Source organism: Bos grunniens, chromosome 16 (genome assembly GCF_055505025.1).
Source record: "Bos grunniens cultivar Pamir isolate PY7600 chromosome 16, Bosgru_T2T1.0, whole genome shotgun sequence".
NCBI classification, from domain to species: domain Eukaryota; kingdom Metazoa; phylum Chordata; class Mammalia; order Artiodactyla; family Bovidae; genus Bos; species Bos grunniens.
The window spans coordinates 56,892,723-57,181,080 of NC_141180.1; the positions used below are offsets into that span (position 1 = coordinate 56,892,723).

Sequence of the window (288,358 nt, forward strand, 5' to 3'; positions counted from 1 at the left end):
AAGAACACCCAGGACCGATCTCCTGTAGAATGGACTGGTTGGATCTCCTTGCAGTCCAAGGGACTCTCAGGAGTCTTCTCCAACACCACAGTTCAAAAGCATCAATTCTTCGGTGCTCAGCTTTCTTCACAGTCCAACTCTCACATCCATACATGACCACAGGAAAAACCATAGCCTTGACTACACGGACCTTTGTTGTTTGGCCAATTATCTTGTTTTTTTTTTTTTTCACACCTGACTGGTCCTAGGACCCTTCCTAATATGCGTGGGCAACTTTTTTTTTTTACTAAGATGAATTCCACTTCAGAAGTCTGTGGATACATGTCCAAACTTATTATGGGATGGCATCCCTTCTTTTTTGACTCCCCAAGGAGCCTTCCTGTGCAAGGGCAAAAAGGAAAGTTTTCCTTGACCTCAGGAGTAGTCATCTTCATTTTACTCTTTACTTCAGCAGAGCTCAGCTTCTGCCACTTGCTTTGACCTTGGGGTGTCTGGGTGAGAACAAAGCTTCAGTTTTACTCCACTTGACAAATACCAGCTGTCCAACCCAGAGGCCCATCTATACCTCACTTCTACTCACATCCAGAAGCCAGAACCCAGTCCCACAGCCACATGGGCAGAGAGGTAGAGAGACTAGAGAGCATGCAGGCTGTTGGAGACAGGAGGAAATGTCATCTTTCTGTTCCCAGCAAAACAGAGGGACTTTGGAATTGAGGATGGTAGTGAGCTCTACCACTGCTGGTGCCACCTCCACAGTCCCTTTCTGAGAAAAGCCCCCTTGGGGTTATTTCCATACAAATGTGTCCTGTGGGTTGAAGGAGTCACCTGTACCACCCTGATCACAAAACCAGAAGTAACAATAAGGGAATCAACCATCTATGAAGTGACTTGACCCAAAACCTTATTTAATAAGAAAAATCCATATTGTATAGCAACAAAGTGACCCAACCAGATCTTCTGAGAAGTTGGAATTGGGAGACGCACACAGGAAAGGAGGCTCACTGAACGGTTACCAGCGATGCCGTGTTTTCCCCCGGTGATTTCTCTGGCTCGTGACTTTGCTCACATCCTCCTCCCTCGGCCTCCCTGCCTCACTCTGACTAGATGGCCTGGCCTCTGAATTCACAGCAGTGGAAGGCATCAGACACGGCTCCCTCAATCCAGCCCCTAAGGGTACAAACTCTCAAGCCACCCACTTGTCCACCTTCTCCTTTCCCTCCTGTTCGGTGGGTTGCAGGTCTCCCCTGCTACCAGTGGGCTTCCCTTATGGCTCAGCTGGTAAAGAATCTTCCTGCATTGCAGGAGACCTGGGTTTGACGTCTGGGTTGGGAAGATTCCCCGGAGAAAGGAAAGGCATTCTGGCCTGGAGAATTCCATGGACTAAAGAGTGGGACACAATTGAGTGACTTTCGCTTTCTTCCTTCCCGCTGCCGAAGGCACATTCAGCCTCTGTGCATGGGATCCTGCTTCTACCCTGGGATCTACGGACTCTCCAACCAGCACATTGTCATCTTTCTCTATGGAACTTTTAGCCTGTTCTCACTGACTTAGTTCCTTCCATTATTTAAACACACTAAGAATACTGAAGTATTTTTCATCTTTTAAAGACCTTTCCTGATCTACCTTCTCTCCTTGTCTTTACAATCACACCTTTAAATGAGCTCTTTAGTCACCATCTATAAACACTTTCTCATTCCTCACTTATTACCACCCCCCCACCGCAGCACAATATGGTTTCCATCCTCATGTCCTGGATTGCTGCTCACCAAGAACTTGTGCACCCCAAGAACATTCCTGTCTTTTCCCTTAGTTGAACTTAACCCTGGTGACCACTTGCCCTTTTTTATTTCAACTTATGTGCATTCATGCTAAGTAATTCAGTCATGTCCCACTCTTTGCGACCCCATGAACCAGGCTCCTCTGTCCATGGGATTCTCCAGGCAAGAATATTGGAGTGGGTTGCCATGCCCTCCTCCAGAGGATCTTTCTGACCCAGGGATCGAACCCACATCTCTTATGTCTCCTGCATTGGCAGGTGGCTTCCTTACCACTGAGTCACCAGGGAAGCCATCTGATAATGTACAAATATTTCAAACCTATATTGGGACTTCCCTGGTGATCCAGTGGCTAACTCCAAGCTCCCATTGCAGGGGGCTAAGTTTCAGTCCCTGGTCAGGAAACTAGATTCTACATGCTACAACCAAATAAATAAAATAAATGAATAGATATTTAAAATTATTTAGTGAAATAACAGGAAGATTTAGAATTAACTACAGAGATAATATAGAAGTAAACATTCATTACATTCATTACTATATGAATGTTAAATATAGGCATGATTTTGTATATTTGATATCATAAGAATTTGTAGCACTTAAGAGAGATTACTATATTAGAGAATAGTTGGGAATTTTGAAGAGTCCAATTTAAATTAAATTATGTAATTGATTCAGATTTTTTAATGATAAATGTCATAACTAAAAAAATTCTAGGCTTGTAAACAGTGTTGGGACATTTAAGGGAACCTAGGAATTTTCTTATTTATAAGAAATATAATTTCTGAATTTATTACATTACAAGAGCTATTGAAATGCATTGGAATGCCTGTTAGTCAAACAATGAAGTACTTAAACAGAAAAACAGTAAGTTAAAGAATGCGATTCAAAAGGCCAAACATTAATCAAAGATCTCCTTAAAAAAGTGATTGTAACAAAAAAGAAAGAAGAAGCAGCAGCTATGTAAAGTGAGCTTAAAACTATAAGGAGATTTTATTTTGAAAATTGAGTAAATAAAATCCTAATTAAATACATAAGATAGCCTCTTTGGGGCCTCTGGTTCCTTGTACAAAATATATATATGTATGGTAGGTGTTTGTGACACTCCAGGGTCACTATCTTATATGTAAATTTTGGTGTCATTAAGAATCTGAGTTAAAATATCCATAATAGTAATGGTAACAATCACCTTGCATTTTACAGTACTTTACAATTTATGGAGTAAGTTGGCATTCAGTGAGGTGGGGGCTGAAGTTTGAGAGAAGGCAGTTAAGTTGCCCTGTGGAGGCAGGAGGAAGGGGTGGATAATCGGGAGACAGCTGAGTGTCCATCTATAAAGTCCCCACAGAGAGGAGGGAGCAAGGATCACCATGGCCCAGAATCTTCCTTATAGCCCTTTGAAGCAGAACCTCTGATTTTTCAGTGTCCAAGGGCTGACTGGACTCAGGGAAGAGGCTGATGATGAAAGCACTCTGCTATTTTATCTACTCCCGAAAAGAACTAGCTCTGCAGGCCCACAAGTTTGTGCCTCTGCGTGACTAACACTCTTCGTCCTCCCAATGGGGACTGAGCTGGGAGAACAGCCCTCACAGGTTTACTTGTGTGTCAGTCAGGCGCCTCCTTCAGGCTGCGCGGAGGAAACACATCCAGATTGCGTTCCAGTTGGGGGCAAGGTAGGGTGGGGCGTTGTGGTAGAGACACCCTTGGAAGTTATGCCTCAGTTGGCAAACGTGTATCCCAGAACTTTTAGAGGCTGAGAGCTCAGAAATCCCCGAGAACGAGTCCAGTGAGAGGAGAGCAGCTTTCATTCCCGCCCTGCTGTGGGCTAGACGCTGGTCGCCAGTCTTTAGTAATGAGTAGTCTCAGATCTCAAGGGGTCCAGAGCCTTCCAAGGATAAACATCGGTAAACAGGGAATTAGGTTCAAGGGGAGAATTAAATGAGGGGAGGAGAGTCTTGGAACCCACTGGACACCAGCACAGACCTGCTGAAGCCAGCCTGATCAGAAACATTTCGCTAAATGAAGACAGGGTGAAGGAAGAAGGTGACAGAGAGCAGGGCATTTTGAGGAGCTAAATTCATCAAAGTAGAAGGCCAAGGCTGGAGGTAGAGAGAGGACTGGGAAGACAGACCAGCCCAAGTAGAAAACAATTTACACTGTGTGTAAGGGAATGTGGACTTTATCCAGAAGATATAAACAATGAGTAACATCATTTACTCAAAGAGACACTTGGTGGCTGGATACATGGGAGAGAGGAAAAGTTTTCAGCTTGTACACACATTTATACCCTTTGCATTTAGAACAGTAAAAATGATGACTTATTCAAAAAATTAAAAAATAAAACCATTTTAAATGTATTTTAAATTATCCTACTTACAACAAATCTAGCTTTGTCCAGGCCTTGGGTGAGCAAAACCTAACCCTATCAGTTTCTAATCTATGAGGTGTTTTCAACATTTTACATTCCGTCAGAGACACAGCCCACCTGTGGGTAGATTCCAATGCCCAAGATGCATAGATAAATAATTATAATATAAGCAAAATGATTGTTATCTTAGAGATATGGGCTTAGAACTTTGAAAGCAGAGATTGGGGGTGGGCTTTTACTATGCCTGTAGGCTTCAGGACGTATCCTGTAAATGGGGTTTTGGTAGCAGGTAGCATGGAAACTGGAGGTTTGGTTTTTTTTAAGGATTATTATTATTACTTATTTACTTATTTGGCTGCTTCAGGTCTTTGTTGCGGCATTGGAGATCTTTAGTTGCGGAATGTGAGAACTAGTTCCCTGACCAGGGATTGAACCCATGTCTCTGCATTTGGCAAGTGCGGATTCCTATCCACTGTACCACCAGAGAAGTAAGAAATACGCTTTTCTGAAAAGGCCCGAAATGCTCTTGGAGGAAGAGAGTTTGGTATGATGATCAGGACACTATGGGAAATAGTAGGAAGTAAGGCCAGTAGGCTGGATGAGGCTAAATTGTGCAGGCTTCATATGTTGTACTGGGGAGTATGGATTTCTTTCCTAAAATATTCAAATACACCCTCATGGACATTGGTACTCCAGAAGCTGGTGAGTAGGTACCTTTAAGATAATTGTTTTTTCCAAATAACAGAAAAAAAATGAAAAGAATTTTTTCTACTTTGTGTTTTCCTCTCAGATTTTTTAATGAATCTCCTAGTTTCCCCTGGTTAATATAAGAAATTTTAAAAAATCAGTGTAAAAGAAACCTCGGAAGCAAGTGAATAAACTTGTTCTTTTTCTTCCTTGTCAAATATTTTCATAGTTGTGATTTTTAGATTTTATATAAGATTTTCTGTTACCAAGACTGTTCTTTGTTTATATGTCAGGATTAACTAATATCAGTGCTTTTCATCTTTTCCACGGAAATCAAAGCTTCCTGACGGTTTGCAGGCCCAAACTCTTGCCCACCGCTTGATTTCTTTGGCTTCTACAATTGGTTTTGGTTTTGGTTTTTTCAATAGGAAGTTTCTGGCTTGTCTTGGAAATCCAAAATAACTGGTAATGTGTGGTCTATATTCTGCATGACAATAATCAGTAGTACCTGACTGGAGCCTGTTCTTTGTAGGCGTCGCCCCCCCTCTCACCATGTAGCACCCCAGTTCCAGCCTGCCCTGAGTTCCACTCTGAGCCTTTGGGCTTGCCCTGGGTCTATAGGGCAATTGCTCTAAATTTCCACCAGAAGGCGCCACGATCAGCGTTTGGGCGAGGAGGGCGGGGAGGAAGTGCTGGGAGCTGGTTCCACAGGCGGGAAAGGAAGTCCTCCTTTCCTTCCTGGAGAGAAGTCCTAATGCACAGCTTCCCTTGACCCAGCTCAGTGAAAAGTCAGGACCAAGAGCTACTTGCAAACCACATGCTTTGAAATAAAAGGTGGAGAAACAAAGCACACTTTCTATTACTCCTGACACTTGAGTACTACTTTGCAGTCAATACAACTCTATTAAAGACACCTTGTTACTCCGTCCTCTGAGCAGTCCTCTGTCAGAAATAGGGTACATTGTCCACTCCTGTACCAGTGACACAGGATCCCGTGTCTCGCCTAAGAGCACCTAGCCAGCAAGAAAGAGGCAGGAGCCCCACCACAGCTGCTTCCTCACACTTTCCCTTTGATGGAGAGACAAAGACCCCGGAAGAAGGCAGGACACCAAGAATCTGTAGCTGAAGGAAGGAAGCAAGGACTGGGCAGACCTGAGAAAGAAGCTGAGATGTGTCTGTCATGGCCGACTTCCTCACTGTGAGATTGGCCTTCCATCGCTGGGCTTGGGTGCTACCTGTGTATCTTGGGCACAGTGGAATCTCAGTTTATATTTGGTGAATAAATAGATGATCAAAGGAACTCACTGGGTCTCTTCCTATACCGGAAGGGCACTGATATCCCTTTGATGTCGAAGGCAAAGCTGGAGGGGGTTGGGCCAATGACCCTGAGGGCCAGGGACCATCTCTCCATCTCTTCTCTGGACAATCTGGTCCTGGGTGTCCCCCAGGCTCCTGTAATGGCCATGACCATTCATCTTGGAGAGTTTGATTCTAAGGATGTTATCAGCTAGGTTGCAGATTCCTGCTTCCTCTCTCAGTTTTCAATTGCTTTTTTTGTGTTTGTTTTCTTTGGCTGCTGCAGGGAGATTTGCTTTTCATCTGAGCAGCATGTGCTCTGCTTGGAGTGAAGGATGAAGTTATAGCAGGATATGGTTGTCTGGGAAGGGAAGAGAATCTCCTTGCTTGGGGTTGTCCTTGCCCAAACACAGCTGCTCTGCTCTACAGTAAGTGCTTGTTGCCATGTCTCTCCAAAGTTCCTTTCTCCCAATAAATATGCAAGATGTCTCCTCACTCACAACTGGTCACACAATAACCTATTTGCCAGGCTCCCTTTCATTCTACTTTTTTTTTTAATTTAACCTGCCAAAGTCTTGAACACTTTAGTGTGAGTCATATGCTCAGTCATGTCCGACTCTTTGCAACCCCATGGACTCCCTGCAACCTCGCCAGGCTTCTTTGTCCATGGGATTCTCCAGGCAAGAATACTGGAGTGGGCTTGCCATTTCCTCTTCCAGAAGACTTTTCTGGCCCAGAGATTGAACCCAAGTCTTCTGTGTCTCCTGCATTGCAGACAGATTCTTTACCGCTGAGCCACAGGAGGAGCCCAAACACCTTTAGGGAGTATGACCAGAAAATAATGACATAGGTATGATCTACTATACAACACTTGAGCTGCAAGTATTGTCAGTTTCTCTTTCGAAACTAAGGTGCAACTCACATATCATGCAGTTCAGTAGGCTTTAGTAATATAATCATCACCTCTAACTCACTCCAGAACATTTACATCACCACAGCAAGAAACCCCATACCTGTCAGGAGTCAGTTCCAACTTCCTCCCCGGCTCCCTCTCCCTTGACAACCACTAATCTGCTGTCTACATGGATTTGCTTGTTCCGCATATTTCATGTAAATGAAATCATATAGCGTGTGACTTTTTGTGTTTGCTGTCTTTCACTTAGTGTAATGTTCTCACGGTTCATCCACACTGCAGCCTGTGTCAGCCCTTCATTCCTTTTTTTCTTTTTTTAAAAATAATTTTATTTATCTCTTTTTGGCTGTGCCGGGTCTTCACTGATGCTCAGTCTCTTCTGTAGTTGTGGTGAGCAGGGGTTGCTCACAAGTTGCAGCGTGCAGACTTCTCACTACGGTGGCTCCTCTCGTTGTGGAGCACAGGCGCGAGGGCACGTGGACTTCTGTAGCTACGGTTCCTGGGCTCTAGAGCACAGGCTCAACAGTTGTGGCACATGGACTCAGTTGCTCCACGGCATATGGCACATGGGATCTTCCCAGATAAGAGATTGAACTCGTGTCTCCTGCATTGGAAGGGAGATTTTTTACGGCTGAACCACCAGGGAAGCCCCCTTTTTCCTTTTTTTTGGCCATGCCACTCAGCAAGTGGGATCTTAGTTCCCTGACCTGAAATCAAACTCATGCCCCCTGGATTGGAAGTGAGGAATCTTAACCACTGGATCACCAGGAATTCTCCATTCCTTCTTGTATAAATGTATGTACTACATTTTGTTTATCTATGCGTAACTTTTCACTTTGGGCTGTTATTAATAATGCTTCTTTGAATATTCCTGCACAAATTTTGTGAGACATTTTCAATTCACTTGTGTATATATTGAGATGGAATTGGGAGAGTCATATGGTAATTATAGTTTGACTTTTTGAAGGACTACTAGACCATTTTCCACAGTGGCTGTATCATTTTACATTCCCCACCGGTGATATATAAATTTACCTTCCACTTTTCCCCAGTTTTCTTGAGATATAACTGACTGTAACATTTTATTAAAGTGTACAACATAATGTTTGATATGTGTATATTGTCAAGTACATTTAGTTACCATCCATCACCTCACATAGTTACTTTTTTTTTTTTCTTGTGGTGAGAACTTTTAAGATCTACTTTCTTAGCAACTTCCAAAATACAATACAGTATTGGTTTTTTAACCTTTTTTAAATTGGAGGATAATTGCTTTACAATGTTGTGGTGGTCTCTGCCATACCTCAGCTCGAATAGTCATAATTATATATATATATATATATATATATATATATCTCCCTTCCCTCTGGGCCTCCCTCTCCCTACTATTTCACCCCTCCAGATCATTGCAGAATGCCAGGCTGGGCTCCCTGTGCCATACAGTAGCTTCCTGCCAGCTAGCTGTTTTACACATGGTAGCATATGCATGTCAAAGCTACTTTCTCAGTTTGTCCTACCTTCTCCCTCCCCTGCTGTGTCTACCAGACCATCCTCTACATCTGCATCTCCATTTCTTCTTTGTTATGTGGTTCATCAGTATTATTTTTCTAGATTCCATATATATGCATTAAGATACAATATTTTTCTTTTTCTGACATACAGTATTGTTAACTATAGTTACCATCCAGTACATTATATCCCCAGACTTATTTATCTTATGACTGGAAGTTTGTATTTTTTTAACATTTGTTTTCATTTATTTATTTGGTTGTGCTGAGCCTTAGTTGCAGCTCATGGGATCCAGTTCTCTGTTCAGGGATTGAACCTGGGCCCCTTGCGCTGGGAACTCAGAGTCTCATCCATTGGATCACCAGGGAAGTCCCAGAAGTTGTACTTTTTAACCATTTTCATTCTTACCTCTTATTGTCCAATACCCCTTTCATTCTTAAACAAAACCATTAAGGGACTGTCTAGACAATCTTAGGTAAACTTTTGTTGTCAAAGAGATTAAACAAAGCCAGACACCAGTTAAAATGGTAAGGACAGATTTTAATCCATAATAGATGTTGCAATAAGGCAGAGTCCAACCTGAACTGAATCCAGCTTTGATCTGTACGGAGGTGACTGGGAATTGTAAGAGTAGACTGAGAAAGGAGGGAAGAGAGTGAGCTTGGTCTCGGAAGAGTCATAGAAGTGAAAAACTACAAAAAAGTGAGCTTAGTCTGTGTGACAGTCATTGGGTTGCCCACTGTCTCCCTCCCACAGAGGCTGGGACACGGAGGTTGTATCTTTAGATGTTGGCTGGAACGAACAGTGAATTCTTTCTTTCAGTAGCCTTGAGTTTCTCAGCCAGGCACGTGAATGGGGAGATAGGTTCACGCTTGCTATTTAGCCTTGAGCTGTTAGAAACTATGTTTTGGTTTTTGCTTCAGTCTTTACAGGCCAAGGTTAAGGTCTCATCAAGTTAGAGGAGCCTGGCTAGAGTCTGATCAAAAAGAGAATGAAGAAATGAGAGAGGATCTTTCTCTATTCGTGTTCCCCTTAAAGTGTGCAATGAAACTTAACACTGATATCATCACTGAAAGTGAAGTCGCTCAGTCGTGTCCGACTCTTTGTAACCCCATGGACCATAGCCCACCAGGCTCCTCCATCCATGGGATTTTCCAGGCAAGAGTACTGAAGTGGGTTGCCATTTCCTTCTCCAGGGATCTTCCCCACCCAGGGACTGAACCCAGGTCTTCAGCATTGCAGGCAGATGCTTTACCATCTGAGCCACAAGGGAAGCCGATGTCATTGCTAACTTTTGTTAAAATGGGCTCAATGCATCCTGCTATAGAAATTCCATCAACTTAATAGACAGCTCATATACAGCACAGCTTATCCATTGAGAAGTAGCCAGAGTTGTGTGTTTTCATGGACGTGGAATGAGAGGACAGAACTGAAATGTTAACACTGTGGGTAAGGTGTCCATCGGAGATCATCCTGGATGTGAGAAACACAACAGGAAGTACATCTGCCTGAACGATGTGCCAAAACACTGACAGGAGGAGTCCTCGCTGATTTTAGGTTAAAACTTCTGACAAAGGAGCTTTGGAGAATGAATGTTCTTGGGCAGAGAATGCTACTTTAAAACTAACTCCACAATTGCTACCTTTGAAAGAATCTTTCATGACAAGCAGAAAGACAAATAAACTCTCACTTTGGACAACAGCCTCTGACAGCTTGAAACTGTGTATCTCACTCTCTCTCTCAGAATGAGAGTAGAGAACCAGTAGGTTTAGTAAAGTGTCCCCTCCACCCCAGCCCATCCCTGCATGAATCTCTTTTAGTCCTGTCTGTGCATCACAATCTTTAATATTGATATGCATGAATTATGATTGAACATTTATTATATTGGACTTCCCAGGTGGCTCCGTGGGTAAAGAATCTGCCTGCAATGCAGGAGATGAAGGAGACACCGGTTCGATTCCCAGGTTGGGAAGATCCCCTGGTGGAGGGCATGGCAACCCATTCTAGTATTCTTGCCTGGAGAATCCCATGGCCAGAGGAGCCTGGCGGGCTACAGTCCATAGGGTTGCAAAGATTCAGACACGACTGAAGCTACTAAGCATGCACGCATGTGTTTATTATATGCAAGATTCAGTAGGGTTACAAAATGAATTTAGAGGTATTCTTCTCCCTGGAAATTTAGAATCAAGTGTGTAAAATAAATGCATAAATAAAGTAATAAATAAAATACAAGGTGAAAATCAGTAAAGTTATGTAGGAGTTTGGAATCTAGTGATTCAAGTGTTAGTCTCTAAGACATGTCCAACTCTTTGCAAACCCGTGGACTGTAGCCCACTGGGCTCCTCTGTTCATGGAATTCTTCAGGCAAGAATACTGGAGCAGGTAGCCATTCCCTTCTCCAGGGGATCTTCCCAACCCAGGGATCAAATCCAGGTCTCCTGCATTGCAGGCAGATTCTTTACCATCTGGGCTACCAGAGAAGCCCCTAGTAATTCAAGGGGAGGAGAAATAACTTCTGGCTAGAGTTGAAAGAGAGTCCTTCCTTGTTGAAAAAGGCAAAAAAGTACCCGTGTGTGTGTGTGTGTGTGTGTGTGTGTGTGTGTGTTTGGCTGCACCACATAACTTATAGGATCTTAGTTTCCCAACCAGGGATTGAACCTTGGCCATTAGCAGTGAAAGCAGAGTCCTCACCACTGGGCCACCAGGGAATTCCCCTCTAAAGCATCCTTTTGAATGGAGGACTCACCATAATACTAGCTATTTAGAGAAGTTTAAAAAGGAAATGCGAAATCCCATAATCAAATTTGGGGTGACTGCTGCTAGAGGAAGAGAGGATTTGTACACATGTCACACCTAGGGGTATTTCCTCTCTTTTGTGGCTTGAATAATTCTTTTTTAAGGCCTAAAACCTACCTTTTGTCCAGTTGTTCCCCTAGTTAAAAGTTTCATAATGACAAATGCTTGATCTCATATCCTACATTTTTCCTAGTCTATTTACACTGCTTCTAGATAATTTCTTTCAGTTCAAAGTATTTATGACTTGTTTTTTTCTTTTTTTAACATTTTTAATTGGAGGATAATAGCTTTACAATTTTACGTTGGTTTCTGCCATACAACAATGTGAATCAGCCGTAAGTATTCATACGGCTTGTGAACCTCCTTTGTGAACCTCCCTTGTGAACCTCCTTCCCACCTTACGGCTTGTTTTAATATTGAAGAACAATGAAGAAAGGACCAGCTTTCCCCAATTATATGCATAGGAATGTGTGTGCTTTTGGATACTTATATTCTGTGGGGAAGGTCTTGTGGATTTCAAGTGTTAAAGAGGGAACTCATAAAGCTAGAGACTAGAACTTTTCTAGCTAGTTATTAGGATACTATTTTTAAAGATTTCAGGACTCAAAGGACTCAAAATATAAGCATCAAAATCTCCCCACACTGGCTGTTTTTGTCAAGACTGATTGAACGGTTTGTGGGGTCATGCCACAGAGTGGGTTAATTAGCAGAAGATACTCCAAAATCACTGCAGATGGTGACTGCAGCCATGAAATTAAAAGATGCTTACTCCTTAGAAGAAAAGTTATGACCAACCTAGATAGCATATTGAAAAGCAGAGACATTACTTTGCCAACAAAGGTGCATCTAGTCAGGCTATGGTTTTTCCAGTGGTCATGTATGGATGTGAGAGTTGGACTGTGAAGAAGGCTGAGCACCAAAGAACTGATGCTTTTGAACTGTGGTGTTGGAGAAGACTCTTGAGAGTCCCTTGGACTGCAAGGAGATCCAACCAGTCCATTCTGAAGGAGATCAGCCCTGGGATTTCTTTGGAAGGAATGATGCTAAAGCTGAAACTCCAGTACTTTGGCCACCTCATGCAAAGAGTTGACTCATTGGAAAAGACTCTGATGCTGGGAGGGATTGGGGGCAGGAGGAGAAGGGGATGACAGAGGATGAGATGGCTGGATGGCATCACTGAGTCGATGGACGTGAGTCTAAGTGAACTCAGGGAGTTGGTGATGGACAAGGAGGCCTGGCGTGCTGTGATTCATGGGGTCGCAAAGAGTCGGACACGACTGAGTGACTGATCTCTCTCTCTCTCTCTCTCACCTCTCAGCCGCACTTCAATGCTCCAAGTCCTTCTCAGATTTTTCCTTAGGAATATTTTTCTTCTGTATTTTTGCACTAGTGGTAAATAACCCACCTGCCAATGCAGGAGACGTGAGAGACAGTGGTTCAATCCCTGGGTCAGGAAGATCCCCTAGAGGAGAGCATGGCAACCCACTCCAGTATTCTTGCCTGGAGAATCCTCATGGACAAAGGAGCCTGGCAGGCTATAGTCCATAGTGTTGCACAGAGTTGGACACGACTGAAGCGACTTACCACGTGTGCGCATTTTCTTTAATCTGCAGAACTCTTCTGTCTCTCTCTCATCCAGTTCTCTGATGATATAAGCAATGGTATATTCATTCTGGGGGATGACATGTTCAATGGCATTTACACACCTATTGATTATCTTAATAGCTTCATCCAAAGGAACAAAGGAAGTCTGCAGTGAAGCCAGTTCCAGCAGTAGTTCTTTGGCATAATTCCTCTTCAGTTTAGCCAACTGTTCCCCACCTCTGGCTAAACCAGTCAGTTTATAACTGTCAGTTCTTTCAGGGTGAAAGAACTGTATTCTTTCAAATACTGGCAAAAGAACACCCTGCTACATTATCTTTCTTTGCTTTAATCTTCACTTGGGTTTTATTTACATTTTGGATAACTGTGATGCTGAAGTCCACACGTTTTGTGTGGACATATGTTTTCACTTTTTTTAGGGTATATACTTGTGAGTGAAATTGCTGGGTCATGTGGCAACTCCACGTGTAACATTCCAAGGAGTCACCAAACTGTTCTGTATAGTGTCTGTACCATTTTGCATTCCCACCAAAAATGTATGAGGGTTTCTATTTCTCCATGTTTTCAACAATATTTGTTATTATCTACCTTTTTGGTTATAGCCATTGGTGGGTCTGACGTAATATCTCATTGTGGGGACTCTATTCAATGTTTTGTAATGACTCTTGCCTAGAAAATCCCATGGACGGAGGAGCCTGGTAGGCTGCAGTCCATGGGGTCGTGAAGAGTCGGACGCTACTGAACGACTTCACTTTCACTTTTTGTTTTCACACATTGGAGAAGGAAATGGCAACCCACTCCAGTGTTCTTGCCTGGAGAATCCCAGGGACAGGGAAGCCTGGTGGGCTGCCATCTGTGGGGTCGCACAGAGTCAGACACGACTGAAGCGACTTAGCAGCAGTAGCAGCACATTGGAAAAGAATCTAAAAGTGGAGTGGCTCAGGTGGTAAAGAATCTCCCTATAATGCAGGAGACCCAGCTTCAATCCCTGGGTCAGGAAGATCCCCTGGAGAAGGAAATGGTAACCCACTCCAATATTCCTGCCTGGAGAATTCCATGGACAAAGCCTAGTGAGCTACAGTCTAAGGGGTCACAAAGAGTAGGACACGACTGAGCACACATGTATATAAATAGCAAATTGCCCCAGCATCATTTATCAAGCAATGCATCCTTTTTACAGGGGTTGAAAAATGCCTCCATCATCACATAAACAGTAGCTCCAAGGAAATGTGTCCCTTTGCTGCTGCTGCTAAGTCGCTTCAGTCGTGACCGACTCTGTGCGACCCCATAGACGGCAGCCCACCAGGCTCTCCTGTCCCTGGGATTCTCCAGGCGAAAACAATGGAGTCGGTTATGTGTCCCCTTAGTCTTCGGTTTTTCATGCAGTGTGGCGCACCACAGTGTCACATCATTTGGAAAATACCTTGCAAAGATTTTTCTCAAAGAGATAGTTGGAAACCTCCTAAATAAGTGATAATAATAGATTATGGTGCAGGCCACACAATCACTTCCCACAATGCTGCTGAAGACTTGACCTAGAGTGATCGGGCAAAAGCCCACTCTAGTTTCTTTGGCTCGTGGAATTACCAATGTTTTTCATTTTCCTTTTTTCTTCCATTCAAATCTTCAGTGACTAAAATATTCAGAAGACAATAAATGTTAATAAAACAAAAGCCCTTTCAAGAATTTAAATCCTTGACAGTTTAAAAGAACTCATGCACAGTACGTCTGGGTCTAGCACACAGAGTTATGCTGGGTTCAACAGCTGCTGGAGTTGTTGGTGCCAAAGTCCACATGGCAGGCTCCCCAAGGGACATCCTCTCTTAGACCCTTGAGGCCCTCCCATCCTGACCCATCAAACCCTACTTCCAACAGCTGGCTCTCCCCTCCCTCCTCCTCTTGAGACAACACCAGGGGAAGCATCCCTTAATTGCATAACACAGGCAATGGGGTGGGAAGAAAGCAGGACACACCTTTCTCCAGGGAGCAGGGAGTCCACACACTCTCCTCTCCGTGAGGGCCAGCTGTTTTGGAAGCCACACAAAGGAGCTTCTACCTGAGCTTGGGGAGAACCAACATGGCGACCCAGATACCCTCCAATGAGAAGGTGCTGGTGGGGAGGGGGCTGTAGACTGTAAAGACCACTTGCATATCCAGCATAAGGTATGTGGGAGGGTGGGGAAGAAAGGGTACAGGGCAGAAAGGGTGGTTCAGTCTCCATCTGGAAAGAACATGTGACCAAGAAGGTGGGGTTTGGATTTATGGGAATTAAGCAGTCTCGTGTAGGACTTTGCACACTCTTGAGGCCTTTCCGCCTCCACTTCCTTGTTTAAATAATGGAGACAGTAATATCTATATCATTAGCACAAGTTCATGTCCCTGACATACAGTGAGGTCAAACACACCAAAATGTCCGAGTTTGGAGCAGAGAAAGGTTTATTGTGGGGCCATGTAAGGAGAAGGGTAGCTCATGCTCTAAAACGCCCCAAGCTTCTCAAAGGGTTTCTGCAAAGCATTTTTTAAAAAACTCAGGTGAGGGCAGGGATCACAGGGTATGTGATCAGATCCTGCACATTTGGCTGGTGATGAGGGAACAGGGTGGAGTCACAGGAGTTAACATTATCAGTCCTGGGGCTGTGTACTCGTGGTCCTCATGTAGTTAGCATCTTCCATTTGGTGGGGGTTTTCGCATCTGAGAAACAAGTCGGGAAATGTGCATCAAATACTGTTCTCTTCAGAGAGGAGCTAAAGCCGAGGATAAGCGGGAAGATGTGTCCTGGGGAGGCCCATAATGTTGTGCTTGGTTATAAGATCATTAAGTAACACAGTGATATTAAGCACCCAGCAGGGCCTGGACTTTACTGAGTCGCATGTGTTCCTTCCCTCCACACGGCCCTCCTCACATGCATGCACACAAACAACCCTCCCTGCCCTCCCTCCCACCCCCAGGCCTGGAATGTGCCTTAAGCAAACCCGGTGCCAGCAGAGACCAGCAGGAAGAGTGTACACTGAGTCCCTGTCTCCCTTTGGGAGGCCAAGGGCAGGGACTGGGCCAGTCATGTGACTGCCCAGGCTCCAAGGTAAAAAAAAAGACCACAGCAGTGCAGGAAATACTGTGGCTGCAGCAGAAAAACCTAGGGCTGGTTTGTGTATATTGTATTTCTGGCCCAGCACATAGGCATTGTACAAATTAAACAAACAAACGGCCCTTTCGGCCTTGAGCTCAAAAGACTTTTGCCATTCTTCTGTTTCTTTCCCCCCAGATGGTACTTCCCCTGTTGTTGGGGCCAGAAGCCAGAGAATTTTTCAATTCCTCTCCTCTCCATCCACCCTGGCAAGTCCTGCCACTTCTGTTTTCTAAAAATGCACTTATCAAATCTAGAAAAAGGGTACTGATGAATCTATTTGCAGGGCAGGAATAAAGACGAAGATGTAGAGAATGAACGTGTGACACAGAGCCGGAAGAGGAGTGTGGGATGAATTGGGAGAGTGGCATTGACGTAAAGACACTGCCTTGCGCAGCAATAGAGATGAAGCCAGGTAGAGACTTGTAGATACAATGGGGAAAGGAGAGGGAGGGACAAATGACTTGAAAGAGCAACATTGAAACATACATTACCATATGTAAAGTAGATAGCCAGTGGGAATTTGCAGTGTGAGGAAGGGAGCTCAAACCTGGTGCTCTGGGACGACCTAGAGGGGTGGGATGGGGTGGGAGGTGGGAGGGAGGTTCAAGAGGGAGAGGACAGAGGTCCACCGATGGCTGACTCAGGCTGAGGTGTGGTAGAAACTAACACGATATTGTAGAGCAATCATCCTCCAATTACAAATAAAATAAGTAAAAGAATAAGAAACAATTCATTAAAAAAAACAATAGATAGCTAGTGGGAAGCTGCTGCACAGCACAGGGAGCTTAGCTCGGTGCTCTGTGAGGATGTGGGGGGACGGGGACCCGGGAAGACCGAGAGAGAGGATGTATGGACACATACAGCTGATTCACTTTGCTGTGCAGCAGAAAGTAACACAACATTGTAAAGCAATTAATTAAACACATACACACAAAAGAAAAAAATTAAAAAAAAAAAAAATGGGACTCCGGTGAGCACTGTCCTTCCAGGACCCTGATCACAGGCTCTGTCTGCAGAACAACCCAGAAGCCCCATCAGGGCAGGGTCCACCCAGGCCCAGTCAGTCCCCATGGTAGCTAAGTGGGGGCTTGAGGGTGGGGTCTTTCCAAACCATGGATCCCACCACCGCCCCCCACCCCCTCTGAGGACCAGCCCCTCCACTCACCCTCTCTGCTGAGGCCCAGGGGGCCCTTGGCTGCCTGCCTGTCACCTCTCCCCGGAACTCCCCTCCCACGCTCTCCCTTTCTGGGTGCTCCAGTCATACTGGCTTCCCTTTCTCTGAGTCCCCTACCTCCTGCAGGCTGCCCTGCTTCTTTCAGCTTTGCAAAGCTTTCTCCCTGGTGGGGACCCCTGCCCCAAGGCTGCCCTGCCCTCCTACAGGCCTGGCTGCCCACCCTCTCAAGGTCCCTCACTTCCTTCTCTCGTAGCAGTTGTACACTCATTTGTTTTTCCCTTTGGTCTGTCCCCCCAAGGATGCAAGGGGCAGACACTCGAACTTGGTTACTTGCAGGCTCTCCTATCTCAGTGTCCGGCCCAGAGTAGGTGTGAAGGTAATGCTTAGTGGACAGCTGAGTGACTGAATACGTGAAAGACGGAAGAAACTGATCAATGAATGACAGCAGACAGCCAAGCGCCCTTCTCTGACTCTCTAAGGGGCAATGCCTTGGCGGCATGGGGAGAAGTCCCAGGCAGACGCCCACACACCTGACCTCAGGCTGGCTTAGAGCCCCAGGAATTCCCATGGGAACCTTGACTACTGAGCCTTGGTGAGAACTCAGGATCAGATGCTCCAGCACCCCCTCTCCAGGCTGTCTGCACTCCCTGTCTCCTTGTCCCCTCATCAGCAAAGCCTCATTGAACTCCTCCTGTGCACCAGGCATCTTCAAGGCACTGAGGATGCAGCCGGGAAGCAAACAGCCCCAGTTCTCATGGAGCTTGACTCAAGTGCGGGAAGGGAGACCCCCTAAAGAGGGAGCAGCTGAGAGTGAAGCAAATGCCTTTTGGGATGGCCCGGAGCAGGGCTCTGGGATGGAGGTGACACCCTCTGATGGCGGTGGGGGAGGGAGAGAGATCAGGCAAGTCTGTCACCATCTCTGCTTTGGTATTTTCATCTGTGAAATGGGCTGATGACAGTCCCTCCTCATAGGGACTTTATCACAGAAGTCAGGTCCCACCCTCATCTGTTCAAAGCCAGCAGCCGTGCCTTCTGTCACTAAGAACCCTGCAGGATGTCTCCATCGCCAGCTCCATGGCCCCCAGCCCTCACCTCCCTGAATTCATCCACTCCTATCGCACCCCCACCTCCCTCTGGGCGTCCTGCTGCTCGTGAGTCACGCCGGGCAGCGCATTGAGCAAACTCCACTCCCTTCCAGGTCATAGCTAGGGCAGGGCCGTGACCAGAGCCCTGAACTGAAACTCAGGGTCTCACCCTCCCCGCCACTCATGCAGAGTCCACACGCTCAGGGTGACGGGCAGCTGAGGGCAGCAGCAGGTTCGTCTCGATGATTCTTCTAGAGCTATCAGGAGTTACACAAGGATAACTTCATGGTCGCCTACCTCCTTGTTCCTGAGCAGGGCTATCCCACGGAGGTGTCTGGAGACCGTGCACTCAGCACAGATTCTTGTTCTGTATTGGCCAGAAACCAGTAAAGAGGGACGAGTTTTGTCCCAGATGCACTACCAGGCTTCCTACAGAGCTCTGTGCTGTTTCTGTCCCTGCCTTTCCCACCAGTAACATTCATCCAGCACGTTTGTATGTGTGTACTAAGTCACTTCAGCCGTGTCCAACTCTTTGCTACTCCGTGGACTGTAGCCCACCAAGCTCCTCTGTCCATGGGATTCTCCAGGCAAGAATACTGGAGTGGGTTGCCATTCCCTTCTCTAGGGGATCTTCCCAACCCAGGGATCGAACCTGCATCTTTTATGTCTCCTGTGTTAGCAGGCTCCACTTAGGAGCCCCTCTCTCTCTCTCTTAAGTGGCTAAGTTGTGTCCGACTCTTGCGACCCCATGGATTGTAGCCCTCCAGGCTCCTCTGTCCATGGGATTCTCCAGGCAAAAATGCTGGAGTGGGTTGCCATTTATATGCAAGCATAAGGCTGTGGGATCACCTGTGTTAACAGCTAACTCTAACAGAGAGCATAAAAAAATGGGGTGAAGATTTGCTGCTGTGTCTGGAAGAACCAATTCATTCAGCAGAGCTCAGGGAAGGCTGCATGGAGGAGGAAGCCTTGAGCTGAACCTTAGGAAAGATAAGATAACTCCCAGAAGGTGGCCTCTCTTGGCCAATCCTGACCAATCCTGGCAGTCCTGGCCATGGGGAACCTCAGCCTAGAGGGAGAGGGGGCAGAGGGTGTGGTGGGGTTGGGGAGAACAGCCGTAGTTCCAGATAAACAACTTGGACATCTCTCATTAGCAGGGGACCTGGGCTGCTGGAGAAGCAATTCCCATTGTTTCTGTTTCCTCCGTGGGGGGCTGTTTGAAAGCAGGCGGCAGGCCTCTGATTGTCAGTGGCCTTGAGAGCTTCTTAAGAGCTCAAGAGGAAGGCAGAATAGGAAACGACCCCCTTGAAGAAATAACAGCTAAATAAGGATCAAACGACAGTGCCCGTGGTTTTGTAAGAAGCAGGCTCTGAGAAAATTCCTCTGACTCAGATACCAGTGCAAGGAGGGACCATCCATTTCAAACTTATAATTTTACAGAAAAGGATGCTCAGTTTCCAGAAAGTGATGTGACTGGTTCAAGGCCAAGCAGGCGATTGCTTTCCTGACTCCCTGTGCCATGCTCAGATTGCTTCCTGAGGTTGAGAGCAGGCGAAAGGGAAAACCCAGGTCCCTTCTCCCTCCCTCCTGTGTTAGCAGAGGATGGACAATTGCCAGCCAAGCAGGACAACCCCTTCCAGGTGCCCATGAATCTTCAGGTCATAGGAAGGGGCTCAGTGCAGCTCTCAGGTGGGGGCGGCTCCCTCACCCGCTTCCTGCCCACTGGTCTCCCCAGCTCTAAGGCCTAGGGTGTCTGGGAGACCAGGTTCCAGCCCCACCCATCAGGAGAGTGAAGGGCAATGGTTGCACTCATAGCAGAAGGCACATCCTTGGCAAAGGCCTTCAATTGCCAGAGTCAGTGACTCAGATGGGGGCCTTTACCCACTCCCCACGCCCTGCCAGTGGCCCCTCTCCAGACACCCCAGGGCACTCACCTCTGGGCCTTTGCACGGGGCCTCCCATCGCCTGAAGCCCCTCCTTCCTCCTCTGCCTGGGCAGCTCTGCTCAACCTGCAGGCCCCAGCTCTCTCACCACTGCCTTTTGGAAAGCCTTCTCAAGATGGGTGGAGGGGCCCTCCTTTTGAGTCCCTGGGTCCCCACATGCACACGCTTATCACATGGGATTGTCTGAAACCCTTCGATCAACTGCAAGTTCCCTCAGGGCCAAAATTTCCTTTGTTTATTCTAGAAATAGGAACACCACAATGACATAATATTGAGCTCTTTCTATGCGTTTCACTGTGGTGAGAATTAACTCACTCTCTCCTCCTGATGGCCTTCTCTGGTGGCTCAGTGGTAAAGAATCTGCCTGCCAAGGTGAGGGTGGGATGATTTCAGAGAACAGCACTGAAACAGGTATATTGCCATATGTAAAATAGATGACCAGTGTGAATTTGATGGGTGAAACAGGGCACCCAAAGCTGCTGCTCTGGGACAACCCAGAGGGATAGGGTTGGGTGGGAGGTGGAAGGGAGGTGGGGGGTGAGGGTTGAGGATGGGAGGGACACATGTGTAACCATGGCTGATTCATGTCTATGTATGGCAAAAATCATCACACTATTGTAAAGTAATTATCCTCCAATTAAAATTAATTATTTTTTTAAAAACAGAATCTGCCTGCCAAGCAGGAGATGCACATTCCCTGGGTAGGGAAGATCCCCTGGAGAAGGAAACGGCAACCCATTCCAGGATTCTCCTCTGGAGAATCCAATGGACAGAGGAGCCTGGTAGGGTACAAAGAGTGCCTGAACAACGGCAAGGACAACTCCTTCGAATAACTCTACAACGTGGGTAGTGGGGCGGGGTCAGAGGGTGTAGACACAGCAATGTACCACCCACGTGTGTCTGCTGGGAGCACTGCATGCAGACAGCTTTTCAGTGAAGAGCCCTTTCAGGATTGCCTCAGCCCCTGAGAGCAGCTTCAGCTAAAGGTGCATGCCCCCTTCTCCTTGGGGACTGATCCCAAGGCGGCCCCAATAACCACCCTGCCCATGAATCTGCAACGGCCCATCTGCCACCGGGGTACAGAGCAGAACCCCTCGTCCCGATGCCTCCAGTGGAGCAGTCCCACCACCTAGCATGGTGCCGGCTGCTGACTAGAAACTGGCACTCACCATCTGCTTCTGCAAGGATGAAGTCACCAGCTCCTGTAGTCGCTGACCTTCAACACTCCCCCTGAAAGGAGTTCAGGGTGGAGATCAGGAATGAAGCATGCTGTGCTCTTGGAAAAATGGGCAGAACAGACCCTCAGATAATTAGGTATACTAAGGAGAAGATTTTATGAACCCAAATTCTTGCATCTTGTCCCATCTAGAAAAGCACAAAAGACATCTGCTCCAGGTGACTAGCAGCAACCTGCCAAAATGTGAGCTTGCCTGCATCTTCCTTCATCAAAATCACATATATTCTGACCTCCCCCATCTCTTTGGAGCAGTTCCCAGAGCTATCTGAGAGGCCATCTCCTGGGTTAGAGTCCTCATTCTGCTCCAAATAAAACTTAACTCACAGGTCTCATGTATTTTCTTTTTTCAGTCAACACAGAACACAGCAAGCACTTGAAATGTATTTGTAGTAAAGAAGACGTGATATCCACATACAATGGACTACTCATTCAGCCATGAGAAAGAAGGAAATCCTGCTATTTGTGACAACACGATGGACATTGAGAATATCATGCTGAGTGAACTAAGTCAGACAGAGAAAAACAGATACTGTGTGATCTCACTTATATGTGGAATCTAAAAAAAAAAAAGCTAGCCTTGTAAAAACAGAAAGCAAAATGGTGATTTCCAGGGCATGGGAGCAAAAGAATGGGAACGATGTTGTTTAAGGGCATATGTGCTTAGTGGCACAGTCATGTCCAACTCTTTGTGACCACATGGACTGTAGCCCTGTGGGAAGGAAAGAAAAAAATCCATGAGATTTTTCCAGGCAAGAATACTGGAGTGGGTTGCCATTTCCTTTTCCAGGGGATCTTCCCGACCCAGGGATTGAACCTGCATCTCCTGTGTCTCCTGCATTGGCAGGAGGATTCTTTACCACTAGCGCCGCCTGTTTAGGGGCACAGACTTGCAACTAGTAGATAACTAAGTCCTGGAGATCTAATGCACACTCTAGTGAATATAGACAACATCATTGTACTGTTAAAAAATATATATATATTGTACTGTAATGATCCAACTTAGAGACTAGATCTTAATTGTTCCCACCACACACACACACACACACAAAGATAATTATGTGACAGGTGACAGAGATGCTAACTACGGCTACAATGGCAATCATGGTCCAGTATATAAATGTATCACACCAACATAGTGTACACCATAAATTTACACAATATATCAGGTGTATTTCAATCAAAAATATGTTTTAAACAAATGCATGAACATAAAAGCAAAGAGACTTCTTGGGTGATTTAACGAAAGTGTGTATTTGCCTCCCAGGTCCTCACAGTTTATAATACCTAGCCAGTAGTTCCCCTGCAGCTATATGGAGGGAGGGAAGAGTGTCCAACCGTCCCGCACCCTCCAGAGCTTTCCCACTGACGTTCAGGCTGCCTGTTTGTCTTCTGACCACTCTGTGTCCCGGGGGATTGTCAGGACTTCTGGATCCCCATGTTACAGATGAGGCCAGTCTAGGTGTTTGGAAACAAGGCCACTGGCAAACCAAACTGAAAAAAAAAAAACATTCAGGGTGAAAGTTCAGAGTCCTTCCTCATGGCTGGAAGAGGCTAGAAGCTGTAAACTGCTCCTTTCCTGTCCTTGTCCGTCCTCTGCAGCCGGTGATCCTGTCCCTCCTACTGCTCCGGCACTCACACCCCCAGCCCAGCCCAGCTCTCCTGCAGCCTGGGTTGTTTTCCAGCAAAGGGAAAGTTGGGGCTCTCATGTGATCTGGAGGACCCTGGAAGCCACTCAGAGCAGATAAAGGATATGTTTCAGGGCAATAGAGAAAAACACTAAGGGCGAATGTGGCAGCAGGCTGTCTCTGCTTCCCCACCCCTCCACGCTGCCGGGTTTCCTCCGTTGTAGTCTCCCCCCCACACTTCCTCCATCTCTCAGGCCTTCTTTTCCTTCCCTCCCACAGGTCAGGACACAGGGAGAGCTGAGCTGAGGAGCTTGCCCAGGGCCACAGGGCTGGAGGATGCCAGCGCTGTTCCTGTCCTACAGGGTGGCTTCCTGCTACCCTTAGGGCTCTGGCACGTGGCCCGGGGACCCAGGGACAAACAAGGGAGGGCTGGCTCCATGGACGCACAGTTACCAGTCAATGAGAATAGTAGCTGTGGCTGCAGAAATCCTGCCAAGCGAGTATGGCAAAATAAATTCAACCGCACTGACTTGGGGTCACAGATCCTTTCTCCTGTCCAGGCCCTTGTCCCCACTCTGTGCCTTGGCCATGGCAAAGTGGCAACTCAGCAAGCACAGCATCTCAAGAATCCAGAGTATGATGGGAGGGTAAGCACCTCGAGGTGTTTTTTTAATATATTTTTAATTTTAATATTTTAAATTTTAATAAAATTAAATGTTATTATTAAATTTAATTAAATTTAATAAAATTAAATTTAACTAATAAATTAATTTTAAATTTAAAACATTAAAATATTTTAATGTTTTAGATTTTTAATTTAAAAATTTAATATAATTTTTAAATATATTTTTTAAAATACTTGCTTACTACTCTGGCTGTGCTGGGTCTTAGTCCTGGCACTAATCTTTAGGATTAGTAGGATCTTTAGCTGCAGCGTGGGAACTCTTCCATTACCACCACGCGGGATCTAGTTCCCTGACCAGGAATCGAACCTGGGCCTCCTGCACTGGAACCTCTTAGTCTTAGCCACTGGACCACCAGGGAAAGTCTCCCTCATGTTTTGTTTGGAGGGTTTTTTAACTACCTGGATCCATACTGTCAGAACCAGGAATGCGTGTTGGATGTAACTCCATTTATTTATTTGTGTGTGTGTGTGTGTGTGTGTGTGTGTGTGTGTGTTTTGTAATTCCATTTAAAGCATCACTCTTCCTCATGGGTGCTGGTGGTAACAGGAGCTTGAGAGGAAAGGAAACGAGAGGCCACTGAAACTGGCCAAAAAGGGAAGCTGTGGGTCCTGGTTTCAGGCTTCCTGGCCACAGCATTAGAGCAGAATTCCCTACCTTCTCTGAGCTTCAGTTTCATTATCCATAAAACTCAGATAATAACAACAGCTATCATGTTGATTTTGTTAATGAGAAGGAGATAAAATGGATAATTAAATGAATGTCATGAAACCATGGGCTTCCTGGGTGGCTCAGTGGTAAAGAATCCACCTGCCAATGCAGGAGGCGCATTTTCAATCCCTGGGTTGGGAAGATCCCCTGGAGGAGGAAATGGCAACCCACTCCAGTATTCTTGCCTGGAGAATCCCCATGGACAGAGGAGCCAGGTGGGCTATAATCCTTGGAGTCACAGAGTTGGACATAACTTGGTGGCTAAACAACAGTAACATGAAGCCACCCAGCACACTGCCTTATTGACTGAAAGAAAAATGCAAAAAGCAGAAGTTGTGAGTTAAGTTTCATTCATAGATCTTACTGAGGACTATAGCCCAGAAGACAGCTTCTCAGCTAGCTCTGAGGAACTGCTCTGAAGAGGTGTATGGCCAGGCCACTCAAGACAGCTGTGCTCATGCTCTCTGTACATCTCCTCTTCCCTGCCTTCTGCTGGACCAGTGCCTGCTTCACCTACAGCCTACTCACATGACTGAGCTTCCTACATATTTGTCTCAGGCCCCAGCTAATGATTTTTCCCAACAGCTTATGAAAGAGGCAGTGAAGGGCTACCCCCTTGCAGATTTCCCTGGTAACCATTGTGCCAACCTGACCTAACTCCCCCTATAACTGCTAACCTCCTTCTGCCCATGGGAGCAAAGCATGTCACCGCAGGACCTGGCTTCAGATATTCTTCCAGCCTTCAAACCATTGATGTCTCTGTCACTGACTCCAGGCTCAGTCTTTGATCTCAGGGCAGCCCACCAAGAAGTAAGGGAGGAGGCAGGAGAATTATACTGGGTCTCTTTGCTATCTGGAGTGATCCCATACCATAAGTGAGCTAACCACCTGGAGATAAAGTATAAACCTTAGAACTCCTCATTCTCCTGTTGCTATTTATGTACATAATTGAAATTCCAAGTTAAAAGATGAAAATGTATGCTCTTTTCTTTTTGCTGGGGAAAACATGCAATCAGGCATAAAAATATGATTGATAATCACAAAGATCAGACATTTCAAGTTAATGGTTTTAGTGCTTTTCTATGCATGAGGTCTGTCTAGTCAAGGCTATGGTTTTTCCATTGGCCATGTATGGATATGAGAGTTGGACTGTGAAGAAAGCTGAGCGCCGAAGAATTGATGCTTTTGAACTGTGGTGTTGGAGAAGACTCTTGAGAGTCCCTTGGACTGCAAGGAGATCCAACCAGTCCATTCTGTAGGAGATCAGCCCTGGGATTTCTTTGGAAGGAATGATGCTGAAGCTGAAACTCTAGTACTTTGGCCACCTCATGTGAAGAGTTGACTCATTGGAAAGGACTCAGATGCTGGGAGGGATTGGGGGCAAGAGGAGAAGGCGACAACAGAGGATGAAATGGCTGGATGGCATCACCGACTCTATGGACATGAGTTTGAGTGAACTCCAGGAGTTGGTGATGGACTGGGAGGCCTGGCGTGCTACAATTCATGGGGTCGCAAAGAATCAGACACGACTGAGCGACTGAACTGAACTGATGCATGACAAGATGGGAGAATCTTAGGTCATTGAAATTTTTTCCTTAGATATGCATGCTAACTTTTGAGCCAGTATATCCAAAGCACAGGTTGCTTCCTCTTTTCCCCATCCTGAACTCCCCTCGAGGGCAGTGCCCTATAGTTGGGCATCTGCAATGGTCAATGGCTTGATCCTTGCAGAACTGGAATGACAGGCGACATTTTTTTCTTTACAGCCTAGTATCTAGTAGGTGTTTGTTGCATCTTGGTTCCCTTCTCTGATCCTACTGACAACAAAGCCATGACTGGGGGAGCAGGTAGCATGGAGTCCAACCACAGGAGCAGCTCACTGATTTACTGAAATGAAATGAAGAAACACAAATTCAAGTCTGATTTTGTTTGGAAAAACAATAGTGATGACGAAAAGTGCATAAATCATCTATGCCCTTTTCAACTTCAAAGACCTCAAAATACACAAACCATTGCCCACAGTATAAAATGTCTCTGCTTCCTAGTTCCTTTCCTGTGGGCGTGATAATCCCTAACTTGTGTGTGCTTGCTCAGTCGCTGGGTCATGTCTGACTCTTTTGTGACTCCATGGACTGAAGCCCGCCTGGTTCCTCTGTTCATGGAATTTTTGAGGCAAGAATACTGCAGCAGGTTGCCATTTCCTACTCCAAGGGATCTTCTCAACTCGGAATCAAACCCACATCTCCTGTGTCTCCTGTATTGACAGGCAAATTCTTTACCACTGAGCCACCTGGGAAGCAAATACCTAACTCAAGACTCTTTAAATGATTAACGAAGTTGAACAAGTAAAGGGTTTTTCTGATGGACAGGTCTCCCTGGGGAAAGGAGGGAAGGAAAAGAAAGGTTATATCACCACATTCTACTTCTGCAGCAATTCTAAACATCTTCCATAGGAACCCAAACAAAAACAATACAAGTCATCTCCCTTCACTTTCAATGAGGAAAGCTAGTCTGCATGGAAGTGGTTCACTCTGGAATTACAGGGCAAGCAAGGGAAGAAAGCATGCCCTCTCAGCTCTGTGTCTGTCAGCACATTTGCCCTGATTCTTCTGTCTGCTTTGAACCAGATACATTTATTTAGAGCCTTGTCAACAGATGCTGCAAGAGGAATCACCTGAGAAACAACTTAAAAAAAAGCAGAGCCAGTGCTCGAAGGTGGTGGGTTCTGGTCCTGAAGTCTGTCTCTAGATGGAACTGCAGGGTGCAGGGCACCCGGCAGCCCTGGGGCGTTGGGCAGGCAAGCCTCTGCCTTCGCCTCCATTCCTCTTCCCTCTCCCTCCGCTCCTGTGTGGCTTGTGCACCCACTGGGTTCCAGCACTGCACATTCTAGAAAATCTAAAGAGACTTTCTTTCTCTTTGGTTATGATGGAGTGGCTTGGCTCAAAAACAACTTTGCCTCTTACAAGCAATATCCGTGTATTATTTTTTTGTAGTTTGTTTTTATTTTTTAAATTTATTTTTAATTGGAGGATAATTGATTTACAACATTGTCTTGCTTACCACAGTGTGAATCAGCCATAATATACACACGTCCCTTACCTCTTGAACCTCCCCCCCACCACCTCCCACCCCATCCCACCCCTCTAGGTTGTCACAGAGCACTGGACTGAGCTCCCTATGTTATACAGCGACTTCCCATTAGCTATCTATTTTATATGTGATAATGTATACGTTTCAATGCTATGCTCTCAATTCGACCCACCCTCTCCTTCCCCTGCTGTGTCCAAAGTCCGTTCTCTATGTTTAAGTCTCTATTCCTGCCCGGTAAATAGGTTCATCAGCACCATTTTTCCAGATTCCATATATAAGCGTTAATACACAAAATTTGTTTTTTCTCTTTCTGACTTACTTTACTCTATAACAGGCTCTAGGTTCATCCACCTCATTAGAACTAACTCAAATGTGTTCCTTTTTATGTCCGAATAATATTCCATTGTATATATGTACCACAACTTTATCTGTTCATCTGTTGATGGACATCTAGGTTGCTTTCATGTTCTAGCTATTGTAAATAGCACTGCTACAAACATTGGGGGGTACACGTGTCTTTTCCAATTATGATTTTCTCAGGCTATATGCCCAGTAGTGGGATTGTTGGGCCACGCATTATTAATTTTTCCCCATTTCCACCATGAGTGATCAGGGAGTTTGAGCTTTTCTTATTCAGGAACCATCTAGGCTTTTGGCAAAATCATGGAGCCTCTCAGATGCAGCCTATACAAGGATGCTGAGGGCATTTGTTTTAACTCTGTGTATAATTTGTATTGGGCTTTCCCGGTGTCTCAGCAATAAAGAATCCACCTGCAATGTGGGAGCTGCAGGAGACACTGGTTTGAATCCCTGGGTCGGGAAGATCCCCTGGAGGAGGGCATGGCATTATGAAATAAACTTACAGGAACATCTATAACCGTTTCACAACATTTTGGGGGATGATGGCATCACAAAGTTAAATTCAGTTCATCTCTGCTCTTGTAGAAGGATGGGGGAGGCATGGCAGGTGCAAAACCTGTCACAGCAGCTGCCTGAATCTAAAATTGCACTGATGGCTTCCCAGCCCCACAACCGCTTTCTGCTGAGGGCACTGCATGCCCAGGAATATTGGTGAATGCACAGGGAGGTGTGAGTTCAAATCCTGCTTCCGGGTGCTTCTTGGTCAGACACCAGTTGGAGCTTCTCCAACAAAGCACAGGTGGTGGGCAAGGGGCCAGTGTGGGTGATTCCAAGGCAACGGAGGACCTCTGGGATCTGGCTTCTGCTTTGTCCTAAGCCTCAGGGTGGGTTGACATGCGTGGCCCCTACCCTGCCTGGAAGTGTAATGACAGCTCGTCCGGATGCTCCGGTAGGGCTGAATGAGTATGCATGTTTCATGGGCTCATCAAGCACTGACACCTGGCTGACCCCAGGTTCCATTTTGGAGCCCACTGGCCCATGCAACCTGCAGCTGTCCCTGGCACCAGCATCTCCCAGTTCAGGCAGGTCAGTGACTACTTCAGAATCTTCTAGACTGTGGTAGAAAATGCAGATTCCTGGCCCCACTCTAGACTCTCTAAATCCAAATCGGAGGTTCTGGAAATCATTTTTAACCAACACATGAGCTGAGGCCCCTACATAGACACCTCTTCTACTGAGCTTCTGGAGAACTCACTCCCCCCAACCTTGAGTCCAGGGAGTCAGAGTCCCTATCCCTTCCCTTGGTCTTGGGGAGAAGCCTTGGGCTCCTGGTGGGGGCCCCAGGGACGTGTCCCTCACTCTCTGGGGTGGAGGAGAAAAACTTCACACGCAGAAACATTAGACAAATCAGGTCTTTTATTTACAGACTATGATGAAGAAAACATACAAAAGAAGCCTCTTGGTCAATCATGTAAAGGGAAAGCTCTAAAATTCAATTTTTAGTAGAGTGTGGATGCTGATATTAAAAAAAAAACAAAAACTGAAGAGAAAGAAAAGGCAGAAAAGTAAGCTGCAGCATGGGTACCCTGTCTTGGAGGAAATGACAACTCAGCTGAGTGCTTAGAACGGTTCATTTTCTGTGCACAGACCTTCACAGGGATGGTCCTGGAAAGTTTCAACTTTTGCAATTTCTGGGTTAATTCTTAACCAGAATTCCAAAACGTAGGGGCCAAATGTGTTTGGCCTTACAGTGTCTCTAACTTGGGGCTGGAGTGGGAAGCTCGCCCTTGGATGGGCCTTGGCCGCTCTTGTCCCTCCCAGGCCACACTTGAGGTCCCCCGAGAAACTCAACAGGGTTCTCTGGGTCAAGTCTGCAGCGCTGAGCCACCAGGAAGGTGTGCTCCCAACCCACGCAGGCTCCTTCCCCCATCTGCCTTTCCTGTGATCAGCAGTCCTGACTCTCTTCCCCACTAAACGAAGCTCTGCTTTTCTTTCCCCTGATGTCTCCTTTTCCCTGACTCCCAGTGTGGCAGGGCATGCTATAATTATCTTACATGTGTGAAAATGTGCCATTGGTGCTAACACAGGGCCATTTCTATTCTCTTTTCCTCACAAATATGAATGATGCAGGAATTAGGTCCCAGCTCACCTTCAATGATGAGCCTCCAGGATGTGAAGCAGAATCTAGCTTCACAGCTACAACAATCTCCCCTCCACTCATTCCTCTTTCTATCCATCTGTCTGTCTGTCTTCCAACTTTCTCCACTTCCTGGCTAGGTTTGATGGGTGAAGCGTGAGCAACTGAGCCTTCATTCCCCAGGAAAACTTCACAGGGCAACAAGTAGGTGTCATCACCTAACCTGCAGCCTGGTTCATAATAACTATTTCGAACTGGAAATTATTATTCTGGAAACCAGGTCAGAACAGGGGCGTGTTATGGGGGTTGGCAGTGGGCACCTCCCTATCCAATGACTCAGTGGCAGTCCACAGATCATCCTCCAGGCCGAGGACTCTCACCCACCCCATCTTTTTGAATCCAGCTGAGATGATGTCAAATTGGGCAGCACAGGAGAGGAAAGTCTACTCCAAGGGCAGCCAATGTGAGCTCACGGGCCTCAGAGGGTCTGGAAGCATCAGCGTGGCACCACTGACCACGTAGCCTCCCCTCGCCCACATCCAGAGCCTAAGACTTTTCAACACTGATAACCCAGAGCTGGTCCCCGTGCTTCCACTTCTCTCATCCAGCATCCTCCTTCTGCTTCCTTCATACCTTCTCCTACTTTCTGGTTCCTTTTCTAAATCATACACTTCCTTTCTAGGTGTTTTTCTCTCAAGACAGAGCACCCGCTGTCGGTTTGATGCCAAGGATGACGGGGCTGATGGTACCTGGCAGCTGGGTCAGGAAGCCCATGACCTCAGCTGGCTATCTGCCTGCAGGCGGGTCTGGCCAGCCCCACACGCGGCCAGGCTGGAATGGTCTGGACTGGGCCTGGCCGCCCTTAGGAGCCCTCCCTCCCTCAAACAACCTGCACTTGAACTTGCTGATCCTCCTTCCCCCATCACCACCTGCACACTCATGTCAGAGAAGGTGAAAGTGACAAGCTTTCATCTACTTGAAACAGTCATGACACAGTGTCAGCATGGTTTTCAAAGCATCGGCGCCTTCAAAGAGATTTTTCTTTCCTCCTTCTTCTCAAGCCTGTAATTAAACTTCTGGTGGCAAAGGAGTGCAGAAAGGAGATGGGGGGATGACTTTAGGAACAAACAGTTCCTTGGGTACTCTCAGAACCGAGGCAGGCACGGCCTGGGAGCTCTGTGAGCCTGAGAACTTTCAGAATCGAGCAAATTGGCTCACTCCAAATCAAAATCCCCCACCTCCCACCCCATCCCTATTCACCACTCTGCTGCCCACCCAGAGCACTGGCTCCGGCCAAGTGTTTGCCTCTCAGCCACTCCCTGCCATCTTTCATGGGGAGCTCCAGTTTTAGCAAACTCTTGCTAATCCCAAACCCGACCTCAGCCTAATTCTCTGCAGGATTGTCCAGTAGGGCCACCTGTGTCCAAGAGATGTGGAAGCTCAGCAGATGGATGGGGATGACTCATCCATGACATTCATCCAGTTCAACCAAGACAGTTTTTTCTCTTCCGAGTATTCTGTGGGTTCAAGTCTGAAATGCTCCTGGGTTTGGACTGTTCCCAGAACAGAGGCTTCCGATTATTTTTGCAGGGTCCACCCAGGCAGCTCCCACTAGCGGACGAACGACACCACGCTGGTGGCCACGCCAAATGGGGCAGAGTAGGCGGCGGCGAATCCCTGCAGGCCGACCACGATGTAGCGGCATCCTTTGGTGATAACCTTCCCAACATTCTATTTTTTAGGAACAGAGGAGAAAAGCAAAGGGTTAGATGAGGCAACTTTGTGATCTTTCATGCATAATGGTGCCATACATACAGAGTCATCTCGCCTCACTTCCCCAGGGCAAACGAGCAAGTCAGCAATTTCCCACCTCTCTGGCACCCCACATGGAACCCCATCAGAAGAACACGCGGGGGATCAGAACAGACCTCAGCACCTTGACAAGGGCTTGCCAGCCCCACAAGTTTCCAGGTAATTCAAAGATCTTCTTGGAGACAACCGTGAAGCTGCTAGTTCTAAAACCAAACCAGGGGACTTCCCTAGTGATCCAGTGGCAGAGACTCCATGCTCCCAATGCTGGAGGCCTGGGTTCAGTCCCTGGTCAGGGAACTAGATCTCACATGTCACGACTAAGACCTGGCACAGCCTAATAAATATTTGTAAAATTTTAAACCAAACCGATAGTGTTGTATTATTTGAAACAAAGCCTACTGTCCTCTGTTACTGGATCGGAGGAGGGCTGGGTCAAGTCTTCCTTCATTCACCTGAGCTGAAAGCCACCCAGTCCTCCGTCTCAGCCCAGGACACGCCCCGTCTGACCCACATGTTGTGTCTCTAAAGTCTCCCGCAGCTCTGTCATTGTGCCCATGGTTTGGGGTTCCTGATACAACTCTACACTCCTTAATGGTAAGGGCTGGGCCTTACTTTCTTGGTATCCACTCTACCTCTTCCTTGTCTTCAAGGCTTGGTGCCAGTCAGAGGGTATCCAAGGGATTCAAGTGCAGTCGCAACAAAGGAATGAAGACCACCACCACCAGCTAATACTGACAGTGCTGCTGCCCCTCCCCCTTTCTCTCCCCACCCCCAACTTCTGTCTCCATGACGACGGCATTTGTGGAGGTGACCTGGATGTCACCATACATCTTGTCTGTCCGTCCTCAATGCTTCCAGCTCCAATGACCACTTAAAATCCCTGGTCACAATTGCAAGCCTCACTCTGACACCAACACCGCCTGACCAGCCTGGTCCATTGGTCCAGTAGGCTGACTGTCCCTCTCTCCCAGGTAGGATTTCTTACGTCTTCCTTTCTCCACAAGCCCCCAGGACACACGAACGCACACTGTGTCCATACCTTCATTAGATGATCCCACTTTATCTCTCACTGAAAGTCTCAGAAGTCACTGGGGAACCCAGTCATGCTCTACCACTGTCTACACCTGCCCTAACTTCTCCTCCCACCTAGCCATGTCCCAGGGGGAAAAAGTACCCCTACAGCCATTCCTTTGCTACTTGCTTTTAGTACCCTCTTCCCCTTCCCTCCAGCTTTCCCTTCTCCAACATCATCACCCTCTTCCTCCCCATTGGATCACCCCCCTTAGCTCACACATATGCTCAGCTGTCCCCTTAATTCCACGGCCTTCTCTAGGTCCTGCCCACATCACGCCAAACCAATGGAAAGAGTCATCTGCACACACTGCCTCTACTTCCCCCCTCCTTATTCTTTCGTCCTCTACTCTGACCCATCCAGGACGGATTGGCCATGGCCATCTGCCACCACCATGTTGTCTGAGCCAACGAGCACCTTTCTGTCTTCCCCCTGACTCTTGGCCGCTTTGGATACTTCATCAAACAGTCATTTTGATTTTTCCCTTACCTCACACGAAGCCCTTCTTCAGCTTTCTTTTCTATTTTTTAACATTTTTAAAATTGAAGTATAGTTGATTTACAGTGTTTCAGATATACAGCTGCTGCTGCTGCTAAGTCACTTCAGTCGTGTCTGACTCTGTGCGACCCCATAGACAGCAGCTCACCAGGCTCCCCCATCCCTGGGATTCTCCAGGGAAGAACACTGGAATGAGTTGCCATTTCCTTCTCCAGTGCATGAAAGTGAAAAGTGAAAGTGAAGCCACTCAGTTGTGTCTGACTCTTCATGACCCCATGGACTGCAGCCTACCAGGCTCCTCCGCCCATGGGATTTTCCAGGCAAGAGGACTGGAGTGGGGTAAATATATCTGTATATGTGTGTGCTGTGCTTAGTCACTTAGTTGTGTCCAATTCTTTGTGACCCCACAGACTGTAGTCTGCCAGGCTCTTCTGTCCATGGGGATTCTCCAGGCAATATATATATATATATGACAGGATCATTTGCTGTATGTCTGAAACATTGTAAAAAGGATATATTATATATCCATCTATATGTAGAGACTTTTTCAGATTTTTTCCATTATAGGTCATTATAAGATATTGAATATGGTTCCCTGTGTTATAGGGTAGGTTCTTGTTGTTTATCTATTTTATGTACAGTGGTGTATATGCTAATTCAAAATTTCTAACTTATCCCTCCTCCCCCTCTGGTAACCATAAGCTTGTTTTCTATGCCTGTGAGTTTATTTCTGTTTTGTAAATAAGTTCATTTGTTATCCCTCTTTTTTTTTTTTTTGGTTTCCACATATGAAAGTGAAAGTTGCTCAGTCGTGTCTGACTCTTTGCAACCCCATGGACTACACAGTCCATGGAATTCTCCAGACCAGAATACTGGAGTGGGTAGCCTTTCCCTTCTACAGGGGATGTTCCCAACCCGGGGATTGAACCCAGGTCTCCTGAATTGCAGGCGGATTCTTTACCAGCTGAGCCACAAAGGAAGGCCCACACATAAGTGGCATCATATGATATTTGACTCTGACTTATTTCACTTAGTATGATGATCTCTACATCCACACATGTTGCTGCAAATGGCATTATTTTGTTCTTTTTTTAATGGCCCTCCTCAGGTTTCTTCACTGGATTATTCCTTCAATCAAACTTTAAAATGTTATTCTTCAGTACTGTTCCTTATTTTTTATTTTAAAACATGTTTTGGCCTAGAATTTCTCCACAGGTGATGTCATCCATTTCCAATGACTTTGAGTATTTCCTGTATGCTGATAAATCCCAAATTTATATCTTTGGCTCCTACTCAAATATCTACCTCTCTATTTGAGGTCTCTACTTTTTGAGGACTCATGATTCCTCTGGCAAACACTCTTCCTTGCTGCAACAAATAGACAAATCTAACTTCGACTGGCTACTCGTATGTTCCTAGAGGCCTTTGGTTATTAGGCTTCAACAAGAGGGAAGCACCAGGGAGTTAAGTTTATTTGTGATTATACAGCTGGTAAGAGGCAGAGCTGAACTTCAATCCCAAAGAAATCTCATCTCAGGATCTGTGTCCTTCACTCCCACATACACTTCCCTTCTTTCACGAAGGCAGATGTAACCTTGCAGTTGCTTGTAGCTTGGGCATAAAGTCCACCCCCCGTCACTTACTTAACTTTCCTTGGCCTCAGTGTCTTCACCTATATAATATTTGGTGACCACCTCACTGGATAAAGAGGATTAAATGGGTTTATGCAAGGAAAGTACTTAGAACAGTTTTTTTAGTTGCTAAGTTGTGTCTGACTCTTCTGAGACCCTCATGGACTACAGCCCACCAGGCTTCTCTGTTCATGCGATTTCCCAGACAAGAATACTGGAGTGGGTAGCCATTTCCTTCTCCAGGAGATTTTCCCTACCCAGAGATTGAACCCTTATCTCTTGCATTGGCAGGCGGGTTCTTTACGAGCGAAGCCCACTAGAACACTGCCTGGCACCAAATCCGGCAGTACTGGAAAATAACCTCTGCTTCTTTTTACTTTATGGTAGTTTCGGTTTGTGGTAGTAATTTTAAAATCTAAGATATTTTGTTGTCTGTTCAGGGAAGTTTCTTAAGACTGTACTTTCCTATGATTTCTGGCTTATTTTGGCTTTCATCGACCTTGGGATAACAGAATGAGGTCCTGCTCGATACTGTATGCCCAGCATCCAGAAAGGGCCTGAGTGTTTCCTTTGGTTGATCTCAGGCCAAAGGAGGAGTTCTGAGAGATGAAAGTAATTTTGATGGCATTTTTAGACACTGATTCCTGGGACACTGTGTCATCAACTTCTCAGTGGGGTATTAGGGTGTGTGTCCGGGATAGAGAGGTGATGCTACTCAAAGATACATCTCTATAAATGTGTGATAAGATTCAGAGAATTTTACTTATCTGTTTGAAATAACCACAAAAGTTGTCCTCTAACAGTCCAGAGCACCCTTTATAAGGAAAGCACCTAGAATCACGGACTGCCTTCATTAAACTTGACATTATGGGTATTTGTACATCCACTTCCTTCTGCCTGCTATTTTTAAAAAAACTGCTTGTCACTTATCTTTGCCGTGAGAAAAAGATGTTACTAAAATAGCTCATTAGCTAGAACATAGTCAAAACACAGAACTTGAGAAATGTGATGCAAAGAAATGCAAAATATTACCATCGACCAATTCAGTGTCACTGGAGGGAGCGATTTTGCAATCTTTGATCTGAGTAGAGTTTTTTCAAACCAAATGATGTCTCAGAAGGGCAAAGGGGCCTGGGGGATCACAGGACAGTGTGGAGGGTTGGATAATGCCTTCTTCCGAGAGTCCGAATCCCCAGAATCTGTGTATAGGCCAACTCATTTGGCAAAAGGGACTTTGCAGACATCAGTTAATGAAGGATCTTGAATTGGAGGGACTACCATGGATTGTGGATTATCTAGGGGAGCCCGATCATTATAAGGATTCTTATATCTTTATTAATGTAAGGATCCAAATAAGAACAGCCAGTCTTATAAAAGTGATTCTGGAGGACTCAGAGAGAAGGCAATGCAGTGACAGAAGCAAAGGGACAGAGAGAAAGAGATCTGCAGATGCTATGCCAGTGGCCTTGGACGTGGAGCAGGGTGGCGGGGAGGGGGGCACCTCTAGAACCTGAAAAGAACAAAGAAACGGTTTTCCCCTGGAGCCTCCTGAAGGAATCAGCTTGCTGACGGAAGCTCAGAAAGGCCAATTTTGGACTTCTGGTCTCCAGAACTGTAGGAAAGCAAGTTTGTGTCGTCTTAAATCACTGTATTTGTGGTAATCTGTTACAGGGAATCTAATACAGGGAATGTGGCTTTTCTAGGGGTTCCCAGGCATTCAACTAATCCCCAAGGATGTCGGGGTCCAGTTTCCAAAAGGAAACCAGTTCTCAACAAAGGGCCTTTTCCCCGGAATATAAAATCCAGTCTTCACACCCCAGGCACAAAGCTGAGGTGGCTGGTCAGCTAAGTGTTAGTCGCTCAGTCATATCCAACTCTTTGCGATCCCATGGACTGACTGTATGTAGCCCATCAGGCTCCACTGTCCATGGGATTCTCCAGGCAAGAATACTGGAGTGGGTTGCCGTTTCCTTCTCCAGGGAGCTGATTTTTTTCCCCCTGAGATACAGCTCATTAAACAAAATCAGAAAAGAACCAGTCGTATGCGGCCTCTCCTCCATCTCTTAGAAAACAGTCAGCAGCAGTCATAGAACTGTCATCACATTCCAGGTGCACTCTGAGACCTCTGCGTGGATGAACTCATTCACTCCTTACCACAGCCCATGTGACAGAGAAACCAAGGCAGAAAGGAGAGCAGAGCCCAAGGGCACACAACCAGCAGGAGGCTGAGCACAGCTTGTACCTGGCAGTCCGGCTCCAGGCCCGTGTCCTAACCCCACATAGACATGGGGCCAATACCTTCTTGAGCTCAAGGTCATTCCACACCCTGTGTTTCCCCTCTCCTAACTCCCTTCAAGCAGCCCGATTAACAAAATTTAGTAACTTTTTAAACCTACACCTCTTCCTGTGGCTCCCAGAGGTGCCTGGGAAAGATGACCTCCTATTTGAACCTACGTTTGGGGTTTGGTGCCCTTAACCCGCTCCTGCCTCCATCCTAACTGCTTCTGCATAGGCAGAGGCCAGGAGAGGGTCCTGATGCCCAGCTCGGCTTCTCTCAAGCTGTGCAGCCTTGAACAAAGAGCTTAACTTCCTGAAACTCCAGTTTCCTTCACTGCATAATGGGAGTCTGTGGGCTTTCCAAGGTCGTTAAGAGGAGTCAGAGCTATGGCACGTTGTGTGTGCAATGGAGCACCCGGCAGACTGTAAGACCAAAGAAGTACTTCCGCCTCCTTCACTCAAAAAACAGGCACTTTCCCAGCAACCCAGGCTCCATCTGAATATTCTAGTACTTCAAAATCAACTGGGGCCCCTGACCACCAAGAGTCCTGGGCACCCAGCCTTCAGAGCCCAGAGCTTCCTGCCAGACACTGGACCCAGAACAGCCCTGGGGTGACCCTACTCAGGGCCACGGGTTAGCAGAGGGTAGGGGGCCTATCCTAGGACAGTTCACAAAAGCCAAACACCTTTCTGTACATAGAAGCAGGAGGGCTTCCTTGGTGGTCCAGTGCTTAAGAATCCGCCTTGCAATGCAGGGGAAACCGGTTCGATCCCTGGTCTAGGAAGATAACACACGCTGCGGAGTAAATAAGCCAGTACACCACAACTCCTGAAGCCCAACTGCCTTAGAGCCCATGCTCTGCAACAAGAGAAGTTACTGCAGTGAGAAGGTTTCAGATCACGACGAGAGAGGAGCTCCTTCTCACCAAATCTAGAGAGAAGCCTGAGCACAGCAACAAAGACCCAACACAGCCAAAAATAAAATTTTTTTTTTCCAAAAAAGAGAAGCAGGAAAGCACCTGCATGAAGGATTTGAGTGGCTAAAAGATAGAAAGGAACTTTCTTCGCCCTTCCATGGAACTATCTGCAGATCTCTTCTTACTCCCCTGACCGAAGTGAGATAAAATTTTGCCTGGTGACGAAAGCTGGCAAAATGTCACCTCCCAACATTTCTAGCTGAGCCTTGGCTAATGTCATGGATTTTCAACAAAGAGGGGTGGCTCATTTGCACCCTGGGAACTGAAGGGCAGAAAGGGCACATCCACCTCTAACGTGACAGTGTCCTCACCTGGCTTCCTGGTCTACTGAACCAGCGTGTGACCCTGCAAAGCTGTCACTGCCTCGATTCTGCTAGCGCTCTGCCCTGTACCCCATCCTTTTTCTATCTGGTGGAATTCTTTCTTGTTTGTTTGTTTGTTTTAGGTGAGGTGAAATTCACATAATGTAAAAATTAACCATTGTCAAGCAAACAACTCAGTGGCATTGAGCCCATTCAAAACGGTATGCAACCACCACTTCTATCTACTTCTAAATATTTTCATCAACCCCAAAGGCAAAGCCATACACATTAAGCAAGCAGTCACTCTGCATTTCTCCTTCCCTCCAGTCCCTGGCAAGCAACCATCTGCCTTCTGTCTCTCTTGATTTACCCATTCTGGATATTTTATATAAATGGAATCATATGCATGATATGTGACCCTGTATGTCTGGCTGCTTTCAACTAGCACCATGTTTTATCCATGTTGTAGCATGTACTTGATTCCTTTTCATGGCTGAATAATATTCCACCGTGTGTGTGTACTACATGTTGTTTACCCGCTTATCAATTGATGGACATTCGAGTTGTTGCCACTCTTTGGCTATTGCGATGCTGCTCTGAACACGTATACGTATATATCTGTTTGAGTACCTATTTTCAGTTCTTTTTTGGGTATACAGCTAGGAGTGGAATTACTGGAACTACCATTACATATGGTGCATGCATGCTCAGTTGTGTTCAACTCTTTGTAACTCCACGGACTTGTAGCCTGCCAGCCTCCTCTGTCTATAGAATTTTCCAGGCAAGAATACTGGAGCAGGTTGCCATTTCCTCCTCCAGGGGAACTTCCCAACCCAGGGATCGAATCCAAGTCTCCTTCATCTCTCGCATTGGCAGGCAGATTCTTTAGCACTGTGCCACCAACATACATATTCCTTTTCGGATTGTTTTTCATTAAAGAGCATTACAAGATATTGACTCTAGTTCCCTGTGCTTTATACAGTAGGTCCTTGTTGTGTATTTATACACTAGCCATATGTTAGTTCTGTGTTTAATTTTTTGAGGAAATGCTAAATTGTTTTCCACAGCAGCTGCCCCATTTTACATTTCCGCCAGCAACACACAAGAATTCTAATTTTCCACCTCCTTGCCAACACTTGCAATTTTCTGTTTGTTTTTCTAATAATCACGCTAGTGAATGTGAACTAGAACCTCATCATTAACCTGTGAAGTCCTGACTCATCCTTCTGTGCCCAGTTTCCATGTCACCATTGATCTGAAAAACTTGACTTTACAACCTTGTTCCTGAAGATAAAATGCCCAGGCTCTTTCCATGTAGCTCCAGGGCAGTGACCCATATGCCAGCATCTCCCCAGGAAGACTCTGCTAGGGCACAACTACATCATACCCATTTTAGATCTCTAGTGCTCAGCACAACGTCTGGCACATTGTTAGAACTCCCAAAGCATCTTCAGCTCAGCCAGCCTCTGAGCTGGGATTCACACATTTATCAGTTCACCAACTGAGGCAAACAATGATTTTTTTGGTGCTCAACTGGGAAAAAAAGGAAAAAGGATGATTCATCCTCTCATGACTCTAAGCCTGAAAGTCCCAATTTTATACTTTTTACTAATATAGATTTATTAATATACTTTGCCACTGCCTACTTGTTTACTGGTCCCAGAGCTGCTGACACACCTTTAAAGAAGATGACAAAGCTCAGTTGCTAGGTGTGGAGACTGGTCAGTTTCATGTACGATAAGAGATTGCTGGAGGACACAGATAACTGGAGGGACAAAAATGAGGTGGAGCCCTTGCCCTTTGGCCAAGACAGAGTGAGCTCCTGTTGCCTTGTCCGGCTCCAGGGGCCTGAGGCAGCAGGAGCTTTAAGGGTTTACAGGCAGAAGAACTTGGGAACTGCTTTGGGGCTTTGATCATTGAGAAAGAAACTGCCATTGTATCCCATATTCATATTCTCTGTCTCTCCCCCTCCCCACCCCCACCCCCAGGCAAGTGACGGTGTGTTTGCAGAGAAACACACTGGGAGAAAAGTAGATTCAACGAGTGAATACTTAGGGACTGTTGCGCTCCCAGGCCCTGGAAATCACCTTGAGAATATTTAGGGGAATGCTGCTGCTAAGTCGCTTCAGTAGTGTCCGACTCCGTGCGCCCCATAGACGGCAGCCCACCAGGCTTCCCCGTCCCTGGGATTCCCCAGGCAAGAACACTGGAGTGGGTTGCCATTTCCTTCTCCAATGCATGGAAGTGAAAAGTGAAAGTGAAGCCGCTCAGTTGTGTCCAACTCCTAGCGACCCCATGGACTGCAGCCTACCAGGCTCCTCCGTCCATGGGATTTTCCAGGCAAGAGTACTACGCCAACAATTCTCAGCTAATGGGATGTCCTTGAGAGGATGTTGCTGGAAAACAGATAAACTGGGTTGTAACTCCTTGCTTTCCAACTGGGCTGTCTTCTACAAGTCACCAAAACACGCTAATTCCTCAGTGTTCCCATCTGTAAAATAGGGACACTGATTCCTGTCCTCCCGACTACACAGGGGAGTGGGAAGACACCCCTAGGACAAGAACCACCTGGTAATTGACCCTTGGGAATGTTATTCACCCGCCAGCATGGGGGAAGCCGGGGACCTGTGCGCAGGGAAACCTCTCGTTTAGTTCGATCCCTCTCCGCAGTCACTTTCGCCCCACTGCCCAGTTCACGGAGCCGTTTCGGGGCTCCAGGAAAGAATAGCGGGGGGCGGGAGGGCGGTGGCGGGCGCGGGAGCAGAAGGGGCGCAGGGCAGGGCAGAGAGGCTGAGAGCGTCAGGCTTGCAGGGATCGGACTCCAGCTCTCTGGCAGACGTCTGGGTGCCCAACCCAGGGCACTGGGGGCGGTGGAATGCCTACCTTGCCATACTTCTTCAGCTTCTTCCGGTACCTCTTCTTGGGCTTCTCGCTTGGCACCTGCTCCTCCAGCGGCTCGTAGCGCTCTGGGAGGACGGCGAGGTGCACCCTCCGTGCGCCCCGGGACCCCGGGCGCCGGGCGCTCGCCTCGCTCTCCGCCGCCTCCGCCCCGTTCTCCAGATGCTCCAGGATAGCGGCTGCCTCCTCGTCCCCCTCCGTCCGCCCTCGCCCCCGGGTCAGGGGCCCACAACGCGGGAGGCTGCTCGCCGCCTTGCTTCGGAGCCTGGCTCCCACCGTCATGATGCCGCGGGCCCTCCGGCTGAGGTCGGGGACACCAACCTTTGCTCCCAGCCCGCACCTCCAGCCGCGCCGCCCACCCCTGCCCAGCGAGACCAGGCCCAGCCCAGCCGGGCCAACCCGGACGGGGCGGGAGGACTTGGCATCGCAGCGCCCCCTGGCCGTAGGGCCTGGGATGGCGGTGGCTCCATCGAGCCTGGCCTTCGGCTGATCGGGTCCCAGCGGCCAGGATCCCAGCCACTGGGTGAGGGCTATCTCTAAAGGTTAATGGACAATTAACATGCAAAGCAAGTTCAACCGCACTTAACGAAAGAAGTGAACCCCAACTAGTGAGACTTCCTTTGCCCACGTGCAGACTGGCAGAGATGATGATAATGGTGATGATGATGGAAAAGATGATAGTAATAAAGATCGTGCGCGGGCTTCCCTGGTGGCTCAGACGGTAGAGTCCGCCTGCAATGCAGGACACCTGGGTTCGATCCCTGGGTCGGGAAGATCCCCTGGAGAAGGAAATGGCAACCCACTCCAGTATTCCTGCCTGGGAAATCCCATGGACAGAGGAGCCTGGCGAGCTACAGTCCATGGGGTCGCAAAGAGTCCGACACGACTGAGCGATATTCAGTGGTGGTGAGGATATGGTGAAAGGATGGTTATAATACAGTATTCAATGGAATGCAAACTAGAGATAGGCTATTGGAAAGGCAATCAGAAAATATTTATTGAGTTCTGAAAAACAGTTGTAACTCTCCAGGTGCCTATGCTAAGGAAACATTCAGAAGCACAAAGCAGTCGTGGATGGTGCTCATCACAGTCTGACGCCGGTGAAAAAGGGAAGCAAACCGACAGGGCTGGAAAAGTTAATTCTGGCGCAAGCATTTGACATCATATGAAGTAATCTTTAAAATCACAATTTTCAAGAATATCACTCTGGTAGACATGCATTCTCAGATTACTGTGCATCTCAATCTGTTTGGGATATCTTACTTTCTTATGTAGGTGAATACCTGTTAATTCTTGGAAATTTAGCAGTAAGTATAAAAACAATGTATTATCATTTCATTAATATTTTAATACTATCAAAATGTGTGATATGTTTAAGAACTGTTTGGATATACTGCTGCTGCTGCTGCTGCCTCACTTCAGTCGTGTCCGACTCTGTGCGACCCCACAGACAGCAGCCAACCAGGCTCCCCCTCCCTGGGATTCTCCAGGCAAGAACACTGGAGTGGGTTGCCATTTCCTTCTCCAATGCATGAAAGTGAAAAGTGAAAGTGAAGTCGCTCAGTGGATATACTGCTATAAGTATATAAAATAGTCATAATTTAACAAAGTAGAATATAAAAAATTAGTTTTGTGATTTCAACTTAAATTGTAAAATCAAATAATTTTAGACTGATAAGTTTAACTTGAAAGGAATATAAAAATAAATTAATTTACTATATTTATGAGTTACATAGTCCTGTACAAAGTTGAAGGACTTGAAAAGAAAATCACGTATATTAAGTTTATAAAAGTCACTTAAAATGTTTAAGATAATTAAATGAAGTGAATGATGAAAACCCATTACAGTGACTGTTAAATTTTACTAGGTTTGTAAATGAAATAAAACAGTACTGGAGGTTAAAAGATTATGGGAAGCTTGATCTATGGATTTGTAACTTAACTAAGATAACTATCAATTTATAAACAAAAACAGACTCTAATCGTCCCTTTTCTATGTGAAAAATGGGCTTCAGAGACCCTCCAACTCCCAACTACATAACAAATGGAGACATAGGAGAAATGTCCATGGAATGTGTTTTGTTTGTTTCCTGTGGGTTTTTTTTCTTTTCTTTTTTTTGCTGTACTGGGTCTCTGCTGCAGTACAGGAGCTTCTCTTGTTGCCTCACAGCATGTGGGATCTTCGTTCCCAGACCAGGGATCAAACCCACAACCCCTGCACTGGAAAGTGGAATCTTAGCCACTGGACCACCAGGGAAGTCCCCATATGGTGTGTTTTTGTCCAAACAAAATAATTTTCAAATATCACAACCACATTTAGCTTACCTGTTAAAACACTAGAGCAAATTTAAAAGTGATCCCCAGATTAAGTCTCTATAATCAGTGAGCAAACAGGACTCAAGGAGATGTAGTCAGAACCCATGTTATGTTGCTCACTATCATCTCTTTAGAAGTTATTCATAGTGGGGTGTGCTTCCCTTGTTTCTACATCCCTTGTTTCTACATGACAGTCTTATATATGTATACATATTTTTTTTCTAATCTCATAATCAAAATCCAAAGTTGCAAATATGTTCTCAATTTATATAATTTTAAATCTTACAATATCCAATTCCATGAAATACCCAGGGACTTGAATTTGATTTAAAATTAATCCTCTCTCCTCCCTCAGAGAAATTCAACACCTGCAGGGCTATACTTACTAGCAGAAGCAGCAAAAACAGCAGAAACAGGGCTTTCACCCTAATCTGCCTTTCAAAACTCTCAGGAGTGCCCCTGATTATAAGTTAACTTGTTAAATTCCTGCCAGTACTCAAAGGACTATGGAGGATGCCCATCTCCTAGCCTCTGCTCCCAGGAAAGGGAGTGGAAAGGGCTGAGAGCCCATCCTTAGGAATCTTTCCTTCCTGGTAATAATTCGGAACCTGCTAATAATTAGCCCAAGGGATAGCATGTTCCCAGGCAAGAATACTGGAGTGGGTAGCCATTCCCTTCTCCAGGGGACCTTCCCGACCCAGGGATTGAACCTGGGTCTCCTGAGTTGCAGGCAGATTCGTGAAAATGTATCATCGGTTATTGAGTTAAAATAAAAAATGCTTAAGCTATCTCAGAGTCTTAAAAACAATTGTTTATTTGAATTAACTTGCCTAAGATAGTTACAGATATTTAATTGAAAATCAAGTTTCCATATGTAGACCTATAAAGGTTTTATATCTTTTGTTTTGCAATAAATATATGAGTTTGGAAAGAAAGAGGGGCTTCCCTGGTGGCTCAGATAGTAAAAAATCTACCTGCAACAAGGGAGACCTGGGTTTGATCCCTGGGTGGGGAAGATCCCCTGGAGGAGGAAATGGCTACCCACTCCAGTATTCTTACCTGGGAAATCCCGCAGACAGAGGAGCCTGGTGGGCTACAGTTCATGGGGTCGCAAAGAGTCAGGCACGACTGAGCGAGTGAACAGCAACAATAACACTTCTGATTAGCCCAAACCTCAACTTCTGGGTCACCAGCGTCAAGAGGCCAAGGTGTTTGATCTTATAGGCACTGGGGCTGGAAGGGAACTGGCGCACAGCGTCAGCATTTGTTCACCCCTGGCTTCAACTCCAGCAAGGCTCTGGCATCCACCACGGTTGGAAAGTTTGAGAAAGTCCACGTGCTTCCCAGTGCAGCCCCTTTGCTGCTTTCTCAGCACAATTCTGGGGATAAGGGAACCATCACAGGGCCAAGTGACTTGTTTATTTTCTATTTGGGGCATTTCCAGATTCCAGTCTAGCTTGCCAGCCCCAGGTAACTAAAAGCTTGACTCTTTCCTCCTCACCCGCAGGCATCACTTCTCAGTGCCAAGCAGGCCCCTGTCTCTGGTCCCCCACACAGCTCAGTGACTTGCCCAGAAAATGCAGGCTGCACGCCTGCCTGCCCATCCGTGAGAGCTTGTCACTCTCTGGAGTTCCATTCACCAAGACTCCCCTGTATCCACCACCAGTGCATCATTCTACATCAGAATTCACCTGTGGACAAAGACTTAAAGTAGAACATGTAATAGTCAAAATCATCCTTCAACACTGTAATAAAATTGCATCTTATTTGGTTGGATTTATTCAAAAGCCACTGATGACTTGGAAAACTCCCAAGCTATTTGCACTGAATATTGATAACAGAAAAATGTATGTGTAGAGAAAAAAGTCAAAATTATGACCTTATGACTTAGAAGAATATTTCTGACTAAACCTGAAAAACCTGCACTGATATGCATTCTCCTTTGCCAACAGTGCATCATTCGAATATTTATATATAAATATAATATGCATAATACAAATATATGTATATACATTCTAATATAATAAATAACACCATTTTTCCTGGATGTGTATTAAAATATCTTAATAACTGGTACTGTATTTAGAAAACAGCAACACAGAAAACTATTTTGGCTTGTCTATAGTAAAACCAAATAATTAGTTTGATATAATAATACTTAGAACAAATGATGCATTTATTAGAAAGGAGGAAGAGGGAAGAAACACGAATATGGTAGGTGTAGGGAGCAGAGAAGATTATTAAAAAACTCTATTAGGATAGAATTTAGTACAATGAAAATTTAACTAGAGACATGAAACTGTAGATTCTAAACATATTAAGAGAAATTGAATAGGATGAATTTGTCATCATGGGCTTGTCTGGGTTTGTCCAGAATGTACATATATAAATCTTATACCTATAGCTGTGCCTAGAGTCATTGTAGGTGAGCCATAAAATGACTAAATGAAATTCTTGGTCAATACTCAGAAGACTGAAATAGTATGATTATTTCTATTTGTTTTAATGATATGAAGTTTTAAAACTGACTTATTTTTTGCCAGTGGCTGAATATAGCCCAAAGTAAAAAGCAGGAACTAAAATATTAAAAATTCAGAAATGTCAAATGCTGACCCTTTCAAACCGAAAAGAAATGGAAACATTTGGACAGAACTTCGCTAAACCCCAGAATGAGGAATTATTTCAGAGTTCTCTAAACCAAAGTAATTTTACTCTATAACCTCTGGTGTACTCTAAGTACAAAAGCAAGTACAAATACAAATTTTACTTTCATTTAGCAGTTTAATAATTACTATTCATACTGTATCACTATTTTGGATCTTTTTCCTTTTATTGGCAAGTAAAATAAATTAGTAATTCTGTTAGCTTTGTTATAAATCAAGAGCTTCACAGTGACAATTATATGTGTCCTTTATGATAAAAGAAAAGAAGGCATAATTATAGTTTAAATATAGAATTAAAATTTTAAATACTATGGTTGTGAAGTAATATAAGGACTAAACTAAAAATGCCTATGAATGTATTACACACGTGTGTGTCTGGAGAGATAGATTGGGAGGTGGACATTTTTTTCCATCTCTGTCTACTGAAATGGCCTATAGGTCATATCATCCTAGTAGCATAAAATCAGATAAGCACCTCTCGTGCCAATAGTTTGGTCTCAAATCAATTTCCATGGAAAGGTAATGGGGTTTAGGAAAAACTGGCTGATTGCATGCCTGGGATGAGGAAGGTGTAAGATGGGCTAGGGATATCTGCTAACTAGAAAGCAAAGACACATTTAAAAATTGTGCATTTTGGCTGGTGGCTCTGTGGATAAGAATCTGCCTGCCCGCTAGTGCAGGAGACACGGGTTCATTCCCTGATCCAGGAAGACCCCATATGCCACAGGCCTGTGCTCCACAATACGAGAAGCCACAGCGATGAGAGGCCTGCACAGCACAACTAGAGTAGGCCCCACTTGCTGCAAGTAAAGACCGTGAAACAACAAAGACCCAGTACAGCCAATATTAAGTAAATATTATTTTTAAAATTGTGCATTTTAGGTTACATGGGCTAGTAGGCTGCAAAGCCAGACTGCTTTTTAATCTCAACATGCACACACACACAAAACTAATGACCACAAATAAGTGAAAACAACTGAGTCAGTGAAAAACCATTGGCTCATCACAGTAGTCTAAGAGGAAAAATATGTGCAGTATAAAAGAATGTAGTTATAAAAGATATGGGGAGGGAGGTGGGAAGGGGATTCAGGATGGGGAACATGTGTACACCTGTGGCGGATTCATGTTGATGTATGGCAAAACCAATACAATATTGTAAAGTAATTAGCCTCCAATTAAAATAAATAAATTTAAAAAAAGATATGGGTTTTAAAAAAAATGGTATTTTAATATTCCTAGGGGTTTGACCCTGTTAGACTCACAAAATGTGAAAAGAATGCAGAATTCTATCAAGTTCCAGAAAATTTATGAAAGCATTACATTTTGATATGAAAGATCCAATGGAAGGTAACTGAGGTGTCTTTGCAGCCAGATTAAACAACCTGAGTGAATCAAAGGGCAAAATTCAACCGAAGCAGCAAAGGACTTTAGCCTCAAATCCATGAGAAGGCAGAAGAAATAAATATGCTCTTCGTTAAATCTAGAGAATGTGGGCCACGAGAACAAGCACTTTTCAGGGGCAATGGGATATCTGTTCTGCAGGCAGGTCCCTAGGATTCCAACCACTGTGGGTTGTAGGGCACAAGCACTGCATCCCAGACAGGGGGTTTCTCTGCCCTCTAGTGGTTCTCTCTGGTAATAACTGGAAAGTGAAAGTGAAAGTCGTGTCCGACTCTTTGCCACTCCATGGAGTGTATGCTGCTGCTAAATCCCTCTAGTCGTGTCCGACTCTGTGCGACCCCACAGACGGCAGCCCACCAGGCTCCCCCGTCCCTGGGATTCTCCAGGCAAGAACACTGGAGTGGGTAACTTATCCCTTCTCCAGTGGATCTTCCCAACCCAGGAATCGAACCGGGGTCTCCTGCATTGCAGGCGGATTCTTCACCAGCTGAGCTGTGAGAGAAGCCCAAATAACTGGAGCTAACAACAATTTCAATACGTCAAAATTTTTAAGGAAACGGTCTGGCATTTCTGTGCTTTGGTCTGGGAATATCCATTTAATATGGGGGCAGGGGTTATATCACCCTGACCTGAATCTTTGACTGACAAATGCATTATTACTCTGATGCAGCTCAATAGAACAAACTTATAAAGTTGGTTCCACAAATATAAAGGAATTCCTTTATATTCCTTTATAGAGAAATATAAAGAGGGACTACAGTCCGTGGGGTCGCAAAGAATTGGACACAATGGAGTGACTAACTTTATTCGGGTTTCCTTGCTGGCTCAGATGGTAAAGAATTGGTCTGCAATGCAGGAGACCTGGGTTTGATCCCTGGTTGGGGAATATCACCTGGAGAAGAGAATGGCTACCCACTGCAGTATTTTTGCCTGGAGAATTCCATGGACAGGGGAGCTTGGTGGGTTACAGTCCAAAAGAGTAGGACACAACTGAAGTGACTAACACTTTCACTTTTTTCAACTTTGTTGGTGAAGAATTTAGAAAACACTGGCAAAACAATAAGTTGGGATTCCAGAGCCCAGAGTGCTAAACCTTTCTGACCAGATTGGATGAAACCACTTACAACAACATCTTTGATCTCTGTTTCCTCATCAGAGAAATGAGGGTGTGAATGGAATGATTTCTCAGGCCACATCTGTCCATGATATTCTGGGAATACAATGTTTCAGTTCAGTTCAGTTCAGTTCAGTCGCTCAGTCATGTCCGACTCTTTGTGACACCATGAATCGCAGCACACCAGGCCTCCCTGTCCATCACCAACTCCCGGAGTTTACATAAATTCATGTCCATCGAGTCGGTTATGCCATCCAGCCATCTCATCCTCTGTCGTCCCCTTCTCCTCCTGCCCCCAATCCCTCCCAGCATCAGAGTCTTTTCCAATGAGTCAACTCTTCGCATGAGGTGGCCGAAGTACTGGAGTTTCAGCTTCAGCATCAGTCCTTCCAAAGAACACCCAGGACCTGTCTCCTTTAGGATGGACTGGTTGGATCTCCTTGCACTCCAAGGGACTCTCAAGAGTCTTTTCCAACACCACAGCTCAAAAGCATCAATTCTTTGGCGCTCAGCTTTCTGCACAGTCCAACTCTCACATCCATACACGACCACTGGAAAAACCATAGCCTTGACTAGGCGGACCTTTGTTGGCAAAGTAATGTCTCTGCTTTTGAATATGCTATCTAGGTTAGTCATAACTTTCCTTCCAAGGAGTAAGCGTCTTTTAATTTCACGGCTGCAGTGACCATCTGCAGTAATTTTGGAGCCCCCCAAAATAAAGTCTGACACTGTTTCCACTGTTTCCCCATCTATTTCCCATGAAGTGATGGGACCAGATGCCATGATCTTAGTTTTCTGAATGCTGAGCTTTAAGCCAACTTTTCCACTCTCCTCTTTCACTTTCATCAGGAGGCTTTTGAGTTCCTCTTCACTTTCTGCCATAAGGGTGGTGTCATCTGCATATCTGAGGTTATTGATATTTCTCCCAGCAATCTTGATTCCAGCTTGTGTTTCTTCTAGCCCAGTGTTTCTCATGATGTACTCTGGATAGAAGTTAAATAAGCAGGGTGACAATATACAGCCTTGACGTACTCCTTTTTCTATTTGGAACCAGTCTGTTGTTCCATGTCCAGTTCTAACTGTTGCCTCCTGACCTGCATATAGGTTTCTCAAGAGGCAGGTCAGGTGGTCTGGTATTCCCAACTCTTTCAGAATTTTCCACAGTTTATTGTGATCCACACAGTCAAAGGCTTTGGCATAGTCAATAAAGCAGAAATAGATGTTTTTCTGGAACTCTCTTGCTTTTTTGATGATCCAGTGGATGTTGGCCATTTGACCTCTGGTTCCTCTGCCTTTTCTAAAACCAGCTTGAACATCTGTAAGTTCACGGTTCACGTATTGCTGAAGCCTGACTTGGAGAATTTTGAGCATTACTTTACTAGCATGTGAGATGAGTGCAATTGTGTGGTAGTTTGAGCATTCTTTGGCATTGCTTTTCTTTGGGATTGGAATGAAAACGGACCTTTTCCAGTCCTGTGGCCACTGCTGAGTTTTCCAAATTTTCTGGCATATTGAGTGTAGCACTTTCACGGCATCATCTTTCAGGATTTGAAATAGCTCAACTGGAACTCCATCACCTCCACTAGCTTTGTTCGTAGTGATGCTTTCTAAGGCCCACTTGACTTCACATTCCAGGATGTCTGGCTCTAGGTGAATGATCACACCATTGTGATTATCTGAGTCGTGAAGATCTTTTTTGTACAGTTCTTCTGCGTATTCTTGCCTCCTCTTCTTAATATCTTCTGCTTCTGTTAGGTCCATACCATTTCTGTCCTTTATCGAGCTCATCTTTGCATGAAATGTTCCCTTGGTATCTCTAATTTTCTTGAAGAGATCTCTAGTCTTTCCCATTCTGTTGTTTTCCTCTATTTCTTTGCATTGATCGCTGAGGAAAATGGCTGTCTGAGGAGGCCTTACAAATTCAATGTTTACAAGAGTTTAAAAATCTGAACCAATTTCTGAGTCTGGATTTTTTAATAATTGCAAGAAAATAAACGTTTATTAAATCTCTGGATTGGAGATTTTTTTATGGTTGAATGATGAAAGCAATTGTAAAGGATAGGCTAGTAATTCAGAAGATAGCAGAAGGAAAGTAAAAGGCAAACAGCAAACTGAGAAATACTGGCAACAAATTAGAAAAATAATGACAGCAAACTTTCATTGTGTCTAAGATTTATTAGGGTCTTACAAAGAGCCAGGCATATTCTAAGAGCTCTATTTGGAAGGTGAATTTTCAATCACTGGATCACCAGGAAAGTACTGGGGGAATGCCTTTTTTAAAAAAAATTTTTAATTGAAGGATAATTGCTTTACAGGTTTTCTGTCATACATCAACAAGAATTGGTGCTGTCTTTTTAAAGAGAGAACAGAAACCATTTAGATGCTAGTAAATTTGAAAATGCCATTAGGGAAGAATCTCTAGCATCATGTTTTCTAGTTCTTGCCAGGTATTCTTGCCACAAATCAGTACACTTAAAGAAGAGGCAAAAGGTGATTTTAAGATGCAAAGTTACCTGAAAGTATACAATATGGAATTACCTGTCTTGAAAGGAAACACTGGAAGAGGCCTGCTAAATGAAGCCAATGGCATTAAATTATATATTCTGACTTTGGAAAACAATAATAATTAAGAACATGTAAGCCTACATGTTTTCCAAGGCAAACCATTCAATATCACAGTAATCCAAGTCTATGCCCCAACCAGTAACGCTGAAGAAGCTGAACGGTTCTATGAAGACCTACAAGACTTTTAGAAATAACACCCAAAAAAGATGTCCTTTGCATTATAAGGGACTGGAATGCAAAAGTAGGAAGTCAAGAAACACCTGGAGTAACAGGCAAATTTGGCCTTGGAATACGGAATGAAGCAGGCCAAAGGCTGATAGAGTTTTGCCAAGAGAACGCACTGGTCATGGCAAACACCCTCTTCCAACAACACAAGAGAAGACTCTACACATGGACATCACCAGATGGTCAACACTGAAATCAGATTGATTATATTCTTTGCAGCCAAAAATGGAGAAGCTCTATACAGTCAGCAAAAACAAGACTGGGAGCTGACTGTGGCTCAGATCATGAATTCCTTATTGCCAAATTCAGACTGAAATTGAAGAAAGTAGGGAAAACCACTAGATCACTCAGGTATGACCTAAATCAAATGCCTTATGATTATACAGTGGAAGTGACAAATAGATTTAAGGGACTAGATCTGATAGACAGAGTGCCTGATGAACTATGGACAGAGGTTCATGACATTGTACAGGAGACAGGGATGAAGACCATCCCCAGGAAAAAAAGTGCAAAAAAGCAAAATGGCTGTCTGGAGAGGCCTTACAAATAGCTGTGAAAAGAAGAGAAGTGAAAAGCAAAGGAGAAAAGGAAAGATATAAGCATCTGAATGCAGAGTTCCAAAGAATAGCAAGAAGAGATAAGAAAGCCTTACTCAGAGAACAATGCAAAGAAACAGAGGAAAACAACAGAATGGGAAAGACTAGAGATCTCTTCAAGAAAATTAGAGATACCAAGGGAACATTTCATGCAAAGATGAGCTCGATAAAGGACAGAAATGGTATGGAACTAAGAGAGGCAGAAGATATTAAGAAGAGGTGGCAGGAATACACAGAAGAACTGTACAAAAAGATCTTCACGACACAGATAATCACGATGGTGTGATCACTGACCTAGAGCCAGACATCCTGGAATGTGAAGTCAAGTGGGCCTTAGAAAGCATCACTACGAACAAAGCTAGTGGAGGTGATGGAGTTCCAGTTGAGCTATTTCAAATCCTGAAAGATGATGCCGTGAAAGTGCTACACTCAATATGCCAGAAAATTTGGAAAACTCAGCAGTGGCCACAGGACTGGAAAAGGTCCGTTTTCATTCCAATCCCAAAGAAAGGCAATGCCAAAGAATGCTCAAACTACCACACAATTGCACTCATCTCACATGCTAGTAAAGTAATGCTCAAAATTCTCCAAGTCAGGCTTCAGCAATACGTGAACCGTGAACTTACAGATGTTCAAGCTGGTTTTAGAAAAGGCAGAGGAACCAGAGGTCAAATGGCCAACATCCACTGGATCATCAAAAAAGCAAGAGAGTTCCAGAAAAACATCTATTTCTGCTTTATTGACTATGCCAAAGCCTTTGACTGTGTGGATCACAATAAACTGTGGAAAATTCTGAAAGAGTTGGGAATACCAGACCACCTGACCTGCCTCTTGAGAAACCTATATGCAGGTCAGGAGGCAACAGTTAGAACTGGACATGGAACAACAGACTGGTTCCAAATAGAAAAAGGAGTACGTCAAGGCTGTATATTGTCACCCTGCTTATTTAACTTCTATCCAGAGTACATCATGAGAAACACTGGGCTAGAAGAAACACAAGCTGGAATCAAGATTGCTGGGAGAAATATCAATAACCTCAGATATGCAGATGACACCACCCTTATGGCAGAAAGTGAAGAGGAACTCAAAAGCCTCCTGATGAAAGTGAAAGAGGAGAGTGGAAAAGTTGGCTTAAAGCTCAGCATTCAGAAAACTAAGATCATGGCATCTGGTCCCATCACTTCATGGGAAATAGATGGGGAAACAGTGGAAACAGTGTCAGACTTTATTTTGGGGGGCTCCAAAATTACTGCAGATGGTCACTGCAGCCGTGAAATTAAAAGACGCTTACTCCTTGGAAGGAAAGTTATGACTAACCTAGATAGCATATTCAAAAGCAGAGACATTACTTTGCCAACAAAGGTCCGCCTAGTCAAGGCTATGGTTTTTCCAGTGGTCATGTATGGATGTGAGAGTTGGACTGTGAAGAAAGCTGAGCGCCAAAGAATTGATGCTTTTGAGCTGTGGTGTTGGAGAAGACTCTTGAGAGTCCTTTGGAGTGCAAGGAGATCCAACCAGTCCATTCTAAAGGAGATGGGTCCTGGGTGTTCTTTGGAAGGAATGATGCTAAAGCTAAAACTCCAGTACTTTGGGCACCTCATGCGAAGATTTGACTCATTGGAAAAGACTCTGATGCTAGGAGGGACTGGGGGCAGGAGGAGAAGGGGACGACAGAGGATGAGATGGCTAGATGGCATCACTGACTCGATGCACATGAGTCTGAGTGAACTCCGGGAGTTGCTGATGGACAGGGAGGCCTGGCGTGCTGCAATTCATGGGGTCGCAAAGAGTCGGACACGACTGAGGGACTGAACTGAACTGAAGCCTACAATGAAGACATGACTCCTATGAGCTAGGTTTATTTCTGCCCTTTCTGTTGTTGCTGCTCTTCTTTTTGCTTAATTGTAGTAAGATATTCATATACATGGAGAAGGTAATGGCAGTCCACTCCAGGACTCTTGCCTGGGAAATCTCATGGATACAGGAGCCCAGTAGGCTACAGTCAATGGGGTCATGACACGACTGAGCGACTTCACTTTCACTTTTCACTTTCATGCACTGGAGGAGGAAATGGCAACCCACTCCAGTGTTCTTGCCTGGAGAATCCCAGGGATGGGAGCCTGGTGGGCTGCCGTCTATGGGGTCGCAGAGTTGGACAGGACTGATGTGACTCAGCAGCAGCAGCAGCATGCATATACAACTGACCCTCTCAATCATTTATAGTCTAGAGTTCAATGTTGTTGAGTATATTCACGTTGCTGTGCAACCCAATCTCCAGAATTACTTTCATCTTACAGAAGTGAAACTTTATACCCATTAAGCAAGTCTCCACTTCCCCTTCCCCCAGCCCCAATCACAATTTCATTTTCTGTCCCTATGAAGTTGACAGTGAACTGCATCACATAAGTGGAATCAAGCAGTATTTGTCTTTTTGGGACTGGCTTATTTCACTTTAGAGCATACTGCCTGTGTTTTCTTCTGGGAGTTTTATGGTTTCAGGTCTTAGCATTTAAATCTTTCATCAATTTTGAATTTATTTTTGTATATAGTATTAAGTAGTCCAGTTTGATTCTTTTGCATGTAGCTGTACAATTTTCCCAACACCATTAATGGAAGAGGCTGTTTTTTACCCATTGGTATGCCTCCTTAGTCATAAATTGACCACAAATATGTGGCTTTATTTCTGGGCTTTCTATTCTGTTCCATTGAGCCGAGTGCTTGTTCTTCTGGCAATACCATACTATTTTGATTACTGTAGATCTATAATATAGTTTGAAATCAGGGCACATGATACATCTAGTTTTGTTCTTCTTTCTCAAGATTGTTTTGGCTATTTAGGGTCTTTTGTGTCCCCATACAGATTTTGGAATTATTTGTTCCAGTTATGTGAAAAATGCCATTAGTATTTTGATAGGGATTGCACTGAATCTGTAGATTGCCTTGGATAGTATGGTCATTTTAGCAACATTAATTCTGCCAATTCATGAGCACAGTACATCTTGCCATTTGTTTGAGTCATCTTCTGTTTCTTTCTGCAAGGTCTTAAATGTCTTTACCTTCTTGCTTAATTTATTCCTATTTTATTCTTTCTGATGTAATTGTGAATGGGATAGTTTTCCTAATTTCTCTGATAGTTTGCTGTTAGTGTATAGGAATGCAAAAAATTTATGTATGTTAATTTTGTACCCTGCAACTTTATTGAATTCATTTATTAGTTAAAATCGTTTTTGGTGGCATTTTAAGGATTTTCTACGTATAGTATAATGCCATTTGCAAACAGTGCAAGGGGGCTTCCTTTCTCGTTCCTTAGAGAAAAAAAGTCAGGTTTTCACTGTAAAGTATGGTGTTAACTGTGGGCTTGTCATATATCACCTTTATTGTGTTGAGGTATGTCTCCCTCTGCGCACTTTCAGGAGAAATTTTACCATAAATGGAGGTTGAATTTTGTCAAAAGCATTTTCTTCATATACTGAGCACATGAGTTTTGTTCTTCAGTTTGTTAATATGGTATATCACATTGATTGATTTGTGGATATCAAACTATTCTTGCATCCTTGGGACAAAACTCACTTCATCATGGTGTATGAGCCCTTTAATGTATGGTTGAACTCACTTTGCTAATATTTTATTGAGGATTTTTGCATCTATGTTAATCATTGATTCATGCCTGTACTTTTTTTCTGTGGTGTTTTGTCTGGGTTTGGTATCAGGGTGATGCTGGGTTTATAGAATGAGTTCTGAAAATATTCCTTCCTCTTTGGTACATTGGAATGGTTTGAGAAGGATAGGTGTTAACTATTCTTGAAATGTTTGCTAGAATTCACTCGTGAAGCCCTCTTGTCCTGGACCTTCATTTATTGGGAGGTATTTTTTTAAATTATTGATTCAGTTTCAACACTGGTAATTGATCTGTTCATATTTCTATTTCTTCCTGATTCAGTCTTGGGAGATGGTGTTTCTAAAAATTCATCCTTTTTTATTCTAGGTTGTACATTTTTATTGGCATATATTTGTAGTAATTTTAGGATATTTTGTGTTTCTGTAGTGTTGGTTATAACTTCTTTCTCATTTCTGATTTTATTCAGGCCTTAATTTTTCTTGATGAGTCTGGTGAAAGGCTTATCAATTTTGTCTTTTCAAAGAACCAGCTCTTAGTTTCATTCTTTCCTATTTTTTTTTTTTTTTTTTTAGCCTCTGTTTGATTTCTTGTTCTTATTTTTCCCTTTTACTGTCTTTGGGGGTTGTTGTTGTTCAATGTTTTCTAGTTCTTTTAGGTGTAAGGTTCAGTTCAGTTTAGTCACTCACTCAGTCGTGTCCGACTCTTTGCGACCCTGTGGACTGCAGCACACCAGGCCTCCCTGTCCATCACCAACTCCCGGAGTTTACTTAAACTCCTGTCCATTGAGTTGGTGATGCCATCCAACCATCACATCCTCTGTCGTCCCCTTCTCCTCCTGCCCTCAATCTTTCCCAGCATCAGGGTCTTTTCCAATGAGTCAACTCTTTGCATCAGGTGGCCAAAGTATTGGAGTTTCAGCTTCACCATCAGTCCTTCCAATGATTGGTTGAAATTTTTCCTATTCCCTGAGGTAGGCCATTAACCTCCCTCTTAGAACTGTTTTGGCTGTGCTCCATAGATTTTGGATTGTTATGTTTCCATTTTTGTCTCCAGTTATTTTTAAATTTCCATTTTCATTTCTTCAGTGACCCATTGATTACTTAGTAGCATTTTTTTAGCCTCCACACATCTCTGTCTTTTGCAGTTTTTTTCTTGTAGTTGATTTCCAGTTTGACAGTGTTGTGGTTCAAAAAGACCACCTATATTTTCTTCTAGAAGTTTTATCATTTCAGGCCTGAGGTTCAATCTCTTTGCTCCTCAGGAGTAGCTAGGAGTTCAATAATGCTTGATTATGATTCACAGAGCCATGGAGTGGGACTTATTGGGGGTTGGTTACATATTTAGTTGTAGATTCAGTGTATCATTGGAAGTAGCCAAGTTCAGGATCCTCCCAGATCACCATCTTGAACAAGAACCAGCTTATCTATACTTTCTAAAATTTTGAACACATGCTGCTTTTGTAAGAATAAAAGTCTACTAACAGGATAGTGTATATGACTATTTTTATTGCTATTAAAAATTATTTTATAACTCCCAGATGGGGAAGTAACATTCAAGGGGACAGAAACAGTTCAACAGGTGAGATTTCCAAATTGCTATAAATGTCCTTTGCAAAACTGAGCCAAGAAATAACTGAGGCACCAAGACACTACCAAAACAGGTAAATGTTGGTCTCTAGAAAAATCTTTTGAGTAATGTAGGAAGTAATTACATTAAGAAGGAAAATGAAAGATAATTATTAGCAATTAGCATGGGTTCCCTAAGAAAACCTTGTACCAGATAACCTTTCCCTTCTTCCTTTTGTGCTTTTGTTATTATTATTAATGCATGTCATGGGAAGTACGTCTAAATTTAAGCTAAACATTTTGGAAAATCAAAACATGAGTAAGCCGAATAATAGATTACTCATAATTGGTTAAATGAAATACATGCATATTCATTTCTCCATGTGCTTGTGCTTCAAGCCCTTCCCAGCAAAGGATGTAGCTGGGAGAGATGAGAATGGGAAAGAAGGGTGTGCTTTGGGACATGGTCTTTTTTGTGCTTTGCATCTGGCCCTGCAAATATTTAGAGTTGGGGAGCCTCGTGGGCTGCCATCTATGGGGTTGCACAGAGTCAGACACGACTGAAGCGACTTAGCAGCAGCAGTAGGCTTGTCTTTGCAGCAGCAGTAGTAGCATGACCAGTTTTGGGGGACAGCTTAGCGTAGATTCAGCACTGTAAGAGTCTTTCAATCCATGATATTTTGATCCTTTGACCAAGTTTATTATTAGTTAATCTAGACATGGTAATAATTTCCTACACAAATTTCCATTAGAGTTGAAAATTTTGTATCAAGTGTGTATGGTGATATCAAATTTTAAAATATCTCACACAGAATAAATTAGCTACTGATGGCATAAAGAGAAAACAATAAACCCAATATAACTCAGGTTCCACCTTAATAAAATTAACATTTTGAGAATCCATAGTTAACTTTAGTTGGTTTTGTTTATATGTAAGTAGACATGGGCTGGACATTCTATATTTTAATTTTTTTGATTTCTCACAATAAACAGGTGTTAATTGATGGTTTTCTATTGTTTTACTTGCTTTACTATTTCTGTGACATCATCTAAGTTAAAACATGACTTACCTACAGATGATCTGAGATTAGTCTTCCTCAGCTTTTTTCAGTTTCATATTTTGAAGTGAATATCACTAAAATTTGACATTTTTTTCCCTTAGAAAATTAAGATCAAGATTGAAATGTCATTTCCATACATTTGGTCTATATTATCAAATGTAGTACTATCAAACCACTAAGGGTAAGCTAAGCAAGCAGCAATTATTTAGGAAATTTTACAGAACATGTCTATTTGCAATGATAATACAGTACAGCAGCAGTTATCTAAGTTTCTTTTTCTTAAAGACGATGTCGCTTACATACGATATTCCATATCTACAAATAGTTTTGGGGGATTTATTTCCAAAACATATAGTATATGCCAAGAGCACTGAAAAAAACTGAAATATGCACTGGCTGTACTATAATTTTTTCAGATAATTCCTCATCATATACCCTTTTACACATCTCTTGCTTTATACTCATGAACATGTACTGTTCTGTTGCATATACAGAAAATACAATGATGTTACAGATCAATGAGATGAATGAAAAAATTTTAATTTTTAACCATGCTGGCTTTAAAAAAATTAAAATGTGATGTAGACAGGTTTCTACATAAATGTGTCATCTAATTTTTTAAAAATAGTTCGGTTAGAACATTAATATTTGCATGCAGGAAAACTTTCGAGTGGAGGCTAGATATTATGACTATTACCATGTCAGGTGATTCTTGAGCTCTGTTCTGGAACATAGTTACTTAGAAATAGTTCTTCTGGACATTGCTTGCTAAACTTTGTTAAGCCAGGAACAACACTATTTAATCCGGGGTTAACTGGTTTCCACCGCTGAGGCAGTGACCCAGGAATGACAAGGTTTTTCACTACGGCTGGTTGGAGCAGGCACTACTTCTGTATGAGGTTTGAGGATCGTTCCAGTATTTCAGGTGGTCCTTTCATTGGTTTCGTGTAGTTTTCTCCACGTGTGTGCTGATCTCTGCTTATCTCTGGAGTTTTGGTATAGCTGTCTCCCTTCAGACTTTAGCTGCCTCAGTCTCCCTGGTCTCCCAGCTCTGACTCCTTAATGAGGGTGTACACCAGGTTCCACGTGGGCTTCCCCTCCCTGTATCACAGCCTGGAAACTCTCTCCAGGCAGACAGCTGGGTCAGTCACAAGGTTCATTTCACTTGTTTCCTCTTAGGGATCACTGTCCTTCATTGGCTGAAAATATGTCTTGAAAACACTCCATCAAAATGAAAACACCATCCGAATCGGTTGTTTCATGTTTTGTCTTTGTTTGTTTTCTTGTTTTAGGTGGAAGGATAACTCTAGTACTTATCCATGTTGGATGAATCATAAGCAAGCTGACAACTTGAATCATTATGCCAGGAAGCTCTCCCTGCACTCCACTCAGTAGAATATGGGCCACATTCTACTCATGCTATCCTGTTGATACAGCTTTAGAAATGTCTCTCAAATATACCCTCCTTTCAATGCTATGTTAACCATCTCTATCTAGACTATTTCATCCACGCTTTACAGCTAATAGCCTCTGCAAAGATCTTCCTGGCTCTATCTAGCCTTCAATCATCCCACAGATTTCTATTAGATACAGTTTTTTTTTTTTTTTAACTGCTGTTACCCCGGAACCTAGAATCTGATGTATATTGGTACTTGAAAAAATTGCCGAATTAATGAATTGCTCATTAATAGCTCAGGTATTTCCTGGGCTTCAAAAGCCCAAATTGCTTCCCTCTAATCATAGGTTCAAGCTGAGGCTGCCAATCAATGCTTTACATAATCTTCTATCCATCAACCTAGGTAAACCCTGTCACACCATAAAATAAGTGGTTCATTTCTAAAATGTGTCTTATAGTCTTACTAACTTAAAGCCTTTTCTCACATGTTCCTTCCATTCTTCTTGAATTTTATCCATCCTCAAATCCCTCAAATGCCCTTCTTTTCTCATGCTGATACAGAACCCACCCTTCTCTGAATTCTTACAGCATCTATTCTTTGTGCTTATTTGAGCACTTTCACTGTTTTCTATTTGGGCGTGTATTTTTGGTTTGGGTGTGTTTATATTTTGTCTTCCCAAATGGACCAAAATCTTGCAGAAGTAGGAAACCCCCTTTTACAACTCCTTTATACATTTTAAAGGAGTTAAATATCTATTGATCAATAGATATTTTTAAAGTGAAAGCAGAGATCCTGATGGACAGACACATAAAGTCACTTATTTACAGTAAATTGGTATCTCACTCCATCACATGTCCTTTTTGTTACCCACATTGTGAAATGGTACTGTTGGTGAAAATCACTTCACAATAAAGTATTTTGGGTTTTAAATCAAATCCCTTCTTGGATTATATTATCGAGTCAGGATTCTGAAGCATATTTCATCTTACTATTTATCAAATTATAAAATAATTTAATATTATTAAATTATTTTATAAAATATAAAAATTTTTATATTTAAAATATATAAAAATATATTTTTATCTCTATAAAATAATTTAATATTAGCAATGTTATATCAAATAATATTTAAACAGAAATGAAGGAAATCCTGATATCACATAGCCAGTGAACATAATCTGGTATTTATTTATGCAAACATACTATAAAACTCCTCTAAATCTTCAAAAAAAGTTATGTTGCCATATAAAATGGAAAAACCTAAAGTGAATATTAAGATTTCATTTTTAGCTCATTAAAAAGTACTGAAGTAAAATTCCTTGCTACAAACACAGAAGAGATAACCAGAGTGAGAAAATGTAAAAAAAAAAAAAATCAGTTTCTACTTTGGAGAAAGCATGTCTATTTTTCAAAAAATGTTTTAATTGATAGGAATTCCAATAAAAAGATTAAATTTTTTCTTGTCATGTCATAATGACATCTCAAAAACCTACATAGATTTTACCCTGTTAATTAAATTTAGCACACACAAAAGAAACTCCCCATACAGAAGACTTTTGCACTAGAAAACAGGTAATTCACATTCTGATAAAGAGCAAAAGACAAGTGCTTTATTATGAGAACTGTTCAAGTAAAATTTCAGTGTGCACCAGTGAAAGTGAATAAAGATTTGCATTTTTTTTTTTTGAATGAACATTAGGTTAAAAGGGGGCTACACAGTTGTTTTTTGTTTTTTTTGTTTCCAAACACCATCCTCTGCTAAGGCAAAAATACACTTCATTTTAGAACACAGCTGTTACAGAAGAAAGCTACATCACAGTACAGTACAGGTCACCCTAGTCTGGAAGCCATCATGGAATGGCACATCACCTACGCCTAGAGCTTTCTAATGCAGGCTAGAAGTACAGTATTTTGTCACAGCTTTATTTCTCTTTAAACTGATGAAATTGGAATACACTTTCTATTTCTCAGGAGTGTGCAGATGGGGCCCATATGCTGATATTACAGTAATTACAACATTAAATAACATTGCACAGTCAACCTCCAAGGCTAGTTCAGTAGAAAATAACAAGTATTAAAATGTACCTTTACTAGTGGTTTTACATCGCACTAATTATGAAAGAAAAGTAGGCAAATGCCCAATTACAAAGTTGCACATTATAGGCATAATGATGTGGAATAAATACAAGAAATCTGGCAAAATACTAAAACAGGTCACATGGGAACCAACTGAACAACCACATAAGCGTAAATCAATAATATACTATTATAAATAGCATGTTTTGCTCCAAAGTCTCTTATGTAATGACAGATAGTACTAAGTCAGGGGTGGATGGAGAGGCTTGGAGGGAGCATGAGGCAAACATTCCCAATGCCCATTAATTCCTGAGGTGGCATTATTTCTTAACTGATGCATTGTTCAACACTGTAAAGATGAGTTTGTGCTACGAAACAGTCCCAATATTATTATATTATACTTTCACAATTAATGTCATGGGATTTGGAAGGCAGCAAACCTAAGTGACACTTTACATGATAATAGCCAGGTAAAATATTGACTCTCTTTAATTTTGCCGCTCCAATTAGTAGTGGGCCAGGAAACACTTTCAAATTCAAAAGAAATTTTATGTAGATTTAACTCCTTCCCCAGGACTTCTTAGTTAGCTCAAGCAAAGCTATTATTATCTTCATGTACTTTATTTTAAAACCTCTAAGTGCCAACACTGTAAACATTTTGTATCTTCTCAACTAAATCTTGTCTGATAACAAGGATAAGAGCAAAGATAAGCAGAAGTAATTCTGTGTATAACAAAGCTGATCTATTTATCAGCTTCTGGTTCAAATTTAAATATGGTTTAAAAATAACTTTTAAAAGTCCATGCTACAATTGTAAAGACTAGTTTTCTGTGCACTTTTTAAACTCTGGACACAATTTTCAAAATTGCATGATGGAGATAAGAATTTTAAAAACCCACCAGAATGTAAATAACAGAAAGAACATTTTCAACTCAAAGCATCAAACGTACATTTACGTGCAGAAATCTAGACAACTATACAAGTTTTAAGCAATCATCTGTTTTATTATACAACTCTATAAACAGAAGATGAACAGAAATACACAATATACTTACCTGTACATGTGAACCTACTTTTTTAGCTACAGATATTTATTATAGTTCATACTGACTTTAATTTTATAGTTCATAACTATGTATAACCTTATTGCAATAAGGGCAAATTCTACATGGGGAGATTCACAGGCCAATCACATTAGGCATCACCAGTACATTCAAAAACTGTACCTCATATACGGGTGTATCTTCCCTGATCCTGTAAATTCGAGTGTCTTTACAGCTTAAGCTCATTTGCTATTTTAGATGCAATGTTTTTAAAGGCAATAGACGTCCCGGATATTCGCTTGAAGCGGACCCCGTTGAGGGACAGTCGTGGCAACTTGCAGACTTCCATCTCCCACTGCACGAGGCTATCCTGCCTGGCATCACCATGGACGCAGAAAAGCAAAAACCTCTCTTTCTGTTCATAATCACAGTTATTTGCATCTAACACTTTGCGGATTTCTCTCATCATGTCATTGGGGTCCATTGAACTAGTGGTCTTCATGCTCCACGTGAACCGCAGAGAACGTGGCTTGGAATCTTTACCCTCCTCCTTTTCTCTTTCTTTTGGTTCCCCTGTTGTACTTCTGGAATAAGAGGACAGAGCGGGGAGGGGGGAAAATGAAGACAAAAATTCCTGTCAGCAAAGACATCAAAACACACACAAAATATAAGCAGTCACAACCCAGTGACTAATAAAATGACCCAGTTTGTAGACTACCTTCAAGTAGATACAAAGATCTGTATCATCTTGCTATTACAAAAATCAGATTCCAGGATGCCATCTGTTTTGACTCATATTAATATCTTCCATTTAAAACAGCTTATTTTCTTAAATATATTTGTTTGTGGGAAATGTTTGCATCCGAAAGCAAACAACTTGATATTTTTCCTCCATATTTGTTTGAAAATGCAGATTCTCCATTTTCTATACATTTATACAAAATGGAGACCACAAGCAAGTTGTTTATAAACACACAGTTTTGAAATATAAAGAATAATTTTCCTTTTTTTCTTTTTCTTTTTTTTTTTTTGCATAGGAGGTCTGGGGACCAGAAGAGTAGTAATGGCTACTGTGGGATTATTTGTACCTGATGATGTGGAGAAAGAATGTGGTTCTGCAGTGGGGTAACACGCAGGAGTGCAGACATCAGATTTCAATGTTCTGCTAAACATATCCTTAAAATAGTCTACAGGGCTCCAAGTGGCCTATTACACTCCAACTCCCACCCCTAACCCTCCATCTATTATTTTCCTCCTTACTGGCTTCCATACTGTTCTCTGAACATACGGGGTATGTTTTTGCCTTAAGGCTTTTACACAGGCTGTTCCCTCTGCCATAAATGCTTTTCCCTCAGATGGCTGCTCACTTTCTCCATGTGGTCTATAACAACTATGCCTACTCTGGCGCAGCCAATTATATACTATTTAGTTCATTTATTATATGTATCGTCTGTCTTCATCACTAGACTGTAAATTCCAATAGGGCAAGTTTTGTTGGTTTTGTTCACTGATGTATCTCATACATCTAGAACTGTGCTAAGCAAATAGCAAGAGACTGACTTAAATGAGTCAGCCTTACTGGATTTTCCTTATCGGAGGTCTCCCCCAATAAATAATACAGTATCAGAAAATCTACTTCAAATAATCAAAGAAAGGTAAAATTAATAATTATTTATGATTCAGAAGATGCTGTAATTAAATTTGTTGAGCAGTTTTGTTACAATTTTAAATTGCTAATCTAACTAACTTGTGTGTGATTTAAAGAAAAAAAGGATACAATTTTAAAGGAATTTATGTCCTACTATATAAATATTTTATGTCTGTATATAATTTTACATCAATATTATCACATAATATATATTCATGTATACCTTTATATTTATACATTTTTATGTATTCATTTACATATGTTTTCCTCCTCATTCTTAGATATTTCAACAGACAAACCTCTGCCAACTATGCCAACTTGAGAAAACTGGGAAAAGATTAAGTGTAGAATATAAATTTCCAAAGACTATCAAGCAACTATGGAGAGCATATCTCAGTGTCTTCTCTATTAATCTCTTTTATTTGTTCACTAAATCTAAGCTATGACATCACAGGTCTCTGGGTGTGTGTGCAGATCCAACCAGTCATTCACCAGGACCATATGCACAACATGGGCCATGGGATCAGTGTGCCAGGGTGGGGACATACCCAGGAGATCATGTGATTGGACACTCATTTTAAAAACAGAACTGACAACTGGGAAACTTAAATCACTTCTCCATGGTGAAAAGCGAAGACTAGAAATCAGATGTTTTACTCCAAGTCTAGTTTTCTTTCCATTCCATCAAGGAAACCTGGTGACCTTAAGACAATAGGCACATACAAGGTATTTTTCTACCTTTATCTCAAATGCATCACCACCGTTGTAACATTAACTGTACAAAGTGCCTGGACATACTAACATCAACAGTAATAGCTAACACCGACTTAGGAGGAGTACTTACTGTGAAGTGAAGTGAAAGTTGCTCAGTCATGTCTGACTCTTTGCGACCCCATGGACTATACAGTCCGTGGAATTCTCCAGGCCAGAATACTGGAGTGGGTAGCCTTTCCCTTCTCCAGGGGATCGTCCCAACCCAGGGATTGAACCAAAGTCTTCTGGATTGCAAGTGGATTCTTTACCACTGCTGAGCCACAAGGGAAGCCTAGGTACCAGGAATTGTTCTAGGTGCCTAATGTGTGTTAATAACTCATTTACCCCTTACAACAACCCTAGGAGGCAGTCAGAGTGAGGAAGCATGGGTGCCAAGAGTTAAAGTAACTTTCTTAAAGGTATACAGCGAGGTAAGTGGCACAGCATAGCTCACACCCATGAGGTCTGGCTCCAAGCCAGCGCTATTCACCACCATGAATAGGACAGAACCTCACTGTAACAGGTTGGGTCCCACCAGTGCTCCTTACTGCTTCTTCAACTGTAAAATGTCTACCTTTCACTGGGTTGTCATGAGGATTAAATGACCAGCTGGTACCTTACAGATAGTAGGTATCTAATAAGTTTGTTCAAAAGCAAAAAAAAAAAAAAGAGAGAGATAGAGATAGACATGTAGCCACATTAAAAAGATAAATGCATGCAGATTTAAATGCAGCATCAGTAGCCACTTGTGACCTTACATGCCATTAAATGTCTCAAGAGGAAAATCGAGTAGAGAGACAGGATGAGTTGCAAGAAGGGGGCTCAAGACTAAGTGACTCAGCGAGGGCAGGGCTAACCACAAGTCTGTATTTATTTAATAGGCAAAAGGAGGCTGAAAATTGTTCTGCCTCCCTCTGGCTCCCTATTAAGGTGACTTGGGTACCTAATCCCAAAAAAGAAACATTTCAACTATTATGACTAAACACATACACAGCACAGTTTGTAAAAAAGACTACATAGGGATGCTCAATAAAGCTTTTCCAAAGCTGATGGTGGTTTCTGATTTTGGCTGCATGGCACGTGGGATCTTAGTTCCCCAACCAGGGATTGAGCCTGCGAGATGTGCACTGGAAGTGCAGTATTAACTACTGAACCATCAGGGTTTCCAAAGCTCATGGTGCCTTGTTTTTCTAGTAATTTTAAAAGAAGAAATTAAATTGAGACTTGTAGCTGGTCAAATATAATCCCTGAATGAAGCCAGGCCTCTGTCCTACTGAGGAACTGCTTGTCAAGGTTCTAAGGTTTATGCGTTTACCCCTTCATGCTGGTGTACATTCAAAATAATCACACGTCTTCGTTTCTTAAACTTCCCATTTATAAATACAACACAAGCACTAACATGTCACTACCGTGGTCCACACCAGTGGCGCCAGTGCCCCTCCCTGCCAATCACAAGCCCTGGGGGTAGGGCCCAGCCACCCGTTTCATCCAGCCCTCCACCCTATTCTGACTGTGTGCAAGTCTGTGATGCATCACCAAAATGAATACACAAGCAGTATCAAGTGTCAAAAAAGCCATGAAATATGGCAGGGTGAGAGTTTTGAAATGTGGTCCACCAATGAATAGTCCCCTAAAATATATTTCTAGTATCACAGCTTCCTATGTATTTGGTTACCTCAATGTTCTGGGTTATTTGATTAATTTTATTTACATCATTTTTGTGAGAAAAGGATCGGTACATTTTAATCTATTAATTCTTCTGCATGTTTAAGACATGTTTTTTAATAGGACAGAAAGGCATACAGTTCAAAATAATGTTTAGGAAACACAAACAAAGTTAATAATAAATACTAGGCAACATTAGGAAAACCCATACCAATATAAAAACTATAAATGCACATTCTATCTAGTTATTAGTTCTCTCCATGTTTATTAAGTGCTGTTAAGTATTTCAAAAGAACGTCTTCACACACAGGGACCTAGCAGCGAAGTATTAATAGTGGCTCCTCACCTTGAGGTGTCGGCTCTGCCACTGGCTTCGCCTTCACTTGGATCCCTCAAAACAAAGTGAAGGTTGAGATTTAATGATAAAAGTGAAAAAAATTACCAAGAAAACCTGTATCTAAAATGATTTTAAAATTAACTTGTTGAGCAAATTTCTAGCATGAAAGATCTCTATTACTAGTCAGTCTAATATCACTTATGTTTTTCATCATAACCACACTTGACTATCATTTATTGAGCGTCTACTGGGTATTGTCAGAGAGGACATGCTAAGTGATGGTTTAGGATTTTTACGTAATCTTCCAATTTCCAGCTGTGACTTTAAAGTCATAATTTATCTTTTCACTTTTAGTTCAATCTAAAGTTAAAACTATTTAATATTTATCAGCAGCAAGATTTAACTTCATAATGGTTATTACCCATAACTGGAGTAGTCGCTCAATTCAGAAAAATATAAATTAACCTTGTAGTGAGAAATAAAGCTCAGCATATAAGTATTTCTGAAAATAAATACTAGTTTTTAAATATGCAAGTAACTTATTTCAGAAGTTATGCTAATGATTCATGCACATGATAAAATATTACAGCACACCAAACAGCCTATCCAAGCAGATGAGTCTAAAAACATGAATTCAATCTTAAAAGAAACACTGATCTTACCTGGATATCCACCTGTGAAATAAAACCAGAAAAACTCCACTAACTGTTCTTTTGTTGAATGTAATTTGTCATATTCAAAGGTAATTATCTACACAGGAGTATCAAGTTATAAACCAGCTGAAATATACTGAGATGACTTGTGATAGCAAAACAGTAAATAGCTGGGAAAAATCAACAACTTGAACCCTTAAGTTAACATTTTCTTAATGTTTTAACCATTCCAGAAACATTATTTATGTAAAATGAATGCAACAGGAATAAAATCAGTACCACTTTCCTCATCCCTCAAATTAGTAACAATGTCGTGTATCAGTACAACAAGCTCTAAAACTTCAACTGGTTAAAATATGAATGCCTTATATACTTCTCAGGGTCTTTAACTATAGGAATTTCGTGACAGATGTATTAGGTAAAAACCATTTTCCTATCTGAATTAAAAAGGATAATAAGATGTACTCTCACATTCAAACAGGTTTTCTTAAATTTCTATTTTTAATAACTGGCATCTTCCTTGGGAAGTATAACAAAAGTTCAAAGCTATTTACACAAACCTATTTTTACTACAGCACACTGAAATACAACACATTTTTGAGGAGGCCCAAATGAAGTGTGCAGTTTGAGTTACATGTAGATATACTGATAGATACTGAGGGGCAGTCTTTCAACTGGGCAAGAAAGATAATAATGCTGCTGATTCCTGCTGCTAAGATAAAATTCCTTTAACAGGAAGGGATCTATGTTGCACTGGACTTTTCTACGGCTGGCAGACTGCTGCCCAACTGTAAGCATTAGGAATGAAACACACCTTAGGCCCTACTTCCCTTGCAGCTAACTATTTGCAACTGACTCGTCACATCATTCCCCATATCCTGTTCGTGCCTGCCTGGATGCCACAAAGACATTGACTGGAAGAACTTCTGCTAGTTGGCAATGGTTTCAAATAGTGCATAAGTCAGCTCCAAGCAGCCATGGAGGGAGGCACCTGGGGATAGAGAAGTGCAGCTGGCTGTAACAGCACATGCGGTGTGTGTGGCATGGTTCTCCAATATTTAGAAGTTTAAACAAGCCACATACCTTATATATAATCAGCTGAACTAATCAGGTTATTCCCTATATAAGAACTATGAGGTTTGATATAATCTCCAGTCTATACAATAGGTATACAGAACTCCTTCAAAACAAATCATTCTAAACACTTGGAAATAGAACGTCTACGTCCTCCCCTGATGGATTATTCTAGTGTAAATCACTTTACTTAGAAAGTTCTTTCTTAAGCCCAGAAAACAACTCTTTCATGTGGTCATTCTGGTGTCCAGCTTCTTACTGGCCAAGGAGAACTACTAGCTGGCTTCTTCTTTGTGATAATGGTTTTAAAATACATGAATGATTAACTCTGAACTATTCTGTATCCTTCTTTTCTTAAAGCTTAATAATCCAAATTCCTTTACTTTTTCCCTATAACATCCTATTTTTATCCCCCATCTTTTGAAGGCTTTAGTAGCACATCGACTGAGTTGGTTCCTGAACCTGTGAGGTGTCTTGGCTTGTGAGTTGGGCATGTGCCAGCCCTGCCCCCAGCACATGGGGTGTGGTGTGGATCCCACGGAGGTGTCAGCGTGTCGCTCCATTTCTTCCAGCTTTAGGTAGAGTGAGGTGAGGAAGCCAAAGGGAACACAGAGAAAGGCCGGGCTTGAGCCCAGGACAAGCTTAAGAAGACAAGTGGGAAGGATGATAACTTGACAGTTGAGTTGAGAATATTAAATAAGCCACTGAAAAAGTTATCTAGTTTATCGCCAAGCCTTCAACACCCAAAGCTCAACAGGCTGCAAATGCATAAAGATCAGCTGCATGTCCAGTCTGTCTGTTGCTAAAGAGCTCAGTGGGTTCATCCCTGGGATGGAAATTCATTCTTGCCTGTCTTCCTGCATTAAGTCATCTGAAGCAGAATTAGATGGCCCCACCTTGAGCCACAAAATGCTACCCTTATGGCACTGTTGTGAACACAAATATATTTGTAAAGCCAAAACTGTTCATAGGGTGACAAGTGACCTCAGAGCAGAACTGAGCATTTTTTCTCTTCTCTAACCAAATCTGGAATTAATTAAAATATGTTAAAAGTCAAGACATTAAAAAACCCTATTGGACTTCCCTGGTGGTAAGTGGATAAAAATCCACTTGCCAATGCAAGGGACATGGGCTCAGTCCCCGGCCTGAAATTTCACATGCCTTGGAGCAACTAAGCTGTTGCACCACAACTAACAAGCCCCAACTCTACAGCCCACGAGCCACAGCTATTGAGCCCACTTGCTGCAACTACTGAAGCCCAGGTGCCCTAGAGCCTGTGCTCTGCAACAAGAGAAGCCACTGCAGGGAGAAGCCCGCACACCGCAAAGAAGAGTCTTCCCCGCTAGCCCCAACTAGAGAAAGCCTGCACAAAGGACCCAGCGTAGCAGAAAAAAACACAACACCCTCTAATTTCTGACAAACAACAGCAAACAACCTCCTCCCTCGCTTCTTTCTCTCTGCCCCCTCAAAGCCTCTACTAAATGACATTGTTCAAATGGGGATAAGGGCATGGTGGAACCTGAGAAACTTTCACACTAGCACCCCCCGCAGGCTGGCTCTGAGCACTCTTATTCCCTCAACCTTGTCCTCTCTTTCAGGACCTGTTTCCTTCAGAGCACTTATCAGAATGTTTAATAACTTTCTTTACTTTTTAAACTGTCTTCCACATTATTCATCTACTCATGCGATAAACATCTACTGAATGCTACACCACACGTCAGAGGAAGCATTCACTCTTCGGCAGGAGATTCAGCGTAGAACAGAGCAAACCAACCACAAGCCCCTGTTCTCACAGAGAGTGTCTTCTTAGGAGAGACACATGACAAACAATTAAGTCAAGGAAATCCACTATTTCACGTAGTATCAAGTGCTGTGGAGAAAAATAAAGCAGGAAGAGGGAGTGACAGCCCAGTAAAGACCTGAATGAGGTGTAGAAGCCAGCCACGCAGGTGTCAGGGGAGTACGAAATCCTGAACGGGTATGCCTGGTGCGCTCAAGGACAGTTGGGGGCCCTGAAAGGCTGGCGGGGAAAGGGGAGGAGTGGAGAAGATGGAGTCAGAGCAGGAAAGGGTGGCCAGACTACGGAGGCCACTGGGAGGGCTCTAAATTGTATTCTGAATGAGACAAAAAGCAAGCTGAGGATTTTACATCACGGACTTACATTGCTGAGGACAGAATAGGACAAGGGCAGAAGCTAGGGCACCTGTGAGGAGGTGGAAGACATACAGTGACTGAGACCGTGGAGGCAGTGCTGGGAGGGCTGGACGCCGCTAAATCCTGGAAATGCTGTGAAGACAGCGCCAAAACAACTGCTCACGGAATGACGTGTGGGATGAAGAGAGGAGGAGGAGGCAAGGATAATCCAGGCTCAGGGTCCGCAGTAACCGGAAGGACAGTGTCGCCATGACCTAAAACGGCACAGGCTGAGGGAGGCACAGGTTTGGGGAAGAGAAGCAAGAGCTGAATCCTGGACAGGTTCTGTTGGAGAGTCTATTTCACAACCAGGTGGAAAGGCCGAATAGACAACTGGATACAAGACTGTCCTTCAGAAGAGCGGTCTGGCTTAAAAATATAAACTGAGACTGTTAACATATGATGGAATTTAATGGCATGGGCCTGAATGAGATCACCAAGAGTAAGGAGAACCAGGTAAGACAATGGGTCCAAAAATCACGCCCTGAGGCAGGCAGGTCAGGGAAGGGCAGGGGGACCTAAAAGAACCAGCAAAGAGCCTCAGAAAGGACAGGGGGCCCAAGAAGGCAGAAGGCCAAGGGAGGAAAAGGTTTCAGCAGTATGGGGGGGTCATAAGACAATCAGGAACTGCCAGGAAAGGAGGGGCTGTAGCAACAGCACCTGGATGAGAGCCTGGCCCACGGGAGGTGTCCACCTTTGCTGAACGCCTACATGACAATCTCCATCCTAACTTCCCAATGATGATCTCTAAGGCATGTTCTGGCTCTGACAGCTGGTCCTGACTTCTTGTCCAGTGTTCCTTAGTATGTTTCTCTCTCTGATCTAAATTTTATTGCAAATAGAAATATTTTGCATGATACTTAATGTATAATTAGTAATCAAGCATTAAACTCAAAATCTATTTTCCTTCACTTTAAAATCAATTCTGGCTTAACCATAAGAACAAGTACTGTTTTTAAAAATGGATTTAAATTGCCAAATGCCAACTACTGATAATCTAACTGGTGCCCCACAGAGGGTCACCCAGCACTTTCCACGGTCGTGGTGACTGCTGGGGAGCTTTCAGGTCTTTATCACTGTGGTGTCGTAACCGCCCAAATGGTACAAAATCACTGTCTGATATGGTTAGAAACTGACTTTGCATAAGGGTATTTAAAATTACAAATGCAGCTGCGTGATCTTGGGCAAACCAATCCATGAATAGAGTCTATATACAGTTCCACAAAAAGGGAAGAGACTATAGACACTGCTTCTCTTTTCTACACCCGCTCTCTGAAACCCTAGGAACACTAAAAACATTGAAAATTAAGTATTTAAGTAATATTTTTTATAATAAGTATAATACTTTCTTACCCATAACTTCTTATTTGCTCAAATAGCTACCCAGTATGGAGATTTAACTTCTTCCCTAGTGGGAGCCATCAGGGCCTCGCCCACACGTCTCTTTCCATTCCCAGCTCATTCTGTACTGTGGCCGGTGGCAGACAGTCTGGTCCTTTTGGGGCTGAATCTTGAGGGCACAGATGCTGTCTCTTCATTTTTGAAACTTGCTCAGCACTGAGCACAGAGCTTTGTACATACGGGACTTTCGTGGGCCTTTAGCAGGACCTGATGGTGGACTAACTTACATCAACCTGCACTACGTGTGGCGCTCGTAGAATCACCGGTATTATATACTTACGTTACTTTTTAGAAAGGAGTACAATTTCACAATATTACTGAATTAGATTACTACACTTGTATTCCTTGTGTGTTTACTGTGCTGATGTTAAGATTTTACGATGTTAAATTACATAAGTAATATCTATGACTCCAGCACATTATAGGCTTTCTATAAGTCAGAATAAAAGGGGGACTACATGTGTATGTGTGTCATTAGTAAGCGATTTAAAAGTATTCTTAAGTACCATTTGAAGGACAAATGTAGTCACATTTAATTCCTTTTTCTAAACAGAGGCTTTTAACTAGGGAACATTTTTTGTTAGAACACACATTTTTTTATGTCAAGTTATGTTTCTCCTGCTCTATTTTACAGAATTTTTAAATTCTCATTTTGTTTTTTTTTTTCCTTAAGGAAAAAGACTATGTCCTCCATGATCTTTTTCTTCAAGTTTCTGTAAAAAGAGCATGTCTTAATGAAATGTTATAAACCCATTTTGGAAAAAAATCACTGTAGAGGTGAAAGAAAAAAAAAAAGCAAACATCCGTTACTCCCTAAAGGAAACAAAACTGTGCGTTGGTACTGACCTGCGGACGAATTTGGACGTTATTTTGCTTATTATACCAGTGGACGTGCCCCTCCTGGCGTGCGCGAAGGCCCCCGGCTCGTGAGACGGGGAGGCGGGCGGCCCGTTGTAGGCGGCGCTGCGGCGCTCGCGCAGCTGCTCCCCGTGGAAGGTGCTGCGGCTGGAGCTGCCGCGGGGGAAGCGGGTGCGGTCGGGCGTCGAGGCGCTAATACTGTGAGCAGATGGCGACGCAGCGGGCACGCGCTGGGTTGTGCTGCTGAGACACAGAAGATGCGTTACACAGGGTAACCACGGAGAACAGTTTTGCTGATGCTAAAAACTGTTAGAAAGTTGCCATGGCTACTTTTAATCGGCCCTGTTCTAGTCGTTCTGGTGACAGATGTGATGCATGTGTTCACTGTAATTACTGAGACACTATCATTTCAGACTAAATGCCTTTTATAAAAATTTCGTTACTGAAGATTAAGAAAGTACTGAAGCAATTTCTCCATCTTTTTTTTGATGTTCTTTCTCAAGCCTTCATCAAGCATAGTAGAAAAGCTTTTGCATACCTATATAAAAATAATATGTATGATACATATATTTAAAAAAACCTATTGAATTTTTGCCTAACTAAAAAATTTATGATATTTTGATTCAATTTGTTTGACTTGGTATGAATAGAATGCTAGATTTCTAATTTAAAAAATAGATAACACAACAAGCAACAAACATTTATTGAATAGCAGAAGAAACTATAGTATCTTGTAATAACCTATAATGGAAAATAATTTCAAAATTAATATGTGTATATGGATCACACTAAACTGTGGAAAATTCTGAAAGAGATGGGAATACCAGACCACCTGACCTGCCTCTTGAGAAACCTATAGGCAGTAAGGAAGCAACAGTTAGAACTGGACATGGAACAACAGACTGGTTTCAAACAGGAAAAGGAGTATGTCAAGGCTGTATATTGTCACCCTGCTTATTTAACTTCTATGCAGAGTACATCATGAGAAACGCTGGGCTGGAAGAAGCACAAGCTGGAATCAAGATTGTTGGGAGAAATATCAATAACCTCAGATATGCAGATGGCACCACCCTTATGGCAGAAAGTGAAGACGAATTAAAAAGCCTCTTGAAAGTGAAAGAGGAGAGTGAAAAAGTTGGCTTACAGCTCAACATTCAGAAAACGAAGATCATGGCATCTGGTCCCATCACTTCATGGGAAATAGATGGGGAAACATGGGGAAACAGTGGAAACAGTGTCAGACTTTATTTTTTGGGGCTCTAAAAATCACTGCAGACGGTGATTGCAGCCATGAAATTAAAAGATGGTTACTCCTTGGAAAGTTATGACCAATCTAGATAGCATATTGAAAAGCAGAGACATTACTTTGCCAACAAAGGTCCGTCTAGTCAAGGCTATGGTTTTTCCAGTGGTCATGTATGGATGTGAGAGTTGGACTGTGCAGAAAGCTGAGTGCCGAAGAATTGATGCTTTTGAACTGTGGTGTTGGAGAAGACTCCTGAGAGTCCCTTGGACTATCCAACCAGTCTATCCTAAAGGAGATCAGTCCTGGGTGTTCTTTGGAAGGACTGATGCTAAAGCTGAAACTCCAGTACTTTGGCCACCTCATGCGAAGAGCTGACTCATTGGAAAAGACTCTGATGCTGGGAGGGATTGAGGGCAGGAGGAGAAGGGGACGACAGAGGATGAGATGGCTGGATGGCATCACCGACTTGATGCACATGAGTTTGAGTGAACTCCGGGAGTTGGTGATGGACAGGGAGGCCTGGCGTGCTTTGATTCATGGGGTCGCAAAGAGTCAGACATGACTGAGCGACTGAAATGAACTGAACTGAACTGATGTATAACTGAATCACCTTGCTGTGCACCTGAAACATTTTAAGTCAACTATACTTCAATAAAATATATGTATTAAGAAAAAAAAAATTACTGAAACAGGGATATAAAGACATATATCATATATATATATATATTCCTGATACTGGAATTCAGTATCAGGAATACCAAACAAGGGGCATTGCATGCAATTTTTTGTCCCTCCACTGTTCTCTTAAACCAGTCAGCAATGTGGAACACAAATTTTATTGTTTATCAAAAGGCTTTGAATTGAGGCCTTATTTCCTATTTACAATTCACTCCTTTGTGACAGTAAATGCTACCAGATACCAACAATATGATTAACAAAGCTATCAAACATGTTTTTGAATTTGAGAATTCTTAACATGCAGAAATACCAGAAAATAATTTAGCTTTATAACTGAAAGGGATCTTCGAGATTATTTGTTTCACTGATAGGAAAATTAAAAGTTCTTCTTAAGTACCAGTGACTGGCTGGGGCCAAGAAGATTAATCAGGTCTCAACCCCCAGTCTTGTGGGTTGGAATGTTTCTGTTTGTTTTTAAACCATAAAAATTCATTTTATTTAAATGATAAATTAGGAACAACCCTTTATTTCATGGATGGGTTTAAAACAAAATCCTTGAAGAAAATTCCTCTAGAAAATGACTTAAATTATAAGCAACATTTCTGATAACAGCTGGAGGATGTAGCAAGTTTATGTTACAATTAACTTTACCTCTGCCCTATACACTGAGTCTTTTCAAAAAAGCTCTTAAAATGTGATGGCTATCAGGTATTTTTATATGGTGCTATATTTTTTAAAAACTCTTAATGACAAACGAAATGCAACCAGGATGTTACCCAGGCCTGTAAGCTTCAGAGCTGTCTTTAATGGTTGGCAGTGTGACTTTAATAGGATGGCCGGAAGCGGACATGGACTTCTGGTGGCGGGGTCGTGCTGAGGGCACAGCGGAGGCCACGGCGGAGCCTGCAGAGGACATGCTGCTCGCGGACATCTCTGTAAGGCTTTCAACGTAAGCCGGTTGAGAAGACCATGGAGATATAAAAAGAAAAGCTGTAGTTTACTAAAATTTAAGAATTAGATTTTTAAAAGTCTAATATCTTTCATGACAAACACTTAAATCAACAACAATGGTATTATTACTGACTAACAACAATATTTTTAAAAGTGTACAGGGTGAATTTATCACCACCTTCCATGGAAAAGATTTCACACACTCTTGTTCTCTATATGTGAATCTGATACCTATAACATTATTTTTATGGGTAAAATAATTATGACCAGAGACACCTCACACTTTCCAAAAAAAAAAAAAAGCACAGTTTGGAGTGATGTGTTGATGTGGCTCACTGCGCCCACTATTCAATAAGAATTCATAACTGTAGCAAAAATCCCCTCTCTTGAAACATCATCAAAATGCTTTTAGCTCAGTTTTAGGTTAAACTGCTACAGATTAAAGGAGCTGCAGATTAAGATTTAGTAAAGGGAAAAGAGTAAAATAGAAATCAATTCCTGACAACCTCTCTAGCCTAAAGGCTCTTATGTCCAAGGAAGATTCATTTACCTTTGTATGCCTCATAGTAACGATTACTTTAAGTGCCTATTAACTGAGAGGAAACAAGTGTAAGAATGGTCTGTCAAGTCTACTAAAATGACTAGGGATGGAACTAAACAGAATTTATTACAATAAACTCTGTCATTTTGTGATCTACTGATGAGCAGTCCTTACAACTCACGATGAAAAGAAGTCAAATTTTTTAAATAATAAAACATGATTTATCATTATTTGGAATAAAACACTCTGAGATCTGAGAACAGTGGGGTCTCAATGATCAGTTGAGATGGCCACATTTCTTTAGAGGAAAGGAAACATAGTCTTCTGTATTCATGTATAATGATTCATATATAATTCGTATATAATTCCTGTATTTGTACAGGGTGAGTGGGAAGGGAGAAGGTAAGAAGGAAGCAGCAGAGGTATAATAGAGTAAGAGTCAGGACTTCCCTGGTGATCCAGTGGCTAAAATTCCAAGCTCCCAATGCTGGGATCTCAGGTTCGATCCTTGGTCAGGGAACTAAGATCCCACATGCCACAACTAGGACCCGGTATAGTCAAATAAGTAAATAAAAATAAATACTTTTTATAAAAGAACAAGATTCAAGTAATGAAGATAAGATTGGGACACTGTGATAGGTTTTGCTATAGGGAACTATTTACTATTGGATTTTATTTAGAAAATCGTAGATTAAGAGAGTTACCTCCTATTTTCCCTAAATATTCTTTCATTGCTCCATTCTGCTAAACATGAGGAGGTGCCTTAGGAAGCATGGCTGGCTGCCATCTAACTAGCGATTCTGTTTCCTTTCCTCTTCACATGTTCAGCTACAGGAGTTGTACCAAGAGCACTACTAACGCAAAGCGATGACAACGGCAGTCCTACCTGCATGGTGACAGTTACCTGCTGTCTTTCCCGTTTTGCAACGCTGTGTATCGATCTGTGGTTCTTTCACAGACATACGTATTCCTTCTTGCCATGCTACCTCCAGGATACACATTGTTCTTTAAGGAGGGGAAAAAAAAAGACACACATTAAAAAATTTTAGCTGCAGCTGTGGAAAGTCAAAGAAATGAATTCAAACGGCAAGTAACTCCAGAAAAATCCATGGTGGAATTTTAACTTATCAGAATCTTATATTAATAAGCTCTACCTCCCACCTCTCTCTTGAAGGAGTAAAAGGCAGAGCATGGCAAGTGCCTCACCATATTTTAGCTGACTGTCCTGCAGAAGCAGTTGTTTGGAAGCAACAAAAGAGCTGGGCTTTATTCATGCCTCTGTATGCTGGTGATGGGGGTGGTGCACAGGTAGCTTGAGGGGACATGCACCAGCAACAGCCCTGCACTAAGTGTCACTTAGCTCCACACTAAGTTATCATCCCAAACAGGAACCCTGGGGCCCTGACAGTGGAAGGCCACTCGGAAGCCTGTGGGTGTCCATTCTGCACCTGCTTGGGAAACCCTCATAGCCACTGGCCATGTGAAGAGACCAAAACGTGTGCTGTGCCACCCAGGGGAATATTTCCTCTTTCCAACTACATAGATATACAGTGTTTTCTTTTAACTAATAAATCCCTAATTTTTGAACATGTAATTATTCCTTACTTTGCTTTTAGAGACTACTGAGGAGGTTTAACTGAAGATTAAAATTTAAGAGGAAATTAACTGGAAATTAAAAATTTAGAGGAAAAATCCTGGAAATAATAGAAAGGAGGAAAAAAATCCTGGGAAACTATAAAACTATAAAGAGATTACTAGAAGTCTGTAAAATTATCCCATGGGAACCAAATGTAGCAACTTAAGAATCCATCTTTGATCATTTCACTGTCTTGGCTGAATTGTCACACGAGTAACCTAATTTTAAACAAAAATCTAATGTTGAATAAACTCATTGTTGGATATGCTACCATACCTCCCCTTTAGAGACCTCCTAAATGTTTCTGGCTGTCTTCAGTTAACACTGCTTTCCTTCTCAAAGTGTGACAGGTGAAGCACTTCTTCAAAACTCAGCCTTCTGAGTCTGTGCTGCCACAGGCTCCTTCCCTGGGCTTGTCCCTTTCATGCCATTGATGCTAATACTAAGTGGCCACGAGAAAAATTTCTCAATCAGAATCTTTTGGCTTATGTTAAAAAAAAATAAGTGTGGCATAGTAAATCTGAATTTAAGCCAATGCCTTCTTTAAATGAAAAAAATTGTGCTCTGGACACCCACTATGCACGTGACCACTAGTGATTCTGAGGAAGCAAGTGTGCTGGTATATAACAGGACATAAATGTGGGGAAACAACAGTGAACAATGCAAGGCAGCATTTAACTAAGAGCTACATAATGTGGTCCGGTGATCAGAAAGGCTGATAAGGTAATTTTAGAGTATTCAGTTACAGGAGGCTCCAGGCGGAAGGCAGGACTCGAGATGATCTACAGAAATGCGATTTTCATAATGTGAGGAGGAACTTTAAGCAAGAGCACCACATAGAGACGGGTGGAAATCGCTGAGTATATTTATGGAAAATGAGACCAAGCTGAGTTGAAATGACAGGTACACAGCAGAACAGCATGCAATAAAAGGTGAAATTATTTCTTTCTGTTATATGATGTGATGACACTCTGGCAACCGTCTTCTAGTTGATATGTAAGTAAGAGGAAGTGATTTATCTGAAAAACTGCTTATAAAAATATATTAAACCCTATTGTAGTTACATCATTTCCAAACAGATCAGCTGGAATGTAAGTGGCTATATCCATTAATTCTTAAAGTGGTTATATATAGCTATTTCATAGACCAAAGGTAATGATCACACCACATATTTTTAAAACATATGGTTTCCATTACATGTATAAAACAATAGGTACTGGGGAGTTTAACCCATTTACAATTACGATTATGTTAGGCTTTCTGGTACCTTATTTCATGTTTCTATTTAAATCGCTTTTTTCTTTTTTCTCTCCTTCCCTACTTTCCATAAGCTAAATCACTTTTTTTTTCTTCTATTGGCTTAAAAGTTATACATTTTTTGTTCTTATATTTTTTGTCCTTATGTTTCTGAACTCATTTTTGCTTACTGCTACAGGTGTCCCTTGTTATTCAATGGGGATTAGCTCCAGGACCCTTGCAGATTCCATGATCTGTGGAAGCTCAAGTCTTTCATATAAAATGACTGAGTATAGTCAGCCCTCTGTGTATCCACAGGTCCCCTGTCCACAGATTCAACCAGTCACAGATGGAAATCAAGGGCTGACTGTACTGATTTCCTAAACCTCCCTCCCATCTTCCCTTTTAAGGCATATGCTTTTTCCTTTAATTTCTATCCCTATCTTCACTTCCTGGTATTGTCCAAAATTTTGATTCTGAATTTTCATTATTGTTTTCTTCTTTTTTGTGTATGTTATCACGATACATACTGTAATAAGTTAGCCGATTGCTTTCAACTTCCATATATTTTACAGAGTATTGTAGATACCTTTCTCTTCCTATAAGAATACTTGCTCAGACAGCAATGTTTTCAAGTGGGTCATTGTATCACAAGAGTTGAAATACTTTAGTCATGAGAATATTCTTCTTTACATATGGGGTTGCAAAGAGTCAGACACGACTGAGCAACTGAACTGAAATGACTGACATTTATATGACAGTTTGGTTGGGTATAAAATTCTGGGTTCAATGTGCTTTTGATACTTTAGAAAAAAAAATATTTTTTATCCATTTATCTCCTGCATCCATGTTGAGAAATCTGATGTCAGTGTGCATCTTGTTCCTTTTTAGGTCACCTCCTGTCTCATTCTGAAACCTTTAAAGTTTTTCCTCTTTGTTTTTGGTATCCATATATCCCACTTTAATGAGCCCAGGAATAAGTTTTCCTTCTGTCTTCTGTATGCCTTTTGAGTCCTTTTAATATGAAGTTTTCCATCACTTTTTTTAGTTATTATTTCTTCAAATATTTCTTCCCCTTCATTTTGCCCCTTTTCCTTTCTAAACTCACACCTCCTAAATGATACTAATTCTACTTCTATCCTTTGTACATCTTGGCTTTCCTTTATATTTTCTCTTCATTCTTTGCTGCTAAGGTAAGATCTTAAGGTAGATGTCTCAATCTATCTTCCAGCTCTCATTATCTAATTTCTATAGTTTTCTGTTTTAAGTAGATAATGTGAATTAACTCTGTAAATTAATTATTGCTATAGTCTGCCTTCACTGAACAGCTTATTTGTAAACGTAAAATTAAATGCACCAATGAAATATACTATCAAGTAAATATTACAAACATGAAAACTGAGGCAGGAAAGTTTAATGTACTTTCCTTGTGATAAGGTAAATGTTATTTAAAGAATTCATATTTTTTCGTTCTTAAACTACATTTATTAGAAGCTTGGCCCCCTTTGCATGTTCTTTAAATGTATGATTCACTTTAAATTTTGAAACTTGAAAAAAAATTTTAACCTTTAAATAAAAAATTTCAACAATAAATAACTACAGCATATTGCAATATGCCAGAATAATTACTCACACTTGGAATAGTTGAAGACTTTTTTCTTTCTGGCCCTACAAGAGGGCTTGCAGTCATTTCACTTTTTGATCCAACTGTTGTGCTGCCAAGTTTACGAGCCACATCTTTGTCCCAATCCTCTTTCTGTTCACTTTCCACGCTGTTAGCCTGAGGCCTTTTGGTGTATGATACAGCAGGAGGAATGGATGGACCAGCTGTAATTTTTAAAAAAGCAAAATTAACTGAAAAACAACTGACATATTTTCTTCTCACAAACAGAAACTTTTGTATTAAAAATAATCTTTGTTTGCATACTTTACACTTTGAGCTAAGATTAAACTTGATTACAAAAATTAGGTCAGCCCCTGAAAACAGGATTATATTAATCATTCAGTAATATAAATCTGTGATAACTGGGGATGACACAAGGACATAAACAAGTGAACTGTATAATGCTTAACAAAAAACGCAAGTTTGGGCAGACTTGGTTTGTCTTTGCACTTATTTGACTCTCCCCCACCATGATCACTAAAGCGTCGTTGCTTCTGGTTTGCCGAGATGCTCCGCTGGACCTTCAGGTGAGCAGGGGACTGCAGGGTGCTGTTGTTTAAGTCACTGCTGGGCCGGGACCTCTGACACAAGTTTCCACTGGATAACGATTCACCCCCTTCAAACTATATGAAGAAGAAAGACGACCAGCATTTTAAAACAAAACAAGTTCATAGAAACAAAATACACTCTTGATTTTCCAATTTATTCCAAGTCATACAAGGAGCAATCAGAAATAAGAAAATAAAGTTTGGATACAGAACTGAAACTTGGCAAACAGGAAGGGAGAGGACCAGCTAGAACATCCTTCCACAAGAACATGTCATCTTCTGTTATCTTGATCAATGGCTTTGGGTCCTTCTGGGTCCAAATAACAGCTACCAATTCTTGAATGGTTATTATATACTAGCTGCCATGCTGGAGGACTTCCCTGGTGGACTTCCCTGTAGGCTGTAGGGTCTGCCTACAATACGGGAGACTGGGCTCGATCCCTGGGTCGGGAAGATCCCCTGGAGAAGGAAATGGCAACCCACTCCAGTACTCTTGCCTGGAGGAGCCTGGTAGGCTACAGTCCATGCTGTCGCAAAGAGTCGGACACGACTGAGTGACTTCACTCAGCTGCCATGCTAAAGTTTCTGTATGTGTTACTTTCTTTAATCATTACAGCAAGCCTATGATCTATTAACCTGCACTTTTTAGATGTAAAAATTGAGGTTAAGAGATTCAAGAGACATCTTTGGGATTCAAACTCAGGTATAGTTGGGATTCAAACTTAGGGTGAAATCTAAAATTTTTACTTCATACACACATATATTTTTTGTTTTGTTTGGCTTTCTCCACCACATTCACAGAACAAAAAATGTGGTTTATTGGCTGTGACTCAGAAATTTCTTAGAACTAAGCATGGTAAACTGGGGATTGATACACTATCCTTCTCTCTATAACACCAAAGTATTTTGTTGCCAGTAACTTCTGACTGAATCACTGGCTTTCCAATGGGAAATCTAATATGCAAAGCTGCTAATGATAAAGAGCAGAGTAATACTGATAATGAAAATTTTAAAAGACGACAGCTAACACAAAGGACATAGTAATGTGCCAGAAAGTGTTCTGAGGACTTGAGAAGTATTAATTCATCTAAACTCTTTCAGTGATGCTAAGACACAGGTACCATTCAGTTCAGTCGCTCAGTCGTGTCTGACTCTGTGTGACCCCATGAACTGCAGCACGCCAGGCCTCCCTGTCCATCACCAACTCCCGGAGTCCACCCAAACCCATGTCCTTTGAAACGGTGATGCCATCCAACCATCTCATCCTCTGTCGTCCCCTTCTCCTCCTGCCTTCAATCTTTCCCAGCATCAGGGTCTTTTCAAATGAGTCAGCTCTTTGCATTAGGTGGCCAAAGTACTGGAGTTTCAACTTCAGCATCAGTCCTACCAATGAACACCCAGGACTGATCTCCTTTAGGATGCCATTACATCCTCATTTTATAGACCAGGAAACTGAAGCACAGAGAAATTAAGTAAATTGCCTAAGTCACACAGCTTGATAGTGGCTGTGCTAGGGTAGGAGATGGGTAGGAGTTCAAACCCAATGACCCTGGTTCCAAAGCTAAGGCTCTTGCTACTTATAGTAGGTTTACTAATTTATATCAATGCAATTCAAACTTCATTTTAATTCATGCACGGGCTAGGTTGTATGCTTATAAAACTTACATTAATAGGAAAATTAAAGATCTCAGGAGTAAAATCTAAAATCCAAGTAAAAACAGGTTGAAGTCTTTAGAAATAATTATTTATATTTCCCACTTCTTAAAATTCTCTTGGCTTGGCTTCTCTGACACCACTGCCTCAGCTCTTAGCATTTCTACTGAAGATCCCTTTCCTCTGCTGTAACAGTACCTACCTGAGAGGATTAGATGAATTTAAAAAGTCAAGTCCTTAAAACAGTTCCTGGCACATTACTAAGTGGTCCTCTGATGACAACTCACAAATCTATTAATGCTATTCAACTCATTCCCTTCAGATCCAGATCTTTATATCCAAATGACTACTGAACAGCTCCAACCAACAGGAAGTTCAAATTCAACCACCCCGAACTGAACAAGCCTCCCATCTTCCCCCTGAGATTCACTCTTTTCCTATCTTGACAAATACGTCTAACAAAACCAGTCACCTACACTACAAGTCTCAGGGTCCCTTCTCTCTCATTTCCAACAGGTTATCAAACACTGTAAATTCTGCCTTGGCTTGCTGTGGGTGTCTGTCCTCTTACATCCCAGAGTTTCCTGTGCAACCTCTCCTCAGAGCATATCCCACACCGTACCACACTATGGACTGATTCCCTCCCCTCCACACTGAGAGCAACCAGAGATCACAGACCTTCTAATCTTTCTATTCCAGTATGTGGCATAATTTCTGGAACGGAGCAGGTACAATAAATATCAGCTGAATGTACTGATTCACTAATAGTTACTATCTACTTATAAATAATTTAATCCTATTCTACAAAATGCCTCCCACCAACTGTCAAAGCTCTGGGCTATTCTTGATTCTCAATTTATACCTTTATATTTGCTGACCCAAAGGATCATTTGCTTTTATGGTTCAATAACCACTGGCATAGTGACTTCTTTACTCTCTCTCTCCCTAAGATAGATCTCGACTGGTCCTGAGACTTCCCGATTGATGTATAAAAACACTTGACCCACTACAAGGCAAAACATATCACAAGATGACTTTTTCCTGGGTTCCCACCTATATTTCATTTTAAATGCTGTATGTCCCTTTGTTTCAGTTACTGTGTATTCTGTGCACCTGGAATAACCATGTTGCCTTTGGAAGGGCTCTTGCATTTGGGGGATGCTGTTCTCAAGGACCTGACTGAACGGGGCCTCTCAGAGCTAAGCAAGATACTATGCCTACTCTTTCGAAACAATCTCTTCGTGTTTAGAAATAAGATTAGTTCATAACTTAGCACTGTGAATTTTGAATTCTAATAGATAAGATTGTTAGTGTTTTTATATTTTTTTCATACCACCTAGAATATATTTGCTGATATTATATCTATGCTTAAGCTGTAACTTAGCTTAAAAAATAATTCACATTAATGTGAAAAGGTGAAAAACTTACTTCAGGTGGTTTTCTACCTAAAAGAATATAAGTAGCCATGACTTCATCATATTTCTGATTTATTAAGGCATCATTTATCTCATCTCGTACAAAACCCATGGTGATCATGATATCTAGAAATAAAAAACAAAATGCAAAATTTCGAAAAACAAGTTTTAGTAAACAAACCAACAAAAATGGGCAAGTTTGTCCACATTAGATATGAAAACTAAGTTCTAACATTTTAAAGTGTAACTATAATATAAAAACTTCTGGACTACTAATATACAGACTCTGTGTAGTTAGATACTGCACATCCCCAATTTTTCAGGCAGAAACACTCTCATGAGCCAATATACTCCCGAGCCTACTCCATTTCTCTCTGCCTAGCACATTACTGAGCTGAGTTCCTTTGTCCAGATAGACATACTATCTGTCTGTGACATACACAGAATATCTTCTCTCTCTTGCAACACATACTCAGCCACTCATGGAGCAGTTTCTCTCATTGCTTGACAAATTTGTTTTCTGAACTGTAGGCAGGTTGATTCTTTGGAAGGCTTGAATTCCACAGTTCTGATCAGATTTCTAACTCCCTCAAATGCTCCTCCTTTGCCATTTTGCCCTCAAGCAAGACAGGAGCATGGCTGAGGTGACTCAGTTATGAGTTTCTGATGGCTTTGAGAAGGAAGAGGGAGGAGGTTCGAAGCGGACACTGACTGGGTGTGGAGGATGGACCCTGCTGAGTTAGTGGAAACCAAGAGGGGACCAAAGTGCTCCTCCTGCTAACTCAGTGCCTCTGTATTTTTGGTTAAAATACGTGCTATATTTTGCTGACATTTATCAGTCTGAACAGTGCTGATTCTTAAATCAGTCATTCCTCTTGTTAGGAACTGTTGAAAGAAAAGAATGAGGCTTATTTACATTGTTTCCATTTTTATATCACTGTTGCCAACAAATGTTTTAGATTATAATGTATGAGAACAAACTAAGGAACTTGAATTTTTCAATGTTTAGCATATATCTGCAGAAAGAAAAGATGACAACGTAAGCTTTTTTCAAATAAAAACTCCTTCCCATTTACATTTGAAACGCAATTTTGGTAGACTAAAGGACTCTGACTTTTAGCCTAGGGAGGACAGCACCTCTCACAATACTTAAATGCTTACCTATTCTTTTTGTGTCATTGAAATCTGGTTCAGGCTCAGCATATGGCTTTAGTTCTTCTTCTTCATGACCAACATTCATCCACCGATCTTTCATTATTTGCTAGGAAATAAACTCTACATTATGTTTGGCCAATCAGGACATTCAACCACTTATATTAGCTCATATTTTAGTAAATGTGAAATTTGCTAGTTTGATCAACAAGAATCATGTGACATTTTCAAACTAAAGTTACTGTTTCTAGTTTAATTAGCAGGCCAACAGAAGGTATAGGCCTGAGACATACTTGTATTAATGTATCTTATGACAACTATACCCATCATCCTGCACACTCACCAAATGAACTGACTCAAAATACACTGCCTGCTGCCTATGTTCCTCTAAAAGGAGTATTTTCACATTTGAAAATTTTAACATAAAAACCTACGGATTTTAACTTCTGCTTTGTATTTTTATAGTTAAGAATAATGAAGAGATTTTTCTCCTGGTCTTCTACCAAATATCTACCGTGCTGATTTTAAAATCATCTGCTATATTTTAAAATCCTCACTAAAACATTAGGAAAGAAGAGATCATAGGAGATGGAAATCAGGGTTAGTCAATGATGATAGCTTAGAGAATATGGGAAGAAAGGACAGTTAAGATTTAAACCTAGAACTAGGAATTATTAAGAATCAGTGTGAAAACAGGCACTGGTGTGCATTACCAGAGTCAAATTTAAGCCAACACTCAAACAACAGTCACCCCTGGGCTGTTAAAAAGCAACCTGGGAGAGGCAGTCTATGGAACGAGGAAACTATTGGCAAACTATATATCACATAAGGGGTTAATACTCAGAATATATAAACAACTTCTACAACTCAATAACAACAAAAAATTGCACAAAATAAAAAATGGGCAAAGGACCTGTATAGGTATATCTCCAAAGAATATATATAAGTAGCCAATAAGCATGTGATAAGAGGCTCAACATTACTGATCATCAGGGGAATCAAAATCACAGTGAGATATCACCTCATATCTGTTAGGATGACAACTGTCAAAAAAAAAAAAAGAAAAAAAAAGAAAATAACAAGTGTTGGTGAGAATATGAAGAAACTGAAACTGTTGTGCACTGTTGGTGTGACTGTAAAATGGTATTGTTACTATGGTAAATAGTATGGAGGCTCCTTAATATACTAAAAACGGAACAACTATCTGACCCAGCAATCCCACTTCTAGGTATATATCCAAAGTAACTGAAAACAGGATCTTGAAGAGCTATTTCATACCCATGTTCATTGCAACATTATTCACAACAGCCAAGATGTAGAAAGAGTCTAAATGTCTGATGGATGGATAAAGAAAATGAGATATGCACATACAGTGAAGTGTTACCCTTAGAAAAAAAGGACCTCTGAGGACACTGTTAAGAAAAATTAGCCAATCACAGGAAAACAAACACTGGATGATTCTACTTATATAAAGGATCCTTTAAGTAGATCCTTTATATAAGTAGAATCATGTTTTATTTAAAGGATTTTAATCCTTTATTTAAAGGATCTACTTATATAAAGGATGGTTTTAAATAAAACTCATAGAAACAGGAAGTAGAATGCTGTCTGCCTGCGTTAGGAGGAAGGAGCAATAGGGAGCTATTGTTCAATGGCCAATACACTGCACTAGACCAGGTGAACAAACTAATCCATTTCAGATTTCATTTCAGATACCTCAACACAAGAAACAAGAGGACAAACAAGACTCCGAAACTGAAGAAAGTTTACTTTAGCCATCACTGCCAGTGAACGGAGACGACTACTTGCTGAGAAACTCTAGCAAAATAATGGACACAGAATTATGAAGAATTAAACAAATTAAAAAAAAAAAAACCCCTACACAGAGGTCCACACATTAAAAGACTATGGACTTTAGATTGGCCAGATGAAAATAATATTTCTTAAATCGTTTTAGCCTTTGTAAAGTATACCCCATATGCATCCGAATTTGTACTCAGAAATTTTCATTTCAAAAATGGTTTTTATTATTGTTTTTTTGCTTTACTACCACTTGTACTAGGCAGACACAAGCAAGATTTTTAAAATTATCTTAGCTGAAAAAAATGTTAAAAGTAGAAAAATACTTCTTGAGGACTAAAAATGACAGAGAAAAAGCAGTAAGGAAGCGCTTTGCTTTAGGCTCAAACTGTTATTATTTTAAACATTTTGGTTAAGGGCTGGAAAAATTAAAGAAAATATACAAAGATGAGACAGCAGAAGAGTTTTTCATCTTCTTTCTAAAAAAAAAATTCAGACATACCAATATTCTAATAAATAGGGGAAAAAAAGTATACAGCATGAAACACAAATTCTTTTAAAATCATGTGTGATCCTGTCTCTCCCATTATGATCCCAATTAGGAAGAGCTGAAAGCATTCATATACACAGCCTAAGAAAGCTATATAACTATTTAGATCTAGAAACAATCAAAGGTCAAGCAAGGATAATATGAAATCAATTTCATTAATCTTGTTCTCATGGAGGATTAAGGCACATAACTTATAAGGCCCTAAGAAATACATAGTCACATCTAAGAAGCAACAGGAAGGTGTGTAAGTTAAATAAGAAGTTTAATAAGACAATAAGCAGATTATTTGAATCAAGATTCTTTAAATCAAATTTTAATATTAGCAAATTATATAGTCAGGAAAGACTAGCGTTTACTCAGTAATTCACGATACTCAAATAACACTGAAAAATAATACATCAAGTTCCATTTAAAAAAAAAATGGGAATTGGGAAATATTTCATATCAAAATGTACAAAGTTGATATAAGTCTATAAAGCTGATTAACCAGACTCCCTCAGTCAAGCAGTTAAAGGGATACAGAGAGCTTAGACATGAAGAAGCACCCTTAACCTATTCATTAAAAACACTGAGTATCATCTCTAATGAAAGAAACACAAATTAAGGTGATTATGACTGTATTACTACCATAAAGACACCAATTACTAGAAATTATTCTATCCAATACAGAAACAAGCTGTGGGGAACAGATACCCTCAAGTGCTTTAGGTCACATGCAATCTTTTGGCAATGCTACACAGGACCTAGCAAACTGCTTATTACCTTCTGACTCAGAAACTATGGGCATAGAGTATTTATCTAAGCATATATCCCGAAGGAAAAAAGTTTATCACATTAATTTTAGCAAAAACAATGAAAACAGTTCAAATATGCAACAAACAAGAAAACAGTTTAACTTTGATACATAAAGGGAAGGAGATCATTCTCATGATAAAGCAAAGAGTACAAACTATAAACGTTTAAGTTAAAAAAAAAAAAGAAGGCAATATGACATGAAAACATTACTGTATAAAAATTTGTTTACATACTGCAGACTGGTGTTTTGAAAATGGCTGTTTTTAAAAGTTCATAGATCTATTTTAATTGCAAAGTTGACAATAAAGTTCATCTGAAAATAAAAGTGAAGACTAATACAATTTTTAACATCATTGTTATTTCTAAGGGAGTTTCTTAGGATTTGGGAAAAGAAATCTTTTATTTAAATTGGTATCAGGTTTCTCTGGAAAGTCAGTTCTGGGAATTGTGAAACAGAACAGCCTTTGTATAGTGATATCTGCAATATTATGGTAGCATTTCCAATGTAGACTCATGGTTCCATAGCTGGAAAATGCAGTTTTGATAAGCTGAAACAGGAGGTTTCAGACTATACTCAAATACATCAAGTTGAACTTCTGATGAGCAAATGTTTTCATAATAATAATTTGGATTTTTAATTCTACTCAGAGAATTCTAATACTGTAATCCTTCACATTTTAATGTTAAGGATAAAAGAGTTAAATATTTGGCCATTACTGTAAATGAATCATCGTTAAGACACCAAGTACATCTTATCAACTGTACACAGAGATTTTAACATCTATTCCCCTTAAATAATTTTTGTTGGTCTTTTTGCTCTGCTGATTAGCTGAGCTGATGCCTCAACTCTGGAGATTTTTTTTATTAAGTGACATGCATATAAATTTGACTCCAGTGATAAAAATGGGTCACAAAGCAGGATTAAGAGAAGTTTTTTGTCCCTATAAAATTTTAGAACTGATGAGTGTCCACAATTTTAACTATTTCACTTAATTTTCTATTATAATGGTTGAAAGTAAGTTTAGAAGAGCAGTAATATGAAAGTGGGCTTTTTTACTGCATAGATTTATCTATTAAAACATTATTAACATGTTGCTTGACCCCCAAAGGAAAAAAAAAAAAAACAGAAAAAAATTATAGGAAGGAACTAATCACATTTAAACAAATAATTCAGTAAAAAACATCTGATGACTGATTCACTGATATAAAGCATTTAACTTCCCAGTGGAAGCCACCATCCCTTAACTTCCATCCAAACATACTGTATCTTTCAGTGAAAAGTACTGTGGTAATAAAGTTACAAAGCCCAAACTAACCTGAGAGCTCTGTACACACGGATGGCTCACTATAAGGCTGTCTCCTAACCAGCATGGAGTCCGTGTCAGAAAGCCCCATTGCTACACTAAAAAAGTACAGTTTAAATGAGGTTAATTCTCTGAATTTTCTACCCTATCTATTAAGGCAAATAAATGAAGACAAAAAAGTACTAGAGAACAATACATGCTGAATCTCTGAAATTACTTTAGTACAGGTGAAAATATTCTTGAAAACAGATGGGCAAAATACTTAATAAGTTGTTCAGATTACAGCACCAGAAGGAGAAAATATTAGATCTTTTTGGTTACATGAGCCTCTGACATCAGTGGGTGCAACATACTTAATACTTTTATAATAGCACCTACTATTATAAATATCTCACATATATGGAATGTATTAGGCAACAAAACAGTGTGGTAAGAAATGAAATACCTGTTTCCAACATGCTCTAGTTATTAAATATATCAAATTTTTCGTACTGATGTTGAGAGGGTTATACTGAATATTTTACTATCAGATACAGTCATGGAGTATTCACTGGATTCAAATTTCACTATCTTCTTTCATCCTTGAAATATTTGTACTTCCTAAATACAAGGTTAGGTTTTCCTTCTTCTTCAACTACGTCAATCTTATCCCTATTTTGATGTTGTTCGAATACTTCATTGCAGGATGAAGAAGAAATGAGAATCTCTAGAGAAACCCACTGCACAACTTTTGAGTAGTGAAAGCATCATGTGACTTTCTCTAGCTTGAACAAAAGACAAATGAGATGATCCGGCAATTTTACTAAAAACACACGGGTCACTTCCTCGAATATTTTAATTGTCAAACTTTAAATATAGGGTGGAAAAAATTACTTACTTCTAAGCTGCCTCTCTTAATTGGATTCAGCACTAATAATTTCTTCAAAAGGTTTTCACAGTCTGTGGACATATAGAAGGGAATACGGTACTTCCCTCGTAAGACCCGCTCCCGCAGTTCCTTAGAAAGAAAAAGAAAGCCTTTACTGCTGGCTGATGAAATCAAGGTGATTGGGGATAGAACATTAATATCGAATTTAGCCAATACCTTTAAATTCTGGCCGTCAAAAGGCAAGGAGCCACTGACTAACGTGTAGAGAATGACGCCGAGGCTCCACACGTCCACTTCAGGCCCATCATACTTCTTCCCTTGGAAAAGCTCAGGAGCGGCATAAGGTGGGCTTCCACAAAATGTGTCCAACTTGTTCCCGACTGTAAATTCATTACTAAAACCAAAGTCAGCAATTTTAATATTCATATCAGCATCAAGGAGAAGGTTTTCAGCCTAAGAAGAAAATAATAAAAAGGACAATGTAAAGAGCCTACATAAAATAAAATGTTCATTATAATTGTTCAGATCTTAAACATGTATTCTTGTCTCTCTTTTTAAGATTATGTGAATTTTTTATTATTTAAAAACTTTTCCAAGCTTCAATGAGGTATGATTGACAAATAAAAATTGAATATATTTAGGCTTTACAGCATTACTTTTTAAAAGGGTATACAAAGCAATAATTTAATAAACCTAAACATTGTGAAATGATTACCATAATCTAGTTAATTAACACATCTATTTTCTCACAGTTACTTTTTAAAAATTTGTTATTAATTCTTATTGGAGTTTAGTTGCTTTACAGTTCTGTGTTAGCTTCTGCTGTACAGCAAAGTGAATCATTTATACGCATACATATATCTGCTCTTTTCTGGATTTCTGTCCCATTTAGGTCAGCACAGCACACTGAGTAGGGTTCTCTGTGCTATATAGTAGGTTCTCTTTAGTTATCTATTTTACACATAATAGTGTATATATGTCGGTCTCAATCGCCTAATTTCTTGTCTTACATTTTTAATATAACATCAAACTGAGAAGCCCAGTAGAGTACTTCAATATCTAACTGTTCAGAATTACATCTATATAGGACTGAATTTTAACACTATCATTTCATGGCAATCAGATGGTGTATAAACATGGAACAGTGACAGACTTTATTTTCCTGGACTGCAAACACTGCAGATGGTGACTGCAGCCATGAAAGTAAAACGCACCTGGAAGAAAAGCTATGACAAACCTAGAGAGTGTATTAAAAAGCAGAGACGTCACTTTGCCAATAAAGGTCCATATAATCAAAGCTATGGTTTTTCCAGTAATCTTGGACGTGAGATTTGGACCACAGAGAAGGCTGAGTGCTGAAGAACTGATGCTTTCAAACTGTGGTGCTGGAGAAGACTCTTGAGAGTCCCTTGGACTGCAAGGAGATCCAACCAGTCAATCCTAAAGGAAATCAACCCTGAATATTCACTGGAAGGACTGATGCTAAAGCTGAAATTCCAATACTTTGGCCACCTGACCCAAAGAACTGACTCACTGGAAAAGACCCTGATGCTTGAAAGACTGAAGACAGGAGGAGAAGGGGACGACAGAGGATGAGATGGTTGAATAGCATCGCTGACTCTGATGGTCATGAGTTTGAGTAAGCTCCAGGAGTTGGTGATGGACAAGAAGCCTGGCATGCTGCAGTTCATGGGGTTGCAAAGAGTCAGACAGGACTGAACGACTGAACAACAACGACAAAGACTGAATTTTAGCACTCTATAGGAAGGTTTTATTTATATGCATATATGTAACTGTTTGGGCTTCACAGGTATTGCTAGTTGTAAAGAATCCACTTGCCAATGTAGGAGATGTAAGAGACGCAGGTTCAATCCCTGGGTCGGGAAGATCCCCTGGAGGAGGGCATCTGGTCCCGTCACTTCATGGCAAATAGATGGGGAAACAGTGGCTGACTTTATTTTTCTGGGCTCCAAAATCACTGCAGATGGTGACTGCAGCCATGAAATTAAAAGACGCTTACTCCTTGGAAGGAAAGTTATGACCAACCTAGCTAACATATTCAAAAGCAGAGACATTACTTTGCCAACAAAGGTCCATCTAGTCAAGGCTATGGTTTTTCCAGTGGTCATGTATGGATGTGAGAGTTGAACTATAAAGAAAGCTGAGCACCAAAGAATTGATGCTTTTGAACTGTGGTGTTGGAGAAGACTCTTGAGAGTCCCTTGGACTGCAAGGAGATCCAACCAGTCCATCCTAAAGGAGATCAGTCCTGGGTGTTCATTGGTAGGACTGATGCTGAAGCTGAAACTCCAATACTTGGCCACCTGATGCAAAGAGCTGACTCACTGGAAAAGACCCTGATGCTGGGAAAGATTGAGGGCAGGAGGAGAAGGGGATGACAGAGGATGAGATGGTAGGATGGCATCACCGATTCAAAGGACATGGATTTGGGTGAACTCTGGGAGTTGGTGATGGACAGGGAGGCCTGGCGTGCTGCAATTCATGGGGTCGCAAAGAGTCGGACACGACTGAGCGAGTGAACTGAACTGAACATGATAATTTGATATACATACACACAGTGAAATGATTACTAAAGTTAATTAACATATTTTCTCACATTTACCTTTTTTTTGGGTATTAATGATGGGAACACCTGAAATCTACTCTCTAAGCAAACTTCCAGTACTTAATACAGTATTACTAACTTTTGGGGGGTGGGGCCATACTGCACGGCATGTGAGATCTTAGTTCCCTGACTAGGCATCCAACCTGTGCCCCTCGCATTGGAACCTTGGAGTTTTAACCACTGGACCACCAAGGAAGTTACCAATTATTAAGTTTTTGGATTATATATCAAAAGCTCAGGCAACCAAAGCAAACATAAACAAGTGAGACTATATCAAACTAAAAAGCTTCTGCACAGCAAAGGAAACCATCAACAAAATGAAAAGAAAACATACAGAATGGGAGAAAATATTTGCAAACCACATATCTGAAAGGGGTTAATATTTAAAATATGTAAGAAACTCATGTGACTCAATAACCAAAAAACCAAACCACCAGATTAAAAAATTGGCAAAACATCTACATAGACATTTTACCAAAGAAGACATACAAACAGTCAACAGGTATATGAAAAGTTGCTCAACATCACTAATCATCAGAGAAATGCAAATCAAAATGCAAATCAAAACAATGAGGTATTATCTCACAACTTGATAGCTATATGAAAAAAATAAAAGATAAGTGTCATCAATAATGTGAGGAACTAGAACACTGTGTTCTGCTGGGAGGGCTGTAAATCGGTAAAGCCATTCTACAAAACAGTACAGAGGTTCTTCAAAAGCTGAAACTAGAACTACCCCATGATCCAGCCATCTGCCTTCTCAGTCTACCTAAAGAAAATGAAATCAGTTCCTCCAAGAGGTATCTGCCCTCCCATGTTCATTGCCACCATCATTTCTTGACTAACACACATAACTTAGTCTTAAGTATGCTGCTGCTGCTGCTGCTGCTGCTAAGTCGCTTCAGTCGTGTCCGACTCTGTGCGACCCCATAGACGGCCTCCTACCAGGCTCCTCTGTCTCTGGGATTCTCCAGGCAAGAACACTGGAGTGGGTTGCCATTTCCCTCTCCAATGCATGAAAGTGAAAAGTGAAAGTGAAGTCGCTCAGTCGTGTCCGACTCTTAGCGACCTCATGGACCGCAGCCTACCAGGCTCCTCTGTCCATGGGATTTTCCAGGCAAGAGTACTGGAGTGGGATGCCATTCACATGCATTTGATATTCCTAGTAGTAATAGTGTTAGTCGCTTAGTTGTGTCCAACTCTTTTGAGACTGCGTGCACTGTAGTCTGCCAAAGTCCTCTGTCCATGGGATTCTGGACAAGAATACTGGAGCAGGTAGTCACTGCCTTCTCCAGGTGATCTTCCCAAATGAGGGATCACACTCAGGTCCTCCTGCATTGCAGGTGTATTCTTTACCAACTGAGCCAACAGGGATTCATAAAAACATTAAAATTTTCCTAATATTCTCTGAATTCCAATGTAACGATGAGCACTGGCTCTAACATCAGACAAACCTGGATTTGTACCCTGACCTTGCTTCTGATGGAATGGGGCCTCTGGCATTTTTAATTAGGGACAAAGTTACATATTTATGTATTAAGAGAAGCTAATTAACAGAATCAAATCCTCTTACCCTTTAATGCTAGATAACCTCTCATTCACATTTTCTTCATTTGCTCAGTGAAAATACTTTAAGAAAATATTCCTATGATTTATGTCAGAGTGTTTTGCCTTGGTTCTCTTCTAGGAGTTTTATGGTGTCATGCCTTGTATTTAGATCTTTAAACCATTTGGAGTTTGTATTTGTATACGGTGTGAGACAGTGGTCTAATTTCACTGACTTAAATGTAGCTGTCAAGCTTTCCCAACACCACTTGATGAAGAGACTGCCTTTTCTCCACTGTATACTCTTGCCTCCTCTGTCTTTGCCATAGATTAATTGTAGGTGTGTGGGTTTGTTTCTGGGCTCTTGATTCTGTTCCACTGATCTATGTGTCTGCTTTTATGCCAATACTAAGCTGTTTTGATTACTGTAACTGTGTGGTATCATCTGAAGTCTGGGAGGGCTATCCCTCCAGCTTTGTTCTGTATTCTCAAGATTGCTTTGGCAATTCTAGGTCTTCTGTGGTCCTATATAAATTTGAGGATTATTTGTTCTAGTTCTGTGAAAACTGTCATGGAAGTTTTCATAGGAATTACGTTACATTTGTAGATTGCTTTGAGGAATGTGGCATTTTACCAATATTAATTCTTCCAATCCAAGAGTATGTGGTTATCTTTCCATTTCTTTGGATCATCTTCAATTTTCTTTATCAATATTTTACAGTTTGCAGTGTTATAGATGCATATAGGTCTTTTACCTCCTTAGTTAAGTTTATTCCCCCAGGCAAAAGATATAAAAGCAAAAATAAATAAAATAAATGGGATCTAATCAAACTTCAAAGCTTTTGCACAGCAAAGGAAACCATGAACAAAACAAAAAGAGAATCAAGGAATGGGATAAACTATTTGCAATTTTTTTAACTTTTTATTAACAAGGGGTTACTATTCAAAATATATCAACAGCTCATACAACTCAATAGTACAAAAAACCAACAGGCCAATCAAAAAATGGGCAGACAACCTAAATAGTCACTTCTCCAAAGAAGACACACACAATGGCCAACAGGCACATGAAAAGATGCTCAACACTGCTAATTATTAGGAAAATGTATACAAATGTGTATCAAAAGCACAATGAGGTTATCACTTCACTGTGGGCAGAATGGCTATCATCAAAAAGACTACAATTAATAAACGCTTTAAAGGGTGTGAAGAAAAGAGAACCCTCCTACACTGTTGGTGGGAATGTAAACTGGCGCATCGGCTGTGGAGAAGAGTAAGGAGGTTCCTTAAAAAACTAAAAAATAGAGCTACCACATTACCCAGCAATCCCACTCTTGGGCATATATCCAGAAAACACAAAAACTCAATTTGAAAAGATACATGCAAACCAATGTTCATAACAGCACTACTTACAACAGCCAAGATACAGAAACAACCCATGTGTCCATCAACAGATAACTGGCTTAAGAAGATGCAGGGGTGTGTGTGTGTGTGTGTGTGTGTGTGTGTGTACTTACACAATGGAATATTACTTCACCATAAAAAGGACTGAAATAATGCCATGGTGTGTGTGTGTGTGTGTGTGTGTGTGTGTGTGTGTGTGTGTGTGTGTGTGTACTTACACAATGGAATATTACTTCACCATAAAAAGGACTGAAATAATGCCATGGCAGCAATATGGATGGACTAGAGAATACCATACTAAGTGAAGTAAGTCAGACAAAGAAACACAAATATTATATAATATCATTTATATGTGGAATCTAAAAATAATACAAATGAATCTATATACAAAATAGAAACAGACTCATAGATACAGAAAACAAACTTATGGTTACCAAAGGGAAAAGGAAGAGAGGAGGGATAAATTAGGAGTATGGGATTACCAGATACAAAATACCATACATAAAATAGATAAGCAAAAAGGATTTACTGTATAGCACAGGGAACTACATTCAATACCTATAATGGAAAAGAACCTGAAAAAAAAAATATGTATAATATATAACTGAATCACTGTACACTTGAAACTAACATAACACTGTAAGCCAACTATACTTCAATTTTTAAAAAAGAAAGAAAATATACTGCCTTTTATAAAAAGCTGCTGTAAAAATTAAATAAAAACTACTTTTCTTCTATAATGTTTGGCACAATCATGCAATCCAAAAAATAGCTCTAACTATCAAATATCTGTTAATAATAAGAAATTTTTGTTATTAAACCAGTTGCTTACCTTAAGATCACGGTGAACAATACACTTTTGATGACAATACTGTACAGCAGATACAATCTGAAATAAATATTTGGATAAAAGATTCAAAATTATAGTAAAAGCATCCATTTTTCCCAATTATTATTCCAATTAGAAAGTTAATACTTGGATTTCAAAGTTACATTTAGTAATTTCACTGTTCCTTTAGTTCAGAAAACCATATGTACTAAAGTGATGAAATTCTCACTTTTAAATTCAGACAATGTGGAAAAGTAGTGTTCTTTTGCTAAAATATACTAAATATTTATCAGAGTGCATGCAGATTTTTCCTATAGGTTGTCACATTTCTCTGTTTACGCAATCAAATGCATCCTTCACAGACTTGGGTCAAATGGTTCACTCCACTGTTGGAATAAGAATCTTGGCACACATGAGTCAGCATTTCAAGACAGTTGGCTCAAGTTCAAAATGCAAACCTCTATTTTAGGAATTCCATTAAATGTACTCAAGGCATGTTTCTCAGGGAGGTCAACTGACTTCAGAATTTATCAACAGGGCATTTAGCAATACTGTATTTTTGTCTGTTCATATATTACAAAGCAAAGGGAAAATTTTTGAGCCTTAAAAGGAAACCTAATTTTCAAAAGAAAAGGGATAAAAACGAAATATAATTTTAAACCTGTCACTAATTCAGCTGGGCAAAGTATTCTACCCTTGTAACCAGATTCTGTATGCAGTCTTAATTTCTATTACCTAGGGCTCTTTGGGGATAAGTGCTAAACAGGAAAGAATCCAATGGCTTAAGGGCCAAAGATACAAGTGAGAAATAGGTTATAAGCAAATCTATAATAGTTATATACTTTATTACATAAAATACAGAAATGAAAACTATCTGATAGCAATCAGGTAAGAGCTACTTTGTACATATATGTATGGCCATTTTAGCACAGCAGAACATTCAGGTCTGTGGAGTCAGTTAAATGTAAACACAGTCTGAATGTTGAGTATTGGTTAGGCATTTACAAATGGGGACAGAAATGAGATTTTTAAAAGTCTAAAGGTGATGTGAGGTATGATCACGCTAATAGGATACTGGTTAGGAAAAAAAAAAAAAAACTTCGAAGTAGTACAAGTGAAGCTGATATTTCAGTATTATAAAATTATTCTAATGTATATTAAAATGGTTCAAAGACAGAGAAGACATGAATTCAAAACAAAATCAACATACAATGAGTAAGATGTAATTCTATTAAAGTCAGTTTGATCCAACAGTTTATTGAGTACCTGCTATGTGCAAGAAAATGTGCTAGTTGCAAGGGGAACACAAAAATGAACAATACATGTGCACCCTGTCCTTAAGGAGTTTACAGTCTGATTAGGAGGAAAAAATATGTATATGAGTAACTATATATATAACAAGGCAGAATCATAGAAGCAGATGTACAAAGAAGAGAAGGAATCATAAAAATAAAGAATAATTTCCAGTTGGTAGGTGATACTAACATTTGACCTAAGCCAACATGAAGGACAGAAATATTTTAAAATGTGGAGGCTTGGGGATGGGGATGTAAGGGGTAAGGGGGTGAAATGCCTACTGTGAAGGCAACACAGTGTATCTGGAAAGTAGGTTGGAAAATGGTAATACTGGGAGTTAAACCTGGATAGACAAGTTGGTAAAAGTCTCTAAATTCCAAACTAAGCAGGTGCTACAGAACCATGATATGTTTTTGAGCAGAACAACTGTGAATGATTATAATCAATTTGAAGTGTGAGTCCCCCCAAAACAGCAGGACCCTACAAGTAATATGTAGGTTCATTTTCTTAAGCAATATACCTCAAACTGTAATATCTAATTTTCACCAAAATATGTTCATTAGTTAAGAGATATACATTTACATGTAAATATTAATTCAACTTACTGAATACATTATATAGGCCATAGGACGTTCATACTATAAAGCTATTTTTGTATCATAGATGACAGAACTTTGCTGATAACATTATGTTTTTCAAGTCACCTTCTCTTGATACAGTAAAGAAGGCATGCTACAGGTAATGATTTGGTTACCAAACATGAACTTCACCTTAGACAGGATAGTTTCTATGAAAGCAGTTCTATAGGCACTTCTGGAATAAAAATCTCCTGCGTCTTAAAGACTTAAGAAGGGAAAGATAATTTATAATACCACCACACTGATCTAGTAGGATACAATTTCTACAATGAAAGAAGCTCTGGCTTCTGACTCACTCACTGTAAGAATCCCCATCCACAAATCCAAGTTTTACTGCATTAATCTATGGCCAGACCCTCCCATCTCAAACCTTCTGTACCTCCACAAATGCAATGTATGAACTTCTTTATGATCCTTTAGTTACGGATCTCAAAAACATGATTGACAATCAGTCCCGCACTGACCCTAAGACAAGACATGTCAATATTTTGCCATGAGGTGCAATTGTGGGGTTTGCTTTGCAATTATTTATAAGTGAGTCAGGAATTCCCAAGCTTCAAGTCATAGCCTTGATATTGAGAGGGCTGAATCAACATTATGATTTTCTTGCAGGCCTTCAAATCTTAAGGGAATGCAGAGGTACTGTAGGAGCAATAGCTGCTAAATTGGTCCTAAATTGTCGTAGTGTCTTTGCTATACTTCATGGTAGAGTCAAGGACATACATGGATAGGTGTGTATATACCCTTAATAATATAGTATATTCCCCTTCACTGTTAAACTCTTAAAAGTAATTGCATGACATACAGACCAAATAAAAATAAAATAAATATACATTAACTAGAGTTTTAATTAAACCTATAAAGAAAAATAAACTTAGCAAAAATAAATATAAAAACAAAAACAACTTTTTGACAAATAACTACAAAATTGTGTGTGTTTTCATTGTTTTTAAAAATGTGAGTTGGTTATCTATTTAATTTGGGGGGAACACATATAGATAGTAAAATACATTTAATATTTATAATAGAGAATTATTCTTTAAACTTCCATTGTTTTACATTTTAAATAGAATTCATTTCATATTCAACCTCTGATCTCATTTTAAAGTAATCCAGATTTCACTTAAAAAAAAAAGAGCCACTTAATAATTACTTGGATCTTTATGAAAATATCTATATCCCAGCCTCCTATCCTGCTCATACCTGTCAATAAAGATGAGTAAGCTCTTTAAAACAGCAGGCATTTTCACATTCTCTAATTCCATATAGTACCCAGCACAATTTTCAACCACAGTATGTTTTTAATAGTAAATAAATAAAACCAACCAACTAAAAAGAAGAGTGAGCAGTGACAGTCCTTCAAATACCGATTTAGATTTCAATGGAAATATCTAATGTCAATTGGAATTTTCTTCCTAGTTGGCTACTAAAGCTAGAGTTGATGGAGAGAACGACGACATTTGAAGTGATGATTGTAGTTCCTTACTTAAGTAAACCTGGACTTGCAACCCAGCGTAGCAAAGAATTTAACAGTATGTGGCTGATCGCTGTCCAGCTTCTTAAGGTTGCGTCCTCATTACCAGCTGTCTTTAGATTCAGCTATTTTAAGTCAAATGCTTATAAGATCCATTTCAAATATAATGAATGGCTGTGTATATCTTTGGTCTAAAGTATTTTATATATTGTGTTCCAAAAAATAATGATTCTGTGAGATATTAATAATAGATGTTTCCCAAAATAAGCTCACTCCATGATTAATTCGGAGAGTGCTCGGAGAGTCAAAAAGGTATTTTCCTCCCATCTTCCTCAGGACTGCTATACTTGTTTATATGTTAACATATATGTAAAAATCTCACAGTGGAACATTTCATATTAGTATGACCCACTCTTACTGATTATAGGATCACTTTAATTGCAGAATCATGCTTACGGAAGAGATACTGAACTATTTTTAAGTGAGTATTTTAAATTCACTAAGGCAAAGTTTGGATATAGTAAGCTATCTGTTGACACTTCAGTAAATTTTATGAACAATTTACAATTTATTAATCTGGCATTGCTACAGTGATTTTTAAAGTATGTTAATTTTAATTACTTCATTCCTAAAAATTAGAAACAAAAGCTTAGATGAACTTAAATTGCTTTTTCTTATTTTATCATTTATGTAACAAATCATAATCAAGTCGACCTGGAAATACCAATATCTTACCATATTCTTCACACTGGCAAGGTTCCTTCCCTACTCGACTAAATAAAATTGATCATAGTCTTTAAACCTACAAAAATAGGAGTTCCAAAAGCAAGATATCTTTAATTACTTAAAAAAATACAAAAACCTTCTTAAACAGTACACAGTTATGTTGTACACATAAAGGTAATAATACTTAATAATAATTCCTGGATAAATGTTTAAGTATTTATTTTCTATCTCACTCTAGGTCTCTACTTCCAAGACTATCAAAGAGTTATTAATAAGAGTCTCAACTATAAACATTTTACTATTTATATGATCTAAAAATAACCAAATATAACTATTTTACAAGTTTATTTTTCAGTTTTCCATCTTAAAAAAGAAAGTATGAATTTTTCTTTTTAAAGTACCATGTACTCTGAATTCTGGTTTGTGATACTGTCCATTGTACATCACTAAAAATATCAGCAAAACAAAGTTGAAAACTACTTTCCATACCTGCCTAAATTTTGCACGGGCCTCTTTTTCTTTCATTCTTCCATGGGCAACTAAGTAATCAAATACTTCACCTGAATCAGAAAGGTAAAGCAGGCAGTAAAATATACATAGATTTTCAGTTAACAATATATGCATCGTCAAGTTTTTGCCTTGTTTTTAAAGAAGCTTTTGGCCCACACTTTTCTGATAGTTCTATATAAATTATAACTATTACATGATAGAAAAAAAGGGGAAAAGACATATAAAACCGAATATTGGTAGCAGCTTATGAATCAGCAAAACTCCTTTAATTAAAAAATCATAAAAACATTAAGAAAACTTTCTTCTTTCCAGTACTATGTGAAAATACAGTCAACTCTTTATTATCCATTCAAATAAAGGGAAGCCACAGCACGGGCAACCAAAAATTACATTTGGCTCTGTATTTGGGGCTTACATTTCAAATAAAATACCAAAAGTCATATTATGTTGGCTCACTCTCTTAAAGTCTACTGATCATTTAATCTTGGTCAAATTCCACCTCTATCTCCATCCACACTGATTTCATTCTTATCCTTCATATTTTGATCATGTTCATTCTCATGATACTCATTTCACCTGCACTGGTACTTAACTCCTTACTATACAGAATGAAACCATCCTTGTCTGCATCTCCTATTACCCTAGAGGAGCTGCAACCTTCTTGAATGCTGTCATCACACCCATACTTTACCTGCATGCCCATCCCCATGACAGGACACAAAGTGGATAGACATTACAAATTTGTTGAAAGAATTTAAAGATACTAGAAACTGTAAAAATTTTCTAATAGATTCTTTACATGTAAGTTTTTTTTCATTTTTCTCTAATTAATAATAATAAACCTAATGTTCAGTTACATTATGAAAGATAAAATACCTCAGTATAAGGGATAAAAATTTTATATCCTTATAATTTGTACCATATAGACATATATGTATATTAAAAACTCACCAAGTGTCTTGCAGAGTTCTTATAAAGTACAGCAAAGTGGTTAAAAACTCAGGTTTTAGAATCAGACTAATTTTGGTATGAATCCTGATTTAGCCCTAAGTTGCTATGGGGAGATATTAGGAAGATTTCTTAACTATGTTAAGACCCCGTTTCTCCCTATTGTCTATCTCACATGGCTATTGTAAGGATTAATGAAATAATGCACGTGCTTAGCACAGTGACTGGCATATAGTAAGCACTCAATAAATTATATATTTGTATCTAGGTATACAGATATATTACATATACATATATGCAATATCAATCCTAGGACATAAGTAAAATGTTAAAAATCAAAATGCAACGATGTATGTATGTCAGATGAAACTAATACATCTACAATGTTAGCAGATTATATAAAGCATACTTAAATGATTAAATGGGATGATAAAAACAGAGAAATGAATAGATGCTCTAGTTGACCCATCATAGCAGTTAACTCTAGATATGTGAATTTAGGCTGGGAAAGATAAAATATATACAGCAGGGGTTCAAAAATCTGGACTGCCCTCAAGTTCTGCCTGGAATGTCCATACCCCAGATGTTTACATGACCCAGTCTTTTACTGATTATATATTACATGTTTATGATACGCTTCCCCAACTAGAATGTCATCTTTTTGATGGCAATGACGTTGCATCTGTTCATCCACGTGTTGTTCTCACCTTGAATATCACCTAGTACATAGTAAACATTTAATAAATAACGTTTGCATGAACAACAGGAGAAATACACATACCATTGTGGATTAGCCCTGATGCCTACTTTTAATAGGTTCCTTTGAACAAAACATGGTTCATATAGGAGTTCCCTGCCCTTCTAATCACTGAAGATCTTTTGCCCCATGAATGAACCAGAGTCAAGAGATGTACTCCTCAAAGAGGCCGTTTTTCATGCTAAGTTTCTAGTGTGCATGTCAGATTCAATCCTAAAATATCTATAAATTTTAGAGGAAACATATTGTTTTATTTTCCAGAGTCATCTTGTCATTTATAGGTTTAAAAGGCAAGAGGTCGATTCTAGATTTACTGCTACAGAACTGAGATGGTTTTGTTACAGTACCACTGACTGGCAAGACTCAAAGGAAACCTATCATCAGGAATAAGAATTAAGTAAGAGACCACCTGGTTTGGGATGAGCTGAAGTACATACCCCTCTATCCTACACTATACCCCACTGCCCTCCAGTGCTACTGAAGGAGAGCAGTGAGGACCCCAGGTGCTGCCTATTACTCCAGCCATTGCTCCTCTTCATTAGCACCAATAGAGAGTTGACTGTACTTACCATTAATTGTTAGAGCAGTACGCACATTAGTATTAACCCAGCCTTGTGGTGGACCTTCATAAAAATTGAACAATGCCCATCTATCTTTAGCTGTCTGTAAGTTCTCGTATCAAAGCCATGTCTAGCCCTTCTCTTGAGACTAGATCACTAAAAAAAGTTTAACTGAACTATAAACACACAGGGTTCCCATACTGATGAACTGTTAATTTACATCTAACTAAAGAAGAGTTTAGTGAAGAAAGAATTCATTATGTGGTATTTGAAGGTTCATTAATTTTATTATAGACTAACATTTTATGCAAGTTTGCATGACAATTAATATTTTTAAAAATCCTATGATAATAAAAAACATTAATGATTCAGGTTTTTGGTTTATGTAAAAAACTTACATGAAGTATTTTTAGGGTTTTAAAAAAGTGATGCAAAAACCCAAATCTATTAAAAAACTAAAAAAGTAATTAAAATATTTAGTATTTGTAGTAAATTTTTTAAAAATCTAACAGACACTATAAAAATACATAGTCTAAATGTTGTAGATTAAAATAAATCGTCTTTATTCAAGTTACAGAAAATCAGATCATAAAAATCTACATCCTTTTTTAGCTAAAAGGATTCAAAACTAGACTCAACACTGTTTTCCTACTAATTAGCAAAAAAAGGTTAATTAGACAAGTTGGTTTAAATAATTTCCAATGCCCTCCTTCTTTAATTGTTTAAATTCTATGATTCCTTAAAACCTTCAAGATCCTCTTTTTACTTATTAAATTATTTAACTCCATAAATTTTAAACCTGTTTCTGAGAAAGTTAAGGCTTATGCCTAAAAGAACAGTGATTCTACGGCAATGTATCTCTCATTTGAGGAAAGTGCAGGAAATGAAAATGATTTTCTAATAATCAGTGTTTATTTTGATGCTAGACAGTCAAAATAAACATTGTATTCTACTAGAAGTATATCTTACCATTCCCCTGTCAACTCAGTATTCTAATTTATAAAATACATAGATCAATATTTGTTTAAATTGAAACATTTTATAGATTATCTTGAAGATGTATGTATATTGAGAATCTGTGATATGCGATCAGTTAAACAAAAATGTGACCTAGAACAGGCTTTTACTATAAACATTACTAAAAACATTTGGGTTTGAGATTTCCTATTTATAGCCAAGAGAAAACAGTATTAGAAAATAATAATAATAATATAATATTAAGATGAATGTTTCATAGATTACATTCATAGATAACATTCATAGATAACAATGCAAATTTAATTTTGAAAAATATCCCTAAGTAATTTTTAAATAAGCCAAAGTCCAATTTTTAAATGTAGGATCAATAGGTCTTAAAATCAAACAATGAATTTTCCTAAAGACACCAATGAAAGGCATTTTAATAAAACTACAGATTCATTAACAAAATAAAGACATAGATATTATAATGAGCTTTCAGGTATTAATAATTCAACATGTCTCATCAAAGGTAACTTTTCAATCCTCTCATCCTTACCCCCACTCGCGTATTCCATGACTAAATAGAGAGTCTTCTCTGTTTCAATAACTTCAAACAATTTTACTGAAAAAAGAAATTAGAGATATAACTCTGTAATTGTGAGCATACTAGATATATTTTAAGAAAATTTAAAGTAACACTAAACCAAAGGAAAAGTTGAGCATTTACTAAATATTACTACTTACAATTTAAAGTTTAAAAGTTTTCCCAAGGATTATTACTACCATGGTAGATAACTATCACAAAATGATTTGGAACCAACTGCTGGGTCAAAAGAGAGTTAAGTTTCTAGGATTAAAAAGCTTATCCCCTTTCAAATTAGAATAAGGTAATAAAAAGGAAAATCTTAAAATCAGAATAATAAAATTTAGTGAATGCTTAAAAAGATACTATTATCATAACGATTCAATCAAAAATGTTAAATAATCTTTGGTACAGAAATAAAAAATTTTATAATTATGTGATATTTTAAAGTTTCTGATTAAAATCTACTAAATTATCAGACTTATGTAGTTGAAATTATATACCAAAGGGAACTGCATTTGTATCTCTAATTAAACATAAGATTTTTTTAGTGAGCAAGAAACACACTTCAAGAATAAACAGATTAAAAGAATAATTGCTTTTTACTTCTTATAATCCAATGACTTTGAGTAATATGTTGTAAATTAATTTACAAATAAATTTGTCTGTAAATATGCGGGGAAAATAGAATTTATGGAAATAAGTTCACTAAAATTGAAATAAAATCTTTATTTTCTTTAAAATTCAAACTAGTTATTTTGCCTATGGACTATGAACAAACCCAAGTCCAAACTGCCAAAATATCTGGAATTACTTCTTATCCATATCTAAATGGCATGCAATCTTTAGAGAGATTTAGTAAGGAGACATAAGAAACACCTGTATACAGCAACTCCAAGTCATATGTATTATTTTAGTGAACAGTAGAAGATAGCAAGGTAGTAGAAAAATACAATTTGTAGCCTTCAGTTAACTTCTTTATAATATTTTTACCCAAAGTAACACTTTCTGAGATTATTACTTAGGTTATCACTTTTCTTCTTTTTATACAGAACATCCTTAAAACTGTATCATTTTAAATAGCCTCAATAGTATTTAAGGAAAATATTTTATCATTAATTGTGGAATATAAATTTCATACCTATGTTAGGGTGATTCAATATCTTCATTATTCGTACTTCTCGAAACAACTGTGAAAGGAAACAGGAAACATTTCTGCTAAAAAAGAATACTCAACAGAGAACCAATCAAAACATCTATTTGAAGAAATTTATCTTCTTGTAAGACACTATAGGATTTATTTCACAATTCCAACTCTACTAAGACTTGGCTTCCAGGACAACGTTAACTAATTGAACTCAAATGGTTCTGTGTGTGTGTGTGAATATACCATATACAATAAAAAAAATTCAAATACTCATTACTAGGAATAAAAGAAAAATACTATGGAAATGAAACTAAATGTACATTCTTATGACTTTTATCCAAAAACAACGTTCTTAGGAGGTGGGGGGGCCTGACTCTTTATCTCTACTGGTTGATCACACTATAAGCAATTATGAATAAAGGTATATAAACCATTAAGCTTTTGTGTGGACATAAATTTTCAATTCACTTGGGTAAATATCAAAGAAGATGATTGCTGGGTGGTATAGTGGAGTAGGTTTAGTTTTATAAGAATCCAACAAACTACCCTCCAAACTGGCTGCACCATTTTGCATTCCCATCAGCAGCTGAGAGCTCCTGTTGTTTCACATCCTTGCCACCATTCAGTGTTGTCACTGTTCTGGATTTTCACCATTTTATAGGTGTGCAGGAAGCCCCAATAGCTCAAGAGGCAAATAATCCACCTGCAATGCAGGAGATGCAGGAGACTTTGGTTTGATCTGAGTCAGGAAGATCCCCTGGAGAAGGAAACAGCAACTCACTCCAGTATTCTTGTCTGGGAAATCCCATGGACAGAGGAGCCTGGCAGGTTATAGCTCATAGGGTCGCAGAGCTGGATGTGCCTGAGCACACACATGCAATGCAATGGGTGTGAAGTGATATCTGTTGTTTTAATTTATTCTAGTTAAAGCAATAATATACAGCCATCGGGTTCCTACATCTCAAAGATGTCTAGAATATATTGTTCTATGGATAGTTTCCTCTTCTTCAGGTGGATTTCTTTTTAAATTTATTGAAATATGGTTAATTTAAAAAGTCGTATTAGTTTCAGGTGTTCAGCAAAGTGATTCATATATGAACATATCCATATATGTTCATTTTTAGACTCTTTTCCATTATAGGTTATTACAGGATATTGACTACAGTCCCTGTGTTATACAGTCGGTCCTCGTTGGTTACCTATTTTATCCTTTAATAGTTTTTGACAAGGAGTGAGAAAAAAACAAAAACAAGCAACAGCATAAATGTGTGTATAAGCTGGGTATGTGCTGGCTTAAAGTGACAGGCAGCTATGGACAGAAGAGCAGCTGCTGCTGGAAGAAGTAATGATGGGGGTTTTAAGTGCTTAATTGACTTGGAACAATGAAGTGCCAGAATCATGCCCTGCCAATCACCCTTATTTCTAAAGAAACACTTAAATTGTCACCAGATTTGTCATTAACCTTCCAAACCTAGAGAATTTGGGTCAACTTAACAGGAGTAGCACATGGATTCAGTAAAGGTTTATGATGCTCTTCTTCATGATTCCCCATAATCCCTTCTTAAACTCTAATATTCCAGTTGGTTGCACAGAAGAGAGACTGGACAATGTCGAAGTCTTCTGCACCAGTCACTTGAGTCAAAGGGAGCAGAAGAGGGAGAGACAGTGAGTTCCTTACACATATGTGATTTTTTCACTCAGAACACATCCTTATTAGCAAAGACGCCAATCTTATCCATGCTTGCTCTTCCTTAGTAAAGGGGGAGAGAGAGAGGTGAGGGAGAAAGGAGAGCTGAACATTTAGACCAAGTTAAGAAGGTTACCCTGAGATGGAGAAATGTTGTAAAAATCACTGCACGCCTGTGTACTACAAGAGACACAGGAGATGTGGGTTCAATCCCTGGGTTGGGAAGAACCCCTGGAAAAGGAAATGGCAACCCACTAGTCAAAACTATGGTTTTTCCAGTAGTCATGTACAGATGTGATAGCTGGACCATAAAGAAGGCTGAGAACTGAAAAATTGATGCTTCTGAATGGTGGTGCTGGAGAAGACTCTTGAGAGTCCCTTGGACTGCAAGGAGATCCAACCAGTCCATTCTAAAGGAAATCAGTCCTAGGTGTTCATTGAAAGGACTGACGCTGAAGCAGAAGCACCAATACTTTGGCCACCTGATGTGAAGAACTGACTCATTGGAAGAGACCCTGATGCTGGGCAAGATTGAAGGTGGGAGGAGAAGGGAGCGACAGAGGATGAGATGGTTGGATGGAATTGCCGACTCGATGGACATGAGTTTGAACAAACTCCAGGAGACAGTTAAGGACGGGAAGGCCTAGCATGCTGCAGTACACGGGGTCTCAAAGAGTCAGACACGACAGAGTGACTGAACAACAACAACCAGTATTCTTGCCTGCAAAACGCCATGGACAGAGGAGTCTGGTGGGCTATACAGTCCATGAAGTTGCCAAGAGTCAAGATATGACTGAGCGAACTAAGCATCATATATCCAGGCCAAGTAAGGACAACAGAAGTCTGCCATTGTTTTAGACCAGCATTTATATGAGCTTTCCCACCTTTAAAAATTTCAGTGTGATTAAAACGCACATGAGAATTAACCAGGAAAAAAACAGAAGTTCATGAACATATTAAATAGTCCCACATTACTATTTGAGTTTCTGATTCTAATTTCTAGTCCTAATTTTCCTCTTGAAACTGTGACATCATGATGTTCCTAACATATACAAATTTAGCAGGAGAGCTCTGGATTCACTAATACCTTTCAAACTATTGGTTCAGCTTTTCTGTCGGCAGAGAACTAAGGCCAGGGTTTTAAGACTGTGTGTTGAATTAGAGAAGTAAGTGCTGAGCGAGGCTTGAGACGGATGGGTCTTCCATGACGGAAGGGCAGGCACTTCACTGTCTGGACTTTGTGACAGTTGTTCTAGTTGTTCAGAGGCTTCTGTGGTTTCCTCCTGGGTTCTTGACTGTTTTAGATAACGGAAGTTAGTGAACAAGCCTCAGTTCTGTGCAGAGGTATTCACTTTTCAGTTCAGTCCTTCCTGGTTAGAGGTAAGGATCAGGATTAGGCAAACTCCATTAGTGTTAATCAATACATATTTGTCTTATTTATTTCTTCTCTCAACTACTCTGTTCCTTCCAACCTCTTCCATTCCTTCTGCTTATTATTACTTTTTTTTTTTTTTTCCGAGAGACAAAATTTAATATATGCACACGGTTTTATATGGGGATGGTGGAAAAGTCTATTCTATTTATTAGTAGTCAAGTGGACATGGCTAAGACAATGGTCATCCTATTTATTCTCAAAGCATCATAGTCAGGGACCAGTCAAACTGCCATCATCATCTCTACCAGACCTGCTCACTGTGCTGTCCTGGGACCTGTCAATGTCAAAGGACTTCTTCATCATCTCTGTATTCTTGGGCAGATAGAGAAGAACTCTGGCCACGGAGAAATTGACAAAGGCAGTGGTCAACCTTGTTCCCCCCAAGGAGAGCTCTTCCAGGCTGTCATCAGAGTCACAGTATGCTGGGCTCATAAGAGGAGGCTGACATGCATATCTTCTTGGCCTTTTAACACAGCTTTCTTGGCCTTTCAGGTATTTTGCTCTGATTTGGGTTTGAGGAGGGGCAGAAGCCCTTCTTTGCCTTTACCTCAAACCTTGTAAAAATTCAACTGTATCTTTCACAGCAGTTTACTGGCCTATTAACGTGAAGTGTGGGTGCTGCTGTACCCTGTAGGTGATGTTCAGATCTAAGGGAAAGGGCTTTGTATACACCTTCTCAGAGACACCAGTCATTGAGGGATTTTATATACAATGTGCCTATATTAACAGAACCCTACAGATTAAACTCTCAGCTTTTTAATTTCTAGCATTACCATTTCATTCCTCTTTTACTTCAGACATTATTATTAGGACATCAAATATCTTATGAAGTTATTCCTAGTACCAGTATTAAAACACAGGCTAACTTAAGCTCTCCCCATGAAATACTTCAGAAAAAGAAATCTGAATATACTTAAATTAGTATATATTAGATGATTTCTAAATAAAAAACACAAAATGCTTAGTATTACTTCTAAACTTGACAACTTGTCATCAATTATTAAATGCAAAATAATAGGCTCTGCCACTTTGCCTAAATTTTACCTTCATATATGAATGATAACTTTTCTTTTTATGAACTGGTACTAATTTTATAGTGCTATAGTCTTTCCCAAGGGCTTGTATGGATACAACTGTGGGCTCAAGTTGCTGTTAAGTAAATACAATTATTTGAGACATCAAATCAAATAATTTCATAGAGAAGATACTAAACATTAAATAGATTAAATCTGAAAAAATGTCCAATCTCACTAGGCAGAAATCATGAAAATCAAAAGAAGATACCTTCCACGAGATTGGCAAAAATTAAGAAATCTGATAATATAAAGTGCTGACAACAATGTGGAGCAAAAGTAAATCTCATACAAAGTTAGCAGAAGTAGATATTGGTGTAGCCACTTAAGAGCAATTTGACATTATTTAATAAATTTGAGGATATGCATGCCCTTTAACCTTGCAATTCTACTTGGAGAGATATATACCCTTCTTTACTTCTTTAGAAAAATAAGTACACAACAATAAACATTGCTGCATTGTCTGTAACAGCAAAAACAAAAAGCTAACTAGGAAAAAAAAAAAAGGAAACACTAAAACAACAGGAACAATCTAAATATAAACAGAAAGATGGACTAACTGGTAGATATCTACTAAGAGAATGGGTAAACCAGCTTATTTGTACAATGGCATTAGTAACAGTGAAAATAAGTGAGCTAGACTATACACACTAACATGGATAAAACTGTAAGACAAGCTAAATGGAAACAAGTAAGCTGCAGAAGAATAAAAAGCTTAAAATAAATAATATATAGTATTTTATGTAAAGATACACATGTGAAAAATTTTTAAACAAATGAATGGGAATAAGAAAGACCAAATTCAGAATAGAAGTTATTTCTAGGTAGAAGGACAGGAATAGAGCCAAGAAATGACACACAGGGCTTCAACTGTATCTCTAGTTTTATCTTATAAAAAAAGATCAGAAAAAAAAAAAAAAGATCAGAAATGAAACATTTCAGCCCAATAAATAAATATCATGAGAAAGCAACTTTTTTTAAAATGGTAAAGATGTTTTGAAGTCTCCATCCAAAAATTAAAGATAGACTAGTGTACTATATCAACAAACTTCCCAACTTAGAAAAGCCAGGAGTATGACTCTTAAAATAACTGTGAAAATATTACATAGTTCTTGAGAATACAGAAATAGATGTACACTTTTCAGCCAAAAAAGTCTGAGAAATTAGAACAGAGGTCTTCAGAATCAGAGGCAGAAATACACGCATCAAAAGCAAAATCCAAATAGTACTATTCAAGCAAAACTAAAGCGATGTTTTATGAATAACTCTTGGTTCTGGGTGCTTAATTTTAAGAAGGGCAGGAGGATTTAACACCTGTTGTGGAGATAGGAAAGGTTTCCCTGAAGAAATTACTCTTAAGGCTGAAATGTGAGAAGTGAGCAAGAAGTGGAGATAGGAAAGGTTTCCCTGAAGAAATTACTCTTAAGGCTGAAGTGTGAGAAGTGAGCAAGAATTAAGTGAAGTGAAAATCGCTCCGTTGTATCTGACTCTTTGCAATCCCATGGACTGTAGTCCATGGAATTCTCCAGAACAGAATACTGGAGTGGGTAGCCTTTCCTAACCTCCAGGGATCCAACCCAGGGATCAAACCCAGGTCTCCAACATTGCAGGCAGATTCTTTACCAACTGAGCTATCAGGGAAGCCCAAAGGGAGTGGTAAAAGCTTAAGAACAGGGTGGGTGAAAAGCTGCAAAGGCCTGATGGCTGAAACAGTATGAATAGCACCAGATGAAAGAAAGGCAGCAGAATCAGAGGAGGAGGGGATGAGAAGAGTGGGGAGAAGCTAGGGAGAGTTGGGGGACCATGAGATGAAAAAAGAAGGTAGGATCTGAACACCATGTTAATGAACTTGATTTCCAAACTACAAAAAATGGAATGCCATCTAAAAGTTTAAACAGAAAGACAATATAATCAGACAGGTTCTGCATCCTTGATGACTTTTTAAAGGGTTTATATATGTGTGAGTGAGTGACTGAGTGTGTGTGGGGGAGGGTAGGGGGTGTTGGGGGGGATGCAAAGTGCAGAAAACCTAGGTGGAAAGCTACTGGGGTAGTCCAAGGAAGAGATAACAGCAGCGGTGTCGAGAGGATCGGGATGAGAAAGACATTTAAGAAATAAAATCAGATGTCCATCAGCCAATGAATAGATAAGAAAGCTATGGTACATATACACAATGGAGTATTACTCAGCCATTAAAAAGAATACATTTGAATCAGTTCTAATCAGGTGGATGAAACTGGAGCCTATTATACAAAGTGAAGTAAGCCAGAAGGAAAAACACCAATACAGTATACTAACGCATATATATGGAATTTAGAAAGATGGTAACAATAACCCTGTGTACGAGACAGCAAAAGAGACACTGATGTATAGAACAGTCTTATGGACTCTGTGGGAGAGGGAGAGGGTGGGAAGATTTGGGAGAATGGCATTGAAACATGTAAAATATCATGTATGAAACGAGATGCCAGTCCAGGTTCAATGCACGATACTGGATGCTTGGGGCTAGTGCACTGGGATGACCCAGAGGGATGGTATGGGGAGGGAGGAGGGAGGAGGGCTCAGGATGGGGAACACATGTATACCTGTGGTGGATTCATTTTGATATTTGGCAAAACTAATACACCTATGTAAAGTTTAAAAATAAAATAAAATTAAAAAAAAAAAAAGAAATAAAATCAGAACAATTCAAGGACTGAGATGGTGAGGAGGAGGGAGAGGGAGGAGCCAAGGATAGTTCTGAGGCTTCTGGCCTGCACAATTTGGGGACAGTGTCACTCACTGAGACAGGACACTGGAAGAGCAACAGGAGGGCAACATACTGAGCAGGCGGGGGGAGGTCATGAGTTCAGCTTTGGATATAAGTTTGGGTTATCTTTGAGGGATTACAAGCAAATGTAGGAGGGGTTCTGAGTTGAAGAAATAAATCTGTGTTTGCTTATAGGTGACCATTTAAACCAGAGTCACCCTTGAGACAGCCTTGGAAGAGAACACTGAGAGTCCTAGGACCATGCCTTGTGAAACTCCAACACTGAGCGGCAAACAAAAAGGAATATGACTCCATTTAAAGGAAAGAGAAAAGGGGGAGCCAAAAACACAGAGGAAAACATAAGGGAAATATAATCTTCATTCAATACATATTTGCTATATTAAGAATTAATTAATTAACACATGTATTGGACTCAATGACATGCAGCTTTAATCGTAAGGCAGTTTCCATTTCTAGCTTTACTTTTTTTTCCCCCTTATTTCTATTAAGTTTAAAAAATCCTAAATTATAATCACAGATTGACCAGTGAAAGGAACAAAGGAAATACTGGGAGGTATGTCAGAGACATTCAGATTAATTAGAGTACCCAACCTTACAAAAGCAGTTCTTTACAAAGCTTATGTACTGCTCTCAGACAGATTCTAGGCTATTGATCTAATCATACTAAAAAGTCAGAAGACTAGAAATTTCAATCTGAAGGATAATAGCAAATGGTTCTTAATATACTCTTTGGATATGCTTACTCTGGAAAGTAGTCTTCATATCTGGATGTAACATTTGTACGTTAAACCTGCCTATAATATGTTATTGAACTCTTTGTCCAATAACTGAAGGCTAAAACAGGGTTTAGAAAAGTCAGAGTTTTGGTCAGTGAACTCCCTGAAATACAGTTTGGTCTTTCCAAAAAGGAGTCGCCCCAGTGGTTCAGCAGTCAAGAATCCGCCTGCAAGGCAGGAGATGTGGGAGATGCGGGTCTGATCCCTGGATCACAAAGATCCCCTGGAGAAGGAAATGGCAACCCACTCCAATATTCTTGCCTAGGAAATTCCAGGGACAGAGAAGCCATCCAGGGGGTCGCCAAAGAGTTAGATACAACTTAGCGATTAAACAAGAGCAACTCTCCAAAAAATCTGGTTATCTTTAACATTTCAACTGTTGATATTTTAGTTAGACATTAACATTATTAGTATCACCTTTTAAAAGAAACTTGTTTAGAAACTAACACAATATTGTAAAGTAATTATCCTTCAATTAAAAATAAATTTAAAAAGAAACTTGTTTCAGTGTGAAAGATACACTTCCCAATTCACACTGTGGGCTACACAGACATCTCCCAATAGCCAAGATTTTATGATAGTCCCTGTTTCCAGCATTCCTTTAAAATCAAATCAAGGTCAGAGATATGTTACCAACCAAAAATTTCATGGAGAATGAAGCAGTGAGTGACTCGGCATTAGGTATGATCCTATGTATTCACACAGCAGTATCACTCCTTGCAGGTGTTTGAACTTATATATATAAATTCAGTAATGATTCAAAGACAACTTTTGCAGTCTACAACCAGCTTACTAAACACTAATTCTTCTCTTATGACTTAGGTTTTCATTTATCCACGAAAGAACTGGTCAAGACTTTTTCTTCAAATCATCTACACACATGGAAAGAACTGTACACAAGAAGTACTCAGCACGTAAGTGGTTTTTGCAGCTACGAAGTGACATATGTGAGAGAGCAAGCATATGTGAGAGTAATTGGTTTTCAGCCTATGTTCAACAGGGAGATTTGTTAAGGAGTATTGCCAAGGAGCTTCTGCTTTCTTCTTGATCCAAAATATTTGTCAATAATTATAGGATTGCCTTTAAAAGTTTGGTTTTTTGATTTGTTAAAAGAAATATAATTCTGAATTGCTCCCATGATTCTGTCTTCCTCTCTACTTTTACTGACCAAATTCATCAACATGATACAGATTATTTTGAAGATATTCTGGAAAACTTAACTACCTTACCAGAGAGGTCTCTGGGCTTCATCTGAAAACTCACTGAAGTATAAATGGCTTAGGTTACCATTTGACAATGTTTTTACACAACAGATAACACACTAGCAGTAAATGAATTATTCATTCAATAAGTTTGACTCCTAGATGTTAATTATCGAAACTTTTTATACTTGCCCTGCTTGTGCAGAATCACTGTCATAAGGATTCCTATTCTATGTAACTGGGATGCAGCACTTCTCATTATTAATGAGTTTTAGTAGTCTTGTTTCTGTTTTCATTGCAGGTTTTACTACTCAGCAGATGACTTCTGAACCACTGTGCTATTTTTGTGATTTTGAAATATAATAAAACACAGTAAAACAATAAAAGATGCAAATTAATCAGTAATATACAGAAGATAAACTGCACCCTGATGATTGTGAGCTGAGACAAACTAACAAAAACTTTGTCAATCTGTTATAAATTAATATGTCCAAGTTTCAAAACTTGGTGGAATTTCAGAGAAAACAACTAATCTTGCATTTCAAGTAAGTGAACTATGAATAAAACTGCTTCATCGTTCTGCTTTTTCTCCATCAGTTACAGGCTGCTTAAAAGATCCCCAGGGAATCACTAGTGTAGTTCATAGACCCTACTCTAAAAAACCACTAATACGTGAGGCGGGAGTCATACTTCAAAGAGGAACAAGTAAATATAACATCTATGCTAAACAGTCTTAAACTATGAAAACGTATTAAACTGGATTCCATTAACTTAAAATATGTAATACAAATAATACAAGATATTACGTGAGCAATGTTGAAACTAAAGATGCTAACAATTCCAAAGACCAAACTGTTTTTAAGAACTCTATATTTCAGAAGTTTGGAACAGGTAGGGTATCAAATGTAGATTACTTTCATCTATCACCAATGTTGGCAAAGGAAAGTAATATTCCCTATTAATATGCTATACAAAAAGGAATAAACAAGAAGGACCAGCTTAAATTCACATCAAGTTCAGAACAAGACTTAACCAAATACTTTTGGGTTGAGATGAGATTAAAATGAATCCTTACTGCAAATATGTGCTGTCATAATCTGCCTTTTAAGAAGCACACCTAAGGCACGGAAAGCCATTTTGCTATTTTTTTACTATTACTTGACTGTCAGTGCTAAGGGGGAAAAAATGATTAATTTTAATTCCGTGTTTTATATTTTTATTTCTTAGATATGACTGACTGGCATATGAGGTGCTCCTAGCATTCACTGAGTAAGGCCAAATGTTGAATATTCTACAATGCATGAAAACAAAGCAAGCCTTGATCTGTTCTTTCCTAAATCTTTTAACAAAAAGCGAAGCTATGAACATAAATAAAAATTATTCTGAGAACAACAAAATACACATGGTGTACTGGCTACATTTAGTAAATTTCAATCTTTGCTTTTATTTTCACAGATTTAAGAAAACAAAATTGCCATCATTTTTTATATGCCCGTTTGGAAAAGCAACCCTTTATCAGCAAGATTAGCAGAATTTAGCAGAATCTATAACAGAAATTACATCACCAAGTATATTTTTAATCTGAATAACAGTTCAGCTTCACGTCTGCATGTCTGCTGCATGTTTCAACAAGGGTGACTTTGGTTCCACAACTTTCTCTGGGCCCCTCTGGGAAAGACAGAGTGGGGGTCACACTGCCCTGCATCCAACAAGCACAACAGGCCTGGACTAGTTCTACATGTCACTCAAAATCACATAATTTACCAGAGTATCACACAGAGTAACCTCGGAAAAGAGAAAAGGCTAGCTGGGCCATGAACAGGGCCTCTGGGCTGTTATGCAGTCTCTGTGTTTTAAAGGGATTCCCAGGAGAGGGGTGGGCAAAAATTTGCCCCACTGTGGCTCTAACACAGGAAGAAACAGCATCTTTGGATAATTTGTCTGCCCAAGGAAGATGCCTTTTTATAACTCATACCACTAAGTCATGATTAGCTGAGAGACAGGTACTGGAAGTTTCTCCCAAAAAACATCCAACAAGGTATATATCACCTCACTCTCACAGAGAAAAAAAAAAATCCAGCAAACCTTTCATGTTCATACAGATGAGAAATACCAATACTATGAAAAGCTATACTGGTTGGCAAATTTAAAAGGAATCTCAGTAAGTAAAAAGACAGATCCAAATCTCTTAAGTAGAAATATATAAAATAAACTGAGTTATCTGGTACTGAGACAAGTGGAAAGTCTTGATTATCACTGACTCAAATTTTTCATTTAATGTTAGAATCACAACAGGTATAGTTATACACACCACACTAAAACTTTCTTATAGAATTCTGTTTTAGAAATCCAGTTATTTACACCACACTTACATATGTGACCACGATCCCATTATATTCTCATAAAAATAATAATGTACTTTATACATAATCACACATATATACCTTATATACTACACAGTGAGCTATATATAAACAACATATATGGCACAAATGCTAAAATATTTGCTTCATTTTCAAAGTACTAAAATGTGTATCTGAGAAAGTTTTCCCAAATAATTAATGAAGCAACATGAACCAGCTTTACTAAATTTACCAGGTCAATTCCCATTCTACTTGCTTTTTTTGGTCCCTATGCTGTTTTATGGAGAAGGAGATGGCACCCCACTCCAGTACTCTTGCCTGGAAAATCCCATGGATGGAGGAGCCTGGTAGGCTGTAGTCCGTGGGGTCGCTAAGAGTTGGACACGACTGAGCGACTTCATTTTCACTTTTCACTTTCTTGCATTGGAGAAGGAAATGGCTACTCACTCCAGTGTTCTTGCCTGGAGAATCCCAGGGACGGGGGAGCCTGGTGGGCTGCTGTCTATGGGGTCGCACAGAGTCGGACACAACTGAAGCGACTTAGCAGCAGCAGCAGCAGCATGCTGTTTTATATGTTCACCCTTTGAAGAAATGTTCATATCTTCTACTGTAAGTTAGCTTATAGTAACTTCTACTCTAAGTTAGCTTACAGTAACTTCTACAGTAATCTTCTACTGTAGTTTTTGTGGAGGAAGGAAGAGAAGCAACTGAAGCAATAGCAAACCCACCTATTGACAACAGTATCTCATAAGTTGATTAGAATGAAGCAGAATCCTAAGTACTTCAAAATATCTGATACAAAAAGTTTTATCCTACTGTATTAAAAGACATAAGTTCCTTTGACACGGTAAATGCATTTGAGGAGTAGATATTTTTCAAACATTTGATAAATACTTAAATACTAACAAATGTATATATTATGTTGATATCAAGTCTTTTCTTCATATACTGATGAAATGTAGAATTGTACCTAATGGGAAATTTAGAATAACTGATTCTACAAGTATCATATATTGATTATAAACCCATATTATAATTACTTACTATTAAAATAATTAAATACCTTTTGTAGACTGGTAGGATTTAGCTGAGTTTTGTCTATTATTTTCACAGCAACCTGAAAAAGAGAATTATTAAATTTTAATTAGAGAATACATACCTTAAAGAATAAAATTTATAAAGAAAACATCTTTTGTTTCATCCTAATTAGATATAGCTATACTGGGGGTTAACATAATTGGATGGTAAAGTTTTGATAACTAGACAGCCTTAGAATATATTCTATTGACCCAAGTCTGTAACCTATTTGATTCTAAGTCAGTGAAATTACACCTTTGTTAAGTTCTTCCAAGGTTCCCCTTTTAAAGTAAAAATCATTTGTACTTTAATATTTGACTCATGATCTTGATAAGTCATAATTATCAGAAGAGAGAGGCTTATAAACTTTTAGTAAGTTAAGTAATATGTGGGGAGAGAGACTGGACACCCAAACTTACAGCAAACTAACGAAACAGGTTTAAACATCCTCTAAATCTTTGTCTAATATAACCTGTGTCCTAATAGCTCCTGGAGTCAAAATAGAGAAGACTAAATTTAACCATAAGTGACAATAATATTATGTATAAAACAAAATGGAAACTTAGCAAAAATGTTTTATGACACATTTTTCATAATGTCCTAATTGGATCCAATCATGTAATGTAGAGTGTTAGATGTTTAACTATTTTGAGTCTTTAATATACAAATTATTAAATATATTATTATTAAACATATATTTTACTATGTAAATATACCTACTTTGAAACACACAGGATTTTAGAAACCTGATTCTCTTATTATCTGAGAAAAACATCTATAACACTTGCTCAATATAATCTCTAAATAGATTAAAAATTAGTGGCTAATTTCCTATGCATTTATACCTAATTTACTTCAAGTAGTAGTTTTTAGAATTTATTTTTTATTCAGGTAACAATGGCTTTTAACACTATGTAAGTTTCATGTGTACAACCTCAGATTTCTATTCCTATATACAGTACAGCTTAAGTAGTAATTAATAAGAAGTTATCCTAGCCCTGTTCCTGGGGTTGGGTAGCAAGGGTAATCTGAAATGTTTATGGAAATCATATAATGAAAAGACAGAAGGCTAAGAAAACCTCATGTGCAGCACATCTGATTTATAAGAGATGCTAATACGTATGGACAATTTTTCTGTGCTAGGTATAACTCTACCTATGTACATTTCATTCACACATACCCCAATGTTTACTATATTACAACTGTTAATTTATTTCCAGAATCAACTATAGGAAAGCTTTTTAGTAAGACTCTGGAGAGGTCCAAGTAAGTATTAAAAGGCATCGTGAAAACTTACCTCTCTACCGGTTAGTACATGCCTTGCCAATTTCACTTTGGCAAAATTTCCCTTCCCTATTGTCTTTTGTAAACGGTAATTTCCAATGTGAGGCTGTTCGTCTGTTGCTGACGTAATGGAGTTTCTACACCGAGGGATGTTCTGTCTGCTACTTGATTTGGTTGGCTGGATATGGGGTTCAGTATATCCATCCACAGATGTATGCTAAGAAAAAGGTTAGAAGATTTCATCATTAATTAAACTATATAATTAAAGGACAGTTCAAATAACACTACAAACAATTTTCATTAATAATTCATAACCTAGAGGGGTAGGATGGGGTAGGAGGTGGGAGGCAGGCTCCAAACAGAGGGGACATATATAAACCTATGGCTGATACATGTTGATGTATGGCAGAAACCAGCACAGTATTGTAATTATTCTTCAATTAAAAATAAAGAGGAAAAAATTAATTCATCTCTAATGAAAACAGATCGCACTACACCATTTCTGGGCATTCTGTTTGCAATTTCTACTTGACTTTAGTTCCCTTTGCCAGGGGGAATATAATCATTTAAAATGAAACGTTCTGCATAGCTTTAGACATATGCTTTTGCTTTTAAAAAGATATAAATGGTGAGATGGCCAGGAGCCCCACAGATGATTACTCTCCTAAGGGTGTTACCCGTGTAGGCTGAGATGCCAATCCAGATCCAGATTGCTTCCTTACAATGGTAGAATGTCTTCAGTACCAAGACAACTTCACGAGTACAGCTCTGTTTCTCTAAACCAGTCCAGCTACTTGTCCTGGTCACTCTTTCATTTGCTGGGCACATAACTTTGGCCACCTAACCAAGCCGTTTCCCACGACAGGTACACCTTTAATCAACTCCCTCTCAGCCCCTCACCCAGTTTCCCATGCCCAAGAAGGAGCCATCGACAGCCCTGCTGGATCCATGCCTTTACATCCACTGCCTTCTTCCTCCTTGCCGTTCTCAAGGCAGAGACGTCACTTTGTCTCAGCGTCTCACGCTGGCTCACAATCACAGTAATTGACCGTGTTACCCTGGGGCTCAGCACCTCAAGTCCCAGGTAAGGCTGCCTAAGGAACCCTGTTACCCCAGCTCTGAGTGTCCCTGCTCTTGGCTAGTTTTGTCTGCTTTCCGAAGTAAATGAAATTTGTAGCATTTTCTGTAAAAATGTAGAATTATGCATGACAAACATAACATCATTATCTGACATCTTAAAAATAGCTGAAGATGAGTACAACAAATTAACAAAAGAAGTGGGCAGCTTTATTTGCAAAGTAATTCAGACATACATGTTGTCCAAACTATACCACCAAAAGCATGTCTAAAAAATTATGATCAGAAATTTCTTAAAGGCAACTTTGAAGACGACTCCATTTACTAATTTCATCCAAAGCAGGACTCAAGATCATTTTTCTATTAGTTTTTACTTTTGATATTTTTTAAAAACTTGGCTCAGGAGTAAAGGATTTTCTGTGTCTCACACACACTTGCAGCCATTTTGAGTTAAGAGTCACGCTGGGGTATCTTCACAGCAAACTGTACTTCCATGTGATTCGATCCACTGCATTGTCATACACTCACTTCTTTGTGTCTGCCACCTTACCATGAGCAACTTGAGGACAGGCATGTTTTCTTCCCACTTTTATACACTTACCACACTGCAGAGTGCCAGAATATAGGAAAAGTTCAATGAACCAATAGTTCTCAAAGTGCTGTCCTTGGGCTAGCAACATCAGCATCATCTGGGAACATGCTAGAAATGCAAATTCTCTGACCCTGTTCCAGACCTACTGAACAGGAAACTCTGGGGGTGGAACCCAGTAAGGAGTATTTTAGCCAGTCCTCCAGGTGATTCTGATGCAGGCAAATTTGAAAACTACTGCAATAAATAATGTAAGTAGGCAGTAATCACAAAGTCACTGGTTCTTAGCGACTTTTCTATTATCTGAGCATAAACAAGAGATTTTAATTAAAATCATTTTCTCAGAGTCAACAGATCACTATAGTAATTCCTACTATTCCTAAATAGTACTTCTGTACCTGAACTTGTCCAGCAGGGACTATGGACTTCTTTATCATTCAAAATTGAGTTTTATCTCCTCCTCAACAAAGTGCTCTGTCTTTCACAAAGCAGAACTGATTACCCCTCTTTTTTGTTGCTATCTTTATATCCAGGAAAAATTTCTACTATTGGACTATCACACCATCTTCTTAAGTATTGGTCTATGGTCAATGTTCATTGTTAGACCTAAATCTCCCTAAACTCTAGAAATTAATATGGATTGCTAGTTAGTGTGTGCTCAGTCGTGTCCAACTCTTTGCGACCCCATGGACTGCACCATGCCAGAATTCTCTGTCCATCACCAACGCCTGGAGCTTACTCAAACTCATGTCCATCAAGTCAGTGATGCCATCCAACAATCCCATCCTCTGTCATCCCCTCCTCCTACCGCCTTCAATCTTTTCCAGCATCAGGGTCTTTTCAAATCAAATCAGTTCTTCACATCAGGTGGCCAAAGGATTAGAGTTTCAGCTTTAGCATCAGTCCTTCCAATGAATATTCAGGACTGATTTCCTTTAGGATTGACTGGTTGGATCTCCTTGCAGGCCAAGGGACTCTCAAGAGTCTTCTTCAACACCACAGTTCAAAAGCATCAAATCTTCGGCACTCAGCTTTCTTTATAGTCCAACTCTCACATCCATATATGACTACTGGAAAAACCAAAGCTTTGACTAGATACCCTTGGTTGGCAAAGTAATGTCTCTGCTTTTGAATATGCTGTCTAGGTTGGTCATAACTTTTCTTCCCAGGAGCAAGCGTCTTTGAATTTCATGGCTGCAGTCACCATCTGCAGTGATTTTGGAGCCCCCAAAACATAAAGTCTGACACTGTTTCCACTGTTTCCCCATCTATTTGCCATGAAGTGATGGAACTAGATGCCATGATCTTCATTTTCTGAATGTTGAGTTTTAAGCCAATTTTTTCACTCTCCTCTTTCAATTTCATCAAGAGGCTCTTTAGTTCTTCTTCACTTTCTGCCATAAGGGTGGTGTCATCGGCATATCTGAGGTTATTGATATTTATCCCAGCAATCTTGATTCCAGCTTGTGCTTCATCCAGTCCAGCATTTCTTTTGAGGTACTCTGGATATAAGTTAAATAAGCAGAGTGACAATATACAGCCTCAACGTACTCCTTTTCCTATCTGGAACCAGTCTGCTGTTCCATGTCCAGTTCTAACTGCTGCTTCTTAACTTGCATACAGATTTCTCAGCAGGCAGGTCAGGTGGTCTGGTATGCCCATCTCTTTCAGAATTCTCCACAGTTTGTTGTGATCCACACAGTCAAAGGCTTTGGCATAATCAACAAAGCAGAAATAGATGTTTTTCTGGAACTCTCTTGCTTTTTTGATGATCCACTGGATGTTGGCCATTTGATCTCTGGTTCCTCTGCTTTTTCTAAAACCAGCTTGAACATCTGGAGGTTGGTGGTACTACTGAAGCCTGGCTTGGAGAATTTTGGGCATTACTTTGCTGGCATGTGAGATGAGTGCAATTGTGTGGCAGTTTGAGCGTTCTTTGGCATTGCCTTTCTTTGGGAGTGGAATAAAAACTGATTATTTTTCAGTCTTGTGGCACTGCTGAGTTTTCCAAATTTGCTGACATATTGAGTGCAGCACTTTCACAGCATCATCTTTGAGGATTTGGAACAGCTCAACTGGAATTCTATCACCTCTAGTAGCTCTGTAGTGATGCTTCCTAAGGCCCACTTGACTTCTCATTCCAGGATGTCTGGCTTCTAGGTGAGTGATCACATCATCGTGGTTATCTGGGTCATGAAGATCTTTTTTGTACAGTTCTTCTGTGTATTCTTGTCACCTCTTCTTAGTATCTTCTGCTTCTGTTAGGTCCATCCCATTTCTGTTTTATCGAGCCCATCTTTGCATGAAATGTTCCCTTGGTATCTCTCATTTTCTTGAGGAGATCTCTAGTCTTTCCCATTTTGTTGTTTTCCTCTATTTCTTTGCACTGATTGCTGAGGAAGGCTTTCTTATCTCTCCTTGCTATTCTTTGGAATTTGGCATTCAAATAGGTAAATTCTTCCTTTTCTCCTTTGCCTTTTGCTTCTCTTCTATTCACAGCTAATTTGTAAGGCCTCCTCAGACAACTATTTTGCCTTTTTGCTTTTCTTTTTCTTGGGGATGATCTTGATTACTGCCTCCTGTACAATGTCACGAACCTCTGTCCATAATTCTTCAGGCAGTCTATCAGATCTAATCCCTTGAATCCATTCGTCACTTCCATTGTATAATTATAAGGGGTTAGATTTAGGTTATACTTGAATGGTCTAGTGGTTTTCCCTACTTTCTTCTAAGTCTGAATTTGGCAATGCACTCTCAAAAATGACAGATCTCTGTTCATTTCCAAGGCAAACCATTCAATATCCAGTAATCCAAGTCTATGTCCCAACCTGTAATGCTGAAGAAGTTGAAGTTGAACAGTTCTATGAAGACCTACAAGATCTAGAACTACTATCCAAAAAAATGTCCTTTTCATTATAGGGGACTGGAATACAAAAGTAAGAAGTCAAGAAACACCTGGAGTAACAAGCAAATTTGGCCTTGGAGTACAGAATGAAGCAGGGCAAAGGCTAATATAGTTTTGCCAAGAGAACATGCTGGTCACAGCAAACACCCTCTTCCAACAATATAAGAGAAGACTCTACAGATGGACATCACTAAATGGTCAATACCAAATATGGTGTTAGGCACAAAAAAAGACAAAACAAATACAAATCAGCCAAGTAAAGAAACTTATGTTCCCTGTGCTCCTGACACCTATACTTGGGATGACTTAAGAGGAATGATGTCTTGCTGTCCAGATCTCTTAACAGCAGAATGAGTTAAGATATTTGAGTTATATCTCAATGCTGGTTGCAGAGCATATTCTGACTATAAACCAAACTGGTAGACTGAATTATTAGCTCCAAATTTTGACATCCTTTGCCATGTAACTTTCCAATGTCCTCCTACTGAGGGCAGAATATAGTTTTACACTCTTTGGGCATCCAGTCATATGATTTGCTTTGGCCAATAAAATGAGTTCAAAATGGTGGTATAAGCCAGTCCCATATTAGTCATCAAGAGGCTCTGCTGTGTTTCAACTTGCTCTCTCACATTTCTGCCATCTCCATGAGAAGGGCATGTCCAGGTTGAACCAGAAGGAAGACGAGAAACACACTGAGCAGAGCCACTCCCAGCTGAGGTCAGATTAACTCAACAGATCCCCAGATAACCCCGTGACTCATAAGAAACAACATATGCTTGTGAGTTTGAACCACTGGGTGTTGGGATGACTTGTTACCGAGCAATACAATAGCTGATACATAAGAGCTACTTTCTAATTAAGAGGTCATAAAGGAAAAATGAATAATTAGGAGATTCTTATCAGACATGTTCAACTTTTAGCTAAGCTACCAACAAAAGAGAGGGCAGTATAATCAGTTCCCTAAGGAGAAACTCTCGATCAGGTAACTTATCAATATTTAGGGGCAGCATTCTTGACTGTTCTGTATATCCTCAACAAGAATGGTGAGACACAGAGGTCAGCAAAGTTTTCTATAAAAAGCTAGACAATAAATATTTCAGGTTTTGCAGACTCCACTGTCCCTGTTGGGTATTCATTTTTAAAGAAAATTTCTTAGCGCAGGGCCATATAAAAACATATCCAAAAGCTGCATTTGGCCTATAGGATGCAGTTGGCCAACCGCTACTGTAAAACGTCATGGTTTGAAAAGCAGGACTAAATTGCTTCTGGCCAATGCTACCAACAGAGAAGGAGATTCTAGGAAAATATAGGTATGGCAGTGTCTGTACTTAGAGAGGAGAGGAGGGGAGAGAGGGATCTTACAAAAATACTATTCTTTCTTATCCCACTCCTAGAATTGGAAAAGGTAATATATTCTCCAAAATCCTTTTTAAAAATGAGATCTCCTAACTTTCAACATTAAGCATGACCCTTTTTAGGAGCCATCCAACTTTCTCAGAATGCATTTAGAGGAGTCTTAAATTAGAAATTATAATGGAATATAAAGCACATTTTTTATATTATGATGCTAATTATAAAACACCCACCTAAACAAATATTCCTTCCCTCAAACCCCCATTTTTCCTTAGGAGTGCCATAGCACCACTCAGCAGCAGAATCTTTCCTTAAAGGAACTTTCTGAAGAGTAATTTGAGATAACTGATCTCACTCCATGCTGATCAATATATTAACTCTCAAACAGGAGGCCTAGAAAAAAATGTTTATCCAGCATGGGCTGAAGTCATGCTGTGCTGTGTGTGCTTAGTCACTCAACTGTGTCCAACTCTGATCCCATGGACTGTAGCCTGCCAGGATCCTCTGTCCACTGGGATTCTTCAGGCAAGAATACTGGAGTGGGCTGCCATGCCCTCGTCGGGCTGAAGTCATAGTTAAGTTTAATTAAGAACTGTCTCAGCTGTACAAGATATTATGCAAGCTCAATAATATAATGGCTATAAATTCTAGTCCCTCATCTTTAGCTGAAAATACAAATTCAGATTTTATTTTCTTTCTTCAAGTTGTCCACTCAATCCAGTAGACACTGAATTCCTTCATTTTTCTGCAGCAGTGGCAACATGAACCTAAATCTGGGCTTGAGATGTACTGTATTCAAAGTAATTACAGGTAGCGATTTCATTAGCTCTTCAAGAAACTAATCCCATGGATTATCAGACTTAGAATTCCTGAATAATAATAGAATTTTCCCTGCTTTCAATACCAACTGAAATGAAATTTTTCTACTCACTAGCTATGCATCCTTGGGCAAGTTGTTTAATCTTTATGTGCATGTTTCCTCCTCTATTAAAGGAACTAATAATAAAGCCTGCTGCTGCTGCTAAGTCACTTCAGTCATGTCTGACTCTGTTCGATCCCAGAGACGGCAGCCCACCAGGCTCCCCCGTCCCTGGGATTCTCCAGGCAAGAACACTGGAGTGGGTTGCCATTTCCTTCTCCAATGCATGAAAGTGAAAAGTGAAAGTGAAGTCGCTCATGTCGTGTCTGACTCCCAGCGACCCCATGGACTGCAACCTACCAGGCTCCTCCGTCCATGGGATTTTCCTACCTCATAGCTATTCTGAGCATTACATAAAATAATTTCTGTAAAGGTGCTCAGAATAGCACATAGTAAGAACCATACAAGTGCTTGTTGATTCAGTTCAGTTCAGTCGTTCAGTCGTGTCCAACTCTTTGTGACCCCATGAACCACAGCACAACAGGCCTCCCTGTCCATCACCAACTCCTGGAGTCCACCCAAACCCATGTCCATCGAGTCAATGATGCCATCCAACCATCTCATCCTCTGTTGTCCCCTTCTCCTCCTGCCCTCAATCTTCCCCAGCATCAGGGTCCTTTCCAACGAGTCAGCTCTTCACATCAGATGGCCAAAGTATTCAAGTTTCAGCTTCAACATCAGTCCTTCCAATGAACACCCAGGACTGATCTCCTTTAGGATGGATTGGTTGGATCTCCTTGCAGTCCAAGGGACTCTCAAGAGTCTTCTCCAACACCACACTTCAAAAGCATCCATTCTTCAGTGCTCAGCTTTCTTTATAGTCCAACTCTCACATCCATACATGACTACTGGAAAAACCACAGCCTTGACTAGACGGACCTTTGTTAGCAAAGTAATGTCTCTGCTTTTTAATATGCTGTCTAGGTTGGTCATAACCAAAGAAACAAAAAAACCCCATCTCCTAGGCCAGAAAACCAATCCCAAATTTCTGCCATTTCCCTGAGTGTTTGTTGCCTGCAGTGACTTCTGGTTGCAGGCAGTCAGGTTGCCTGTAACCTGACTGTGTAGAAACTGTACTAGTTTCGGTACAGTCAGGTTTCTTGTCTCTTAAGCAACAGAAACCAACTTAGGCTAAGTTAAAAAAAAAAAAAAAGGAATTTTTCTTAAGTCTATTGGTAGCCTGAAAAAAAATTCTGAAGGATAAAACTTGTGTTCAAGTGGAAGAAGACAAGACTATGCAAATAGCCAAAATAAAATAACTATACTTGGTAATATGGGGTAAAAAGGAAATAAAATGAGGAGATGTGACAAGAGTGTCTAGGGAGGGAGTTGGGGTGAATGCTACTAATGGACTAGATGTAATAAATGATGTTTGAGCTGGACCCAACAGATGGCAATGAGCTAGAGAAACAGGAGAAGAGTATTTCAGGCAGTGAAATGAATAAACAGAAAAACCCCAAGGTGAGAGTACACTTTGTAACGTCAAAGAAGAAAGGTACCTAAGAAAATGGTATATTAAATGGAGGATCTTTTTCAAAGGCCTACACGTTGAAAATTCAGTTGTCCAACTGAATACTACTGGAATTCAAACTGTTAAAGTTATGGATATAGAGCCCCTGCACACTGAATCATACCAGTGTCAGATTTAGAGGGCAAAAGATGGTGTAGCTTGGCTAACCTATTAGGTAATGAATGAATACATGAATACATGAATGAATCAATTGACAAATACATGATAAAGAAAGAATATTCCTGAGAAGTTATATATCATATATTAGACCTGAAGCTGGGGATGTCACAACTCACTTCCCAGGACTCTAGAACATGCCACTTTGCACACCATAACTACTCTTTAGTCAGTTGATATTAGCAGCAATACAGGCCACAACAATTTAGAAACAATAACCAAATTTCTATTTCTCAAAGTCATTTTTAAAAAAAAGTAGGGAAGTTATGGTTCTAATAATGGATGAATAGTTGTATCTGATTAATCTACCAGTAAATAAGAATACAATCTCCAGACAAAATATTAAAAACAACTGTTTGGTGGCCCTGAAGAGCTACAGAAAGAAGCCAAAAACTGGAAGGAGACTGATCTTTGTAAAAAGGGAACCACATAGGGTGAAATTTTTAGTTTCCACCTGGGGGGCAAACTCTGATCCACCAAGCTCCCAGTGACTGAAATTCAAGCAGAGCAACAGTCTTACTGGCTTAAGGAGTCAGAGGATGGAGCTGATGGCTAAAAAAAAGAATTGATCTAAGAGTGAAAAAGGAAACTCTGATGAAAATAAAGCTATGGAGAATAAAACTCTAAAGTCCTCACACAAACTACAGGTCCCTTGCTGAGCCCTAAACCAAATGTGAGCAAGAGAAACTCCAAAAAACATGTCAGAAGGAGACAGATAGAAGGTTAGGGAAACTGTAGATTTGCCTATTGAGCGCTACTGGAAAGGCTGAATTTGAAGACTGAGTTAAGCCAAATTAACTTCCTGTCAAATCAACACTTTTCAGAGGAAGATAAATAAATCCAGAGACTCTGTTTAGTACTATCAACAATATCCTATATACAATCAAAATTTACTAAGTACATGATGGAACAGAAAAATGAGACTGTCAAGAGAAACAGCAGTCAACAGAAATAGACACCAAGATGTTCTAGAAGTTGGACTCAACAGGCAAGAACTTTAAAGCAGTTATGATAACTGTTTCTAAAAGTAAAGGATAATATGATTAGAAGAAACAAACATGGGAAATATCAGAAGAGAAATGGAAACTATAGTTAAAAAGAAGTAAATGGAAATTCTAGAACTGAATTGTATAAGTTTTTAAAAACTCAATTCACTGGGCAGGTGTATAGCAGACTGCAAAAGAGAAAGGGTCAACAAACTTGAAGACAGATGAATAAAAATTAGACAATCTGAAGAAGTGAGAATATCAATTAGTCAATCTAAAGAACTAGGGAGATTAAACAAAAATGCAGAGAGCCCCATGATCTGTGGGTCAATAACACACACTAACTCATGTGTAAATGGGGTACTAGAGAAGGAATAAGAAGGAAAGAAGGGAGAAAAAATTACTACATGCAATAATGGTCATGTAATTCCCCCAAACTATGAACACCAAGTCAGATAAGTTTGAAGAAAAACAAAAGGAGGTACATCACAAAGTCTAACTACTAAAAAAATATGTATAGATGGGTGAAGTGGGGTGGGGAACCTTAAGAGGAGTTAGGGGAAAACAACAATACATACAAAGGAGTGACAGCGCAAATGGTAGCTCACTTCTTGGAGAAGGCAATGGCACCCCACTCCAGTACTCTTGCCTGGAACATCCCATGGACAGAGGAGCCTGCTGGGCTGCAGTCCATGGGGTTGCTAAGAGTTGGACACGACTGACTGACTTCATTTTCACTTTTAACCTTCATGCATTGGAGAAGGAAATGGCAACCCACTTCAATGTTCTTGCCTGGAGAATCCCAGGGACGGGGGAGCCTGGTGGGCTGCCATCTATGGGGTCGCACAGAGTCAGACACGACTGAAGCGACTCAGCAGCAGCAGCTCACTTCTTATCAGAAACAATGGCCGTCAGGTGACAATGAAAGATTTTTGATGTACTGCAGAAAAAAATAAACGCAACCCAAAATCCTTTACACGATGAAAATATTCTTTTAAAAAAGACAATTACTGTAAATCAATAATACCTGAATAAAAATTGTAATAAAAAATGAAGACAAAATAAAGATGAACGAGAACTGAAAGAATCTGCTGCCAGAAGACATATGCTATATGAAATGCTAAGGATAATTTTTCCAGCTAAAAGAAAGTAAACATAGATAGTAATCTAAACCTACAGAAAGGAAAAAAGAGCTCTTGAAATGATAAATATGTGAGAAATATAAATAATACATATTTTTTCATCTTTCTTTAAAAGAAATATGACTATATAAAGCAAAAAAGGTAATACCATATTGTGGAGTTTATGAGAAGTAATGTATGTGAAAAAAAAAAGCACAAAGATCAGGGAAATTAAAAGATTCTTTTAAGAGTCTTAATTTTATCTGAACTGTTGCAATATCACCCTATGTGGATTGCAGTAATATATGGGTGCATTCTGTAATCTCTAGAACAACCAATGGGGAGAAAAGGCATTGAAAAAGATACAGAAGAATAGGTAAATCAACAGAGGAATTAGAATGAAATACTAGGGCTTCCCTGGTGGCTCAGTGGTAAAGAATCCACCTGCCAATACACAAGACAGAGGTTCCATCCCTGGTCCACAAAGATCCCACATGCCGCAAAGCCCATGCATCACAACTATTGAGCCTGTGCTCCAGAGTCAGGGAACCACAACTACTGAAGCCCACGAGCTCTAGAGCCTGTGCTTGGCAACAAGAGCAGCCACTGCAACGAGAAGCCCACACTGCAAGGAAGAGGGGTCCCTACTCACCGCAACTAGAGAAAAGCCTGCTCAGCAATAAAATAAATAAATAAAATTATTTTTTAAATGGAATACTAAAACTTAACTGATTGATTCAAAAGCAGAGAAGAACAAAAGAAGAGAGGAACACCACCAAAGATAACAACAAAAGAAAAAAATTAAAGACTTACCAAACATTAATAATTATATTTAATGTAAACAAGAATTTCAATTCAAAGACGGGATTAAATGAGCTTTTAAATTAAAAGATGTACTTTAATTATGAATATACAGATAGGTTGAAACTAAAACTATGAGAAAAGAAATACTAATGCAAACAGTAATAAGCAAAAGAGAGCTAAAGAAGCTATAATAATGTCAGACAAAGACTTCAAAACAAGCAGTACTAACAAAATAAAGACACACAGTTGATAATGATAAAAGGATCAACTCTAAGGAAGACATAACTATCCTAAATATGTATGTGCCTAATAACTGAGTTTCAGTGAACAGAAACTAATAGCAAAGGGCAAAAATCCACAAATCCACAACTATGACTGGAGGTTTTAACAACACTCTCTCAACAGTTTAAAGAACTTCACTCAAAACCGAGGATGAGTAAGGAAGATTTGAACACACTATTAATTTGAGGTAGATTACAGATTTCTTAAACCACATGAATCACAGTCTCCAAGGCAAGAACCCTACTCCAGATTTTTTAAGCTTTAAGTATCAAATTACCTTCCTGGAAAACTGCATATAGACATTAACAACTGTGGCTTGTCAAAGAACGACTTAAAGAACAGCTACATGTCATACAAAAGCATGACTGAAAATATCATTAATAATGACGATGCCTATTTCACAAGGATCAGGCAATAAATGAGTTTAATTGTCAGAAAAATTCTCTCAAATGGTACGCTTCCTTTATTGTATTATCACATAATGACGCCTCCCTCCTTCCACAATTTTAGTGTTTCAAGATGAAATTTCTTTTTTAAATAGCACAATGGTGAGTTGCTTCAGGGAAAGCAGTAGTTTTAAGTGTCAAAAAACTTACACATCAGAAAAAGAATACTTACTACAAATGGAAGGTTGTGCATTCTCTTCCTATAGCACGTGAGAGACATACCTCAGAGACACTATGGGTTCGGTCCCAGCCAAGTACAATAAAGTACTGCAATGAAGCAAGCCAGCATCCTCCAAACTCTATCTTTTTGCTGGTGAAGGGTTTGAAAGAGTTCAAGAATTAATAAAATGTGAAACAGAGACAGGACGTAAGCAAATGCTACTGGAAAAATGACGCCATTGGTCTTGCTTGATTCAAGAGTTGCCACAAACCTTCTATGTGTTAAAAAACACATTATCTGTGAAGCAAAATAAAGCAAAGTACAATGAGAGAGATATGCCTGTACATTCTTCTAGACAACAATTACTTTACGACACAATAGCCTTTTCTTTGGAAACTATCTCCTTTTAAGCTGTGATCTTCAAAGTCACCAAGCATGGTTTCTTTTACATTTATCATTCAAATAGTGGGTGTTGCATGAATAGACCCACTAAACATGTTACAGTTTACATATCTCACCTAAAATATAAATTTAAAAACTCAACTTTATCTTATACATTAAAGATGTACATTTCTTTTATACATCGCATTATTGCAATGAGATGACAGATCTGACAAAATAGTCATGTATCAATTTTTAGAAAGATAAACCACAAAAATGAAAACCAACAAAGATAACCAAATAGTTATTAAATTATCACCAAAACTTTCCAGTAGCTACCAAGCTATGCACTGCATGAACCCAGAGGGCAAAAGGTGCACAGCGTAGTGATCCTACCTGTCTGTAACAAGTAACTGTATAATTTTACAAACTTTCTTACTGTAAGAGACCTCTGATCTTTTTTTAGGAACCGGAAGTTGGTTTGACTTTTAAATACCTCAAATGTACGGTGCTGATGAAGAAAGGCGGCCAATACAGTCACAGGCACGCCTTGTTTCCCTGTGCTCTGTTTACTGTGCTTCATGAATCCTATGATTTTTTAAAAAATTGAAGCTTTGTGGTAACTTTGCATTGAGTAAGTCTACTGACACCATTTTTTCCCTCCCAGTATGTGCTCACAGTGTGTCTCTGTGTCACACTTTGGTAATTCTAGCAATATGTCAAACTTCATCATTATTATTATATTGACTGTACTGATCTGTGACAGTGATCTTTGATGTTATTACCACAAGAAAATTACGAACTCGCTGAAAGCTGAGAGTTAGTATATCTTAGTAATGAAATATTTTTTAAATAAGGTATGCACAATTTTTAAAGACATAATGCCATTGCACACTTAAAAGACTACAGTGTAGTATAAACATAACTTTATATGCACTGGGAAACCAAAATATTCATGTGCTTGCTTAACTGCAGTGGCCTGGAACCAAACCTTCAATATCTCTGAGGTCTGCCTGTACTATACAGAGGTCCAAGAAACCTAAAGAAAATCTTCACCACTATTCAACAACATACTAAAGAACTATCATTACAGTCATTTAGGTATATGACCTAAAAAGGCAAACTTAATTCTATATAAGAAAAACATTACAACTTACCACTTCAATTTGAAAAACAGAGTAACTCTGAGTGATAATCCATAAAAACACAAACAAGACAAGAGCTCATGAAAAACTCAACATTAGAGTAGTGCTAGATAGACCAGTAGTGCTTTTGAAGAAGAAAAACAAAGCGGAAAGATTTACTTGTATCATTTTTCCACTGTTGACCTGAATATAAACCTAGAAAATGCAAGTAAATAATAAAATACCTTCTGGAAGTACTACTTGAGTTCAAAAAAGTTACAAGAGAGAAAGCATCCTTAACAATCAATTAGATTCTGAGTCATTCGGTGAACTCTGAACTCATCCTTTTATATTCAGCTTATGCATTTCCTCCCAGGAAAAGCCATACACCATATCAGAACTTCTATTCCAAACCCCTCTACTTAGCTGAGTTCTGTGCCCATTTTGGTCTTTCTACAGTTATTTCTAGCAGTGCATTGCCCTAAATTTTAAAGTCAATTTTCACTAAAATGATACATGATGCTTCACCAGTAGCTCAGCTGGTAAAGAATCCAACTGCCAATGCAGGAGATGTAAGAGATATGGGTTCAATATATGGGTCGGGAAGATTCCCCTGGAGAAAGAAATGGCAACCTGGTCCAGTATTCCTGCCTAGAAAATTTCACAGACAGAGAAGCCTGGAGGGCTACAGTCCATGAGTTGCAGAGTCGGGCGCAAGTGAGCATGTAAGCAAAATGATACATGCATATGGTCAAAAATGTCAACTAACTCTAACAGGTTATGAACAAAAAATATCAGTGCCCTGTACCACCCTTTAAGATGTCAAGCCTGCTCCCCAGAACCCTCTCTTTTTGCTTTTTCTTCTAAAATTGGCTTAAATGTTTCTAAACAAAATGCTTTCATTGCTAATTCAAGGAGTTCATCATTAGAAACCAAGTAGTATACTATGATGTTTCTACCAAACTTTCTGTCAGCTTCATTGTGGAATAAGTAACACACAATGAAATTCACCAAATTTAAGCATACGACTTGTGACAAACAGGTAAAGTCATGAAACACAGTAACAAATATGTAAAACATCTCATCAAAATAAAAACATCCCTGTGCCCCTTTGCTGTCAAAGCCCTCCTCTCACTGATCTGCTTTCTAATACTATACTCTTAATGTTTTTAGAATGCTAGACAAATAGATGATATCATACAGAGGTTTTTGTTTGTTTTACTTTTTAAAAATTTATGGGTAAAAGTCAAGGTGTAGTGAACTGGCAGAAGGTAGAAAGTGAGGAATGGAGGCTGCTAGGGCAGTTAATGACGCTGATAAGTCTGTCTGTGAATCAGAGGCAGGAGGATGACAAATGGAAAAGGAAAAAAGGTGTGGAAATAAAGGATGTTATTGTTCATTTGCTTGTTCTACGATGGAGGAGACTTGAGCATGTTTAAATCCCAAAGGAAGGACCCAGTGGAGAGGGAGGCACTGATGAGACAAGAGACGGAAAAGATAAGGAAAGTTCCCGGGGAGGTGGACAGTGAGAAGATTCAGGGCACATATGGAGAGATTGCCCTTATGCAGGAAGAAAGACATCACTTCTCCCGTAAAAAGTAGAAAGGAAGAGAAGTTAGATCTAGATGTAGAAAGGTGCACACATTCGATGGTAGGAAGCTAAGGGAGTTCAAATCTGATAGCGCTTCCTTTCTCTAGGTGATTGGAGGCAAGGTCACCTTCTAAGAGTGAAGAGAGGTTTGCAGAGAGTAAAAAAAGATTGGAAATACTCCATTTAGAAAAACGAAAAATGAGTTAACCAAAGCAACCTGGTAGGGCTGCTGGGCAATACCGACAGACTGCTTGGTATCGACGACCATGAATGTATTATGGCTCTCATCTGTCCAGTTTTGTCATTTTTTTCCCCAGCAGTACTCAACGGCCCACACACAGATTACTGAGGAAGCAGATCAATGAGTTAACTCTGGCCTGGAGGTTGTCAAACAAGTACCATCAAAGAGAAAGTAGCAAGACAAGACAAGTTAGGTTACTGCAAGTTACTGAGATGATGGGTCAAAAATCTAAGCTGGATAAAGAAGAAACAGAAGACAAAAACAAACAACCACTGTTGGATAGGGAGTAGTAGCCAATATAGCAGAGGGCCCAATGAGATCAGAGAATAAATGCGCCAAGACTAGCTGAGAAAACCATTAGATGGCCAAGCACTTGTAGTCAGAAACCCAGGTGATTAGACTGGTGATAACTGGAAGGACCGGAGAAGACAATGGCAACCCACTCCAGTGTTCTTGCCTGGAGAATCCCAGGGACAAGGGAGCCTGGTGGGCTGCCGTCTATGGGGTCACACAGAGTCGGATACAACTGAAGTGACACAGCAGCAGCAGCAGCAGCAACTGGAAGGACAGTAACCAGATGCCTTAAGTATAGAATGCCTTGTAAAAGAAGGCATCACCAAGAACTATTTTGCGTATTTTTCATTCTTTTTTTAACATGTGCCTATTCCATTTTTTAAAATGTTTTAGAGAACTGCATTAAATATAACAGCTTCATTATTAGAAATTATTTTTAATTACCTATAATCATTACTGGTTACATTATTCATGGTAGTTTCTTACATCCTACAATTCCCTTTCTTTGGTTCACTTTTTCTAGTTGGTGAATGTTTTTTCAGATAGGTGTGTAGGTGATACACTTTCTAAATTATTATGGCTAATTTTCTTTGATTTCTATAAATCATAACTCACTTGGATACAGAATAAGATACAAAGAAACATTTTCCCACTTATTTCTGGATTGTTCCAGAAGGCTATATTTTATAGAATTATGACTTACTAACAACCAGAAAATTATTACAATTAAATGGTGACCCATGAATGACAAAATAAAAGTGACAAAATGTTTACAAAATTTTATCTAAGGAACACATTAAAATCCAAAGAAGTTGTGAGATGCCAACATCAATGTTCAGTTCAATTCAGTCACTCAATCGTGTCCAACTCTTTGCAACCCCATGGACTACAGCACGCCAGGCTTCCCTGTCCGTCACCAACTCCTGGAGCTTACTCAAACTCATGTCCATTGAGTCAGTGATGCTATTCAACCATTTCATCCTCTGATGTTCCTTTCTCTTCCTGTCTTCAATCTTTCCCAGCATCAGGGTCTTTTCAAATGAGTCAGTTCTTTGCATCAGGTGGACAAAGTATTGGAGCTTCAGCTTCAGCATCAGTCCTTCCAATGAATATTCAGAACTGATTTCCTTTAGGATGGACTGGTTGGATCTCCTTGCTGTCCAAGGGATTCTCAAGAGTCTTCTCCAACACCACAGATCAAAAGCATCAATTCTTTGGTGCTCAGCTTTCTTTATGGTCCAACTCTCACATCCATACATGACTACTGGAAAAACCATAGTTTTGATTAGACAGACCTTTGTCAGCAAAGTGATGTCTCTGCTTTTTAATATGCTATCTAGTTTTGTCATAGCTTTTCTTCCAAGGAGCAAGCAATTTTTCATTTTATGGCTGCAGTCACCATCTGCAGTGATTTTGGAGCCCCCCAAAAGAGTCTGACGCTGTTTCCACTGTTTCCCCATCTATTTGCCATGAAGTGATGGGACCAGATGCCATGATCTTTGTTTCCTGAATGTTGAGTTTTAAGCCAGCTTTTTCACTCTCCTCTTTCACTTTCATCAAGAGGCTCTATAGTTCCTCTTTGTTTTCTGCCATATGAGTGGTATCGTCTGCATGTCTGAGGTTTGATATTTCTCCTGGCAATCTTGATTCCAGCTTGTACTTCATCCAGTCCAGCATTTCACATGACATATTTTGCATATAAGTTAAATAAGCAAGGTGACAATGTACAGCCTTGACCTACACCTTACCCAATTTGGAACCAGTGTGTTGTTCCATGTCTGGTTCTAACTGTTGCTTCTTGACCTACATACAGATTTCTCAGGAGGGAGATAGGATGTTCTGATATTCCCAGCTCTTTAAGAGTCCTCAACAGCTTGTTGTGATCCACACAGTGAAAGGCTTTAGCACAGTTGATGAAACAGATGTGTTTCTGGAATTCCCTTGCTTTGTTTCCCCTCCCCGCCCCCCATCTCTGGTTCCTCTGCCTTTTCTAAATTCAGCTTGTACATCTGGAAGTTCTCGGTTCATGTACTGTTGAAGCTAGCATGTGAAATGACTGCAATTGTGTGGTAGTTTGAATATTCTTTGGTATTGCCCTTCTTCAGGATTGGAATGAAAGCTGAACTTTTCCAGTCCTGTGGCCACTGCTGAGTTTTCCAAATTTGCTGGTATATTAGGTGCAGCACTTTCACAGCATAGTCTTTTAGGATTTGAAATAGCTCAACTGGAATTCCATCTCTACTAGCTTTGTTTGTAATGATACTTCCTAAAGCCCATTTTACTTCACACTCCAGGATGTCTAGCTCTAGAGGAGTGATCACACCATCGTGGTTATCTGCGTCATTAAGATTTTTTTTCTATGGTTCTTCTGTGTTTTCTTGTCACCTCTTTTTAATATCTTCTGCTTCTCTTAGGTCCATAAGGTTTCTGTCCTTTATTGTACCTATCTTTGCATGAAATGTTCCTTGGTATCTCTAATTTTCTTGAAGAGATCTCTAGTCTTTCCCATTCTATTGTTTTCCTTTATTTCTTTACACTGTTCACTAAGGAAGGCTTTCTTATCTCTCCTTGCTAATCTTGGAATTCTGCACTTCAGATCAGATCAGATCAGATCAGTTGCTCAGTCCTGTCCAACTATTTGCGACCCCATGAATCCCAGCACGCCAGGCCTCCCTGCTGCCGCTGAGTCACTTCAGTCGTGTCTGACTCTGTGCGACCCCATAGACGGCAGCCCAACAGGCTCCTCCGTCCCTGGGATTCTCCAGGCAAGAACACGGGAGTGGGTTGCCATTTCCTTCTCCAATGCATGAAAGTGAAAAGTGAAAGTGAAGTCGCTCAGTCCTGTCTGACCCTCAGCGACCCCATGGACTGCAGCCTACGAGGCTCCTCCGTCCATGGGATTTTCCAGGCAAGAGTACTGGAGTGGGGTACCACTGCCTTCTCCGCAGGCCTCCCTGTCCATCACCAACTCCCGGAGTTCACCCAGACTCACATCCATCGAGTCATTGATGCCATCCAGCCATCTCATCCTCTGTCGTCCCCTTCTCCTCTTGCCCCCAATCCCTCCCAGCATCAGAGTCTTTTCCAATGAATCACCTCTTCGCATGAGGTGGCCAAAGTATTGGAGTTTCAGCTTTAGCATCATTGCTTCCAAAGAAATCCCAGGACTGATCTTCAGAATGGACTGGTTGGATCCCCTTGCAGTCCAAGGGACTCGCAAGAGTCTTCTCCAACACCACAGTTCAAAAGCATCAATTCTTCGGCGCTCAGCCTTCTTCACAGTCCAACTCTCACATCCATACATGACCACAGGAAAAACCATACCTTGACTAGACAGACCTTTGTTGGCAAAGTAATGTCTCTGCTTTTGAATATGCTATCTAGGCTGGTTATAACTTTCCTTCCAAGGAGTAAGTGTCTTTTAATTTCATGGCTGCAGTCACTATCTGCAGTGATTTTGGAGCCCAGAAAAATAAAGTCTGACACTGTTTCCACTGTTTCCCCATCTATTTCCCATGAAGTGATGGGACCAGATGCCATGATCTTAGTTTTCTGAATGCTGAGCTTTAAGCCAACTTTTTCACTCTCCTCCTTCACTTTCATCAAGAGGCTTTTGAGTTCCTCTTCACTTTCTGCCATAAGGGTGGTGTCATCTGCATATCTGAGGTGATTGATATTTCTCCTGCCAATCTTGATTCCAGCTTGTGTTTCTTCCAGTCCAGTGTTTCTCACGATGTACCCTGCATATAAGTTAAATAAGCAGAGTGACAATATACAGCCTTGACGTACTCCTTTTCCTATTTGGAACCAGTCTGTTGTTCCATGTCCAGTTCTAACTGTTGCTTCCTGACCTGCATACAGGTTTCTCAAGAGGCAGATCAGGTGGTCTCGTATTCCCATCTCTTTCAGAATTTTCCACAGTTTATTGTGATGCACACAGTCAAAGGCTTTGGCATAGTCAAGAAAACAGAAATAGATGTTTTTCTGGAACTCTCTTGCTTTTTCCATGATCCAGCAGATGTTGGCAAGTTGATCTCTGGTTCCTCTGCCTTTTCTAAAACCAGCTTGAACATCAGGAATTTCACGGTTCACATATTGCTGAAGCCTGACTTGGAGAATTTTGAGCATTACTTTACTAGCGTGTGAGATGAGTGCAATTGTGCGGTAGTTTGAGCACTCTTTGGCATTGCCTTTCTTTGGGATTGGAATGAAAACTGACCTTTTCCAGTCCTGTGGCCACTGCTGAGTTTTCCGAATTTGCTGGCATACTGAGTGCAGCACTTTCACGGCATCATCTTTCAGGATTTGGAATAGCTCAACTGGAACTCCATCACCTCCACTAGCTTTGTTCATAGTGATGCTTTCTAAGGCTCACTTGACTTCACATTCCAGGATGTCTGGCTCTAGGTCAGTGATCACACCATCATGATTATCTGGGTCGTGAAGATCTTTTTTATACAGTTCTTATGTGTATTCTTGCCATCTCTTCTTAATGTCTTCTGCTTCTGTTAGGTCCATACTATTTCTGTCCTTTAGCGAGCCCATCTTTGCATGAAATGTTCCTTTGGTATCTCTGATTTTCTGGAAGAAATCTCTAGTCTTTCCCATTCTGTTGTTTTCCTCTATTTCTTTGCATTCATTGCTGAAGAAGGCTTTCTTATCTCTTCTTGCTATTCTTTGGAACTATGCATTCAGATGCTTATACCTTTCCTTTTCTCCTTTGCTTTTCGCTTCTCTTCTTTTCACAGCTATTTGTATCTGACAGAATGTGGTCCACTGGAGAAGGGAATGGCAAACCACTTCAGTATTCTTGCCTTGAGAACCCCACGAACAGTATGAAAAGGCAAAATGATAGGATACTGAAAGAGGAACTCCCCAGGTCAGTAGGTGCCCAATATGCTATTGGAGATCAGTGGAGAAATAACTCCAGAAAGAATGAAGGGATGGAGCCAAAGCAAAAACAATACCCAGCTGTGGATGTGACTGGTGATAGAAGCAAGGTCTGATGCTGTAAAGAGCAATATTGCATAGGAACCTGGAATGTCAGGTCCATGAATCAAGGCAAATTGGAAGTAGTCAAACAAGAGATGGCAAGAGTGAATGTCGACATTCTAGGAATCAGCGAACTGAAATGGACTGGAATGGGTGAATTTAACTCAGATGACCATTATATCTACTACTGCGGGCAGGAATCCCTCAGAAGAAATGGAGTGGCCATCATGGTCAACAAAAGAGTCCGAAATGCAGTACTTGGATGCAATCTCAAAAATGACAGAATGATCTCTGTTCGTTTCCAAGGCAAATCATTCAATATCACAGTAATCCAAGTCTATGCCCCAACCAGTAACGCTGAAGAAGCTGAATTTGATCGGTTCTATGAAGACCTACAAGACCTTTTAGAACTAACATCCAAAAAAGATGTCCTTTTCATTATAGGGGACTGGAATGCAAAAGTAGGAAGTCAAGAAACACCTGGAGTAACAGGCAAATTTGGCCTTGGAATATGGAATGAAGCAGGGCATAGACTAATAGAGTTTTGCCAAGAAAATGCACTGGTCATAGCAAACATCCTCTTCCAACAACACAAGAGAAGTCTCTATACATGGACATCACCAGATGGTCAATACCGAAATCAGATTGATTATATTCTTTGCAGCCAAAGATGGAGAAGCTCTATACAGTCAGCAAAAACAAGACCAGGAGCTGACTGTGGCTCAGACCATGAACTCCTTATTGCCAAATTCAGACTGAAATTGAAGAAAGTAGGGAAAACCACTAGACCATTCAGGTATGACCTAAATCAAATCCCTTATGATTATACAGTGGAAGTGAGAAATAGATTTAAGGGCCTAGATCTGATACACAGAGTGCCTGATGAACTATGGAATGAGGTTCGTGACATTGTACAGGAGACAAGGATCAAGACCATCCCCATGGAAAAGAAATTCTGCATTTAGATGGGTATATCTTTCCTTTTCTCCTTTGCCTTCTGCTTCTCTTCTTTTCTCAGCTATTTGTAAGGCCTCCTCAGACAACCATTTTGTCTTTTTGCATTTCTTTTTTCTTAGGGATGGTTTTGATTACCACCTCCTATACAAAGTTATGAACCTCTGTCCCTAGTCCTTCAGGGACTCTACCAGATCTGATCCCTTGAATCTATTTGTGTAATCAATCGTAAAGGATTTGATTTAGGTTACACCAGAATGGGCCAGTGGTTTTCCCTACTTTCTTCAATTTAATTCTGAATTTTGAAATAAGGAGTTCATGTTCTGAGCCACATTGAGCTCCTGGTCTTGTTTTTGCTACTCTATAGAGCATCTCCACCTTCAGCTGCAAATATAATCAATCTGATTTCGGTACTGACCATCTGGTGATGTTCACGTGTAGAGTTGTTTCTTGTGTTGTTGGAAGAGGGTATTTGCTATGACCAGCGCATTCTCTTGGAAAAACTCTGGTTTTTTGTGTGTGTTTATTGCTCAGTCGTGTCCAACTCTTTGTGACCCCATGGACTGTGTAGCCTGTCAGGCTTCTCTGTCCATGGAATTCTCCAGGCAAGAATACTAGAGTAGGTAGCCATTTCTTTTTCCAGGGGATCTTCCTGATTCAGGGATTGAACCTGGGTCTCCTGCATTATAGGCAGATTCTTTACTGTCTGAGCCACCAGGGAAGCCAAGTGGTCTTGGAGGGCACTCACCAAGACGCAGAGGATAGAAGCAGTGACCCCACAGAGACTGAATTAAAACCACCTGCTAGTGCTAGAGAGCGTACTGTGGAGGCATAGGTCGGCAGGGTCTCACCAGGAGACTGGGACACTGGCAGCAGCAGGTGGGGAAGGTCCCCCTGGCTCTTGGAGCTCACTATTAATCCTGCCATAGAGCCTGTAGAGTCCAGGGCTGGGTCACCTCAGGCCAAACAACTCCCAGGGAGGGAGTACAGCCCCACCCATCAGCAGATAATTGGATTAAAGCTTCACCAAGCAAGGCCCTGCTCACCAGAGCAAGACCCAGTTTTCCTTCAGTCCCTTCCATAAGTAAGCTTACACAAGCCTCTTAGCCTCATCTGTCAGGGGGCAAACAGAAGAAGCAAAAAGAAGCACATTCCCATAGGTTAAAACAAAAATCACATTATAGAAAGTTAATCAGGATGAAAAAGCAGAAAGTTATGTCCCAGATGAAGGGACAAGATAAAATCACAGGAAAACAACAAAATGAAGTGGAGATAGGCCACCTTCCAGAAAAAGAATTCACAATAATGTTCGTGAAGATGATCCAGGATCTCAGGAAAAACATGGAAAAGATGCAACAAATGTTTACCAATGACCTACAAGAACTAAAGAACAAACAAACAGATATGAATAATACACTAGAAGGAATCAACAGCAGAAGAACTGAGGCAGAAGAACAGATAAATGACCTGGAGGACAGAATAGTAGAAATCACTGTCACAGAACAGAGTATAAAAAACGAATGAAAAGAAATGAAGACAGTCTAAGAGACCTCTGGGACAACATTAAACACACCAACATTCTCATTATAAGGATCCCAGAAGGAGAAGAGAGAGAAAGGGCTGGAAAAAATGTTTGAAGAGGGAATAGCTGGAAATTTCCTGAACATGGGAAAGGAAATAGTCAACCAAGTCCAGGAAGTTTATCCCAAATAGGATAAACCCAAGGAGGAACACACCAAGACACAGTCATCAAACTGACCAAAATTAAAGACAAAGATAAAATACTGAAAGCAACAAAGGAAAAATGACAAATAACATACAAGGGAACTCCCATCAGGCTATTGGCTGATTTCTCAACAGAAACTCTACAAGCCAGAAGGGAATGGCATGATACATTTTAAGTGATGAAAGGAAAGAACCTTCAACCAAGAATACTCTATCCAGCAATAATAGTCTCATTCAGATGGAGAAATCAAAAGCTTTCCAGACAAGTGAAAGTTAAGAAAATTCAGCACCATCAAACCAGCTTTATGACAAATACTAAAGGAACTTCTCTAGGCGGAAAACACATGAAAAGGAGAAGACCTACAGAAAATAAACCCCAAACAAGTAAGAAAATGGTAATAGGATCATACATATCAATAATTACCTTAAATATAAACAGATTATCACCAACCAAAAGACACAGACTGGCTGGGCAAATGAAAACATGTGCATGCATGCACTTCCACTTACTACACCACTCTGCTTGACCACTCCACCAAATTGTATATAATTATTTTATATTGTTAGGTTAATCATGTTCACATTATGGCTTGCAATTATAATTATCTTTTATTTTTTGTCTGGTTATTGATTGTGAAAACGGATAAACATCTATTACTATCGTGATTATGCAAGTATTACTCACTTAATACCATTGTATCATGACTGGTCAGCAGAAAAATAATAGAACTCTGTATCACCAAAGCTACAATTTAATAGAAAAACTTGTAATCACTTTTTAAAATCCAGATGCCTAACAGAATTATCTTGAAATTTTTTGAAAAATACAAATGCTTAGGTATTGCTTTTCTCGTCTGGAGCTTCAAATATGTTTCTAATGAGCATTCATGTTTAAAAACTGGACTATATGATGATCTTTTACTTTTATCTGGTTTGTTTCACTTTTTCCATTTCATATTCAGTGCTCCCATTTCATTTAGTTCATGTTTTCCAATGTCCCCATCTCTCTTTTTTTTTTTTTATGTTTTCTCAAGCTCTTATCAAATGTAGTAGAAATGCTTTTGTATACATATACATAGTGAATTTGCTGAGTCGTGTCTGACTCTGTGATCCCATGGACTGTAGCCTACCAAGCTCCTCTGTCCATGGAATTTTCCAGGCAAGAGTACTGCAGTGGGTTGCCATTTCCTTCTCCAGAGGATCTTCCTGACCCAGGTATCAAACCCAGGTCTCCTACATTGCAGGCAGACACTTTACCATCTGAGCCACCAGGGAATTTCCCATATATACATAAATGATATGTATAATGTATATATTTTAGAAAACAGGAATTTTTGCCTAACTAAAAAATTTATGACATTTTGATTCCACTTGTTAGACTTAGTATGAATAGAATGCTACATTCCTAATTACAGTAAACAAAGGTTTACTGTCTAGCACAGGGAACTACAGTCAATATCTTGTGATAATCTATGATGGAAAATCGTTTCAAAAATAACATACGTGTATGTGTATAACTGACTTACTATGCTGTGCACCTGAAACACTGTAAGTCAACTATACTTCAATAAAATATATATATTAATAAAAATAAATAAAGCTACCACTAAAAAAAAAGATATTCTGCATTTGCAGATTGGACAAATTAACACTGTTAAAATGCCTATGTTACTGAAAGCAATCTACAGATTCAATGAAATTCTATCAAAATTCCAAGGACATTTTTCACATAACTAGTATAAAATGTTCTAAAATCTATATGGAATCTCAAAAGACCCCAAAGAGCCAAAGCAAACCTAAGAAAAAGAACAAAGTTGGAGGTATTGCACTGCCTGATCTCACACTATATTACAAAATCATAGTAATCAAAACAGCTTGGTGTTGGCAGAGAAGGAAATACAGAGATCAAAGTAACAGAAGAAAAACCAGAAATAAACCCACACATATATGAACATTAATTTATGACAATGAAGCATAGAACATAGAGAAAGGACAGTCTCTGCAATAAGTGGTGCTGGGAAAATCGGGAGAGCCACATGCAAAGAAAATGAAACTAGCCCATTAGTGTACACCATACACACAAAGCAACTCAAAATGGATTAAAGACTTGAATTTAAGACCTAAAACCATAATACTCCTAGAAGAAAATATAGGCAGTATGTTCTTTGACACTGGTCTTAGCAATATGTTTCTAGATATACCTCCTCAGGCAAGGAAAACAAAAGCAAAAATAAACAAATGAGGATTACATCAAACTAAAAGCTTCTGAACAGTAAAGGAAACCGCCCACAAAACAAAAGACAACCTAATGAATGGGAGAAAATATCTGCAAACAATATATTCAATAATGGGTTATATCCAAAATATACAAAGAAATCACACACAAAAACAACCCCATTAAGAAATGGGCAGAGGAGTTGAACATTTTTCCAAAGAAGACATATAGATTGTCAACAGGCACTTGGAAAGATGGTCAAAATCACTAATTATCAGGAAAATGCAAAACAATATAATGAACTATCACCTCATGTCTGTCAGGATGGCTATTACCAAAAAGGCAAGAAATAGCAAGCACTGATAGGGATGTGGAGAAAAGGGAACCTTTGAACCCTATTGGTGGGGATATAAACTGGTGCAGCTACTGTGGAAAACATGGAGATGCCTTTCAAAAATTAAAAACAGTACTACATGATCCAGCAACCCCACTCCTGGGAATATATCCAAAGAAACAAAAACACGAACTCAAAACGATATGTGCACTCCCATGTTTGTAACAGGATTATTTATAAGAGCCAAGGCATGGAAACACCCTACGAGTCCATCAGTAGATGAATGGATAAAGAAACTGCAGTTTCTATACGCAGTGGGATAAGTGTTCAGTCATAGAAAAGAATGAAATCTTGCCATTTGTGGCAACATGGATGGATCTTGAGAGTATCGTGAAATTGAAAGATAAATACAGTATGATTTTCACTTAAATGTGAAATATAAAAAATAAAATGAACAAACAGAACCAAACAAAAACAGATACATAGACACAGAGAAGAGAGTAGCTGTTACCAGAGGGGAAGGATGGGAAGGCGGGGAGAAAGTGGGTAAAGGGGATCAACTGTATGGTGACAGACAGAAACCAAACTTTTAGTGGTGAGCATGTGTGTGCTATACAGAAGCAGATGTATAACACTGTACACGTGAAACCTACATGTTATAAACCAGAATCACCTCAATAAAAAAGTAATCTAAAATTAAAAAACAAAAAACCCTCTCCTCAAACCCAAGTAAAAAGAGAAATAATAAACCAAGAAGATACTTGTAACATGGGCAGGCAAATGGTTCATTTTTTAAATACTAAAACCTCTGGCAAATCATTAAAAAAAAAATTCAAAGAGAAAATGAAAATAAACAAAGGATAGGTACAAACAGTTCATGGAAAGGACAAATACATCATTTTTGAATGTGTTAATATTTTTCATATAAAATTCATAACAAGTCAAATACAAATTTGTTAAGCTACAATGAAACACTATTCCTCATTTCTCAGATTAGAATTTGACAGCATTAGCTGCTAAAGCTATAGTAGAAATAGGCACACTTATATAGCACAGATGAATGAAAACTAATACAGTCTCTATATAAAGGAACTTGGTCATACCTATCAAAGAAATTCCTACAATTAGACTAGAAATCTTACTTCTAGTAATTTATTCCATACACATGATCACTAATGAGTCAGAAAGACGAGAGCAAAGTAATGTATTACAGCACTTTCTGTAACAGCAAAAGCTAAAACAAGCATCAGTGTTCATCAATAGGGAACTGGTTATGTATGTATGTATGGTAGGTCTGTTTTTATATGTGTGTGTACCCATGTACAACCATCCCCAAGCTTTGATAAGAAAAGAAGATCTCCAGGAGATTACATACGTGACCTAAATGTAAGTAGTTCTTACTTCAGGTAGAAACTAGGGTATCAGGAAAAAGAAATAGAGGGACCACTTTCTTTTTCTAATGTATCTTTTAAAATACTTGAAAAGTTATTTTATAATATTATGTAAATACATTAACTCTTCAATATAATGAAACAAGTTATTTTTTTAAGTTTATCTAAGAGAATGGGCCAGGAATGGGGGAACCAGCATTTACTGAATGTCCACTAGGTACCACACATTCAGTTCAGTTCAGTTCAGTCACTCAGTTGTGTCCGACTCTTTGTGACCCCATGAACTGCAGCATGCCAGGCCTCCCTGTCCATCACCAACTCCTGGAGTTCACTCAAATTCACATCCATCAAGTCGGTGATGCCATCCAGTTAACTGGTTGAATAATTTACCTAAATTCAATCCAATAACAAATTCCATTATTGGGATTAAAAACTCAGGTGCAATAAACTATAAATTAGTAGACAGAGAGACATTTTTTAAAATTATAATTTGAAGTAAAGCTTTTGGGGGCAAATGGTAAGTAACAGTACTTTGTATAACTTCTTCAGTATAACCCCTTGGTAGAAAATATGAAAGAACCAAGTTAGAGTATAATAATGTAACCACAGCCCCATTCCTCAAACTTTAGATTAAAAAATGGTAAGTGAATAGTTTCAGAAGGGCCTTATTAATAATCTCTAACTAGGAGGGCTGATGATCAGATGCATAGGCAGACCACAGAAGAAATGGCAGGTGTAGTTGATATTGAAAAGAACCATGTGGTAAGATCATTTTAACTTTCTCCAACTCAGCTTCCTCACTAGCAAAAAGGGTTTTAAATCTGCTCATTCAGGACAGAATGACCAAAATCAATGGAGTATTCCTTACAGGTTACATATGACTCTAAAACCCCTAAAATTCAGTAAAACTGTCCTAAAAAAATACACCTTAACTGGGCAATAGCACCCCACTCCAGTACTCTTGCCTGGAAAATCCCATGGACGGAGGAGCCTGGTAGGCTGCAGTCCATGGGGCCGCTAAGAGTCGGACAAGACTGAGCGACTTCATTTTGACTTTTCACTTTCATGCATTGGAGAAGGAAATGGCAACCCACTCCAGTGCTCTTGCCTAGAGAATCCCAGGGATGGGGGAGCCTGGTGGGCTGCCGTCTATGGGGTCGCACAGTCGGACAAGACTGAAGTGACTCAGTAGTAGCAGAGGTTACCTGACCCCACTTGCCCCAACCTCCACCCACAATCTTAATCCCCTTACCACTCATCACTTCTCTCAAGCTACTAAGAACTAAAAAGAGAATATGAACCCATGTATACTTAAACCTAGCTGTCAGATCAAGTGCTACTTCCACTAAAGGGGGAAATAAGTCAAGGAGGATCCACATACATCATTCTTGGGCAAATAGCAAGCCTAGATAAAATTCCCCATTTGGAGGATGAACTATTAAGTAAAAGATTCCTGCACTGTCCCTATGCTTAGATACTGGAGGAAGGCGGGGGTGGGGGAACTATGAAGAAATCATGAAGAATTACTCTAGGACACAGGAAAGGAGAAAAAAAAAACACCAAACACTTTAATTAAACCTTCTCTACAACATATATACACATTTGCTTATATTTGCAAAAGAACACTAAGATAAACTGAAAATTAAGGAAAATGGTTACCTATAGGGGAGGGAGGGAACAAGAATGAGAGGAAGTAAGACGGTGCTGAATATACCTTGCTGCTGCTGCTGCTGCTAAGTCACTTCAGTCGTGTCTGACTCTGTGCGACCCCATAGATGGCAGCCCACCAGGCTCCTCTGTCCCTGGAATTCTCCAGGCAAGAACACTGGAGTGGGTTGCCATTTCCTTCTCCAATGCAGGAAAGTGAAAAGTGAAGTCACTGAGTCATGCCCGACTCTTAGAGACCCCATGGATTGCAGCCCACCAGGCTCCTCCATCCATGGGATTCTCCAGACAAGAGTACACAGCTTCAATTTAGAAACCACGTGAATATTTTAAACACTGGACAAACAAAATCAACACTAAAAGTAAAAAGTAATCTTGAAATATTTAAAACAAAACAAACGAACTTAACAATATGTCAAATTGGTAAAACAAAATGAAAAACATTATTTTAAGGACTTTAGAACTCTGTTTTGACTATGTTCTTCGTGGAATAACATTTTTAGGCAAAGAACAGTTAAATACCATTTAGTAGTCTGATGAACAGTGATATTTTTTGGAGACTATATTTTATATATGAACATACGCATATATAAAGCAAGTAAGTAATTACGTATTCATGTTATTTAAAAATGTCATCATAAAATCAATGTAAAATCATGTAATATTAAATCTGAAGTGCTAATATCAGTATGAACTCATGCTTTTTTACTTTAGCAAAATGCCTACTTCCTGATAACACAGATAACCGAGTTACAATGGCACTCTCATTTAAAAAAATTGGCTGATTTCAGGTCTGGGTGGGGCGGGCAGGAGATTTACAAGATAAACCCCGGACATCTTGTGCCAGTAGCAAAAAAGCTGGCAATTATTAAAATGAAGTTGTATCAAAAGGACACAGGAGCCAGTCTGATCAGGCTCCCAGTGTCCCTCAGCGGTCTATTACAAAGCAGAGCTGAAAGTGAAACCCAGGGAGTGTACCTCCAGGAGTCACATTCTTAACCACTATTCTACACCACCTCTCACACAAGAAAAATCCAATGAAGAGGGGAGGGGGAAATGAGATAAAAACCAGAGACCAGAACAGAGAGAAAATATCTTGCCTCACATACCTCTTGAAAGAGTTGATCCCTCCTTCCTTCCCCCTTAAGTTCCTTCTTTACTTGGTTTTCACGTATTCCTCCCGCCTGACTGCACCTTTTCAGAGTTTGCTGTTTGCTTCTCTTCTCCTCCACTTCCTAATACTGAAAGCCCCTGGAATTCAGATCTTAGTATTCCTGTCTTCTCTGTCCACACTATACTAACTCCCTTGGTGATCCTATTCAGCCTCATAGCTTGAAATAACTAGTATATGCAGACAGCTCCTAAGTTTCTATCTCCATTTATCTCTCCCAACTCTAGACTGCCACCTCGACATGTCCATATAGATGTTTATTGGTATTCCAGCCTCAGCTTGTCCCAAATTGACCTCTATCCCCCATACAAAACCTGCCCCAACACAGCCTTCTTCATCCCAGTGAAGACAAATCCACCCTTTCTGGTGCTCAGACCCAAACTCTAGGGTCATCTTAGCTTGGACCTTTCCAACCCTACCCAACTCTCTCATCCTACATTCATTGTCAGGAAATCCTATTGGTTCTACCTTAAAATATATCCAGAATCCAGCCACTCCCACCATCCCTACTGCAACCACTCAAGTCTGAAGCTACCTAGATTACTGCATTAGCTTCCTAACAGGTCACTGTTTCCAAATTTACCCCATTCTACTCAGAGTAAAACTCCAAGTCCTTATAACAGCCCTACAAATTCTGGCCCCTTATTACCTCTCTGAATTCACTTGCTACCACCCCTCCTTTTCCACTCCCCTTGCTCAGCCAGTGTGGGCTCACAGCTGCTCCTCAAACATGGGGGCACACATGTTTAGGATGACCTTTGGTCTAGCTATTCCCTTTGCCCAGAACATTCTTCTCTCAGACACCTGTCTGGTCAACTTCCTTAGCAATCTTTCCCCAAATCTCACCCTCTCAGGGAGGCTCATTCAGATCTATCTGATACCACATTTCCCCTGCTGTACTTACTTATTAATGTATTAGCTTTCCCTCCACCCCCCTCCACCCACTGTAAGAAGACAGGTATTAGTCTAGTTTGTTCACTATTGTATCTAAAGTGCCTGACAATGTACAACATCAAGCAGCACTAAGCAGGTTCAAATAAAATAATTTAACAAAGCTAAATCTATCATATCATCAGAGCATAAGTGGGTTATTTAAAATTATTCAAAAGAAAGACTTTTACACTGGGGGAGCGTTAGTCACTCAGTTGTGTCCAACTCTGTGACTCCATGGACTGTAGCCTACCAGACTCCTTTGTCCATGGGATTCTCCAAAGGTACGCCTAAATTCACCTCTACGCTGCCTGTAAGAGACACTTTTAACACAAATGGAGTAAAAAAGTTAAAAGTAACAGAATGTACCAAAACACCAGGTAAACACAAACTGAAAGAAAGTAGGAGTCATGTGGGCATTAAGAAAACAAGCTTCAAAACTAGACAGACCTAGGATCTAAGTGTCGTTACAACACTTAACAGCTCTGTGACCTTTGGGAAGTTACTTCACTAAGCCTCAGCTGAGTCATCTATAAAATGGCAGTATTACCTATACCTCAAAGGGTTTTTAATGAGAATTACATGAAACAAAGCATTTAACATGTTGTCTGGCATATAATCAACACTGGAACATGCTGTAATGACCTTGTTATATACTAAAATGGAACAAATATCTTTCAGTGTTTCTATAAAAAAATAACAGTCTTGGTAAGAGTTGTTTTAAAACAGGAGGAAACACCAGAGCAACAATTCTAGCTTTTAGGCAGCTATTCAGGTTTCTGAAGAGGCCTAAAGAAGCATTCAATACTAAAAGGCTTACTTTACAAGAGCCTACCCTAACTATCCTTCCTTCTCTCTCAAGTAAAGCACAAATATTTATTATGCCCTGTTAGAGGCTTCTTACAAACTTTACGAGGTAGCAACCCTACACTACTCAAAAAAACTTAGCATACAAATAAACTCCCAAATGTGAGAAACGCAAGGTGACATTTATAAGACAGACTTACTGCAACAAAACATTTATAATAATAAAAGGCCAGAAACAACTTAAATAGCCATCAGTAGGAAACATGGTTAAACATATCTATATAGTAGAGTACTAAGCAATTTTATAAAGCAGACCTTTATGTAGTGATATGGGATAACCTCCAGGATATAGTCTTAAAACAAATCAAGGGCTGCCCCGTGTGTAAAGTCTGGTGGGAGGACATGTATTTTTGCTCATATTAATAAAATATCTCTAGAAAAAACTTATGAGGACGAGGGACTAGACAAGCAAAAGGCATACTTTTTTGAACTTTTAAAAATTTTCACTCATTTGAATGCATCACCTGTCATTAAAAATATTTAAGTAAAAAGACTATTGAATAAGTTAGTTTCTATCAGTGACAAGCAAGGTAAATTCTGCCTGAATATTCATAACATTAACTGAATACATCCTACATGTTGATGTTTTTACCTTCAATTTTAGGATCTGATATCAAAAGCAAAGGCAACAAAGCAAAAACAAACAAACTGGACTACATCAAACTAAAAACCATATTTACTGAGCATGGCAAGCACAGTGCATTTATCAATATAACACTCGTATCACTTCCTCTTTCAAAACGAAATAAAATAAATCCCTAGCAATGGTTTGCAAGGAGTAACATGCTTGATCAGTAACAGTTTTAAGCACAACTAGTTGGTGTACAGATGAAGATCCAGACTAGAAAATGCTAGTGGTTAGAGCTATCGTGAAATGGTGTGCTCAAGATTATCCATTAACAGACCAATGAAGAATAAACAGCTTACATTTATGTTTTCAATGGTGGTTCTCTCCTCTGGCTGCTCCTCACTCTTTTTGTCCTAACTCTACTATGACCAGAATACATTGGCATCTACTCATAATCCCTGAAAACAGGAATAACATTACTACCAGTTCAATAATAGAAACAGTAGCCATCATTTATTTAATATTGACCATGTCCTCTGTGATGAGTGCTTAATTAGACATGATTTTATTTAGTCCTTAGGGTAAACTTGAGAAGTGGATTACATGACCCACTTTATAGATAAGAAACTAGAAACTTAGCAAGCAAAACAAACCGGTGGGCCACACACCTAGCAAATGGCAGCTGCAGGATTCAAGGCCAGGTCCAGCTCACACTAAAGCCTATGCTCTCCACTAGAAGGCTAAGTTACCTCCCTAAATGTTCCTCCTATCCCAACATTAACTGTATCTGAAAATAGCAAAAGCAGTCCTTCTGAACCCTTTCAGAGGTGAGCACTTAGAACACACATCCTTATCAGCTTTCATTCATCTGCAGGGCAGGCTCTGCCAGAGGCCTATGATTGTCCAGTCTTGCCAATAGTTAAAAACAAGACAGGGAGAGGAAGAGAGCAAAGAATGAGAATTCTTAAGGGTGTGGACAACGAGAAATCCCATTTGTACTGCTCACTGGCCACAAGACCTGGGCCGTTTCCTTGACCGGAGCTTCTGGGCTGGGGAGGCCTTCCCTCCACCCACTCCCAGTATAATCTGTTGCTCCAAATGCCCGTCTTTGCAGCAGACACAAGACCAAGGTCTCCCCATGTACCCCGCCCTCACAGAATAATGCAAGTAAAAGCACACTTTCATCTTTCAGCATTTCCGTCTATACCTACAAAACCCTGAGGAAAGCGTCAACAAACTGAGATCATGGACCAGTTTACCAAAGAGGGTATCAAAGTAGTGCTCTCAACTTCATCATCAGAATTTTGGTGGCTCCCAGAATAACTTCTCTATTGTGGCACCACCGGAAATCAGTCATTAGCTAATCAAAGATATTCACAGGCTCCAAGTGATGGTTACGGCTAAGAAAACTGATCATCTATTTTACAGTTTAAATGCTCAGTTAGAGAGGAATGGGAAAATATCTGACAGATGTGATTAAAATGTAGTAATTTAATTTCCCCCTTAAATTCCAGTCATTTTTCACGTCAACTATTCTATTCAAGAACTGCTGTAAACAATGTCTTACTGAGATATAAAAGTAGAATGGTACACACTTGGAATTTCATAATCTTTTACATAAAATAGGTTATCTTTGTACCGGCCTAAATTATAATAAGGAATGTTCCTCCCTCAAAAAATACAGAAGGAGAAAAAAAGAGAGGTAATCTTGTAAAGAAGAGAATGACAATTAAGAAAATAAAGAGGAAATTATTTTGGAGGATTCCCCTTTTAGAATTTGAATAAACTCTTCTTAAAAATGAAAAAAATAGTATGACTTCAAGATGAAAAAAAAACAGTATGACAGGACGAAATCTGTAAACCACAACATTACATTGTTGAGTTTAACGAACATTAATCGAGAACCTACAACTGCTGAAGAAACATGACTATAAGTGAACTGAAGTCAAAGTCGCTCAGTCGTATCCAACTCTTTGCGACCCCATACAGTCCATGGAATCGTTCAGGCTAGAATACTGGAGTGGGTTGCCAGTCCCTTCTCCAGGGGATCTTCCCAGCCCAGGGATGGAACCCAGGTCTCCTGCTTGGCAGGCAGATTCTTTAAAACTGGGAAGCCACCTGAGAAGCCCCCATGATTATAAGAAATGACTCTAAATATAAGAAGTTAGCGGGAAAAATACAAACAGTTTTGATATGAGACAGCAATTAATTAGTAACAGGTATACACAGGGTACCATTTTTCTACCCACTAGAGCTGTTTCCCAGCATCAGACAGTTATTCTCAGTAAATCTTCTTTCATCCCTCTTGTACCATATGAGACCTATTCAGAAAGTATATACAGGAAATAATTTGCATATACATCTGGTCTTTCACCTTTCTAGCAATTATCACTATAATTAATTAATTGTACATCTCCAAGGAGATGCTGATAGGCTTCTCTCTGATCCAGCAAAATATCTTGTACAAGGTATCTGGCCTACTTTCACGTGTGAAATGAACAAGCAAACATCCAAAAATATAAGACCTGAGACGGGGCTTCCTGCATGCAGTCTCTGATCCTCGTTAGATTACACACAGCCTTCAGTTAAACAGAGTTTCAAACTCTACACCACAAAAAGAAGTTACAGGCCAAGGAATCATAAACGAAAAGACTCTAAAGCACTTGTATTAAATTAAAATTACAGAGAACAGAGAGAAATTAAATCCACAGGCTACTTAAAGGCCATTTAATGCAATAGTTTCTACTCTGTCCCTCAGCAAACTAATGTTTTTAATGAATAAGCATGTAATCCATTTTCATTTGGCAGCCCTTCTCTTTTCTACTGCTGTCCTCAAACAGAAGTGCTGATTTACAATGAAATGGCCCAAAGGAAGACAGTGCGTGAAGGAGGAGAGCAGTAAGTCTGGAGAAAGAGGGTTATCAGTTTTTAAAGCAAAAAAATGGCTGAGTTCAAAGAAAATATTTCCACGGAAAACATGATTGATGATTCAGGTCCACAAACTCTAGCACAGTGATTAAGGGAAATGGGTCTGGAGTGGGGCTGCCTGGCTTGAATCCTGGCCCTGGGACTTACCAGCTGTGCCACCTTGGGCAAGTACTTGCCTTGGGAAATAGGGTGATAACAGGACCTGTTTCAAAGCGCCATGTTCAACCATCTCCCACCAGCACTGAGGGCCTTCTCCAACCACCAGGTCTGAGATTCTCCCACCAGTTTCTCCCCATTCTTTAACTCTCCATTATTACCTTCATATCACTTACTACTATCTAAAATCATTTTAAAAGTTACTTGTTTTCAATATGACCTCCCCATTAAAAGTATAAAAAGAAATCTTGTCTGTCTTACTTCCACAGCCCTGGTGCCTAGAAGCAGTGCACAATACACACAAGTAGAAACCTGATAAATATCTGCTGAGTCAATGGACGAATAACACACAACACAGGAGATGTATGTTGTAAGCATTCAATAAATGGCTTCCAACATTATCTAGGTAATGAATTCAGGTAAATAATTCAGGCTTTGGTGTTATATCTTGAAATAATTATCCTCGTAGTCTTTGCAGATCTTATTTACTATTCACCAAAACCAAGAATTATACTAATTTACAGCTTGAAAGGATTTTTCCCTTCCACTATTAGGTGCTGCCTTTGGAGTAGATTACTTTATGAAATTCATCTCAGACATTTATTGAGCAATATGCTATGACCTGCATTCCATAGATACAGCAATGAAAGACAGTCCTACCCAGTCAAGAAGTTGATATCTTAGTTTTGCGCCTATCTCTGGCCTGCTTAAATGCAGTATGAGGAGGAGACGAGGATTTGTGCAGAAAGTAATTGGACTGGGCTAAGTGGGAGTCTGTAAAGGTCCCAACCATTTAATGGAAATCATCAGATGATTCTAATGTGGAACTTCAAATTCCTTAATTCATTATGCTAAAATTCTCCCTTAGCTACCGTTTTTGTTGATAACAGTATCACCAAGAGACAAACTAGGTTACTGCCGAGGTCCTCAAATGAGCAAGGCAGGTGTTTCTGAAATACTCCCCAACAGATGGAAGTTTACATAGGTCCTCAGCAAACTAAGGACTGCATATTTGTGTATGTATGTGAATGAATATACATTGTCGGTGTAAGACTGCCAAACGCTCTCTCTTAAAAGGACTATTCTCTATTTTGAGGCTCTGCCCTTCTACTTATTTATAGTTAGCTGTCCTTTCTTTTAAGTAATTATGTTGGTAACTCATGGTGAGTTTTTTTCCCATTTACTTGACAAATAAAAAAGTTCTTATTTTTGCTTATTTAAAAAAAAAATTATCAGTGAAATTCTGAAATCTAGAACATTTAGAAGCAAACAGAACCCAATTAACAGCTGCCTGGCCAAACTCCAAATGCAGAATGCTGGATCTTTTATTTGTTAACACACTGTCTCTTCACTCACCCAAGCCCAGTTTTCTTTAACCAGTTGTCTATAACCATTGCCTATAGTTTGTCTAAGGACTTTCCAGGTGACACTAATGGTAAAGAACCAACCCATTGCCAATGTAAGAGATGTAAGAGACACAGGTTCCATCCCTGGGTCAGGATGATCCCATGGAAAAGGGAATGGCAACCCACTATAGTATTCTTGCCTGGGGAATCCCATGGATAGAGGAGCCTGGTGGGCTACAGTCCATAGGGTCACAAAGAGTTGGACACGAATGAAGCAACTTGGCACACAAAGCACATACCTTCTATATTTTCAGGGTAAATAAAGGGGGAAAAAAATGGAAAATCACTGCAGATGGTGACTGTGGCCATGAAATTGAAAGACGCTTGCTCCTTGAAAGGAAAGCTATGATAAACCTAGACAGCAGATTAAAAAGCAAAGACATCACTCTGCAGACAAAGGTCTGTACAATCAAAGCTACGGTTTTTCCAGTAGTCATGTATGAATGTGAGAGTTGAACCAAAAAGAAGGTTGAGTGCCAAAGAATTGATGCTTTCGAACTGTGGTGCTGGAGAAGACTCTTTTGAGAGTCCCTTGGACTGCAAAGGAGATCAAACCAGTCAATCCTAAAGGAAATCAAACCTCACTATTCATTGGAAGGACTGATGCTAAAGTTGAAGCTCCAATACTTTGGCAACTTGACTCACTGGAAAAGACCCTGATGCTGGGAAAGATTGAAGCCAAAAAGAAAAGAGGGTGGTAGAGGATGAGATGGTTAGAAAACATCACCAACTCAATGGACATGAGTTTCAGTAGACTCTGGGAGATAGTGAAGGACAAGGAGACCTGGCATACTGCGATTCATTGGGTCGCAAAACAGTGGACACAATTTAGCAAATGAGCAACAACATTGTCTATACTATTTGAGCAGATCTAAATTATAACTCAATTTATAAACAACTTATAGACAATTTATAAACAATTTATAGACAATATAAACACAATTTTCCTCATCATTTACGTGTCTAAGAGTAGAATGGCATGGACCTTCCCAGAAAATTCTTAGATCTTATGATGCACTGATATAAACACTATACTCAAACTATATTCTTGACTTTGTGACTTTTTAATTTTTCATGTATCCTAAGTCTTGTAATAGATGTGTTGAGAGCATTTAGAGCATTGATTTGAAATAATTAGCTCTTGTCCCCAGAATATTCAAATAGTCTTGTGCTGGAATATTCAGTTTTCTTCAACCTCAAAACCTCTAGTCCACTGACCTTTCCTCATTCACCACCATACATCCCGGTCATGTCTTCATGTATCTCCTCACTCAGGCAATATGCTATGATTCTCTACTGTACCTGCTCCTTTACAAAATTCCTTGACTCCTCTGCTTTTCAGTACCTCTTTCACATTTGCCTGGCAAACCCTCATTGCTGTGAAACTCAATCATGCTCCAACTCAATACCCGCTCAACGTCATTCAACATCGTTAAGAGACACATTTACAAGTGGTATACCCAATTCACTTACATTTTTGGCCACAAATCCCAAATGAGGACTCAATATCATCTGACAATCCTTTATACTTTGAGAACACTAATTTTACCCTTTAAAACCCTCATTTCACACCTTCTCCTCCCTCCTCTTATATCCCCACTCACCAAAGGATGTTTTGTTTTATAGTTCATTAATAATACAGAGACAATTCGAGAGCTACTCAGTGTTTTACCCACATCAAAACTACGACCTATCCACAACTTTTGTGAAATGTCCTTCCTGTTGCCAGAAAACCAACTCACCTTCCATACTGCTGCTGCTGCTAAGTTGCTTCAGTCGTGTCCGACTCTGTGCGACCCCATAGATGGCATCCCACCAGGCTCCCCCGTCCCTGAGATTTTCCAGGCAAGAACACTGGAGTGGGTTGCTATTTCCTTCTCCAATGCATGAAAGTGAAAAGTGAGAGTGAAGTCGCTCAGCCGTGTCTGACCCTCAGCGACCCCATGGACTGCAGCCTACCAGGCCCCTCCGTCCATGGGATTTTCCAGGCAAGACTACTGGAGTGGGTTGCCATTGTCTTCTCCGACCTTCCATACTATGGGTCCCATTTAACGTTACCTTTTCAGAGGTTTTGTTCCTAAACTTACTCTTGTTCACCTGAGTCATCAGTTTTCAAACAGACTGTCCAATATCACATAAACATATTCCTGCATCTGATTTTAAAAGAGGAAATTGTCCTGTAACTATATGCCCCTTCTAACTCTACTTCCTATACATAAAAATGTTAAGTCATTCAGCTGTGTCTGACTCTTTGCAATCCCATGGACTGTAGCCATCAGGCTCCTCTGTCCATGGAATTCTCCATCAAGAATACTAGAGCGGGTAGTCATTCCCTTCTCTCTGGGATCTTTGTGACCCAGGGATCAAACCCAGATCTCTTACATTACAGGGAGGCTCTTCACTATCTGAGCCACCAGGGAAGCCCTCTCTACACATAAAAATAGTTATCAAAAGAAGCTTTTGTGACGGCTGGTAAATTACTGCTGTCACTTCCCAATCTTTGCTTCAACCCACTCCAAGCAGAATTGTCTTCACCATTTCACTGGGACTAGTTTTGTCAATGGTACTCGTCACTTCTATGTTGAAAAACCCAACAGCTGCATTTGACACAGCTGCCTGCTCTTTCTTTATTCTCTTGGCTTCTGCAACACAACTCCAGATTTTCTGCCTAGCCTACTAACAGTTACTTCAGTGCCCTTTGTTCCTCTTCTCATGTACCACGGCCCTGTCCTAAACATATTCTATTCATCTTTTCAAAGAACCAGTTTTTGGTGTCACTGATGTTTCCTGTTTTTGTTTTTCCATTTCCTTACATGCTGTGATTCATGGGGTTGCAAAGAGTCTGACATGACTGAGCGACTGATCTGATCTGATCACCTGCTCTAATTTTCATTATTTTCTTCCTTCTACGTTCCTTATGTTTACCTGTTAAATTTAAGTTGTAAAATTCAACTTACATCGGGGTTTTTTTCCTAATTAATTCTTAGTCCCTTGTTTTCTATTATGTGTATTCAAAGCAGCAAATTTACATCTTAACTGTACTTTAGCTGAACTACTCTCAGTTCAGTTCAGTCGCTCAGTCATGTCTGACTCTGCGACCCCGTGAATCGCAGCATGCCAGGCCTCCCTGTCCATCACCAACTCCTGGAGTTCACTCAGACTCATGTCCATCCAGTCAGTGATGCCATCCAGCCATCTCATCCTCTGTCATCCCCTTCTCCTCCTGCCCCCAATTCTGCTCAGCATCAGAGTCTTTTCCAATGAGTCAGCTCTTCGCATGAGGGGGCCAAAGTACTGGAGTTTCAGCTTTAGCATCATTCCTTCCAAAGAAATCCCAGGGCTGATCTCTTTCAGAATGGACTGGTTGGATCTCCTTGCAGTCCAAGGGACTCTCAAGAGTCTTCTCCAATACCACACTTTAAAAGCATCAATTCTTCAGGGCTCAGCCTTCTTCACAGTCCAACTCTCACATCCATACATGACCACAGGAAAAACCATAGCCTTGACTAGACGGACCTTTGTTGGCAAAGTAATGTCTCTGCTTTTGAATATGCTATCTAGATTGGTCATAACTTTCCTTCCAAGGAGTAAGCGTCTTTTAATTTCACAGCTGCAGTCACCATCTGCAGTGATTTTGGAGCCCAGAAAAATAAAGTCTGACACTGTTTCCACTGTTTCCCCATCTATTTCCCATAAAGTGATGGGACCAGATGCCATGATCTTCATTTTCTGAATGTTGAGCTTTAAGCCAACTTTTTCACTCTCCAGTTTCACTTTCACCAAGAGGCTTTTTAGTTCCTCTTCACTTTCTGCCATAAGGGGGGTGTCATCTGCATATCTGAGGTTATTGATATTTCTCCTGGCAATCTTGATTCCAGCTTGTGTTTCTTCCAGTCCAGCAATACGTTCAAAAACAGGATATTCTGTTTTGAGTATACATTCTGTACATGTCCACTGAATAAAACTTATTTTACTTGTTCCAATATTCCTTATCTTTATTTTTTAATTTTACTTATTTTATTATTTACTTATTATTCTTAACAGAGAAGCCAACACTGCTTCCAGTTGAGAGGAGCCTATGCTCATGCAGGCATGCTCAGTCACTGTCATGTTGGACTCTTGAGACCCCATGAGCTGTATACTGTCAGGCTTCTCTGTCCATGGAATTCTCCAGGCAAGAATACTGGAGTGGGTAGCCATTCCCTTCTCCAGGGGATCTTCCTGACCCAGGGATCAAATCTATGTCTCCTGCATTGTAGGTGGATTATTTACCATTCGAACCATGAGGTTCATCTTTAATTTGCCAGTTTAATTACCTTTTTCAACATTTTATTCACATTAAACTTTAAAATTTTTCACTTTTTAATTGCTGGAGTTAGATTTTATTATTTTTTATATAAGAAGAGAAAAAACTATATATATATTTTAAATGGGGAGCTTAATCCCCTTATATCTATCCTAGGATCATTCTATCAATTTTTTTCTTTTTCTTTCTTCTATTGGATTTAGTTTAATTTCCTTCCCACTACAAGCTAGTATACATTCCATTTCTTTTATTTAAAATTTAAAATGCACAATATGCCTTAAATTTTTAAATAATCCATTTTACATCCTCCTCCCCAGTAAACCAAGGTCTCAGAAGTTTTCACTCCAATTTCCCCTGTTATTCTTATCTAGCATTTTTGTTCATTTTTTCCCAGCATCCTAAAATAAACAATTACCCTTTGTTTGTGTTATAGTCCATATTTGTATTGATCAACCTGAAATTGTTTGCTTATTGTAATTTCTTACATTTGCTGAGAAAGACAACATACTTCTGTTAAATCTGTTGAGATATGTTTTGTGGACTAGTGTGTGATCTACCCTAGAGAACTCATCCATGTGCACTTGAAAAGAATCTGTATTCTGCTGATCTGGGATGTTATATCCTGTAGATATCTATCAAGTCCAACTGGTCCACTGTGTCATTTAAGATCACTGTTTTCCTACCAGTTTTCTGCCTGGATGATCTCTCCCCCTTGATGTATGTGTGATGTTAAAGTCTCACTATTATTGTATTATTATTAGTTTTCCCCTTTATGTCTGTTAGTATTTGCTTTATATATTTAGGTGCTTGTGTACTGGGTGCATATACGTTAGTAAGTGTAACATCCTCTTCTTGTACTGAGTGCTGTGCTGTGCCTATGTTCTTTTCTAGGAGTTTTATAATTTCAGGCCATACAATTAGGTCTTTACCCCATTTTTAGTTTATTTTTATATAGAGTAGGAGGTGATGTTCTTTTTCATGTAGCTGTCCAGTATTCCCAGCACCACTTATTGAAGAGATTCCATTTTCGCCATTGAATATTCTTGTCTCCTTTGTCACAGATTAACTGTCATAGATTAACATACAAGCATGGGTTTATTTCTGGGGGCTCTAGTCTGTTCCATTTATCTCTACATCGGGTTTTGTGCCAGTCAAAACATATGGGTAGAAAAATCTGTCTTTATTTGTCTGAAAATACCTTTATTTTGTCCTTGCTCTTAAAGGACTGTCTAAGAAGATAATTTGTGGTTTATGATTATTCTGTCATATTAAAGAGATTATATCAATTTTATATATTTCCCAGGTGGCTCAGAGGTTAAAGCGTCTGCCCCCAATGCGGGAGACCTGGTTCGATCCCTGGGTCAGGAAGATCCCCTGGAGAAGGAAATGGTAACCCACTCCAGTATTCTTGCCTGGAGAATCCCATGGACAGAGAAGCCTGGTAGGCTACAGTCCATGGGGTAGCAAAGAGTCAGATACGACTGAGCGACTTCACTGCTGATGAAAAACTTACTGTTCATTTAAGTAACAACTTCAGAAATCATGTTTCCTCTTGACTGCTATTCAGATTCTCTATTTTCAGTTAGCAATTCCACTGGGTATGGATTTCTCTATTCTGGTAGGTATTCAGTGTGTACCAATCTAAAGACACGTTATGTCCTCAACTGTGGATCACTCTCAACCATCATCTTTTCAAAAACAGCTTCTCAAGGATTTCCTTATCTCCTTCTCAAGTGTCTATTAAAGGTACAGTGTACTTTTTCATTCTATGCTCCATATTTGTTAATCACTCTTCAGTACTCTCAATGTCCATTTCTTCATGTTTCACTCTAAATCATCTCCTCAGATGTATATATGAGTCTTCAAGGCTATTTTCAATTAGGTATATTTTGCTGCTTTTTTAAACTGAAGTTTAGCTGATTTACAATATTATATAGTTTCAGGTGTACAGCAAAGTGATTCAGTATTTTTACACATTACACTCCATTAAAAGTTATTACAACATAATAGCTATAAATCCCTGCACTATACAATATATCCTTGTTGCTTATCTATTTTATACGTAGTAGCTTGTACCTTATAACCCCCTACTCCTAATCTGCCCCTCCCCCTTCCCTCTCCCCTCCAGCAACCACTAGTTCGTTTTCTGAGAGTCTATTTCTGTTTTCCTAAATATATGTGTTTGTATCATATTTTAGATTTCATATATAAGTGACATCACATAGTACTTGTCTTTGTCTGTTTGACTTATTTCACTAACTGTAATATTCTCAAGGTCTAACCATGCTGTTGCAAACAGAATTTCCTTCTTTTTTAAGGCTGAGTAACACTGACTACATATATGCTACATTTTCTTTATTCAGTCATCTCTTGATGGACACTAACTAAGGTTACTTCTATATCTTGGCTACTGTAAATAGTGCTGCTATGAACACTGGTGTATATGTCTCTTTTTGAATTAGTGTTTTCTTTTTTTCTGGATATACATACAGGAATGGAATTACTGGGTCATACTGTAGCTCTATTTTTAGTTTTTTTGACTAATCTCCATACTGTTCCAAAGTGGCTACATCAATTTACATTCCCACCATTAAGCGTACAAAGGTTTTCTTTTCTCTACATCCTCTCCAACATTTATTATTTGTTGGCTTTTTGATGAAAATCACTCTGACAGGTGTGAGGTGAGGTGATAATTCATTGTTTTGATTTGCATTACTCTAACAATGAGCAATGTTAAACATCTTTTCATGTGCCTGTTAGCCATGTAAATTCTTCTTTGGTAAAATGTCTATTCAGGTCTTTTGACCATTTTATAATTGGTTTGCTTTTGAGATATTGAGTTGTATGAGCTATTTATATATTTTGACCTATCAGACATATCAAGAGCAAATATTTTTTCCCATCCAACAGATTGTCCTTTTTATTGGTGGTTTCCTTTGTTGTGCAAAACTCTTAAGTTTAATTAGGCCTCATTTGTTTACTTTTGGTTTTCTTTTCCTTTGGGAGCCAAATCCAAATAAAATTGCTATAATTTATGTCACAGAGTGCTGTTACTATGTTTTCTTCTAGGAGCTTTACAATTTCAGGTTGCACAGTTAGGTCTTTAATCCATTTTGAGTTTACTTTTATATAGAGTGGGAGGTGATGTTCTGATCTTTCACATGTAGCTGTCCTGTATTCCCAGCACCACTTATTGAAGAGATTCCATTTTTGCCATTGTATATTCTTGTCTCCTTTGTCATAGATTAACATATGTGTATGGGTTTAATTCCATTGATCTCTAAGTCTGGTTTTGTGCCAGTACCAAGCTGTTTTGATTACTGTAGCTTTATAGTATAGTTTGAAATCTGAAAGCGCGGTACCTCCAACTTTGCTCTTTCTTCTCAAGACTGCTTTAGCAATTCATGGCCTTTGTGGTTCCATATGAATTCTAGGATTATCTGTTTAGTTCTGTGAAAAATGTCATGGGTACTTTTACAGAGACTGCATTAAATCTGAAAACTGCTTTGAGTAGTGTGGTCATTTAACAATATTAATTCTTATAATTCAAAAGCATGGGGTATCTTTCCACTTCTTTGTATCATCTTCAATTACCTTTATGAATGTTTCATACTTCCCAGAAGATAGGTCTTTCATCTCCTTGGTTAAGCTTATTATCTCCTAGGTATTTTATTCTTTTTGATGCGATTTTTAAGCAGGATTGCTCTCTACTTTCTCTCTTTGATAGCTTGCTATTAATGTATAGAACAGCAGCATATTTCTGTATATCAATATTGCATCCTTCAACTTTGCTGAATTCACTTATTAGTTCTAATAGTTTTAGGGTAGATACTTTAGAGTTTCCTATATATAGTTATCATATCATTGCAAATAGTGAATTTTACTTCTTCCCAATCTTTTTTTTTTTCCTCATGTGACTGCTGTAGCGAGTTCTACCATTTAAATAGAACTGGCAAGAGTGAGCATCCCCATCTTGTTCCTGAATTTAGAGGAAAGGCTTTCAGCTTTTCACTGTTGAGTATAACATTGGCTATGACCTTTATTATGTTGAGATATGTCCCCTCTATACCCACTTTGATGTGAGTTTTTTATCATAAATGGATGTTGAATTTTGTCAAATGGTTTTTCTGCATCTATTGAGAGGATCATGTGGCTTTTTACCATTCCTTTTGTTAATGGTGTATTACACTTATGACTTGCAAATATTGAACTATCCTTGCATCTCTGGAGTAAAGCCACCTAGATCATGGCATATGATACTTTTTTTGTACATTGGTGAACTAATATTATGTATTTTTATATCAATGGCCTATAATTTTCTTTTTTTGTAGTGTTTTTGTCTGGTTTTGGTATCAGGTAATGGTGGTCTCATAAAATCAATTTGGGAGTATTTCCTCCTCTGCAGTGATTTTGGAATATTTTGAGAAGGATTGGTATTAACCCTTCTTTATACATTTGGGAGAATTTTCCAGTGAAGCCATCCAGTCATGGACCTTAGTTAGCTGGTAGTTTTTTTTTTTTTTTTAATTACAAATTCTATTTTACTAGTAGTGATCATTCTCTTCAAATTGTCTGTTTCTTCTTGATTCAGTCTTGGCAAGCTGTATGTTTCTAGAAACGTGTACATTTCTTCTAGGTTGTCCAACTTATTGGCATATAACTGTTCATAGTATTCTCTTACAATATTTTGTATCTCTGTGGTATCAGTTGTTAGCTTTCCTCTCTTATTTCTTATTATGTTTACTTGGGTCCCCTATCTTTCATTCTTGATTAGCCTGGCTAAAGGTTTATCAATTTTGTTTATCTTTTCAAAAAATCAACTCTTGGTTTCACTGATGTTTCCTGGTTGTTGTTTTTTTTTTAATCTCTACCTAACTTTTTTTCCTCTTTGATTTATTATTGCCTCCTTTCTGCTGACTTTGGGTTTTGTTTAATTCTTCTTTTTCTAATTCTTTTAGGTAGTAGTTTAGGTCATTTGGGATTTTTTTCTTGTTTTTTTAGGAAGACCTATATCACTATAAATTTCCCTCTTAGAACTGCTTTTGCTGTATCCCACAGATTTGGAGTGCTGTGTCTTCAAGTCAAGTCATTTATCTTGAGATATTTCTGACTTCCTTCCTGATTTCTTTTTTACCTTTTTAGTAACATGCTGTTCAGTCTCCATGTGTTTGTGCTTCTCTCATTTTCCTTTAACTGCAATTGATTTGTGGTTTCATCCTGCTGTGGTTGGAAAAAATGTTTCATCTAATTTCTATCCTCTTAAATTTGTTGAGATTTGCTTTGTGGCCTAGCATGTGATCTACCCTAGAGAACTCATCCATGTACACTTGAAAAGAATTTATATTCTGCTGATTTGGGATGTTATATCCTACAGATATCTATCAAGTCCAACTGGTCCACTATATCATTTAAGATCACCGTTTCCTACCAGTTTTCTGCCTGGATGATCTCTCCCTTGGTGTAAGTGGGATGTCGAAGTCTCACTATTATTGTATTATTGTCAGCTTTTCCTTTTATGTCTGTTAGTATTTGCTTTATATATTTAGGTGCTTATGTACTGGGTGCATATATGTTAGTAAGTGTAATATCCTCTTCTTGTATTGACTCCTTTATCATTATATAAAGGCCTTCTCTGTCTTTTGTTATAGCCTTTTTTTTAAAAGTCTATTTTGTCTGATACGAACATTGCTATCCCTGCTTTCTTGTCAATTCTGTTTGCATGAAGTAACATTTTTCATCCCATCACTTTCAGCCTGTATATGTATTTGGCCTAAAGTAGATCACTTGTAGGAAGCATATTGAAGTTTATTGTTTTTTCATCCAATCAGTCACCCTATGCCTTTTGTTTGGAGCACTTAATCCAGTAACATTTAAAGTAATTAGTAACAAATATGTGCCATCTTTTAACTTGTTTTCCAATTGTTTGTATAGATTTTATCTGTTCATTTACTATTCAAAAATGAACAGCAGTTCGTTTATATATTAGTTCATTTACTAAACAAAAACTATTTTGTTTCTTCCCTTGTGATTTGGTGACTTTGTTTGTGTTCTATCTCCTATCCATATAAAGGTGCTGGAATCACATTTCACAATGTGTACACATTAAGGGCTGTCATGCTGTCAATTTGTGCTTTCCTTTTGGCTTTTATTTTCATTCCTTCCTCCTTTAAAGCTCAGTAGTAAATATACTTAAAAAGTTATATTTAAGCCAATTCATGTTTTTGTAGCAAGAAGGAAGGAACCATGTCAATTCCTTCTACCAGAATATTGGTACTCCCCGTATTCACGTTTATGGGCTTCCTTGGTAGCTCAGATGGTAAAGAATCTGCTTGCAATGAAGGAGACGTGGCTTCAGAAAATCCCCTGGAAGAAGAAATGGCAACCTAACCCCAGTATACTTGCCTGGAGAATTCCATGGACAGAGGAGCCTGGTGGGCTACAGTCCATGGGGTCACAAAGAGTCAGACACAACTGAGAGACTAACACTTTCTTTCTTCACTTTCTACACATTTTCCCTAGGCGAATTTACTGTCCTGTGACTTTCAATATTAGCTATACCACATGACTCCCAAACTTTTATCTCCAACAGTTCCCCTTTGAATTTTAGACATATTTTCTGACAAAGAACTTCTACAGAATACATTATTTTTTAAAAACTCCTATAAATCAAAACAAAAACACAATTGACCCAATTTTTTAAATAATCAAAAGACTTGTACATACACATCATAAAAAAAATATACAAATGGACAATAAGAACACTAAAAAAGTATACATCATTGTTATAATGAATTGTAAATTGAAAATCATAAGGAGATTCTATTAAACATCCACCAGAATGCCTAAAATAAAAATGACTGACAACATCAAATGTTGGTGAAAAATCATCAGAACTCACACATTGCTGGTAAGAGTGTAAAATGGTACAATCATTTTGGAAAATATCTTGTCAATTTCTTAAAAAGTTAAAAATATACCTTTGCTACAATTTAACAATTCCAATCATATGTTCTCCCCCAGAAAAAATAAAAATATAAGTTAAAAAAAGATGTGTACAAGACAGCTCATAAGAGCTTTGTTTTTAATAAGCCCACGTGGAAACAATCCAAATGCTTGTCAGTAGTGGAACGGATGAACACATAGTGGTAGTTTTACACCAAAGAATACTATTCTGCAATGAAAAGGAATTACTGGCTGATATGCACACAACATGGATAAATCTCACAGACAAACGAATGAAATAAGGAAACCTGGGGAACAAAAAAAGAATCACTGTTTGATTCACTTAAGTTCTGGAACAGGCAAACCAAATCTATAATAATAAAGAGGAGAGTGTGCTGATTAGAAAAAAGCTGAAGTGAAATTTCTGGAATAATGGAAATGTTCTTTATCTTGATTGAGCTGGTTTATACTTTTATCAAAATTCACTAAACTCTACCCCCAAAAATCTGTGTATTTGTGTTTGCAAATATTAACTTAAACAACTACCCATCATCCTTTTACTTAACTATAACTTAAATGCCTGGTTTTCACTTGATCATTAGATGCTTATTCATTAATGAGAGCTAAAACACACCACAAAGTTGAATATTGAATATACATACCAAGTTGTTCTAAGTAAACATATACTAAAATATTTAGATTTTCAGCCATGTTTTAGAAGGGGGGAAACTTTTTCAGAAGCATCTCACTTGCCAAAGCTACCATTCTGAATACTGTCCAAAATTTATAGAGTAAAACATCTCTTACGGGTTTTCTAAATAAACTGCATACTCTCACTTTCTTGCAAGTATAGTCATCAAAAGCCACAATCTATCAAAAGCTATCACCAATTAACATTCTGATCAAAAAAAGCTCAAACCATCAGAAGCTTTGTCGGTCACACACAAAGCCACACACTAACCCTGGCCAGGGTGCTGAGCTGCACAAAGTCAGGGCACAACTTTCATATTCCAGTCCATGTCAATGGTACCTCTGGACTTGTACACAGCCACCCTCAATAGCTCTGATGTCAGCTATTCCAAATAGGTAAATAAACTGAGGCAACAATAGATATCACTATATGCAAGCAATATACATCAGCCCAAGGTCAATATCAGTAATAACAACTTTTCTGTACTCAACTTGTGGTGGTTTTGTACCATCATTTTAACTAAGCTGTGATGTTTCCCACAAATTCCCTTCCCTCTATGTTTCTGAGTTATTATTGGCCATGAGAAACTTGTACAAGATTTGTAAAGCCAAAGTGTTACATTCTGGTTCTAAGTCAGGTGCTTTTGTAGCTCACATTGTGACTTGAATTAAAATATAGTTACAGCTTTCAAACAATTCCCAGACTTGAGTGCTTTCAAGACCTAAAGCCCCTCGAATGAAGGGAAAGATAGGTCTACAAGAAAGACAATATTACTTATCCCCAAATGCATACTGTAAATCCTCCTCCTAGCTTTCCCCCAAATGGAGCTGTGTCAGTATGACACAGCTAGTTTACTAGTATGACTATGAACTGGTGATGTGGAGTTAAAAAAAAAAAAAAATACAAACTGTCTCCAAATTAACAATAACTCCTCAAAACCTAAAACTCCACTGTGTTCTACCAGTCAGAGCTGGGGCTTAAGGAAATCAGATGATCAATGACCTTTAGAACTGGGCTCACTTCACAGAAGAACCAGGTCCCCAGATGGGTCCTGTGGTTATTTCCCCAGTTCTGGGATACACAGTTGGAATACACAAACTCAGCACCTGCCAGAACCTAAACACTGGCTCCCAGGCCTGTGAATTAATATGAGGGCCATTAGTCTGAGGAAGGGCAAGTGGAAATTATTAGAATTATGCAGTCTTATCAAAACAGTAAACCAAAGCAATCCTGGCTCCTTGAAGGACTGCAGAGATTAGTGACAGCACAGAGATGCAGGGATAGTAATCCCCCAACACATCCATTCCCACCCCATCTTCATTCAACTCAGTTATTTGGTCTCAGCAAAACACAGATACATTCTGAAAAATGACTAAGTTATCAAAACTTAATTGGTTGGTAATTCCAATTCCAATCACTATTCTAGAAGTGATTTCCCTGCTGAATCGATCAACATACCCTCTGGTACTGAGCGTGCAGCTACTGAGCTGATGAATGCTTTTTTTCTCTATACATCTTAGAATATTTGAAGCAGCTTGTTGCTCCATTCACTATGCTACTTTGGAGATATTTCAAACCTCCAGCCTTATCTCGTAATCTAGTCCACACTTTCTCAATCTTGGCACTACAGACATTTGGGGCCAGATCATTCTTTGCTGTAGGGGACTGTCCTGTGCATCACAGGACGCTTAACAGCATCCCTGGGTCTCTACTCACTAGATGACTAGCAGCTCCCCCCGCCACACACACACACACACACACACACACACTTATGACAACCAAAAATGCCTGCAGGCATGGCTGAATGTCCTCTGCCAACTGCCCACAATTGAGAATCACTGATCTAGTCCATAGGGACCTTATCTTTCTTTCCAAAGGATATCTCACTGGTCTGTTACATGGATGATGTCATGCTGACTGGATCTGGTAAGCAGGAATTAACTACTCTGATACTTTGATTAAGGTATGTGTAAGCCAGAGAAAATAAATTCCACAAAAATCCAAGGGCCTGTCTCCTCAGTGAAACTTCTAACAGTTTAATCATCTGGGATGTGTCGAGATACCTTCTTCAGAGTAAAGAACAAATTGCTGCACCTGGCCTCCCCAATTTTTAAGAAAGGGAAGCCATGGACATGGAATGAAGGCAACACATATACTTCATTTTCATTACAGGCAGTCCAAAAGCTTGCCAGTTGTGTACTGGGGCCAGAAAAGCAGGACTTTGTAGGAGATATAAGGCTGTTGTCAACCTGCCCTGCCACTGGAACTCAGAAGACTCACCAGTACAAGAAGCATCTGTGACCAAGAGAGGTCAAGTACTGAGTGTCTGGCAGGCCCCTACATGTGAATCACGGTGCAGACTTTCAAGACTTTGAAGCAAAACTATGCCACCCTCTGCAAATAACTATTCTCTTTGGGGGAAACTGCTTCTGACTTGATACTGGGCCCCAGGAGAGACTGAATAGTTGATCATTCAACATGAGCTTCCCATTATGACTTGGGTATTGTCCAACTCATCAAGCCGAAAATTTGGGCATGTACAGCAACATTCCACTATTAGATGGAAGCAGTGTATATTAAATAAGGCTTGAGCGGATACTGAATACACAAGCTGCATCCACATAGCTGAAGTGTCCCTGGCCCATACTCCGGATTCCCTGCTTATTCTCTATATTTATTCTAAACCCACACCTATGGCCTCACGGGACACTTCCTATGGCCACTTGATAGAGGAAGAAAAATAAATCCACATCCAGTTCACACTCGTTTCTGCACAATATTCTGGTACCACCCAAAAGTGGACAGCTGTAGCACTACAGCCACTTTGTGATGGCACTAAAGGAAGAGTAGCAAAAAGAAAATTCCCCATGGGTGGAACTTTAAGCAGGGAACCTGGTTGCTTCCGCTGCCTAGAAAGAGAGTGTGTAGATTCTACAGAGATTCGCACACTGGTGCTCGTTGTTTGGCTGAATAATCAAGGACCTGGAAGGAACATGATTTGAAAATTAATGACAAGGAAGAAGTATGCTAATAGATACCCCTAAATGAGCACAGCATGTGGAGAGTTGTACCATGTGAAAGCTCACCAAGGATTACTCATGTGATTGGTATCAGTCAGCCTCTTTCTCTAGTCAACCATCTTCCTGGCAACACAGACTAACATTCACCAAGGCTAATCTGCCAAGTGCAAAGAGTAACACTGAGGTCCTCAAATGACACCACAATTCCCAGAAGGATCAAGTACAGGTAGCCTGGTAGCAGGTTGATTATATGGCTGATTATCATATACTATACGATTATACTTTCATCATAGAAGGGGGCAGTGCTTTGCTCTCACTAGAATAAATATTTGTTGTAGATATGAATTTGCCTTTCTTGTCCATAATGTTTATGCTAAAACCTCCATGAGGAGGTTTACAGAATCTATTTTTTGCCATCATGGTATATTCCACACAGCACTGCTTCTAAGCAAAGAACTTGTTTTATAGCAAATGAAGCAAGACAGTGGGCTCAAGTTTGAAGAATTCACTGGTCTTATTATGTTCCCAATATCCTGAAGCAGCTGGCTTGATAAACCAGTGGAATGGCCTTTTTTAAAGATTCTCTTATGATGCCAGATGGGTGACACTTCGCAGAGCTAGGGTAACATCTTCCAGGATGCAATATGTACTCTGAATCAGTGACTATTATATGGTGCTATTTACTCCATAGTCAAGAGTTCACAGGTCCAGGAATCAAGAGACAGAAATGAGAGGAGCTCTTCTTTCAATTACCCTTAGTGATCCACCTGTGAATTTCTTTCTTTCTTGTCTCTACAACTTTGGGTTCTGCTACCAGAGAAGTCTTAGCACCTAAGGGAGGAATGCTTCCACCAGATGTCATAGTAATGATCCATTAAACTGCAAGTTGAGACTGCTTCGTGGCAGTGAATCAGTAGGCAAAGAAGGTTATTATACTAGCTAGGGCGACTGATCCTGACTACCAAGGGGAAACTGGGTTGCTATTATGCAAAGGCTTGAAGAGGAGTATATCCAAATGCAGAAGCTCCTCTGGGGCACCTCTTATTACTCTCATGTCCTGAGATTAAGTCAATGGAAAATTACAATAACCCAATACAAGTAAGGCTTCTGATGGCCCAGACTCTTCAGAAATGAAGTCCTGGGTTACCTCACCAGGCAAGAAATTGTAATCAACTGAAGTGTTTACTGAGGGCAAAGGGAATATGGAATTAGTAGTAGAAGAAAGTAATTATAAACACCACCTATCTCCACGTGACTAGCTATAAAACAAGGACTGTAATACTTATGAATATTTCTTCCTTATTTTACTATAAATATATCTGCCTATATATCAACCAATTATTTCTTCCTTTTTATTCCCCTTCCCCATTCCCCTAGCTTTTTATATGAATACTGAAGTTACAAGGTATAAAAGGAGAATGTGACTCAGAAGAGAAGTGAACACTACCCAAAGAGGGATAAAGATACTTCATGTCTATCTTCTTTTAAAGAGAGGGTTAACATGTTTTGGTCTACCTATGAGAGCTGTGTCATATTAGGCAAAAGCATAATTTGCTACTATCTTGGCTTCCCTGGTGGCTCAGAGGTTAAAGCGTCTGCCTGGAATGTGGGAGACCGGGGTTCAATCCCTGGGTCGGGAAGATCCCCTGGAGAAGGAAATGGCAATCCACTCCAATACTCTTGCCTGGAGAATCCCGTGGAGGGAGGAGCCTGGTAGGCTATAGTCCATGGGGTCGCAAAGAGTCGGACACAACTGAGTGACTTCACTTTCACTTTATTTGGAAGTTAAGTATGGCTAAGATTGGTGTGGCCACATCCCATACTTAAAAGGGATGTCCAAGGTGACATGGGACAGGCTGTGGTGGCTTCTGGTATGTGAACTTAGCTAGGTTAGAGTTATATTTCCCTTCCCTCTATGGTCCTGGGTTAGTGTTCCTAGTGTTTAGTTGCTAAGTCATGTCCGACTCTTTATAACCGTTAGCCCACCTGGCTCCTCTGTCCATGGGATTTCCCAGGCAAGAATACCGGAGTGGGTTGCCATTTCCTTCTCCAGGGGATCTTCCCAACCTAGGGATCAAACTCACGTCTCCTGTATGTCCTGCATTGCAGGCGGATTCTTTACACACTGAGCCATGATCTGGGTTAGTACTGGCACATTTATTTGCTCTGAAGGTCCCTGTAGGGCCTTCAGACACAGCTGTGAGAGAATCTGCTGGCCTGCCTGTGGGCATGGAACAGCAGCCAGGCTTTCGCAGCTCCTTCAGCCCCAGGACCACGCTCTTCAGCTGCTCTGAGTACTGAGCCAGGTGGCTGTGCAGCTCTACATGAAGGGTGTCAGCTCCCTGCAGGCCACCCTCCTTAGAGGCTGGAAGGCAGTGAGAGACACACAAGCTCCAGTCTGTCCTCAGAGACGCCAACATGTCTTGTTCTCCCCTACTTTCACATTCGTCTTTCCTTCCTGACTGGAAAGCCTTGTAATTTCAGCCTCTTAATACCAGACTCCAAAGCAGCAACCATATATAAAACACTTAGCCAGTTCTCACAACTCCGTAATTTTAATGCCATAGCAAAAGCCTTGGAGAAGACAATGGCAACCCATTCCAGTACTCTTGCCTGGAAAATCCCATGGACAGAGGAGCCTGGTGGGCTGCAGTCCATGGGGTCGCTAAGAGTTGGACACGACTGAACGACTTCACTCTCACTTTTCACTTTCCTGCATTGGAGAAGGAAATGACAACCCACTCCAGTGTTCTTGTCTGGAGAATCCCAGGGACGGGGGAGCCTGGTGGGCTGCAGTCCATGGGGTCGCACAGAGTCGGACATGACTAAAGTGACTTAGCAGCAGCAGTAGCAGCAAAAGCCTTAATCTGTATCATTCATAGGATCCTGCTTCCCAGATTGAATTCAGATGTAATAATATAGGTAAGATTGGCATAGTCTTACTTGTGAAAGGCAGTCAAACATGGACATATATTCCTTAATTTAAGTCACTATTATGTAAACTTCACAAAGGTGAAATTAATTCCTCTGAAGAGAAAATAGCTATCAAGCATTACTTTTAGAAAGATAAATGTTATTTCCTTAAAAGAGAAGGAAGACAATACAGAATGAGAAGAAGAACTCAGAACTTCACCAAAATCTTGCTCATCACGCCATTACCCATCATTTCTAAGGGCCAAAATATAAGTATCACAATTCAAAAAAGACAATGGAAGAACATTATATTCCAGCATACATGATGTCACCATCAAAATTATCTTCAACTTGTAAATGCCTGACTTAAAACCTGCCTTTAAATTTGGGTTCAGTAAAATCAATGCAGTCTCAAAAGAGAGATTCCATTAGCATGTTTAAAGCAGTAAGCAATGTGAGGATATTTGCACTCAGTCTGCAGAATGAGTGGATTGACATGAAGAAAATGGTAAGCATGGGAAAAAGGGAAGCCCAAACACCAGTAAGTTTAATTGTGTATCTTCAACACTGTGGGGTAGAAGAAAGAATACATCCTGATGAGCAACTGTGACTCTTCTTGTCACCTTGGTTTTGTTTCTTTGGTACCATTACTGAACACCTAACTATTGCCAAGTACGTAATGTGTATCTAATAACTTAAACCTGACAATCTAATCAATAGATAAGCATTTTATTCATTTTACAGATAAGGAAATATGCCTAATATTATACACCTTTGTTGTTCAGTCGCTAAGTCATGTCCGACTCTGCAACTCCATGGACTGCAGCACGCCAGGCTTCCCTGTCCTTCACTATCTCCCAGATTTTGCTCAAACTCAAGTCCACCGAGTTGGTGATGCCATGCAACACCTTATAAATGACTAAGCTGGAGATAAGCCACCCCAAGGATGTCTTGTCTACAGAATGTATGCTCTTAAGCATTACACGTATCACAGGTGTGTCCACTGCCACTGAGAACACTGATGTCAGCACACGCCTATCCTTCTCTGTGCCCTGCTCCAATTCCTTGTTTACCAGCTACCTGCACATAATTCAGACTTCCATCTGGCTTTCTTATACTTAATAGAAGCATTTCAATGAGCCAGAACGTTATCCTTCACACTGTAAATTTAATGTATTAAAATTTACCACAATTATTACTTTTTTGGTATAAAAAGGAATAAATCCATGACCTAAAATACAGAAATTCTAGTTGAAATCATGTATAATCCAGTAGTTAAGGTAAGCACTTAAAACTTTGGCATACTCACTTCCTTTACCTAAATGTCATAGTAGTAGTAGTAATGGTGGTAGTAGTAGCAGCTACATTACACAGCTTCTACTAAATGCTTGGCACTGTTCTAAGGGCATGATATACATCCAATCATTTAAACCTCACAACAACCCTAGAAGATGGTCACTATTGTTATTCTATTTTACAGATAAAGAAACTGAAACATAAAGAAATGAAGTGTCTTCCCAAGGTCACAGAGCTAGTAAATGGCAAAGCTTGGATTTGAATATGCCCTAAATTCTGGAATGACATTGCTTTTGTATCTGAGCTGGGGTATACAGAGGGTGATTTCCCCCTCTTCAGAAGGTGGATGGGGGCGGGGGGGGGTTGGGAGTGGGGCGGGGGGTGTTGGCCTGGCCTGTGTCTTATTTCCAGAGACACTCCTCCCTGAGACACTCCCCTAAACCCCAGGACACTCCCCTGGGAGGGTTTTCACTATAACTTGCCAGAAGACCTTACAAGCTGACACAACTGAATCACCAGGGGATACAAGAAAACATGGGCCTAAATTATATCTAAAAATACAGTATACTGTTTTAGAAACTTCCTAGTTCTTTCAAGTCCCCCAAGTACAAAAATCATACAGCAAACTCATGTCAGAAATGACAATGGATGTTTGTTCTTTAAAACATTAAAATACTCCAGTAGTCAATGCTTTAGTCTAAGACTTTCAGTTTAGATATATTTACTAAGCTAACAAAATTCCATAATTTTCCTGAATATAATAAGCTAATAATCATATCAACTTAAATGTCAATACACTTTCTGAATAAACCTTTTAAATTATAGCAAAATTTTAACTGATGACTTATGAACATGAACATGAAGGGTAGGGAGAAATAATCTTCAAAACACCTCAGAAATTCATTTTTAAAATGACCAGAATTTAAAAGGCAAATACCTTATCTACAGAGCACCGCCTCAGATTCTTAAAGTACTTCATCATTTTCCAGAGTGCCATCAAGTAGCTACTAGGTGTACAGGACTATGTGCCAAAGGACTTCTGGACAGGGTGTATTTTGCTGACATATTCTTGCTATTTAATATGACACAGCAACAATTCTGAAAGGTTCTGAAAGCCAACTATACCAGCACCACTGCCTGACTGATACGGTAATCGGGAGTGGGGATCTCAGTCTCTAGGAGTTTGTAGCACTGCATACAGAACAGACTTAAAGAAATCTCAGTACAGTGTGAAAGGGCTGTCCTTTAAGGGCACACAAGGGAGAATCCACGGCGTGATACTCAACTTCACCAGAAGAGAGGGCACTGTCTCCTGCCTGACACACTCTTCCCTCCTTGGTTCTACCCCTCCTGGAGAGGAAGGGAAGGTAGAAGAAAAAGGTGGAAGTACTCAACCAAGGTGGCAGCAACCTTTTCAAGGCTTTCCTCCTTAGCATGTTTTTTGGCCACTGGTCTTTAAGAACTTACTGAAGAATCAATCCCCATGTTTAAACATGTGGCCACTGTCACAGAACTTATTTCCCTCTAGCTTTGGTATTTAAGCAGCAAACAGAAAGAATCTAGAGTGGCCAGAAGGACCAATGGCATGACTTAGTAGTGCTATTCAGTCAACAAATAATTTCTGTAGTGAAAAAGGAAGTACCAAAATTCACGTGTGTGCTCAGTCGCTAAGTCATGTCCAGCTCTTGGAAACCCCACCAGGCCACCTCTATCCATGGGATTCCCCAGGCAAGAATACTGGAATGGGTTGCCATACCCTCCTTCAGGGGATCTTCCTGGTATACCAACGAGTGCCAGCAGAAAGGGTAAATGACTTACCCAAGATAACTAGCTAGTGACTCATTAGAAGCTAAACAATGTTCCCCTTTAGGTCAACTCTATTCACTACTAATAAAAATCACAGACAGGGTGTCATGAACAGATAATGAGTTACCTACCTCAAGCATTTGCTAAATCCTTGTCCTAAGCCCTTTACATCACCCTATTCTTCTGCCCTAAGTCTAGAGAGGCTCTACTTTCTGACCTACTCATTTTTTTAAGGCGACTCTGGGATTCTTTAACCTTATTCTCAATACCTACTACCATAGTGAAATGTGTATGGGATTTCACTATAAAATGTGAGTCTTTTCTTAACTAGTGTCAAAGAAATAACTATCTCAATACTTGTTATAACAGCAGGAAGAGTTCATTGAAGATTACTGTACAGGGATATTACAACAGGGGAGGGAGATCACCTCTGAATGCAGCAAAGACATCTGGAGATTTACAGCCAAGGGGCACAGGGAGGGTGCCAGTGGCAAAAAAATTACTACAAGGAAACATCAAGGGTAGGGGGATTCTTGCTAAACTAGCCTAACAGGATTCTTACAGGTCAAGAACTTGGACATCAAACATAGGGGATAAGAAATTTGATTAGATACCAGGGTGGTCAGATAGCAAGAGTTGGGGATTCTCACTTAACTGACGTCACTGAACTCTGCTGAGACTGGGCTGTGCAGGCTCTGCAAGGATAGGACAGACAGGGAGGCTGAGTTGAAAAGAAGGTTCAAAGGAGCCTAACTGAAGTTTGATCAAGGACCAAGATGGACTGGCATTTCTCCTTTACCAAACTCTTCTCCCAGTAGGCCAAATTAAGTCTCCTATTATAAACTTTTTATAAGTCCCCTATTAAAAGCTCTTTCAAGAGCCATGAGAAGGCAGGGCATGCAATTTAAAAACTGGAATGTTTCTAAAACACGCCAGCATACCCAGAATACAAATCTAATCATGCTGACCCTTTACTTGCATCACCCAAGGGCCAGCAGTGTCCCCAGGACCACTTCCTGCTGACGCAGGCTGCAGGGCTCTCACTAAATGTGGCCATTTCCGGGCTACTGTTTGCCTCCTCTGACTCCACGTACATAATGCTCCTTCAGCCCAATATTCTCTTCCTCCCATCAACTCAATCTTCCACAGAGCTGGCTGTTAGCAAAGGATGACTTACCTTCGAGCCTTTGTTCAAAGGCTATTAACTTTCCTTAAGTACTGCCTCCCGCTTTCCCCCACCCTCTTTCAGTCTGTGTTCTGACCACTCAGACGACAAGGAGCTGTAACTTCCTACTGCACTTGTTTGTCTCTATGACTCTCTCTCTCCAGGCTCTGAGTCCCTCCAGAGCAGGGAACAGGTTTCATTTGCCTTTGTATCTCGATTATCTACAGCTGAGCTGAAATAAACAGTAAAGGAAATAAAGAAAACCTTCTTCTGAAACTGTGAAAGCAGCACCGTTGGTCCCCAAAGGAAAGGTACTTGATACCGCGTGCTCATTCAGTCAGTCACGTCCAACTCTTTTCCACCCCATGGACTGTAGCCCACCAGGCTAGTCTGTCCACGGAATTTCCAGGCAAGAATACTGGAGTGGGTTGCCATTTCCTACTCTGGGTGATTATCCCAACCCAGGGATCAAACCTGTGTCTCCTGCATCTCCTGCACTGGCAAGGCAGATTCTTTACCATCACGCTACCTGGGAAGCCCAAAGGAAAGGTAGTCATGATTTAAAGTTTCAAAATAAACCTGACACTATATACCTTACAGGTAGTTCTTTAAGATTTTGGCCCATTTCTCAGCTTCTAACTTGTTTACAGCCTGAACTAAACTCATAGAAGCCAAAACAATATTAACTAGTACTTCCTCAGAAGAAAGAGGCAGCCTACAATCAAAGGCACTGTACAGGTAACTCCTTGATGTTGGCACCTTCCCTCTCAAATAGCTAGGCGATAGGAAGAAAACAAAATTCCTCATTATCCCCTCCTTCCACCTACAAACGCCACATTGTACCTTATTATTTTCAAGCAAGACAATTCCAGTATTTTCTACTGCTGTCATCATCTACCAAAAGGACTGATTCATCATGTCTCTTATCCCACTTGCTTTAGTAACCAAAGATAATTTTCTTTCCACTTTAGTCAAAAGATGGGACTTATTACACAGTAACCATCATCATCCTCATCATCATAACTCAGTGTTTTACAAAGTCTAGGTGGTAGATATCAGTATCAGAATTACTTGGGCTCTACCCTAGAGAAACTGAGTAAGAATATGGACTGAGAGAGAGCAGGGGTTAGGGAATGAGAATTTGAAATGGTTGCCCCAGCTGGTCTGTAAACTCACTATATTTGAAAAAAAAAATAACCCTGATTTATCAAAATGCTGAGGGCCAAAAAATGTGCCAAATACTATGGTAGGTAACATACAACACACACAAGTAATTTGGAAGTAATCACTAACTCAGAAAACTTTCAGTTGAGTTAGGAAGATAAAATTATACACAGAGGAACTGTAGTCTTAACCTTTATGATACAGAATGGCCTTCAAAATTTAGATCAAGTGCTCAATCTTTAAAATCTTCAGGCACAGACCACTTTAAGAATACTGACACAAATTATATATGTATTACTTTACTAACAGAACTTGTACATAAAAAACATAACATAAAACAGGTGAAAGGTTCTTGGAAATACACTAAAACTTTAGTGTAGAGCAAACTTTATAGTAATTAATAAACTATTACTAATATTATACAATATAAACGTGTTTCCTGATTTTTAAAATTTTGGTTTAACAATTGGTGATACAGAGACTGAAGGACTGATTGTAAGTTATGCTACGCTATGCTAAGTCACTTCAGTCATGTCCGACTCTGTGTGACACCATAGATGGTAGCCTACCAGGTTCCCCCGTCCCTGGGATTCTCCAGGCAAGAACACTGGAGTGGGTTGCCATTTCCTTCTCCAATGCATGAAAGTGAAAAGTGAAAGTGAAGTCGCTCAGTGGTGTCCGACTCTTAGCAACACCATGGAGCCTACCAGGCTCCTCCGTCCATGGGATTTTCCAGGCAAGAGTACTGGAGTGGGGTGCCATTGCCTTCTCCAGATTGTAAGTTAAGCTTATGTCAATATTTAATTTCAATGACTATCAGGGACTTTAAAAAAGTACCCCATACAAATAAAAGCAGCTCATTTCTGGTTACATTTATTTATTTATAAAGTCCACATTTCAATCCATCCACCAATTATGTGAAAAATTTTTATAAAAGTAATTTAGGAGACACCTACCTGATGACAATCGGCTGTTCTTGAAAAGTAACTATTTTAATAATTGTAACAAACGGCTTCCACAGTTTACTAAGATTTTTTTTTATCTACAAGACTTATAAACAGCTTGGAATCCACATTTTAAAGTATACAGATATGAGTATTTCAGATACACACAGTTTAGGGTAATATATTATAGGAGTATAAACATTTCTGAACTCCCATTTTCAAAAAACTTATTCCAGCCTTTCTGCAGTATAACAGGCAAGATCCTGTAGTAGGTCCTCCAAGATAAAGGACACTTTTTAAAATGCATTGTTGAGCTTGAATGGGGTAAAAGAAACATCTAAGAAAAAAACAAAACAAACAAATATATAAAAAACAAATTCCAGCTAAAAGCTACTACAAAAGCCAGCATTGCTATAGGGTCAAACACTAAGCCTTGGACCCACTACAAGGAGGGAGAGTTGAACCTAAAACACCCTCATTGAGCCAGGACCCCTATTAGGAGACTGAAGTGTAACCAGGTCAGTAGGGGCTCCCATTAGGGGCAATCACAAACACAAACCCCCTGCAGAGGAAATCATCCTCAATTTAGTCTCCCAACTTTCACACAGACAAAAATCAGGCAAATATGAGTTCATCAGCAAAGATCAGCAAATACAGAAGAAAAAAGTCACAGTGAGTAAGTAGACACAAACAAGAGCACTAAATCCCCAGGGACTTGAGACACTGGAATATCCAGATACAGAATGTAAGTAACTATGTATTAGATGTTTAAGAAAATGTAGATTAAATCACAAAAGTAAGCAAAGATGAAAAGAATATTTAAAAAGCCAGACTGACCTAAGAGAAAACCTCAGAACTGGTAGAGACGAAAAGCTGAATTAATAAAACTAAAAATTCAACAGATGGGGAAAGAGAAGAGTGGAGCATACATCCAACACTGGCTTTTCAGAGGATCGCCCAAGGGACTGGTTTCCATCCAGCTCCACTCAGGTGCTGATGGGAACTGGCATATGCTAGATGCCGAGTGGCCGCTGAGAACAAAAAGACTTGTTCAGTGTGTTGTGCTGCTTCAGAGAAACCATGGTACAGCAGACAGACACCAGAGGGAGCAAAAGATTGCAAGCTGCCACCTTAAAAAAAAATAAAAAGTCCTAAAATTTTTCTAATCAGGAGTCTACCCAGACAAGTGAAAAAGACAACTACAGAAAAGATTTGAGAGCTCTGAGAATCTCCAGCTGAGGTGAACGGTGAAACTCCTTCCTTGTATCAAGACAGTACAGAAAGATTAGGAGAGGTAGCCATTTTTAAATTGTGTGAGTAACAACACAAAACTACAAGGAACATGAAAAGAAAATTAAGAAAACAAACAAAAAACACCATGATCCAAGCAAGGAAAGAAAGAAAGTCTCTAGAAATCAAGCCTAAAGAAACAGTTACATGTACTACCTGACAAAGGGTTCAAAACAACTGGCATAAAGATGCTCAAAGAGCTTATGAAAATGATGCATGAAGAAAATAAGAATTCCAACAAAGATACAGAATCAGACAGAAGTTCTGCAGCTGAAGAATGCAATAACTAAACTGAAAACCTCATTAAAGAGGTTCACCAATCCTTGATCAAGCAGAATAAAGAATAAGCAAACTTGAAGACACGTTGCTTGCAATTATCTAGTCAAAATAAATTTCCTGGTAGCTCAGTGGGAAAGAATCCGCCTGCAATGCAGGAGACATGGGTTTGATCCCTGGGTCAGGAAGACTCCCTGGAGAAGGAAATGGCAACCTACTCCACCATTCTTGCCTGGGAAATCGCATGGACAAAGGAGCCTGGAGGACTGCAGTCCACAGACTCGAAAAAGAGTTGGACATGACTTAGTGACTAAACAACAAAATAACAACAACAACAAATAAAACAGAGTGAAGAAAGTCTAAAGTAAAAATGGGATGCCTATGGTATTTATAAGCACCAATATCTAGATTATGTGGCTCAGTGGTAAAAATTCCACCCAGCAATGCAGGAGATGCAGGACACACAGGTTTGACCCCTGAGTTGGGAAGATCCACCAGAGGAGGAAACGGCAACCCACTCCAGTATTCTTGCCTGAAAGATCCCATGGACAAAGGAGCCTGGTGGGCTCCATGGGTCAGAAAGAGTCAGACACGACTGAGGAACTGAGCATATACACACATCTACACTATGGGAGTCCCAGAAGATAAGAAAGAACAAAGTGTAATGTAAAAGAGGAAAAATTCCCAAATATGGAGAAGGAAACAGACACCCAGATTCAAGAAACCCGAGAGAACTGAAAGAGCGTGGACAAACCCAAAGACGTCCACACCAAGACACATTATAATCCAATTCTCAAAAGTCACAGACAGAAGTTTTAAAGCAGCACGAAAAAAGGGACTTGCCACACACAAATGAACCCCCAAAAACCTAGCAGTAGATTTCCCAGTAGAAAACTGGCAGACTCGGGGGGGAAAGCAATAATACATTCAAACAGGGGAAAGGGGGAAAAGAACAACCACCAGCCAACTAAGAATGCTGTATCTAGAACTGTCCTTCAAAATGAAGGAAAGACAAATTTTCAAAGATAAAAGCTAAGGGAGTTTATCACCACTAGACCTCTCTTACAATAAATGTTAAGGTAAATCATTCAAACTAAAACAAAAAGACACTAAATAGGAACAGGAGAAGTATCATACATAAATGCACATGCACGGAATCTATAACAATGGTACTGATGAACCAGTAGAGAATGGACTTGTGGAAAGGGGACATGGGGAAAGGAGAGGGTGGGATGAACTGAGAAAGTATCACTGACAAATACACAATACCATGTGTAAAACAGATAGATAGTGGAAAGTTACTAATAACACAGGGAGTCCAGCCTGGTGTTTTGTGATGACCTAGAGGAGTGGGACAAGGGGCAGGGAGGCAGGCTCAAGAAGGAGGAGATATGTATATATAATAAGACAGATTCATGTTACTGTATAGCAGAAACCAACACTGCTGCTGCTAAGTCACTTCAGTCATGTCCAACTCTGTGTGACCCCACAGACAGCAGCCCACCAGGCTCTCCCGTCCCTGGGATTCTCTAGGCAAGAACACTGGAGTGGGTTGCCATTTCCTATTCCAATGCATGAAAGTAAAAAGCAAAAGTGAAGTCGCTCAGTTGTGTCCAACCCTCAGTGACCCCATGGACTGCAGCCCACCAGGCTCCTCCATCCACGGGATTCTCCAGGTAAGAGTACTGGAGTGGGGTGCCATTGCCTTCTCCAGAAACCAACACACTGTACTCCTATTTTCCACCAATTGAAATAAATAGTAACAAGGAAGCATATAAATATATAGTCTGTCAGTAAAGAGAAATACATAGGTAAATACAAAATTCTGTAATACTGTAATGATGGTGCATAACGCACTTTCTAATACATTAAAAAAGAAGTATGTTAAAAACTAACTAAAAATGTATGGTACTGGACACACAATATAAAAAGACAAATCTGCACAATCAATAGTATAAAGTATTGAGGTGGGAGCAATAAAAGTGCAGAATTTTTGTATGAAATTGAAGTTATCAATTAAAAACAGACTGCTACAACTATGAAGTATTTTAGGGAAGTCCCATGGTAACCACAAAGAAAATACAAAAGATAAACACACATAGAAAAATAGAAAGGAATAAAGCATGTCACTACAAAAAAATAAATCAAAATACATATAAAGACAGCAAGAGATGTTGAGACCAAAAAAAGAAAAATAAGGCAAAACACAACAAAATAGCAACAGCAAAGTCTTCCCTATCAATAACTACTTTAGATATAAATAAATTAAACTCCCTGATCAAGTCAGAGTGGCTAAAAAAAAAATCCCAACTAGATGCTGTCTAAACGAGCCTCAACTGAGATTTAAGGACACATATATGCTTCAAGTAAAATCATGACAGAAGATATCCATGCAAATGGTAACCAGCAGACAAAATAACTTTAAGTCAAAAACTGTTGCAAGAGACACAGAAGGACATTATATAATGATAAAAAGGTCAATTCACCAGGAAGATGTAACAATTATTTATAGACTCAACTTCAGAGCACTTAAATACAAAGCAAACACTGACAGAAATGAGGGGAGAAATACACAGCAACGCAACAACAATAGATTTGACCACCACACTTTCAATAATGGACAAAACCCCAACAGAAGATCGAGAAAGAAACAAAAGACTTAAACAGCACTATACACTAGATGAAGAGAACTGAAATAGAACATTTTACTCAACAGCAGAATACACATTCTTCTCAAAAGCACACGTATGTCTCCAGGTGACAAAAAGAGTCTTAACAAATAGAAGAATATTAAAACCATACCAAATATCTTATCCAAATTGATGGTATAAAATTATAAATTAATAACAGGAAGAAAAAAATGGAACACTCACATGTATGTGGAAATTAACACAGTCTTGGACAACCAATAGATCAAGAAGGAAATCGAAGAGGAAATTAGAAATATATCTTGCGACAAATTAAAACATATAAAAATGTATGGGACACAGAAATAACAGTACTAAGAGGGGCATTTATAGCAATAAATGCCTGGATTTAAATATATATGTATATAATAATCTAACTATATTTCAAGGAACTAAGAGAAAGAAACCTAAGCCCAAAGCTAGCAGAAAGAAATTAAAGCTAAAAGAATAGTGGAAATAAATGAAATGGAGAATTAAAAAAAAAAATAGAGAAAGTCAACAAATGACTTTTTGTAAAGATCAACCAATGACTTTTTTTTTTTAACCTTGGCTAACTAAAAAAGAGAGAAGACACAAATAAAATTAGAAACGAAAAAGACCATTCAACTGATACCACAGAAATATAAAGGAACATAAAAGACTGTTATAAACAATTACACACCAATAATAACCTAGAGGAAATGAAGAAATCCCTACAAACACAATCTACCAAGACTGAATCATAATGAAACAAAATCTAGGGATATAGGTAACTAGAAAGGAGATTGAATCAGTAACCAAAAACCTGCCAACAAAGAAAAGCCTGGTACCAGATGGCTTTTTTGGTGAATTCCATAAAACATATAAACAACTTATACCCATCCTTCTCAAACTCATCCAAAAACTGAAGAGAGGGAAATGCCTCCTAACTCGTTGTATGAGACCAGCACTACCCTAACACCAAAGCCAGAAAAAGACACTACAATAAAGGGAAATTAAAGGCCAAGAACCCTGGTGAATAAAAATGCAAAAATCCTAAGCAACATATTAGCAAATCAAATTTAAAAGCCTATTAAAAGATCATACACTATGACTAAGTTTGATTTATCCCCAAGATACAAAGATGAGTCAACATATGATAATCAGTGTAATACACCACACAAGACAGAGGATAAAAACACATGATCATCTCTACTGATGCAGAAAAGGCACTTGACAAAATTCATACTCCTTTCATGATAAAAAATCTCAACTCTCTAGGAACAGGAAAATTACCTCAACATTACCTGGTGGCTCAGGGGTAAAGAATGCACTTGCGAAGCAGGAGACATGGGGTCAGTCCCTGGGTTGGGAAGATCCCATGGAGGAGGAAATGGCAACCCATCCCAGTAATCTTGCCCAGAAAATCCCATAGACAAAGGAGCCTGGAGGGCTAGCATTCACAGGGTTGCAAGAGTCAGACATGACTGAGTGACTGAACAATAACAACAAATAATAGCCACATATGAAAAGTCCACAGTTAACATCATACTCAGTGAAAGTCCTCTAAAATTAGGAATAAGGCAAGGATACCCACTCTTGCCTCTTATATTCAACACCATACACTTGTCTCTCGGTATGCTTAGGAAACAGCTTCCAGGACCCCTCCCTCCACAGCTACCAAAATCCAGATGCTCAAGTCCCTTATATAAAAGGCAGAGTATTTGTATATGACCTACACACATTCTTCCATATACTTTTATCATCTCTAGATTATTATTAAGTACTGTAATAGCACAATGTATATAAAAACTACATAAATAGCTCAATGCACAGCAAATTCAACTTTTGCTTTATGAAAATCTGTAATTTTATTTTTAAAATATTCTTAATCTACAACTGATTAAACCCATAGGTGCAAAACCTGCAGATATAGAAGGCTGCTGTACTGAAAGTCCTAGCCAAAGCAATTAGGCAAGAAAAGTAAATACAGATAAGTAAGTGGGACTACTAAATACAAAAATAAGTAAATGGGACTACATCAAATTAAGAAGCTTCTGTACAGCAAAGGAAACAATCAACTGAGTGAAAAGGCAGCATACGGAATGAAAGGAAAGATCTGCAAACCATATATGTGAAAAAGGGTTAACAGCCAAAATATTTCAGAAACTGTTACCACAGCAAAAAAAAAAAAAAAAAAGTGATTTTTTTTTTTAATTTGAGTAGATATTTCTCCAAAGATATATAAATAGCCAATGGGTATATGAAAAGATGCTTGACATCACTAATGATTAGGATTAGGAAAATGCCGTCAGGAAAATTCGTATCAAAACCACAATGAGGAATCGCTTCATGTGTTACAATGTGTTTATCAAAAACCAATACCAGGACTTCCCTGGTGGTCCAATGGGAATGCCACTGTCTGCCAATGCAGGGAACACAAGTTCTATCCCTGGTCTGGGAAGATTCCACTTGCCACGGGTCAGGGAAGCCCATGTGCCATAACTGCTGAAGCTCCCATGCTCTAGAGCTCACATTCCACAGCAAGAGAAGCCACCACAATGAGAAGCCTGTGCACTGCACTAGTGAGAAGCCCCTGCTTACACAGCTGCAGAAAGTGGCACACAGCAACAAAGACTCAGAGCAGCAAAATAATAAATAAGAAATAAACAATGTTTTAAACTTTATTCTTTAAAAAAAGAAAATAACAAGTAATGACAAGGATGTGAAGAAACTGGAACCCTTGTGCACTGTTAGAGGGACTGTAAAATGGTGCAGAGAACAGTGTAGACATGCCTCAAAAAGTTAAAAATAGAACTACCACATGACCCAGCAATCTCACTTTTAGGTATTTATTCAAAATAATTGGAATCAGTATCTCAAAGAGATATTTGCAGCATTACTCACAATCAGATCAGATCAGATCAGTCGCTCAGTCCTGTCCGACTCTTTGCAACCCCATGAATCGCACCACGCCAGGCCTCCCTGTCCATCACCAACTCCCGGAGTTCACTCAGACTCACGTCCATTGAGTCAGTGATGCCATCCAGCCATCTCATCCTCTGTTGTCCCCTTCTCCTCCTGCCCCCAATCCCTCCCAGCATCAGAGTCTTTTCCAATGAGTCAACTCTTCGCATGAGGTGGACAAAGTACTGGAGTTTCAGCTTCAGCATCAGTCCTTCCAAAGAAATCCCAGGGCTGATCTCCTTCAGAATGGACTGGTTGGATCTCCTTGCAGTCCAAGGGACTCTCAAGAGTCTTCTCCAACACCACAGTTCAAAAGCATCAATTCTTCAGCACTCAGCCTTCTTCACAGTCCAACTCTCACATCCATACATGACCACAGGAAAAACCATAGCCTTGACTAGACGAACCTTTGTTGGCAAAGTAATGTCTCTGCTTTTGCATATGCTATCTAGGTTGATCATAACTTTCTTTCCAAGGAGTAAGCGTCTTTTAATTTCATGGCTACAGTCACCATCTGCAGTGATTTTGGAGCCCCCCAAAATAAAGTCTGACACTGTTTACACTATTTCCCCATCTATTTCCCATGAAGTGATGGGACCGGATGCCATGATCTTCATTTTCTGAATGCTGAGCTTTGAGCCAACTTTTTCATTCTCCACTTTCACCTTCATCAAGAGGCTTTTTAGTTCCTCTTCACTTTCTGCCATAAGGGTGGTGTCATCTGCATATCTGAGGTTATTGATATGTCTCCCGGCAATCTTGATTCCAGCTTGTGTTTCTTCCAGTCCAGTGTTTCTCATGATGTATTCTGCATATAAGTTAAATAAACAGGGTGACAATAGACAGCCTTGACGAACTCCTTTTCCTATTTGGAACCAGTCTGTTGTTCCATGTCCAGTTCTAACTGTTGCTTCCTGACCTGCACACAGATTTCTCAAGAGGCAGATCAGGTGGTCTGGTATTCCCATCTCTTCCAGAATTTTCCACAGTTTATTGTGATGCACACAGTCAAAGGCTTTGGCATAGTCAATAAAGCAGAAATAGATGTTTTTCTGGAACTCTCTTGCTTTTTCCATGATCCAGTGGATGTTGGCAATTTGATCTCTGGTTCCTCTGCCTTTTCTAAAACCAGCTTGAACATCAGGAAGTTCACGGTTCACATATTGCTGAAGCCTGGCTTGGAGAATTTTGAGCATTACTTTACTAGCATGTGAGATGAGTGCAATTGTGCGGTAGTTTGAGCATTCTTTGGCATTGCCTTTCTTTGGGATTGGAATGAAAACTGAGCTGACTGTGGCTCAGACCATGAACACCTTATTGCTAAATTCAGACTTAAATTGAAGAAAATAGGGAAAACCACTAGACCATTCAGGTATGACCTAAATCAAATCCCTTATGATTATACAGTGGAAGTGAGAAATAGATTTAAGGGCCTAGATCGGATAGAGAGAGTGCCTGATGAACTATGGAGTGAGGTTTGTGACATTGTACAGGAGACAGGGATCAAGACCATCCCCATGGAAAAGAAATGCAAAAAAGCAAAATGGCTGTCTGGGGAGGCCTTACAAATAGCTGTGAAAAGAAGAGAAGCGAAAAGCAAAGGAGAAAAGGAAAGATATAAACATCTGAATGCAGAGTTCCAAAGAATAGCAAGAAGAGATAAGAAAGCCTTCTTCAGCGATCAATGCAAAGAAATAGAGGAAAACAACAGAATGGGAAAGACTAGAGATCTCTTCAAGAAAATCAGAGATACCAAAGGAACATTTCATGCAAAGATGGGCTCAATAAACGACAGAAATGGTATGGACCTAACAGAAGCAGAAGACACTAAGAAGAGATGGCAAGAATACACAGAACTGTACAAAAAAAGATCTTCACAACCCAGATAAGCACGATGGTGTGATCACTGACCTAGAGCCAGACATCCTGGAATGTGAAGTCAAGTGGGCCTTAGAAAGCATCACTACGAACAAAGCTAGTGGAGGTGATGGAATTCCAGTTGAGCTATTTCAAATCCTGAAAGATGATGCTGTGAAACTGCTGCACTCAATATGCCAGCAAATTTGGAAAATTACTCACAATAGCCAAGATATGAAAATAACCCAAATGTCCATCAGTATCTAAGTGTATAAAGAAAATGTGCAATACACATTCAATGGAGTATTTTCAACCATAAAAAGGAAGGGAATTCTGTTATATGCTACAACATGGATGCACTTAGAGGACACTATTCTAAATTAGTCACAGAATGAATAATACTGCATGAGTTCAGCTGGGCCAAAATGGCAGAGTAGAAAGACCCTAAGCTCTACTCATCTTAAGAACACACCAAGATCACAATGATCTGCACAACAACCATCAGTGAAAAAGATCAGAAACCCACCAGAAAATTTACAACTAAAGGCATAAAAAAGGAAATGCAACAAGACAGGTAGGGTCTATGGACTTGAAACCTAGTTAAGTCCCATAATCCCAGATGGGTGACTCACAAATGAGAATCATTGCCGAAGTTCTCCCATAGGAGTTAGAGGTCTGTGTCACATATCATGCTCCCCAGCCCCAGGTCTCATACCAAGAAGACAAGCCCCCAGAGAATTTGGCTTTGAAGGCCAGCAGGGCATAATTTCAGGAGCCACACAGGACTGGGGGAAGTAGAGAATTCACCATTAAAGGGCACAGACAAAATTTCACACACTTCAGGACCCAGGACAAAAGCAGTTATTTGATAGAAGCCTGGACTAGACCTACTTGCTGACCTTGGAGAGTCTCCTAGAGAGGCAGGGGGTGGCTGCAGCTCACACGAGGGATGGCTTTTACCTCATGAATGCTTGTGTTGGCAGGTGCCATTATAAGATCCTCCCTCTAACTCATTAGTACCAAGGCTTGCCCCCACTCCCAACAGCCTGTAGGCACCAGTGCTGGAAGGCCTCTAAGTAACTAACTGGCAAGGAACACAGCCCCACCCAACAGCAGACAGACTGCTAAAAAGACCTCCTGAGTCCACAACAGCTATAAGCACACCTCAAGACATGGCCCTGTTCACCAGAGGGCCCAGGACCCAGATCCACCCATCAGCTCCAAAATCTCATATCCCAACTCCCCTGACTTCCAGGAGGCCTGCTTTAGCCTCTAGAGCAGCCTCACCAACCAGGGGACAGACACTAGATGTAAGAAAACCATAATCCAATAGCCTATAGGTCCAGCCTGCCCACAGCAGTCCAGACCCTGACCGGAGACCAGTTGGACCACCACCCTGCCCACTAGCAGGCCAAGTTCAGGACAGCCCGACCTCATATTCAACTCAGTCAGGAACCAGACCCTCAACGGGTGACCTGACACCACCTCTGGGATCCCTAGGCCCTGCAACCAGACTCCAGGGTTGAATGCTGTCTGCCAGCAGTCCAGCATCAACCCCAGGACCTGGCTTCACCCACCAGTGGGCAAGCAACAGCCCCACAATCTTCTGGATTATGACTCTGTCCAGCAATGAGCCAGTATAAGCTCTGGGGAACCTAGGGATTCCACAAACAGCCACTTCACGACAGTGCCGCTAACCTGCAGCCAGCAGCCTTTCCACGAGGCAGGGTCTAGCAAACTACTGGACTGGGAGCCAACCAACACTATGAGACTGCCCATACAGCCCACAACAACAGAAGGGTCCATGCAGCCCTCACAGGAGGAACTCCTAGAGCACACAGCTTCGGTGATGAGGACTTCATTCCTGGGACGCACAGGAAGTCTTCAACAAAAGGCCACTTCTCCAGGACTGAAAAATGTAGCCAACCTCCCAGATACAAAAAATAAATAAATAAAACATAACTTAGGCAAAATGTGGTGACAGAGGAACGAGATAAAACTCTTGACAAAGGAACAAGATAAAACCAGAAGAACTACTACCTGAATTAGAGGTAAGTAATCTACCCAAGAGAACTCAGAAAAGAATGGATGCACAGAGAGAAGTTAGACGTTTTTAACAAAGAGTTATAAAACATAAAGAACAACCAAACAGCAATGAAAAACATGATAACAGAAATGAAAAATACAGTAAAGAGAATCAACAGTAAACTAAACGATAAGAGGAGCAGATTAGCGAGCTATAAGACAGAGTAGGGGAAATCACTGATGCTGAAGAGAAAAAAAGGAAAAAGAATGAAAAGAAATGAGGATAGTTCAAGGGACTTCTGGGACAACATCAAGCACACTAATACTCACATTATAGGGGTCCCAGAAGAGAAAAGGGGTAGAGAATTTATCCAAAAACAGCATAGCTGAAAACTTTGCTAGCCTTGGAAAAGAAACATATATCCAAGTCCACAAGGCACAGAGTTTCATAGGGGATTAACCCAAAGAGGAACACACAAAGACACATAGTAGTTAAAACGACAAAAATTAAAGAAAAAGAGTACTAAAAGCAACAAGGGAAAAGCAACAAACAATATAAGAGGGAACTCCCATAAAGCTATCAGCTGACTTCTCAGCAGAAACCCTGCAGCCAGGACGGAGTGACACAATATATTGAAGGTAATGAAAAGCAAAAGCCCACAGCCAAAAATACTCTACCCAACAAGGCTCCTGTTCAGATGTGATGGAGAGATTAAAAGCTTTACAGATGAGCAAAAGCTAAGAGTTTAGCACGTCCAAACCACTTTTACAACAAATGTTAAAGGAATTTCTCCAGGCAAGAAAAGAAAAGGCCACAACTAGAAACATGAAAATCATGAAACGAAAAAGCTCATCAGTAGAGGCAAATATAAAGGTTGGAAATCATCCACACACAAAGCTAGCAGGAGGTTTAAAACATGAAAGCAGTAAAGCCATCTATATTCACAATAAGGAGTTAATCTAGAAAATAACTAGATATATATATACATTATGATATCAAAAAAAGTAACTTTGAGAGAAGGAGTACAAAGGCAGAGTTTTAAAACTGCATTTACAATTAAGAGACCAGCAAATTATAACAATCATGGGGGTGTGTGTGTGTATAGCTAGATGAAAACCTCATGATAACCACAAACCAAAAAATTTTAATAGATATACACAAAATGTGTATATCTATTTTGTGTCATCAAATCACACACACAAAAAAAGAAAGTGGGGAAAGAGCTATAAAAAGAACCCAAAACAAGTGACAAAATGGCAGGAAGAACATACACATCAGTAACTGTCTTAAATTTAAATGGACTAAATGTTCCAGTCAAAAGAAATAGAATAGCTAAATGGAAAAAAAACAAGAACTGTTTACACGCTGTCTACAAGAGACTCACTTCAAATATAAAGACACTCACAGAACGAAAATGAAAGGATGAAAAAAGGCATTCCATGCAAATGGAAATTTAAAGAAAGCTAGGACAGCAATGCTTACACCAGACAAACTGACTTTAAAATAGAGATTATTATGAGACAAAGAAGGGCACTACCTAATGATCAAGGGGTCTATCCAACATGAAGATATAATCATTGTAAATATATAAGCACTCAATGTAGGAGAACCTAAATACTTTGAGCAAATATTAAATGACACAAAGGGAAATCAACCGTAACACAGTAATATTAGGGGACTTTAAAACCCCACTGACATTAATAGATAGATCATCTAGATAGAAAATCAATAAGGAAACATTGGCCTTAAATGACACAACAGACCAAAAGCAGGTCACATGTTAGGCTACAAAACAAGCCTCGGTAAATTTAAGAAAACTGAAATTCTACCAAGCATCTCTTTCGACCACATTATGAGACCGGAAATCAACTATGAGGGAAAAAAACTGCAACACAAACATGCGGAGGCTAACAATATGCTACTAAACAATCAACAGATCACTGAAGAAATCAAAAGGAAATAAAGCATCTCAGAAAACAATAAAAATCTCAAATAACAAACCTAACCTTACACCCAAAGCAACTAGAGAAAGAACAAAGCCCAGAGTTAGAAGAAAGAAAGAAATCATAAAGAAAAGAGTAGAAATAAATGAGACGCAAAGAAAATAACAGAAAAGATCCATGAAACTAAAATCTGATTCTTTGACAAGATAAAGCTGATAAACTTTTAGCTAGACTCATTGAGGAAAAAAAGGGAGAGGACACGAATCCATCAAATTAGAAATGAAAAAGGAGACACTACATCTGACACCACAGAATACAAAGGAGCATAAGAGCCTACTAAAGGCAACCACGCGCCAACAAAATGGAGGACCTGGAAGAGACGAACAAATGTTTAGGAAGGTACAGCTTTCCAAGATGGAACCAGGAAGATGCAGAAATACGAACAAATCAATCACAAGTAATGAAACTGAAACTGTGATTTAAAAGGAATATAAATTGGTACAACCAGTATGGAGAACAGTATGAAGATTCTTAAAAAAAACTAAAAAGAATATCATATGCTCCCAATCACTGCAGATGGTAACTGCAGCCATGAAATTAAAAGATGCTTACTCCTTGGATTATGACCAACCTAGAGAGCATATTAAAAAGCAGAGACATTACTTTGTCAACAAGGGTCCATCTAGTCAAGGCTATGGTTTTTCCAGTAGTCATGTATGCATGTGAGAGTGGGACTGTAAAGAAAGCTGAGCGCCGAAGAATTGATGCTTTTGAACTGTGGTGTTGGAGAAGACTCTTGAGAGTCCCTTGGACTGCAAGGAGATCCAACCAGTCCATTCAGAGGGAAATCAGTCCTGAGTGTTCACTGGAAGGACTGATGTTGAAGCTGAAACTCCAATACTTTGGCCACCTGATGTGAAGGGCTGACTCACTTGAAAAGACCCAGATGCTGGGAAAGAATGAGGGCGGGAGGAGAAGGGGATGACGAAGGATGAGATGGTTGGATGGCATCACGGACTCAATTTTCATGAGTTTGGGTGGACTCCAGGAGTTGGCAATGGACAGGGAGGCCTGGCGTGCTGTGGTCCATGCAGTAGCAAAGAGTTGGACATGACTAAGTGACTAAACTGACTGACTGATGATCCAGCAATCCCACTCCTGGGCATATATCCACAGAAAACCATAATTTGAGAAGATACATGCACCTCACTTTTCACTGCAGCACTATTCACAACAGCTAGGATATGGAAGTGCATATATATACACTATGTATAAAACTGATAACTACTGAGAATCTACTATATAGCTCAGGGAACTCTACTCAGTGCTCTGTGGTGACCTAAATGGGAAGGAAATCCAAAAAAGAGGGGATATATATGTATAGCTGATTTACCTTGCTGTATAGCAGAAACTATTAATAACACAACATTGTAAAGTAACTATACTTCACTAAAGATTAATTACAGGAAAAAAACTAAAAATAGAGTTACCACATGATCCAGCAATCCCACTCTTGGGTATATATCTAAAGAAGATGCAAACTTTAATTCGAAAAGATACATGTAGCCCAATTTTCACAGGAGCCAAGACATGGAAGAAAACCTAAACAGCAATCAACAAATGAATGGCTAGAGACGATGGAGTATATACGCACGGTAGAATATTACTCAGGCATAAAAGAAGAATAAAATAATGCCATTTGCAGCAGCAACATGGATGAACCTAGAGATTATCACACCAAGTGAAGAAGTCAGACAGAGAAAGACAAGTATCATACAGTATCATTTATATGTGGAATCTAAAAAAAATGATATAAACAAACTTATTACAAAACAGAAACAGATTCACAGACACAGAAAACAAACTTACAGTTACCAAAGGAGAAAGAGGGGAAGGGAGAGATAAATTAGGAGTCTGGGACTAACAGATACATACTACTATATACAGAACAGCTAAACAAGGACTTACTGTATAGCACAAGTAACAATAACCTATCATGTAAAAGAATCTGGAAAATATATATGTGTATGTGTCATATATGTACATACATATAAAACTGACTCACTTTGGTATACACCTGAAGCTAACACAATATTATAAATCAATTGTATTTCAATTAAAAAAATAAAAAGTAGTTAAGACATGGGAGAACTAAGGTCCAACATAATCTAATCAGAGTACCAAAATAAAATTCTAAAGAGACCAGAAGCAAGGCCATGTTTAAAAAAAATAATAGTTGATAAGTATCCTAGTTTTTAATTAAAAAAATAGGAATTCAAAGACAGGGGATGCAAACAGGAAGAAAAGAAATCAATACTTAAATACACTGTAGTGAAAGTATAACACTTAAGAAAAAGAGAATCTTAAAAAAAGAGGGAGAGAAAAGACACCAACATACTGGCAGATGACTTCTGAACAGAAGCAATGGTGATAAGTAGACAATGGAAAGCAACTCAGAATTGGAGACTGAGCAAGGCTATCTTTCAAGAAACGGGCAAAATATATTTCTACATTTAAAAAAAAGTTTATGACAATTATCACCAAAAGATATCTATAAACAAAAGGGAAAATGACCTCCAAAGGAAAACCTGAGATGGAAAAGAAATGGCAAAGGAACAGTCATTTTAAAATATGTGGCTGATTCTAAACAACCTAAGATTTAGAGGAGGAGGGGAGGGAGAGGAGGAGGAGAGTTAATAATAGCATTGAGGTCAGAAGGAAGATGATAGAAGGCAAAGACATTTTTTTTCTCACAATGGATGGTCCTGCATACCCACTCTGGAAACCAATGGTATGGACTATACATACACAGATGTTCAGTTACAGCAGACAGCAATGTTGGCTACAATCATTTCAAAAGGCTTCTTAAAGAAAGTTTGGGACAACAAAGGTTTCTTTGAGCAAAGGTTCAGGAATCAGATGAGCATGGCATACCCTGTTCTTCCTCTAATTATCTCATATCATCATGAATGTCCTTTTAAAATCTCTGAGACAGAAACAAAACAAAAACCTGAAGAAGCAATAGCATGAGCACAGCAACGGTAGAAGACATCAGAGATTGGTTATGACCTTGGGCAGGTCACTTCACTGAGGGCTTTGTAGTATGTTCCCTTCCCACTGTTACTAATATATTCTGATGACAAAGGAAAAAATTCAAACGGGGAATATTATAGGACTGCTCTCCTATATATTACTGCCAGTCATTGTGCTGGCACTGGAGATACACAACAAAGGAGACAAAGTAAATCAGCAATTAGAAGGCAATGTGATAGGTCCCGTGACACGTGATGTACGCACATGGTACTGGTAAAACCCAACACAGTGGCAAAAGCATGCTTCTCTCCTGCCTTTTCACATAATTAACAGTTATTCCCATTAGGCAAACTACTGACATCCACCTTAGTAGTACCATACGGTCACCATACTGAATTTCGGATTTTTGAAAAGAATCATCATCAAGAGTTTTGTTATTAAAAGTTTCAAGATAAATTTATCCAAAGTCCATTTTACAAGACCCCAAGAAGGAATCAAGTTAATTTCCTTCGTACTGATCAAAATTTCACAACAGAAAGCTAGCTGGGACACTTTGGATCCATAGCAATCAGCAAAATTAGTTTTCCTAAAACATGAAAAAAAAGTGTTTCCTAAAACATATTTCAGGAAAATTGATTAGAAAATTTGTGTAGAAAAATTGTTTCTTAAAACATGAAAAAAAAAATTGTTTCATTTAAAAGCACAAAAGAGTAATGGCAATAAATTCTCTATATCCATGCTGCAATTATCCAAGTATAATCTAACAGAGGTAAAATAAGGAAATATCCATTCAAATACCCATTCTCTTTGTGGATTTATTTACAACCTAAAATCAAACACAGTTTGCATAAATTAATTCTACAATACTCAACATATGTTTTCTACTTCACTAGGAAGTATTCATTGCCTTTAAAGTTAATCATCAGTTGTTCTATTGTATTTAGCCATTTGAGGCCTATTAACAATGCACATACAAACCCTTCATCTAAGAAAATACTTCTGAAAAAACACACAGAATGTTCTCAAAGAAAAGCAATTCTTTCTCATTCTACTATACACGAGTAGTAAAGAGGAGAATATTTACTACTAATGTTAACAGTGCTGTAACATCAGTCTTCTGAATTGTTTTTTATATAATATTGTTTACTTATATACCCTCAATATATATTAGTGAAAGGCAGATACTACATATTCCCAAAGATACCAAATCCATTCATGTATAACTAAAATGTTTATAACAAGTGCAAATGATAATAAAATTCAAAGGTTCTTTAACTATTTTGTTTAAATTATTTTTAGCAATCATAAAAAGGTGTTTAGTTATGTCCTTAATATTCCAAAAGGCTTACCAGCATTTGATAGTCACGCGAATGTAAATTTTTCACAATCTTTTTTTTTTAATGTCAATTTCACTTAAAACAGCTACAAACAAATGTTCATTTTGATTACCATACTGGTATTTGTATATTAGCTAACAAGTAGATTTGTTGCTTTATCTCACTGATGAGAAGTAAGCAAGAATGAGTAATGACATTTACTACCAACCAGAGAATAGACAGAGACACGAATGGTGATTCAATAGCCATCACTGGTGATCCTGCTGATTAAAAACCTATAGCACCTATAAAACAATTCAGCCATATTTACACACAGCTTTCTACTGTACATTATTTCTTTGGGACTCTATTTACCTTCCTTCTTAAGTTCCTTGAGGGGAGAGGCCTTGTCTTAAATGTTAATATTACCTCCGCATCCGTTGTAGCTCAAAAACAAAACTGAGTGCATACTTGCTGATAAATTAACAGCTATAGTACAACAGATACTTTCCATGGCAATCAGGAGAAAGTCAGGATGTGGGTAAAGGCAGCCTAAGAGAGTAGAGTTACGCACAATGGAACCAATAACAAGGGACAAGATCATAAAAGCAACTTAGAAAAACCATGTCCAGAAACAGAGCAGATGAGTTTACATAGCATATTCACTTTCAGAAGCAAAATGTAGTACACTGCTATTGCTTAACTGAACTCCCCCCTTTCTCTGGTTTACATGTGATGCTGCATTTTGTACTATTCCCTGACAGATATCTGTATAATGCTATCTCATGTCTGTATAAAGCAGACATCAGACTCTGGAAGAAGCTGTTCTAGTCACAGTCCAAAAGAAAATAAGAACAATGTATTTTTCCACCTATCTCAGGTTAAAAACACAGTGTTTTGCTCATAAAAGCAAAGGTCATCATTTGCCTACTTTTCATTCATACTGAATGACACTGTTTTTTGAAGATTTTCTATTAGAAAAATCCTGTACCACCTTGGCTTTAAAACCAGCTTTAACCCAATTTTAGGTCTTTTCCTGTCATCTTCTTCAATCTCCCAACCAAAATTATGTATCAATTATATTTTTAAAAACAGGCTTTTAAAAAACAGTTATGTTGTAAACTAAGTTATAATTTACGGTGTCAGCAGCTTTGCACTGTATCTTTACCATTTGAAATGCAGGACACTAAACAGCACATAAGCATACTCTGAAATTTCCTGGATCTTCGACAGTCTCTTACCAGAATTTCGTCTCCCTTCTATCAAGTTTCTGCGTTCCTCTACGCTCCAAGATTAAATAAACTGTTTATACACCTCCCTCCAACACTCTGGCGGTGAGTTTGTATGTTTTCTCTCTTGCATCTTTTGTCTAAGAATGCCAAAGCCCTTCATTATTTTATTTTACCAACCCTATGAAGCCTCTCCAACCAAGAGCTGGAGAGTCATGGAGTTGACTTGACAGAGATTGGACAGCAGGCCAAAACTTAGTACCCCTCTAAGGGGTACTCAAAACCGGTCAGAAACATCAGCCAAGGTCCTCTTTACAGGTCATGAGGGCTTTAAACAAACAAAAGAAAAAAAATTATTTTTTTTAAACCCTTTGCCACAAAGGAACTCATGCATTCACACACAATTGTACTTTTCAGAACATGGAAATACAACTGATTTGGTTCTTTCGGTTTTCAGAAGTTTAAACACTGGGGACAACGGCAGCGAGATGAAAACTCCCGAAGGCAATTTGATCAAAGGCACAGAAAATCCTTCCCTCAAAGAAATGCACCTTGTGACACTCCAAGGAGGAGGAGAGGTATTTAAAGTAAAACCTGCCCTGAATTATTACCACTGACTTGAGGAAGAGAAGTAAAAAGCCATTGGCTTCACTGGGCTTTTAAACATTGTGCCGTCACCCTGGGACCACAGAAGCGGGTGGTGAAATTCTTCTACTCATTTCTATGGAAGAGTATCATACAGCAGTATAAACTCACACCCCAACACACACTCACACACACACACACACACACACACACCCGTCTCTACTCCCCTTCTCGTCCCTTCCATTCCCGACCGTTCCCCTTTGGTGCCCAAGACCCAACTGTGGACCTAATGTGATAAAAAGCAAAGTCATGGGCAATGCAGGGGGGTGGGGTGCAAAGGACCGAAAGAGCCAGAAAAGCAAGGGGAGAAGAGGCAGTCGGCCGGCTCGTCTGTGATCATAAAGCAAACATTCGGGTGGGGAATACGGAATGCCGAGTGGAAATAAAGCCCGCCGGGATGCCCACTCTGCCATCTCCTTGTGCCTCTCTGCCCTCCATCACCCCCATCCTTCTCCCGGAGGATCACCTCCGCGGGGAGGGCGCCACCGACGGCGCCCCCCAACCCTCACCCTTCAGAGCAAAGCAGCGAAATGGGGCTGGAAAGGAGGACAGGGGCTGAGCCGGGGGGCGAGGGTCACGCCGGGCTCCGGGTGGAGACCCTGCGGCGGGTGGCCGCCCTGAGGACCCCGGGCGGCCCACGCGGAAGGTGAGGCGGCGGTCGGGGGGCAGCGCCCGGCCCCACCGCTGCCGGGGAGGCTCCGGCTACTCACGTTCTCCGTGTCCCGCTCGTTCACCGTCGGCAATGGCGTCCGGGCCGACATTTTGTGCGGGCGGCGGGGTCGGGCCGGGGTCTCGCGGGCCGGGCCGGGCCCGGGCTTGCTGCGGGCCCCGGGGGCGAGAGGCAGGGGTTGCGGCCGCTTTGCGCGAAGCCGGGGCCGGGCCGGGGAGAGCGGCTCCCGCAGGCCGCGGGCGGTGCAACAAGCGGCCGCGGCGGGGGAACGGGGGGGACAGAGGACGCGGAGGAAGAGGAGGGGGAGCCGTTTCCCGCGGCGGCGCCGCCGGGGGGACGCGGGCCGGGGCGAGGGAGGGCTCCGGGCGAGGGCGGTTGCCCGGCGCGGGCCGGGCGGCGAGGCCGGCGGGACGCGACGCCTAGGCTGGGAGGCGGGGCGGGAGCCGGAGAGGGGCGGTGAGGGGGGGGGCGGGGTCCGGGCCCCGCTAGGCTCTCCGGGCCATAGCCGAAGGCGAAGCGGCGCCGCAAATCACTGCCTGGCTCGTCCCGCCGAGCGCGGCCGGGAGCCGGGAGCCGCGGCCCTGACAGCACCGCCCGCGCCGCGCCCCCACGCCCCGCCTCAGGTGAGCGGCGCCGCCCGGCCGAGCCGCAGCCACGCGCCCGGGGCCCAGCGCGGCGGCGCCCCCGCGCCCCCGGCGCGTCAGCCCAGACTCAGAGTCCCGCGCGGTCTCCGCCGCCGCCGCCGCCGCCGCCGCCGCCGCGCCTGAACCGGGAGGTGCGGCCCGAGCCGGCTGCGCGAGGAACGGCGGGCGCGGCACGCTGCGCCCAGAGGCACTTGGCGGCCGCCGCCGGGTGGGCGGGCGCCAGCCGAGGGGGGCCTCTCCATTCATTCCCTCATTAGGGATGCGGGGCCGCCTCCTCCTCCTCCTTCCGCGCTCCATCGCCCGTCTGTCCCCGTGTTTATTTTTGTTTCTCGCCCCCACCCGCGGAGTACGGTAGTCTTTCAGAGCTTCTGGTGGATTTAATTTTTGATTAGTGTTTGGGTTTTGCCGGGGCGGAGGGGGTGGGGAGGTGAGAGGGCGCTGATGCAATTGAGTGGTCCTTTTTTGTCCGTTTCATTGCGGGGGTGGGGGGAGAATGGGCATGATCCTACGCTGGATCCTATCTGCTATCTCGGGACTTCTCCTATTCTTAATTCATCGCCTCCTTCGCCGTTCTCCAGCTTTCTCGGTTTCTGTCCTCCCCCCAGCCCTCTCGGTCCCCCTCTCCCGGGAGCCGTTGGGTTCAGGGTCACCCTAATAGTTGGGAAGAGGGCATAAAATCTCCCCTAAAAGCGCCAGCAGCCTCGGAGGCGGTGCTGCGGAGTCTGTGCGATGGGCTCCGGCCAGACGGCTCGCCGATGTGTCGGGACAGGATGGCCTCCTAGGGAACTCGGCCGGCGGAAGAGGTCGCCAGGCGCCCACCGCGGCACCCCCGGAGTGGCTGAGACCCGGGAGTCAGGACGTCTACTCTGGCTGATCGTCACTTCCTGGGACGCAAGGAAGTGTCACTTAGGCGAGCTTGTTTAGGGAGGGCGGAGAGCTGGCTCTGATTTGTCCTGTCCTACCTCCTCCAGGTGGTTTTATCACCCTGCCACCCACCTGCCACGTCTTACATCCTGCAGACCCACCTCTGTAACGCGTTACCCAGGGCCCATTAGCCCCTAAAAAGCAATGCTGCTTCTATCTAATTTGAAAGCTTACATTTTGCACACTCAGCCTCTAGGACAAAAACCATACCATTTCCCTATTCCTCGTCTTTCCAGTATGTCTTTTTCACATTCTTTCATGACTGGAAGATAAAAGGAGCAGGAGATAGAAGGGGATAAATCCAGTTTTTTGAGCTACTTTCTCAAACCCAATGGGAATCTTAAGATGATGGGAAATCCCTCCTTTCTCCTGAAGTTCATCCATTTGCACCAGATGGTTTTTACCCTGACTCATTAAAGGTTGTTTCTGAAAACTTAACACTTGACCCTTAAAACATGGTACAAAAGACTTAAAAATACCAGGCACGGAGGTCCTCTGAGGAAAAAAATCTCACCCAGCATATAAATTTGTTTCTAGACCATCAACTATGTATTTGTTTCTTTAACATTTTATTTGTAGACACATCTCAATTTCACAAAGCCAGTAAAAAAGTCACAGGATCCCTTAGGTGTTCATCACCATTCCTCAAACAGAATTCAGGCTTCAGAACTACAAGGCTGCATACTAAAAAATGGTGTACAATTGGGAATGCCAAGCTTTCTCAGTCCTTCTGCAGAGGTCCTGAATCATCAAGATGTACTGAAGTTGCCAAGATAGAAGCTTGTACTTTTCTGATCAACTACAGCCACTGCTACAATCCACGATGCAGCCACTCAAGAGTACCTTATGTGGCAATAGTACCCTGTTACTGCTACTGCTAAGTCACTTCAGTCATGTCCGACTCTGTGCAACCCCATAGACCTGTTAACCTGAGAGGAAACAAGCATCTGTGAAAGTGTGTTCAACCCCATTGGATTATGAATCAGTCCTTGAACTGGTAGCTTGGATGTTGTTTTTTCAGTGTCCACTCACATGTTATCTATCCGTGTGTTGACCCAGACAGGCATATTTCTTCCCATTTTACAAAATTCCACTCAACTGGCTTATTCAAAATCATGGATGCACCAGGTTAATGGTGTACAGAAAAAAAGATAACTGGAATATATGGTACAGTCCAATCTTGCAGTGGTCATAAGATCAACAGCCCTCCCCTGACCCTATAAGGTCATTATACATCTGAGATATGATACATCTGGCCTAATAGCTTCTAAAATTTTGACGTACACATTCAAAGTCTTGGGTAATATTCCATTGTATGTATATGCTACATCTTCCTTCCAATGGACTATTACTCAGCCATAAAAAGGAATGAGATTGAGCCATTCATAGAGACATGGATGGACCTGGAGTCTGTCATACAGAGTGAAGTAAGTCAGAAAGAGAAAAACAAATATCGTTTATTAATGAATGAATGTGTAATCTGGGAAAATGGTGCAGATGAACCTAGGCGCAGGAATGGAGATGCAGATGTGGAGAACGGATGTGTGAACAAGGGTGGGAGGATGAATTGGGAGACTGGGATGGACATATGTGCATTTCTTGTGTGCTGCTTAGTGGGAACGTGCTGTATGGTGCAGGGAACTCAGCTTGGTGCTGTGTAATGACCTAGGTGAGTGGGGTGGAGAGAGGGAGGTTCAAGAGGAAAGGGATATATGTATATATGTGGCTGATTCACTTCATTGTACAGCAGAAATTAACACAACAGTGTAAACAACTGTACTTCAATAAAAAAATTTTTTACATTAAAAAACTGTTTTAAAAGTCTTCAGTAAATCCCTTAGCTATATTTGCTACATTGTGCTCACATGTTGAAACTTACTGAATATTACATACTATAATGAGGGATACTTATTTTTTTAATCAACCCATAAAGGTGGCTGTATAGCAGTGGAACTACTTTCAAAGACAGTTGTTACTAGATGGATAACTCCAATCCGTAATTATGGTTAACAAAATAGACTAGAAACAATTCTATCCAAAAATGGCATTCAAACAATCCTATTCATACCCACAGTTTTAGGCTTGGTACATAAATTTCACTTTACTAGGGTTAGAAAAAAGTCATTGTGTCTTTTAAAAGACATCACTTTCCTGACAAAAGTCTGTATAGTCAAAGCTATGGTTTTTCCAATAGTCATGTACAGATGTGAGAGTTGGACCATCAAGAAAGCTGAGCACCATAGAACTGATGTTTTTGAACTGTGGTGTTGGATAAGACTCTTGAGAGTCCCTTGGACTGCAAGGAGATCAAACCAGTCAATCCTAAAGGAAATCAGTCCTGAATATTCATTGAAAGAACTGATGCTGAAGCTCCAATATTTTGGCCACCTGATGCAAAGAACCGACTCATTGGAAAAGACCCTGATGCTGGGAAAGACTGAAGGCAGGAGGAGAGGGGATGACAGAGGATGAGATGGTTGGATGACATCACTAACTCAATGGACATGAGTTTGAGGAAACTCCCAGTGATAGTGTTGGACAGAGAAGCCTGGTGTGCTGCAGTCCATGGGGTCACAAAGAGTTGGTCATGACTTAGTGACTGAAAAACAACTACAAAATTAGGTGTATACTACAATGTGAGCTCACCCCTCCTTAAAATGGCATGAGGCAGTACCCTGATTGAATGAAAACTCTTTAGCCATAGTCCTTAATAGTGAGACTGCTCATAAGCAAATTTTTGTGTGTCACATGTATAGCTTCTTGTGCTAGTGACTATGAAGAAATAACCAAAGGAATATCTTAAGGCTTTTAGTAATTTTCCTTAGGATTATTAACTAAATGGGGCATGTTTAATGTAGAGATTTCTAACCTCTAAGGTGTTAGGATAATACAGGTTTCAGAAAAAAATTGGAACAATGCAAAGACAGAAGAAAAATTTAAAATATATATGAGGTGCTAAACCCACACTGAAATGTGCTGAATGAGCACTGTCTTCCAGCAGCTCTATGGAGCAGAATTCTCTAGAACTACATTGTTGTATACAGCAGGTACTAACTACAGGCAGCTACTGAGCTCTTGACTGGTTGCTCCTGTGACTGAGGAACTAACTTTTTCATTTGATATCACTTCAAATCATTTGAAAACTGATATTTGAATCAGTTATTGGAACATTTTAAATTATGTTGGGTAAAACTTGGGTAAATGAATCTATCTTTGCAACTATAGATATTCTTAAATCTAAATACAGATTTAGATAAATTTAGAAAATTTATCATCTGGATTGAGATGTGCTTGAATATAAAATGCATGCTGATTTTTAAATACTTAGGGAAAAAGTGTAAGGTATCACTTTAATAGATTTTATATTGATTATATATCAAAACCATAATATATGACATGGGTTAAATAAAATACATTATTAAAATTAATTTCAGCTGTTTCTTTTTACTTTTTCAAACGTGGATACTGAAAAACATAAAATTATGTATGTGACTTAAATCATATTGGTCAGCATTTCTCCATAAAGTAAAAAATGAGAATAAAGAGATTTAATTGCTGAAGAATCAAAGGCCTTGATTAGAAGTTGTTAACAATTTGTTCTTTGACTCAACAAACACTTACTAAGTGCTGCTCTACCACATGCCAAGCACTGAACTGCTCAAAGGATGTATTCTTCAACTAATAGTTACTGGCAGTTAGCATTATAATATTCTTTTTACAGAGCTAAATAAAAAACATGGTGAATTCATACAAATGTTCACAGATAATAGTCATTTATGACCAATTTATCAAATGTGACAGATTCAGCAGAACTTATAACAAATTCAGAAAACTGTACATTTTTTATCATGTGCTTTAAATGTATCCAGTGTCTGATAGACTTGACCAATCAATCAGTAACTGTTTGTTGAGGGCATACTTTGTTTCAATAGGCTACAAAGCTGTCTCCAATCTCTCATTTAACCCACAACAAGGAAACTACAAGATGGGAGGTTTTGTAAAGCACCCAAGAGTTATCCCAGCTAAAGAGAAACATGGTTAGTTCCTTTCATAAAATAAACTGGATCCTGATTGCTCTCCTATGGTTAACAAAGTAAGTTTTTATTGCATGTCAACAAACACGACTCAAAATGGTGAATCACTGAAATGGAAAAGGGTCTCAAAAGATATATTTTATCTTATAAACTGTCTTTGTTATTTAGGTTGGGCCACTCTGCACATTGCAAACACAGTTACTGTCAAGGTGACATTTACTCTCCTTCCGCTCCGCACAAGGACTCTAGGCTCAGCAATATTTCACTGTTTGGAATTCCCCACATGTGGCATATTGCTTTATTCCTCTGCACCTTTGTCATCTGTTCTCGCTTTTTGGAATATTCTCCCCTCTTTTCTGCCTGATGGAATTCAAGTTGAATTTTAAAAACCATCTTTTGGAAGGCTTCCCTGACATACTTACTCCTCCCCATACCACAGAGTTAATTAATCTCCCCCAGGCCCACTATCTCTGGGCTTTCCTGGTGGCTCAGATGGTAAAGAATCTGCCTACAATGCAGGAGACTTGGGCTTGATCCCTGGGTCAGGAAGATCCCCTGGAGAAGGGAATGGCAACCCACTCCAGTATTCTTGCCTGGAGAATCCCATGGACAGAGGAGCCTGGCAGCCTACAGTCCATGGGATCGCAATGAGTCAGACATGACCGAGTGTCACCCACTGTCTATACCTTGCCCAGTCTTCTACTGTTGGTCCGTTTGAGCTGTGTGTACCTGACTGGTCCCCCAACCAACTGTGAGCTGAGTCAAGGAGGGGAAAATGTCCTATTTAACTTTTCACCCAACGCCTAGCAGCAGTACCTAGAAATTAGTAGATACTCAATTTCCTAAATGACTTTTACTGAGTTGTCTCCTGTTGTAAATTTTCCAGAACTTCCACATTCTTCTGTTTCTTTTTTTTTTTTTAATTTTGTTTTATTTTTAAACTTTACAATATTGTATTGGTTTTGCCAAACATCAAAATGAATCCGCCACAGATATACATGTATTACATGGAAATTGAAAAGATGTTACAGCAGAATGGTTCAAGTTTACAACCAGGGACTTCAGGGATACCCAAGAGTTCACACAGTATACAAAATATCTTCCTAAATAAATGTTACTGATTGCGTAGCAAAGAGACTGTTCTATCTCCTGTAGAGCAGTTGCTTAAAGCAGTGCTGCTAATTTTACTATTTTGTGATTTTACTGTAATCATTCATTTTTATCCATACAGAAGAGTTGCTGCTCACTGATATTTCAATAAAACAGTCTTTTAAATGAGTATCTTCATAAACCAAGGTGTACTAACAGTAAGTCTTAGGAGGAAGTACTTAAAGGTAGGCTGAAAAATTAAAAGTGGAATAACACAATGACAGAGTGCTGAAAGCAATAAAGCTGGCAAATCAACTCCAGGGAGGAGTCATCAGCGATCAGGTGGCTCTTTCTAAGCAAAAACAGCAGACTGAGCACCACAGCATCACTTGGCAGTGCAAACTGGAAGAGCGAAATGACTACTGGAGATGAGTGATGCAAGAGTCTTTAGCATCATCAAAAAAAAAAACAAAAAAAAAAACATGAAAATCGGCCTTAATAGCATCATCTTCAAGTCAAGGGACATTGGTTATGTATAGACTCATACAAGTGTGGATACACCCAAACTGTTGTACTTTTCAAACTGTAGTTTTATAATGTCACATAGGAAGCTAAACAATCTTTCAAAGTCTTAAGGTAGCCACCCAAAAACAAGAGTTTGGTCATCTTTCACTTGGCCTTTACAACTACAAACTGACACATAATGTAATTCAACATCCATTTAAGCAACCTGTAATTTGATTAGCTGACTTCATGGATAGTACACTGGATGAATGGTTCCTTTAAATTCTTATACTTATTTTCTGAGTATAAAAATATCAGTTCTGTAGCTTCTTTCCATAAACTCTACTTAATTTACTCAATCCCTTCCAACTGTTTTTGCCATATTAAATGTTACATTACTTACACTTTGATGATTTTCTTTCCTTCCTACTTAAATATGGACACCACTTGTTATTTCGCTTTTCTTTCATTCATTCATTCATTCATTAAAAAATACTGAGCCCCGCTAATGCCAGGCACTATATCAAGCTCTTCAGAAAGAGCAGTAGATAAAATACACAAAAGACCCCATCCACAGGAAGTTAACATCTGGCTAGGCACTTTCAGTGTCTACACAGTTCAAAAGCAGAGGCTTCCATAAACAAATAACATTTTCTGAAACTATGCATTGGTTGTTTTGCGCTTTTAACAAACATAAGCTCCCAGGTCTAATTTATTTTTTTAAGTAATGAATTTCAGTAGTTAGATCTTTTCTTCAATCCAAAGGTAATTGCTTTCTCTCTTAATACTTTGGCCTTTCTCCAGTAAGCTTTTGTATAAACGGCTTCAACTGGTTCCACGAGTAGTGTGGGTACTTTAAAATCATAATAAAGATGCCTTCATGACCAGGTGGCTTGTATTTGATCTACATTTTGTAATGTTATCCTTTATTATCTTGACACCAGCATGTTTACCACATTTCATCATTAGGGACTGCTTTATCTTCAATCACTGGTAGTTCGTTTTTTTCCTTTTTCTATTAGCCCCAGATAGTGTCAGTATTTTAGTTCAGCAAGAATCATATAATAGACAGGAATCTGCATTTATAACCATTTTAGCAGAATTTTTTTCAGATAAAGAAATGGTTTTGGAAATTTCCTGTCAGTCCTAAGAAATAAAGCCCCACTACTCATTTTAATGAAACATTCTATTTTCCTATGCAGCTCTTACAGTAATGATGATAAGGAGGCTCTGTGGGCGTTTTTTTCCAGTGCCTAGAATATGGGGATAACTCAACAGTGATTGGAGAAATGAATCATCAGTTTTATAACTTCTCTGAATTTAAACATATGTTTTAAGATCCTAGATTTCTTTCAGACAACTTTGGTATATTGCCACTCATACATGAAGGAACCAGTTTAGGTTTCCCTCAATCTTTTCAAACTATCTCTTCATAGTCACCCCTTAGGCCCTTCCATCGCTTAATAGGTCAGTTGCCAAGGATCCAGATGAAATTTTACCACTCTTTGCCAGTATCTTTCTTTTCTAGTTCTAAAACAAGTATCCGAATTCTTAAAGTTAGAAATGCCTCTTTTTAAAGGCATCACAGCCATGAAATATGCATCTTAGAAGACTACCATGGCTAGAATCCAAGTTTACTTTTATGTGAAAAAAATGTATTTCCTTTGTAATATTTTCAGTCGTTCTTGCTGCCTTCTTATCTCATATTAAATCTTAATTCCACTTTAACACCATGCTACAAATCCATTGCACGTTTCTGAGTGTTTAATGTCTACTATGTGCTCTGTGCTATACACGCTAAGAGGAGATATACCAAAGTCTGACACTGACATGTTAAAAATAATTTTTACATGAATATAGCAAGGCTTACGTAGCATAAGTAGAGTTGATAATTCCAAGTGGTCACTCTGAAGAAGTCTGTAGTGCTGTGATGTCACACATTAGGAACCCCTCTTTTGTAACTGCCTCTGGAGCCTGTGACACAAGCTATTGTGTATTCTCAGTGGTGGTAAGTCGTCGTCTTTGAAGGGTTTATTTTAATGAAGAGTCATTCAGAACAAACTCCATGGCATAGTATGGGTGATTCAATTGGATAATCTCACATTTGATCAAACATTAGAAATGTAATGTTTGCAAAATATTTCTTGTAGTCTTCAAGCTGGATCATGTTTTAAAGAAGTGTTTAAAGCGTTGAAAGATAACAGCCTCTTTGGAATAAGTATAGAAGCTTTAAAAGTGACTATTTTAAGACGTGTTCTCATTGTTTTTTCATTGTTTTCAGAATCACTTCTGCTTGTGGTTAAGTGGCTCATAAAGTTAAGGAACATGAACACTTGATAGAATGACGTGAGAAGTTGAATAACAAATACAGTGTTAATTGCTAAGTGCCCAATGGGTACAAGAGGCAGTGTTTACAGATGGCCAAGAAACATATGAAAAGGTACTCAGCACCACTAACCATCAGAGAAATGCACATCAAAATCACAAGATATCACCTCACACCTGTTAGGATGATCAAAATTATCAAAAGACAAGAAATTATCAAAAGACAAGAAATCACAAGTGCTGGTGAGGATATGGAGAAGAGGAAACCCTGTGCACTGTTGGTGGAAATGTAAATTTGGTGACTATTATGGAAAACAGTATGGAGATACCCCATAAAATCAAAAACAGAACTACTGCATGATCCAGCAATTTCACTTCTGTATGTATATCAGGAGAAAGTGAAAACACTAATTGACATATATATGTGTGTGTGTGTATATATATATAATACACTGAAGTGAAGTGAATTTGCTCAGTCGTGTCCGACTCTGCGACCCTGTGGACTGTAGCTTACCAGGCTCCTCAGTCTATGGAATTTTCCAGGCAAGAGTACTAGAGTGGGTTGCCATTTCCTTCTCTAGGAGATCTTCCCAACCCAGGGATTGAACCCAGGTGTCCCGCATTGCAGGCAGATGATTTACCGTCTGAGCCACCAGGGAAGCCAATATAATACACCGCTGCTGCTACTGCTGTTGCTAAGTCGCTTCAGTCGTGTCCGACTCTGTGCAACCCCATAGACGGTAGACCACCAGGCTCCCCTGTCCTTGGGATTCTCCAGGCAAGAACACTGGAATGGGTTGCCATTTCCTTCTCCAATGCATGAAAGTGAGAAGTGAAAGTGAAGTCGCTCAGTAGTGTTAGACTCCTAGCGACCCCATGGACTGCAGCCCACCAGGCTCCTCTGTCCATGGGATTTTCCAGGCAAGAGTACTGGAGTGGGGTGCCATTGCCTTCTCCGAATATAATACACTACCATGTGTAAAATAGATAGATTATGGAAGCTGCTATAAAGCACAGGAAGCTCAGCTTAGTGCTCTGTGATGACCTAGAGGGGTGGGGTGGGTTGGGAGGGAGGTCCAAAAGAGAAGGGATATATGTATACATATAGCTGATTTACTTAATTGTATAGCAGAAACTAATACAACATTGTAAAGCAATTATATTTGAATAAAAATTATATGTACCCCCATATTTATTGCAGCAGTATTTACAATAGCCAAAACATGAAAACAATCTAAGTGTCCACCAATGGATGAATGGATAAAGAAACTGTGGGAATATATATATATATATAATGCAATATTATCTAGCCATTAAAAAGAATGGAAACTTGCCATTTGCAATAACATGAACGGACCTTGAGGGCATTATGTTACGTGAAAAAAGTCAGACAGAGAAAGACAAATACCATATGATCTCACTTACATGTGAAATCTTAAAAAAGAAAAAACTTCACATACACAGAGAACAGATTGATTGTTGCCAGAGGCGAGGGGTGACAGAGGGCAAAGTAGATAAAAGTGGTCAAAAGTTACAAACTCCCAGCTAAAACTAAATAAGTCATGGGAAAGTAAGTACAGCATGGTGACTGTAGTCAATAACACTACATTAATAATATGATAATCACATATATCCTAGTTACTAAGAGAGTAGATCTTAAAAATTTTTTGTAACTCTGTAAAGTGATAGATGTTAATGAGATTTATTGTGGTTATCATTTCCCAATGTATACAAATATCGTATTATTATGGTATATACCTGAAACTAATATTATATGTCAACTATATCTCAATAAAAATAGAATAAGCCAATGTTTTTGTGTATTTTCTAAACTTGTTTCTTTGCGTTATCTCATGTAATCCACACTGAAAGTCTGATAAGCAGACAAAAATTCTTAGTTTATTCCCCAAAGGAGAAACCAAGTCTCCAAAGGTGAAATGACTGCCTGGTAGCACACATTTCACAACAAACATCTGAAAACCTGGATCCTCCAGCCCCAAATCAAGGCCTCTTTTCATTCATTTCTGAGTCTCTTGCTTGTATACCCAGGCATCTTCCTGAGGATTGCTGACTCCCACACCCATCTCCCTCATTTCCCTTCCGTTATACTCACCCTAAAAACCACTGTTAGCCTTCTGAAAATGAGAACATCAGTGCAGCTGAGACATGGAGGTGAGTGTTAGGGACAGGAATATATGTGAATAGCTGAGTTTACCTTCTTACACATAAAGTAAAAGCAAGTCTGGCCCTACAGGCAGGATCCATGCCAAAACTATATTATGTAGCTTCTTTGATGTTCTTATATGGACATCAGATTAGAATGAAAACCAAGAGCAAACAAGAATTAGGAAAGAAATAATGAAAAGATGTAACTTACAGCCTGGAGAGTATGTGTGTGTGTATAAGGGGGTGTGATTATGGAAAGGACAGTTCAGTTCGGTTCAGTCTCTCAATCAGGTCCAGCTCTTTGCGACCCCATGGACTGCAGCACATATATCCTAGTTACAGGCTTCACTGTCCATCACCAACTCCCAGAACCTCCTCAAACTCATCTCCATCGAGTCGGCGATGCCATCCAATCATCTCATCTTCTGTTGTCCCCTTCTCCTCCTGCCTTCAATCTTTTTCAGCATCAGGGTCTTTTCTAATGAGTCAGCTCTTCACATCAGATGGCCAAAGTATTGGAGTTTCAGCTTCAGCATCAGTCCTTCCAATAAATATTCAGGAGTAATTTCCATTGGTCTTCCCTTGTGGCTCAGTTGGTAAAGAATCCACCTGCACTCAGGATACCTGGGTTTGATCCCTGGGTTGGGAAGATCCCTTGGAGAAGGGAAAGGCTACCCAATTCAGTATTCTGGCCCGGAGAATTCCATGGACTGTATAGGCCAAGGGATCACAAAGAGTCAAACACAACTGAGTGACTTTCACTCACTCCTTCAGGATTGGCTATTTTTATTTCCTTGCAGTCCAAGGGACTCTCAAGAGTCTTCTCCAACACCACAGTTCAAAAGCATCAATTCTTCGTCATTCAGCTTTCTATATAGTCCAACTCACATCCATACATGACCACTGGAAAAACCATAGCCTTGACTAGACAGACTTTTGTCGGCAAAGTAATATCTCTGCTTTGTAATATGCTGTCTAGGTTGGTCATAGCTTTTCTTCCAAGGAGCATGCATCTTTTAATTTCATGGCTGCAGTCACCATCTGCAGTGATTTTGGAGTCCAAGAAAATAAAGTCTGTCATTCTTTCCCCATCTATGTGCCATGAAGTGATGGGATGGGAGGCCATGATCTTAGTTTTTTAATGTTGAATTTTAAGCCTATGTATAGAGATGGAGAAAGAGGAGTTGCCTGGGCGAGGGTTGTGAGAGAGCTTGTGGACTAATTATATAGTTAAAGGTATTAGATTTTTTTAAATTTTATTTTATCTCAGAGTATACTTGATTTACAATATTGTGTTAGTTTCAGGTGTACAGTAAAGTGATTCAGTTATACGAACCCAAGTGTTCTGCATTGCAGGCAGATTCTTTACTGTCTGAACCACCAGGGAAGCTATATACATATACATATAACCATTCTTTTTCAGATTCTTTTCCCATAGGTTATTACAGAATATCAAGTAGAGTTCCCTGTGCTATACAGTAGGTCTTTGTTGATTATCTTGTTGATTTATCTATTTTATACATAGTAGTCTATATACAGTAGTATGTGCTGTGCTGTGCTTAGTCACTCAGTCATGTCTAACTCTGCAACCCCATGGGTTGTAGCCTGCCAGGCTCCTCTGTCCATGGGGATTCTCCAGGAAAGAATACTGGAATGTGTTGCCGTGTCCTCCTCCAGGGGATTTTCCCAACCTAGGAATCAAACCAGGTCTCCTGCATTGCAGGTGGATTCTTTACCAGCTGAGCTACCAGGGAAACCCAGCGGTGTGTATATGTTAATCCCAAACTCCTAATTTATCCTCCCCCACCATCTTTCTGCTTTGGTAACTGTAAGTTTATTTTCAAAGCCTGTGAGATCTTTACTGTCAGTGGGAGTAGGCAACTATCAAGTGTAAATAACTCCAAGTGTATTCAATTGGTACACACTTATGAAAAGACAGGCTCCCACAGGGCAAAGGTTGTGGATATGAACTCCTGTCTAGCAGTTACAGTAGGTGGATGTTTGAGAAAATGTCTGGAACTGGTACAATGAAGAAAGGGCAGGCAGGGTGGGCTGACTCTCAGAAGACTGAGGAAACTTTCAGTCCTCTTTGTCAATTGAACTAAAAGATATAAATTGCCAGAAGTACGAATAACAATAACTTTCATGTAGACTGGGCTGGCTTTGCGGGCACACAACCCATGCAGTCACACAGGGCCCTACTCATGAGGACCTGGGCTTGAACCTGAGCTTAAGTTAATCCTTTGCTCCCACCACCTTGAAATTCTGAATAATTTTTAAATGAGGGACTTGCCCTGAGCCCACAATTCATGCAGCCAGTCCTTCTTGCCAAATTATTTTGAGGATTAAACAAATTAATACATGTAAGATACATTAAATAGTTCTAAACACCATAACTGCCTCTCAGTAATGTTATTTATTGTTTCTTCTTCCTCTTCTTTTAATTGAATGAAAGACTCTTTAAATTCTATAGTGCTTTACATTATTATCATTATTATTATTATTAATTACTATTATTAGCTATGCTCCTGGAATACGGGGAAACCAGGCAATGACCTCAGTCCAGCAAGTGTCACTAAATTCATAACCACCTTCCTCAAAGGATAAACCATAAATGGAAGACTGGGTGTGTCCTAATGCCAGTGTCAGACTAAATGACCATCTATCCAGCCCAGGAAAGTAAATGTGGGCCATTTCTAGTAAGCAAACCACAACAGCAACAAAACAACCAGCCATCAGGAAGTGAGAGCTCCCATCGTGTGCCTTGTATACTAGAATCTGCAGAAATAGAAGGCTTCTATTATTTAACAACCTACTGAACACCCGGCAGTTTCCATTTATTGTTTTGTTTAATCTCCACAGGAGCCCTATGCGACTTGTCCAGAGTCATGCACGCCATTACAGAATATGTCAGACTCCACTGTGCCCAGATGCCAGCAGAAGGAATTGTCCCTACTTTCAAGGAGCTCATACTTGAGTCAGTTAGACCAAGACCCCTACTCTCATCTCCACTCACCCGGATCTACCACCAGGATCTGAACACACACACACGCCACAAAATGAAAAGCAATTATAAAGGAAAATAACTGCATAGGAAGATAGTATGCAAGGCACCTGTTAGGGCCATGAGGAAACAGCTAAGTGGGTCAGAGTTACATGGGGCTCATTAAAAATGTCTTTCTTTTTTTTTTTTTTATAGCAGAATATCTTTATTAAGGATTTCTTCAACAAAATACAAAAAGCACAAAACATATAGGGAAAGGTTAATAAATTTGACATTAAACTTAAAAATTTGTCTAAAATGCATAACCTAATTTTAATCAAATATCTAGACTTAAAAAAAAATAAATAAATAAAAATGTCTTTCTGGGGAGCAGAGCTTTAAGCTGCATTTTAAAAGACAAAAAGACCAATATACGAGAAGAGGTGTGAATCAGGCATTCTGTGAAGAGCAAGTGATGGGCAACAGCACGGAGACAAGAATGAGCATGCTGGGGATAGGAGATGACAAGCAGATTTGTCGGACAGCCACAGAGTTTTCAGCAGTCCGGAAAAATCATTCATGTGCAAAAATATTTAAGGACTCAACTCTGTGTGCTTATACGTGAAAGTCAGTCTTTCCCTGAATAGAACCACGAGCTTCTACTGAGCCAGCTTTAAAATAATGCTGGGAACCATCGCTTGCTCTTTTTAATTCCTTAACAGTTTTGTCCCAGGGGGACTGTTCAATCCTCCTTGTCTTTGGGCTGCTCTGAATTCTAACAGAACTCACTCCCTTGGGTCTATTAGACCCAAAAATAGAAAAATCACAAAACTCTCTCTTTCCCTGAGTAAATACAATTTCAATTTAAAATTGAAATGTATTATTGTGTGTTTTCTGACATTCTTTCCCCAAATAAGACCACAACTATTTGTACTGCAAGACTATTTTGCAGTTCGACATGTGGAAACTCATTTCACTAAGATAGCTTCATGCATTACTGAAGAAATGTTTGCTTTGCTCTGCTGCCTGTTATTTTTATAGACCATTTCTTCGTGATAGCAAGAACTTTAAATGATAAACAATACATGAACACTGTCCTGACTCCCCAGAATCTCCTCTGGGGAAAAAGCAGGGTCTGGATGTTAAGCCATACCAGATGGATGGAATGATCGGAACTCTCGGTCTGATTTCTGGTTTCAGTGTGCCACACTGAATGTATGATCCTGTTCAGTTACACAGATAATGTAACTGTGTAGCTGTTTGTTCCCTGGGTCTCAGTTTTGCTACCTATTAAATGGAGAGAGCCATTTTCACTTCATAATAAATGCTTCTAAAATATGTCCAAAGCCCTAGTGAGGTACAATAGAAAAATCACACACACACCCAAACATGCACACATAGGCTTTAAAGTACTGACTCCCTTCTATTTATGGTAAAAATTCAAAATCTCCATGACGTCATGTTCCCAGAATAGAGCACTCCTCATCCACCTCAGCCTCTCAGAAGACGACCAAAGTGCCACTGGAAATCATATTCACGGAGGCGAGGCCCGGTTCTGAGGGAGGTGTTCACTGCTCTGGTCTTTGCATCACTCTCCTAGGCTTCTGAACTCATGTCTTATTGCTCTAGAACAGTGCTTTTCAAACGAATTACACTCAAGAGCCAGGTTTCCCTCTCCCCCCCGTTGTAGCCACGCGTTCTGGAAAACAAACTCACTCAGAAGGACGATGCGGATAGTGGAGTGCAGTTTATTACACCGGCGGGCCCGAAGCAGAGTCTCCTCTTGGCCAAGGACCCCGACCAGTTTTTGTGAAAACCTTATATACCCTAAGTGTAAGTGCCCAAACCCACCTCCCCCAATTCCCTGCAACTAGTCTGAACTAAGGAAAAAGAAAGATACAATCAAAGTTAACCCGTGATTCTAAGGCCTTAAGCCTAGGAAGTTAACAGTGGACAATTATCAATAGGCCTGTGGTCACACCCCAATAAGCTTAATAGAATGTATGATTCTATTCGGTTACACAGATAACTAGGGTATTTTTTTAGGCAACAGAGAGCCCTGGGGTTCTTCCTTCCAGGGGCCTGGTTTTCCAGTTGGTATGTCATTTCCATAGATACTGGGCACAGTCTGACCCAAGATGGAATCCTGCTTTCAAGATAGGACCTGTTCTGTTTCCTCCTTCACCCCAATTTCAAATCTGTCCCAGCTGACACTTTTGTAAAAATACATGTTATTCATAGAAATACTAATATTTTAAAATTAGACACATACAATAAAAGGTTAAATATTATTAGACCCCAGACATATAATCACTGTAAAATTCTAGATGTTTCTAAGCATTCTCAACATGTACTTAGCGTGTTACTGAGAGACGATGAACACTTCTGGATGTGGCACTTGTGAAGGGAACGACTGTGTTTTGAGGTGCACTGCTCTAAAGCACCCTCCTGAGAACTCAAATATTGCCTGCCATATCAGTAAATAAAGAGTGTTGTGGCCATCAAGCCATCACATTGCAGCTGGCCCTCTGCCCTGAGGGAACTCAGGATGGAAGCAGGATTTACCCCCCACCTGGCAGTCAGCCATGGCAGCCACCTCCCAACAGTGTACCCAGAGGAGAATCAGGATGAGAAAACACAGGATCCCGGCTGCTCCATAGCTGAGCATAGCTCATAGCTCATAGCATAGCTCATAGCATAGCTCATATGCTCCATAGCATATCAAACGTATGATTTCAGTGAGTCCAGACTTTGTGTCTTCCATTATGTAGAAAAGTGCTGAATTCTTTTAACTTGAATTATCAGGTTTTATTAACAGTAATCCTTTGATGCACTGACTACCTGGTCTTTCACTGCAGAAACTTCTATATATCCTAACATCCCTCCTTGCCTCTTCAGGATAGCTTTCTCAGCATTATCTGAGATGCTGTGTCCTGGGCTTGAAGTCCTCAGAAAGTGCACCATATAGAACATAACTCTCAACTTTAGGTTGTGCTTTTTTTTTCAGTTGGCATTCCCAAACTCTCTTTCCTCTCCTCTCTCCTGTGCCCTCCCAGAAACTCTTCTTAACACTGAAGCATGACTATGCACAGAGGAGTTTTCAGTTAGTACTGGGAGGTAGAGCATCTTCTCAGCTTTTGTCTCCATTTCAAGTGCAGAGATACATCTGAGTCATTCCTTAATTAAACAGCTATTACCGAGCCCAAGCTCACTCTGCTTGCTGCACGAGAGGCCAATAAATCCGAGGGACAAAGTGTTGAGGCAAGGAATATAACATTATTCATAAAGCCAGCTGACTGAGACTAATGTCTCAAATTAACTCTCTTCCCAGGATCTGGATGCCAGGTTCTTTTATGGATCAGAGATGTGGGGAGGTGAGAAAACAAAGTAAAAACTCATTTAATCTTGCAAGTATCTCCTAGAATGGCAAGCATCATGCAAGGAATGTGTTAATTTCTTCCTTCTTGCCATCTACAGCAGAACAGGGTTCTGAACAAAGGCACTTTAGCTTAACAGTCAGGCAGAGGGGCTGGATTCTCAGAGGCAGGCCTTTATGTGTGATTATAATAACAAAAGTGGACAAAGAAAAAGATCAAGCATGGAAGAGTAAAAATTGACTCTTCCTTATTACACAGCCTTCTTGGAAAGAAAGCTAAATATTCTAGGCTTGCCCAAACAACTCCAAAGTCACATGCCATTTCTGGGCTACCTTGGGGATTCCTGAGACATGCCATGAAGGTGCTTAGTCACAGTCTAAAGCTAGATCTTTCACGTCCTAATTCCTGACCCAGAGTCAGAGGGGCCCAAGAGAGTCAGGCTCTGCAGAAGTCCTCCTCCTTCCTACGCTTTGTATTAATGACCTCTGCCACCTTTGGTGGGCTTCCCTAGTGGCTCAGACGGTACGGTGTCTGCCTACAGTGTGGGAGACCTGGGTTCGATCCCTGGGGCAGGAAGATCCTCTGGAGAAGGAAATGGCAACCCACTCCAGTACTCTTGCCTGGAAAATCCCATGGATGGAGGAGCGTAGTAAGCTACAGTCCATGGGGTCGCAAAGAGTCGGACACGACTGAGCGACTTCACCTTACTTTCACTTTCCTCATAGCTCAGTTGTTACAAAATCCGCCTGCAATGCAGCAGACCCTGGTTCGACTCCTGGGTTGGGAAGATCCACTGGAGAAGGGATAGACTACCCACTTCAGTATTCTTGGGCTCCCCTTGTGGCTCAGCTGGAAAAGAATGTGCCTGCAATGCGGGAGACCTAGGTTTGATCCCTGGGTTGGGAAGACCACCTGGAGAAGGGAACAGCTACCCACTCCAGTATTCTGGCCTTTGGTAATTACCTCTTCTCCAAAAAAAAAAAAAAAGATTTTTCCCATCAGCCATTCTTATCCTCTGGCAGCATTTTTCTCTAATGACCACATTCCTGTGATATCAGATAATCATAAAAAAAAAGAACTGCCAATGGGTATCAGTCTTTATGACTGTAAGATGAAAAGACCAAGCCCTCCCCACCATGACATCATGACAGGAGGTTGCCCACTCTTTACTCTTGCTTCTGATAGAGTTGCAATTAAATGAACGGTTGTTTATCTAGAGTTCTGAGACAGAGGAAGATCCAAAAACTCCCTGAAAAGACATGAGAAAGTATGTGTGCTTGTGACTTTTTCTATAAGATGAAGCCTTCGTGTTAATCAGATTACAAGAGTTGCATTTAAAAAAGTTAAAACCTCTAACTTAAGCAATCGTAAATGATTTTCTACAGTATTAACCTCAAGCCTTATATAATATTTCCTCTCCATCTAGACACCGTATTTTCCAAAGTACAAGTTGTGATCTGTACTATGAATCACTATGGACATTAAAAAATGAATTAAAATGAATGAAATAATCACCAGTCATAATCATCACCAGCCTCACATGTATTCAGGGTCTGTACTATTTCATGACACTTTTATCATGTATGTGTATGAGATCTTGTAAAATATATTTCTTACACAGTAGGGCCAACATGGGTTGAAAGTTGCAGATGTAGAGATTTAGTCCTCAGACTTGCATATATATAAGAATCATCTGGGCAGTGACTTAAAATGCATATTCCCAGACCCTTTCCACACAAGACCTGCTTACTAGAAATCTGCTGGTGGGCAAGCACCTCAGGTGACCTTAATAGAGGTAGATTATGAGCTTACGGTAACTATTACAATGCTGATATGAGTTGATTGGAAATTCCTTAGGGTGATTTGTTCTATAGTTAGGTGGTTTGAAAGAAGAACCATAGTGTATATGCTGCTGCTGCTGCTGCTAAGTCGCTTCAGTCATGTCCGACTCTGTGTGACCCCATAGATGGCAGCCCACTAGGCTGCCCTGTCCCTGGGATTCTCCAGGCAAGAGCACTGGAGTGGGTTGCCATTTCCTTCTCCAATGCATGAAAGTGAAAAGTGAAAGTGAAGTCGCTCAGTAGTGTCCGACTCCTAGCGACCCCATGGACTGCAGCCTACCAGGCTCCTCTGTCCATGGGATTTTCCAGGCAAGAGTACTGGAGTGGGGTGCCATTGTATTGGGTTGCAAAAAGTTCGTTTGAGTTTTTCCATAAGATAGTATGGAAAACCTGAACGAACTTTTTGGCCAGCCCAACAGAACCACAGGCTCATTTCTGTGTCTTAGATGTGTCTTAGACATGGGGGAGGAGGGATCACAGATGGTCCTTTCAGCCGCAGCACCTGGGAGTGTGAGGGGAAAGCAACCTCTTGGCCCCTTGACTCCAGGAACTTCGCAGCAGCAAGATGAAAGCCCATCCCCTTGATCTGTCAGTACAAGTTCAGTAAAGCACTTGCAAGATCTAATTCTCAGAACTTCATGTGAAGTAGAAATCAAGTATGGTTAACATAGGTTTAGAGATGAAGAAATAACATGTAGAAAAACTCACTCGTAACCTCTGGGCCACTTATCTACATGCTTCCATCATTATCTCTCTGCTCCTGATTCCCCAAATGACACTCCCACCAAGGTCATTCATTTCTGACCTAGCTCCAAGGAAATTTAAGTATATTTCTACTTAAAAGCCTTCATCTCAAATGGGCTTGAAACCAAAGTTTGCGTCTTTGTTCCTCAGCATGGCTTCTCTTTCAGACTTTGCATTTTGTTTCAGTACCCCATCCCAAGACCTCAGGTTTCTCTCCAGCTTATTCCTACATACACCTTTCACACATAATACACATTGTTTGTATTATAATTATGCATAGGCTCCTCTATTGACCCTACTGAATTCAAGTTTCTAGAGGGCAGGAGCTGTGATTTATTCTTTTATAAATGCCCTATCAGCATAAGTCCATCCTCCATTTCCATAGAGATAGAGGGTGGAGGGCACACACAGTAAGCCCTGCCTTGAGCATTTCCACCTCCTCTTCCTTGCTGCTTGTTCAGGTTGCCAAGCAAGGCTCTGGTTACCCCACTGACTGCAACAACTAAATGCTGCTTAATTCTTGAGACTTAATCCAAAAGTCACCATTTGCAATTCTTGTATTTCCATTAAGAAATATTTGCCTGGAGGGAAGATAAACTAGGAATTTGGGGTTAATATATACATACACTACTATAGAAAATAGATAAACAATAAGGATCTACTGTACAACACAGGGAACTATATTCAATATCTTGTCCTAACTTATAATGGAAAAGAACCCCAAAAAAGAATAGATATATATAGATAACTGAATCACTTTGCTGTACACTTGAAGCTAACACAGCATCATAAATTAACTATTCATCAATCTTTTTTTAAAAAGAATAGGCTGAATGACAGAGGAAAAAAGAAATATTTTCCTGGGATGGAGTTGAGATGTGTAGGACTTCTACTTACGTCATTGGATAACAAAGTAACGCAATTTGAAAGTACTTAAAATTTAAGCAGGGCTTCCCTAATAGCTCAGTTGGTAAAGAATCTGCCTGCAATGCAGGAGACCCCAGTTTGATTCCTATGTTGGGAAGATCCACTGGAGAAGGAATAGGCTACCCACTCCAGTATTCTGGCCTGGAGAATTTCTTGCATGACTTTGCAGGATGTCTTGATATCTAGCAACTACTCTGATATATCAATCCGTCCACAGACTGAAGATAGTATGTCAATCAATCACACGTTAGGTCAGGCTCTGGCACACTATTTCAAGGCGTAATTTTTCAAGATCTTAAAACCAAGTTGAGAGAATTGTCTATGAAATTAGAAACATATTGGAGGGTCCTGACATTGTATAACTGGCTATAAATTTCAGAGATAGTTACACAGTTATAAGATTAATATGTGCACGAATGACTGAAGGAAGGCTGCTTGTAGGTGGGCCTGGGATTGAATTCTGAAGGATGAAAAGAGTTTACAAAGATAGAAGGGGGAAATCACAAAGTAGAGGGCTTCCCAGGTGTCTCAGTGGTAAAGAATCTGCCTGCCAATGCAGGAGACACAAGTTCAATCTCTGGGTTGGGAAGATCTCCTGGAGGAAGAAATGGCAACCCACTCCAGAATTCTTGCCTGGAAAATCCCATGGACAGAGGAACACGGTGGACTACAGTCCATGGCGTAGCAAAGAGTTGGACATAACTGAGTGACAGAGAAAGCACACAAAAGGCATAAACAAGGTAAGCTTGAGTCCAGCACATATGGAAGTTCAGTTCAGTTCAGTTGCTCAGTTGTGTCTTACTCTTTGCGACCCCATGGACTGCAGCATGCCAGGCTTCCCTGTCCATCACCAATTCCTGGAGTTTACTCAAACTCATGTCCATTGAGTACCATCCAACCATCTCATTCTCCGTTGTCCCCTTCTCCTCCTGCCCTTAATCTTTCCCAGCATCAGGGTCTTTTCCAATGAGTCAGCTCTTCACATCAGGTAGCCAAAGTACTGGAGTTTCAGCATCAGCATCAGTCCTTCCAATGAATATTCAGGAATGATTTCCTTTAGGATGGACTAGTTGGATCTCCTTGCAGTTCAAGGGACTCTCAAGAGTCTTCTCCAATACCACACTTCAAAAGCATTAATTCTTTGGTGCTCATCTCTCTTTATAGTCCAACTCTCACATCCATACATGACTACTGGAAAAACCATAGCTTTGACTAGACAGACTTTTGTTGGCAAAGTAATGTCTCTGCTTTTTAATACGCTGTCTGGATTGGTCATAACTTTTCTTCCAAGGAGCAAGCGTCTTTTCATTTCCTGGCTGCAGTCACCATCTGCAGTGATTTTGGAGCCCCAAAAAATAAAGTCTGTCATTGTTTCCATTGTCTCCCCATCTATTTGCCATGAAGTGATGGGACCAGATGCCATGATCTTCGTTTTCTGAATGTTGAGTTTTAAGGGAGCTTTTTCACCCTCCTCTTTCACTTTCATCAAGAGGCTCTTTAGTTTTTCTTCACTTTCTGTCATAAGGGTGGTGTCATCTGCATATCTGAGGTTATTGATATTTCTTCTGGCAATCTTGATTCCAGCTTGTGCTTCATCCAGCCCAGTGTTTCTCATGATGTACTCTGCATATAAGTTAAATAAGCAGGGTGACAATATACAGCCTTGAAGTACTGCTTTCCCAATTTGGAATCAGTGCATTGTTCCATGTTCAGTTCTAACTGTTGCTTCTTGACCTGCATACAGATTTCCAGTGGTCTGGTATTCCCATCTCTTGAAGAATTTTCCACAGTTTGTTGTGATCCACACAGTCAAAAGCTTTGGTGTAGTCAATAAAGCAGAAGTAGATGTTTTTCTGGAACTCTCTTGCTTTTTCAATGATCTAACGGATGTTGGCCTTTTGATCGGATGTGTGGAAGATGAAGGGAGAAGGCAGTGGCAACCCACTCCAGTATTCTTGCCTGGAAAATCCCATGGACGGAGGAGCCTGGTAGGCTGTAGTCCATGGGGTCTCTGGGAGTCAGACATAACTGAGCAACTTCACTTTCACTTTTCACTTTCATGCATTAGAGAAGGAGATATCAATCCACTCCAGTATTCTTGCCTGGAGAATCCCAGGGACGGGGGAGCCTGGTGGGCTGTGGTCTATGGGGTCACACAGAGTCGGACATGACTGAAGCGACTTAGCAGCAGCAGCAGCAGCAGCAGCATGGAAGGTAAGTAAGAAAATCAGCTTGTCTGAAGATAGGAGTTTATATTTGGGAACAAAAAGCACTTTAGTTTGTATGTTTACGTCAGCCTGGAACATCGAAGTCTTGAAATGATGAATGGACTTTGAATTTAATCAAATAGGCAACAAAGAGCAAACTCCTTTCAAGGAAGCGATTGCAAGAGCACAGGTGTAAGTATCTGTCATTGGTGCATATGATGATGGGGAAGATGAGAATGATGGGGTGTTGAGGGGATGGAAGCTTTGCCATAGTCTATATGGGAGACAGTGAGAGGCTAGGCAGCAGTAGAGGCAGACGCATGGAGGGAAAAAAAGAGGAAGGAATCTGAGTTGTTGAAAAGACTTAATTCAGTTTACAAGTATTCACTGAATGCCTACTGAGTGCAAGAGCTTCTGCTATGCTCTAAGATATTAATGGCAAACAAAGTGCACATGGCCCTACTCGCCCAGAGTGTGCCTCCTAGTCAGGGAGGTGGACAATTCGAGAAGCAGACAATCACGGTACAGCATTACAAGATTCTGGTGGGAAGACAGAGGAATCACGTCCATGAGCACGTACAGAATGACTCCCAACCCTAAGGGGCAAAAAGTCAGGGAAGACATCTAAATAAAATAACACTTGATATAGGAAAGTGCGAAGGTAATCACAACCCACTCCAGTATTCTTGCCTGGAGAATCCCATGGACAGAGGAGCCTGGTGGGCTACAGTCCATGGGTCACAAAGAGTCAGACACGACTGAAGCGACCGAGCACATAGAAAGTGAAAGTGAAGTTGCTCAGTCCTGTCCGACCTCTTTGTGACCCCATGGACTGTAGCTTGCCAGATTCCTCCATCCATGGAATTCTCCAGGCAAGAATACTGGACTGGGTTGCCATTTTCTTCTCCAGGGGATCTTCCCAACCCAGCGATCAAACTCAGGTCTCCTACATTGCAGGCAGATTCTTTACCTTCTGAGCCATCAGGGAATCCCTTTCCTTTAATACTGACTGGTTGGATCTCCTTGCAGCCCAAGGAACTCTCAAGAGTCTTCTCTAACTAAGAAGCTCAGGGGCCACTAGAATTGATGATGGCCTCATTCTTTAATAAAGGGAATACACAGGAAGGGAGGGCTTTCCAGGTGGTGCTAGTGGTAAAGAACCCACCTGCCAATACTGGAGACTGTCACAGGATTTATTACAGTGTCTTGTAACTATGGATTTTCTGTTAGTCTCACCTATTGAACCGCATGTGTCTTAGGGGTTGTGATCGTGTCATTTTGGTATAGTAGCTTCTAGTCTAGTACATGGCACAAAAAAGACAGCACATGTAAATAATAAATTAGTAAATATGTGATAACAAGATAGAGCCTTCGAGTCGGAAAAAAGACCCTGATCTTGCTGTTAAAGAGCTACTGGCAGAAGCAATCTCGCATGTGTCCAAAGTGTGAACAGCAATAGCCTGTGCAAGAGCCCAGTGCAATCAGAGAAACCCTCAACTTGCAAACCTTTATGGCTTTCTGGGTGGAAGACCTCAGAGAGCAATTGTTTCCACTTGTCACTTCAAACACACACACACACACAAAATGTCACCAGATTCCCAGGGCCCAGTGCTGTTGACAAGCCCCATAATGAAGACTTCCTCTCCTACCTATGAGGTCCAAAGACAGAACAGTTAAGAAAGGAACGTGGCCTTGCTTTTCTCTATGCTCTTACATAAGGTTTTCTGGCATTTCCTATCACGAGATTTTAGTCCAAGGTCACAGGAGGGAGATTGCTGGATGCAGAATTCAGGTTTTCTACCCCCAGAGCAGCTGATTCTAACATTCTTCAAAATGAGCTCCAGGCTTACCTCCTGCAAGAAGCATTTGAAGGCCTGCTGCACAATCACATTAAAATGCCCTCCACCTTGTTCTCTGCAAAGTGCAGGCTTCTATAATAACATTTATTACTGTGGTCAGAAGAGGGACTGACTGGTCTGTTTTCCTCTCCCAAGCTAGGAGCAGTGGAAAGCCAGAACACTGTCTCATATCCAAAGCCAAGGACTGGGCTGCACAGACTTTACATCATTTCTCTCCCTGTTCTTTCCTGGGGGGCATGGGGTGGGGTGTAAATATCCTAGGAGGTCCCTCCTCCTTCTACTGGTCTACATTTTTGGTGAAATCTGTGATTGGATGTCCCACTGCTGCTGGTAGCAGAAACATTTTCATGTCATATTTCCATGTTAAGATAAAGACAATAAGGAAGATGGGCTTCCCAGGTGGTACAATAGTAAAGAATCTGCCTGCCAACAGAGGAAGCCAATATTTGGTTTCCTTTAATCATCGGGCAGCTTCCTGGATGGCTCAGACAGTAAAGAATCTGCCTGCAATGCGGGAGACCTGGGTTTGACCCCTGGGCTGGGAAGATGCCCTGGAGAAGGAAATGGCAACCCACTCCAATATTCTTGGCTGAAGAATTCCAGAGACAGAGGAGTCTGGTGGGCTACAGTCCGTGGGGTTGCAAAAGAGCTGGACGTGACTTAGTGACTAAACAACAACAAATGAGGAAGATCGCCTAAATAAACTTCAAGAGCCCCTCCAGCTCCAAAAATCTAAAATGTCATTTGATGCCACCTTCCTTTCTCTCTCCTGCGCCAAGCCCTGCTTCTACACAAGAGAAGCCACAGGAGAGAACACAGAGCTGCCCTCAGCTCCACAGACATCTGAAGGCTGATGTTATAAATGCTCCCTGGGACCTCCTAACAGCTGGGAGGGCTGAACTGCTGTCAATTCAGAGACAGGCCAGCTGCTATCCTGGGATGAAGGATCACGGGCAGAAGATGCTCAAACAACTGTTATAGATTTTACCGACTTAGGAGAGACTAGAATCGAAATGATAATTGGTGAAGACATCTTAGAGGTCACTAGTGAATAGGAGAAAGCTCTCTGACTTTCTATAATAGCAGTCTCTGCCTGAGTGGGATAATAACCTTGAGGAGGGTGGCTTGAAAGATGAATTCATATGGGGAGAACGTCTGGGAACGCCTCTAAATAGCAGCTTCTAGCTTTTTAGAAACAGTGCTGTAATGAGAGTGAATGTTTCTCTTCAAAAGGCTCTTTGCTACCCCATTAAGGTAGCCAAATAGCTGTACCCCCATTTCATCAAGAAATAAACCTCCTAAATTAACAAATAAGCCCAAGTCATTAGTGGGTATTTTCAATAATGAACGTATGTTTCTTAGCAGAGTAGAGAGATTCTAGAAGGTAGTTTCTCCTTCCTGATTGCAAGTGACCTTAAAGGCACTCTTAAATAATAAATGTCCATTAAATAGTCTTGAAATAATTGCATTTAAACCAATATTATGATCCTATATAACCACATGTGACATCATAACGGAGCAAGAAGAAAGTGCTCTGTATTGCAGATATTAGCCAATAACAGAGGAGGTTTTGTGAGAAGGATTAACTTTCAGGGCATCAAAAGACCCCAAGTGTTCCCAAAATATGGCATCCCTACCCTGCGGCATCAATCTCTTCTTCTCCCATCAAAAGAACTAGAAACCAGATCATACCTGTGAGAAAGCTGTTCAAAATGTCACTCTTAAATGGCAGGTTTGTGACTCAGCAGAGACTTTATCTAGCCTCCATCACAAATGCAAGTTTTTCCAATTACCTTGGAAGATAGAGAAAATCTGCTAATATTTATCAACACCCTAGCGAATCAAGGAAGTGAGCTGTAGAAATACAGGATATCGTTTTATATTGATACGTCTGTTAGTAGATTTTCTTTGCACATTACTTATGTTTATCATCAATATGACCTGAGTTTTTATGTACACATCCAAGTGTTTCAATGCAGTGATAAAAAACTAGACAGAGAAGCAGTCCACTTTTTCAGGTCTAGATTCCAAATCAAGACAGAGAGAGAGAGAAACTTTCTTCTCAAAATTAAAAATTCTAATAAACATTCTTGGTATTCAGTAGGAGCGTTCTTATGCTTCTCCGGAAAAACAAGAAAGTAAAATGTTTAGGGAGAAACCATGTATGTCGTGACACTATAGAAAGTCCTGCAAAGGATTCAAAGTGAAGAACCTGTGGCAAGTATAACCAAACAAGAACACTATTATAAATACACCAGTGGCCTTGGCGATGGGCTAGGTGGGCACAGACTACGTGATGCTAGATGAAGCCCTACCTTAAAGGATTAGGGCTAGGGCAAACGTGCCCGTGAGCTCCTGCTATGCATTCTGAGATAAAGATGCACTATATGCAAAGAGTACATGTCCTTTGAAAGAAAATCTGTCCCTTGCTTTCATAAGGATGGTCTTCCCACCTTGGTCAGTAATTCTTAAACTTCTGATACAGTTAGAGAAGGTGGGATGATCAGGCAGGGGTCAAGTCAAGAAAAGACGTCAGTAGCTTTTTCTTTCATATTTTCAAGTTATCTCCACCTCAGCCCTACACACTTACAGGAGTCCGGAACACTTTGTGGACTTGGACTTATTAGTATTGACTCTAATTTCAAGGCAGGGGCTCCCCGAAATGGCAGTGAAACATCAATACCCAATAATATGTCCAACATTACTTGAAAGACGGGAGGAATGAGTGGAATTTAGACTGTGTCAGAGACCGAGCTGATGGAAGAAAAGAACGGGAAAGTCCCCATCCTCCAATCCCCAGGGGTGTGCCTCCATCATTCCTCACAAAGGAAAGGGAGGGAGTGGGCAACACCTCCCAGAAGCACTGCTCCTCCCAAATGGGTGGAAGTCCCCATGGAGGCGTTAGTCTATGTTGGAAGTAGTTAAAATGATGTGACCACTCAACAGAATAGCAGGCTCTTTTTATACATTGGTACAATTTGACAAGTCTGTGAGGTAACTTTTCTACATTTTTTAAATTGACTTTTTAAAAAATAATAATTTTTTTTGGAGTATAGCTGCTTTACAATGTTGTGTTAGGTTTCTGTTGTACAGCAAAGTGAATCAGCTATGTGTGTATATATATATATGTGTGTGTGTGTGTGTGTGTGTGTGTGTATTCCCTCTTTTTTAGATTTCGTTCCCATTTAGGTCACCACAGAGCACTGAGAAGGTTCCCTGAGCTATCCAGTAGGTTCTCATTAGTTATCCATTTTATACATGTTAATGTATATATATCAATCCCAATCCTCTAATTCATCTCACCTTTGCTTTTCTTTCTACAAACTATGGCTGATGAAATGGTTGAAATCCATGTGGTCGTGGTCACCAGGCATGGAGATAACCTCGGACTACCCACTCCAGTGTTCTTGCCTGGAGAATCCCAGGGACGGGGGAGCCTGGTGGGCTGCCATCTCTGGGGTCACACAGAGTCAGACACGACTGAAGCAACTTAGCAGCAGCGGCAGCAGCTGACTTCTAGTCCCACATCTATGGGACAAGAAACTCTGAGGGTGATTATTCAGATTAACTAGGGAAAATTTTCAAAATACCCTTTTCACTGCATAGTCTCTGATTCAGTGTACTTTGAAAACCCAGGAGACTGTGATATTCACCCCAAGTTAGTTATCATTCATCATCAAGAAGACATTCTCAGTTTCGAGTAAGAAGTGACCCAGGACAGAGCCAACCATGACAGGAATGAGGACTAGCAGCCATTTAATTTCATATATCTCAGTCTTCACATCTGTAAAATGGAGATGGATGTGGTATTTGTTTCATGGGATAGCTATGAGCATGAAATGAATAAATCATGGTAGTGCATATAATACGGTGCCTGGCTCCTTTATATTCTTGATAAATACTAGTTGTTGTTGCCTTTGTCTAGCTCTGAAGCTGCCTAAGTAGAAATTGGAGATTGCAGTAAGGTTGTTTGAATGGGACTTGCCTGGAAAAGGGCCAGAGAAGACAGGAGGAAAAAAAAACATACAGTGCTTTTAAAAGTCCAGAGAAGAGCTGGTCATTCTCCTGGGGTCAATCTTTGAGGATTAGTATTTTATTAACCCACTTAGGGTACATCATGCGAAATGCCAAGCTGGATGAAGCACAAGCTGGAATCAAGATTGCCAGGAGAAATATCAATAACCTCAGATACGTAGACGACACCACCCTTATAGCAGAAAGTGAGAAACTAAAGAGCCTCTTGATGAAAGTGAAAGAGGAGAGTGAAAAAGTTGGCTTAAAATTCAACATTCAGAAAACTAAGATCATGGCATCCAGTCCCATCACTTCATGGCAAATAGATGGAGAAACAGTGGAAACAGTGTCAGACTTTATTTTCTTGGGCTCCAAAATCACTGCAGATGGTGACCGCAGCCATGAAATTAAAAGATGCTTGCTTCTTGGAAGAAAAATTATGACCGACCTAGACAGCGTATTAAAAAGCAGAGACATTACTTTGCCAACAAAGGTCCGTCTAGTCAAAGCTATGGTTTTTCCAGTAGTCATGTATGGATATGAGTGTTGGACTATAAAGAGAGATGAGCACCAAAGAATTGATGGTTTTGAAGTGTGGTGTTGGAGAAGACTCTTGAGAGTCCCTTGAACTGCAAGGAGATCCAACTAGTCCATCCTAAAGGAAATCATTCCTGAATATTCATTGGAAGGATTGATGCTGAAGCTGAAACTCCAATACTTTGGCCACCTGATGTGAAGAACCGACTCATTTGAAAAGACCCTGATGCTGGGAAAGATTGAAGGCAGAAGGAGAAGGGTAGACAGAGGATGAGATGGTTGGATGGCATCATTGACACGATGGACATGAATTTGAGTAGGCTCCGGGAGTTGGTGATGAACAGGGAAGCCTGGCTTGCTGCAGTCCATGGGGTCACAAAGAGTCGAACACAACTGAGCGACTGAACTGAACTGAACTGAAAGCAAGATCATTATATATCCATAATGTATCAGTTTATGTCATCCAAAAAAAATCAGTATTTACTCAAAAATAAAAAAGAAAAAGAAAAATAACTTACCTATAATTCAGATTTTGCTTGGAAACTCCTGACATACATTTCTAATAAAAAGTGAAACATTCTCAGCATTAGTATTTAAATTCGAACTCAGATCTCCTGTCAGGGCAGTGTATTTGTTATGTATAACTGCGTAACAAATAACCACAACCTTAGTGGCTTAAGACAACACACATCTATTATCTCAGGGTTGAATTCTCAAGGGCTGACAATTCAGGCACAGCTTTCCTGGGTCCTCTGATTCTGAATCCCTCACTCTGAGATTGATTGAGATGCCTACTAGAACTGAAGTTTATATGAAGGCTTTACTGGGGAAGGATGTGCTTCTAAGCCCACGTGGTTGTTGGTAGGATTTAGTTCCTTATTAGCTCAGGCCAAGGCCACTGTCCTCATCCCTTGTCATTTGGGCTTCTTTAATATGTCAGCTTTCTTCATTAAAGCCAGCAAGAGAGAGATTCTGCTAGAAAGACAGAAGTCATGGTCACATGTAACCTAATCATAGAAGTAGCATCCCATCACCTTTGTTATTCTCTTCTGGTTAGAAGTAAGCCACAAGACTTCCCGGGTGGCCCAACAGTTAGGAATTCACCTTGCAGTGCCGGGAGCATGGGATTGATTCCTGCTTGGGCAACTAAGATCCGACATGCCGCTAGGTAAATAAGCCTGCAAGCCATGACTAGAGAAGCCCATACACCGCACCAAGGACTCAACACAGCCAAAATTAAAAAAAAAAAAAAGTGAATCACAAGTCCCACCACACTTAAGGGGAGGGGATTACACAAGAGTATGAATCCCAGGAAGCAGGGGTCATTGGCGTCCCTCTTAGAGTTGACCTGCCATTGACACATTCCCCAAACTAAGTTCCCTGAAACCCTATTATGTCTCAAGACATTAACTATACTCTGGAAACAAAATAAACCGAACCAATACTAATGATTATTTTTCATCTAGATGTTCTTAGGGAAATGCAAAATATACTTTTATATAATGACACCATGTATTATCTGCCATACTCAAGAAAATTTTCCTTGAAAGATTAATACTTGATACAAGAATGTAAAATGTACACCCTCTATGTTGATGCAAAGCTGAAGCTCCATTGATTCCAGGTTGATCCATGCTGTTTATTCAATGATGATGTATGCTATGTATCTTGTTTTACACTTTCAACATTAATTAATATTTAATGTTTCTGATATATTAAATATTTATATTACACAAACTCATTCTCCACAGATCCGTACTGAAGAGAAGGATGTTTTCAAACAAAAAGGAGAATCTTGAGCTTCTCAGACTGTGCCACAATCAAATAATCAAAAATAAGAGCACATCAAAATGAAGGCTACACCTTTTCTTTCTAAAAATGCCTAGAGCCAAGCTGTCTGAAATAAAACAATGAATTTTTCTGGAATAATCTGAGTCAAGAATACCAAGATTTTGCATAACATGTGATTCCTTTCTCCGTAACACATGTACACAACATGGAAATTTTGCAGTAAAAAGAAAATATAGATTTAATGCTGCACTTCACATTTGCATTTAAGTCAACAATATTCTTACAATTAAGGCAACTTATGAAAAAACAACAATAAAAACCAAACACTATTTTCATTGAAAAGTGTGTAGTTTTAATGTCACATTTTATATTGACATATAAAATACGTTCTTAAATGTTTCCATTGTTCATTGTCCAATACATTGTTCTTAATGTATTCCATTAAAAAAAATTTTTGTGACAATTTTTATGTAAGTAACAAAATATGTAATCTGACATCCTCTTTCCCTTGTCAAACCTTCTGAAGAAAATCCTACGCTTAATGTTTAATTCCTTGTACCTTTGTTGTATTGTTGGGCTAAAAAGGTGGTAGAAACCATGAGAAGGTCAGTGTATTCCTAGAAAAAGATCATACAAAAAAAGAATGACACAGAAATTTAGAGACAGAGAGAGGTCATCAGAACTTTTAAAGGCAGAGAAGAGAGCAAGAGGCAGCATTCGTAAATAGTGGTTTTTGTGTTGAGAAGGATGGACAAAAACATTCTAGTTTTTCTTTTTGCTTTGCGGTATAATCCTCTCTTTTGCTATCCCCTCAAGGTAACCTTCAACAGTAATCATGATTAGTCTTTAAGACTTTTGAAGCCAGGTTTATGAATGTGTTCCTTTTAGCTGTGTCACTATGCTGGGGTGGCCTTCCAGTGGGCACACAGAAAGCGGCCTGTCTTCACAGCATCCTCTGTGTTTGTCCTGTGCCATTATGGACAACACTCCCAATTGCCACAGTTGGAAACCCACTCAACAGAGCATGAATGTGCAAGGTTGACTTTACTGAAGATTTCACGGTGGAGACCAAGGAGATGTTTCCTTTGCGTCATGGATAACTTCATTATGAGATGTCCCCTGGGACATCTCTCCCCAGGACGGTCTTCTTGTCTCTGTTTCTCCATCTGCTTTTTTTCCTCCTTCCTCCTCTGGTATACCCCTCTAGCTCTTCCAGACCTGCCTACCAGTACCCTACATGGCAAACAAAACACCCTCCTTAGAAATCCATGTAGGACTATGCAGAAATGTTTTTCATTGTCATGTAAAGTTAAAATAAACACAGATCCTGTTTTACTCATTTATTATAGCAATTGTTCTATCAGTCATTATGATATGAATATAAACCCCATTACAAGTCTGCATTACATCTCTTGACCTATCAATACATTTGAATTTGAAAGGGCTTTTGCTGTCTCAGTGGTCTGGGAAAATTTACAGTATGATGTCCAGTGGGAAGTGGCATCCTGAAATCCAGGTTAGACAGGAGGGTCTGGGCAAAACCTGGGTAAAGTTGTTGGCTCAGAAGGATAAGTCACTTGGAGAGGGAGTGGCTTAAGTTCATTCATTCACTAAGCATTAGTTGTACACTTATCCTGAGTCAGATATGGAGCTGGGGCTATGAAAAGAACCAAGGTGGATGTGGTCGAGAAGTCTATAGTCTAGTGACAGAGATGAGTAATTAAACAAACGACTTGAATATAATGTGGTAGGTGACAGGGGAAGTACAGCGTGAAATAGACCAGCTGTTGACACCCCCTGACCATTTATCCACAACAAATAGAAAAGAGGTGGGGAGGGGAGTAGGAGGGGCTGTTGAGCAGAGGTAACAGCAAGTACCAAGGTGAGCAAGCAAAGGAAGCTTGCGCAGCTTGAAGTGTGTCAGAAAAAGGGCTCATTTTGACTCTGACGTGGGCTCTGAGTGGGGCAGGCTAGGTAGAGTTCAAAAGATGCTGGAGAGTTTAACAAAAATACATGTATTATCTTTTTTTTTTTTTACTTTGGGATATGAATTTTTTTTTACCTTTCAAATTTTATGTTTGCTCATGGAATGAATTGAAATCTAGTGTGTAATTTCAGATCAGACACAATGACGACTGTATTATTTTTGTTTTAAGAAGTATAAATATATTATAAGTTAGAAATTAACAATTAACCAGTCAGTGAAATTGACCTATATATAAGAAAATGTATCCAATAGCTAATACTTCGGAGAAGGCAATGGCAACCCACTCCAGTACTCTTGCCTGGAAAATCCCACGGACAGAGGAGCCTGGTAGGCTGCTGTCTATGGGGTCGCATAGAGTTGGACACGACTGAGCGACTCATTTTTCACTTTTCATGCATTGGAGAAGGAAATGGCAACCCACTCCAGTGTTCTTGCCTGGAGAATCCCAGGGATGGCGGAGCCTGGTGGGCTGCCATCTATGGGGTTGCACAGAGTCAGACACGACTGAAGTGCCTTAGCACCAGCAGCAGCAGCAGCTAATACTTTAATTTGTACCCATTTTATAGCAATATTTACTTCCAAGACTTCTAAATTTGTTCCTGCCTTTTAGATAATTATTTCTCATCTCTGAATGCTCTCCTGTAAATTCTGGAAACTGAAGAATGCATTTGTAGATAAGACATTAACTTGCGTTTACTAACTGTAGCTTTTGAGTTCGTTTTTTGTTTTTTGTTTTTTTTTCTCTCTTTGTGGTTTGCTACTTGAACTATTCTTTACAGCCTTTATATTCACGGGATTCTTTCATATGGTGATTACAAGATTGACAGCTATTAAGTATGATGGTAAGTGAAAATAATATACTTTGATAGGGTGTTCAAAAAGCAGAGTGCTGTGTTTACATCCACCTTTCCTTCTATGGTTTGACCAGTATTATCAAAATACATGCATTTTCTTGATACAAAAGAAATTAATTTCATGTTAAGAATTTTTTCTGAGAATATCTTAAGCAACCTTCAAAATAGTAGCAAAAAGGCTGGTATATTACAAATTGATTTTGAAATTCTTTCCCTTAAACTGAATATGATGCTCTTTGGAGGTGAAAACAATTAAACACAGGACCAGCTGGATAACCAGGAATAGCCGCATCTTGGGGTTACATTAGAAAATATCTCTCCAGAGTGCCCACCGTTCATGAAATGTGCAAAAAACAGTGCTAAAGATTCCTGTGATAAGAAGAGATGTAAAGGGCATTGTTAGAACCTAGACATGAGGCATGGAATTAAATGTGAGTGGCTGGGTAAGCCTTACTGGGGAGGTGATGTTTCACATCAGGGAAGATGGTTTCTCTTTGCCCTTTCTCCCTTTCCCCTATTGCCTGATTATTTCTATTCACCCAGGATTTCTGGGGCCATGTGCTCAATTACCACACCAATGTAGTAATTAGGTAAAAAGACTCTGAAATAAAAGCATTCTGGATATGAGTTTGTAGTTCAAAGAAGAGGAACTTGTTCTTTTTCACTTGGTTTTTAAAATTTTATTTTATTGAAATTTAGTTGATTTACAACTTTGTGTTAGTTTTACATGTACAGCAAAGTGATTTAGTTATATATATACACACGTGTGTGTGTATACACCTATTCTTTTAAATATTCTTTTCCATTATAGCTTATTACAGAATATTGAATATAGTTCCCTGTGCTGTGTAGTAGGACCTTGTTATTTATCCATTCTATATACAATAGTTTGTATCTGTTAATCTGCTAAGTTCAAACTTCCAATCCATCCCTCCTGCCCTTTGTCAACCACAAGCCTGTCCTCCATGTCTGTTTCTCTTTTGTAGATAAATTCATTTGTGTCCGATTTTAGATTCCCCTTATACGTGGTGTCATATGGGATCTGTCTTTCTCATTCTGACTTACTTCACTTAGTATGATGATGTCTGGGTCCATCCATGTTGCTACAAATGGCATTATTTCGTTCTTTTTTATGATCGAGTAATATCCCATTGTATATATGTACCACATCTTCTTTATCCATTTATCTGTCGATGGACAATTCCATGTCTTGCCTATTGTGAAGACTGCTGCTCGGAACAGAGTTGTGCGTGTATCTTTTTGAATTATAGCCTTGAAGGAGTTTTTTCTTGCTCACAGTCACTTTCTCTGTCTTGAGCCCCTTTCCATTGCCATGCCTTCCCCCTGACTTATTGACTTCTTTGTCAATGGAGATCTCCCCTGACCAACAGGCAATGCAATGGTAATCTAGATGGTTTCTAAATACTCAGGCATTCCCCGCCCCAGCACAGGAATTAATGTCCAGATGAGACAGAGGTCAGCTAACCAGGAAAGACCCTCAGAAAGACAGGGAAGGAGCTTCCCTGGTGGTCCAGTGGCTAAGACTCTGCACTCTCAGTGCAGGAGCCAGGGTTCGATTTCTAGTCAGAGAACTAGATCCCAGATGCTGCAACTAAGAGTTTGCATGCTGCAATTAAAGATCCTGCATGCAACAACCAAGATCTGTTGCAACCAAAAAAATGAATTAAAAAAAAAAAAAAAAAAGAAAGACAGGGAGACAGAGACTAAAAGACACAAGTTTAACTGACAAGGACAGGGACACCCACACCACTGTATGAGGGGAAATGTACTGTCTTGGACGGCATTTGTCCTAAACAACTTGACAAATTTTTTAAAACTTGATATCTAAATGGAGAATGGCAATAAATATTTGAGGTAGAGAAGTCAAATCAAATGATGCTTTTTTTCTTCTCATGCATCTTATAGTCACTCTGAGAACAGACAGCCCTTTGACTGTTGAATAGGAAAATTTGGATATTCTAGGTAGGCTTAATTATCTGCAGTAGTTATCTTTTTCATTCATTTGTTCATTTATACAACAAAAATATATATAACACTTCCTATATCTCATACACTGTGAAACCAAAATATAAATAAAATGAAGTGAGCCTAATGAGGGAATCAGCAAGTACAGTATAATGATTTAAGTACAATATAAGTTTCAGGAAGGATGGGGACCATATTTGTATTCAAAATTCCATTCTTAATGCAACACATGACATATAAGAGGTATGTGTCAAATGTGTGTGTCTAATGTACATGCATAGCTTGGAAGCAGGACATATAATCAGATAGGGTGGGAGAATGAGGAATGTCCATCTGAGCTTGGAGACCATGTCTAGAGTGGCACCATTCTCCTTGATGGTGTGAATTTATGCAGCAGGGTTCAACTGCTTGATTTTCAATGAGATCATTGGATAATTTGGATCATAATAAGTTCCAGAAAGCAAAACATACAGGAGCAGAAAGGCCAAGGGCCCTCCTGGAAGCAGTTGAAGCAATGAAGCATAAAGTCTAGAATGAATAGAGAAGGAATGAAGCTCAAAGAAAATGAAAAAATGGTCAGTGAACCAGAAACTTCATGAGGTTTCAAGATTGGAGAACGGGGCTTAAAATGAAGAAACAGGACAAAGAGGGGGATGTGTATGTATAAAAATGGGAAATGGAGCCATGGAGGATTATGTCAGTTTCCAGTGGATATGCAGAAGTAGTTGTAGTTCAGTTGCTCAGTCGTGTCTGACTCTGCGACCCCATGGACCGCAGTACACTAGGCTTCCCTGTCCTTCACTATCTCCTGAAGTTCACTCAAATTCATGTCCATTGAATCAGTGATGCCATCCAGCCATCTCATCCTCTGTCATCCCCTTCTCCTCCTGCTTTACAATCTTTCCCAGCATCAGGTGGCCAAAGTATTGGAGCTTCAGCTTCCGCATCAGTCCTTCCAATGAATATCCAGGATTGATTTCCATTTAAGAAAAGAAGGTCAAAGCAATATGTAACACTTGGGCGGTGGTTGGGTCACCTTTGTTGTGTTGCACAATGGCAATAGTGGCAATGGAGGGGAAGAGCCCCAGGCCAAAGACATCATGGGAGCACTGGCAGGGAAGTCAGTAAGTGCGCATCCGAGAGGGAGAGCCCAGGTGGAATATTCAGGACCAATTTCCTTTAGGAATCACTGGTTTGATCTCCTTGCTGTCCAGGGGACTCTCAAGAGTCTTCTCCAACACCACAGTTCAAAAGCGTCAGTTCTTCAGTGCTCAGCCTTCTTTATGGTCTGACTCTCACATCCATACATGACTACTGGAAAATCCAGTAGCTTTGACTATACGGATCTTGTAGGCAAAGTAATGTCTGCTTTTTAATATGCTGTCTAGGTTGGTCATAGCTTTTCTTCTGAGGAGCAAGCCTCTTTTAATTTCATGACTGCAGCCACCATCTGCAGTGATTTTGGAGCCAAAGAGAATAAAGTCTTTCACTGTTTCCATTGTTTCCCCATTTTTTGCCCTGAAGTGATGGAACCAGATGCCATGATCTTAGTTTTTTGAATGTTGAATTTTAAGCCAACTTTTTCACTCTCTTCTTTCACTTTCATCAAGAGGCTCTTTAGTTCTTCGCTTTCCGTCATAAGGGTGGTGTCATCTGCATATCTGAGGTTACTGATATTTCTGAGGTTACTGATAATCTTGATTCCAGCATGTGCTTCTTCCAGCCCAGTATTTCACATGGTGTACTCTGCATATAAGTTAAATAAGCAGGATGACCATATACAGCCTTAACGTACTCTTTTCCTGATTTGGAATCAGTCTGTTGTTTTATGTCCAGTTATGTTTCTTCTTGACCTTCATACAGATTTCTCAGGAGGCAGGTAAGGTGGTCCGGTATTCCCATCTCTTGAAGAATTTTCCAGTTTGTTGTGATCAACAGTCAAAGTCTTTAGCATAGTCAATGAAGCAGAAGTAGATGTTTTTCTGAAAATCTCTTGAGTTTTCTGTGATCCAGCGGATGTTGGCAATATGATCTCTGGTTCCTCTGCCTCTTCTAAATCCAGCTTGAACATCCGGAAGTTCATGATTCACCTACTGCTGAAGCCTAGCCTGGAGAATTTTGAGCATTACTTTACTAGCGTGTAACATGAGTGCAATTGTGCAGTAGTTTGAACATTCTTTGGCATTGCCTTTCTTATGGATTGGCATGAAAACTGACATATTCCAGTCCCGTGGCCACTGCTAAGTTTTCCAAATTTGTGGGCATATTGAATGCAGCACTTAAACAGCATCGTCTTTGAGGATTTGAAATAGCTCAACTGGAATTCCATCACCTCCACTAGCTTTGTTCAAGTGATGCTTCCTAAGGCCCACTTGACTTCACATTCCAGGATATCTGGCTCTAGATGTGTGATCACACCATCGTGGTTATCTGGGTCATGAAGATCTTTTTTGTATAGTTCTTCTGTATATTCTTGCCACCTCTTCTTAATATCTTCTGCTTCTATTAGGTCCATACCATTTATGTCCTTAATTGTGCCCCTTTTCCCATGAAATGTTCCCTTGGTATCTCTAATTTTCTTTAAGAGATATCCAGCCTTTCCCATTCTATTGTTTTCCTCTATTTCTTTGCATTGATCTCTGAGGAAGGCTTTCTTATCTCTCCTTGCTATTCTTTGGAACTCTGCATTCAAATGGGTATATATTTCTTTTTCTCCTTTGCCTTTAGCTTCTCTTCTTTTCTCAGCTATTTGTAAGGCCTCCCAGGCAACCATTTTGCCTTTTTGCATTTTTTTTTTCTTGTGGATGGTCTTGATCACTGCCTCCTGTACAATGTTACGAACCTCTGTCCATAGTTCTTCTTCAGGCACTCTATCTATCAGATCTAATCCCTTGAATCTATTTGTCACTTCCACTGTATAATCATAAGGGATTTTATTTAGGTCATACCTGAATGGTCTAGCGGTTTTCCCTACTTTTTTCAATGTAATTGAGCCTCAAAAAGCTCCAATTTATAAAGATATAATTTATCTGATCCACTTGAAAGTTTTCTTCCTCGAGGTAAATTAACAAATTAGCATTCTGATTTAGATAGAAGTCTTTTGAGAGTTTGTTTAGCCAGTGAAGCTCCCCTGAGCCTGAACGACTCTGGGCTTATGAATAAATCAAGTCTATGGACCCCAAAGTGGAAGGTCACACCTGAGAACTCAGGGACTGCACCCTTTGCCCTATGAGAGTCTAGCTCACTTCCTCTGATATTTTAGAATTAATATTCTGATGTCAATACACGATGTCTGTGACGTATCATTGTGTGGAAGTAAAATTATGTCTGTGTGGCATAGTTTACTATTACTGCATAACAAATTAACACAAAGCTTGAAACAATACACACTTATTGTCTCAGAGTCCCTGTGGGTCAGAAATCTGAACATGGCTTAACTAGTTCTAATACTACAGACCCTTTCACAGACAACAATCAAGGTGTCAACTGGGAGTAGCTGTCTTCGGGTCTTAAGAATCTATTTCCCATCCCCTAGGGTTGTTGGCAGAATTGAGGCCACTGTGGACTGTTGGACCTAGGTTCTCAGTTTCTGGCTGGCTCTTCCTTCAGTTCCCTGCCCCATGGGCCTCTTCAACCTGGCAGCTTGCATCATCAAAACCAGCAAAAATCTGTTAGAGAAGTAATTAACTTTTGAAACATAATCATGGACATCCATCATATTTGTCAGATGCTATTGGCTAGAAGAGAGTCCATATTCAACAGACGGGGTTTGCATAAAAGTGTACAGAGATCATTGGCAACGAGCTTAGCACATACCTAGCAAGCTGTGTATCATTCTAAAGGGGTGTGTAGGTCAATTAGGGTACAAGCTAGGCTGCTACAACAAAGAGGTGCATATACAGTCTTAAAGGCTAGAAACTGAGTGCTCTCTTTCTCTCTCTCTCTCATTATAGACCAGATGTCCGCAGTCAGTCCAAGGTTGAGAAGTGGCTGTGCCTCTCCAAGGACCAAGGACCAAGGACCCAGGCTTCTTTTCTCCTGTTGCTCAATCTTCCTGCAAGATGCTGTTCTAGTCTGATGGTCACAACTGGTTCATACTTCATCCTCAATCTAATTTCTGGGAATGAAAAAGAGGAGATAAGGATGGAATCAAATTTATCTTAAGGATGTGATACATCAGAGGAGTTGCACTGGTCCCTCCTACTCACATCTCATGGGTGGGAACTGGGGCCCATGGCCATAGCTATGAGGAGGCTGAGAAATGTAGTTTTCTGTTGGTCAGCCATGTGCCTGTCAGAACTTGAGAGGAAGTTTCCTATTAAATAAAGAGAAGAGAATGGACACTGGAGAGGAATAAGTGGTCTCCACCAAAGTGCCCAAGAATGACAAGAGGGTTGAACCTTTACCTTGTTACTTTCAGGTCACACAGCAGATGTTTATTCCTCGCAACCCTGACATTCTCTTTGGAGCTCTGATAGTTACCTAGAAAATTCTGTATGTGGACTGGCATAGCTCCCAATTCTAGTTGAGCAATTTCAAGCTTCACTAAAATACTAATTGCAGCCCAAATGAGGGTTAGTTCAAATGTGGTGTTTTCCCAAAGTAGAAAGAAAAATTAGGTGCTTTGCAGATGACCTCAATGCTGTATGGCTGTATTTTGTTATTAAAATATCCTAAATGATAAAATCCAAACATATAACATATTAAAATTACTGGGTAATTGCTAATAAAGAGAAGGATTCTTAACTTTTTATACATTTGATCATCATAGTCCTTTAAATCAAGAGGGCTCCTAGTACATTTCACTTATTGTAAAAGGTTATAATGTATTTAAAAAGAAAAACTCTATTCCCCTATTGACACAAAGCAAGTTGGTGCCTGATAAGTTCTATTAGAAAGACAAGCACTGATTAGGTTTTGATTGCCATGTTGTCTGCGTCATTTCCAGACACTGACAGTGGATGATTTCCAGCTGACACAGTGAAACCCAGAACAATGCCTAGTGTTTCTGAATTTTAATTAGTTTTAAAACTTTCCTTTATTGCATTATTTGATAGTGCCAACTCTGTGGACAGAGGAGCCTGGGGGGCTACAGTCCATGGGGTTGCAAAGAGTCAGACATGACTGAATGGCTAATACTTTCATTTTCATGGCTAATGAGGGGCTTCCCAAGTGGTGCTAATAGTAAAGAAACTGCCTGCCAACACAGGAGACATAAGAGATGCAGGTTTGATCCCTGGAGGAAGGCATGGCAATTCACTTCAGTATTCTTGCCTGGAGAATCCCAAGGACAGAGGAGCCTGGTGGGTTACAGTCCATAGTGTCACATAGAGTTGGACACAAGTGAAGCAACTTAGCACACACACATAGCTAATGAATTCTCATTGATTTATCCATCTTGAAAACTGTTAGGAGAACCACTAACCAGTGTCCAGAGAGGCAGATAGGGTCCACTAGAAAGTTAGGAGAAGTCCCCGAGCTGCATTTTTGAAAGCTATCAAGTTTTTTCTTTAAATAATTACCTTAGTCTGATGGCATTTTGCCAGAAGTATTAAGAAATTCAGATGCATCTCTTGTCTTTCACTCAGTTATTGACAGTTTACAGCTATGTTTCAGATTTTTTTAAAGCAGAATACAGTTAGAATAATTCATCCGGTTTACTTTTCCACCTTCTAGTGAAGGAGTCCCAGTGTGGATTCCAAGGAACTGTTTGTGGAGTTTCTTGACACTCTTGAAATTATATGTAAAATTTGTGTTCATGTGCAAAGACTTTGACATCAAAGACTAAGAGAGTCTTTGACACTAAAAAGGTTAAGGGCAATTATTTCAGTGGCTGGATAACACAGTGATGAAATAAGACTGAAAAAATAATAGAAATAACAACCATCACTTATTGAGCAATTCCTACCTGTCAGGTATTATGTTGAACTCTTTATATAAAATATATCATTTCATCCTCACAGCAATCCTATAAAGGATGCTGTAATACCCCCATTTAACAGAAAGAGAGAGAAAGTCTGGCATGTTTTGGGAGCATCAACCAAATAAGGAGTTGGACTGCACAGTGGGAAGGGAGAGGAGTAAGATTATAAAGCTGTGAAGTTAGTAGAAAAGAGAAGCTCACGTAGCTAGACTGTCACTCGGCTAATAAATGAGAGAAGCCCAATTTGAACTCAAGGTGATCTCACTCCAAAGCCTGTGCCTCCAATTTCCATGTCTGAACCTCCTGTTGTGGAAACAGGAGTGGGTAGAACCTGCTTTATGCTGATGTACAATAATCTACACCCAGAGAACAGTTCAAAGACGGGGCAAAGGTTTGGGCTTATTGTTTAGTTTTAAAGTTGGGGGTTATTCATCATTTGTTTATCCATCCATTCATTCATCTGTGTCTTGAATATTTATTGAGCACCTCATGGGCACTAATCATGTTGCTAAATGCTAGGACCTCAAGATCAAAAGTCATGTCCCTCTTCCCAAGGGAGCTTACAAATTAATGGAGACATGGATTTGCTAACCCTCCATGACAGAAGAATGTGAAGGAACTGAAATGAATTTATGAACAAACTACAATAAGAACATAGGAGAAGAGATACTTAAATCTCCCTAGAGGGGCCAGAGATCCTTTAAAAGGTGAGAAACCCTAGAAATGAGAATTGTAAAGAGAGTCGCTTTTAGGAAGATAAGCTGAGCAATGTGCAGATGAGAGAGAAGGAGGGGAAAAAGAATATACAATGTATTTGCGGAATTTCGCATGGTTTGACGTTACAAAAGCATGAAGAGTGAAGAGGAGGCGGAGGTAGGTTGAGGCACAGTTACAAGACTGACAATCAGGCCTGGCTGTGTAGACCCTGGGATGGCAGGCTCCATCGAGGATGAAGTATTGCTGGCATTGTGTGAGCAGCAGAGAGACAGGGTTCTATCTTTGCTTTAGAAGGTTCACTCTGACAGCCCCGGGGAGGAAGGGCGGAGGGGGACTGAGATCAAAGCCTGCATAGCTTCTAGGAGACTACGGAGCCACACAGGTAACCAGACGACGTCGTCCTGGACTAGAACAGAGGCAGCAGAATGGATTCAAGAGACAATTGGCATGTAGATTCGGTAGGCCTTGGTGGTTGATGGATTACGGAGGGCGAGGGAGAGGCCAAAGGCTAACATCATTCCTAAGGGTGTGACTTGAACAACTGGCAGATGATGGTGCTGACAATCACAGGCTGGGAACACAGCAAGAGAAAGGGAATAGGTAAGAGTTCACACTGGGACTTGTTGAGTTAGAGGCACCTGCGAGACATCCCAGGGGAGACATCCCAAAGGCAATTCCTTCCTGTGGCACAGAAGGCCTGTGGCTTCCCATGTGGCACTAGTGGTAAAGAATCTGCCTACAATATAGGAGACACAGGTTTGATCTCTGAGTTGGGAAGATCCCCTGGAGCAGAAAATGGCAACCAGTATTCTTGCCTAGGAAATCCTATGGACAGAGGAGTCTGATGGGTGCATGGGTCTCAAAAGAGTCAGATATGCCTAAGCACACGGTTGTTTACAGAAGGTGTGAACCTCAAGGCTGCTCAGTAGTCTGCAGTGGATTCAGGGAGAAAGGGCGTCCTTTCTGTGTGTTTCTTTGCCAATAAGGCCACCAAGGCTGCTTTTGGTCTGAGTCCCAGGCTGTCCTGAGAATTAGCTCCTTTAAGATCTGATTATATCTAACCCTTTTTATTTACAGTGCCTCCAAACCACTCCGTAGAACCCAGGAGAACCTCATCTCTTTCCCTCTAGTCGACATGTGTAATCCCTTCCCTCTTCCTTTATCCAGAACCCTGGGATCCCTATGCATATGGGCAAGAAAAAACACGCATCTTTATCAGTTTTTTTGTTTGTTTTTAAAATATTTTATTTGTTTATTTATTTGACGGGGCTTAGTAATGGCATGTGGGACCTAGTTCCCTGACCAGGGATCAAACCCAGGTCCCCTGCATTGGGACCTCGGAGTCTTAGCCACTGGACCACCCTGGAAGTCCCTTATATCAGGTTTAAGGTGAGGAGATTACCACATCCCCAGTCTCCATTCATGGGCTCTTTTCTCTGCTACCCATATGTGTGAATAAAGTCTAGAGTGAGAGTGAAAATGTTGATAATGATTAGCTCTATGTGGTGGGATGACGGATAGTTTTTACACCTTTTTGTGCTCAGTCGCTTCAGTCGTGTCCAACTCTTTGCGACCTATGGACTGCAGCCTGCCAGGCTCCTCTGTCCGTGGGATGCTCCAGGCACGAATACTGGAGTGGGTATCTTTTTACTCACCTTGATTTGAAAAGTTGCTATTGATGTCAAAATAGAACTTTTAAGAGCTGCAGACTTTGTAATCTTCCATTCCGTCATTTCTACTGCCCGTGCCTGAGGCTGCTCTGTGATCAGGCACAGAGCCTGCACCTGGATGCCACCCATGGATCCTGCCCGTCCCAGTTTTCATCTCCGCTCAGCCCCTGCCCTGCGATCAGCTGGAAATCACACGGCCAGTGAAAGACAGAACCCATGTAAAAGAGAACTGATTGCTGTGAGCATTAACCGAATTGTAGGGCATGTGACAAGGGAACTGTAGCAGGCTGTAATCAGAGGAGAGAGAGAGCTCTAGTTCTCATCGCTGTGACATCACCGCTCATTGAATGGAAACCATGGCAATGAGTTAACAATGTGAAATAGTAGTCTCCTGAATGCGGCAACAAAGAGGAAGGTGGAACAATGGAAAGGTAGCTGGAAGGAACACGTCAGCCAGGACAAGTGTGAAACCCTGGATCCCGGTGTAATTTAAACTGGGCCGTGGGGGGAAGGTGACTTAGGGTACAGTGGGCCACTGCCCAGGGCATTACTCACCTGGTACCTGTCTGGTGACACCCTGGCCTCAATAGGAATATTGCCTGACACCATAGAAATGCTAGAAATGCTGTCCTCTGATTCAGTACTCATCCTTGCGGAGGTTAAAAATTAACCGGGGCCTTTACACAGCCCCCACGCACACCTTCGGACTTCAGAAATGTCTCCTCACTGAGGCCTCTTTGGCCTGCTGGCACCACACCCTTTGTGTAATTCTTTTTTATTGTTTCACAGCCAACAGCAACACTCCTTCTGAATGGTGACTGCGTCTACTGGAAAGGCCTCCTGGGGGCCCAGGGCTGGCTCCAGCCCAGTGTTGCAGGGCCCTGGAGGGTTGTGATGGCCCTCAGAAGTGAGCAGCTCTTTAGTGACCTGACTTCTGGAATTTACCTGGACTGTCTCCAGCTTCCCAGACTCTCTCTGAAGGGAGTTTGCTTCCTCGGGGCTATTATTTAACATTTTTACTGAAGTAGAGTTGATTTACAGTGTTGTACTAATGTCTGCAAAGTGACTCATTTATACATATATATACATTCCTTATCACATTATTTTCCATTACATTTTATCACAAGATATTGAATATAGTTACCTGTGCTACGCAGTAGGACCTTGTCGGTTATCCATTCTGTATATACTAATTTGCGTCTGCAAATCTCAAACTCCCAGTCCTTCCCTCCTCCACCTGCTCCTCCTACCCTTTGGCAACTGCAAGTCTATTCTCCTGAGTCTGTTTCGTAGCTGAGTTCGTTTGTGTCCTGTTTTAGAGTCCACATGTAAGTGATATCCTATGGTATTTGTCTTTCTCTTTCTGACTGACTTTGCTTAGCATGAGAATTTCTAGGCCCATCCATGTCACTGCATTGTTTCATTCTTACCATGGCTGAGTAGTATTCCTGAGGCCCATTTTTACCTCTGGGAGAGTGCCAGGATTGGGTGAGTACAGGGAAAGTCTCTCCAGTTCTTCAAATACTCCAGCCATGAATTAGCTCAGGCCTAAAATGCCATAGTTAGAGTCCTTCTCGTCCTTTGATCATCGTTAAAACTCAAATCACTCTACAAATAGAGGTCTGATGGGTGCGTGGAAACAATAATACTCTCTGTGTCTTAATCCAGGCCCTGTAGGTTCTGCCTCTTACATAAAGTTCTCCAGATTTCTTAGCCATAATGATCTTCTCCATTTCTCAATTTCTACAGGGTCTATCTTTGTGCACAAAGCACCCTAGCTCCTCCTGATACACATTTGGGGTTGTTTTCTAGTTCAGTGATTCTCAAGGCAGGGCAGGTTTGCCCTCCAGGGGACATTTGGCAATGTGGGGAGACACTTTTGACTGTTATAACCTGGGAGGGTGGTACTGTCGTCTTGCGAGTAGATTACGTGAGTGACACCGCGAAACTTCCTGCAAGACCCAGGATGGCCCCTACAGCAGAGTTATCCAGCCCAGCATGGCAACAGTGCCAAGGCCCAGAGAACCTGCTTCTGTCCATGGATGACGTATTAAGCCTTATCAGTTATCTACATCGTAGTGTGAATGACTTTAGGAGACCTTCCATGAGAGCAGTGTGAATGGGCTGAAGCTGAATAATCTGGGTACCGGTAGTGGTGGAGGGTGGTGAGGGTGGATGGAGAGACTTCAAACGTGAAAGAGGAAATTGAAAGAGAAATTCAGAATTTTCAGAGGAAATATCACTTTCCTTGGGGCAGTCACTAAAGAATTTGTTAATTTGGTTTTTTTCTTCTAGTGCTGTTTGTTAATCAGAGTGTACATCAAAATCCTCAGGGAGTTTTTTCAAAATAAAAATGCTTGAGTCCCATCTTTGAATCTTGTTTAGAGTTGGGTCTGGATATATGTTTTTTATTTTATTTTATTTTGGCTGTTTGGCTTGTGGAATCTTAGTTCCCCGACAAGGCATTGAGCCCAGGCCCTCAGTAGTGAGAGCACAGAGTCCTAACCGCTGGACAGCAAGGGAATTCCCGGGATATTTGTTTTTAGAGGACTCCTCAGGATATGTACCTTTGCTTTCAAACCAGTGTGCTAAAGAACATTAGCCAGTATGACCACCGTTCTAGACTTTCTTCCTTGTTTTGAAAAAAAATTTTATTGAAGTGTAGTTGATTTACAGTGCTGTGTCAATTTCAACTGTACAGCAAAATGATTCCATTTTATATACATATATATATATATATACATATACCCACTCTTTTTTTTCAAATTCTTTTCCCATATAGACCATTAGAGAATCTTGAGTAGAGTTCCTTGTGCTATACAGTAGGTTCTTATTAGTTATCCAATTTTATATGCAGTTGGCACCCCACTCCAGTACTCTTGCCTGGAAAATCCCATGGATGGAGGAGCCTGGTGGGCCACAATCCATGGGGTCACTAAGAGTTGGACAAGACTCAGCGACTTCGCTTCACTTTTCACTTTCCTACATTGGAGAAGACAATGGCAACCCACTCCAGTGTTCTTGCCTGGAGAATCTCAGGGACGGGGGAGCCTCATGGGCTGCCGTCTATGGCGTCGCACAGAGTCGGACACGACTGGCGCGACTTGGCAGCAGCAGCAGCAGTGTGTGTATATGTCAGTCCAGGCCCTCTATTCACTCTCCCCTCTTCCCTGTTCCAACCTTTCTTTCCCAATCACAGAGTTTCCACTTTGAAAGAACTAACCATTTTAAAGAAGAATTTGAGATTTTTTTAATTTATTGCCTCCCATCAACACTGGGGGCTTCCCCGGTGGCTTGGTGGTAAAAAACCTGCCTGCCAATGATGCAGGAGACGCAGGTTTGATCCCTGGGTTGGGAGGACCCACCAGAGAAGGAAATGACAACCCATCCCAGTAATCTTGCCTGGGAAATTCCATGGACAGGAGAGTCTGATGGGCTACAGTTCATGGGGTCGCAAAAGAGTCAGACGTGACTTAAAGACTAAGCAACAACACTGGAATTACATCTTTCTTTTTTAAAATTGAGGTATAACTGACATAAAATTGCTTTAGTTTCTGGTGTACAACATAAAGACTTGATATTTGTATACATTGTGAAATGATCACAATAAGTCTAGTTATCATCTGTCACCATACATAGTTACAAAATACTTTTTTCTTGTGATGAGGACTTTTAATATTGACTCTCTTAGCAAGTTTCAAATACGTGATACAGTATTATTAACTATTGTCACCATGCTGCGCATTACACCCCTGTGATTTGTTTACTTTGTCAGTGGAAGTCTGTAACTTTAATCCCCCTTCACTCATCTCACCCATCCCCAAAGCCCCTCCCCTCTGGCAACCACCCATCTGTTCTCTGTATCTATGAATTTGGTTTTTGTTTGTTTTGTTTTTTAGACTCCAAATGACCTAATGATTCCTAATGTATTTTAATATACTATTAGAGAAATGCAGAAGGCTAACTTATAAAGTAAGGTTGTTATAAAATAACAAAAGCTGACTGGAATGTGTCATTTGTAAAATATCAGTTTTCATTTATGCATAATAAACATATGGCTAAAAAGAATATTGAGGGCACACTCTAAATTTTTAAGTTGTGCGTATGATTTTCAAAATTGAATTAATAAAATCACAAAGTGAAAGTGAACGTTGCTCAGTTGTGTCTGACTCTTTGAAACTCCATGGACTGTAGAGCCCATGGAATTCTCCAGGCCAGGATACTGGAGTAGGTGGCCTTTCCCTTCTGCAGGCGATCTTCCCAACCCAGGGATCGAACCCAGGTCTCCCGCATTGCAGGCAGATTCTTTACCAGCTGAACCACCAGGAAAACCCAGGACCATCTCATCTCCACTGTTTCTATTATCAGGCCCTAAACCAGAGGTGGTATACTGTCTGCATCCTGAAGATTGGAGATGCATGAGAGGAAAAGCGGCTACATTGAGCTCTTTATAGATTTTTCATTGTGCAGGGAATCTGAATTTCAAAACAAATCACTTGTCTTTTTCTTTATTTTTGGCTGTGCTGGGTCTTCTTTGCTGCACAGGCTTTTCTCTAGTTGTGGCGAGCGGGGGCTACTCTCTAGTTGAGGTGTGCGTGGGTTTCTCATCGAGGTGGCTTCTCTTGTTGCAAAGCGTGGGCTCTAGCGATGCCACAACTGCATCACTAATACTTGTGGCGCACTGGCTTGGTTGCTCTACAGCATGTAGGATCTTCCTGGATCCGGGATCGAGCGTGTGTCCCCTGCATTGGTAGACAGGTTCTTTACCACTGAGCCACCAGGGAAGCCCCCTCACTTGTTTCTTTAAAAATATATTTTTTTTACAAAATTTACTCACTCATTCTATCAGTCAACAGCTGTATTTGAAACTGCTTGCCCATCATTTTTTATACCATGTGTACTTGAGACAATGATGTTATAAAAAATGTCTTCCTTGGGGAGATTACAGTCTCTTACGGGCACAGACCAAAGCACAAACCATGTAAATATGAAAACCAAACAGAGTGAAAGAGAAAATATTCTGGACTCTGTCCACCAAGTCATTAATTTCCTTTTGGTCCCAATTTCCTTGTCTGTTTTAAATAGCCTTCAGAACCCCTACCAGCCTTCCAGTTCTCTGAATCTGTCCTGCTGTGGGTAATCTGAGTGCCTGGGTCCTCAATGACAGAGCCATAGTCACAGAAGGATGTCACATTGTTGATCAGTTTCTCGTTCATGTCCAACTCTTTGCAACCCCATGGACTACAGCACACCAGGCTTCCCTGTCCTTCACCATCTCCTGGAGCCTGCTCAAACTCATGTTTATTGAGCCAGTGATGCCATCCAACCATCTCATCCTCTGCTGTCCCCTTCTCCTCCTGTCTTCAATCTTTCCAGGCATCAGGGTCTTTTCCAAAGAGCTGGTTCTTTGCATCAGGTGGCCAAAGTATTAGGACTTCAGCTTTAGCATCTGTCCTTCCAATAAATATTCAGGGTTGATTTCTTTTGGGATTGACTGCTTTGATCTCCTTGCAATCCAAGGACTCTCAAGAGTTTTCTCCAGCACCACAATTCAAAAGCATCAGTTCTTTGGCTCTCAGCCTTCTTTATGGTGCAACTTTCACGTCCATACATGACTACTGGAAAAACCATAGCTTTGACTAGATGGACCTTTGTTGGCAAAGTAATGTCTCTGCTTTTTAATATGCTGTCTAGGTTGATCATAGCTTTTCTTCCAAGGAGCAAGCATCTTTTTATTTCATGGCTGTAGTCATCATTTGTAGTGATTTTGGAGCCCAAGAAAATAGTCTGTCACTGTTTCCACTGTTTTCCCACCTATTTACCATGAAGAGATGGGACCAGATGCCATGATCTTCATTTTTTTTTTAATCTTGAGTTTTAAGCCAGCTTTTTCACTCTCCTTTTTACTTTCATCAAGAGGCTCTTTAGTTTCTCTTTGCTTTCTGCCATTATTGTGGTGTCACTGGCATATCTGAGATTATTGATATTTCTCCCAGAAAACTTGATTCCAGCTTGTGCTTTATCCAGCCCGGCATTTCACATGATGTACTCTGCATATAAGTTAAATAAACAGGGTGACAATATACAGCCTTGACGTACTCCTTTCCCAGTTTTGAACCAGTCTATTGTTCCATGTCCGGCTCTAACTGTTGCTTCTTGACCTGCATGAAGTGAAGTGAAGTCACTCAGTCATGCCCGACTCTTTGAGACCCCATGGACAGTGGCCTGCACCAAGCTCCTCGGTCTATGGGATTTTCTAGGCAAGAGTACTAGAATGGGTTGCTGTTTCCTTCCCCAGGGAATCTTCCTGACCCAGGGATCGAATCCAGGTCTCCCACATTGTAGACAGACGCTTTACCGTCTGAGCTACCAGAGAAGTCCCTTGACCTGAATACAGGATGTCATACAAGGGAAGGATGTCATATGAGGGAAAGATGTCATATAAGGGAATAAAACCTGCTTCAGGGAGATCACCTGCAAGGCTCACCTGTAGATATCAACCTCTGTCAGCCCTCTAACCAAATGCCTTGACCCTGGTGGTTCCTGAGTCGGTCTGTCATGAACAAGGCATAGTCCTTCAACCTTAGTCCACCCACAGGTGGGGTTTGGACTTAATTCCTACAGCTGCTTTGAACAGACCTATGGTCTTTGTTTACTGTAAGCACCTGCACTTCTAAACAATTCCAGCCTGCCTGCCCAGCCCAGTATTAACTCAATCTGAATGTCTCGGCTTGCCTTTTGCTTTGTTTTCTTTCGTTTGTTCACTCAACAAATATTTATTGGGTACTTGTTCATATCAGGCAGTGTCCTTCCTTCTGGATGCAGATGTAAAGAAAAGAAGGTCCTGCCTCCCAGAGCCCACAGTCCAGCTCTACCTGCCTGTGGGCTTTGAGCCCAGCCTGAGGCATCCTGGGGTCCTGATACCATCTCAGTCTCTGTCACTCCCTGTCTCTCAGACCCCTTCTTTGGGCTGGGATCTTGCAGTGAAGGAAGTAAAAGTCTAGAACCTGATGTTCTGAGCTCTGGTTGCCTCTCCTCACCTGTGAACTGGCCCTCTGCTGATATGAATACTTGTCCACATCTTGTACTTGCCTGGTCTTCTCTTTTCTTCTGGATCTTCTGCACGGATCTCTCCATCTCTTTGTGATGAGTCGACCTCACCCCTCTCTAGCCTTGACTGCTTCCATCAGCTCACCATAATGTTCTTTTTTTTTTTTTTTTAATTTACTAGGTTGCACCGAGTCTTATTTGTGGCATGTGGAATCTTTAGCTGTGGCAGGGGAACACTTAGTTGTATCATGTGGGATCTAGTTTCCTGACCAGGGATCAAGCCCAGATCCCCTGCACTGGAGTGCAGTGTCTTGGCCACTGGACCACCAGGGATGTCCCACCATGCTGTTCTTGAGGTGCCAGCTTTGGCCAATTCTCCCTGAATCATGGTGGAATGGAAGAATCAAGTCACCCTCACTGTCCTGGTCACAATTGTTGAATATTTTTATTCAATGCGCTCTTGGAGCATCTTGCTTGAGACGTGTCACAATTAAAAACAGGAGCCGCTTAAGCAGATGAGTGTGCGGTTGATACAGTAGTGGAGCCTTAATGGTACTGAAGTAATCAACTAAGAGAGTTTCCCACCAAACACCTGCATCTAGAGCCATACTTTGTGAAAACTGAGTAATGGAAAGCGTTCGGCCAAGACTCAGCAGTTTGCTCCTCTGCAGTCATGCTGCCAGTGCAAGGATGGTGCTGGTGACAACCAAGGCCTGCTTGCCTGGGAATCACGACTCCAGACACTTCTCTGTCTTTCTGCTTCCCCTCCCCCAACCCCATCCCAGGAGGAGTTTACTAGGCAGCACATCCGTGCTTCTCTTTAGCTGGGGCTAGGACTCTACTCTCTTGGAGCAGGCAATGGCACCCCACTCCAGTACTCTTGCCTGGCAAATACCATGGACGGAGGAGCCTGGTGGGCTGAAGTCCATGGGGTGGATAGGAGTCGGACACGACTGAGCGACTTCACTTTCACTTTTCACTTCCATGCATTGGAGAAGAAAATGGCAACCCACTCCAGTGTTCTTGCCAGGAGAATCGCAGGGATGGGGGGGCCTGGTGGGCTGCCATCTATGGGGTCACACAGAGTCAGACACGACTGAAGCGACTTAGCAGCAGTAGCAGCAGGACTCTACTCTGGAACCTGTAAGATGATCTTGCAAACATATGAGCCAGTCTTCCCTCTCCAGCCTCCTCTGTGCCCCATGTCCCCTAGAGCCAGGAGCAGGAAGACTGGGCAAGCCAGGCCACGAGGGGGATGTGTTTACCTGGAGTCAGCCACCCAGCCATCAAATCTAACCCCAAATACACTGTCCGCAAAAGGACGGGCTCAGTTTTCTTTAAGGAGCCTCTAAAGCCGCTGCTTCTGAGCCCGAGGAATTCCAAAGGAAAGTTGCAGTGGAAATTGTCCCGATCAATGCAGTGGGCTGTAAATAATGTGCTAAAGGCATTGAGCGTGCTGTCACCAGCTCTCCTTCTCGTGTCTTTCAATGCACAATGGTCCTGCCCCCTCCCAGATGGGTAGAAGCTCAAGTCATAGGCTGCTAATTCATGTTTCCTTCTTTACTGCTGAAAATTACTCCAAAGACACAAGAAATTATTTAACAGTCTTTACAAAACCACCTCCCTCAGTTCGCAAAGTATATTCTAAATTCTGACTCATTCCTGGGCATCCCAGAGAGTGAGGGAAGCAAGATGTAACTGTAACTAAATGGCCATTGGTATCATGTCTCTTTCTCCCTCATAGACAAAATAAGACAAACTACACCAGCCTGCTGCTGCTGCTAAGTCGCTTCAGTCGTGTCTGACTCTGTGCGATCCCATAGACAGCAGCCCACCAGGCTCCCCCATCCCTGGGATTCTCTAGGCAAGAATACTGGAGTGGGTTGCCATTTCCTTCTCCAATGAATGAAAGTGAAAAGTGAAAGTGAAGTCACTCAGTCGTGTCCAACTCTTCTCGACCCCAAGGACTGTAGCCTACCAGGCTCCTCTGTCCATGGGATTTTCCAGGCAAGAGTACTGGAGTGGGTTGCCATTTCCTTTCCCAACACCAGCCTATTACACATTAATAACTAAGAAGAGCTTTGAGATTGCCGATGGGTGGAAGCTGACCCTTCCTGGGCCCTCCCAGGGGCTGGGGCTTCCACTGACACTTGACCCAGGCCAGGTACTCTGCCTGCATGCCCCTCTAATCCTCATACCTGCCCTGTGAATTAGGTATCATCCCCAAGTTTCAAACGAGGAAATCGCATTTCAAAGAGCCTAAGAATTTGCTCTGGCTTCCTCATTTGGTAAACTGAGCTGAAATTCTAACCCAGAGGCTTGTGACTTCAAAGGCTAATAGCTAAAATAGTTTGATTCCCTCTAAAATCTGGGTATGTACATTTGTAGATTCATATAGTCAATGCATTATTCTTGAGCACCTACTATATGCCAGATGTTTGTGATAAACTAATGAACAAATTAAACAAAACTTCTGAGCCTCATAGAGTTTACACTCTAGTGAGTGGAGTACAGAGAGAAGTGGGTACATAATTCTTTTTGCCTGAAATTCCAAAATGGGTATTGCTGGAGAAAACACAAATAGACAATATGAAAATTGCCTCAGGAAGAAGGCAATATTCCTAAATGGAGCTAAATTGATTGCAGTGATCAAAGCCAGGAAATTCTGCTGTGAAGATTAACCGTGTAAGTAATGGATTTCCATTTGTGAAGGCATCTGTTGAAATTCTGGATCAGTCAGCTATGGAATGGTGTGCATACCTTAAATCTTATTAAAAAGATTAGATGTCTGTTGAAGATCTTTTTTTGCAATAACATGCAAAGGTCTACATTTCTATACTCATTTCATAGATAAGGAAACTAACTTTTCAGGGGATGAATTGCTATGAACCACTCAAAGGTAATTCCTGTAAGAATAAAATGCAGTCCTGAGTGGTAAGTAAAACAATGGATTTACCAGCAGAAATGAGTACAGAACATTTTAAAATATTTATTTTTGGCTGTGCTGGGTCTTCCTTGCTGCACACCGGGCTTCCTCTAGTTTTGGGGAGCAGGGCCTACTCTTTCTGTCGGTGGTTTGGATCAGGTGCGCATGCGCAGGAGTTGGGGTGCACTGGCTCTGTTGCTCTGCGGCATGTGGGATATTCCTAGACCATGGATCAAACCCAAGTCCCCTCCATTGGCAGGTGGATTCTTAACCACTGGACCACCAGGGAAGTCCCTACAGGACATGTTTGTAACCTTCTGTGCTTCAAACAATTGGGATCAGAGGTTATCTATGTGAAAATCCTATAAAAGTTAGACTTGTCTTCTGAAAGCTGTGACTTCCCACTAGAAAAGATACTTCTTTTTAAAACTGAATTACAGCTGATTTACAGCATCATATAATTTCAGGTGTATAGCATAGTGATCAATGTTTTTATAGATAACACTCCATTTAGGACACTTCTGATGATAAAAGGATTCCTAGAAGGTCAGCCAGTGTGTCTGTACTGTTCAGCGTAGAAAAGACAGACAACTCAGCACCCAGAATACGAATCTGTAGCTACACACACGGGTAAAATGAAGAACTGACCCATTACCTGGACCACATAGCTTTACTTCACAAGCGTACATTAGTTGTTTAGTTGCTGAGTTGTGTCCGACACTTTTGTGACCCTATGAACTGTAACCCAACCAGGCTCCTCTGTCCATGGGATTTCCCCAGCAAAAATACTGGAATGGGTTGCCATTTCCTTCTCCAAAAGTGTTAGGGGGAATATTTTGGCGATAATTTCACTTTGAGATGTTGAGGTGAGTATTTACAAACAAGTGGTACCAAGAGTCATTCAAATCCTGACCCTGCCACTTACTTAATAGCTGTGTGATTTTGGATAAATTACTTAATATCTGTGTCTCAGTTTTCCCATCTGTAAAGTAAAGATAACAATGGTACCTATTTTATAGGGTCTTTTAAGGGCTCACTGAATTTATGTATGAGAAACATTTAGTTGATTCATGTCTGACACTCGAGTCAGTACACACCACTGTGAGAGATGTTATTATAATTTAGGATGGTGTGTCTATATGGACTGATGTAAGAACATTCTGAAACAGCCCATTTGCTTTAATAGCATTTGAAATTTCTTTTCTCCAATGATCAACAATTTCCTACCACGCCTGAAAGATCACGAGATGGCTGACAAGGCTTCTTGGTCTGTCTCAACAGCAAAATCTGAAGCAAACGACCACGCAGTCCAGCAGGTTGCCAAGCACACCGTCATCCACTTAAGTGACTGAATATTGCACTTACCTTGGCCAGTTTGACTGTCCTGTCTAGACATAATCTAACAGTGGCTGACATCTTATCATGGTACAGACCCACAAGTGATGAGGCTTCAAAAGGGGCAAAAGAACTAGGTATTAATGAGGGGAACTCAATACCAACATGAAAACAAATGGTAAAAAACCTTTTCTATTAATACGGGGTAAGTTTAGTGGGGTAAATGTGGGGGTAAGTTTGAAGCCACAATGTGAGTTCAGTTCAGTTCTGTTCAGTTGCTCAGTCGTGTCTGACTCTTTGCCACCCCATGAACTGCAGCACGCCAGGCCTCCCTGTCCATCACCAACTCCTGGAGCTCACTCAGACTCACGTTCATCGAGTCAGTGATGCCATCCATCCATCTCATCCTCTGTCGTCCCCTTCTCCTCCTGCCCTCAATCCCTCCCAGCATCAGAGTCTTTTCCAATGAGTCAACTCTTCGCCTGAAGTGGCCAGAGTACTGGAGTTTCAGCTTTAGCATCATTCCTTCCAAAGAAATCCCAGGGCTGATCTCCTTCAGAATGTGAGTTAAGAAAGAACATTACACAAGATCCTAATGATCCAGAGTTTCCATTTGGGAAGAAAACAAAGATACAAAATATTTAATTCCTCAAGGGAGATGATTATCTTTGGCAACCTTCTGACTGATTTGTCAAAATGCAACAAACCAAAAGATGAATCCAGTGAGATTCCATGGTTGTTATAAATGGGACAAGTTACAAATTGTGAGTCTGGGTGGTATCTCTTACATGTACTTGGACAAGCCTGTGGGTGTCTTCAGGGCAAAGAAGGAAACTGATCGCTGTTGTTTCTTACATGTCATAGTCTGTGTTCCAATGAATGACTTTGATATTCCCCTGTGACAAAGAGAAAAAAAGATCTCTTGAGCACCTTCACCCTGGACATGTAGCTGTTGAACAAAATCTTTACTTGTCTCTGAGGAGTAGCTACTCTTTCCAGTTAGAAATCCATGTGAGCAGTTATTTGATGAAGATGCTTCTTGTAGCCTCAAAATAAAATATGTACATTTGGCTGCCCCATGCCTCTGCAGGGAAAGGAAAGCAAATTTTCCCTCCTCACATCACCAGTGAAGGAGTCTCTCCAAGAGGTTTTATTGCTCAGTATTTCATTGGAAAACTGGTGAAGTGGGCTAAAGGTCTGTAAGAAGAATGGAATAGACAATAAGAGGTTATGTACTTTCTATAAAGTATATAAGTGTAAAGTAAAAATTTTTTAATTAACCTTTTAATCTCAGCAGAACAAATATTTTTCTTATGCATCATAATATTTCAAACTGAAATATTTGGGGGCTTGCATTGTCTGCAAAATTTCCTCAACTAACATCTTCAATTTGCTAAGAGAAAGTCTAGTTTTAAAATGTATGCAAAACTTCCTAGATTTATTCCTAGATTTCTTTCTCTTCCATCTCTTTTTTTCTAAAGAAATTTTAACCTCTCTTGTGGGCTTTGGACTTATTTAATCAAAGGACAGCTGAAGATTTTATTACCTTCCTGATGATGCTATTTGACTATTGTTTGTTTTTTTGTTTTTTAATACAAAGAACAGTTTTCATTCCAATCCCAAAGAAAGGCAATGCCAAAGAATGCTCAAACTACTGCACAATTGCACTCATCTCACACGATAGTAAAGTAATGCTCAAAATTCTCCAAGCCAGGCTTCAGCAATATGTGAACCATGAACTTCCTGATGTTCAAGCTGGTTTTAGAAAAGGCAGAGGAACCAGAGATCAAATTGCCAACCTCTGCTGGATCATGGAAAAAGCAAGAGAGTTCCAGAAAAGCATCTATTTCTGCTTTATTGACTATGCCAAAGCCTTTGACTGTGTGGATCACAATAAACTGTGGAAAATTCTGAAAGTGATGAGAGTACCAGACCACCTGATCTGCCTCTTGAGAAATCTGTATGCAGGTCAGGAAGCAACAGTTAGAACTGGACATGGAACAAAAGACTGGTTGCAAATAGGAAAAGGAGTTCATCAAGGCTGTATATTGTCACCCTGCTTATTTAACTTATATGCAGAGTACATCATGAGAAACGCTGGACTGGAAGAAACACAAGCTGGAATCAAGATTGCCAGGAGAAATATCAATAACCTCAGATGTGCAGATGACACCACCCTTATGGCAGAAAGTGAAGACAAACTAAAAAGCCTCTTGATGAAAGTGAAAGAGGAGAGTGAAAAAGTTGGCTTAAACCTCAACATTCAGAAAATGAAGATCATGGCATCCGGTCCTCTCACTTCATGGGAAATAGATGGGGAAACAGTGGAAACAGTGTCAGACTTTATTTTTCTGGGCTCCAAAATCACTGCAGATGGTGACTTCAGCCATGAAATTAAAAGATGCTTACTCCTTGGAAGGAAAGTTATGACCAACCTAGATAGCATATTCAAAAGCAGAAATATTACTTTGCCAACAAAGGTCCGTCTAATCAAGGCTGTGGTTTTTCCTGTGGTCATGTATGGATGTGAGAGTTGGACTGTGAAGAAGGCTGAGCACCCAAGAATTGATGCTTTTGAACTGTGGTGTTGGAGAAGACTCTTGAGAGTCCCTTGGACTGCAAGGAGATCCAACCAGTCCATTCTGAAGGAGATCAGCCCTGGGATTTCTTTGGAAGGACTGATGCTGAAGCTGAAACTCCAGTACTTTGTCCACCTCATGCGAAGACTTGACTCATTGGAAAAGACCCTGATGCTGGGAGGGATTGGGGGCAGGAGGAGAAGGGGATGACAGAGGATGAGATGGCTGGATGGCATCACTGACACGATGGACATGAGTCTGAGTGAACTCCGGGAGTTGGTGATGGACAGGGAGGCCTGGTGTGCTGCGATTCATGGGGTCGCAAAGAGTCGGACATGACTGAGGGACTGATCTGATCTGATCATAAGGCATGAATGGAGTTTGCTGCTACCAGCAATAAATGGAACTGGGAGAAGAAAGGCAGAACTCAGTTCAGTTCAGTTGCTCAGTCGTGCCCTACTCTTTACGACCCCATGAATCGCAGCACGCCAGGCCTCCCTGTCCATCACCAACTCCCGGAGTTCACTCAGACTCATGTCCATCGTGTCAGTGATGCCATCCAGCCATCTCATCCTCTGTCATCCCCTTCTCCTCCTGCCCCCAATCCCTCCCAGCATCAGGGTCTTTTCCAATGGGTCAACTCTTCGCATGAGGTAGCCAAAGTACTGGAGTTTCAGCTTCAGCATCATTCCTTCCAAAGAAATCCCAGGGCTGATCTCTTTCAAAATGGACTGGTTGGATCTCCTTGCAGTCCAAAGGACTCTCAAGAGTCTTCTCCAACACCACAGTTCAAAAGCATCAATTCTCGGGTGCTCAGCTTTCTTCACAGTCCAACTCTCACATCCATACATGACCACAGGAAAAACCATAGCCTTGACTAGACGGGCCTTTGTTGGCAAAGTAATGTCTCTGCTTTTGAATATGCTATCTAGGTTGGTCATAACTTTCCTTCCAAGGAGTAAGCATCTTTTAATTTCATGGCTGCAGTCACCATCTGCAGTGATTTTGGAGCCCAGAAAAATAAAGTCTGACACTGTTTCCACTGTTTCCCCATCTATTCCCCATGAAGCGATGGGACCGGATGCCATGATCTTCGTTTTCCGCATCTTGAGCTTTAAGCCAACTTTTTCACTCTCCTCTTTCACTTTCATCAAGAGGCTTTTTAGTTTGTCTTCACTTTCTGCCATAAGGGTGGTGTCATCTGCATATCTGAGGTTATTGATATTTCTCCTGGCAATCTTGATTCCAGCTTGTGTTTCTTCCAGTCCAGCGTTTCTCATGATGTACTCTGCATATAAGTTAAATAAGCAGGGTGACAATATACAGCCTTGACGAACTCCTTTTCCTATTTGCAACCAGTCTTTTGTTCCATGTCCAGTTCTAACTGTTGCTTCCTGACCTGCATACAGATTTCTCAAGAGGCAGGTCAGGTGGTCTGGTACTCCCATCTCTTTCAGAATTTTCCACAATTTATTGTGATCCACACAGTCAAAGGCTTTGGTATAGTCAATAAAGCAGAAATAGATGCTTTTCTGGAACTCTCTTGCTTTTTCCATGATCCAGCAGAGGTTGGCAATTTGATCTCTGGTTCCTCTGCCTTTTCTAAAACCAGCTTGAACATCAGGAAGTTCACAGTTCCAATTAAGAGAGCAGGAGTATAAAACCAGATCATGGAGGGACTTCCCCGGTGGCCCAGTGGCTGAGACTCCATTCTCCAGTACAGGGGGCCTGGGTTCTATTCCTGGTCAGGGAACTAGATCTCACATGTAGCAATTAAGACCCAAAACAGCCAAATAAATACAAATTAAAAACAACAGATTGTAAAGCAAAAGGACAGAAAGAGTAGGAGTAAAGGAGATGCAAGTCCCCTGATGGGTGTTAGAGAGCTCCTAACACCTGGCCTGCCTCTGCTCCAAGTTGTCATAGGATGCAGAGTTAGACATATGGATCACACATATTCATGTTCTGTACCACACATATTCAGATTCAGATTCATGTTCTGAACTGGCATAGACTGACCAAAACTGTCTCAGGAAACATCTGCCTTTCACCAGGACAACAGTTTAAAATTAAGTCAGTGTTTGGTCAAGAAAGCAGTTAATTTAGTACAGAAATGTCAGACTGGTTGTTTGAAATTCCTAAATCAATCCATTCAAAGTGAAGGAAATGATAGCCTGCATAAACTGTCTAAATAGGTGTTAGGTCCAGTAATCCTGATGAAAGAGCTATGAAATTTATTTGAAAAGCAATAAAGTATACACAAATGTCAGATATTATTATTATGCCATAATTTTCCTGCACTTCCATTATTGATTCATTTATGTTAGTATCACATTTCCAGTTTAGGCAAGAAAGCCTAAACTGCCATATTCTAGAAAATGTACATTTTGGTATCCACACTACTTTTATTTAGCATGCAAATAAAAGTGTATCAATTGCCCTTATTGACAGTAGCAGATTTCTTAGGATCTTTGATCTGCATGCAAACTAATTGGCCTTGAATCCATTCTAACAACATTTTAATTATTCACTAGTTCACTAGTTAATACTTAAGAGCAACTTCAACTTTAAAATGTCAATAAGAGCATGTCCTGACTTGTTTAATACCCATATAATAATTTCATACAATATTCATATCAACCTAAATTTTCTCTGATCTTTATAAATCAGTCTAAAATATTTTTATATTCAGAAAATAACATTAAAATTCTAACAATTGTAACATCCTTTGCATGTTAAATATGCAGATTTTCTGAGCATCTTGTTTATTAAATATTTTATTGACAAAGTTTGCTTTCTTAACGGAGAAGGTGATGGCACCCTACTCCAGTACTCTTGCCTGGAAAATCCCATGGACAGAGGAGCCTGGTAGGCTGCAATCCATGGGGTCTCGAAGAGTCAGACACGACTGAGTGACTTCACTTTCACTTTTCACTTTAATGCATTGGAGAAGGCAATGGCAACCCACTCCAGTACTCTTGCCTGGAGAATCCCATAGATGGAGGAGCCTGGTAGGCTGCAGTCCATGGGGTGGCTAAGAGTCAGACAGGACTGAGCGACTTCACTTTCACTTTGCTTTCTTAAAAAAAGATTTTTCTTTAGGCCATCTTTACAATTTGTTACAATATTGCTTCTGCTTTATGGTTTGTTTTGGCCATGAGGCACATGGGATCTTAAGCTCCTTGACCAGAGATTGAACCCACACCCCCGTGCATTGAAAGGCAAGGTGTTAACCACTGGACCACCAGGGAAGCTGTTTTTTCATTTAGTCTGAGACTACCTGGTATCAGTTTTTAAGAGTCAGTTGAAAAAAATCAGTAAAAAGTCTGGCTCCTATTTGTGCATAGAACTATACCATGGGGAGTATAAAGTGAGCCTGCCAGGCTCCTCTGTCTGTGGGATTCTCCAGGCAAGAATACTGGAGTGGGTTGCCATTCCCTTCTCCAGGGGATCTTCCAAACCCAGGGATCGAACCTAGGTCTCTCACATTTCAGGCAGATTCTTTACCATCTGAGCCACCAGGGAAGCCCTGGTATATATACCAGTATGTATACTGGTATAAAGTATACAGATGTGGTAAAACCACATTCTCTCAGTGCACTGTTCATATCCCCATGGAACCCTTTACTGCAACCACTGAATGCAGGTAGCAACTGGAAACAAAACAAACAAAAGACAGAAAGGCACCAGACCGTAAGAGAACATGTGTCTGTCCTGGGTTGGGCTCTCCAGATGAGGGTATCTGTAAAAAGTGCTTTGGGGAGTGGAGAAATAGGGCTAAAGGGAAATCCTATAGAAGGTAACTTTAGCTCAGTATTTTTTTTTTTTTTTTTGGTTTACAAAATAATTTGTACAATTTTTTTTTCCCCTTACACAGAAGGAACAATGAAACCTAACTGATGAGTACTGAACAGGCACTCTCTTTGAATAGTTACCAAATAAAATACATGCATGTAGAAATGTACAATTTTAGACTTACTAGTAACAGAGTTTCTACCAATATTCCTAGTGGTCTTATCAAATTCGCCTATAATACTATCTGGCCCTGTTGTTTTTGTGAGGGTGTAGCTCTTTGACAATTTTCTCATTTCTTCTACAAAAATCTGATTGTTTAGATTTTCTAACTCTTCTGGAATCATTTATGGTAAATTTGTAAAATTTCTAGAAAGTTTTTCATTTTTATCTAGGTTTCTAAATCATTTGCATATATCTCAGTCATCTTTAATGTTTCTTTTAATGCAGTTATTTCCCCTTTATCATTTAAAACTTTGTGTATCTGTACTTTCTCTACATGTTTCTTAAAAGTCTCTTAGAATTTTGGTTGGGGCCGGGGGGCGGAATTCATTTTCCAGTGTTGAATGTTATGTGTTAAATTTTCTTGTAACATGAAATTCTTAACCAATGACCAAACACAAAGCCAGGTGTAAATAACAACTTAGTTTATAATAAAAGTGACATTTAAACTGGGAAAATGGACAGTTTGTCAAATTATGTTGAATGAAATAACTATTGATATATTTGTAATGAATCTTCATATCTAAGTACCACTTACTGGAATAAACTCCAGATAAATTCAGAGTTACTCTTAAAATGTATGTCAGAACAAAACATTGTAGAATATTTCTCCAACTTTAGGATAAGGAAATAATTTCCAAAAAAAAAAAAAAAGGCCAGAAAAACCATAAAGGAAAATACTGGTAAATTTGTCTGATTAAAAATTTTAGTACAGCAAAAGACACCATGAGTAAAATTGTTACATGACAGGGAGAAAACATTGCTACACGTTTAAAGGACTAATAATTAGTATCTAGTGTATATTGAAAGTGAAAGTGCTCAGTGGTGTCCAACTTTGTGACCCTGTGGACTATAACAGTCCATGAAATTCTCCAGGCCAGAATACTCGAGTGGGTAGCCTCTCCCTTCTCCAGGGGATCTTTCCAACCCAAGGATCAAACCCATCTCCCACATTGCAGGCAGATTCTTTACCAGCTGAGCCACAGGGGAAGCCCAAGAATAGTGAAGTGGGTAGCCTATCCCTTCTCCAGTGGATTTTCCTGACCCAGAAATCGAACCAGGGTCTCCTGCATTGCAGGCAGATTCTTTATCAACTGAGCTATCAGGAAATCTCCTAGTGTATATTGAATTCCTACAAATTAATAAGGAAATCTCAAAAAAACTATTTAAAAGAAGGCAAAAGATATTTTTAAAATTTACAGAAGATAAATGATAAGTAATGAAATATATTCAAATTTGCTGTCATCTGAAATATACAAATTAAAATAATAGTATACCAATTTTTGCCTATTAGATTGTTAAAAATTAAAATAAATGGAAGTATCAAATATTTAACCAGGAACTAATGCATAATATATATGGGTTAATATATATAATACATATATGGGTAGCTCAGATGGTAAAGAATCTGTCTGCAATGCAGGAGACCTGGTTTATCCCTGGAAGATTCCCTGGAGGAGGGCATGGCAACCCACTCAAGTATTCTTGCCTGGAGAATCCCCATGGACAGAGGAGGCAGGAGGTTTATAGTCCATGAGCTCGCAAAGAGTTGTACACGACTGAGTGACCAAGCACCCAATGCATAATATAAAATATGTGGGGGGTGGGGAGTGAATCTGGAAGAACAATTTTAAAAAATGCATATAACCTTTGATTCAGCAATTTTTCCACCCTAAAAATGTACTCACATATTCCCACAAGATGTTCAATATCAGTTATATAGGGATGTGGTGTTACACTGTGTATTGTATCCATAATATGAAATACTGGTAGTCATTAGAAGGAGGTAGAAAGAGCTTCATGCAGTGATGTATAGAGCTCTACAAGACCTATTGTTAGGTGAAGAAGGAAGTTGAAGAATGGTTTGTCTATATATTATGATTACATGTGTGTAACACAACCAACCAAGATTGAATTTGTGTAGTGTGTAATATATATATGTCTGTGTGCATTTTTTTTTAAAGATGAGAAGGTTGTTCACCAAAACGTTGACATTTTCTCCTCTAAGTAAACGAATCAGATTGGGAAGCACAAAGATATTCACATTTCCATCCCTTTATTTTTTGTATTTTACAATATTTGAATCATTTACAATAAGAATGTATTTACATTTTAGTAGCATCATTTTTTAAAGACAGTAAGTATTAAAAAAAGTAGATGGTATGGGCCTGCCTATTTGTATATCGGGGCATATGTTGGGGGTGGGTATGATGAGGAACAATTACTTGTGACCCATTTTTACTCAATCAGGAGACTCTTCCATAATTCGGTGAAATACTCTGTAGTCCAGAGCAGATCCTTCAATAAGAAACAAATGTTTAAATCCTTTCTCTCTTCTCTCTTTCACACACATATACACACAAATCCACATATTAATTTATTCCCTAGGTGTTTGTTGAGTATGGACCTACTTCTAATTCTGTTTTAAGTGTGATGACACTTTCTCATCACCCTGTGCAGGTAAAAATATGCATTTTCTCAAACTTTCTGGGTCACCATGCCAGCTTGTAGGACAACATCGCTCTGCTGCTGTCATTAAGGAGAGATGCCTTCGGGCAATTTTAGGCAAGCAGTTTTTTTCCCATCCCAAATCTCCCTCAAGTTCCAACTGCTTAGATGGGGCTGAAAGAAGTAGGGTTAGGGCAAGGGAGAGGTCAGGGGGTATCTATATGATGGTGTGTGTAGTTGTAATATGTGATTTATAATAAATGTATTTGGTCTTTGTTCCAAATTTTGGTACAGAGCTCCTAAAACCTTTGGAATAACCTAACTGAAGAGAGTGCAAAATGTCTTTTATTAAGTTAATGAGACTACTCTGGGACTGTATATAAGGGTGGGAGCTGAACGCCAGCAGAACCAACTACATGATTAAAGGATTAGGACTTTCAGTACCACCCCTTAACCTCCAGAGTGCAAAGAGGGGCTGGAGGGTAAATCCATCACCAATGGCCAATGATTTAATCAGTTGTGCCTATGTAATGAAGCATCCACAAAACCGCAAGAAGGTCAAGTTTGCGGAGAGCTTCCGGGTTGGTGAACATGAGGAAATTTGAGGACAGTGGCAAAGGGAAGGGCATGGAAGCCCCACACATTTTCCCTGTGCTTATGCATTTCTTCCATCTAGCTGGACTTGAGTGATACCCTTTTATAATCACCTGGTGAATCTAGTAAGTAAAATGTTTCTCTGAGTTCTGCACCACAGTAGCAAATTAATGGTCCAAGAAGCTGGGGGAGAGTGTGGGGGGGGACAGGAGGTGTTCATAGAACTCTGATCTACAGCCTGTGGATCTTGAATAGAGATGATAGCCTAGACTTACAAGTGGCATCTTAAGTGAGGGTGGGGGACAGTCTTGTAGGACTGAACTCTTAAACTGTGGGGTCTGGGACCTCCCTGGTGGTCCAGCGGTTAAGAATCTCCCTGCTGATGCAGGGACATGGATTTGATCCCTGATCTGGGAAGAACCCACATGCCGCGGGGCAAGGAAGCCTGTGCACCACAACTGCTGAAGCCTGCTCACCTACAGCCTGCTACAAGAGAACCCACCACAGTGAGAAGCCGGTTAGAAGAGTAGCCACCATTCTCTGCAGCTGGAGAAAGCCTGTGCTCAGCAACGAAGACCCAGCACAGCCCCCCAAAATAAATAAATATTCTGAAAAATGGACAAAAGATGTGGGATCTGACACTATCTCTGATAGTGAGTTGAGCTGTAGGACAACCAACTGGTCTCTGAGAATTGATTGGTGGGAACCCCTTCACACTCTGGAATTGGAGGTGCCATGTCACAGTAGTACAGCCATGCCACTTTGGCTGCAGAAAAAAACCGGCCAGATATATGTTTATGCATTGCTTTTTTTGTGGAGGGTAGCTAGTGGATTATCACAAGAAGGAAGTGGGAAATGGGACAAATCATCCCAAAGTGTCATCCACAGGTGTGTGGCTTAGAGAGCAAAGACCATATAAGCAAAAGGACATACAGACTCGAGAAGCAACGTCCTTGCGTTAGGAGGCCCAGTGTCATCCTTTTACCATGAAACTTTCAGACGACTGCTGCCCCACCCTCAGGGCCTTTGCCCAGCATCAGCTGGGGCACTGGACTGGCCCGCCCTCACGTAAGCACATACTGTGCACTGCCTGCCACTGCCCCTGCCTGTGCATCTCTACATTCAACTGATCAGATGTGGGATCTCAAAACTGTATCCAGTGCACTGGGTTCTCAGTTTTCTGACCCCCAACTTGTCCCTTTTATTTATTTATTTTAGAATTTCCTCTCTTTTTTTTGTCCCTCTCTTTTGATAACAGTGCATCTTTTCAGATGACGGCATCATGGGAAAGAGTAGCCTTTCAGTCCTTATCACTTGACTCTAGGCTGAAAAGCCATTGAAATCAAGTTCAAACACATCTTTATGATCGTAAATTCATTAATGTCAATAACCAAACTCACTGTTTGCTTGTATTTGTAACTTCAAGAAATTATTCTCGGAACTTTACCAGCACACGATGTTCTGTTTTGATTGGCTCAATCTGATTTCTTTCAGCTCTGAAACAAATTCTCTGCATTGAGACAGCCTCATTGCTAACCACAAAAAGATCATTTCATTCATAAGTGGAGTGTATTTCTGCATGTGTGCCTTACTTTTGCACAATGGTTATATAGTGCTTGACTTGCAGCGAGGGAAACCATTTTACACTTATTTTCATTCAACTACATTACATGAGAAAAAGAAGATTCTATTAATACTATGTCTTATGGCAGAAAGTGAAGAGGAACTAAAAAGCCTCTTGATGAAAGTGAAAGAGAAGAGTGAAAAAGTTGACTTAAAGCTCAACATTCAGAAAACTAAGATCATGGCATCTGGTCCCATCACTTCATGGCAAATAGATGGGGAAACAGTGGAAACAGTGTCAGGCTTTATTTTGGGGGGCTCCAAAATCACTGCAGATGGTGACTTCAGCCATGAAATTAAAAGACGCTTACTCCTTGGAAGGAAAGTTATGACCAACCTAGATAGCATATTTGAAAGCAGAGGCATTACTTTGCCAAGAAAGGTCCGTCTAGTCAAGGCTATGGTTTTTCCAGTAGTCATGTATGGATGTGAGAGTTGGACTATAAAGAAAGCTGAGCACTGAAGAATTTATGTTTTTGAACTGTGGTGTTGGAGAAGACTCTTGAGAGTCCTCTGGACTACAAGGAGGTCCAACAAGTCCATCCTAAAGGAGATCAGCCCTGGGATTTCTTTGGAAAGAATGATGCTGAAGCTGAAACTCCAGTACTTTGGCCACCTCATGAAAAGAGTTGACTCACTGGAAAAGACTCTGATGCTGGGAGGGATTGGGGGCAGGAGGAGAAGGGGACGACAGAGGGTGAGACGGCTGGATGGCATCACTGACTCGATGGACGTGAGTCTGAGTGAACTCCGGGAGTTGGTGATGGACAGGGAGGCCTGGCGTGCTGCGATTCATGGGGTCGCAAAGAATTGGACACAACTGAGTGACTGAACTGAACTGGTCAAAATTTCAAGACAGCCCTTGATCAGAGATGTATTTACAAAATAGCCTGCTCCTGGCACTTTGACTAGAGGCAGCATTTGTTATTGTTGTTTAGTTTCTAAGTCAGTTCAGTTCAGTTCAGTCACTCAATCGTGTCCGACTCTTTGCGACCCCATGAATCACAGCACGCCAGGCCTCCCTGTCCATCACCAACTCCCAGAGTTCACTCAGACTCACATCCATCGAGTCAGTGATGCCATCCAGCCATCTCATCCTCTGTCGTCCCCTTCTCCTCCTGCCCCCAATCCCTCCCACCATCAGAGTCTTTTCCAGTGAGTCAACTCTTCGCATGAGGTGGCCAAAGTACTGGAGTTTCAGCTTTAGCGTCATTCCTTCCAAAGAAATCCCAGGGCTGATCTCCTTCAGAATGGACTGGTTGTATCTCCTTGCAGTCCAAGGGACTCTCAAGAGTCTTCTCCAACACCACAGTTCAAAAGCATCAATTCTTCATGTCTGACTCTTTTGCAACCCCATGGACTGTAGCCCATCAGGCTCCTCTGTCCATGGGATTTCCCAGGCAAGAATACCAGAGGGGTTTGCCATTTCCTTCTTTGAGGGGGGATCTTCCTGACCCAGGGATCCAACCTGAATCTCCTACATTGGCAGGTGAGCCATCAGGGAAGCTCATAAATTAACCCAGTTCTAGCAAATAAGATGCAATGGCAAAACTGTAACGGGATTAGCAGAAGTATTTCCATTCACTTGATGGAATGTGAATATACGATGATGCATTTGGAAGAGGTTTGGCATTTTTCTGTGGTATTGGATGTGCAAATGCAATAAGCTCCCCTGTAACTCCACCTTGACTTGATTTGTTTTTCCATATTCGTGCCCAATAGTCTCAAAGAAGTTATAAAACATCCATGTGAAGTGAACCATATCATAATGGGCCTAAGCAATAGATGGTAAGGTGGGTCTGACCAGGGAAATCTGGATTAGAAAACCTAATACTATAGAGGATAACCCTAAAGTTCAAAAGCTGTCGATGGATCCTTCTATGGACATACAAGTGATGAACATCCAAACATTATATTTTAATTTATTTAGGGGATGCATATTATTGAGTTATTTATATTCTTCAGTTCATAGCACATTATCGTCAGTGATCTCAGCAAAATCTTTCCTCTTTATGTTTTATTTCATTCAGTCAATAAATATTTATGAAGTACATGCTATGTGCCAGGTACTATTCTAGGCAGTGGTGCTACAATCATGAACAAAACAAAGCAAAACAAAATCTTTGCTCTTGTGGTATTTACTTTCTAGCAGGGTTAGATAGACAATAAATAATAAAATAGTAAATTATACAGTATGATGGAAAGTGGTGCATGGTATGGAAAACTTGATAGAATACTTCCCAAATAAGAAGTAAATGAATGCAAATCCTAAGATCTGAGTGCTGGAGAGGCAGGAAACTTAGCTTCCAATTGCAACCACAGAATTGGCTACATAAGACAGTGCTTAATTCCTAGGACAGAAGAACATAAAAGAGAAAAAGTGAATACAAAGGTAGAAACTTGGAAAGACATGTTCTGTTTCAGTAATTCTTAGAATTCCAAAATATTTTAGCAGTACACCTAACCCAACTCTTCAATAATCTTAAAAGGATATTGCTTAATTGCTGCCTAAATTACTTTCAGATAATCTTAGAAGGGCATTGCTTAATCACTGACTACAGTTACTATCTTTTATACCATAATGCATTTTTTTTTTCTGTTCTGAAAACCAGACAACTTTAACCAGATCTTAGGCTTAAATTCCAGACCACCCTGCCAAACATGAAAAAGACCTATTTCAACTATTGCTAAATGCAATGTTGACAGAAATGCAGAATGGTAAGCCTCTACTCCAAAATAAGGCGCCCCTTATATCTCCAGCATGCCTGGGAACCAACACTCATTCGAAGGTCCTATCTTATCTGTCTCCCCCACTACCTGTGAACTCCTTGAAAGCAGGAACTGTGTTTTATTTGTTTTGGATGATTTGGAATCTAGCTCAGTGCTAGCATATAATGATCAATTTTAAAATATTTAAAGATTGAGTATTAAAGACAGCATATTAAAAAGCAGAGACATTACTTTGCCAACAAGGTCCATCTAGTCAAAGCTCTGGTTTTTCCAGTAGTCATTTATGGATGTGAGAGTTGGACCATAAAGAAGACTGAGTGCTGAAGAATTGATGCTTTTAAACTGTGGTGCTGGAGAAGACTCTTGAGAGTTGGACTATAAGGAGATCAAACCAGTCAATCCTAAAGGAAATCCACCTTGAATATTCATTGAAAGGACTGATGCTGAAGCTGAAGCTCCAATACTTTGGCCACCTGATGTGAAGAGCTGACTCATTAGAAAAGACCCTGATGCTGGGAAAGATTGAAGGCAGGAGGAGAAGGGGACAACAGAGGATGAGATGGTTGGATGGCATCACTGACTCACTGGGCATGAATTTGAGCAAACTCTGGGAGATGGTGAAGTACTGGGCAGCCTTGCGTGCTGCGGTCCATGGGGTTGCAAAGAGTTGGACATGACTGAACAACAACAAAAAAGAATGAACAAATGAACATTTTATGATGGTGTTGGGCTTGTTTTCATAGTGATATGTTATGTTACTGAAGGGGTTGCTTAAGAGTTGAAATGTCTTATTAAAAATAGAAATACACAAATATTTTATATGGCCTCTGCATATCAGATCTTTAAATCTCTGGTTTTTAAAGGTGATTCTTTTAATAGTTTGCTCTTGGAGTCCATGCCTATCTTGTCTTTCCTGCTCAGCTGTAAACAGGAAAGAGCTTCATCCTCAGTGTCTGACCCTACCGGATTACTGACTCAATCCTGGCTGATGCTGGCGACTCATTTATATCAGTGTGTGTTTGTGCGTTGAGGTGAGATGAAATGGAAGTGAGGTGATGGTGGAAGGGGAAGATGTGAAATTAGTCTAATGGTATGGGATGTGACTGGAGAAGGCAATGGCACCCCACTCCAGTACTCTTGCCTGGAAAATCCCATGGACGGAGGAGCCTGGTAGGCTGCAGTCCATGGGGTCGCTAAGAGTCAGAGATGACTGAGCAACTTCACTTTCACTTTTCACTTTCCTGCATTGGAGAAGGAAATGGCATCCCACTCCAGTGTTCTTGCCTGGAGAATCCCAGGGATGGGGGAGCCTGGTGGGCTGCCGTCTATGGGATCACACAGTCAGACAGGACTCAAGCGACTTAGCAGCAGCAGCAGCATGGGATGTGACTGGGGTGAACTAAGAGTGTCTCTCTGTCCACCAAGATATTGTCTGTTTGGTTCATATAGCTGAACTTCTGGTTAGAGTCTGTAGGAGATGCTATGATATGTCATCCACATCCTCCCTTCAGGACTGCCTTCAACCAAAGGGACCTGCCTCACCCAAGATTATAACCCTTTGTGGGCTGTCCATACCCAAGGGCTGATCATTGTGGGATCTGGCCCCTTGCCTCATTTGGGACATCTCTAAATGGTCATGAAAGCTTCAGAGTTCGCTGTGGGATTTGGATCAGACCTCTGTTGTCATTTAGTCACTAAATTGTGTCTGACTCTTTGCAACCCCATGGACTGAAGCCTGCCAGGTGCCTCTGTCCAGGCAAGAATACTGGAGTGGGTTGCCATTTCCTACTTCAAGGGTCTTCCTGACCCACAGATTGAACCCATGTTTCTCGATTGGCACTTTACCACTGAACCACCTGGGAAGCCCTGGATGAGACCTTTATTGCAATGGTATTACAATTGTACTTCTCCCTCTGATGAATCCTGCTTCCCTCATATTCTTACAGGTGTTGTTCCTAAGATATTCCCCCCAAAACTTCCTGCCTGCAAATCTCCACCTCCATTTGTTTTCTTGGAAACTTATCCCATGAAAGAGTACCACTTCTATTCCAGACTCTGCCCCAGGTTAAAAGCTTGTTTCAAATTTTGGCCCTCTCGCTGATGATCAGAATTCTTGTGAAGACCTTACCTGTCCCCTCCCACAGATAGTTGGATCCTACTCACCGTACCTTTAGCAGATGGACCAATAGACCATTTGAAAAATGTAAAACCACCACCTGTAAGTTTTTTAAAATGTAATTTTCCGATAGGTTCTACAATTGAGCCACTTTTAGTAACAAAACTGATCAATTAAGCACTTTGGATGCTGTGATTTGATCTGCTATGTACTAGTTTTGGGTTTGATTGGCATTCTGGATTAAAACAAATTACAACTAAATTTATAATCATTTCCCCTTCATGATGACCATATCTACATTCCTTTGTTGAGCTCACAAGGATGGTAACATCTAACTTTCTCTACTATATTGCATTGACATGTATTCATATACAGTATAATATTTTTTAAAATATTTTTATTATATTTACCTGGCTTCACCAGGCCCTAGCTGTGGCATGTGAGACCTTTGATCTTTGTTGCTACATTCATGATTTTTTTTTTTTTCTTTTAGTTGCAGCATGTGAGATCTAGTTCCTTCAGCAGGGACCAAACCTGGGCAGCTTGCATTGGGAGCGTAGAGCCACTGCACCACTGGAGAAATCCCTCCAATATAACATTTTGAGATAACCCAATGTCTCTATCTTCCTTCCCATAGAGTGTTCCCCAAAAAAGATCTAGAAAGTTCTTACTCTGTCATTTAGGATATCAAGTATGTGTTTTGTCATAGATAAATATATAAGAATAAGAGGTCTAAGACATCAGAGTTTTCACATAAACAAATTGTTCTTGGCAAATAAATAAAATGTTAGTTTAAGTCTTTTCACTTAAACCCAATTTTAGGAACTTATGAGACAGGATCACAAAGACAAATGTATGATAATATTTGTCACCATATTCCTTTATACTAAATAACATTGAAAAAAATAAATGAAGTTACTTGAAGGAAACTGGTTCTTCAACAGAAGATTGAATAAATAATATTATGGTACATCCATAAAAGCAGCCATGAAAAATATGGCATAAGGGTACATTTTATTAATATGAGTAGAAGTTCATATTGTAAAGCTGAAAGAAATTGGGGTTACTGAACAACATTAAAGACAATTCATTTACGTAAAATATCAATATATCTGGCATGGACATATGCTGAGATAACTAGAAAGACGGTCACTAACATGCAACAAATTATTTTTTCTTAGTAGTAGATTTAGACTGACTTACATGGACATGACTGAGCGACTTCCCTTTCACTTTTCACTTTCATGCATTGGAGAAGGAAATGGCAACCCACTCCAGTGTTCTTGCCTGGAGAATCCCAGGGACGGGGGAGCCTGGTGGGCTGCCGTCTATTGGGCCGCACAGAGTTGGACACGACTGAAGCGACTTAGCAGCAGCAGCAGCACACTTTTCAGAATTGCTTGAATTTTTACCATATATATTCAAGAAGAATAAAATTATCTTACTCTGTGCTTTTCTTCCTAACCATCCTCCCAAATCTTTTTTACATCCTCTCAAAAGAATAGGAAGCAAAATTATGCTCATAGCAGCCAAAGGGTGGAAGCAACCCAACTGTCCTTCAATGAATGAACAGTAAACAAAATGTATATGTATGTATATGTAGTGGAATATTATTAAGCTTTAAAAGAGAAGGAAAGTCTGACACAAGCTACTGTATGTATGAACCTTAAAGATATTATGCTAAGTGAAATAAGCCAGTCACAAAAGAACAATACTGTTTCATTCAACTCATTTCAAGTACTTAGAGTGGTCAAATTCAGAGAGACAGAAAATAGATCAGTGGTTACCAGGAGCTGGGGTGAGAGAAATAAGAAGGTATTGTTCGATGGGTGCAGAGCTTCAGTTTTGCAAGATGAAACAAGTCCTGGAGATGGATGGTGGTGACAGTTGCATAACAGTGTGAATGTCCTTAATGCAACTGAACTGTACACTTAAGAATAGTTAGGATGGTAAATTTTATGTTATGTGTGCTATGCTAAGTCACTACAGTCGTGTCCAACTCTGTGTGACCCCATAGATGGCAGTGCCCCAGGCTCCCCCATCCCTGGGATTCTCCAGGCAAGAACACTGGAGTGGGTTGCCATTTCCTTCTCCAATGCAGGAAAGTGAAAAGTCAAAGTGAAGTCGCTCAGTCGTGTCCGACTCTTAGCAACCCCATGGACTGCAGCCAGCAGGCTCCTCCATCCATGGGATTTTCCAGGCAAGAGTACTGGAGTGGGGTGCCATTGCCTTCTCCAAGTGTTATGTGTATTTTATCACAATTTTTTAAATTGAGGAATTTTAACAAAAAAAAAAAAGAAGAAGAAGAAGAAGAGGATTTGAGTTTTACCATTTATATGTCTCTGGAGTATCCAAAGATGCTTAGAGCACCATATTTCTGGGGAGTGGAGGGGAAAGGATGAACTTTGGTGGCTCATGGAGGGAACATTTTATAGTATTCTTCTTAGTTACAGTGGAGGCAGGAATAATGACAGGCTTGTGAAGTATATAAGAGGAGAAAAGTACCCCTTATAAATCTTGTGATGATCATTCCCCACTTTGAACTACTACAGGATGATGGTCCAATTCAACATATTTACAGCTACTCTAAGACTTTCTTTTTTTTTTTTTTAAGATTTTCTTGATGTTGGTGATGTCTTTGGAGTTTACACCCAAGGGACACATCTCACATTTAAGGAGACAGATGGGGGAAAATGGAGCATAAAAAGCACCTTTTGTGGCAAAGGAAGAGAGAGTATCCAAAAACTGGATCTAAATACTTGAAAATTTTACTTTTTGATTTCAAATTCCAGGATCCTGGAATGTGGCAGAATGTGGCAGCCCTGGTGGTGGCAGAAACTAACCGTGTCCCTCTAGCAAGGACCTGCACTTGCCCAGCAGAGCCCCGCTCACTAAAACACCAGCTTCTCTGATCCCTGCTTTTGCAAAGAGTCATCCAAATGACCTTGTAGGTATTTATTCTTTCTTCTGCTTTCAAAACAAAAATCTCTTCTTTTTTTCCACCCTCAAGAACAATTCCAACCTGCTCACCTGGAATGAGTCTGGTTTCCCTGACTGGTTGGTGCTTCCTGTTGCCTGGACCAGAGAAGAGAATGATCAGGCAATTTGCCTTCCTTTAGTGCTTTCCGTGTGATAGGCACACCATGCTGGTGTATCACAAGTCTTCACAGCAGAGGAGACTGGAATCGTTAATGCGGAGTCTTCGGAAGGCAATCACGTCTGTTTTTATAAGAAAGGAGGTCATTGGTCAAGGTCAAGTGATGTTGAAAGGCAAGAACTTTGAAGTCTAGTAGTCAAAAGTGTCTTTTTAAAAAAATAATTCTAGGTAGGAGTGAGAACAAACGGAACAGGGATTTGGAGCTGGGCCACCCTGGAAAGCCTCTGCCGTAATACCACAATATTCTGATAATTCAAGCAGATACTTGCACCCAGCGTTCATAGGAGCACTGCTTACACTAGGGAAGACATGGAAACAACCTACATGTCCACAAACAGGTGAAGAGATAGGAACTTACCTGGCAGTCCAGTTGTTAAGACTCTGAACTCCCAGTACAGGGGGCACAAGTTCAGCTGGGCTCCAACTCCCAATACAGGGAGCACAAAGTGGGGAATTAAGATCCCAAATGCTGCAGAGCAATGCCAAAAACAGGGGGAAAAAGTTGATGGATAAAGAAGATATGGTGTATATATATACATATATATTGGTTGATACTGGAGTGGGTAAACTTTCCCTTCTCCAGGGGATCTTCCCAACTCAGGGATCGAACCCAGGTCTCCTGCATGCAGGCAGATTCTTTAACAGCTGAGCCACAAAGGAAGTGCGCACACACACACACACACACACTGGAATAGTAGCCATAAAAAAGAATGAAATAATGCTTTTGCAGCAACATGGATGGACCTAGAGATTGTCATACTAAGTGAAGTAAAAGTCAGACAGAGAAAGACAAATACCATGTGATGCTGGCAGGCTATGGTCCCTGGGGTCACAAAAAAGTCAGACACAACTTAGCAGCTAAACAGGAACATTCCGTATAATGGAATCTAAAAAATGATACAGATGAACTTATTTACAAAACAAAAACACAGACATAGAAAACAAACTTACAGTTATCGAAGGGAAGAGGGGGTGGATAATTCAGGAGTTTGGAATTAAAATACACATACTACTATATATAAAATAGATGAATAACAAGGACCTACCATATAGCTCAGGGAATTATATCAATATGTTTTAATTATCTATAATGGAAAAAAATCTGAAAATGTATGTATTTATATATATAACTGAATCACTTTGCTGTACACCTGAAACTAATACAACATTGTAAATCAACTATACTTCAATAAAAAAATTTTAATAATATTTTGAAGGTTTGAGAGAATTCTGACTGATTTGTAAAATTCAACTAACATGGTCTCACTATAGACCTTGGGCTATGCCAACAAGGGGACCAGATATTTAAGAACCACAAGCAAAGAAACTAGAATTTGTTAAATTAAACTTAAATTTGCTATATCAGTTACTCACTGAGAATTACCAAGTGGAGAAAATTTATGAAATAATGATGTAAATCTATGAAATTTTTGTTTTATTCACTTAATTCTGCCAAGTTTTTGATAGCTTTTCTGTAAATTTTGGACTCAGTCTCTGCTTCAGACTCTCTGACCCATGACTTGTTCATGAGTTCAGCTGCTACTTAATCCTCTTTTTTTCATAAAAATAAAAACTGTTCATTGCCTTTTCCATATCAAAGAGATTTTCTGTTATGCCTGAATGAGGAATATTTCTCTTAATAAAAAATATACATACATACATACATACATTCATATATATGTACATATATATATATTATATATATAATTTGGGATTATGTTATCCCAACTGATTGCCAATACTGTCTATTGTTAACTGTTTCTGTCACTGTCTCTTTTTCAGAAGCAAGTTCCCATCAGCCTAACAAGAACAGTTAGTCCCATTTTAAATAGACTCACAGATCCCTTCAGAAGAAAGTCTGCTAAACACAGGCACTGTTGGAGAGGTCAAAGGTGACATTTCTTGTCCTCGATTGAGGAGTATCCCCAGACACGCAAACAGCAACAAATTTGCCAGGCAGGGGATGATAAAGGTCAAAAGCACAGCAGAGAAAAGAGATCCCAATCCCTGCAGGGACTCAGAAAAGGCCTAAGGCAGAAAGTGACATTGGAACTAGGTCCCCAAGGGTGGATAGGATTTCAATGAGCAGAGATGGAAAGAAGGGCATTCCAGACTGCTGGGAAGTATAAACAAAAGAGAGGAAGCAGGAGCCAGGGCGTGTTCAGGAACAGCTAATGGTTCAGTCTGGCCCAAATGCAGGGTATGTGTTGGGAATCAGTGAGAAACATGGCAAGAAAAACAGGGTAAGTTTGCAGATGATCCATCAACCGGTTATGAAGAGAATGAGGACTCTCGAGTGGTTTTAGGAAAGGAATATTGAAATGTGACTGAAATATGAAAATGAATTGACTGCTTCATACCATGTTTGTTGGGAAGCTAGGATGTGAGAAAGATGACTGGCAACTTAGAATGAGCTCCCATCCAAGCATTGAGAGGAAGGAGGCCATCCTTCACATGAGTGCAAGGATCTGCTACCCGAGACGCGTGCTTCTACTGTGGGGCAGAGCTACGAATCCGCTCTGATCACAAAACTGTGGTCATTGGTTTCACCTCCAGGCTCACTGAACAGTCTCACCATGTCATTTTTACAATGCTTCTTCATTGCCTGTAAAAGAAAACCCAGGGACTGCCCTGGTGATCTAGTGGTTAAGAATTCGCCTGCCAGTGCAGAGCACATGGGTTTGATCCCTGGTCCAAGAAGATCCCACATGCTGAGGAACAACTAAGCCTTCACACTTGTGTGCCACAGCTACTGAAGCCCACGCTTTAGAGCCCATGCTCTGCAACAAGAGAAGCCACTTCAAGGAGTAAGCCTGTGCATCGCAACTAGAGAGAAGCCCCTGCTCAGGGCAACTAGAGAAAGCCTGCAGGTAGCAATGAAGACCCAGTGCAGCTAATAATAGAATAATAATAATAAAGATAGAGGCTTTCTGGGAAAGATATTATAAATAAAGATATTTGTCTTTCTGGGACAGTCTGAGTATGAACATCCCTGTATGGACAGGGAGGTCCCATGGTGGCAAGGACCCAGGCTATTTTTATTCGTGTTGCTCTTCCTTCTCAACACACATGCAGAACCTCTGAAGAACAGAAAGTGTCAAAAACCAACAGATAAGTGAATATGTTACTCTCTTAAACAAGAATATGATATCATGAAAAGAAACAATCAGAAAACAGTTAAAGATCTTTTTAAATTGAAGTATAGTGTTGATTTACAATCTTAGTTTAGGTGTTAGGTGTCAACATAGTGATTCAATATTTTTAAATATTATACTCCATTTAAAGTTATTAAAAATAATGGCATGTTTCCCTGTGCTGTACAGAATATCCTTGTTGCTTATTTATTTTATGCATAGTAGCTGTGTTTCTTAATCCCGTATTCCTCCATGTCCCTTCCCTCTTCCTTCTCTTTATGGGTAACCACTAGTTTATTTTCTAGATCTGTGAGTCTGTTTTTGTTTTATTATATACATTCATTTATTTTTACCAGATTCCATATATAAACGGTAAAAGAGTATTTGTCTTTCTCCCTGATTTATTTTGCTAAGCATGATACCTTCTAAGTCCATCGAATATGAAAAAATTTTGTCAATATAATAACTGGAAATAAAACCAAGAAAATCTCTTGGAAAAAATAGCAGAAGGACTGTCTGAAAGATCTGATTCAGTGTCAGGCGTATACAAATCTTAAGGAAAAGCTGGACAGAGGAAATGAAGGGAAGAAAATCTTTAAAGGAGCAATACATTAAAAAATTTTTTAAGTTAAATAAGAAATAGTTTTTTATAGGGAAAATGTCCACTGACTACCAGGTCAACTGATGGGAACTATAAAAGCCCTCACACTTCAATCCAATGACATGAAATTTCAGGACAGCAAAGGCCAAAGAGAGATATTAAGTCTTTCAGAGAAAAATAAAACAAGTCACCTAAAAAGGAATGAAACACTGGATGTTCAAATGGTGGTAGTTTACTTGTTAAGTCATGCCTGACTCTTTGTGATCTCATGGACTGTAGCCCTCCAAGCTCCTCCATCCATGGGATTTTCTAGGCAGGAATACACTGGAGTGGGTTGACATTCCTTTCTCCAGGGGATCTTCCCACCCCCAGCATTGAACCTGCATCACCTGCTTGGCAGGCAGATTCTTTATTGAACTGAGACACCTGGGAAGCCCCATGGATGTTCAAATATGTGTCTTTAAAATAGTTTTTTAATCTGAAGTCTGTATACATGACATTATTAGGCAACTGTGAGAGTAGAAAGTATTTTTGAAGATACAAAGCTGCATCCTTTCTTAGGAAATTATTGGGCTGGCCAAAAACTTTGTTTGGGGTTTTCTGTGCCATCTTAAAAACCCAAAGGAAAATTTTGGCCAACCCAATACTCACTGACAGTCTCAGCAAGTGGAAGTAAACCAAGAAAGAGATGATGTGGACTCCAGAGAATACAACTCAGGAAGGCAGATGAAACTTCTAAGATGTCAGCTGGGAGTTAGCCTAAATTAACCTGGAAACTCCAGGAGGAGGCAGGTCTCTGGAAAAAGATACTACAGAGTAGATAAAATGAGGTAAAGACTGGAAAACTTGAATGTATGATAAATTACAAGAAAAGGGAACAGAGAACTAGAAAGTCTAGGAAAAACATAGAGCTCTCCAAAAAAAGTCATAGATCAAATATTAAGCAAACAAGACCATCTAGGAGATTTTAAGCAACTGATGCACTGTAAAAAAAGAATAACTATTTGACCATGAAGCTAGGACCAATTTTATTTAATTAGTTCATGGAAAGTAAATGTTAACAATTTTGACACAATGTTAAAGAAGAAAGATTTGACCAGAGTGTGGGATGAAAAGGGGAGAGAGAAAAAATAATAGAAAAGATAGAGAATAAAATACCTTCATGTTATGAATTGGAAAATCTAGCAATCCTATGTGAAGCGGACATAACAGGAAATAGAAATCTCAGTGTATTAAATAATCAGGTGTGAAGGTTTAGTTTAGAAGAACTAAAAACAACCAAACATTGGTATGAAGACAAGGAGAGGAAATGGAGTTATGTTGTTAAGTTAAACATTCAACTTTCATACTGAGGAGTCAACAAATGTGTTATGTAAATAAATCAAGAAAAAGGAGCTCAAGCACATAATTTAGATGTTCGGATTTATCCAAAGAACCAAAAGCAGAAACAATTTAAAAATCTTGTTTCAGGGAAATAGGATTGTGGGTAGAAAGGAGTGGAGAAGGAAACCATAGCTTTTCACCAGAATCTCTTTCATTTGTTTTTCAAATGTGAAACAGTAGTCCTGGTCCAAACGTGATGGCACCTTGGAGGGCCTTGCCCCCTTATCTAGGACATCTCTGGCTGCTGGTGCTTCCCGAGAATTTCCTGAGCCTGCTAGCACTCCAGATTAATTCACCTGTCAGATGCAGTTGAGAAAGGCTGCAGCTTGCAACTGTCCACAAAAGGAAAGAGTATAGCAAAATGCAAAATAAGACACAGACCACCCCATCTCAAGGGCTTCCCTGGTGGTTCAGTGATAAAGAATCTGCTTGCCAATTCAGGAGACGTGGGTTTGATTTCTGAGACGGGAAGATGCCCTGGAGAAGGAAATGACAACCCACTCCAATAGTCTTTCTTGCCTGGGAAATCCCATGGTCAGAGGAGTCTGGTGGGCAAGAGTCCATGGGGTCACAAAGAGTTGAACATGACCTACAGACTAAACAACAACAACCGCATCTCAAGAATCCAATTCTAGTTCTTTCAAACCAACCCACACCCTGACCCTTCTTTCTATTCAGGCTCTATCCAGCTCCACTCCTCTTGGTTTGGTGTCTTTAAAAATGACTTTTCCCAGGCATTTGACCTTGATCCTGATCCTGGAACTTGCTGACTCAAAGTGCTTGAGTCTGTGAACTTGACCTCCTAGTAGTAAACAGCCCTCTTCATCTTCAACAAACAACACATCAGCACCTTCTTCTTCTATAGAGGATAAAAGACAATGCCCAAAAATATCTGAGTTCCCTTTTCAGGGTCTATCATATTCTCCATGAACTCCCTCTCCTCTTTATCTTACATGGCAGCTGGGTCACTTTTCTATGAGGTTACCCTATAGCTTTTCTGGTGCCTGCCTTTCCCATATTCTGCCTTCTGGATGCCATGTGAATTCTCTTTCTCCTCGCTTTATCCCTTCGGCATCTTAAGAGGTAGCCTCGGTCCAGCTCCAGCTCCACTTTCCCGCAGGTGGATCCTCTCCTTATTTATCCTTTTCCTGCTTTCCACCCCTTCCTCCCACTGGGTTGTCCCATTGCTGGCCTCTCTTCCTGCCTGATTCTTAAGCATAAAACCAGCAGAAATATGTAAATAGCATTCAGGCAAAGAAAAGAGTTGTCAAAAGGCAAGACATGATTAATTGCCAGATGTATTGTGCAGATGATAATTGCCTTAGGAATTCAGAGGAGACATGATGAGAGCATGCTAATGAACCGTTTCTTTTCCTCACTAACAGTTCTCCCACTTGACTGTTGTCTCTTTCATCATCACAGTGATTCTCAAAATGTGGTCCCTGGACCAACAGCATCAGCATCTCCTTGTTACAATTTGTTAGAAAGGCAAATGCTTGCGTCTCTCCCCAGAACTGCGAAGTTAGCGGTTCTGGGAATAAAGTCCAATAGCCTGTGTTTTATTTAACAAATTCTCCAGGTGATTCTGATGAACACCTTAGTTTGAAAACCACAGGCCAAACTCTTCTGGCCAATAGTGGTTTGAGATAAAAGAAGCAGCGATGATTTTTGTGAGCTAAAATCATCAATAAATTATTCAGTACTTCACAGCTTAGGGATCTGTATTGCATATCTACCACAGATTAATCTTGCCACTCAAATCCTACCACTTCCCAGGGCCCTAATGAGATCCACCCCTTGGCACTTTCTACATGGAATTCCATTCCCGTAACTCTAAATACTTGAAGACAAAAATCAAAGTCCATTTCAGATCTTTAAAGAAAACACACATCAAAGGTAGAGCTGAGATTCCACCTCCTCTCTGAAATTTCCCATTATTTTATTGTTCATGGAAAAAGAACAACATAACAAGTAGTTAGAGGCAGCTTGGCCCCCACAAGCACCATGCTTACATAGAAGCTCACTGAATCCTTGTAACGACCTTGGATGGATGGTTCTACTACCCTTCACCATTCTCAACCAGATTCACTGTTTCCCGCACATGCTTAATACTCTGATGCTCTCTGTGTGCTCATATTAAGGGATCCCAGATGAAGAACGGAAACTTTATTTTGGCATCTATCCTTCCAGTTAAGCATGTAACTGCCATGGGGAATTAGGAGGAAAACCTTTGGATGCATATTGGATTCAGTGACTAGATTAGGAAATTGTAACAGGGTTTGCAGAGGGAAAACCCCCACAGGCTAGCTAGCTATCTATTTCAATGAATTGGATCACATGATTATGGAAGCTAACAAGTTCAAAACTGGCACAGTGGACTGGCAGAATGTTAACCCACTAGAGCTGATGTTTTAGTTCAAGTCTAAGCTAGTCTGCTTTTGAGCCTGGAAGAACTAACATTGCAGATGAATTCTGAGGGCAGTCTTCTGGAGAATTATGTCTTAGGAGGCATATTTTTTGGGCGTACGGTTCAGGCCTTCAACTGATTGGATGAGGCCCACCCACATTATGGAACTGATTTAAATGTTAATATCATCCAAAACACTATCACAGAAAAACGGCAAAAATGTTTGACCAAGTATCTGTGCCCATAAAATTAAGCATCACAGAAACATCCAAGATTAGGCCGGAATAAGAAAGCAAGTTGGACAAGTAGGATCCAGTGCTGACTTATCCTGAAGGGCTATGTCTATCTTGTTCACTAATTTTTCTTGTTGACCAACAGGGTCCACAGCAACCTGAGAATAAATATTATAACAACTGAGAATAAATATTGGTTGAGTGAATGAAACAAATATTCATTCAAAATGAATGAGAGCTTCCGTATATCCAACAAACAGAGATGTGAAAAATGTTTTTAACGCTTTTCTTTTAATGTCTAAGGAATAGACATTAAATAGACATTCCTCTAATGTCTAAGGAATAGTCATCCTCTGGACCTGAAATGTATTCCCATCTCCATAAACTCTAGTGGGACCTGAGAAATGGATGGAAAAGTCCAACTGGTTAGTTTCAGATTGCTCTTTGGAGAATGGAGGCAAGAAACTTTCCTACCCTCCTATGTCTTTGGGAGCAACCAATCAAGTGCTGTGATCCACAGTTTGGCTTCATTTGGTAATTCAGATACTTAATCACACAGTACCACACACAGCAATGACCTAGTTCTATTGGAGAACTCTTTCAGCTTCATAGAGATATTGACAGGTTCTGCCTCCTGGATCAAATTACAATAATATTTGATAACCAACTATTCTCCAAACAAGGAGAAGCTGATTCCTAGAGTTTCATCTTTTAAAGCATTTCATCTCAAAAGTGGTGCACACAAATTATCTGGAAGGCCTACTAAATTATAGACTTTTGGTCTCTACCACCAGAAATTCAGTAAACCTGGAATGAATCTGCTTTTTTACCAAGCAGCCCCAGGAGATACTGACATAGGAGATATATCCCACACACACCCGACAGACATAAAGGAGAATGTTTACCTACTTCTTTCATTTAAGGATCAACTTCTTTCATTTAAGGATCAACTTAATTCACAAAGAAAATGTTCATATACCCTGGGAAACTTCTTATTATTTGATACTGTACCTTATATGAACACCTTATTGCAAAATTCAGAGTTGAATTGAAGAAAATGGGGAAAACCATTAGATCATTCAGATATGACCTAAATCAAATCCCTTATAATTATACAGTGGAAGTGACACTAGATTCAAGAGATTAGATCTGATAGACAGAGTGCCTGAAGAACTATGGATGAAGGATCGTGACATTGTGCAGGAGACAGTGATCAAGAACATTTCCAAGAAAAAGAAAAGCAAAAAGGCAAAATGGTTGTCTGAGGAGGCCTTACAAATAGCTGAGAAAAGAAGAGAAACTAAAGGCAAAGGAGAAAAGGAAAGATATACCTATTTGAATGCAGAGTACCAAAGACTAGCAAGGAGAGATAAGAAAGCCTTCCTCAGTGATCAGTGCAAAAAAATAGAGGGAAACAGTAGAACAGGAAAGACTAGAGATCTCTTCAAGAAAGTTAGAGATACCAAGGGAACATTTCATGCAAAGATGGGCACAATAAAAAATGAAAATGGTATGGACCTAGCAGAAGCAGAAGGCATTAAGAAGAGGTGGCAAGAATACACAGAAGAACTATACAAAAAGGTCTTCATGACCCAAATAATCACGATGGTGTGATCACCCACCTAGAGCCAGACATCCTGGAATGTGAAGTCAAGTGGGCCTTAGGCAGCATCACTATGAACAAAGCTACGGGAGGTGATGGAATTTCAGTTGTGCTATTTCAAATCCTAAAAGATGATGCTGTGAAAGTGCTTCACTCAATATGCCAGCAAATTTGGAAGACGCAGCAGTGGCCACAGGAATGGAAAAGGTCCGTTTTCATTCCAATCCCAAAGAAAGGCAATGCCAAAGAATGCTCAAACTACCTCACAATTGCACTCATCTCACACACTAGCAAAGTAATGCTCAAAATTCTCCAAGCCAGGCTTCAGCAATACATGAACCATGAACTTCCAAATGTTTAAGCTGGATTTAGAAAAAGCAGAGGAACCAGAGATCAAATTG

The 288,358-nt window shown here is 40.5% G+C and overlaps 2 protein-coding genes and 2 long non-coding RNA genes across 10 annotated transcripts; 1 reads left to right on the plus strand and 3 right to left on the minus strand.

Moving 5' to 3' along the window:
• Positions 1–7,274: 7,274 nt before the first annotated feature.
• Positions 7,275–24,850, plus strand: LOC147356887 (uncharacterized). Its single transcript, XR_015142810.1, has 2 exons — positions 7,275–7,834; positions 21,864–24,850. It is a non-coding gene; the product is annotated as an uncharacterized LOC147356887 (long non-coding RNA).
• Positions 15,365–21,556, minus strand: LOC147356888 (uncharacterized). The gene is made up of 2 exons (XR_015142809.1): positions 21,446–21,556; positions 15,365–15,638 (listed from the first exon to the last, which is right to left on the minus strand). It is a non-coding gene; the product is annotated as an uncharacterized LOC147356888 (long non-coding RNA).
• A 4,530-nt stretch (positions 24,851–29,380) lies between the features above and the next one.
• C16H1orf115 (chromosome 16 C1orf115 homolog) lies at positions 29,381–41,953 on the minus strand. Its single transcript, XM_086342717.1, has 2 exons — positions 41,572–41,953; positions 29,381–31,850 (listed from the first exon to the last, which is right to left on the minus strand). Exons 1-2 carry the CDS (start codon positions 41,866–41,868, stop codon positions 31,731–31,733), a joined length of 417 nt encoding a protein of 138 aa, XP_086198843.1. The 5' UTR covers positions 41,869–41,953; the 3' UTR covers positions 29,381–31,730.
• A 19,743-nt stretch (positions 41,954–61,696) lies between these two features.
• MARK1 (microtubule affinity regulating kinase 1) lies at positions 61,697–203,305 on the minus strand. 7 transcript variants are annotated; one of them, XM_086342719.1, is made up of 18 exons: positions 202,962–203,305; positions 121,529–121,732; positions 120,218–120,271; positions 107,843–107,891; positions 106,675–106,740; positions 102,873–102,943; positions 98,253–98,309; positions 92,062–92,298; positions 91,855–91,974; positions 86,538–86,637; positions 85,390–85,502; positions 82,230–82,383; positions 81,731–81,924; positions 78,130–78,230; positions 76,510–76,674; positions 73,798–74,049; positions 67,640–67,684; positions 61,697–63,811 (listed from the first exon to the last, which is right to left on the minus strand). In XM_086342719.1, exons 1-18 carry the CDS (start codon positions 203,010–203,012, stop codon positions 63,457–63,459), a joined length of 2,388 nt encoding a protein of 795 aa, XP_086198845.1. In that variant the 5' UTR covers positions 203,013–203,305; the 3' UTR covers positions 61,697–63,456. The 7 variants fall into 7 exon arrangements, with proteins under 7 accessions (XP_086198845.1, XP_086198844.1, XP_086198847.1 ...); XM_086342718.1 differs by having other exon boundaries at positions 73,798–74,052; XM_086342721.1 differs by lacking the exon at positions 67,640–67,684.
• Between the last annotated feature and the right edge of the window lie 85,053 nt (positions 203,306–288,358).

Coding starts and splice junctions, on each gene's coding strand:
- C16H1orf115 (XM_086342717.1), bottom strand. CDS start 41,868: ATGACGGTGGGAGCCAGGCTCCGAAGCAAGGCGGCGAGCAGCCTCCCG. Junction 31,851..41,571: donor AGCTGAAGAAGTATGGCAAG/GTAGGCATTCCA, acceptor CCTAAAAAATAG/AATGTTGGGAAGGTTATCAC.
- MARK1 (XM_086342718.1), bottom strand. CDS start 203,012: ATGTCGGCCCGGACGCCATTGCCGACGGTGAACGAGCGGGACACGGAG. Junction 92,299..98,252: donor TTGTTCACCGTGATCTTAAG/GTAAGCAACTGG, acceptor TTTTCTTCTTAG/GCTGAAAACCTTCTCCTTGA. Junction 81,925..82,229: donor ACGACGCTTTAGTGATCATG/GTGGGGGAGAGT, acceptor TAAAAATTACAG/CTGGTCCATCCATTCCTCCT.